The 288,358-nt window shown below is 41.0% G+C and overlaps 4 protein-coding genes and 1 long non-coding RNA gene across 10 annotated transcripts; 2 read left to right on the top strand and 3 right to left on the bottom strand.

The window, feature by feature from the left end:
• The first annotated feature begins 34,568 nt into the window (after window positions 1–34,568).
• Window positions 34,569–35,461, top strand: LOC140641205 (ferritin heavy chain-like). The gene has a single exon (XM_072840655.1). The coding sequence runs from the start codon at window positions 34,584–34,586 to the stop codon at window positions 35,319–35,321; it is 738 nt and encodes a 245-aa protein (XP_072696756.1). The 5' UTR covers window positions 34,569–34,583; the 3' UTR covers window positions 35,322–35,461.
• Window positions 35,462–63,630: 28,169 nt separating this feature from the next.
• Window positions 63,631–67,682, bottom strand: LOC140642016 (nuclear pore-associated protein 1-like). The gene is given in 3 exon segments (XM_072842622.1): window positions 63,631–65,644; window positions 65,647–66,425; window positions 66,428–67,682. Coding segments are annotated over 3 exon segments (2,502 nt in total). The 3' UTR covers window positions 63,631–65,176.
• A 61,453-nt stretch (window positions 67,683–129,135) lies between these two features.
• Window positions 129,136–189,413, bottom strand: LOC140641202 (protein FAM170A-like). 2 transcript variants are annotated; one of them, XM_072840644.1, is made up of 10 exons: window positions 184,919–189,413; window positions 168,281–168,390; window positions 165,770–165,883; window positions 146,485–146,634; window positions 133,797–136,808; window positions 131,653–131,793; window positions 130,630–130,919; window positions 130,180–130,342; window positions 129,824–129,882; window positions 129,136–129,256 (listed from the first exon to the last, which is right to left on the bottom strand). In XM_072840644.1, exons 5-10 carry the CDS (start codon window positions 133,864–133,866, stop codon window positions 129,206–129,208), a joined length of 774 nt encoding a protein of 257 aa, XP_072696745.1. In that variant the 5' UTR covers window positions 133,867–136,808; window positions 146,485–146,634; window positions 165,770–165,883; window positions 168,281–168,390; window positions 184,919–189,413; the 3' UTR covers window positions 129,136–129,205. The 2 variants fall into 2 exon arrangements, with proteins under 2 accessions (XP_072696745.1, XP_072696746.1); XM_072840645.1 differs by lacking the exons at window positions 130,180–130,342; window positions 165,770–165,883; window positions 168,281–168,390; window positions 184,919–189,413.
• LOC140641204 (uncharacterized) lies at window positions 134,112–149,343 on the top strand. The gene is made up of 3 exons (XR_012037741.1): window positions 134,112–134,255; window positions 134,533–135,069; window positions 141,648–149,343. It is a non-coding gene; the product is annotated as an uncharacterized lncRNA (long non-coding RNA).
• On the bottom strand, window positions 179,729–273,188 carry HSD17B4 (hydroxysteroid 17-beta dehydrogenase 4). 5 transcript variants are annotated; one of them, XM_072840640.1, is made up of 24 exons: window positions 273,024–273,188; window positions 268,307–268,360; window positions 260,275–260,385; window positions 258,012–258,071; window positions 256,446–256,467; window positions 256,288–256,334; window positions 254,356–254,440; window positions 252,810–252,997; window positions 237,532–237,623; window positions 234,482–234,506; window positions 232,740–232,868; window positions 230,516–230,619; window positions 228,828–229,064; window positions 225,775–225,826; window positions 223,212–223,283; window positions 221,000–221,103; window positions 219,052–219,117; window positions 211,229–211,298; window positions 210,502–210,608; window positions 204,979–205,065; window positions 201,636–201,722; window positions 199,762–199,900; window positions 189,461–189,588; window positions 179,729–181,350 (listed from the first exon to the last, which is right to left on the bottom strand). In XM_072840640.1, exons 1-24 carry the CDS (start codon window positions 273,079–273,081, stop codon window positions 181,261–181,263), a joined length of 2,214 nt encoding a protein of 737 aa, XP_072696741.1. In that variant the 5' UTR covers window positions 273,082–273,188; the 3' UTR covers window positions 179,729–181,260. The 5 variants fall into 5 exon arrangements, with proteins under 5 accessions (XP_072696741.1, XP_072696743.1, XP_072696744.1 ...); XM_072840642.1 differs by lacking the exons at window positions 256,288–256,334; window positions 273,024–273,188 and adding exons at window positions 267,507–267,553; window positions 272,439–272,708; XM_072840643.1 differs by lacking the exon at window positions 273,024–273,188 and adding an exon at window positions 272,439–272,707.
• Between the last annotated feature and the right edge of the window lie 15,170 nt (window positions 273,189–288,358).

Genomic DNA, 288,358 nt, shown 5'->3' with positions numbered 1-288,358 from the left:
GTGACTATCATAAATAAATAAAAATAAAAAAAATAAAAATAAAAAAATAAAAAAGAATATACTTGTCTTGCAGCTGCCCAAGACAAGCCTGGTACATAGTTTTCCTTGCTTATCCAACCTCCCACAGACCGCTCTGGAGATATCTGCCTCCATGTCTGATCTCTCTTCATCCTGGTATACAGGGCCCAGACTAACAAAAGGTCAGGGTTAGTTTTTCATGGTAACCACTAATGGTAGGGTGACCTAGATCCTGTCATTGGGCAGTTCTGTTCCTCTGATGAATAAGTGAAATCAGGGGGCTGGATCAGGTGATATCTGAGTTTCCATCTAGCTTTAAAATATTTTGTTTTTCTGATTTCATTTCAGATTTTTTTTTTTTATGATAGTCACAGAGAGAGAGAGAAAGAGGCAGAGACACAGGCAGAGGGAGAAGCAGGCTCCATGCACCGGAAGCCCGATGTGGGATTCGATCCCTGGTCTCCAGGATCGCGCCCTGGGCCAAAGGCAGGCGCCAAACAGCTGCGCCACCCAGGGATCCCTCATTTCAGATTTTAAGGCCAGTCTGCCCATTAAACTATTAACAACATCTTTCATAGCAATTGAATTCATAAACTATATTTTTTTTTATCTAGGTGTGTATGGAAGATTTCTAATTACAGTTCAAGATAGAAAATCACATCACTAGCTTGCTCTATCAGTCCATCTAGCTATCTAGAGAAATAGAGACTTGTATTTTCTCATATTGTGTAATTGGAAGTTGCACAATTAGTCTTTTGGAAAGTACTTTTTAAATACCAATTACATGTGAAGTATTGTACTTGACACCTTAGAGAACACAAGAGGTGTTGTATCTAGAAATTGCCCCCAAAGACCTTGGTACTAATTGGAAAAGAAAGATATTTACTTATTAAAAGCCCTACAAGTTAACATATAAAGTACAATGAGGACCAGCAACATCACATAGGTCAGAGCTTAGTGGTGAGGAGTATAGACTCTGGAGCTAGACTGCTGACATCTGATCCTCGCTACATCATGCACCTGCTGCACAGCTTGAACAGGTTGTTTTTGTTTTGTTGTTTTAACATCTCTGGGCCAATCTCTTATATACCTATGCACCAAATGGATGTTTCAAAGTACCTAGCTCATGGATTATTATAGAGAATTAATAACATACAAAGTGCCTACAACAGTTTAAATGTTAATATATGCAAAGTGCTAAGCACACAGGAAATGTTATATAAGAGGTAGGTATCTAAATGTAGATGGTAAATGGCTAGGAATCCTTAGCAACTCTACCTGAACTGCTCTGAGAAGACACAAAACACAGCCACCTCTAGAAAAGAAGTCAACCGGCTGCCTGACTTTAATTTCATACTCCATCTGTTTATCAGTTTTCGGAATTGGACAAAGTTTGTTAAAATTTTTGTTTCCTCGAATACTCAAATTCAGTGTGCTATGGTGATATTTTATGTTAGGGATGATTTCTAATGGCAAGAAATGTGAGGGGCATATTTTAATCAGAACCTTCACGTTAGAATCAATATAGCTACAGCAGGTGAATTAGCATGGAAATATACATGTGAACTCCATATCTATGCTTTGCACTAGTGCATCTCTCCTAGGACACTGGCACATCATATTCAACCAGTGAATATTCTTGAAATAAATTAATGAATATGTTGAATGTAATTTTAGATGTAAAATACTCAAGGCAATATCAAAAAAAATGCAAAGCTAAGTAGGTACTATTTTTCAGATGAGTTTCCTTTTTTTGGGACTACAGGTAAAAAAAATAATAACTCATCTCAAATTAATGTAAGAAATTACATTCATGTAATAATAGATTTAGTTGGCCTGAATTTTTCTTTTTGAAGTAATTTGGATCCTAACAGTTCCTAATGCCTCAAGAGCTACCTTAGAAATGATTTTCAGTGGGGGTGCCTGGGTGGCTCAGTTGGTTATATGCCTTTGTCTCAGGTCATGATCCCAGAGTCCCAGGATCAGCCCCTTGTCAGGCTCCCAGCAGGGAGTCTGCTTGTTCCTGTCCCTCTGCTCATCCCCCACCCAGCTGGTGCTCTCTCTCTTTAGAAAGGAAAAAAAGAAGTGATTTTCAGTGAAAGCATACAGCACTAGGTCTTAAAGTGTTGTCTCCTAAGGACAGCACCAGCATTACCGGCAAATCTGTTAAGCAAATTCTCAAGATCTATCCCTGACTTGTTGAATCAGATATTCTGGAAATGGGAGCAGCAATATGTTTTTTAATGAAGTCTGCAGGTGCTTTTGTTACAAGCTAAATTGGAAGAACCCTGGCTTATAGCAACTTTGTGTTCCTCAACTCTCTTTTCTGACAGAGTTCTAAAGGAATGATACTGTTCTGTCTTCAAAGAAACACAATTCTTGGGTTACTTGAGGAACTGGTTACAACATTACAAAAATGTAAATACAAAAAGGCAACCTCCCTCTTCTTCTCTGAAAACAATGGAACAGAACTGTTTGACCAGGGACATTTTTTCAAACACTTGGGCAGGGCTTTTTTTTCCTTTTTTAATACATTCTTATAATACATAGCTTATTTTATTTTATTTTTTTTTCATAGCTTATTTTAAATGTATTTTTGTTCTTTATTTTGGAAACTGTTGATTTAATGAAGAGAACAAGAAATATCACACAGTACAAAGTGTAAAAGTCACCAAAGAAAAAAGCCAAAAATAAAGGTTGAAGGCTAATACTGAATTTCATTTCAAATACATAAAAATTTACAAAGCCATGAAATTTATCTAAAGAGGAGGAGGCATTTTGCATAAAGTATAGAAATAATTTGTATGTAAAATGGAAGAATTGATTTCCCCAGTTTGACTTCCATTCAGAGACACACTTGTAAATTGAAAGTGGAGATTAGGAAAAAACAAACAAACAGGGATCCCTGGGTGGTGCAGCGGTTTAGCGCCTGCCTTTGGCCCAGGGCGCGATCCTGGAGACCCAGGATCGAATCCCACGTCGGGCTCCCAGTGCATGGAGCCTGCTTCTCCCTCTGCCTGTGTCTCTGCCTCTCTCTCTCTCTCTCTGTGACTATTATAAATAAATAAAAATTAAAAAAAAACAAACAAACAAAAAAAAAAAGGGCAGGGTGGGGGGCAGCGTGGGGGGCAGTGGGCAGCTCCATCTCCTGACAGGCTCAGTCAGTAGAGCACGGGACTCTGGATCTCAGGGTTGTGAGTTTAAGCCCCATTTGAGTGTAGAGATTACTTAAAAATAAAACGTTAAGGGATGGGTAGCTCTGTTGGTTAAGCATCTGACTCTTGATTTTGGTGCAAGTCATGATCTCAGAGTCCTGGGATAGAGCCCCTGCTGGGTTCTACTCTACAGGAGCCTGAAGATTCTCTCCCTTTCCCTCAGCCCCTCTCCCTACTCAGGCACACACACTTTCTTTTTCTTACTCAAAAATAAATAAATAAATCTTTAAAAAGTAAATAAAATCTCTAAGAAGAAAAAAGACAAAGGGAATTTAGAATTGCAGTCTTAAAATACTGCCAAGGCACAATCTAAACTATTCTTTTTAACAGTAATTGAGCATGTGTATAGGGAATGGCACTGTATTAACCACTTTGGGAATTGTAATTTAGTTGAATACAGCTCTGGTTTTCACAAAGGACACAAAGCTGCAGGGGAAAAAACATCAATGTTGCAATGAGAGTGCATATTAAAAGCACTAGGGAAAAAACAGAAATTTCATTTCAACATGTAGAGTTCTCACACTGTGGTCAAGGAAAGAATTCCGTAGCCAGTCTTTTCAGATGGACCACAAAAATAGAGCTCCAGTGAGATGAAATGATGTTGGTACAGGTCTAGTACAGTGTCTGAGACACAGTAAGTACCCTGCAAACATTCGTTATTCAACTTTACAGTAAATTCTATTCTCTTTATTTCCACAGTGGAAATATTGTTCTTAAGTAGCTTATTAGTGGACCAACCAGAAGGAGTGAGTGGAAGAGAAAAAGAGTCGACACAATTGTCAAGTACACTAACAACAAAGAGTGTACATTGTAAGCAGATTTAAGAGACTCCCTGAGAGGGACACCTGGGTAGCTCAGTGGTTGAGCGTCTGCCTTTTGGCTCAGGGAGTGATCCTGGGGTCCTGGGATCGAATTCCACATCAGGCTCCTCATAGGGAACCTGCTTCTCCCTCTGCCTGCGTCTCTGCCTCTCTCTCTCTCTCTCTCTCTCTCTCTCTCTCTGTGTGTGTCTCTCATGAATAAATAAATAAAATCTCAAAAAAAAAAAAAGAAAAATACAGAGAAACTCAGTGAAAAACAATGAAAGACAATGGGATGCACAATAATAAAACTATTAATATAAATCAAGGTATCATGAGAATTTATTGAAACCCAATAGTATGTAAGATATGCTAGAACATGTTATCGGGCACTGTCGGGGACACAAAAACCTGAAAAGCTGAGATTGCTTATCTGCTGAATGAGAGGATAAGACATATATATAAAGCACATGAAAACTGAATAAGAGGTGATAAGTGCCCATTTTATGAGGGACAGTGAAGACTACAGGGTCACTGTCAATGAATGACAGATTTATACTGGCAGGTGGTATTGGGGGTTTTTAGGTTGAATTGGCATTTCTTGTTCTGCTGTGTTTTTAGGGGGAAAAATTTGTTTTAGATTTTGTTTATAGAAAGAGCACAAGCAGGGTAAGGGACCGAAGGAGAGGAAGAAGCAGATTCCCTGCTGGGCAGGGAGCCCCGATGTGGGGCTCAATCCCAGAACCCCAAGATCATGACCTGAGTCATGAATGTAGATGCTTAACCAATTGAGCCACCCTGGCACTCCTAAGATAAAGTCATTACCCAATGGCTTCTTCCATTTTCATTCTCTCCCCATGCTCCTTAAACCACAGACATCAAAGAGCTCACAGTGCTAAGGTGGAAGGTATATATGATTAGAAGAATCACAACGATAGTAAATGACGAGAATGGGATATCGTCTGTCATCTGTGCCAAGAAACCAATCAAATAAGTGGATGGAGGTCAAGGAGGAAGGGGAAGGCAGAAGGTGATTATTCTCTATAGGGTTTCAATGGTTCTTCACAAAAACAAAACCCAAATCTACAGAACTAATTACGATTGTCACGAAGTTTATGGTAGCACCGTTTTTGTTTTTTTTACTACCTCACATTTACACATCCTAAACGATTTACATAGTGATTCTGCACCCATTCTATTACTAATTCACACAGCAAACACGGGTGGAGACAGATGCTCAGGAAACATGACTTGAGTCAACACTAACAGATAGAAGTTATGGATGCAGCCAGGACTTAGAGCCAGCTTTTCAAAATCGTATTCTGAAGAGCCAGAGATGAAGACATTCCCTGATCTATATCTAATATCAGAAAAAGGAAATTCCAACCCAGAAGTAACTATCATTTGTTGAGCACCAACTATGTGTTCGATGTCCTACCTTTTAAAGGGCGATCTCCCTGTCTCAACTGCTGGGTCCTAGAGCCTGTATTTTATTATATGGACTTCTGCTCATTTGATCAAAGGTCTCCACCTGTCAATGCTTCTAATATCATGAAGAAGGAGTGATGCTCTGGGTCAGCTTAGCAAAGACAAGAGCATTTCTGCTGCTCTCTCTCTTTCTGGCATCCCAACTTCCCTGCTCTGAGGAATTCTGGCCAGATGCAGAAGCCATATATAATTGTTCTAGAAGACAGTCCCAGATGGCCTCGTAGCCAATATCTAGCCTCATCACCAGACATGTTGAGGTGTCCTTCTCCAGGTACTGACCATGACAGGATAGACCCGGAGTGATAATGGGCTAGTTGAGCTCATTCAGCCCTCAGAACCAAAAGAAATGAAAAGAAGTGCTATTTTTTAAGTTATTAAGCTTTAAGGCAATTTGTTCCAGAGCAAAATAACAACCAGAATCTTATTTTTTACCCAAATTATTTCCTCAGAGAAGGCAATTAGTTCAATTTGTAGGCTCTCTGTGGAAAACCAGTCAGGTGGTAAATATGGAGCACCTGGTCGGGTCTGAGATCTTGTGCAGAGAGCTACATCATTTGTGGGGCACACTGCCAAATGAAAATGTGGGGCTCCTTGATCAGAAAGCAGGAAAAAGAGCTGTTACATATACATAAAATGCTTCCTCCTTTCTTTTATGGTGTCTCTACCTGTTTGCTTTTTGTTATTTCATGCCATTTTCAGTAAAGCAAAATTTACATTTTAAATTATGAGCCTTTTTTTAACTCTTCATTTTTATATTACACAATGCTAATTTCAAATGCAAATACCAAAACACTTAGTGTGGAATCATCAAAACCAAAATTCATGTTATATGTGATTCCTGCTCAAAGGGTACCAGAAAGCCCACCAAGGGAGAGAAATACAAGCCAGATGCAGAAAATCTAGAATGTGAGAGAGAGAACTTATACTTTGGAAGAGAGTCAGCCTACGGAGTGTTCTGGCACATAAAGACTGGGGGGTGGGGGGAGGAGCGGGGAGGGTGAGCATAGACTGGGAGGTGGCACAAGTGTGGGACCATCCAGCAATGCAGGGTGCCCATATGCTCACTGAGCCTGTAGCAGATAGAGAATTGGAGTCTCTCAGCAAGGGGTCTGGAGAAGTCAATTCCCTGTCTCACTGGTCTGTGGGTTCTTCACCAGGACAGACAGGCAACCCTAAAGGATCTTTAAACCTTGGTACTGAGAGGCACTGAAACCTGAATTAGGAGTGGGCACCAAGACAGACGCAGCATCCAGCAGACAGACCACAAGGTAGGTGCTGCTAAGTCTGGGGAAGGGACTGCTAATGTCACAACAGGTTCTAGGTTACCATCAGGGCCACATGCTCACCCTGACCTTCCCTGCACCCATGCCCAGGCCCCACTGAGGAAAGGCCAACAGGTTATGGGGTGGGGAGTCATAAAAGGAGGCTGGAGGGGCCCAGAGAGTCAGAGAGCCAGGAAGCAGGGACAACCCATCCAGGGACACTGCCCGGAAGCAGGATGGCTGTGAGGCTCCAGCATCCCACCCCCACCGTGCTTGCTCCAGGGTTCCCTAAGACTTACAAATCACAAAAACAACTGCAGTGTATACCTTTAGGAAGAGAAATAGGCAATAAGGAGTTACAAATGTAATTAATATTATAACAAAAGTCCAAGGTTCAATGGCAGCCAGTGGGGATAGGGGGGGTCATCTTTGAAGTATGTGGAAAGCCTCTCCCTCTTTTGGATGAGACCAGAAGGATGAGCAAGAGCCTCTATTTCTTTGTTTCTGGGAAAGACAGGAACAGGGTTGAGCAGGGATGTAGAGAAAGAGCAGAAGAAGGCAGGGCATTCCCAGCAGAAAGAAGAGCATGGACCAGTGTACTGTCTCTTGAACAGAAACCAGTTTTGCAGGTAACACAAATCTGCTAGCTAACCTACTTAGGGGAAAGAAAGCATGTTCTGACTGGCATAAGGAAAACGTTATGACTTGAAAATGCAAACCAGCAGTGCCATCTCAGAAGCAGGGAGGAGCACACAGCAGACAAAACAAATGTTTTTCCCAGATGCAGAGCCTGAGATAAGGATGCACATGCAACCAGTTCATTCTAGAAGTCATCACAGAAAGTGCCATGAGGGGATGGGGATGTAAGACAGAGAAAGGAAGATAACTAATGAAGTTAGTTCTGCTCTATGGGTAACTGCAACTTATTTCCCCTGTGGGCCCCTTCTGCTCTGAGAGATAGTACAGAAACCTCCCTCAGAGTTGTCTCCTGTGAGATAAGGAAGCTGGGTATTTTCACCAACTCCCATCCTTCATCAGTGAGGCATTGCCCCAGGGGAGCTAACCGAACAGTCCGGCCCTCCTGTGGCAACAGGACATTCCCAGGAGCAGAGAATGCCTGAAGCAGAGACCAGAGGTGCCTGGCAGTCTTCCTGTAGGTGAACTTCCGGGCAGGCTGAGGAGGTGTGGGTGAAGCACAGTGTTGGCCACAGCATGTCACTGAGTGGCTCTTTGAGCTGAGGTAAGAAAATGCAAATCGGAACAGCAGGAAATTCTAGAAAAGACCAGGGCCTAAGAAGAGAGACACAGCGGTAGCTGGTGCTTCCTTGTTCTCAAATTAAAGTCATCAACTCAAATAGTTTCAGAGCTCAGTATTTCAACTGCCATTTTCCATGACAAAATTGGGTTTGCCAACAGCTAAGTGGCGTGTCTAAAGTTTCACTTTAGCCACTATGGCATGAGTTTCCTAACATTTGATCCAGCCTTCTGTCTACTATTACATATTTCTTCACTAACATGGCTTTCACTTTGAGAAGAAAAAAAAAAAAAAGGAGAAACAGGGATTGGCATGATCATCTTCATGCAGATAGGACATGAGCATTTTCTGGAAAGTGGATTTACAAGTGAAGTCAAACAGCAGCCAGCATGAGAAGACCTCTACCTTCTTGAAATATCTATAAATATTTTCTCCTGAAAACTCACCCTTTCTTCATCTTCATGTCCTCTACAATTTTGGAGAAGTAGAAGTAACAGAAAATGTTTCACATTAATATTGCTAATGTGCTTTATATGTACATTAAGGTATATAACATATAAGTTAAAAAATGAGATTTTCTGCAGTTTAGTAGTAAAAAGTAAGACTGAATTATCGAGGGTAGTCATGTATCAGTAATCTTTCAAGGAATACGTTAGCATATACTGGAGGAACAAAATTCTACTCTGCCCAGATATATCACGGGCTTCTAATCTTAGAAGAAATGACTTAAGGAGCTAAAAAAAAAAATCAATATTAACACAACATTTAATCATTTATAGGAGGACAATGTTCTCAGGACTGTCCTTTAATAGTAGTCTAAAATTATTTGCCCTACTGTAAGAACATGGCTTTGGCCACTGGAGTGGTTCTGCCAGCACGGTGATTTATTCATGGAGTATAAAAAGATTTGAAATATTAAAACCTTAAATTTGAAAGGTTATCTTCTCTGCCTGGACAATAGCTACATATAAGGGTAAAAATATGACTTGCACAAATAATGGGACATCTACAAATTAAAGATACATTGCAAGATGGACAAAAATTTAAAAAATCAGGTGTGCAGAATTTTTCATCACAAATATATAATATACTGAACACATACCCAAAGGCAAATGTTAAGAATAAGGCACTGTAATCACTGACTTGAGCAATTTTAAAAAGAAAACTGCTACAGAGAAGTTATTTTAATAATAGTTGTCTTCCCCCGAATAACCAAGGGAATTTTAAAAAAGAAAACCATATCTGGGGGCATCACAATGCCAGATTTCAGGTTGTACTACAAAGCTGTGGTCATCAAGACAGTGTGGTACTGGCACAAAAACAGACACATAGATCAGTGGAACAGAATAGAGAACCCAGAAGTGGACCCTGAACTTTATGGTCAAGTAATATTCGACAAAGGAAAGATTATCCACTGGAAGAAAGACAGCCTCTTCAATAAATGGTGCTGGGAAAATTGGACATCCACATGCAGAAGAATGAAACTAGACCACTCTCTTTCACCATACACAAAGATAAACTCAAAATGGATGAAAGATCTAAATGTGACACAAGATTCCATCAAAATCCTAGAGGAGAACACAGGCAACACCCTTTTTGAACTCGGCCATAGTAACTTCTTGCAAGATACATCCACGAAGGCAAAAGAAACAAAAGCAAAAATGAACTATTGGGACTTCATCAAGATAAGAAGCTTTTGCACAGCAAAGGATACAGTCAACAAAACTCAAAGACAACCTACAGAATGGGAGAAGATATTTGCAAATGACATATCGGATAAAGGGCTTGTATCCAAGATCTATAAAGAACTAATTAAACTCAACAGCAAAGAAACAATCAAATCATGAAATAGGCAAAAGACATGAACAGCAATTTTACCAAAGAAGACATAGACATGGCCAACAAGCACATGAGAAAATGCTCCGCATCACTGGCCATCAGAGAAATATAAATCAAAACCATAATGAGATACCACCTCACACCAATGAGAATGGGGAAAATTAACAAGGCAGGAAACAACAAATGTTGGAGAGGATGTGGAGAAAGGGGAACCCTCCTGCACTGTTGGTGGGAATGTGAACTGGTGCAGCCACTCTGGAAAACTCTGTGGAGGTTCCTCAAAGAGTTAAAAATAGATCTGCCCTAAGACCCAGCAGTTGCACTGCTGGGGATTTACCCCAAAGATACAGATACAATGAAACGCCAGGACACCTGCACCCCGATGTTTCTAGCAGCAATGTCCACAATAGCCAAACTGTGGAAGGAGCCTCGGTGTCTATCGAAAGATGAGTGGATAAAGAAGATGTGGTCTTTGTATACAATGGAATATTCCTCAGCCATTAGAAACGACAAATACCCACCATTTCCTTCTACGTGGATGGAACTGGAGGGTATTATGCTGAGTGAAGTCAGTCAATCGGAGAAGGACAAACATTATATGGTCTCATTCATTTGGGGAATATAAAAAATAGTGAAAGGGAATAAATGGGAAAGGAGAAAAAATGAGTGGGAAATATCAGAAAGGGGAACAGAACATGAGAGACTCCTAACTCTGGGAAACGAACTCGGGGTGGTGGAAGGGGAGGTGGGCGGGGGGTGGGGGTGACTGGGTGGTGGGCACTGAGGTGGGCACTTGATGGGATGAGCACTGGGTGTTATTCTGTATCTTGGAAAATTGAACACCAATAAAAAATAAATTTATTAAACAAAAGAAAATAATAATAATAGTTGTCTTCTAGAGACCCAAGTGAGCTTTTGGCACATATCTCAACTGTCCCTAAAAATCTTCCCAAAATGATATACTGTGCCATATCTTTCTATTTAAAGAGCTTCAAAAGATCACAGACAATCTCACACAGCTCATATATTTTTTTTAATTCAACTTCTGTCAAATTGATTTATGATTTTGAATTGGGCTTATGTCAATTTGATTTATGTTTCTGCTCTTGGTTGATGCTATGAGTACTTATATGACTGAGTTGTCACAGAGGGAAGGGGATCCACAGGGACAGAGATGATATACCTCCCAAAGGGCCATTAACTGGAAATAACAGAGCCGGGCTCATCCTTTGCTTTCAATGGTCCCTGAGCTTCGAGAGGCATGTGTCTTGCAGTACCAGGCACAGATTAGAAGTGAGAACTCCTTTGAGATAAGCAAAGAGATATATGCTGTGTTTTCTGGGAAGGTAATGTCACCCATAAAGTTCCTTTTAACTTTTAAAGAATGGCTGAGTTAGGAAACTATTTAAAACTCATTACCTATGACCATTAAGTGATAACACATTTCTGTTCAGCTTGTCTTGCTACAGAGTGAGAGCCTTTGTGGGTGTCTTAATTTTTCCCACTTTAATATAGACATTTTGCCTGTCCCAGGGAGTAATGGTTTTTAAGTTCAGTGGAGAAAAAAAAAAATGTGTGAGACAATATTGTATTGTCAACATCCACATAAAATGAAGTTCTTTCCAACCAACTCGAGGAGGTGCCAGTAAACTCTCTGTCCTTTTGGGAGCAAAATGGTGATTTTGCTATTAACAACTCTTGGCCAAGTTATTCAATCCTATTTTCACCACTTGTGATCTGCCATTATCACACAATCTTCAAAATCCATGATGTCACTGGTAGGTGTAATTTAACTCTCTACTTTCTTTTTATTGTTAGTTCATCAATATAGTTGACTTCAATAAATCTAAACTAAAAATTGTAGATATCTGTCAAGCATGACAATATTTTCTTTGTGTGCCAACAAGCAGTACAGTAGTAAGATTCCCAGAATGACCTTGCGCCTTTTTGATTTGCGGAAAACATTTTCTCTTTAACTATTAGGACATGATTTCTGTCACTGTTACTACCTCCCAGGAAACCACCAAAAGTTAGTTTGAAAAATATGTTTTGAAAATACTTGAAGGGAAAATTGTTTCCACAGAATATCTGCAGGGAACATAATATAACATGATTTCAAGTCAACGACAATGCCAGAAAATGTACTTGTCTAAGTAGATCATCAAGTACAAAACAAGACCATTAACATTTTACATTTTCTGTAAACTGAAAGTTGGGACCATAAACAACTCTCTGGCCACTTTATTTCCTCTGGATAGCAACTCTCAAATAATAGGATATTGTTATGAATGTCTATTCTTTACAGATCTTCAATCAAGAAAACAGCCTTGAGTGCCTGGATGGCTCAGTTGGTTAGGTGTCTGCCTTTGGCTCAGGTCATGGTCTCAAGGTCCTGGGATGGAGTCTCACATCACGCTCCCTGCTCATTGGGGAGCCTGCTTCTCCCTCTCTCCCCACCCCTCCCCTGGCTTGTGCTCTCAAATAAATAAATCAAATTTAAAAAAAAAAAAAAGAAAAAGAAAATAGCCTTGTCTTTAGCCAGTTGATGGAGTAGGTCGCTAATTGTAGAGAATGTTCTACACCAGTCATAAAAGCCTAATCGACCCCTAGAATTGTATATAAATTAGATGCTGATCTCAGAGCATTTCTGGCAGCCTGAACCTTACTTCCAGTATACCTCTGATATTATAAAATTAATATGAGGAACTTTGTACTTTTTCAAATTCCTCAAATTTGCAAATTCTATAGCACTTCAAAGCAGTATTGAATTCTAGTAGGACTATTGAAACTTTCTTGAACTGCAGGTATTAAAACCAGGTGAGACCCCACAAAAAAAAGCTAGGGGATTCATTCTCTTCATCTAACACCCTGTGAATACATTCAAACTTGTGTCTTAATAGAACGACAAATTATGACAGGTTGTAGATGATGTTATTGGAGCAACACACGCCAAAGTTCTCCTGTGCTTCCTCCTCCATCCCCATGGCTTCAAGCACCTCACTGTTCACTGTCACATCAGTGAGATAATAAAGGCCACTAACAGCCCTGGAAGAAAGCAGTGATTAAATACAGAATATTCAGACTATTACATTTTGTTTCGTGCTACATCAAGAAAATTTACTCAGTTATTTAGCTCTTTCTTTCAAGACAGCTTCCTCTGACCTTTCCATAGCTCATGCAGTGCACAAGGAAGAAGGGAATTCATCCAGACTCTTCCATGCTCCTGCAGTATGAGTGTCACCACGAAAGCTGATTAGTCTTGTTTAGGAAAATGTTTGTCTAAAGGAGTAGCAGTACTCACATTCCGCGTGATGCTTTTCCTTCTCATTAAGTGTGACATTCTAGTGCTTTGTCACAAATTAAAAACCCATGATTGCACAGGGCTGTCAGTATGAAATGTTGCCTGATACACAGAACACATTACAAAAGAAAGAAAGAAGGAAGGGGAGTGGCAGAGTTCTTAGAGCATACTCTATAGCTAAGGTCACTTTATGACTGTGACTAAGCAGCAGCAATAGTTGACCCAGTTTTCAGATACCCATGGACAGCTGGTAGACAACAGACTACCAGATCAGCCTACAAAATTGACAAATCAGAGTGGACTTCAACCAGAAAGCCAAGCACATTTGCTTTGTCTACTCTTCATTCCAAATTGGCCTGTATTTTCCATAGGCAAAGACCTTGTCTAAATTCCTTGATGTACATTTTGACCCCCATTTCAAATAAGCATCTGCTTCCCTTGTATAAGTGGGGATCTAACCAGAGGGTACTGGCAGCTGCTGGAGAAACAGAGCAACAGAATGTTACGGTTTGGATGGCTACTGGATCCAGCTAAACTATCATTATGATCTAAGGCTGGGATTGGCTCTGGAATTTGAGAGGTTGCAAACATATACACCTTATCATACTGTGTTACACTTCTTTGTTTTACTGATAGAAGTTTAAAATTCATTGGCATTTTTTTTTTGCAAAGATAAGTTGTTGCACTATTTAGGAACTGCACTAGAAATGAGAATTCTACTCTGAAAAAATACTTGGAGATCACTTGTGGAAATTATAATCAATTTGTCACCATTAGGTATACTGACATACCTAATAAGTTCCCATTAGATATACTGATATACATTTAGAAACACTATAAATGTTTGATTCCAATAACTAAAACAGAATTTTGTCATGTAAAATACTCATTTATTTGTCACCTAAGCCCCTCCTGAAATATATGAGGAAATTTATGTAGTTGGATATGCTGTTTATATTCTGAACATGAGTTTTCTGACTCTCCCTCGTAACTTGCTTCTCTGGATCCATGCCTGTTGTTTCTAAGGATAAATACATAAGTGAACAAAATAGAAATATAGTGCTAAATTAATTTTAGAGCAATCTATAAAGATGGTCTGATAGATAAAATATTCTCATCATTCTGTAACTAATGGATTTAATATCATTTTATGATTTCTATTTCTACATTTTTCCCCTTTTACCTGGATGTAAGTATGCCTAAAATTTAGGAATCATACATACCCTAACAAATATAAGATGTCCCTGTCCCTTAAAAAAATTATTTTATTTATTTACTCATGAGAGACACACAGAGAGAGGCAGAGACATAGGCAGAGGGAGAAGAAGGTTCTATGCAGGGAGCCCGATGTGGGACTAGATCCCAGAATGCCAGAATCATGCCCTGAGACAAAGGCAGATGCTTAACTACTGAGCCACCCAGGCATCCCCTATCCCTTTTTAAACATAATTGCTCCTTAAAAACCCATAACATCATAACACATAAATAAGAAAATTCAAATGCTATGTAGACTATCTGCATTATCCAATTCATGCTATCATGCATTCAGAAATTATATCCATTAAAATAAAGGAGTCACAGTTGAATAATTTAATATTATTTAAGGAATTAATTAATCAACATGGTGTATTGGTTATCCATTGCTATGTAACAAAATGAGTGGCTGAAAACAATGAACACTTATTATCTCACAATTTCTGTGGACAAGGACTGCAGGTGCAGCTTAGCTTGGTGGCTCTGGATCAGGGTCTTTTATGAAATTACAGTCAAGCTATTTCCTAAGGCCATGTTCCTATCACAGGACTGGATTGGGAGGATGCCCTTCCAGTGTGGTTCGAGTGTCTGTTGGCAGGCCTCAGAACATTTTCATCCATGTGCACTTGCTTCTTCCCATAGGTCTGCCTCATGACATAGCAACTTGTTTCTGGACAGAGTAAGTAATCCAAGAAAGAACAAGAGAGAACAGCCAAAATGGAAGCCATCCTTTTTGTATACCATCTTGGAAGTGACATTCCATATTGTTTACCATATACTTATTTTTTTAAAGTTTTTTATTTATTGTGAGAGAAAGAGAGACTGTGTGTGTGAAAGAGCAGAAGGAGAGGGACAGGCAGACTCTGTGCTGAACCTGGAGCCCAACGCAGGACTTGATCCCAAGACCCTGAGATCATGACCTCAGCAGAAATCAAGAGTTGGGCACTCAATAAACTGAGCCACCCAGGTACCCCTACCACATTCTTTTTATTAGGAAGTCCACAAGTTCAGCTCACATTCAAGGGAAGGGGACTGTACAAGTGTGTGTGGATGTCACACACGGATCATCTAGGTAAAGGCAGAGGCTATCTTCCACATATTGTGTTGAAACTCTCATGAAAATATATCCTTTAGGTCTCAATTATGTTTAATCAGCAGCTATGTTTCATTTGTAATAATTTATTCAAAAATTCTATATCAATATGATATCTGGCTAATTCCTGCACTAAAGGCTCCTATAAGCACATTTAAAAATAATTTATTCTTTCAAGTAGAGTAAATTATGTCTTCTGATGGGAGCCATTTCTGATGCTGCAAGGAATCAATTTGAACTTACTATACTATTTATAATATAATTTCTAATTATCAAATACTTGTTAAATATCCTTAGATTATTTGGAAATGAGATTATGAAACCCTCCAGTAAAGTATTAGTAAACTCAAGTTGAAATCATAAATCAAATCTGATGAAGAATAACTTCTTTTTCAGTTTGGGAAGAATATTTTTCTGGCTCAATGGAAGGGGATTAAATTATGGACGGAAACAGGAAATGTAAAAGACTTGGAAAACTTGATTCATTCCAGATCTACATTGCCTCTGTTTTTTTTTTTTAATTAAAAAAAAGGGAAAAACAAAAGCATCAGTCAAAAATAGGTATAATATCTATACCAGCTATTCAGATAGCTGTCATTCAATTAATTATTTCTCAAGGTAAAAAATTTTATTCAAGTCTCACTCCAAAGTACTTACATTATTTTTATATAGGCATCATCAAGGATTAAAATCAATTCCAATAATGAGTTACCACTTCTGGCCCCTTCACATTTAATGGAGGGATCTTTTCTTCTATATTCTGTATCAGGCTACATTTTTGGCTCTCTTTCTTGAGAAGGAAGCAATGATATCAGATCATCAGAATAACAACAGATCCTTACCACCTTTTTTTTTTTTTTTTAAACTAAGAAAGAGTCAAGCCAATTCTGTGACCGATCAGTATTTCAGAGGATGTCATGGTGGAGAACTAAATCCTCTCAAGCATCTGTCTCCCTGACCTGGCTCTTGCCCATGGTTGGCCCTAAGTTGAAACGGTTGGATGTGACAGAAGACAGGTGCTAATGATCATGCATATCTGGAAAAATCACACCTCAGAGCACAATAGTCTTCTCAAGGCATTCAGAATACCCTCTGCTGAAGTGATTCATCACTTTCAAGAATGCCATTTTAAAATATTTCTAGCAATCAAAGAAGGCACGTGCTGAGAATCCCATGAATTAGATCATTTTAAATACATAAGGTAATTATATTTCCCTAACTGCTTCCATTATAGAAGCAGAAAATATAATTCCCAATTTAGAGGTTATTCATAAATGATAATGCAAGCTCACGTAAGAATTGTTCACAGAAATACACACACACACACACACACACACATTATATTCAGGCTAGCACATATTGTGAAGAGTAATGGAATATCTTGTCATCTAAAATGATGTTGAGATACACGTTTACTAAAACACCAAGGGGGACATGTATGAATATACATGCATCAAACTGCTAAGATGTATAGCTAAGCAGTTTTAAAAGGAAATGATGAGGGGTGCCTGGGTGGCTCAATCAGTAAAACATCTGCCTTCAGCTCAGGTCATGATCCCAGGGTCCTGGGATCGAGCCCCAAGCCCTAAATCTGGCTCTCTGATCAGCAGGGAGTCTGCTTCTCCCTCTGCCTCTGCCCCTCCCCCTGCTTGTGCTCTATTGCTCTGTCAAAAATAAAATCTTTTTAAAAAATAAAAAATAAATAAGAGGAAATAGTGAGTGCTAAGAAATAGTTTTCATTAAAAAATTCAAGTTTGGGGGATCCTTGGGTGGCTCAGCGGTTTAGCGTCTGCCTTCGGCCCAGGACACGATCCTGCAGTCCCGGGATCGAGTCCCACGTCAGGCTCCCTGCATGGAACCTGCTTCTCCCTCTGCCTGTGTCTCTGCCTCTCTCTCTCTCTGTGTGTGTGTCTCTCACGAATAAATAAATAAAATCTTAAAAAAAAAAATTCCAGTTTGTTTCACAGGTCAAAAGGAAAAAAAAAAATCTGAGTACCAACAAAGTAACACAAACCTTTATTTTAATTCCTACTAGAAAATAGGCCTTTTAACCATTATTTGAATTCATAAGCTTTAAACTTGATTTTAATATGGCTATCCTTTTCTCTTCATATGCTTTCTCAATGTGGTAACAAAGTCTTATTCAAGATCTTTATAAACACAGCTTAGCTTGCCCTGGCAATGAGAAGGTGTATGTTTTGAGAAAGAGTATCATACTGAAAAGATGCCCTTGTGGTTTAGCAGTTATTATCAGCTCCCCCTAAAATAACAACTTTCACATACGGGACCAGATATTACCCAAAGACAACAGTACCAAGTGAACTTCCTTTGGACTACCAGCTCCTTATTTTTTTTCCATCGTGCTCTCTTGTGTGTCTTGCCCTAACAATACAACTCAGCTCTTACTCTCCCTTAACATAAAATAGCATTTAGTTATTTCACCCAGAAATGACTGATATTTTTAGTGGTTTTCCCTCCTCTCCTAATTTGTCTCCATTTTGTATCATAACTAAACTCAGAAAAATGCATGAATCAAAAAGCTTTTAATATACTCTGATATCTTACTTCTCTGATGCTCCTATGTGGCTTTGACGTGTCCACATTTCAATTACTATTTGTTTCAGTCTCAAAAGAATTCTTGTGACAGTCATAACTTAATGGCAACAAAGGACTATTAGCTATTTTAGTCTGCTCAGGCTGCCATAACAAAATGCTAAAGACTAGGTGGTGTAAACAACTGAAATGTATTTTCTCAGACTTCTAGAGAGCAGAAATCTAAGATTGAGGTGCCAGCAGTGTGGATTTCTGGTGAGAGCTCTTTCCTTGGCTTATAGATAGCCATCTTCTCTCTGTGTCCTCACATGGCTTTTTCTCTGTGCAGTACACCAACCCTTTATGACCTAACTTACCTAATTATCTCCTAAAAGGTCCTATCTCCAAATATAGTCATATTGGGGGTTAGGACCTCAACATATAGATTTGGGGGGTGGGGTGAAACAATTCAGTACATAAAATTTGCCAATATGCTATGATCTTAAAGGACAGGTTCTTAGTGATGTCTTTAAGTTCCCACAGGAAAATCTATGGTTCATCCAGGATTCATTCAGTTCTAGAAGATCTGTCACATTCCATTTACTAGTCCATCACAGATTGTCAGCTACCTCCAGACTTGTGTCTTGGTATACAGAAGTATATATGGACTTATGTCTGCAATATTGGAGCAAACAATGGCACTTCTAAAGAAACTCTTCTAACCTTTTCTTTACATCTAAGGAAATAAAGCAAAACATTTACCACTGACTCACAGTGATCCAGGTGACACTCCTATAAAGGTGGTATTTTCATGACCCAAATCTCTATCCTTTTAAAATAGTATTTACCATGACTTTGAGTGAATCAATATTTATTTATTCATTCATTCATTCATTCATCCATCCATCCATCCATCCATCCATCCTTCCATTCATTCAGCAACTATTTATTGTTGAATGTGCTAGTCAATATCCAACACACAAGGATTCAGAGATAAGGAAAACAAGTTCCCAACTTAGAGTTGGGTGGGAAATGAAGTTGAACTTTTAAAATTTGGACCTTTGGACCTAAGGTTCAAGGACATAATCACTATCTGATTTCAATATCATAAAAAGGTGAGTCAAAATTAAAATTCTTTCAGATCAGGGTTGTTGTGAAGCCATGGAATGCCTTTGTGCAAGTTAAAAACATGGCAACCCTTGTGGCACCAGATTGGCACATGAACAGTACCAGTATACAATGAGCATCCCTTTCTTCAATGGACACTGACTAAGGAAGATGCACAGGCAAGATCACAGCCACCTTTACACTGCTCAGTTGTAACCCACTTGTCTAAAGAACACAAACTGCACAATTTTTTATGCCAATTGTCTTCTAAATGGTGGGATTTGGAATATATTGGGGAGCAACACAGGCCATCAGCAAACATTCCAACTGAACAGCACCCCATAAACCAAAGAGTTAACCTGAGAAGATTAAGGTCCAAGAGATTTAAAGGCCAATCCAGAGATTAGGAGAATAGTCAGTAGAATCTTAGATCTCAAAATGTGAATATATAAATTCCACAACAATGAAATTCCAGCAATCTTTGTGATTGATTTTTATCCCAAGGAACTCTTACTAGAGAAAGCAAGAAAGGTAGACTACCCATATATCATGCTTGTCCCAATTATCATTTTTCTCAATTGTATTACATATGAACTATGACTAAGGACCAAAGATGTGAATGCCATGTACCTTAGAAGCACTTACTAAATGCAAAGCTATAAAATCCTATTTTAAACAGAAGAAAGAAAAAGAAAGAAAGAAAGAAAGAAAGAAAGAAAGAAAGAAAGAAAGAAAGAAAGAAAGAAAGAAAGAGAGAGAGAGAGGGAGGGAGGGAGGGAGGGAGGGAGGGAGGGAGGGAGGGAGGGGAGGAAGAAAAAAGAGAAGGAAGGAGGAAGGGAGGAAGAATTTTAAAAATCATTTAGGTAGAAATGACTAATTTCTAGTTACAGAAAACAATTCTTGGGTGAAGAGGGGCAGTCTCAAGTGTCCTGCATACACTATCCTAAAATATCTTCATATTTCATTTATTTTAGTGTTTTTCCAATAGGCATGCATGAGTGCATGTCATCAATTCAGTGAGTGAGAAGTTTGATAACACCATTTTTCTATATTATGAAGATAAATACACAACTTAGCCTTGGGCTTATAATTAAATGAACCACAAAACACTGATTTATTAAAACTCTTTGCCAATTTTTGGACAGAAATTTATTCATGCTCAAAGGTAACAAATTATTGTAAAGGTTATTGAACTGAAATTTGTATTATTTTTATCGCAGAAAAAGAAAGATGTAAGTAAAACTTTTAGTCCCTTAATTATATCATGTCATATTTAGGTGGACCAAATTAATAATAAGATTAAAAGAAAATATTGCTGGTATATATGTTGATAAAATATAAATAACATTTTTCTTTTTTTCCTTTTTCTTTTTTTCTTTTTTTCTTTTTAAAAAGTTTTGTTATTGAAATCTAGTTGACGTACAATGTTATATGAGTTTTAGATGTACAATACAATATGTGGTTTAGTATCAAAACCAACACAATACCTGTGACCAAATAACAGCCCTAGATTCTGGGGCTATCATGTAGAATCTATATTCCAGATGGTCACAAATTGTCATTCTCCCTTCCACAAGCGCACTTGTTTTTAATCTTTATGAAACCTATTCTATCTTAATTTTCTACTAATATTTCCTAATCTACATCACCATCTCAATTTGCCCCAAGAGCTTTAAAAACCGTTATTTTTTATGATCACTCCCACATTTCTCTCACTGTGGCACCACATCAGCTGCTTTCAATGGACAGGTATGTGACTAGGCTATAGTCACTTGCTTCATTGAAAGTCTCCTTTACTTACATTTCCCCTTCTCTGTGATTATCTGGCTTCTTCAAAAGCCTCCTTTTCTATTTTCTAGTTTAAAAAATACTGAAACAGAAGTCAAGTAAAATCAACCATAATCACGTTACTTTAAAATGTATAAAAAGCTGATGTGTAAAAAACTAAATCCACATCTTCCTCTCTCCCAATTGATCCAATTGGTCAGAAGTTAAAATTAATTGCTCAGTGCCTATCTTTTCTGACATTTTTCTACTTTTATACAGATGTTTGATGTGTATGTGTAAACACTTTAATATACGTCCTCTTATTCCCTCCAAATATGGGAATGTGTACACACATACACACATTGCTTTCTTCATTGAAAATATCTTGGACATATCACATTAATATGAAGAGAACTACTTAATTCTATTAAAGAGCTGTATGATATTCCATTGTTTGACTCTTCTATAATTTGTCAATATTCCTAGGAAGACAGTTTTACATACTCTTTATGCACTGTATTTTCTCCATGCAATAAATTTCTTAAAGTGAGACGATGACATAAGAAGGGTTGTTTTGTTTTGTTTTGTTTTGATGAGATTCTTGAGAACAGGATTCATATGTAGAGTGCCACCAGATTAATATAACACTCCAAGACATGGTGGTCACTAACTGGTGTTAGCAGACCCAAGTTAATTGAGTGGTTGAGTATTCTAAAAATTGAACTAACTTTTATAAATACCTGAAAAATACAATTGTTTGACCCTTTTACTCTTTCTTACAGTGACAGATTCTACACAGCCATCCAAAGCTTCTGTTGAGGAGATTATGATAATCAGCAACTCTTTATTGAGAAGCAATATTTTATTGTTTGACTTGGATACAAAGGAAAGCCATCCCTCCCTTGTCACTGAGTAAGCACACACTAGGATCTCTTGGTTTTACTATATTCTAATATACTAATTTTACAGGGAAAATACATCAGGTATTAGGTGAGTGTAGTATACTTGAAACGATCATTGTCCTAAGGCAGGCAGGTTGCTATCAAAATTTGTAACTGTACCAATACCTTCCAGCATACAGCTTCTTCATTTGTGAAGTAAGAGAAATTACAAACTCTGCGGTCTTTTTTGGTTCTAAATTCTCTACTATAGTCCCCACCAACAAAGATAGCAGTGCCAGGGGTGTCTGGGTGGCTCAGTCACTTGAGCAACTGACTTTTATTTTCAGCTCAGACCATGATCTCAACTTTGTGGGATCGAGCCCTGCATGGGGCTCCATGCTCAATGAGGAGTTTGCTTGGATTCTCTCCCTTTCCCTTTCCCTCCCCCTCTGCTCCTCCCCTACTCATGTAAAATAAATAAATAAATAAATATATATGTGTGTATATATATATACATATATATATGTTTTTTTAAAGACAGCAGTGCTATATTATTTACTTCTAAGATATTCCTCCCACTTTGATTGAAAATGGAATTATTAGAAACATTTTTCCTAGATCCATTCAAATTGCATGAAACTGGAGATAAATGCTCATATATCCTCTAATTGCAAACAATCAGAATGGGTATACTGATTCCTACTGCCCCAAGTTTTTGTGAAAATTCAGTGACAGGATACTCAGAATACTTTGTATCATGCTTAGTATACACAAGTACTCAGTGACTTCTACCTTTCTTCATTGTGATTACTGGAGAAGGTTTAGAACTTGTATTTAAATGCTATTTCACTAAATTATGGAATTGTTTAAAATAGCAGAATTAAATAATCATTATCACAAAATGTTGAGATAAATTATGAAGTGTCTTAGCCTCTTTAACAAAGACAAGAACAATCTCAAACATACTTACTCCTGAACTAATATCAAAAGATCTAGAATAAAAAAAAAAGAGCTAGAATATAAAATATAACAAGCAGAAGAGATTACAAAGAACATACTTGCAATCTCCAATCACTGTCCCATGAACTGAAAGAACCCTGTGTTATGTAATTGGAGCAACAATGGCAAACCACATCCTTGGTGGAAGCAGCATTCCAAGGTTCTAGCCCTTAAAATAGCTACTGCTAGCACATATAAAGGTCAGCACATGTATATTTTATGCACTTTACTATTTCATAGGATTTCAAGCCACAACACATTACAGCAAGAAAGGACATTGGCAAACATTAATTCCTCTAGAACTAGAAAGAAAACTCAAAACCTTGACATTGTTCAAATCAATTCTCTCCTAGGAGACAATTGTCCATACTGCAATCAATGCCAAAGAAGTTTTGCCTGCAGTCTCTCTGCTCCAAATAAATGCATTTGGGAACTTCCCATGATGTTTTTTCTGCATAGAATCCTCATTGCCCAATTTCTTTCCCCTTTTTTATTTTCTCTTTTTTCCTCAGGGAGAGAGAGAATCCCAAGCAAGCTCCACATTCAGCGCAGAGCACAGAGCCCGACTTGGGGCCCATCTCAGAATCCTGAGACCATGCCATGAGCTGAAATCAAGGGTGGGATACTTATCCTACTGAGCCACCCAGGTGCCCCCTCATCCCCCAACTTCTTTTAAGAAAAATCTATCCTCTGTACAAGGCAGACACTGATCCTCCTACACTTGGTTTGTGATTGGATTCAACCTTCTATGATGGAATGCGGCTCTTCCACTTGATTTTGAATCCACACAGGCCCTAAAATCTAGGTGTCCTTTACTCTTTCACAGTACAATGTGATTACTACTCATCCAGCATCAGGTGCTCAAAATATATATTTGGAATTGAATCAAATCAAATCCAATTGAATTCAAGATGACTGTTCATTCAACCTTTAAGACTATAAGGCTCAAAATTAATATATTTGGTTTACTGGCTCCACTAGTAGCAAAGATAGAGAAAAATAAGCCATCAAGTACACAACAACCAACCCATTAAACTGACCACAACTCCCCTTAAAAATGTTGCTTAAGTGTTATTCAGAACCAGAAAGTTTGGGGACTTGAGAGAATTTTAGTCCCTCACCCACTTTATTTTTTTTAAGATTTTATTTATTTATTCATAAGAGACACAGAGAGAGAGAGAGAGGCAGAGACAGAGGCAGAGGGAGAAGCAGCCTGCGAGGAGCCTGATCCCAGGACCCCAGGATCATGCCCTGAGCCAAAGGCAGATGCTCAACTACTGAGCCACCTAGGTGTGTCCCCCTCATTCACTTTATTAACAGTGTTGTTGCATGCATTGGATCAGGTGCCATCTATGTGCTAGACACACAAGAGTAAAAAGGATGGACATTCCCCTGACAACAAGAATTTTTCAGCTTAGTGGAATAAAACAGTAAATAAATCACTCTAATTCTGTCTCATGACAGCGTAAGTAGAAGAGTATGGGACTCCCCAGAGGCCTCCAAGGACCATGTAAAGTGTGATCAAAAGAATAATGGAAGTGAATGAGCTGACAGAGATACAAAAAAGAGAGGGGGTGGTAGACAACTGCAGGGCTGGGGAAAAGCAGGCACACCAGAGGAGCTGTCAAAACACAGATTCATATTAACTTGTATATTCATTGTAGCAACCACCAAAGGGTCTTCTTGAGTTCCATTAAACATTCATATCAATAAGCCTGGCACCATGCCACTCGGAAAGACTTTGGATAGAAGCCACAGTTTTCTGGCATGGTGATATCAAGTGTCCTCTCAGGATCCCCACAGAATGAGTAGAAGAGATGCCCTAGCTAAAATGCTTCATGTTCATAAGAACCAATATCTTTCATAACAACTCCAGTTTCCAAAAACCCTAACAAAGGCAAGCTCAGAGACAAGAGTTACCATGCTCAGAGAAGATCAATGTTAATTTGCCAGTGAGGGATTATTTTTCTACCAGCAAGATTGCCTGGATGTATACTCACATGTGAACAGAGGTAGAGAGTTAACCAGTGGTCATAGTCTCATGCTAAAGGTAAAGGGCTTGATAACTCTCTGCCCACACTCTCCTGTGGGTAGTTCTGAGTGGGACACCATTATAAGTAGTGTATGTGGCACATAAAGGCCTGTGGGAAAGGAACAAATGGAACGTTCCAGGCTCTAAAGGAAAATTCATAAAGACGGAAGCATATTGGGGGTTTAGAGAGACTATAGGGTGCTAGAAGTCATGAGAGAATAGTCACAGGAAGCAAGGGAGAATATATTTCACAAGGCTGTAGTTTAAAGTGGGACTATTCCAAGGTTTAAAGCAAGGGAATGAGTTAATCACATTTACATTTGGCTAATCTAGGCACAGGACACTGGAAGAGCATGAAGCCCTCCGATGTCTTACATCTGCTGCTACAGATCTAACTTTTCTGGCTTTGTCCTCCTCCCCAGAGGTCAGTGTGAATGCACCAGAACAATGAGTTCCCTAGCTTCTGGCTTTCTGTTAGGTCCAACCTATGCAGAGCACTAGCAAGGGAGGCAAGGGAAAGAAGAGAATGAGGCCAGGTATTTAATCCCCTGGACTCCTCCCTTCCAGGTTCCCTGAGACCTGCTATGTCCTTCCAGCTGTCATTGCACCCTTCTAGGTGGTTCTAAGAATAGCTTACTCTCCCTGCGGTTCTGAGAACCACTCCTGAGACCAGCTACAGGAGTACTGAACTATCTAGAATTATTCTGATTTTTAAGTGTGCCATCTATTTTCTCCTGGGTCCTGCACTGATCACAGTTAAGACATTAGGCCAGATGACCAGGTAGGAGTTGTTGGTATCTTGCCCAAGATTCCCTGGGAAGCCTTTCACCATTTGGGCACCACCCCACCCCCACCTTCTGTGTGTTTCTTCTTATAAGAGAAGCTGTCACACTATTGGGACCATGGTGGTCAGTCCTGCAACTGCTTTGTCAGAACATGCAGACAAGCAGGGAGCCTGAGTGATTACATCTCCCCAGAGCAGCCCTGAGAGCTGTGGCTGGCTGGTGCAGAACTATAAAAGCCCAGCTCCCTGCCCCAGCTCAATTTCCAAGGTATGTCCATGCTCCAGAAGTCCCCTGTGGGATCAGTGCAAGTTATCCCATATTCAGGCCCCATGGTGAAGTGAAAAGATTAGTGCATCTAGATCAAAATGAAGGGGGAAAAATGCTATCAAAGGTACCAAGAGAAGGACGCCTGGGTGGCTCAGTGGTTGAGCATCTGCCTTTGGCTCAGACTGTGATCCTGGGGTCCTGGGATCCAGTCCCACATCGGGCTCCCCACAGGGAACTTGCTTTCCCTCTGCCTATGTGTATGCCTCTCTCTCTATGTCTTTCATGAATAATAAAATAAAATAAAATAAAATAAAAAACCTTTTAAAAAATATTTTACTTTCTTCTGTGGTCTCCTGACTTGTCATGGTGTTTTAATGTAATTTTAGAGGGGGGAAAAAAACCTTAACATTTTATTATTTATTTATTTATTTATTTATTTATTTATTTATTTATTTATTTATTAAACCTTAACATTTTAAATTATCAGCCTGGATTTCACTGTTCATGTTTAGCTCATGCCATGACTGATTTAAATATAAATATGAGCTATTAACTTATATAAAGGATCACTGAAATTATAGAATTCATTTGTTTTAGCTTGTCCATGCACATATATTTCATTGTTACCAGAACAGTGGAAATGCTACACAAAAGGGACTGAATTTTTTTTTAAGATTTTATTTCTTTATTTATGAGAGACACACAGAGAGAGGCAGAGACACAGGCAGAGGGAGAAGCAGGTTCCCCACGGGGAGCCTGATGCAAGACTAGATTCTAGGACCCAAGGATCATGACTTGAGCTGAAGGTAGATGCTCAACTGCTAAGTCACCAAGGTGTCCCGGGACTGAACTGTTTTTATTTCATTTCTTGATGGGCACACATTCGACCAACATGCCGTCTTTGGCTTACTGATTAAGAAGGATTGAAAGGAAAGTGAACTATGGGTTGTTTCATTGCCCCTTTTTCTACTATGTCATCACTTTCAGCAGAAATGACCACCTGACACAGGGAAGTATAACACTAGTAAGAGAAGATCTGCTGAGTCTCTTTGGTCCTTCATGTCCCTGGGAATGCCACGGACTTCTTTCTGCATTCCAAGCAAATTCTGTTTCAAAGGAAAAAGGCAGCTCTGAGGCCTGCAGGCACCCTAGCTTCCTCGTCACAGATACAACACACTTACTTTGTACTTGCATTCAGGGGCGCTGCCTTGACATTCATTACGGCTCCACCAAAATCCCATGCTCAGGCTCTGGGAGTGCTGTGAACACTATATGCCCACAGGGAGGCAAGGAATGACAAATACACAAAAAGCACTTGTCTGCTCATGTGCGTACTCCACTGCCTCCGACCCCAGACTGTACTTAGAAAATACAGGTTCAAAAATAAGATTATTATGACTTTCAAGACATCATCGGCAGAGCACTAAACCAAGCCCAGGGCTTGTCTCAGTGTGGGATGCTACATGATTGCCCAAGCCCATGAAGCTAGCCTACTCTGCATGGAATTTTACTGAATCACACTCTTTCATTGTCCCCCCACTACTCCCCCCCCCACCCCACAGCATTTGATAAATCACTTGCAAATGAGACCTTTTCTGAAAGTTTGCTTAGAAATCCAACCTATAAAAGTTTTTATTGAAAACGTCCCTAAGAAGCAAATCTAAGATGTGATTCAGGAAGTAGATCACTTGCTGGACAAGTAACAAAAGATGTCTGACACCCACCTTCCACAGCACTGATTCCTAGGATGCCATAGCATTGCACTTGCTAGAATTTCTACCTGTGTAATTGGGGATAGACAGAGGTGGAAGGAGATAACCTCACTGGCACAGGATCTTTCTTGATTGAGGGCTGTGGTGAAAATGTGGAATTGCTTTGGGTTGGCTGAGCACTGCTGATGAAAGAGAAAGAGAAAGAGAAAGAGAAAGAGAAAGAGAAAGAGAAAGAGAAAGAGAAAGAGAAGAAAGAAAAGAGAAAAGAAAAGAAAAGAAAAGAAAAGAAAAGAAAAGAAAAAAGAAAGAAAGAAAGAAAGAAAGAAAGAAAGAAAGAAAGAAAGAAAAAAAGAAAAGAAAAGAAAAGAAAGAAAAGAAAAGAAAAGAAAAGAAAAGAAAAGAAAAGAAAAGAAAAGAAAAGAAAAAAAAAGAGAAAAAAAGAAAAAGAAAGAAACTGACAGGATTCATTACCAGACTAATGGAATGAGTATCAGAAATACTACATGGCAGCATATAAAGAGTTCCTCATCTCCTAGAGCAGGAGTCAGCAAACTTCACAATTAGGGCCAAGACTGATCCACTACTAGCTTTATAAATAAAGTCTTATTAAAACACAACCATGCTTACTCATTACATATAGTCTATGACTGCTTGCAATACACTATAATAGCAAAGTTGAAGAGATGCTACAGGGACCTTATGGCCCACAAGCTTAAAATATTGATCTGGCTTTCTCTAAAAAAAGCTTGCAAATCCTTGTCCTAGATTCTGAGAGCAACCTGAGCTGCCTCTAACTTCACACAGACTTCCCTCATGTGGACTGCATCTATATAAATTTTCCTCTTCTTATGAGGACACCAGTAACTGAAACAACACAGACCTTCAACCAGGACAATCTCATTTTAACTTGGTTATATCTGCAAAGACCCTGTTTCCAATAAGGCCTATGCACAGATCCTTGGTGGACAAGAATTTTAATAGGATGCTATTCGTCCCATTATACCACTATATCAACAGTTAGGTTCAAAACTGAGCATGGCCCAAGACGGGAAATACTGGCCTTGCTAAGGAATAGAAGGATTATAACTAGAAATCCAGGGGCTAAAACATTAGTACGGTTTTAGGAGTCTAATGATTTGTGGCACGCCAGACATGTCCTGAAGGTAGAGTAGGAGTTACCGTACCTTGCACTTTTGACCACAGATTAAAAAAAAAAAAAAAGAGCAAAATTAATAAAACAGAGTTTACTAGACCTCTTCTAGTTTTAGAGGCAGAAGGCTTGAGAGTTCAATTCTGACTCATTTATGAAGTGACCTGGAGGTTTCCCCATTTTGAATGGATCTGAGAGTGAAGTAAAGAAAGTGCTCCAGCACTAAGTCCAAGCACTCCCTTTAGAATTTTGAGAGATTTCCTAGTGATAAAATACAGAATAGCAATACATCTCCTTTTCTCAAGACAAAATCCTTTACTCCTCTTTATAAAACCCTCAGGGGAAAAAAAAAAAACCTCAGATACTCCATTAATAGCAGTTGCACAATCCATAATCCATATTGCAGTAATCAATGGACTTCTATTCACTCTAGCTTTGTTGCATTTCAGGCTTCTAACAGCAAGAAATTTTGAAAGGGCCAGGATCAGTAATAAAGATGAAGAAATGCTAAACCATGACTAACTATGTTTGAATGTAAAAGAGAGAATAGAAAGAGATGAGAAAAGGAGAAAAAATGTCTTCATCACAAATACAAGTATAAAGGGGTAGAAGTACTTTTCAACTTTCCTTTTTCTCATTATTTATGACTGCTCCCATCTATTAACATAAAAATGGAAAATGTTGTTGATATACTTTCCAAGGTAGGTAAATTCTAAAAATATCTTGTATTTAAAATAAAATGCTCTACAGAAAATAATATAAAAACATGATCTATATATTACATATATCGAAACATTATTCATTGGATTACAACCCATTTTCATATAGTCCTTAAATTTCCAATTGGCAAAGCATTTTTACATAGAAAACAAATACTTCATCCAATAAATCTATAAAGCATAAAATGGAGGATATTGTTATTCCTTTTAAGTCTGAAAACAGGTGTGCCTGAGTGGCTCAGTGGTTGAGCTTCTGCCTTTGGCTCAGGGCATGATCCCAGGGTCCTGGGATGGAGTCCCACATAGGGCTCCCCGCAGGGAGCCTGCTTCTCCCTCTGCCTGTATCTCTGCCTCTCTCCCTCTGTGTCTCTCATGAATAAATAAATATTTTTTAGAAGTCTGAAACCAGCAAAGTACAGAGCTTTTCAAATAACTTACAGCAAAGCCGTCTCCTAGTATACCTTATAAATGTGCACTTGGCTAAGCTGATACCCTATGTGAAATAAATTTTCCTATCCCCATTTATCTGGGGGATAGAAGCATAGGACTAGGAATTTAAAAATGAGATGGGTTGCCAGTGGGGGAAGGGGATGGACAAAATGGATGAAGGGGAGTGGGAGCTCCAGGATCCCAATTATGGAATGAATAAGTCACAGGGAGGAAAGGTACATCACAGGGAATATAGTCAATGGTATTGTAAGGGTTGTATGGTGACAGACGGCAGCTACACTTATGATGAGCATAGCACAACTTAGAGACTTATGGAATCACTATGGTGTACACCTAGTGGGTCAACTATACTTCAATAAAAAAAAATAAGTAGGATGATAAGCTGTGCCTGTAAGGACACACACACACCAACACACATTTAAGTATACACAGGCATGTGCCCATATACAAGAAATTATAACATGATATGATATACTCTCAGTATAAACAAAGTCTTCAACAATAACAACAAAGTAGTGATTCATTCCAAATGAACTTATCTAAGACCTTAGAGAGAAAATAACATATTTGATGGGACCTAAAAAGATGAGATGTACTTCGTGAAGAAGTAAAAGAAGGGAGGACAGGACAAAGGAGAAGTAAAGGGAGCACCAGAGAATCTCCAAGGCTTAGAGGGCTGTTCAAGGAAGAGAAGAAGCCATTAAAACTGAGGAAGAAGACAGCCCTGGTGGCTCAGCAATTTAGCGCCGCCTTTAGTCCTGGGCGTGATCCCGGAGACCCCCCGATCGAGTTCCACATCAGGTTCCCTGCATGAAGCCTGCTTCTCCCTCTGCCTGTGTGTCTCTCTCTCTGTCTCTGTGAATAAATAAATAAATCTTTAAAAAAAAAAAAACTGAGAAAGAAATGGCTTGCGAAGAATGGTGGGCCATGGTCTAGGTTTGTACTTTTGGTATAACATTGTTTACTATGAACACTGGAAATCAAAATGTCCCTAAATTTAAAAAAAAAAAAAAATCCTTGTATTTTCAACATCTAGTGAAACACATGACAAACTTTGTAAGGAACAGGAAACATTTTTGACAGATTAGCATGGAATATTCAGTGTGTATTGTGTTTTATGATGTTGTTTTGCATTACATTTCACGTCCTTCATTTGTTTTATAGCTATGGTTTTTTTTACCTTGGGGATAAGCATTTATATGAAAAGCATCATTTCTACTAAAACACTAGTAGCAGCAGTTGGCATTTAATACTAAAGAATCATTTTCAGATCCTCTCTTTAGGGAACTATGTTTTAGGAGTTGCAAAAGTTTAGAGAAAATAAAAGCAAAGATGGATAGAGAAAAGCAAAAATGAGTAGGAAATTTCTTGGTGAATATCCATCGCATTCTGCTAGCAGAGACTAAGTGAAACTAGACCTTAGGCATCCACCTCTATCTACGGTACACTTTAAGAAGCTCATTTGAGACCAAAGAGCTTACTACCAAACTACAAGTTTGATATGCCCATATTATAAAAGAAATTTGACCTCACTATCCCTACATGATAATAGTATAATGCATATAAGCATACTGTGTAAGCTGTATAAGGTTTTCCATATATAATAATTATTATTGCTTACTGAATAATATAAAATAAATGGTCTTGAATAATTAAATAGAAACTATCCAATAAGAACTATTAAAGAATATCCTGAGTGCTTATTCTGTGCCAAGCTCTGTGACAAATCCTCTGCATAATTATTTTATTGAATCCTTTCAGTGACCCAATGGAAATAAGTAGGATCTGGAATTTACAACTGAGGAAACTGACCTAGGAATGTAGTCTGACTTGCACAAGGAAATCTAGGAAAGTGATACGGAGAAAGTAATATGCTGATAACAGAAAGAAGGCCTGAATATAAGCAGCAATAAGATCAGAGACTCAGATATCAACCAAAAGATATCAAATAACCATAAGAAGAGAAATGGCCCAGGATGTAAAATGGGCAGAAGATTTGTACGCTTCACCCAAGATACATGACTGGCAAAGAAGTATGAGAAAATGTACTCAGCATCATTAACTATGACAGGAATTCAAATTAAAAATACAAAGAAATGCCAGTATACATCTACCAGAATGGCTAAATTTTAAGTTTTAAATTAACAAGAAATAAGTGACAATACCAGTGGTTGTAAGGATGTAAAGGAATTTGAAGTCTCACATAGTGCTGATGGAAATGTAAAATGGTACAACCATTTGGAAAAACAATTTGAAGTTTCTTAAAAAGTTAAACATATGCTTAACCATATGATCCAGCCATTCCATATAAAGTGTTCACCTAAGAAAAATAAGCATATACAGCCATACAAAGGCTTGGAGAGAAATGTTCATAACAGCTTTGTTTCAACAGCCAAAAACTGTAAACAAGCAAAATGTTCATGAGATGGGAAAAGGTTAAACCAATTGTGGTATATCTACACAATGGAAGAACTATGCAACAACAAAAACTATTCATACACACTACAACATGGGTAGATCGCAAAACCACCGTGCTGAGCAAAAGAAACCATGCGAAAAGGGAATTCACACCAATCGTTTATATGAAATTCTAGAAAATGCAAACTAACCTACATAGTGAGGAAAAGCAGATCGATGGATGCCTGGGATAATGTGGGGCAGAAAGTGGCAGGAGGGAGTGATTATAAAATATAAAAGAACATGAGGGAACTTTGAGAGGTGATGAAATGTTTATTATCTGGATTTTAGCAATGATTTCACAGATATATACCTACGTCCAACTCTATCAAGTTGTACATTTTAAGTATCTGCAGTTTATTTTATGTCAATTATACCTCTCGAAAGCTATTGCAAAGGTATATATTTACTTTTGAGCTTCTGTGATTTTTTTTTAATCTGTGAGAATTATTATCAACATTTTAACCATGGTTCTGAGTAGAGAAATTTCCTGAATTTTCTTCTGTTGAGTTAATCCTCATTTTCTCAATACACTATAACAGTTACAACATTCTTTTAAAACCAAATACCATTTTAAATTTATTTTTTCAGACTATTTTATTTATTTATTTTTTATTTAAAAACTTCTTTTGGCAGATGGACTCCTGGGACTGCCCAAGACCAGCCCTGAAATGATGACCGATAAAGCAGAGGAGTTGGCTGTTGGGAGGAAAGCCAAATGAAACATTTTGGAGAATCCACAATTCATCCTCCCTCTAAGAGAAGGCCAAGCCTGGCACTGCTGTCAGTGAAATAGGAAGCACAGGGAGCATCCCACCCTGCAAGCTCAGCTATGTCCTTGAAAGATGATGACTCCAAAGTTATAGCAATGTCTGTGTTGGGAGAAGTGCCAGAAAAAAACTGCCAATACCAATGGAAATCAATGCTGAAATAAAGCATCAGTTAAAAAGGGAAATTTGACAGTGTTGATGAAAATATGAAAGAATTTTCAAATTTCTTGAAGGAGTGAGCAGATCTCCAGAAATGTGGGAAAAAATTTCATACATGCCATAAAGGAAGCAGCAAGATTTAAAAGCCAAGACTTAATAAGGCACCTGGAAAATACACTAGAAAAACTAGAATCTGACCTCTTTCTCAACAAAGATAATCACACCTCAAATAATCTCATTATTGAAGAGATCAATGAGAAAGCAGAACCAGTTTGCTGTCCTAGGATGCAACCTGGTATTGTTGACACTTCCTAGCATGTTAGCTAAGAAAATTTATCTTCTTGAGGCTAAGAAAAGGCATTGGAACTTCAACATTACAAGTCTGTTAGTAAAAGCTGGGCATTTGCCCTTAAAAAAAAAAAAGTCATTTTACTTGACACACAATGTAACATTAGTTTCAGATGTGCAACATAGTGATTCAACTTCTCCACAGCTCTGCTCAGACTCTATGTATCTGCGTTAACAAAAACCAGATAAATAACCTCATGTTTAGAACTAGTTTATATCTTCTTCCTACTTTTCTAGTGTTTTGTTTTGCAGTAAAGATGCATTTTATATTTAAAAATAAGATGACTTTTTTAAAAAAGCACTCTTACTACAGACTCTTGAAAATTTGTACTAACAGTCCTTTCCGTACCTGCACTTGTTAAAATAAATAGAAAGTCCATTTATAAGCATCCATTTTGGCTGGGACCTATTTTGTTTCATCCTATTTCAAGGCTCTGTGCCCCCCCCCCCCCCACGCGCGCGCCTTGAGCTTTGGAAAGAAAGAGTCCACAGAGGGAGGGCCAGCGTCGCCGGGTGCCTCCTCCCTTCCGCCCGTCCCAGCGCCTATTTTTGGGACAGCACTTTTGACTTGGATGAACTAGTAAGTCACAAAGGCCCACGGGCAGAGCCGGGGCACCGCCGGGTTAACGGGGCTGCGCCCGCCCTGCAGGTGCGCCCGCCCGGCAGGTGCGCCCCGGCCGCCCCGCCCCCGCCCGGCAGGTGCGCCCCGGCCGCCCCGCCCCGGCCGCCCCGCCCCCGCCCGGCAGGTGCGCCCCGCCCCCGCCCCGCCCCCGCCCGGAACGCGGCGCCTCGGGAGCGCCCCGGGTGTGTGTGACGCGGTCGCCGTCGCCTGGGGCCGCGCTCGCCGGCAGACCCGAAGCTCCGGCGCCGGCCGCACGCTGTGCCGCCCTGGCCCGCTGCCCCCGCCCGCAAGGAGCCGAGCCATGCGGCCCTGTTTCCGGCTCCTCCCCAACATCCGCGCCTCGCTGCTGTCCCTGCGCTGCGCGCGCCCGGGCTTCGCGCTCCCGCCGCTGCGGGCCTCCGGGCGCCCCTGGCGTCCCCGCGCCCCCGCGCCCCTGCGCCCTCTGGCCGCGGCCGCCGCCTCCCGGGACCCAGCCCCGCCCGCCCGCGCCCGCGCCCGCGCCGGCTCCCGGGTGCGCCAGAACTTCCACCCCGACTGCGAGGCCGCCGTCAACCGCCAGATCAACCTGGAGCTGTACGCGGCCTACGCGTACCTGTCTATGGCCTATTACTTCTCCCGAGAGGACGTGGCGCTCAACAACTTCGCCAGGTACTTCCTTCGCCAGGCCCGGGAGGAGGCCCAGCACGCCGAGAAGCTGATGCGCCTGCAGAACCAGCGGGGGGGCCGGATCTGCCTGCGGGACGTCAAGAAACCGGACCGGGACGACTGGGAGAGCGGCCTGAGGGCCATGGAGTGTGCGCTGCTCTTGGAAAAGAATGTGAACCAGTCGTTGCTCGAATTGCACACTCTGGCCTCAGACCAAGGCGACCCCCATTTGTGCGACTTCCTGGAGACGCACTATCTGAATGAGCAGGTGAAGTCTATCAAAGAACTGGGTGATCACGTGCAAAACCTGGTTAAGATGGGGGCCCCGGATTCCGGCCTGGCCGAGTACCTCTTTGACAAGCACAGCCTTGGAAACGAAAACAATCAGAACTAAGCCACAGGCTGCCCTCCTCGCTGCCCAGGGCGGGCCAAGACCCAGAGTCTGCAGACTCCTGCTTCCTTGCCCTTAAAATGAACCTCTATCTTTACACCCACTTATGCTGTACCAATAAAGTGACTTGTAGAGACAATGTACTTAGCCTCGTGTTAACAAGGTCTTTTTGTCCAACATCAAGATCATTTTTCCAGCCTGAAACGTAGCCCAGGATATTATGATATAAAAATGACTGTGGAAGAGCACTGCAAGTAGAGGCAAACTTTCTCCAGTTGCCAAATATTATTCCGATCCATGAACCTTAACTAAAATTCTGTGATTTTTCAGCTGAGAAAGTGCCCCTTATTTTCAAGGCCTCATGCTAAAGCTAAAGTGGGAAAACATGTTAAGATAAATATGCAAATAACTATAACACGTTGGAGAATATATATAGTACTGTAAAAACCACACATGTAAAAATCTAGGGCTACTTATACCCTTTCCCAGTATGTTCCAAGAAAAAAAGTAATGTCTGGCGGTGTTTTTAAAGGATTTTGTGATCAAATAAATTCAAGAAAAGCTGTGCAAAGTATCAATACTGGCCTTGGAAAGTCACAATCTGTATGAACATTTGAAGGGCTCTGGGAAGTCTTGCAATTAAAAACAACACAAAACAAAAAATCTTGGATTTCTTTTGTTTAGCTCACTGTTGCCCAAACATATCCAATCTCAGCTAATTTGTATGTGTGTGAGTGTGTGTTTTAAATGATAATCTAGGTCTGTCTGATTACAGATTGTACACTTCACCACTGGACTATACAGCCTCTCTGATAACATATCAAAAAGGGTGAATACACTGCAGAAAACACTTTTCTGTGCCCTTTAAAAATGGAGAAGAAAGAACATCAGGGTGGGAAAGTCAAGAAGAAATCCAGAAGGAGGGACACCTGGGTGGCTCAGTGGTTGGGCATCTGCCTTTGGCTCAGGGCATGATACCCAGGTCCTGGGATCAAGTCTCACATCAAGCTCCCCGCAGGGAGTCTGCTTCTCCCTCTGCCTATGTCTCTGCCTCTCTCTCTGTGTCATAAATAAATAAATAAATAAATAAATAAATAAATAAATAAATAAATATTTTTTAAAAAAATCAGGAAGGAAGGAGGTATCAGCCAGACAGATGTTTTCTTGGGAGTTGGGGGTGGAGGAGGCAGGAGAAAATAGAAGACTATTTGGTCAGCAGGCCCTGGGCTAAGAGCACTGGATGGGGCTGGGGAGATGGGTTGGAGCCAAGTGTGGAGAGAGGAGGTGCTCAGGCTTAATTTGCTGAGCAATGGCAGTGCTTTGAATGATATGCTAAGAGTTCACCAATCAAGAGTTTAGTTGTAGAGAATACAAACCTGAGAACAACTTGAATGTCTGTGCTCCTTTCAGTCCTCTGAGAAACATGCCAAGATGGGATTAAGTGTATAAGAAATGTCTCAGGGGAAAGAGAAATGCCCTTGAAAATGGGAAAGGAGCTAGGAGAAGCCTGAGAAGCCTTCAGACTCCGTGCAAGTCTGGTCCCGAGGGAAAGAAGAAAGGAAAGTTGTGTGTGGCTCTAGGTAATCTTCCACCAGTGGTCTGGGAGACCCATAAGCCAGAGTCACTCATCAGAGGAATCCCAGGTCTCCCAGAAATGGGGCTGCAAAAGAACATTTCCGGAGCTTTGTTATTGACTGGGAAATGCGGGCTTGCAACAAGCTAGGAGATGAATTGATTTGCAAGCACGGCAGCAGGGGTCCTTGGCAAATTGTGCTCCCTGCAGACCCAGATCTGAGAGGTTCACGCACATGACTGCACAAACTCAACAGAATGGTTTAGATTAAAATACCATACATGGAATGCCCTACAGCTATTAAATATGATTTTGCCAAACACATAATACTGGGAGCAGAAATTCACAATGTGTTTTCTGAAAAGCAAGCATAAGGCTGGGTTTCGTTATATAATTGTATACAGACAAGTATAGAGAAAATAATAGAGATGCATACAAAATGGAAGTACCTATACCAGCAAACGAAGCTGGATAACCTCTTAATGAGATTGTGTTAGATATTTATTTTCTTTAGCTGCTTCTCTTTTTAAAATAAATTTGTCACGGACATCCATTACATCTTATTATCCTAATAAGAATAGTAATGATATAAGGTAAAAAGAAGGCGGTAAGGGTCTGATTTTGCCATAGCAAAATCAATGGAAATAGAAACAATGAGATGCTGGTAAGTGTTTACAGGAAGAATGTTTTAAATTTGGCAAATGATTGAATAGGGAGAGTTACAGAAATGGGGTACAAGAAAACTGATAGATCTCAGATCTGTGTTACTGGAGGAGAGGAATAAAAAGAGATCTTGGATAAGAGGAACAGTCAGGTGTGGGGAGTCCATAATGATGCGCTTTTGATTAAATGGATTGGCCCCAATTTATTTCTAACCTTAGGTTGGTTTATTGTGCTGCATGTGATCCTATTACATCTCTTTAGAAAATTTCCTCTTCAGTTCTTCCGGATGAGTGTTTTCCAAACTGCAGACTACAACCCATTCGTGTGTCACCAAATTATTTAGTGAGTCACTACCCACCTTTTGTTAATAAAATAGATCTGAACAGAAGTATAAATAAGTGAAGGAAGGACATTGTCTCCTGAAATTCTTGGTGTGTGTGTGTGTGTGTGTTCGTGTATTTACCTTTTCATAGTGGTACTTATCCTATGTTGCTGTCAAAAACATACAATAGCCATTGTCCCAGACAAATCTTTTACATTCTCATCTCAGATCTCTTTCTCTTCCCACTCCACACTGTCTGTTGATAATCCTCTTATTTCACTGAGAGTTTAGAAGGAATCCCAGGAGAACCTCATATTTTCTTATCATTGATCACATGCTTGCCTTTGTATTCATGTGCAAAGCATTCTGTTCTGCTACTGTGGTTGAAGCATCTATGCTACTCCCTAAAACTCACCTCCCAACAGTGCCCTGAGTCCCAACCCTCGTATTTATTGCAGGACACAAGGCCATCACACCTATAATCTTGTTTTCACTGGTATTATCAATTTTGCCCTCCCTACTGATTGGTTCTCATGAGAAGCAAAGATGACGTTATTCTCTCTCTCTATATATATATATATATATGTTTTTTTTTTTTTAAGTCACTTTTGGACTAGCATTCCCTCCAGCAAACACTAAGCGGCCACCCCCTGCTTAGCTCTCTTTTACAACAAAACCTAAAGTCATTACTGCTTCCTGTACCTATTTATTCTGTTTTCTCTTCATCCCCTACAAGTAAGTCTGTGTTCACTGTTTGCCACCACACCAACCATTTTATTTTTCCACCAAGATCATCAGTGACCTCTCCACATTGATAAATCTAGTGCATATTTCTCAGCCTTCCTCTTACTCAACCAGCTAGCAGGACTTGTCATTTCATTCATAATACACTCACTGGCTGTTGTTTGTCTCTCTTTCTAACTGCTCCTCCACTTCCTGAACTTTACACATTAGAGAGTCCCAGAACTCTGTCCTCACTTCTGAGTCTCTTCTTCCTCTTTATCTATACCTGCTCTTTAAAGATCCCACCAGTCCCGTGACTTCTATTTAAGTACCTATCTGTTGTGTTCCAGTCCAAATAGGCAACATAGGAAGACCTTGAACTCCCCTCTTCCATCGAACACATCAAATTTCATTCGTCCTGAAGAACTAAACAGCTGCTGAACAACCAAGAGAGAGAGAAAATGGAAACGAGACAGAGGTATAGTGACAAAGGCAATCCCCCTTTCAGATACTGAGAATGGTCAGGGGAGTGACAGTACTGAGGGACTGGGAACAGAGTCCTCCATCCTTGCACAGAAAAAAAAAATGCAGTTTCAGAGTAACTAGTGTGTAAAAGAGAGAACACTAGAACTCTCCACATGGAGGACTAGCTGTGGGAACACTGTTTAGGAGGTACTGGAGAAGCACACCATTTGCATTCCCCCTTTACCTTAAAAGCTTCTACTGGAGCAGGGTCTGGATACCATAACTAGTGGGTCTGATCATCACAGGGAGCTTGTGACCTCAGCAATCTCAGGGTTTGCAGACCCACACCAGCCTGGGTCATACTGGGAAACAGGAAAAAAATCTGCATTTTAAAGAGCCAGGGAGCTGTGGAGATACTCTCTCATCCTCCACCCTAAAAACTCAGACCAGCACAGTGAGCTTGCAACCTCTGTGAGCCAAGGGTCCACAAGCCCAAATATCAGCCCCACTGGCACTAGGGCACAGAAAATAAGCTGAGTTTTGGAGTTTGGGGTGTTTTTTAAAATTTTTTTAAAAACTATTATTGTTTTTATTTTATTATTTTTCATTTTTAAAGATTTTATTTATTTATTCACAAGAGACACAGAGAAAGAAAGAGACAGAGACAGAGGTAGAGGGAGAAGCAGGCTCCATGCAGGGAGCTGGATGTGGGACTCAATCCTGGGACCACGGGATCACCCCCTGAGCTGAAGGCAGGAGCTCAACCACTGAGCCACCAAGGTATCCTTTTTAAAATTTTATTCTTAAAATTATTTATTTTTCTTTCAATTTTCCTACTTTTGCTTTTATTTTTATTCTTAGTTTTTTCTTTTCTTTCTTTATACTTTTTTCTTTTCATTCTTTTTTCTTTTTTTAGTATTTTATTTTTTATTCTATTATTATTACTATTATTATTTCTTCATTTTTAAAAAGCTACAGTTTAAAAGAATGACTAGCATACAGAGCCACAGCTCCAGCCAGCCAGCCAAAGTCACCGAGCTCACAGTCTATATAGATGACACCATATATAAAACTATTCCTTCAAATTTATTTTTTTAATATTTTATTTATTTATTCATGAGAGACACACAGAGAGAGAAAGGCGGGGGGGTGGCGCAGAGACACAGGCTGAGGGAGAAGCAGGCTCCATGCAGGGAGCCTGATGTGGGACTCGATCCCTAGACTCCAGGATCATGCCCTGGGCCGAAGGTGGCACTAAACTGCTGAGCCACCCGGGCTGCCCTATTCCTTCAAATTTAAAAGAAATAGCTGTTCCACCTAATTCATAGAAACAAACAGAAAGCCAAACAAAATGGGAAGAGAGAGGAATGTGTTCCAAAATAAAGACTCAGGAAACACCTCAGAAAAAGAATGAAATATGACAGAGATAAGCAATATGCCTGATCTTTTTTTTTAAAGATTTTATTTATTTATTTATTTATTTATTTATTTATTTATTTATTTATTCATGAAAGAAACAGAGAGAGAGAGAGAGGCAGAGACACAGGCAGAGGGAAGAGCAGGCTCCATGCAGGGAACCTGATGCAGAACTCGGTCATGGGACTCCAGGATCACACCCTGGGCCAAAGGCAGGTGCTAAACCACTGAGCCACCCAGGGATCCCCCAATATGCCTGAGCTTCACTGGAGAAAAGAGTGTGTGAACTCAGTGAGATCTTCAATAAAGAGAAAGAAAATACTAAAAAGAATTAATCAGAGTTGAAGAATATAAAAAGTGAAATAAATAATATGCTAGAGGGAATCAATAGTAGATTAGCAGATGCAGAAGAACATAGCGATCTGGAAAACAGAGAGAATAAAAGCACACAGCCTGAACAGCAAAAAAAGAAAAAAAAAATTCAAAATGAAGGGATCTCTCAGACAACACTGAGCAAACAAACATTGCATAGTAGGGGTACCAAAAGAAAAAGAAAAAGAAAAAAAAGAAAAAAAAAAGCTATAGAAAACTTATTTGAAGAAATAATAACTAAAAACCTCCCTAACCTAGGAAAGGAAATAGATACTCAGGTGCAGAAAGGTTCCAAACAAGATGAACTGAGGAGGTCCACACCACAACACATTATAATTAAAACATCAAAGATTAAAGATAAAGAGAGAATTTTAAACATAGCAAGAGAAGAAAAAGTTTATGTACAAGGGAAACCCCATAAGGCTATCAATTGATTTTTCAGTAGTAACTTTATAGGCCAGAAGGGAATGACACAATATATTTAAAGTGCTGAAAGGGAAAAATACCTACAACCAAAAAGACACTACCGGCAAGATTATCAATCAGAATTGTAACCAAAAAAGTTTCCCAGATAAACAAAAGTTAAAGGAGTTTACAAAAGTTAAAGGAGTTTATCACTCCTGAACTAGCCTCACAGAAAATGTTAAAGAGGCTTTTTTAAGTGAAAAAGAAATGGCCATAATTAGACATAAGAAAATTATGGACACAAAAATGTAATCTATGACAACATACACATAAAATGAGGAGGGGGAAGTAAACAGGGAAAAGAAGAAAAAAAGAAAAGGGAAAAAAGTTGTTTTCTTTTCCTGTTAGTATTTTTTAAGGAATGTGTTTGAATTTAATTGACCACCAAATTAATATAGATGGCTATTTACTCTGGATGTTATATATAAAACTCATGATAATCACAAACCCAAAACTTGTGATAGACACAAAAAATGGAGAAAGAAAGCCAAACATAACACTACAGCCAAACCTAAAGACACATAAAGACTGAAGGTAAAAGGATGGAAAAATACTTACCATGCATGTGAAAGTGCAAAAAAAGCCAGGGTGGACAATACTTATATGAGACAAAATGAACTTTAAAACAAAACCATAACAAGAGACAAGGAAGGGCATTAATACTGATGAAGGGATCAGTCCCACAAGAGGATATAACTATTATAAATATCTATGTACCTAACACTGGAGCATCTATATACATCAAGCAACCATTAACAGACATAAAGAGAGAAATTGATGGTAATATAATCATAGTAAGGGACTTTAACACCCCATTTACATCAATGGGTGGATCATCCAGACGGAAAAATCAATAAGGAAACAATGTCATTGATTGATACATTCGACCAAATGTACATAACAGATATATACAGAACTTTCCATCCAAAAATGAAACAATATACCTTCTTTTGAAGTGCACATTGAACATTTTCCAGAATATATCACATATTAGGCCATAAATAACCCCCGATATATTTAAGAAGATTGAAATCATACTGCACATATTTTCTGACCACAATGCTATGAAATTAGAAATAAATCACAAGGGTGCCCTGGTGGCTCAGCAGTTTAGCACCACCTTCAGCCCAGGGTATGATCCTGGAGACCCAGGATCAAGTCCCACATTGGGTTCCCTGCATGGAGCCTGCTTCTCCCTCTGCCTGTGTCTCTGCCTCTCTCTGTGTGTCTCTCATTAGTAAATAAATAAAATCTTTTAAAAAATAAAAAAAAGAAATAAATCACAAGAAAACACTAGAAAAAAACCACAAACTTGTGGAGACTGAACAACACCATATTAAACAACTAATGGGTCAGTGACACAACCAACAAAGAAATTTAAAAATATATGGAAACAAATAAAAGCAAAATACAACAGTCCAGGATCTTTGGGATATAATGAAAGAAGTTCTAAGAGGGAAATACATAGTAAAACAGGTCTACCCTCAAGAAACAAGGAAAAGTCCATATAAACAATCTAATTGTTCACCTCAAGGAACTAGGAAAAAAAACAAATCCCAAAGTGAGTCAAAGAAAAAAGAAATGAAATAATAAAGATCAGAGCAAGAAATAAATGTCATGGAGATTAAAACAATAGAAAAAAAATCAATGAAACCAAAAGCAGAGTTTTTGAAAAGATAAAATTGATAAACACTTAGCCAGGCTCATTAAGAAAAAGGAAGAACTCAAATAAATAAAATCAGAAATGAAATGGAGAATCAACTGCTGACATCACAGAAATAAAAAGGATTACAAGAACATTGTGAAAAATACTATGCCAAAAAATTGGACAATCCAAAAGAAATGGATAAGCTCTCAGAAGTATATAATCTTCCAAAACTGAACTAGGAAGAATTAGAGAATCTAAACAGACTGATTACAAGTAACAAAACTGAATCTGTAATAATAATTTTTTAAAAAACTACCAAAAAAATAAAAGTCCAGGACGAGATGGATTCAAGAGTGAATTCTACCATTTATTTATTTATTTATTTGTTTATTTATTTATTTATTTATTTACATTAGCATAATACACTCTAGGTCCATCCGAGTTGTCTGAGAGGCACAATCTCATCCTGAGTGGCACAACCTTTTATGGCTATATATTTATATATATGTGTATAAATACATAGCATATATATATATATATATTTATACACACAGCAGGGCAACAGGCCTCACATGGCAGCAGGGCAGCAGGGCTGCAGGCTTCGCAGAAGTGGTGCTGCATGTTCCCTTCAGTCGTGCCCCAACGTTGACTGCTCCAGATGCCTGTGAGCAAATGGAACCTGGTGTGGATGCATTAAGCCCATCCATGGGGATTGCAGGCCCCACAAAGGTCTGTGGGCATGTAGTGGTAGCCGTGAGGGGTGAGCCACTGGGGACTGCAGGCCCCACAGACGTCTGTGGGTCTGTAGTGGTAGCAGGGACTGCAGGCCCCACAGATGTCTGTGGGCCTGCAGTGTTAGCCAAGAGTGATGCGCCACTGGGGACCGCAGACCCCACAAAGGTCTGTGGGACAGTAGTGTTAGCCATGAGGGGTGGGCCAATGGGGACTACAGACCACACAAAGGTCTGTGGGCCTGTAGTGTTAGCCAGGAGGGGTGGGCCACTGGGGACTGCAGACCCGACAAAGGTCTGTGTGCCAGTAGTGTTAGCCATGGGATCCCTGCATGAAGCCTGCTTATCCCTCTGCCTGTGTCTCTGCCTCTCTCTGTGTGTCTCTCATGAATAAATAAATAATTTTTAAAAAAAGGTCAGTGTTTAGAAACCTAAAGCTCCAATGGATATCAACCATGGTCTATCTCCCCAGTGGACTTTATGACAATGGAATATAGGCATGAAGTGATTTCTTTCATTAGCAAATAGGAAGTTCCACATCAAATGGTGGTATTTAAGAAGATGGTGAGCAGATTGGGAAGTGGCAAAATGACTCAAAGCCCAAAGAAAGCTGAGCCTGCAGAGGAGGATACTGATGAGAAGTCTTGAGAACTCTGCAAAGCCCTCAGGACCTGGAGATGCCAGGTACCTTGGGAGGCAGAGCCAAGGACAGAACAGTATAAGGACCCTAGATGCCCCTTCCACCCTGTGCCAGGTTAATTCCCTCCCCATTCTTTAAAGAGAAGAGAAAAACATCTTCTCTAGAGAAATCGAGTCTCTGATGACTTGGGACTTAAAGACGTCAGGTTTGGCAGAGTGAGAGAAAGCTACTATGTTGAGAACAGGGATTCAATGAACGTGTATTGTTAAGGAAAAATTATTCTTTTCATTCTTGTTAAACACAGTAAAGCAGACTTTATCTAGGGAGACCAGACTATTCCAATGCAATTTTGTAAAAGGGAAAGAGACATTCAATACAATCTTATATTTGTGTGAACTTCTTAGTTTCTGTCATAGTAACCTGATAATTCTTCTTTCAGTTTTTCCATAAAACCACTTACATTGTGTTCAAGGGGGCATGAAAAGAAAATCCTGTTTTTTATTTAGTTGCCATATTAATATGTTAAATCACTTTTTGTTGAATAATAGACCCCCTACTCACACTAACTTGGCAAACAAAGGAATTTACTGGATCACTAGAATTAAAAATTTATATCTGACTTGAATCCAGGGCTCAACCTATGTCAGCAAAACAAGGCTCTACCCTTCTCTTTGCCCTGTTCCCTAATGGGATGGCTTATTGGCAAATTCCACGAAGAGGCAAGATGGCTAATCCACACCTTTCGTGTTCAAGTCTAGCAGAAAATAAAGAGCATATTTCACAGAAAGCTCAACTCACAACCCAAAGACTTCACTTTGATTGGCCCCCTTAGTCAGATGGCTTTCCGCAAAATGAACATGATATCTTGGGAAATGAGGGTTTCGTTTTTCATGTGTAGACTTCTACCTGGACACTTGACCAATGAATGGGAAATCCAATTCCCCAAAGAAAAACTGGGGTACTTTTTCCAGTAGTGTGGGGATGGATGTTGGACAAAACAAAAATAGTATGTATCCATTACAGCTTTGAATACATTCAAAAATCTATTGTTCTCCTGTCTCCAAAGAGCAAAATTCCCAGAAAAGGACTTCCCCTCCAGCCAACTTAATGTTTCTCTTGGTAAAGAGACCCTGAGAACTAACAAATCATCTCTTTTAAATTTGTGATCAAATCACACACAAATGTACATTTTCAAGTTCTATCACTTGGAGCCTTTAGAGTCCTTGCTCAATGTCTATACTGGTTTGTAGTTATGAATGAGACCAATGGTAATTGTGCTGATAACTTTTGATTTTCTTCCCCCAGAGCATATGCATTTCTACCTGAAGCTTTGCCTTGAATATCATCACATTCCACCCTTAGCTTTGAAGATAAAATTAAAGCTTTTTCTTCATATCCACGCCCCCTGGGCTGCCAGCCATAATCAGCCTCAGCAGGAAGCTGGGTATTATGGAAAGCTATGTTGTGTATCTTTGAAATCAAGCAGGAAAGCAGCCCCATGTAGGCCTCCTACATACTCCAGTAAATGGCTAAAGTGATGTGGTTTTCGGTTTCCAAATAAAGAAATTAGTTTTCAAAAATTGGCACAAGACTCTGCCATTTCTGTTATTTGTGTGAGATAAACCAGTCTTGTCATGTTCATCGACAAATTTGCCTCTGGAGCAAACCCCTGTGGTTGCCACCCATGAAGACCTGATGGGGCCTTCAGGGCTTTATTTTTACAGAAACAATCCATGCTCTGCCATTTCATTTGAAGCTCAGAGAAACCAGCATGACTTTTCTATTTTTCAAGCCTCACATTTTCTTCTCCCAATGACAATGCATCACACTTGTTTATTGAGTACCTACTAAGCTTAGCAGATCCCTGTCCTTAAGGAGATCATAGTCTGTAAAGAGTCTGATTAGGTTACATGGTGATTTAGAAATGTACTCTGGAATCTTAGGAACCACCTCTGAAGTGTATAGCTAACTTCCTAGATAAAAATTTCTCTTTGATATTAATCACCAAAAATATTCTTAAGTGTTCATGGCTATGTGGTGACAATGAGTTCTAAGGGATACATCTAACTATACCATATATAACTAAACCATATATATGGTTTCTAGTAAGGAGATATCTATCTCTCCCTTGATATGACACATAGATACAGATATAGAAATACACTTGTCTCTCCTTAGTAGAAAATTTTTTTCTCCTGTTGAACAAACCTTGCTCTTTGGTCTCTCCAAATAATAATTGTAATAATAATTTACAAATTTAAAAAATAAAAATCATTTTTAAACTTCCTTTGGGTATAAATGGTTTGATAACTCTTTCTGTATCTCTAGCTGCTATTCTCAAGCCCTCATAATTTTCTCCTGATAAGAGTAGATTGGGGTTGAACAGGAAAGAACATGAGAAGCAAGAGAAGCACCTGGATGGCTCAGTCAGTTAAGCATCTGCCCTCAGCTCATGATCTCAAGGTCCTGGGATCTGATCCCAGATAGGGCTCCTGGCTCAGTGGGGAGTCTGCTTTTCCCTTTGCTCTGCCCCTCCCTCCTGCTTGTGCTTTCTCATTTTCTCTCTCAAATAAATTAATAAAATCTTTTAAAAAAGAAGAGAGAAGAGGGATCCCTGGGTGGCGCAGCGGTTTGGCGCCTGCCTTTGGCCCAGGGCGTGATCCTGGAGACCCGGGATCGAATCCCACATCGGGCTCCCGGTGCATGGAGCCTGCTTCTCCCTCTGCCTGTGTCTCTGCCTCTCTCTCTCTCTCTGTGTGACTATCGTAGATAAATAAAAATAAAAAAGAAGAGAGAAGAAAAGCAAGATTTCTTTTTTATTTTTGTCTCTCAGCCATTTCTTGAATAGGATTCCTCATGTGCAGCATGGAGCTAGCAGCTAAAGAGAAGTAACTTGTGGAGAAACATATTTAAGGGCTAATTAACTTGTATAACACAAATAAATCCAAGACAAGAAGAGACCTTTAGGACTATAAATCATAGCGTTTTCCTCCTATTATGGATCCAAGTATAACAAATAAAAATTGAGACGTATTTTCCCAGGGTTTAAAAGTACCAGAGAAGAATTTTCCACTTGCTTTTGGAACTTGCTCTTGGGCACAGCATCAGATTTCTCCCTTGATGTTATAAGGCAAAAATACCCCAGCAGAATCAAAACCACAAGTATCTCTAATGTCCTAGCCCTAACAGCTTTTAGTCTTCCTACAAAAGCATTTTAACCCTATAAACAAAATAATTATCTGAAGCTTGCTGTCTATAATCCTTTGCAAGGTTTTTAAAATACTTCCAAATGTGATTTAACCTAACCAAAGAAACAATAGTTCAGATTAGGATGCGAGGCTGCAACAGTAACTATATACCCACCGCTGGTTATTTAACACCAAAGAATTGGTCTGGAGAAGGCTGATATTAGAGGAAATTAAATTACAAGATACATTCGTTAGACAAATCTACTTGCACTAGACTTTGGAAAAAGAGTATCTGAATGATGAAAACATCATCTGCTACCATCTGTTCTGCCAAGCCCAAAAGTCTTCTCTCAAATATTAGGGTCAGCTATATATTTATCAACTTGCTTGCACTCTGAAAGGATAAACCAAAACACAGGGAATAGATCGTTTAAACCGGGACTTTATGTTACAGAACAGGGAAACCATGTAAGTCTTTGAAGATCGACCCTGAAGATAGAATTTAAAACTCTCAGTGGCTTCTAGAAGGCCAAGGAAATCCTAGGAAATCTAGTGCTAATAAATGAGAAAATAGAAATAGCCATTGAAATGCACCTAAAACAACAAAACATCCAACTTTGTGAGACAAAAGCTGATAAAAACGTAAGGAGAAAGAGATGAATCCATGATTATAGCTGGAGACTTCTACATCCCTTCACCATAAATGGATAGATCCAGCAGACAGAAAATCAAAATATAGCTGAATTCCACAACACCATCAACCAAATGTATCTAACAAACATCTATAGACCACTTCATTTAACAGTAGAATATACGTCTCAAGCTCATGTGGAATATACACCAAGACAGACCATATTCTGGGCCGTAAAACACAACATGACAAATTTAAAACAATAGAAATCATAATGTTTGTTCACAGACCACAGTGAAACTAAATGAGGAATCAAGAACAAATAAATAGCTAGAAAATCCCCAAATACTTGGGAGATTAAACAACACTTCTAAATAATGCATAGGTAAAAAAAAATCCCAAGAGAACTTTTAAAATATCTTGAACAAAATGAAAATGAGAACAGATTAAAACTTGTGGGATGCAGCAAAAACTGAGCATAGGGGGAAATTTATAGCATTGGATGTGTAATTAGAAAAGAAGAAATATCTGAAATCAATCACCTAAGCTTCTACCTTAAGAAACTAGGAAAAGAAGATCAAATATAATCCAAAGTAAGCAGAAAAAAAAGAAATAGTAAAAATCAGAGAAATTAAAAACAGAAAATTGGGACACCTGGGTGGCTTAGCAGTTGAGCGTCTGCCTTTCACTCAGGGCATGATCCCAGGGTCCAGGATCCAGTCCCACATCAGGCTCCCTGCGGGAAGCCTGCTTCTCCCTCTGCCTATGTCTCTTTGTGTCTGCCTCTCTCTTTCTGTGTGTCTCTCATGAATAAATAGATCTTTTTTTTAATAAATAAATCTTTAAGAAAATAAAAATAAAAACAGAAAATCAACAAAGTCAACAAAACCAAAATCTGATTCTTTGAAAACATAAAATTTAAAAGGTTCTAGTCAGATCAATGAGAGAGAGAGAAAGAGAGGACAAACTATTGATATCAGAAATGGAGGACAGGATATCATCAATGCATATCCCATGGACATTAGAAGGATAGCAAAGGAATACCATGAGCAACTCTATGCCTACACAGTTGAGAAGGATCTGGATGAAACAGACCAATTCCTGGAAAGACAATCTCTGAAAACTCACACAAAGAGAAATAGATAATCTGAATAAGCCTATATTTACTTTTAAAATTGAATCAATGATTAACTCTCAAAACAAAAAACTCCAGACCCAGATGTTTTTACTGATTAACTCTACCATTTAAGGAAGAAATTATACCAATTCTCCACAATATCTTTTAGAAGATTAAAGCAGGGGGAATATTTCCTAACTCATTCTATCAGGCCAGCATTATGCTAATATCACACTTAACGGTGAGAAACTAAAATCTTTCCTGCTAAGGTTAGGAACAAGATAGGAGGTTTCCACTCAATACTCCCTTTCAACATTTACCAGAAATTCTAGCTAATGCAATGAGCCAAGAAAAGGAAATAAAATGAATACAGATGGAAAAGGAGAAACTAAAACTGTCTTCATTTTTGCAGATGACATGACTGTCTAATATGTGAAAAAAATCAGAAAAATATCCAAAAACTTCTGAAACTAATAAGTGATCAGAGGTAGGTTGTCCACACCTATTAGAAAGGCCAGCCTCCAGAACACTGACAACATCAAATGCTGACTTCTGACAACAATGTTAAGTAACACAAAGTCTTGTCCATTGTTAGTTGGAATGCAAAATGGTGCAGCTACTTTGGAAGATAGTTTGGTGATTTTATATGAAGTAAACATACTGTTAAAACAAATGAATAAATGAACAAACAAAAAGCGGAATCCTATAAATACAGAGAACAAACTGATGGTTGCCAGAGAGAAGGGGGTGTGGAGATGGACAGAATGTGTGAAGAGGTGTGGGAGAATGAAGTCACAGGAATTAAAGGTAGAACATAGAAAATACAGTCAATGATATTGTAATGATGTTGTATGGTGACAGATGGTAGACACACTTGTGGTGAGCACAGCATAACCTATAGAGATATTGTGTCACACTATGTTATACACCTGATACTAATGTAATCTTGTGTGTCAACTAGACTCAAATAAAAAAAATTAAAAAGCAAACAAGAAAAACTAAACATTTTCTTGCCATACAGCCTAGCAATTGCTCTCCTTGGTATTTACCCAAAGAAGTTGAAAAGTCCACATAAAAAGCTGCATATGGATGTACACAGTAGCTTTAATTGCCAATACTTGTTATCAACCAAGGTGTACTTCAATGCGTAAATGGATGAATATCTGTGGTACATACAGACACTGGAATACTATTCAGTTCTAAAATACAATGGGCTCTCAAGCCATGAAAAGGCATGGAAGAAACCTAAATGCATATTACTGAACCAAAGAAGCCAATCTGAAAGACTACACATTATATGATTTCTACTCTATGACATATTAGAATACATAAAAGTATGGAGACGGTAAAAAGGTCAATAGTTTTCCAGGGATTAGGGTCAAGAAAGGGATGAAAAGGCAGAGCAGAGAGGATTTGGGGGGCAGGGAAACTATACTACAGAGGTAGATATATGTCATTATACATCTGTCCAAACTCATAGACTATAGGCTCATCAATTATAACAAATATGCCACTCTGGTGTGGGAAGTTGATACTGCGCTTACATGGGGCAGAAGAGATATGTGAACTCCCTACTTTCTGCTCAGTTTTGCTATGAACCTGAAACCACTCTAAAAAATAAAGTCTAATTTTAAAGGAGAAAAGAAAAGACTTATATCAAGGCTATTTTGCACAGTGCTTGCCCTCCTCCTGCCGTGTAGCTGACAATAAAGAGCAAGAATCTCTTCCATGCCTTGGCAAAGTCTCATACTCCATTCTGAGTCTGGTATCCACTTCTGACATTTTATCCTTTGTGCTTTCAATGTTCCTTTAATGTGAAGCTTTTGGCTGACATCATTTACTCTCTGACATCTTCATCCTTTTGTCCTGACCCCTTTCCACAGGTACTGATTGTGCCTTTACTAAGTAGCTTTAGTTGCATATTTACTCTCACTTTGCCTGCAGATTCAACATTCAGAGGCAGCTATTCTGTAGTGGTTCCTTCATATTCTGTGAGAATTGCATTTCCAAAGAATCGCTTTCTGTTCCCTTGTGACACATGTGCCTTTGTTGTCTCTCACTCCCACTCAAGATTATCCAGTGATCTGTGATGTGGATGTTCAAGAGGAGGACAAAGATGCAGCAGAATGACATGTTTGCTGTCTGGGTATCTGTGTGTGAACTGAATAACGTGCACGGGGACCAAGCACTGCCTGACTGTGAAGGAAGTGACGGCTGATCATGACGCACATCTGTTATCTCTATGGTAATTTGAGTTCTGAGGAATTAGCTATGAAGTTTGTACTTCATGTATTTTCTCGCCCTTAATATATGGTGGTAACTAAAATGTGAATTGTGTTGCCCTGGGACCGAGATTATTTAACTAAATAGTGGTAACTGAAATTTGTGCAAAGGTGTGCAATGCAGAGCAAAAACTGCCTGTATAGCATGCATTTGGTAATATTGTAAGAAAAGGATAATGTAGAGGAACGTAAGGTAGGATGAGAAATACTGTTCTTATTAAAATGAAGTCTTTGTGAAAGCAAAACATGAAAGTGAGATGTCAGAAAGAACCAGGCAGTGGATTGGACATTATGTAACTTAAAAAATTCTACATGGCAAAAAGTAATCTAAACAGAGTTACATACAGATACAGTGAAACGCAGGAACACCTGCACCCCAATGTTTATAGCAGCAGTGTCCACAATAGCCAAACTGTGGAAGGAGCCTCGGTGTCCATCGAAGGATGAATGGATGAAGATGAAGATGTGGTTTATGTATACAATAGAATATTACTCAGCCATTAGAAACGACGAATACCCACCATTTGCTTCAACGTGGATGGAACTGGAGGGTATTATGCTGAGTGAAATGAGTCAATCAGAGAAGAACAAACATTATATGGTCTCATTCATTTGGGGAATATAAAAAATAGTGAAAGGGATAAAGAGAAGGGAGAGAAAGTGAGTGAAAATATCAGTGAGGGTGATAGAACATGAGAGACTCCTAACTCTGAGAAATGAACGAGGGGTAGTAGGAGGGGAGGTGAGTGGGGAAGTGGGGGGTGACTAGGTGACCGGCACTGAGGGGGGCACTTGATGGGATGAGCACTGGGTATTATGCTATATGTTGGCAAATTGAAATATATATATATATATATATTGCATTTCTCAACGGATTCAGGTGCTACCTGAAATTAACATTTCAACCAGATTATTATTTCTAGGTCTTACTACCAGCAATTTCTGAAACTTAACTCCCCTCAGTTTCTGCGCACATTCATTTCCTCGTCCTCATTCATTTCTCTTCTGCTTTGAGTTCATGCTTGTCAACTTAGTCCTTTTCCTAAACACAGTTTATAATAAGGCAACACAGCAAAGTGATTAAAGTCTAGATGGTCTGTTTTTGTTTTTTGTTTTTTTTATTTTATTTTGTCTTTTTTTTTTTTTTTTTTTTTTTTTTTTTTGATGGTCTGGTTTTAAATCCTGGGTTTTGCTACCAACTTACTGTGTGACTTGGACAAGCTATATAACCTTTCTGGTTTCCCCCAAAAAGTGGATATTATGAATAATACCTATAGGGTTGCTATTATGAGGATTAAGTGAGTTAATATTTGCTAAGTACTTGTCATAGTGTAAGCACTACACATATTTTTTTTTTTTATGATAGTCACAGAGAGAGAGAGAGAGAGAGAGGCAGAGACACAGGCAGAGGGAGAAGCATGCCCCATGCACTGGGAGCCCGACGTGGGATTCGATCCCAGGTCTCCAGGATCGCGCCCTGGGCCAAAGGCAGGCGCCAAACCGCTGAGCCACCCAGGGATCCCTACACATATGTTTGATAACAATGATAAATGCAAAATCCAAGCATATAACTTTCTCAACATTCTGTCATAACTTTTTCAAGGGGAACAGAAAGATATTTCTTTTTTTTTAATAAATTTATTTTTATTGGTGTTCAATTTACCAACATACAGAATAACACCAAGTGCTCATCCCGTCAAGTGCCCCCCTCAGTGCCCGTCACCCATTCACCCCCATCCCCTGCCCTCCTCCCCTTCCACCACCCCGAGTTTGTTTCCCAGAGTTAGGAGTCTCTATGTTCTGTCTCCCTTTCCGATATTTCCCACACATTTCTTCTCCCTTCCCTTCTATTCTCTTTCACTATTATTTATATTCCCCAAATGAATGAGAACATATAATGTTTGTCCTTCTCTGATTGACTCATTTCACTCAGCATAATAGCCTCCAGTTCCATCCACGTCGAAGCAAATGGTGAGTATTTGTCCTTTCTAAAGGCTGAGTAATATTCCATTGTATACATAAACCCCATCTTCTCTATCCATTCATCTTTCGATGGACACCGAGGCTCCTTCCACAGTTTGGCTGTTGTGGACATTCTGCTAGAAACATCGGGGTGCAGGTGTCCTGGCATTTCATTGCATCTGTATCTTTGGGGTAAATCCCCAACAGTGCAATTGCTGGGCCGTAGGGCAGGTCTATTTTTAACTCTTTGAGGAACCTCCACACAGTTTTCCAGAGTGGCTGCACCAGTTCACATTCCCACCAACAGTGTAAGAGGGTTTCCCTTTCTCCATGTCCTCTCCAACATTTGTGGTTTCCTGCCTTGTTAACTTGCCCCATTCTAATCGGTGTGAGGTGGTATCTCATTGTGGTTTTGATTTGTATTTCCCTGATGGTCAGTGATGCAGAGCATTTTCTCATATGCATGTTGGCCATGTCTATGTCTTCCTCTGTGAGATTTCTCTTCATGTCTTTTGCCCATTTCATGATTGGATTGTTTGTTTCTTTGGTGTTGAGTTTAATCAGTTCTTTATAGATCTTGGAAACTAGCCCTTTATCTGATATGTCATTTGCAAATATCTTCTCCCATTCTGTAGGTTGTCTTTGAGTTTTGTTGACTGTATCCTTTGCTGTGCAAAAGCTTATCTGGATGAAGTCCCAATAGTTCATTTTAGCTTTTGTTTCTTTTGCCTTCGTGGATGTATCTTGCAAGAAGTTGCTGTGGCCAAGTTCAAAAAGGGTGTTGCCTGTGTTCTCCTCTAGGATTTTGATGGAATCTTGTCTCACATTTAGATCTTTCATCCATTTTGAGTTTATCTTTGTGTATGGTGAAAGAGAGTGGTCTAGTTTCATTCTTCTGCATGTGGATGTCCAATTTTCCCAGCACCATTTATTGAAGAGACTGTCTTTCTTCCAATGGATAGTCTTTCCTCCTTTATCGAATATTAGTTGACCATAAAGTTCAGGGTCCACTTCTGGGTTCTGTATTCTGTTCCATTGATCTATGTGTCTGTTTTTGTGCCAGTACCACACTGTCTTCATGACCACAGCTTTGTAGTACAACCTGAAATCTGGCATTGTGATGCCCCCAGATATGGTTTTCTTTTTTAAAATTCCCCTGGCTATTCGGGGTCTTTTCTGATTCCACACAAATCTTAAAATAATTTGTTCCAACTCTCTGAAGAAAGTCCATGGTATTTTGATAGGGATTGCATTAAACGTGTACATTGCCCTGGGTAACGTTGACATTTTCACAATATTAATTCTGCCAATCCATGAGCATGGAATATTTTTCCATCTCTTTGTGTCTTCCTCAATTTCTTTCAGAAGTGTTCTATAGTTTTTAGGGTATAGATCCTTTACCTCTTTGGTGAGGTTTATTCCTAGGTATCTTATGCTTTTGGGTGCAATTGTAAATGGGATTGACTCCTTAATTTCTCTTTCTTCAGTCTCATTGTTAGTGTATAGAAATGCCACTGACTTCTGGGCATTGATTTTGTATCCTGCCACGCTACCAAATTGCTGTATGAGTTCTAGCAATCTTGGGGTGGAGACTTTTGGGTTTTCTAGGTAGAGTATCATGTCATCGGCGAAGAGGGAGAGTTTGACTTCTTCTTTGCCAATTTGAATGCCTTTAATGTCTTTTTGTTGTCTGATTGCTGAGGCTAGGACTTCCAGTACTATGTTGAATAGCAGTGGTGAGAGTGGACATCCCTGTCTTGTTCCTGATCTTAGGGGAAAGACTCCCAGTGCTTCCCCATTGAGAATGATATTTGCTGTGGGCTTTTCATAGATGGCTTTTAAGATGTCGAGGAATGTTCCCTCTATCCCTACACTCTGAAGAGTTTTGATCAGGAATGGATGCTGTATTTTGTCAAATGCTTTCTCTGCATCTAATGAGAGGATCATATGGTTCTTGGTTTTTCTCTTGCTGATATGATCAATCACAATGATTGTTTTACGAGTGTTGAGCCAGCCTTGTGTCCCGGAGATAAATCCTACTTGGTTATGGTGAATAATTTTCTTAATGTACTTTTGGATCCTAGTGGCTAGTATCTTGTTGAGAATTTTTGCATCCATGTTCATCAGGGATATTGGTCTGTAATTCTCCTCTCTGGTGGGGTCTTTGTCTGGTTTTGGAATTAAGGTGATGCTGGCCTCATAGAACGAATTTGAAAGTACTCCATCTCTTTCTATCTTTCCAAACAGTTTTAGTAGCATAGGTATGGTTTCTTCTTTAAACGTTTGATAGAATTCCCCTGGGAAGCCATCTGGCCCTGGACTTTTGTGTCTTGGGAGGTTTTTGATGACTGCTTCAATTTCCTCCCTGGTTATTGGCCTGTTCAGGTTTTCTATTTCTTCCTGTTCCAGTTTTGGTAGTTTGTGGCTTTCCAGGAATGCGTCCATTTCTTCTAGATTGCCTAATTTATTGGCGTATAGCTGTTCATAATATGTTTTTAAAATCGTTTGTATTTCCTTGGTGTTGGTTGTGATCTCTCCTTTCTCATTCATGATTTTATTAATTTGAGTCTTCTCTCTCTTCTTTTTAATAAGGTTGGCTAATGGTTTATCTATCTTATTAATTCTTTCAAAGAACCAACTCCTGGTTTTGTTGATCTGTTCCACAGTTCTTCTGGTCTCGATTTCGTTGAGTTCTGCTCGAATCTTAATTAACTCTCTTCTTCTGCTGGGCGTGGGGTCCATCTGCTGTTTTTTCTCTAGCTCCTTTATGTGTAAGGTTAGCTTTTGTATTTGAGTTCTTTCCAGTTTTTGAATGGATGCTTGTATTGCGATGTATTTCCCCCTTAGGACTGCTTTTGCTGCATCCCAAAGATTTTGAACAGTTGTATCTTCATTCTCATTAGTTTCCATGAATCTTTTCAATTCTTCCTTAATTTCCTGGTTGACCCTTTCATCTTGTAGCAGGATGGTCCTTAACCTCCACGTGTTTGAGGTCCTTCCAAACTTCTTGTTGTGATTTAGTTCTAATTTCAAGGCATTATGGTCTGAGAATATGCAGGGGATGATCCCAATCTTTTGGTATCGGTTCAGACCCGATTTGTGACCCAGTATGCGGTCTATTCTGGAGAAAGTTCCATATGCACTTGAGAAGAATGTGTATTCAGTTGAGTTTGGATGTAAAGTTCTGTAGATATCTGTGAAATCCATCTGGTCCAGTGTATCATTTAAAGCTCTCGTTTCTTTGGAGATGTTGTGCTTAGAAGACCTATCGAGTATAGAAAGAGCTAGATTGAAGTCACCAAGTATAAGTGAATTATTATCTAAGTATTTCTTCACTTTGGTTATTAATTGATTTAAATATTAGGCAGTTCCCACATTCGGGGCATATATATTGAGGATTGTTAAGTCCTCTTGTTGGATAGATCCTTTAAGTATGATATAGTGTCCCTCTTCATCTCTCACTACAGTCTTCGGGGTAAATTTTAGTTTATTTGATATGAGGATGGCTACCCCTGCTTTCTTTTGAGGACCATTTGAATGATAAATGGTTCTCCAACCTTTTGCTTTCAGGCTGTAGGTGTCCTTCTGTCTAAAATGAGTCTCTTGTAGACAGCAAATAGATGAGTCCTGCTTTTTTATCCAGTCTGAAACCCTGCGCCTTTTGATGGGGTCATTAAGCCCATTCACATTCAGAGTTACTATTGACAGATATGAGTCTAGGGTCATCATGATATCTATTCAGTCCTTGTTTTTGTGGATTGTTCCACTGCACTTCTTCTTAAAGGGGAATTTTAAGAGTCCCCCTTAAAATTTCTTGCAGAGCTGGCTTGTTGGTCACATATTCTTTCAGTTCCTGCCTGTCTTGGAAGCTCTTTATCTCTCCTTCCATTTTGAATGAGAGCCTTGCTGGATAAAGTATTCTTGGCTGCATGGTCTTCTCATTTAGGACCCTGAATATATCCTGCCATCCCTTTCTGACCTGCCAGGTTTCTGTGGAGAGGTCTGCTGTTACCCTAATACTCCTCCCCATAAAAGTCAGGGATTTCTTGTCTCTTGCTGCTTTAAGGATCTTCTCTTTATCTTTGGAATTCGCAAGCTTAACTATTAAATGTCGAGGTGTTGAACGGTTTTTATTGATTTTGGGGGGAGGGGATCTATTTCCTGGATCTGAATGCTTGTTTTCCTTCCCAGATTAGGAAAGTTTTCAGCTAGGATTTGTTCAAATACATATTCTGGCCCTCTGGCCCTTTTGGCACCCTTGGGAACCCCAATTAAACGTAGGTTTCTCTTCCTCAGGCTGTCGTTTATTTCCCTTAATTTAACCTCATGGTCTTTTCATTGCTTTCCTCAGTTTCCCTCTTTGCCATCAACTTGTCTTCTATGTCACTCACTCGTTCTTCCACCTCGTTAACCCTCGTCGTTAGGACTTCTAGTTTGGATTGCATCTCATTCCATTGATTTTTAATTTCTGCCTGATTAGATCTAAATTCTGCAGTCATGAAGTCTCTTGAGTGCTTTATGCTTTTTTCTAGAGCCACCAGTAGCTGTATAATAGTGCTTCTGAATTGGCTTTCTGACATTGAATTGTAATCCAGATTTTGTAACTCTGTGGGAGAGAGGACTGTTTCTGATTCTTTCTTTTGAGGTGAGGTTTTCCTTCTAGTCACTTTGCTCAGTGCAGAGTGGCCAAAAACAAGTTGTATTGGGAAAAGGAGTAAAAGAGAGGAGAGAAAGAAGGAAAGAAAAGAGAAAAATAAAAAAGAAAAAAGGAAAAAAGAAGAAAAAGAGAAAGAAAGGGAAAAAAGGGGGTGGGGGAAGCAAACAAATCAAAAAGCAAAAAAAAAAAAAAAAAAACACGGGGGAGTATCTTCTGTTTCTGTATACTTTTTTTTTTTTTTTTTTTTAATTTATGATAGTCACACAGAGAGAGAGAGAGAGGCAGAAACACAGGCAGAGGGAGAAGCAGGCTCTATGCACCGGGAGCCGGATGTGGGATTCCATCCCGGGTCTCCAGGATCGTGCCCTGGGCCAAAGGCAGGCGTTAAATCGCTGCGCCACCCAGGGATCCCCTGTTTCTGTGTACTTTAAGTCCCTTGACTTCCCCTGGAACTTGTCCTTCAGTTGGTCTTCTGGGGGAGGGGCCTCTTGTGCTGATTTTCAGGTGTTAGCACTTGGGGGAGCCGCTCTGCCCCCTGCCTGGTGCAGGGCTCAGTGGGAGTTGTTTACCCCGTGAGGCCCCAGGAGGAACAACCGCAGTGGCGGGGCCAGCTCTGGAGCCCTGGAGTCAGCCCCCGCAGGAACTCTGGAGCTCTCGGTCTGCAGGGCCTGGAGGCTCCGGCGAGGCCGCTGATCTGCTCATCTCGGGGCAGGAGCGTCCTTGCTGACCTGGGCCCTCCCGGCCTCTGCCTGTCCCGGGGGAGGCCGGATCCTGGGCTGTGTCCCGGCGCCCTGTGCTCTGGGGCCTGCGCTGTTGGATTCGGGCTCCTGGGCCGCAGCCCCCTCCGCGGAGCCGCCCCCGAGACCCCCGAGCTGCTCCCGCCCCTCAGCCCCCTCCGCGGAGCCGCCCCCGAGCCCCCCCGAGCTGCTCCGGGTCCCGCCGTGCGCGCTGCAGCCCTTAGGGAGCTCGGCGCACTCTCCCGGGGCGCAGGTGTCTATTAGTGTCCCCAGGAGCCCAGGGCATCCCCACCCTCCTGGGTCCTGCTCCAACTCCCCGCGAGCCCCTTTCCGCCCGGGAAGGTCGGTGCAGCTCCTGCTCCTCCGGACGGGGCTCTCCTGTCCTGGGGACACTCGCCCCGGCCTCAGCCCGGCTCCTCGCGGGGCCCCTCCCCCTCGGAGGCCTTTTGTGTCTTTATTTCTTTTTCCCCGTCTTCCTACCTTGATAGAAGCGCGAACTCTTCTCCCTGTAGCATTCCAGCTGTTCTCTCTTTAAATCTCAGGCCAAATTCGTAGATTTTCAGGATGATTTGAAGGTTAGGTAATTTGGTGGGGACACGTGATTTGGGGACCCTGCTCTTCCGCCATCTTGACCCTCCTCTCCAGAAAGATATTTCTATCCAGAAAAAAATTTTTGAGTGATTGTCCATGTGGCTAACTTAGGTATTAGCCAGTGTTTCCAAATTTCTGTATGACAGCCTTGGTTAGTCTAATGGAAAACTGGAAACTGAACTTCTGTTTTAAAGCCTTTACCTCAAGGCCCTTCACTGCCATCTCTTTATGCATAAACTTTCATTCGTCCTCCACGTTATGAAAATCTACTTCTAAGTCTCTGATGTCAAGCTCAGCATGGATTTAACAAAAAGACACTACATCAGAGAGAGAGTTTTTCAGGCCTGGTTTTGTCTTGTTTTTTTTTGGTTGCCCTCCTCACACCTGTAGCCTCAAAGTCAGGAGATCCACATCATGGCTCTAATTGTTAGCACCTGTTTGATTCTGCCAGCCTCAGTTTTCCTAATCTGGAAGTGATATCTTCCAGAGGACAACACGGTCTTGGGACTGCTAAAATGAACATTTCCAGCTCTGTCTCAGGTGAGGTGTGAACTGCTGCTGGGAAGCCTGGTTACATCACATGACCCTGGGATCTTAGCAGTGATTGGGTCAGGAAGGGCCTGCGCAGGCTCATCACACTCAGGTAGTTTCTAGATCTCTAAAATGAATATATCTAGGGCAAGAAGATATGCATACATGAGTCTGAACCACTGAAATTTTTCACAAGCTACCTTTTAGTTCTTGAGAAATATATGTAGGGAAAATGTCCTGCTTATTACTAACTGGAGTTGTAGCCCAACATGCCATATAAAATGTTTAATCTTGTAAAATGTATGGGCCCTTTGGTGAACCCTTACTTAAGGCCCAAATCAGTATTTGGTATAATATGGAAAGTGGACTATTTGGATCATAATTACCTGCAGTGCTGGTTGAAATCAAGATTGTTGTTTCTCCCACAGAACTACAAACTTAGGATAGTGGGGCCAGAATTATGCATTTTTCATAATTAGTGATTAGTGAGCATTTCTGGCCTAGCCTAAAAGCAGTTTGAATGGCCCCTTTGGCTCCCTTTCTCTTAGAATCATGCCTTACTTTGATCATGTGTCTTCCAAACTGAGAAGGGGAGGGGCAAAGGGTTCTAGGAAAGGAAGGGATCTGGCCAAGTGAACACTACTGAGTTTGAAAATAAAACAGTTTAGGGCACCCGAGTGGCTCAGTCCGTGAAGCATCTGCCTTCAGTTCAGATCATGATCTTGGGGTCCTGGGATTAAGCCCCGAACCAGGCTCCTTGCTCAGCAGGGAGCCTTCTTCTCCCTTTCCCTCTACCTACCATGTTCTCTCTCTCTCTGTCAAATAAATAAATCTTAAAAAAAAGAAAATAAAATTACTAATGAGCGAGTGAGCAGTGCAAGGATTTATAAAAGAGGGAAACAATTCAAATTTTAGGAAAAATTATTTAAAATGTATGAGAAAATAGTAGATGAAATATCAAGCAAACTAAAATAGAGCTTGATTTTAAACAAGGAATGGTAAGTAGGAGTGCTATACTGACAGAGTAGAAAATATAATCCTACCGCATTATTTTCCCCAGGACTAAACAATACTTAGTCAATACAGGCTGTTGGTTTTCAGCCCTTAGAGCCAAGCTGTGGATAAAACACAGAACACGTTGCTACAATTGTATGGAAACATGTAAATACTAACAGCACAAACAAAAGCAAACATGTTATTGATAGAAAGTGAGTTAAGTGAGTTAGTTATGCAGGGGGAAAGGCAAGGCAGAGGAGCCATGGCACACAGGCTCATGCATAGAGAAAAATCACGAGATTAGGGTGAAGGTAGGTAACACAAGAAATAAATAATTGTTAATATTTCTTGAGCTGTCCTGTGTGTTAGACACTAAAGTCTGCAAATACATTACTATTTGCATCATCATAAGCAACCCCATAAGGTAGGTTGTGATTCTAATTCAAGTGGTGCATCATCAGAACCACAGCTTTTAGCCCTTTGCTACCCCTTCCTTCACCAATAAACGCAGCACAGTTACATGAAGGTACAACAGGGAAGCAGCAAAATTAATTGAATATGATGTTTGGAAAGGAAGAGGGAGGGAAAACAGTGGGAATGGAATTTATCTTCCTCCATCATGTTAGACTGGTAAAAACATTGTCTAAAATGACTATGTCATGATACAGCAGGATAAGCATAACATTTAGAATTATGGGGGTGACATCAAAGTAGCAAGAAACTGACTCTGGAGAGGGGACCTTGAGGGAGAAGGGCTGCATTTCACTATCATTCAAGTTGCTATCAGGCTTATGTATTATTTTCATAAAAATAAAATGTCTACTTAGAAATTGCTTCTACTGTGTAAGTGCATCAAAACATGATATTCAAAATCATCTTTACCTCTACCACATATTTGTTAAATATTTTCCTTATTCAGGGTATTGCTTTTAGCTTGAAGGCTTAAAAAAAAAGTCAAGAAGTACAAATTTTTAAAAGTTGTCCCTGGTAACATTAGCAGACAGGGCTGAGAGAGGGTGCAGGACTATTAGAAGCAAACTGGATTTCAACCCTGCTTCTGAGAGGCAGTTCTGACTACAAAGGGTAAGCAGTTTTTTGCAGCCAGGGAACAGGAGCTTTGATCCTCTGGAACTGTAATAAACAACTTAAGAGTAAATGAATCAGGCAGCAGGGTGCCCAGAGGGGTCCAGCAGCCTCTGTGCACTGGTGTTCTTTGTTTTTACAGGGCTGATGTCAGCCCTGTACAATGGGGTCTCCAATTTGAATGGCCTGCTGAAGGCAAGTGCTTAGGCACTACTGGCCTAAGGAGCTCATTAGCATGCATATATATGTATATGCCCTATCTCCATCCTCTCTCTCTCTCTGTATATCTACTTACTTATCTACCTACCTACCTACCCACCTATCATCTATCCTTATTTATAGAATAACAACATGGTTTATAAGTTACTTCCTTATTTTAGCCTTCCAAAAATCCTGCAATGTTAAATAGGCCACGGAAAAAGCACTGATTCCACGGAGACTCCTGAAGGTTGGTCTACCATTTGTCATCGCACAGCCAATAAATGGTGCAGAGTATTCAGCCCACATCTTCTCTTTCCTCCCTGTGCTGACCCTATGCCAGCCACCCACATTAGTTTGTAACTGCTCCCTGAGGGTATCCGGTACCCTTCTTATGGGTCTTTGCAGCGATTATTCCAATTATTTACAACGCTTTTCCCTCAGATATTTGATTCGTTCCCTCCCTCCAGCCTGTTCAAATCCCACTTTCTAGTGAGGCTTATCCTGTCCACTGTTAAAATTGAAAGCTGTGCTTCCCTCTGCCTACAGCCTCAATGCTCCATATGCTACTTTGTTTTCCACAGGACTCTTAACTGACTAACCCACCAGATAGTTTACACGTATGTATTTTTCTCCCCTCCAACTAGAATGTAAGCCCCATAAAGTCAGCAATTTTGCCTTTATTAAGTCTAGTGGAGATCCAGAAAAGTTTAGGGTCAGCCAGAACTGGGCACAATTGTAACACAGGTGATTTGATATTTTAGTGATTTAGATCAGAGCTGGGCTGATTATTGAAAAGGATCTGTTCCACTGCGCTTAAGCAGCACAATAAATTCTAAATAAACTGACATTTCTAACACTTACAGAGCAGGCATGTATGTGCTCTTTTTCCATTTGTTTCTCCGGGCTCAAATCTGTCTTCTCTGGGCGAAGTGGGAATGTGTAAGAACGATTGGCCTAAGTCTAAACTAAGAAGGCACCGAAGAAAACATTTAAACATTTTGAGGGTGGTTTCCTTTCACTCATCACGGGTTATTCAACCTCTATTGAGGTCAGAGTCAGGGGAGAGGAGAGCGAAGCACAGAGGGTAGAGGCAAGGATGAGTCACCTCATCTCTCCCTCCTTTGGACCTTCCTTCCTCCTGGATGCCCATCCCTTACACTCAAAATGCAGATTTCAGGGGTCTGTGCGTGCAGCCAGAACCTGTGGCTACTTCCACATTCCAGAAAATTTGGCATAAAGTCTGGTTCAACCCACCACACTCACATAGGTTCATTCTTTCTCTACTGCCGAGACAAAAAGACACACGAGCAAAAGCAGATTAGTAAGAACAAAGTTTTATAGATATATAAGTATATCTACGTAATCCGGGAAAGATAAGAGCCCATTGAGGCTCTGATACAGCAAAATCCATTTACTATTACATAAAATATGTGGAGGAGTATCTGTTCCATAGATGTTGAGATTCATGACAAAAGGAAGGAACCAGTGGGTGGTGGCTCCTAGACAGGTTATGAAGGTACCTAGCCACGCCCAGAGCACAGAACAGTGGACCAAGAACTTGCACACACAATGCTGGCTCACCAAAGTCAGAGGGGTGCCCTGACTAGGGGCAGGTCCACGTGTTCCAAGAGCAGAGAGTTCTAAGATGCATGGTGGTATCCCCCATTGCACCACCAGTGCTGTGGCTTGGGGGGGTTCTGTGTGCTCTGTAGGAATGGGGGACCACTATCTGGTCCAGTCACAGTAGGTATGGTGCTGTTCCCCGTAGCACCAGTTGCCTTAGAGACAGGTAGGCCCCCAGGGTTCTGAGGGCGGTTGCTGATACAGAGGGCTGCCATCATAGAGACGATGAGGTTTTCATCTGTGTTTGCATCAGGTGGGCCCCCACTATGCCGACATAAAGCGGGAATTCCAGGTCTTCCAGTCTTGGGAGTGACGTTGTTCCTTCCTCCGCACCACTTACATGCTGGGCAGGTGGGCCCCGGGTGCCTGGATTTAAAGTCCCTGCAGTGGTAGCAGGGACTGCAGGCCCCACAGACGTCTGTGGGCCTGTAGTGTTAGCCATGACTGGTGGGCCACTGGGGACTGCAGACCCCACAAAGACCTGTGGGCCTGTGGTGTTAGCCATGAGGGGTGGGCCACTGGGGACTGCAGACCACACAAAGGTCTGTGGGACAGTAGTGTTAGCCATGAGGGGTGGGCCAATGGGGACTACAGACCACACAAAGGTCTGTGGGACAGTAGTGTTAGCCATGAGTGGAGGGCCACTGGGGACCGCAAGCCCCACAAAGGTTTGTGGGCATGTAATGGTAGACGTGAGTGGTGGGCCACTGGGGACCGCAGGCCCCACAAAGGTCTGTGTGCCAGTAGTGTTAGCCAGGAGGGGTGGGCCACTGGGGACTGCAGGCCCCACAAAGGTCTGTGTGCCAGTAGTGTTAGCCATGAGTGGTGGGCCACTGGGGACCGCAGACCCCACAAAGGTCTGTGGGACAGTAGTGTTAGCCATGAGGGGTGGGCCAATGGGGACTACAGACCACACAAAGGTCTGTGGGCCTGTAGTGTTTGCCATGAGTGGAGGGCCACTGGGGACCACAGGCCCCACCACGGTCTGTGGGTCCGTAGTAGTAGCTGGGAGTGACGAGCTAGTGTTCCCAGTGGGACCTCCAAAGCCAGTCGCGGTAGAATGAGGCGTGTGGAGAATACCTGGCTGGTTACCAAAGGCCGTCTGCTTGTTGACTGTGGGGCCAAAAGGAGAGCCCGCGAAAGCTGCCTGCACCGTGCTGCCTCCGGGTGGGTGAGCTACAGGCGTCGTCAGGCCGACAGCCTGTGGTGGGGCTACTGTTTTTCCCAACAGGTAGGAATTGTTAGGCTGTTGCCCACTGTGACCTCCAGTGTGGGCTGAGAGGCGATTCCTGCGTTAGAACGCTTGGAAACGGGGTCTGTGTGCTGGCTGGCTTTTGAGGTAAAGTGGTAGAGCCGTGGGCCGAGGCAGTGCTGCCCGTAGGTGGTGTGTTGCCAGAACCAGGAAGTGCCCTGTAAAATGACAACTGGTTCTTCCGCGACCCAGGGGGGGCCTGAAAGATGACAGCCCGGGAGGGCGATGTGGTATCCATGGCATCGGGGTCACAGTGAGCGTCGGGGTTTGCAGAGGCGCTGCCTACTGGAGTGCCGGTGGCTCCAGAACTGAGGTTGGGCAAGCCAGTGGCCATAGCAGCACCGGGAAGAGAAGCTGTTGGCTGCCTCCCAGCAAGAGTCCCGTGTGTGGGCTGAGGGGTGGTGTGGAGGCCGAAGAGTAGTTGAAGAAGTGGGGTGGGGCCGGGGCCATCGACGTCGGTGGATTGGTGGATGCTGCGACTTTCGCAGGGCATCGCTGCGTCATGCTGCAACGGCCCCGGGCAAACGGAGGACAGCTCATCCCGGAGCGTGGGGGCGTGGAGGTGACAGCCCGCGAGGGAGGCGTCGTGTCCATGTCCACGACAGCAGGATCTGAAATAGGCTTGGAGGTCAAAGTGGATGACTTTGCTGCGATGGTAGAAGAAGTCGGCTTAGAGGTGCCGGGCTGGACGACGACGGAGCTGTCCGTGGAGCCGCCTGGACGCGGGGTTGTTAGGAAAAGCGGGGGAGAATCCACACACCCAGGGGTTGGGGATTCTTTTGTGCAGGGGGTGGGGGTAAGGTGTGGGGCGGTCGGGGGTGGGTGCTGCAGCGCGGCCTGGGGGAAGAGGGCCTCCCTGAAGTGGGGTTTCCCCAAAGGGACAGGAACTAGGGGGAGGAAGAGACTCAGCAGGAGCAGCAAGAGGAGGAGATTCAGGAACGACACGTCCTGTTTCCCGACCACCATGTTGTGTTGGGGAAGACGGAGGCACAGAGAGGGTCGGGGGCCCGGCAGAGGGGTCAGCCAAGGCGGTGCGAGGAACGGGGACCTGGGCAGCGGGAGCGGCCGCGGCGGGGAGCCTGCAGCCTCCGAGGCAAGTGGGGGCGAGGAAGGGGCAGGCGGGGCGGCCCAGCAGTCGGCCGAGGTGTCTGTTCTGTCCTTCGGGATCTTGTCCCTCGGACGCTCGGCGTCCTGCGAGGTGCCCAGGTTCTTGTCAGGAGCAAGGCGAGGAAGCTTCGGGGTGGGGGCCAGTCCCCCCGATCCCACAGCAGTGGTAGAGGCGGCGGCACTGGCAGGCGGGGGGCAGGCCTAGTTTCCTTCTGTGTGGCCCGCTGCTGGCCGACGCCGGCGGGAGCGGGAGAGGGCTCCGTGGCGAGACGCCCGGGGCCCCCAGCCTGTGTGTCCCTCCTCCCCGCGGCCCGCACGCTCCCGGGCGGATGGTTTTCAGCCGCCGCCCCCTCTGCGGAGGGCCCCTGCGGCCCGGGGCAGCCTGGGCGTGGGCCCGAGAGCACCGCGCGTCCCTGTCGGGGTCCCGAGGACCTCTCCCACGGGACCGCCTGAAGAGGTGGCCACGCGGCCTGCAGAGGACGACATGGGAGACATCTGGGTGCTGGCCCACGAGCCCTCTCCGGAGGGGGCGAGACGTCGGTCCAGGGCTGCAGGGCTGGCTCGGTGGAGGCTGAGAGCGCCGCAGGTGTCCGGGGCTCGGATGTCCACTGCGTGCCCCGCGGCTGTGGGGGCGGCCACTGCCACCGCCCGGCCCTTTGGTCTCTCCGAGAGCCTGCGTCTGTCCTCCGGGGTGCTCCGGGACCTCCTCCTCCGTGCCCTGGGCTCGAAAGGGGGAGGGGACGGGTCGGTACCTGACCCGCGGCCCCGGCTCCCTGTGCAGGTAGTGAATGCAGGAGCGTGACCTCGCGCCCCGGGGGAGGGATCCTCACAGTCCTCGAGGGCCGGACCAGCGGGCAACTGCGCAGACAGCTCACGCCCCCCGGAGGGCTCCCCCAGCTCCCCGCGGGGAGGAGGCCCAGAGGGGGGCCCGCGGCCTGAGGGAGCGGGAGCCGCCTCCTGGGCTCCCCGTGGCAGCGAGCCGGTACAGGCTCCCCCTCCGCCCCCGCTGGGATGGCCTGCGCCCAGAGCAGGGGGCGGGTGCAGGAGCCGCAGGGTGGTCCGGCCAGGACGGGCGGTGTCACGGGCGGGCGTGGCCAGCGGGCAACTCCGGCGGGGCAGGGGCCGGCGGGGGGGGCGAAGAAACTTAGAAAATAAACGGCCCATTTAGGGCTAGCTGGGCGCCAGGGTGGGAGGTTGGGGCATAAGGCCTTGGAGAGGGTCTCCACGGCTCTGACTCCTCTCCAGGACCAGCACACCAAGCCTCTGAGCGTGCACCCACGTGCTAAGGCGTCACAAAGCCGCCCACGCGGGCCGTGCAGCCCCGCCCACCAGCGGGGGGGGGGAGGGGAGGGAGGGGGCGGGGCCCACCTTCCAGCTGCTGAGGCCATAGAGCACCTGCATGGTTGCCCCCGCGTGGGGGAGGGGCGGGGCCTGGGACTGCGGAGGGGGGGGGCCTCAGACCCCAGGGTGTGCCTGGCCAGCCCTTACCCGGGGAAGCCCTGAGGGGGAGCAGGAGCCTCCCGAGGCTTAGAGGGCGAGGGTGGCCTGCTTCGCCGAGGGCCGGCCCTGCTGCCCTGCGAGGCCTGCTGCCCTGCTTCCATGTGAGGCTTCTGCCCTGCTGCCCCGCAAGGCCTGCAACCCTGCTGCCCTGAGACGCCTGCTGCATTACTGCCTTGAGACGCCTGCTGCCTTGCTGCCCTTCGAAGCCTGCAGCCCTGCAAAGCCTGCACCCCTGCTGCCCTGCTGCACTGTGAGCCCTGCAGCCCTGGGAAGCCTGTTGCCCAGCTGACCTGAGATGCCTGCTGCCCTGCTGCCTTGCGAGGCCTGCAGCCCTGCTGCCCTGCTGCCATGTGAGGCCTGCTGCCCTACTACTGTGCAAGGCCTCTGCCCTGCTGCCCTGCAAGGCCTGTAACCCTGCTACCCTGAGACACCTGCTGCCCTCCTACCCTGCTGCAGTGGGACGCCTGCAGCCCTTTTGCCCTGAGAGACCTGCTGCCCTGCTGCCATGTGAGGCCTGCTGCCCTGCTGCCCTGTGAGGCCTGCAGCCCTGCTGCCATGTGAGGCCTCTGCCCTGATGCCCTGCAAGGCCTGCAGCCATGCTTCCCTGAGACGCCTGCTGCCCTGCTGCCCTACTGCACTGCGAGCCCTGCAGCCCTGGGAGGCCTGCTGCCCAGCTGCCCTGTGATGACTCTGCCCTACTGCCCTGCAGCCATGTGAGGCCTGCAGCCCTGCTGCCCTGCGAGGCCTGCTGCCCTGCTGCCTTGTAAAGTCTGCAGCCCTGAGAAGCCCCGTAGCCCTGTTGCCATGTGAGGCCTGCTGCTCTGCTGACCTGCGAAACCTGCAGCCCTGCGAAGCCTGCAGCCCTGCTGCCCTACTGCACTGGGAGCTCTGCAACCCTGGGAGGCCTGCTGCCCAGCTGCCCTGCTGCCCTGAGACGCCTGCTGCCCTGCTGCCCAGCTGACCTGAGATGCCTGCTGCCCTGCCACCTTGTGAGGCCTCAAGCCCTGCTGCCCTGCTGCCATCTGAGGCCTGCTGCCCTGCTGCTGTGCGAGGCCTCTGCCCTGCTGCCCTGCGAGCCCTGCAATCCTGCTGCCCTGAGATGCCTGATGCCCTGTTGCCCGGCGAGGCATGCAGCCCCGCTGCCCTGAGAGGCCTGCAGCCCTGCTGCCATGTGAGGCCTCTGCCCTACTGCCCTGCGAGCCTTGCAGCCCAGGGGGCATCCTGGCCTGCTGCCCTGCAAGGCCTGCTGCCCTGCTGTCCTGTGAGCCTTGTGGCCCTGCTGTCCTGCTGCCCTGTGAGGCCTGCTGCCCTGCTGCCCTGCGATGCCTGCAGCCCTGCGAAGCCTGCAGCCCTGCTGCCCTGCTGCCATGTGAGGCCTGTTGCCCTGCTGCCCTGCGATGCCTGCAGCCCAGCTGCCCTGAGACGCCTGCTGCACTGCTGCTGTGCGAGGACTGCAGCCCTGCTGCCCTGCTGCCATGTGAGGCCTATTGCCCTGCTGTCCTGCGATGCCCGCAGCTCAGCTGCCCTGAGAGACCTGCTGACCTGCTGCCAAGTGAGGCCTGCTGACCTGATGCCCTGCGAGTCCTACAGATTTGCTGCCGTGTGAGGCCTGCAGTGCTGCTGCCCTGAGTCGCCTGCTACCTTGCTGCCTGGCAAGGCCTGTAGCCATGCAGTCCTGATGCCATGTGAGACCTGCTGCCCTGCTGCACTACGAGGCTGTAGAGCCTTCTATCCTGCTGCCCTGCTGCCCTGGGAGACCTGCAGCCCTGCTGCCCAGAGACACCTGCTGCTCTGTTGCCATGTGAGGCCTCTGCCCTGCTGCCATGCAAGGCCTGCAACCCTGCTGCCCTGAGACACCTGCTGCCGTGCTACCCTGCTGCTGTGGGACGCCTGCAGCCCTTTTGCCCTGAGACGCCTGCTGCACTGGGAGACCTGCTGCCCTGATACCCTGCGAGGCCTGAAGCCCGCTGCCCAGCGAGGCCTGCAGCCCTGCTGCCCAGCAAGTCCTGCTGCCCTGCTACCCTGCAAGGCCCACTGCCCTGCTGACCTGGGACACCTGCTGCCTTGTTGCCCTGCGAGGCTTGAAGCCCTGCTTCCCTGCTGCCATGTGAGGCCTGCTGCCTTGCTGCCCTGTGAGGGCTCTAGCCCTGTTGCCATGTGAAGCCTCTACCCTGCTGCCATGCAAGGCCTGACCCCAGCTGTCCTGAGATGCCTGCTGCCCTGCTGCCCTGCGAGACCTGCAGCCCTGCTACTGTGCTGCCCTGGAGGCCTGCTGCCCTGCTGCCCTGGAGGCCTGCTGCCCTGCTGCCATGTGAGGCCTCTGCCCTGCTGCCCTGTGAGGCCTGCAGCGCTGCTGCCCTGAGACACCTGCGGCCCTGCTGCCGTGCTGCCCTGCGAGGCCTGCTGCCTGGTTGACCGGAGATGCCTGAGGCCCTGGTGCCCTGCGAGGCCTGCAGCCATGCTCCCCTGTTGCCCTGTGAGACCCCTGCCCTGTTGCCTTGCAAGGCTTGCAGGACTGCTGCACTGAGAGACCCGCAGCCCTTCTGCCCTGAGAGGCCTGCAGCCCTGCTGCCCTGAGAGCCCGGTCCTGCTGCCCTGCGAGCCCTGCAGCCCTGCTGTTCTGAGAGACCTGCTGCCCTACTTCCATGTGAGGCAGGCCACCCTGCTGCCCTGCAGGCCTGCAACCCTGCTGCCCTGATGCTTTCCGAGGCCTGCTGCATTACTGACCTGAGACTCCTGCTACCCTACTGCCCTGAGAGGCCTGCCTTCTGCTACCCTGGGACGCCATCAACCCTGCTGCCCTGAGACACCTACTCTGCTTCCCTGCGAGGCCTACAGCCCTGCTGTCCTGAGAGGCCTGCTGCCCTGCTGCCCTGAGGGGACTGCTGCTCTGCTGCCTGGGAGGCCTGCAGCCCTGCTCCCCTCTGCCATGTGAGGCCTCTGCCCTGCTGCCATGCAAGGCCTGCAACCCTGCTGCCCTGAGACGCCTGCTGCCCTGCTGCCCTGCAAGACCTGTAGCCCTGCTGCCATGTGAGGCCTCTGCCCTACTGCCCTGCGAGCCTTGCAGCCCAGGGGGCATCCTGGCCTGCTGCCCTGCAAGGCCTGCTGCCCTGCTGTCCTGTGATGCCTGCAGCCCAGCTGCCCTGAGAGGCCTGCTGCAATGCTGCCCTGTGAGGCTTGCAGCCCTCCTGCACTGCTGTCATGTGAGGCCTGCTACACTGCTGCCCTGCGAGTCCTCAACCCTGCTGACCTGCTGCTATGTGAGGCCTGCTGCCCTGCTGCCAAGTGAGGCCTGCTGCCCTGCTGCCCTGGGAGACCTGCAGCCCTGCTGCCCTTATGCCATGTGATGCCTGCTGCCCTGCTGCCCTGCAAAACCTGCAGCCCTGTAAAGCCTGTAGCCCTGCTGCCCTACTGCACTACGAGCTCTGCAACCCTGGGAGGCTGCTGCCCAGCTATCCTGCTGCCATCTGAGGCCTACTGCCCTGCTGCCGTGCAAGGCCTCTGCCCTGCTGCCCTGCGAGCCCTGCAACCATGCTGCCCTGAGATGCCTGATGCCCTGTTGCCTGGCGAGGCCTGCAGCCCGCTGCCCTGAGAGGCCTGCAGCCCTACTGCCATGTGAGGCCTCTGCCCTACTGCCCTGCGAGCCTTGCAGCCCAGAGGGCATCCTGGCCTGCTGCCCTGAGAGGCCTGCTGCCCTGCTGCCCTGCGATGCCTGCAGCCCAGCTGCCCTGAGAGGCCTGCTGCACTGCTGCCCTGCGAGGCTTGCAGCCCTGCTGCCCTGCAAGGCCTGCAGCCCTGCTGCCCTGAGTCGCCTGCTGCCCTGCTGCCCTGCGAGGCCTGTAGCCATGCTGCCCTGCTGCCATGTGAGGCCTCTGCCCTGCTGCCCTGTGAGGCCTCTGCCCTGCTGCCCTGCTGCCGTGAGACACCTGCTGCCCTGCTACCCTGCGAGGCCTGCAGCCCTGCTGCATTGATGCCATGTGAGGCCTGCTACCCTGCTGCCCTAAGACGCCTGCTACCCTGCTGCTCTGTAAGCCCTTAGCCATGCTGCCCTTCTGCCATGTGAGGCTTCCTGCCCTGCTGCCCTGCGAGCCCTGCAGCCCTGCTGCCCTGCGACGCCTGCTGCTCTGCGAGGCCTGCTGCCCTGCTGCGACGAGAGGCCTGCAGCCCTTCTGCCCTGAGAGGCTTGCTGCCCTGCTGCCCTGCAAAGCCAGCAGCCCTGCTGCCCTGCTGCCCTGCTGCCCTGCGAGGCCTGCAGCCCTGTTGCCCTGCTGCCCTAATGCCTTGCGAGGCCTGCTGCCCTGCTGCCCTGAGAGACCTGCTTGCCTGCTGCACTGCAAAGTCTGCAGCCCTGCTGTCCTGCGATGCCTACAGCCCTGCTGCCCTGTGAGGCCTGCAGCCCTGCTGCCCTGTGACTCCTGCAGCCCTGCAAAGCCTGCAGCCCTGCTGCCCTGCTGCACTGCGAGCCCTGCAGCCCTGGGAGGTCTGCTGAGCTGCCTTTCTGCCATGTGAGGCCTCTGACCCTGCTGCCATGCAAGGCCTGCAACCCTGCTGCCCTGAGACTCCTGCTGCCCTGCTGCCGTGGGAGGCCTGCAGCCCTGCTGCCCTGAGACACCTGCTGCTCTGCTGCCCTTCGATGCCTGGAGCCCTGCTGCCCTGCTGCCCTGAGATGCCTGCTGCACTGCTGCCATACGAGGACTGCAGCCCTGCTGCCCTGCTCCCCTGCTCCCCTGGGAGACCTGCTGACCTGCTGCCATGTGAGGCCTCTGCTCTGGTGCCCTTCGAAGCCTGCAGCCCTGAAGAGTCTGCAGCCTGCAGCCCTGCTGCCCTTCTGCCATGTGAGGCCTGCTTCCCTGCTTCCCTGCGAGGCCTGCAGCCCTGCTGCCCTGAGAGGCCAATAACCCTGCTGCCCTGCGGCCGTGTGAGGACTTCTGCCCTGATGCCCTGCGAGGCCTATAGCCCTGCTGCCCGGGGAGGCCTGCAGCCCTGCTGCCCTGCAAGACCTGCAGCCTTCTATCCTGTTGCCCTGGGAGGCCTGCAGCCCTGCTGCCCTGCTGCCGTCCTGTCCTGCGAAACCTGTAGCCCCGCTGACCTGCTGCCATGTGAGACCTGCTGCCCTGCTGCCCTGAGATGCCACAGCCAGGCTGCCCTGCGAGGCCTACAGCACTGCTGCCCTGGGAGGCTTGTTGCCCTGTTGCTCTGTAAGGCCTACAGTGCTACTGCCCTGAGACTCCTGCTGCCCTGTTGCCCTGCGAGGCCTGCAACCCTGCTGACCTGCTGCCATGTGAGGCCTGCTGCCCTGCTGCCCTGTGAGACCTGCTGCCCTGTTGCCCTGAGAGGCCACAGCCAGGCTGCCCTGTGAGGCCTGCAGCACTGCTGCCCTGGGAGGCTTGTTGCCCTGTTGCTCTGTGAGGCCTACAGCGCTGCTGCCCTGAGACTCCTGCTGCCCTGTTGCCCTGCGAGGCCTGCAGCCCTGCTGCCCTGCTGCCATGTGAGGCCTGTTGCCCTGCTGCCCTGCGAGGCTTGCTGCCCAGCTGACCAGAGACGCCTGAGGCCCTGGTGCCCTGTGAGGACTGCACCCTTGCTGCCCTGCTGCCCTGTTGCCCTGCGAGGCCAGCAGCCCTACTGCCCTGCTGCCCTGTCGCCCTGCGAGGCCAGCAGCCCTACTGCCCTGCTGCCATGTGATGCCTCTGCCCTTCTGCCCTTCGAGGCCTGCAGCCCTGCTGCTGTGCTGCCATGTGATGCCTGCTGCCCTGCTGCCTTGAGACACTTGCTGCCTTGCTGCCCTGCGAGGCCAGCAGCCCTACTGCCTTGCTTACATGTGAGGCCTCTGCCCTTCTGCCCTTCGAGGCCTGCAGCCCTGTTGCCCTGCTGCCATGTGAGGCCTACTGCCCTGCTGCGCTGCGAGACCTGAAGCCCTGCTGCCCTAAGAGGCCTACTGCCATGCTGCCCTGTAAGCCCTGCAGCCCTGGGAGGCCTGCTGCCCTGCAGCCCTGCTGCCTTGAGAGGCCTGCTGCCTGGCTACCCTATGAGGCCTGCTGCCCTGCTGACCTGAGATGCCGGCTACCCTGCTGCCCTCGTTGGCCTGCAGCCCTGCTGCCCTTCTGCCATCTGAGGCCTGCTGCCCTGCTGCCCTGCTAGGCCTGCTGCCCTGCTGACCTGAGAGGCCTACAGCCCTGCTGCCATGATGCCCTGCGAAGCTTGCAACCCTGCTGCACTGCTGCCCTTCGAGGCCTGCAGCCTTGCTGCCCTGCTGCCATGTGAGGCCTCTGCCCTGCTGCCCTGCCAGGCCTGCTGCCCTGCTGCCCAGAGATGCCTGCTGCCCTGCTGCTCTGCTGCCATGTGAGTACTCTGCCCTGCTGCCCTGTGAGGCCTGCAGCCCTGATGCCCTGAGAGGCTTGCAGCCCTGCTGCCCTGCTGCTGTCCTGTCCTGCGAAACCTGCAACCCTGCTGCCATGTGAGGCCTGCTGCCCTGCTGCCCTGAGACGCCTGCTGCCCTGCTGCTCTGCGTGGCCTGTAGCCCTGCTGCCCTGCTGCCATGTGAGGCCTGCTGCCCTGCTGCACTGTGAGGCCTGCAGCTCTGATGCCCTGCTAGGCCTTCTACCCTGGTGCCCTGCGAGCCCTACAGCCCTTGGATGCCTGCGGAACTGATGCCCTGCAAAGTCTACAGCCCTGCTGCCCTGCTGCCCTGCGAGGCTGCAGCCCTACTGCCCTGAGAGGTCTGTTGCCCTGCTGCCCTGCGAGGCCTGCAGTCCGGCCACCAGTGTCACTCGTCCAGCCGTTGAGGTTTCTGAGCAGACACTGGAACCTGAGCTGACTGGATGCTGCCTCCTGTGACCCCCCTCACTGTCTGGCATGTTCTTTTCTTTATGGGAATTTGCCAAAACAACATTTACAATGTACACCGCTCCTTGGGTCATGGAGATGGTAGTGGCATAGCAGGGTCGAACCCAGCCTGACTGCTCCCAGAGCTCTTACTCAGGAGTGTGTGTTACCATTTTCTTAAAATTAATTTTTATTTTTCATAGTTCTTAGGGTACTTAGCACGGTGCTGTACTTATTCAAGCACTGCCCAATATTAGGTTTTCTTTTGTTCGATTCATAAATTGATCAGAGACCACACTGGGCTCTGATCTTAGAAGACAGAGGTCATGGACCAGCAGTCGTCCCATATTCGTAATTCAGCCTTGCAGCTCCGATGTGGTCTTTGGTCTACAGGATCCAAATGTGTAAGATTCTATGTAAAGATTTTATGTAAATCTATAAAGATTATATTGTAGATAAATTGTAATCTACCTGAAAAGAGTGCACCAGTGGATTGTTGCATATGGATTAGAAGCTGGTTTCTCTGGCCTCTAGGACTATGTCTAGTAAGGCATCTCATTCATGTCTAGAAAGCAAATACAGCATTTATTGTAAGTTAATAGTGGAGCAATGTAATGAATGGATTAAAGTAAGATCCTTATCGGTCATTATGAGTATGCCAACCAGGTTCACCCTTCACCTCACATTGTTGGCACCCATATGTAATTCGAGAAATTCTTATGCCCAAGAGAGGAGACATACTCTCGGGCATCTGACAAGGGAAACATGTATTATTGCCTAGGAGCTGGAAGCTTCAGCACGATGAGGAAGATTTTAAAAATCCTGGCCAAACACATAGCTTTGCCTAGTTTGAATCTTGTTTCTTTGGCTTACATCATTGAAGTGTTTTCTCTCTCACGGGGCTGATGTTGTGTTTTAGGAATATGACATGCAGAAGTTTAAGAACCAAGAATCCTACCGACCAGAAAGAAACATATATGTACATTTTAAAATGTCATATATTTATTTTTTATATTTAAAATAGCACTGGACATAATTCATATGTACAAAGTAAGAAACATATATGTACATTTTAAAATGTCATATATTTATTTTTTATATTTAAAATAGCACTGGACATAATTCATATGTACAAAGTTAGTTTTAGCGTTCTGTTGAAGAGATTCCTTTTATGCATGTTAGAGCGAATTTGACTTCCATCCCCAACACATTTTGAGGTTGGTAGGACACAGAAGGTTTCAACCAGACTCACGTTCTGTTTGAAAAAAAGGAGAAATGGTATGAGCCCTTTCTAATCTCTCTAGAAGCAGAAATGATTTACAGCTATGACATTTAGCCATAATTCTTTGATATCATTTGGGAAGAGTTCAATAAGGAACAATTTCTTGATTTTGTTTGTTTGAACAAAAATAGCAAGCTTGTACAAATTTTGGGCCAAGATTTCTTATAGGAACTCTGAAAAAGGTGATCATGTCAGAAGTATGTGAAAACAATAAATTACAGTCATATTATTTACATCTTTTTTTTTCTCAAGGAGGGAAATTTAAACATATAAGAGTTATTAGTACTTCAGGACAATAAAAGGAAATTTGGACAAGGATATCCCAGAAAAATCTACCTCTTCATTTTTCTTGTCAAATGAGAGAGGAGGGACAAGGTGCTTTGTTGAAATAAAGACCATTCTCTTATTTGTCCTTGTAAGTCAAAATAATAGTAGGTGACAAGTGGTAATTCTGAGATAATTTGGCTTGGCAGAAGCAAACATGTTGAGACAGAATTTGTCAAGGCAAAATATTTTTTTAAATGATTAATTTAGTCATTAATAAAAATATTTTAATAATAACAGCAGTTTATAGTTGCCAGGAAGATTACCTCTCGTCTGACAGTTTATAAAGCACAATCTCTGATTACAGCAAAGGAAGCCATGGGCGGGCAGCCTTGATGGAATTTATAGTAGTGACAGTGAACCATAGCTAACAACCTGTGTTTGACCACGCATCCCCTGTTCCCTTGTCTTCCTCACCAACAATCCATTGTAATTCATACAGAATTAATACGGAGGGCAGACTGAAGGATCCATGGAGCTCATTAAATGAACTTTTACTCCTTAAAATACCTTTTGTCCCCTTGTTTACAGCCCCTCTTCTCTCTTCTCTTTATTATAACCAAGGCTCAGCAGAAGCAAACTGGCTTTGTGCAGCCCCTTCTTAGGTGGTCTTTTCTTGATCATTTTATCACTCCTACATTTCACTTTTTGCCATCTAGAAATGTATCAAAACCTTTCTGTGGTGGATGACTTCCCCAGTCTCTTGGCGTTGATTGCTTTAATTTTGGAATTTCTACACTTTGTTAAATATGCTGTCAAAAGGAACAGAAAGTAAATATGTTTTCCTGGTCTGCCATCTTGAACTGAAAATACGTGTTGATTTCAGCACTCAGCATTCCCATAGGGGGAAAAAAACCCTCAGAATTCACAGATGTAACATTCAAGACTTCAACTTTTCTGGAGAAATCATTAAGGATTTAGCATGTAGTAATTTCTTTTTTTTTTTTTTAAAGATTAGTTATTCATTCATGAGAGACCTAGAAAGAGAGGTAGAGACACAGGCAGAGAGAGGAGAAGCAGGCTCCATGCAAGGAGCCCAATGTGGGACTTGATCCTGGGAATCCGGGATCATGCCCTGAGCCAAAGCCAAATGTTCAACTGCTGAGCCACCAAGTCGTCCCAGGATGTAGTAATTTCTAATGGGAAAATAATACCTGTTTTCATGATAAAATGAGATAATGAACATGAAAATCCTTTGTAAAGTTTAAAGCTCTATAAAAATGTTTTTTTATTATTTTTTGCTATTTCACTGTGCCTGAAAGTTGTTTCTGACGTTGCTTATGTGAGAAAATGCCTTCTGGTTTTACCATTTCAAAAAATAGACCATGTTTTTCAGTAGCTCAATGAAAATGACATTGTTCTTCAAGGTTAGGGGTAAAGACACAAATGTTCCTTGACACATATCACTTTATAATATTTTCAGCAACTAAGTTACTCATGTATTCCTCCTTCCAGATTTGTTGAGGACCTACCACCGGCCAGATGCTTTATATTAGGTGTTGGAAACATTTCCCAGGTTTTAAATATTTTAGGCTCTTTGGGCCATGTAAAGTTTCTGTAGCTTCTTCTCCTTCTTCAACAACTTCTCAAAATTTAAGAACCATTATTATCTCGTAGATCCTACAAGAACAGGCTGAGAACCCAGTTGGACCAGGGGACTGTTATTTGCTAACCCCTGCCCTACACCTTCACTGAGTAGAAGGCGCATCTTTTTTAATTATTATTATTTATTTATTCATGAGAGAGGCAGAGACATAAGCAGAAGGATAAGCAGGCTCCCAGCAAGTATCCTGATGTGAGACTTGATCCCAGGACCCCGGGATCACAACCTGAGCCAAAGGCAGTTGCTCAACATCTGAGCCACCCAGGTGTCCCAGAAGGTCATCTTTAGAAATTTACTTCTTTAAACCAGTCATCGGTTTTCCTGATCTTGTCTTTACTCCCCTTCAGTCTCTAATAACATGGCATCCAGAGAGCTTCTGTTAAAACATAGTTCAAATCGTATCACTTAAATCTCTTTAGTTGCTCACTCAAGGCAAAAACCGAAGTCCTCAAAATGCCCCTACAGCCTTAGCAATCTAGACCTCCCAACTTCCTTTCTGAATCCATTTCCTTCTTCTCTACACTTTGCTCACTCTGGCCTCCACACACTGAGATTCTTTCTGTTCCTTGACTATTCCAGGTACGTTCTTGCCTCTCCTCGTGTAACATTCAGTCCACAGGTATGTACTTGCTGACCTGCCCATCCTGGCAGGACAATTATAGTGTTTATCAAGTTTTTACATTAGTAGACTCAGTTTTTGTGATTCAGTGTTACAGAAAGGATTAAATTATACTCCTTTTTTTCATTGCATATGATGTCGTTTGGAAAATCTTTGAAATCTCTAAAACCTGGAGGCAATCAACATAGTAAATTATGAGATAATCCGTAGCTCCTGGAACTTTTGGTAGTAGCTCCTGAGAGCAAAGGAAAATAGTCACAGGAATTGTCAGGTGTTATTTGGAGCTTTAATTTCAGAAATCCTAGATTTGTACATTGGGAAGAGACCTTAAAAATTTTACCCCTTCTTCCATCCCCAACACATTTTGAGGTTGGTAGGACACAGAAGGTTTCAACCAGACTCACATTCTGTTTGAAAAAAAGGAGAAATGCAGAAACCAGCTAGTGGCCCCACCTGACAGCAGATCACAGCCAGCACCGACTCGAGAGCCCACCCAGCAGCCCCACCTGAACATGTAGCGCAGCCAGCAGGTCCTCTTAACCATGGTGCCCAACTAGTGGTAACTCCCCTGACCTCAGAGTATGAGCCTTGCCCAAATTTAACCAAAGGGGTAAAAGATCTATACACTGAAATACATATATGTAGTTAGCAATACTATATTGTATACATGGAAGTTGTTAAGAGAGTAAATCTTGAAAGGCCTCATCATAAAAAAAAAAAAGTTATGTAATGTGCTGGATGTGTTAACTAACACTGCTGTGGTAATCATTTGCTATATATACTTCTGTCAATTTATCATGTTGTATGTCTTAAACATGTAATGTAACATGTCAATTACACTTAAACTAGAAAAAAATTTTAACACACAAGAATTTCTATTTCTCTCCCTCTCTCATACACACACACACATACACACCAGTCCTCAGCCCTGCTCCTAATCAACTGCTTTAATCAGATCCTAGATTATCCAGGATAATCTCCCATAGGTAAAGCCAACTGAATAAATATTTCAATCACATCTGCAAATTCCCTTCGCAGCAATGCCCAGATTAGTGTTTGAATAACTGGAGATGTAGTTTAGCCAAGCAGACACATAAAAAAAAAAAAAAAGAAAAAAAGAAAGAAACTATCATATCACCTTCTTAATATATACATATATATATGTATGTGTATATATATATATATGAGGTTCAAAAAGATTATTTAAGTTCAGAAATGATAGCCATTCAATCAATACCTCTGCTATCATAACAGAAGTATAAACGCTAAAAGCCAGGCAAACCTTGGATTTTTTTTCTTGTCAAAGAACAAAGATGTTTTAACAGGCAAAAAACATTTATGATTAGTATCATTTTTCCCTAGACAAAAGTAAGAAGTCATCAAAAAATGTCAAACATAGCTATTTACAATGTATTGCTTCTGCTTTCCAAAGGAAAGCATTAGCTTCCATATGGCTCATAAGTCAGCCTCAACATGACCAAGGACCAGAGTTTGGAAAATATGGGGCATCATAAATGACACAGTGTCTGAGACGCCAGAAGTGGTCATATTTTATTATGATTCAAAACAAAACAACTCCAGTCCCATGCCTTGAAGGGCACAGAGGTTAGAAAAACATTTAGCAGTTGTTTTATGATCTTTCCAGCTTTGGAAATGGAGGTCCCTTAGGACAAACAAAGCCCCTTTATCTGCCTGAATTGAGGACCGACAGTATTTTATCATGGTGCAAGAGGTTGATTCCAGTTGTGTGATGGCATACATCCTCTCTGCTGGAGTTGAACACTGTGGTTCACAAGGGCCACGATTCCTTCTCCTCCTTTTTCTTTTTTTTTTTTTTTTAAGATTTTATTTATTTTATTTATTCATGAGAGACACAGAGAGAGAGGCAGAGACACGGGCAGATGGAAAAACAGGCTCCCTCTGGGGAGTCCGATGCAGGCCTCATCCCAGGACCCTGGGATCGTGACCTGAGCCAAAGGCGATGCTCAACCACTGTGTCACCCAGGAGCCCCACTCCTTCTCCTTCTTCTTTTTTTTTTTTTTTTCCTTCTCCTTCTTACCCTGAGCCTGCAGTGGCTCAGTACACTTCCCTCAAGTGACTGTTCTCTGCAAGCCATAATTCATCTTTTCTTTTTCTCTGAACACTTCATCTTAAAAGCTGCCTAGTGACTTGTGTGAATCTCTAGCATCAGAATGAAAGGAGCAAGAAGAACCTCAAAGGATCCTAAAGAAGAGATATTACCAAGGAATCAAGACTCCCATAGTAGATTCCTCCACTACCACTGCTAGAAATAAGGAGCAGGACCAGACAAAGAATAAGTATTTCTTACTGGCCACAGGAGTGAGCCTATGAGATTCATAGGAAAGATGGTAAAGAACTTACAGTCCCAGACTTACAGAGAGAAGAGGCCACAAGGAGCTTGAGAGGTCAAAGGTGATTGGGATCACTCAATGGGCAGCTAGGAGAGTGCTGGTGGCACAGCAGGCCTATGTAGATAGCAGCCACAGGACATGTTTTACACAGCATCCTGGAGGAGATAGTAGGGAGCAGAACCACACAATAGAAGCACATAGAATGGCACAAATTGTATTTAAAATAACCTTCCTATGGAGTCTCCTAGAAAGACTGGAAAGGAGAAAGCTAAGGTCCAAGTGAAGGCACCTGCTGAGCCCCCTTGAGCTCGCTGCTGTCTCAGTAGTACTGGAGGTGATAGGAAGGACCTATCCTCCTTTTGGATCTGAGCTCTATAATTTTTGCACAATGAGCTTTCAGACCTTTTTCAAGTATTCCTTTTTCCAGACCAGGTCTGACTTAAAAGTTGGACTGTGTCCAGGGTCAGAATGGGTCCAATGTAGAAACCAGGCTGGGTCTGACTTAGAAACCAGATACCAGGTCCAGTGTGAGGCTTTAGGTGAGTAAAACTTTGTCATTAGGCTGAACAACGGTTAACCTTACCAAAAATAATCTTGGATTACAATTGGCCACAGTGGAGACAATTTAACCCACCTAAGTTTATCCATGTACAAGAAGCCCTAAAGACAAGGGGGTCTTAGCCAAGTGCTCATCATGAGGGGTAGAGGGAAAGTTATTTTTCCTCCAATGCAGTTTCTAGTGATAATGATGGGACCTGCTGGGACACCTCACTGTCTCTAGAGCCTACAGGCAGAATTCTGGGAAAACTGGCTGAAGTCAGCAAAGAGTGAGAATTCTTACCAAAATCAGCTCTCCCAGGTCTCTGTGAGTGGTGCCTGGTCAAGAGGGGAAGGTAAAATTTTACTTAGTCCCTTTCTTTCCAAATACGATTGGCAGGCAAAAACATTGGCAAGAATTACATCTCTGAAGTGTGCCTTGTGAATTTGCTTTTGGGTACCATTTGTCATCGATCCATTCTCTCCTGGGACAGCCATGGCCTTCTTATTTGTCACACTTTGTATCCTAAGGACTTGACTTGCCAACCGTCGGGTTGGGGGCTGCAAATATACAGCTGGGCTGAAAGGGGGATTGCATCCCAACTGGGGTCCTACTGACTGTTGCCAGCTAGCATAACAGAAAATTCACAACCGCCTAACTGCTTCGTTTTCACTAGGAATGAAGGAATTCTAAGGGTTAAAAATTCTGTCTAGTCTATGCAACTGAAACGACGAGAAATAATAAGAGGAATAATCTTTGTCGGGGAAAGAGGACACATTTGGCGAAGAAAAGGTCTGAGCAACAGAGATTCATTTTTGCTAAAGGAGACGAAAGTAATTGCGTCCTGAAGTCTGAGTGGTTGTTTCAGAATGGAAAGAGGAGGTAAAGGGCAAACAAATGAGATGCAGGAAGTTGAGCAGGGAGGATGGGGAAGAAAGGCACTGGAGAGAGACAGAATTTCACCTGTGTGGCCAAGTCAGCTAAAAACGCAATGAATTCATGATAGTGGGTTTTTTTTAAATAAGCTTTAATAAATAGTTTACTTATGTGAAACTAAGAATTTCCTTTCATCTGCTTAAAGGACAAAGTTCTCTGGATCTTTTGGTCTGCTATTAATAAGACCTATGAAAGGTTCTTCTTTACCTTTTAAGTGATCTGTCTAGAAGAGAGATTCTGTGTTTTATCAGAATAACTCCTTGGGCTTCTTGTTGTCTTTATCAGATCTTCGATTACTTCATAAAACTCAGTCTTCTCGATATTGAAAGAGCTCAAGTCTCACAACTATGTAACTATCTGTATTTGCCTTTTAAGTTTTTTAATTATTGCTTGGGTTAGGTGGATATTTTGGGGACACACTTCTCAAAAATAAAATTCTAAATCAAGTTTTCCTTTTTTGACTTTGAAGTAACTTTGGGGTTTGCAGAGGGTCCCTGAATCATCTCAAAAGATTTTTTTTTGGTCTCTTCTTATAAAAACAGAGATGTTAAACTATTTGGGTTTGTTTTATACATTAAACTACAGGGGAAACATCAGCAAACAAGAAGTAATGCTAAACCTTCTTTAGTTTATAATATATGGATATATGTTACTAAACATAAATGTTCCAGAAATTGTATAAAATTCCTGAACATCTGGGATACCTGGGTGGCTCAGTGGCTGAGCATCTGCCTTCGGCTCAGGTCGTGATCCTGAGGTCCTGGGATCAAGTCCCAAATTGGGCTCCCCTTGGGGAGCCTGCTTCTCCCTCTGCCTGTGTCTCTGCCTCTCTCTGTGTCTCTCATGAATAAATAAAATCTTTTTTTTAAAAAAATCCTGAACATCTGATATGTCCTAGTACAATAATGTTTGTAGTTGTAATTCCAGTTATTATCTTAAAACCATGCATGTCAAAGAAATAACCAAATTCCCTTGTCATTGTCATTATAACAAACTCTCCCCTCAGATTTTTAGCCATGGCCATTTTTAAGTCTTTTGTCTTCTGGACAGTTACCATTTTACTCTGATGCCTTTGCCAAAGTGCTTCATCTTCAAGAAGACTCATGGAAAGGAGTCTGATGAGTACAACTTTGTGCTAACTTTCAGATCACACTACTGAACAGGGTCAGAACTTCAGAACTTGAACAGAGAAAGTGACAGCTTCACAAAATCATAACAAAAAAATCAAGATCAGTAAGAATTAATTACATGGGACTCAATGAACTGATGAGGATGATTGCACTTTTTATAACTTGTGTGGGACCTTTAATGTTTTGCTTTTCCAGATTTAAGGAAACCTTTTATCTCTTTTCTCTTAAACTATCAGCGATTTGGAAAATACACCTTTGTGAGCAAGGATGAAACATTTATCTTTTTCTTCCTACCTGATGCCACCGGAATTCAGAAGCCCTCTTCTTAATTTGATGGCGATAATAGTTATTTGCAGAAGTTCAGTAAGAATCTGTTCTTGTAACAGGAAACAATCAGAAACGTTGGTGATACTACCAACATTGGAAAACATTCAAAAAACCCATCCTGGTACCTTACTTACTTAAAGAACAAGGAGATGAACAGCAAAAAACAATTCTTCCACAGATTTGACATCATAACTTAAGAGTTTCACATCGAGACAAAAGCAAGAAAATGATCAAAAGCCAAGAATTGTTAATTAAACAAGGAGGTCATTAGACCGATATAGCTCTAGTGCCATAGCAGCCTAATTAAGCAAATCAAAGTCTAAGCCTGCAAATGCCTCAAGAGCATGAAATCAAGACACTTATAAGAACTAGGGACATCTGGGTGGCTCAGTCAATTAAACATCTGCCTTTGGCTCAGGTCATGCTCTCAGGGTCCTGGAAGCGAGTTCTACATCTGGCTCTCAGCCGGGAGCCTGCCTCTCCCACTCTCTCTACCCCTCCCCTACTCATGCTCTCTCTCTCTCTCTCTTTCTTGCTCATGCGTGTGTATGCTTAAATAAATAAATAAAATCTTTTAAAAAAACGATACTAACAACAACTAATCACAAACAGCCAACCAGGCTTTCACTGTAGCCAATCAAGAGCTTCCTTAGTTTGCTTGGATCTTTTCCCTATGCAAATGTCTCACCAAGCTCCTGTCCACGGAGCTTTCCTGACCACTTCTGGCTTGGTGCTGCCTGATTTGAATAGTTTTTTGCTCAGATAAACTCAAGTTATCTTTTACTAGCATGAGCACTCTGTACAATGCCCTGCACAATCCCTACCACTCCTACATGTCTTTTAGCAGCTATATTTCATATTTGTGTGCCTCAGTGACATTTGAGCTTGAGGGCCTGTCCTATGTAAGTGAGTGCTGGCTGGGTCTAGGGGTAAGTGGTTCAAGCACAGGCCAACTAAGCTCCTAGGCCACTGCTGCTGCTACCCCATATTTAATAACTGGCAATATTATATTTCTGCTTTCCTAGGCTTTCCATCCAGGATGCCAAAGTTCTTTTTTTTTTTAATTTTTTTAACGATTTTATTTATTTATTCGAGAGAGAGGGAACTCATGAGAAGGAGGGAGGGGCAGAGGAAGAAGGAGAAGCAGAATCCCCAGTGAGCAGGGAGCCTGATGCAAGGCTCAATCCCAGGACTCCGGGATCATGACCTGAGCCGAAGGCAGAGGCTTAACCAACTGAGCCACTCAGGCACCCCAGGATATCAAAGTTCATTACCAGAAGAATACATAGTCATGATAGATACCCTTTTCTTATAGAATACATACATTCACAGAATCTTTGCTGGTGTGATTCAGAGAATCACAGCACACATACATCTTTTTTCCAATTTATTTGTTTAATTTGAAGTATCTTCCTTCAGTGTAGAAGAAAAGATGAAGTAGTATAAATCCTGACACAAAAGTATCTAATATTTTTCCTTCAGCTTAGCGGTGTACAATAAAGCAACAAACAGAAGGCATTAAGAGCTGAATTATTTTGAAATTCCTTACACAGAACTCCAAACTACTTGTCAAAGATTTTAAGAAATAGATGTTAGGAAGACAATGCATATATTTACATGAATCTAAGAACATTTTGTAGCCCCCTACAGTTGAAATATACTAGGCCATAATAAGCCTCTAGACAACATTCAGATCATTTCTGTAATTTAAATCTCTTTTGTACTAACTTCATAGAACAGCATAGACATCAAAGCATCCAATTTGTGTTGGCAACAAAAAGATTCCATTATTCATTCATTCATTTTGAGATTCTTAGTTGCAAACCAAAGAAACTGTTCTAGCTCATTAAAGCAGGTAAAGATATTTTATTAAAGGACATAAGCCTCAGAATTTCCAGAAAAGTCACAGAGGCAGGCTTGATGACCACTCTTCCAGGAAAATTTTTCAAAATAGGATGCAAAATGGTTCTAGCATCACAGCTAGCATGAGGCACAAGGCCATAGCTTGCACTGGTGATTCCAGGTACCGAAGACAATTTCTGGAGTCTTCTAGACTGTGCCTGTGAAAAGCTGAATGCCACTGTCTGTGCATGGCTACAAAGTATGATGGCTAGGGAAGGAAGTTTCTGGGCTCTGCCACTGTGAGTCATGGACTCAGAAAGTGAAGAATTCCCTCAAACAAAAGAAAGAGGTACAGAGATGCCAAAAAGTCAAAATAAATAACCAGTGCTTCCGACAAGCAAGTGGGCACTAGACACAAACTGATGAAACAATAAGGAAAAAGAAAACACCTTAAGCAACAAACTGTGCAGCATCTATAGTTTTTTGGGGGGAAGGTAGAACAAAAATCAGCAAGTTATCACATTAATGAAGATACAATCATAAATCCTACAAGTGATGCAAAGGAGAGATCCAGTTCTCCGAGAGCTGTTATCAATGGAACCCAACTTGAACTGGGGATCCAGGAGACTTCTTGAGGAAATTATTTCTGACATGAGTCTGAGGAAGGAATGAGGTAAGCAGATGAAAGGAGCTGAAGAACATTCCAGAACATTCCAGTCAGGGGAAGCACATATGCAGAAGGCCTGTGGTGGAAGGGATCACGGCAAGTTGAGAAGGTGGAAGAACTGTGTATTGATTCTAGATTAAGGTTGATGAGGGAGAAGAGTGTTGGAAGTAAGATAGAACTAGGGCAGCCCCGGTGGCCAAGAGGTTTAGCACCACCTTCAGCCCAGGGTGTGATCCTGGAGACCCAGGATCAAGTCCCCCTTCAGGCTCCCTGTGCAGAGTCTGCTTCTCCCTCTGCCTGTCTCTCTCTCTCTCTCTCTCTCTGTCATGAATAAATTTTTTTAAAAATCTTAAAAGAAAAAAGGAAGTAAGATAGAACTAGATGAGGCCATATATCTTTCTTTATTATGAAAGCAAATGTGGAAGTCTTGTGCTGGAGAACTCTCAAATAATCACATCACCCTGACTATTGTGTGCCAAATGAGCACTGGGAGGCAGTGGACATTGTGTGGTTCAGGAGAGAGGTGACAGTAGCCTTGTTTCATAGAAGACACATGGAGAAAGCCCACAGGCCCCGTGGCAGTAGACTACTGTCACTCTCGCTTCAACATTTATGTTCCATTTTAATCAGTTTTCCCATATCTGTTATTTTGCAAAACTGAATGACATACTTCACAAAATTTTTTCTGAATTTGAGAAGTTTAATATCATAAATGTTCCTTTTTTTTTTTTGAAACTGCATCTGGAATGACACTACAGAATATCTGCAATTCATAGCCTAATGCATTTGGACAAATTGAGATTCTTTGAAATTCAGAATTTTTTTAATAAATTAATTTTTTATTGGTGTTCAATTTACCAACATACAGAATAACACCCAGTGCTCATCCCGTCAAGTGTCCCCCTCAGTGCCCATCACCCATTCACCCCCACCCCCCGCCCTCCTCCCCTTCCTCCACCCCTAGATCGTTTCCCAGAGTTAGGAGTCTTTATGTTCTGTCAATCGGAGAAGGAGAAACAGTGTATGTTCTCCTTCATTTGGGGAATATAAATAATAGTGAAAGGGAATATAAGGGAAGGGAGAAGAAATGTGTGGGAAATATCTGAAATTCAGAATTTATTATAAAATGCATTATGGTTTCCAAACAGTACTGGGTGACCAAGGAATTACAGTACTTATCACTGCTTTTTAGACTTCACTGGAAAGTTGCCTTACCCTGGTTCTCTTCTCTACTAACTCTTCCCAATTAATTCTTAGCTAATTTCTGCATAAATAGCAATAGAACCCTCTGTAAGAATTCCATTAATTTTTTCTTCAATTTCTTAAATTTCAGTTAGGACTAAAGATTTCTTTGCATTAAAACAGCCTAAAGCATTAGATTCTAAAAAGTGGAGTTTGGAGCCAAAAGTCCTGACATTAAAATCTGTTTCCATCACTTCCCAGATATTTGACATCTTGCAAGTTGTTTGGTTTTTCTCAGCCTTTGCCTTCTTAGCTGCAAAAGTACCATGATAGGGTCTCCAAATGATCCGTAGCAAACACAAATCATTGTTTCATCAAAGTGATTTGCATATTGTAAAACCATGGAAGCATGGGTTGTTACTAAACATGAAGATAATATACTAAACAGATAGGGGAGGAGATGCAGAAACATTGGAATTCTTGCTAGCAAAGATAATATTCAAAATTTTTGCAGCATTTTAACAACATGTACAAAAGAGATCACACCATTCTGGTGGTGCATGTGCTCCTTTTTTCTGATTTCTCTTGCTGGTCTCTAACCTCAGACCATGTGAAAACCCCAGATCAGCCCACAGCAGCCTCCCGGGTGGGCTATCCCCCAGAAGGCAATCATGGTGGTAAATTTAAAGAGGCAAGGAGTAGGCAAGTCATAATTCCTCTATAACAATGAACAATGAACACTTAGGATCCTCTGGTACACTGTTTTTTTCTTATTTTTTTATTTATTCATCAAATATTTATTATACTCCTCAGTTCAAGACACACTGATCCATATGAGGCTCTCTAGTTTTAATATTTATTCCATTTTATCCCCATCTCCAAAGTAACCATTCTGTTGTATTTATTCCTTTTAATTTTTAAATGCTTAAAAATTGGATGTGTAATTTTGTTGGCATTTATGTTAAACTATGAAAACCCTTTTAGATCTCATTCAGTTTCTATTTTTCTGAATGAAGCTCTTTTTTTTAAGATCTGATCTTATTTCTATGTACGTATCAAATGTGTTCTTTCTAATGCTTCCTAAGAACCCACAGTGGTATTCTCCAAGTCTGTTCTGTGTACCCAAAGTGCCACCAACTTTCACCACTGTAAACAACACTGCAATAAATATCTTTATATTTGTCATGCCATAAATGTTTGAAATTGCGGGGGGGGGGTGGATAAATTCTCAGGAGCAGAATAGCAAGGTCATAGCATATACATATATTTAATTTGCATACATCATGACAGATTGTTCAGAGTGACTGTGCCAATCTACTTCCCCAGGAAGCTTCCTGTGCACTTGCTTCCCTGACAACACTCAGCATTATCCAGCTTTCTGATTTTTTCCAATTTAATAATGTTCATTTAACCTGCATCTGATTATTATCTCTAGCATGGCTTCTGGTGCATGTTCGTTTTGAGAGTTTTCTGTAAATTCCTTGTTTATATTCTTTGCTTCCCTCCTACAGAAACTGACATCAATTTACAGAATCTCTGCTAATTATTCATCCCTTGCCAGTTTTAGATGCTGACAACACCTCCTCCTAGTTAGTCATGGAGTAATCTGGCCCATGGTAGTCTTCATGAATGGAAAGCTTTAATTTTGATCTACCTATGGTTATCAACCTTTTGCTTTACTTTGTTTTTGAATTTTTTGAACTGTTTTGCTATTCCTAGGTTACAAGGATTAGCTCATACATTCCCTTCTATCAGCTCTATGTTTTTCCCTTTCCAATTTAGATCTTTAATCTACCTGGTGATCAATCTTTATTTGGGATTAGGTAGGGATCCAATTTAATTTTTCTGCATATAGTAAGCCAACTTTCTAAAAAACTTCAACTAAACAACTTTCATTGATTTGTGGTAATTTCTTTAAAGTTTATTAAATTTCCATGGATACATTGTGTCTCTTCTGAATACATGTGTCTCTTCTGAGTGTATTATTTTCTTCCACTTATGTGTTTATCTGATCTTACACCAATAGCATATTGCTTTTTATCACTTTGGCCCTGTAGTAGGTCTTAATACCTGACAGGGCAAGGTCTCCAACTTTATGACTTCTCTTTAAGTAACAGGCATCCATGAGCTTTTATTTGCCTCTACAGATTTTACTGTAAAATATATAACTGTACTTTGGATTGAAATTGGATTGCATTTATATACTGAATTGAAGAAAATCTACATTTTAGTAATATACATTCATCCCATCCAGGGGCATGAAATGTTTGCTCCATTTATTTAGATCATTTTTTATATCTTTCACTAGAATTTTTTTTAAGATTTTATTTATTTATTCATAAGAGACAGAGACAGAGAGAGAGAGAGGCAGAGACACAGGCAGATGGAGAAGCAGGCTCCTTGCAGGGAGCCCGGGTCCCCAGGATCACGCCCTGAACCGAAGGTGGGAGCTGAGCCACCCGAGCTGCCCTCTTTCACTAGAATCTTAGAGCATCAGGAAATTCATGTGAAACTTGGAAATAAGGCCAAAAAGATGCATGGAACTTGCTTTCAATATCATTTGGGGATAAATGCCACAAAAGGAAGGGATCGCTATGAAATGTATCTGGTTTATCTCACCATATACTATTACTGAAAGGTCTCAGACTTAGTGAGGTTACATTTTAATTTCTTGAGTTTCATCCAGTAGATGCAAATAATTTTGTGTCTGATCAGACAACTCCCAAGATTTAAGGTCGGTGGTACATTTATGTTATAATCAATTCAATAATTTTATCTTCATATTTCTCTACTAAATTGCCTATAAATCCCTGGCTTCTTAAGTGCTCTTTGACCTGACCCTGACATGGCCAGTTCCCTTATTAATTAACTAATTTAAAATCTTTGACACTAGTTCATTTTCCATTTACATGAACATCATGATTTTATCTTTTTGAAGATTTCATTTTGGCAACTTCCTCCATAAAGGTCTTCTATATTCTAAGTTACATTAACTCCTGAATACTTCATAGTTTTATTGCAATTGTAAATGGAATATTACTTTTCTGGAGTTTTCTGATTGGCTATTGCTGGCATAGAGAAATGTTTTCTTAATTTTGAATGTTAATGGTATATCTAGCAACCCTGCTAAACTCTTGTTGGTTTTAGTAGCTTCTCTCTGGATCCTATCAGTTCTTTCAGGCAGACAATCATAATACCAGCAGTTAGTGAACAGTTAGATACTATACACTACTAATTTTTTTAAAGATTTTATTTATTTATTTGAGAGTGAGAGAGGGCACACAAGTGGGAGTAGGGAGGGGCAGAGGGAGAAGCAGACTCTCCCCTGAGCAGGGAGCCCAAGTCAGGGCTCGATCCCCAAACCCCAGGATCATGACCTGAGCTAAAGGCAGATGCGTAACCAACTGAGCCACCCAGGTGCCCCTACACGACTAAATTTTTAAAGGTAGATAAAACAGATAAATTCCTAGAATATTATTAAATGCCAAAACCAGACCTAAATTTGCACATACCTCTATCGAGTTCAATCCTAATTTTAGCTTCTGACTCTTAACAAAAATGCATATTTATGGTGTGATTGCACACAAATGCCCTTATTTGATATCAACCTAAATCCTATGAGGTAAACACCATGCCCATTATACTCTGAAGAAAATAAGTATATAAAGGATAAATGCATTGTGAAAAGTCAAAGCCCTAGTTGTAGTGGATCCTTGTCAATACCTTGCTCTTGTGCTTTGAAATCAGGTGTAATTTCTGCAGCAGATACTTTTATGTGTCCCTCTACTCTCCAGATCATTTTAATACCTAGGAAGTTCACCAAAAAATAGGGTTGATCACAGCAAAGAAGTATTCAAGAGCTAAGAGGGCAACTGCTTTCACACAAGGTTTATTTTTGTCCCCCTTAGATCTAGAAAGGAAAACTGATTTATTTTTGCAGAAAAGTGGGAAAAACAAACTGATGGCTACTCTTCAAAGGTCTTACTTTCACTTTGGAGTCTGGAGGACAGAGCCAGGCTCCTGTAATTGACTTAGGCAGATTTTAAGATCTGCTGTGGTAGGTTGGCCAGATTTGGCAATTAAATATATAGGCTGCCCAATTAAATTTGAATTTCTAATAATACAATAGATATTATTTTAATATAACCATGTCCTGTACAATATTTAGGACATGCTTATAATAAAAAAGAATCCATTGTTTATCTGAAATTCAAATGTGACTGAGCATCATGTATTTAATCTGGCAGTCCTAGCTAGCTTCAGATGAATGCTCATTTGCTCTGAGTCAAGTGGTCCCATTTGCAGGAATATTTAGTGTTAACATATCCCTATTCTAAAAGGTATTAAGCCTATATCTTATCTTTTATTGAAAGATACTGCTTCAAAAGATTGATATATGTTATCCCAGGAGATGTAAAAGACTCAAGACTTTTATTTCAATTACCAGGCACACTGGCAGACCTCATCAACATCATTTAACCATCTTATAACATTCCTATGTGTGGTTTTTGTACCTATTTTACAGAACTGTGGTTCAGAGAGGCCAGGCAGTTTGTTCAAAGGCTACACATAGCTGGCAACAAGGTCAGCGTTCAAACCTATGCTATCTGGATCCAATGTTAGGCTTCTCTTTTAGCTATCTGGAAACGCTCCTATGATACTGAGAGAACAGTTTGGTATCATATTGAAAGTATGCATTAAATAGGAATTTTCCAGTTTTCATAGACAAAGAATCATTTTGTAAGGAAGTTTCACTTTTACCCAAAACCTATGTTCCTTAAACTCACTGAGTACATTATCTGGCTGATGGGTTTTCATTTTCATGTAAAGCAAGCTGTGCTCTCTGCCATGGAGAAATGATTTGTGGTCAAATAAAAACTGAAATCTAAGGAACTCTACCAAAAAAACAAACACAAAAGTCCCAAGCAACTGCTAAGTTATAAATGTGAACAAACATGGAATATGATGGTAATAGTTGCATCTCACATGGGCAGAGGATGGAGTAGGTAATGCCAGAGGATTTCCTAGCAATCACGTTTTATCCTGAATTCATAATACTACACTGCCTGGCGATCTCTCTTCAGACACAGAGTCTCTCAGCAGAGGAAAAGAAAAATAAGTTGTCATCTTAAAAAACAAACAAACAAACAAAAAACAAAAACTACAGAATGGGTAAAAAAGATTTGGCACGATAACAAGTTGTGGAAAGGCATCACAAAGTCAAAGAGAGCTAGGTAACCACTCATTTGCCCACAGTCTTAATAGAATAAATTCTTTCAGGGTTTTAAAGATAATGAGCATGCCAATTATTGTCTCAGGGCACAGGAGTAAGATGAGGAATTACTGCTGTTTTCAGAGGTAATAACGCAAGCTGAACAAGTCAGAAATGTCATCCTTGAGGAGTCATTCTTATTTGAGCAAAGAGATGTTAATCACAGGTGAGTCTTGCCAGTAGCTTTCCAATCACGCGAGTCAGGGCTCGTTTGCAGTTCAAGTAAGATGCTCTCAAATCAAATCTGGTATTAACGAGGTACCACAATAAGGAGACTTGCAGCAACCATAAATCTTTTGATTTCCAAGCCAGTTGTCTATTTGTCCTTGTTGGCAGATAGCACATATTTATACTGCTTTCAGGGCAAAGCAATTCAAATGGATGCCAGAGACAGAGGAAGATAACATTGATTCATGAATGTGAGCTGCTCTGCAGTAGGTCTTTTGGCATAATAATAATTGCTATTTATTTTATACATTAAAAATAATTTTCAAGTACAAATACTACATTCTGTTCAAGTCTATTAAGTTTTCAGAGGAAGTACCACAGGCATTTTGGTGTTCAGCACTCCTCGAAGTTCTTTTAGTGTTTTTTTGGTTTTGTTTTGGTTTTTTTTTTTTTTTTTTTTTTTTTTGCTGTTCACTTTTGGCTTTGAGCCTTAATTTTTTTTATTTAAGAAATTTAAAACCCACAAAAAACTTGAAAGAAGGGAATAAATACCATCCATCTCAATTCATCAAAATAATAACATTCTGTCACACTTGATTTAATTTGTTTCATCCCTTCCTCCCTTCATCCTTTCCTTCCCTTCTTTCTGTATCTGGGTTGATCTTGTATTCTTTTACAGAAGAATGTATACACATTTTTGCTGAAATATTTAAGAATAAGTTACAGACACCACGTTAGTTCATCCCTAAATATCACACATCTGCTAAGAGTGAGTGACCTATATAACCACACCATCACTTTCACATAACCACATTAAAACTTCCTCCAACTGACCGAAATTGTCAAGTTTGCTTTACTTTTTTAAATCTAGAATCAAATCAAGGTTCACACATTACATTTGGTTTTGTCTCTTTAACACCCTTCATCTCTTTTGGAAGAGCACTCAGCTTCTCGTTTTTGTTTTCATGACATTAAAAAATTCAGGACAGTGTTTTTTTTTATTATGCCCCACGTTCTGTAGTTAATCCTTCTTCACCATAAGGTTCAGGTTAATTATTTTTGCCTAAATACTACAGAGTACATAGGTGATACTGTATATCTCCTACTGTATCACGTATCTATTATAGGAATTAAATTTCCTTGGCAATTAAAACACATAATCCATGGGATGACACATTGAATCCATGCAAATATCCTAACGTTTTATTTAAAAAACTTTGTATTATTCTATGATCTTTGCTTGAATTACATTTGGCTGCAAAATGGTGACTTTTCAGAATCCTCTCCTTTTTTCTATATTTATAGGGAATAATTTTTTATAAATAAAGCTTCTGCCTTTTTCCCCCCTCTCTCTCTTTCTCCTATTCTCTCTCTGTATCATTACAGATTTATATTCAATATGATATAATCCATTACCATCATTATTCTTTTCAATGCTCAAATTGTCCCATTTTGGCAAGTGGAAGCCCCTTCATCCTGGCTTCTGTTATTCTTTTGACATGACCCCATTAGTCTTTGAGCACTTTCTTGCTTTAGGGCATAACAAAAATATCCCAGACTTCTCTTGTATTTATCTTTCCCAGACCTAGATTCAGCCATTTCCACAGGAAAATCTTAGTTCTTTTCAGTTCAAGCTAGTGTTTGTGTGTTGTAGCCACTCTGAAGAAATATGATAGACCTTCACTCAAAATTTGGCTGGAATGTCAAGCCTGATGACACACAGCCCAGCCAGAAGGTATGGAAAGGTTTATTACTTATATAATGAGGCTTTCTAGGGAAAGCAGGGTAGGCTTCTCAAAATAGCCTGAAAATGCCTTGCAAGAGGAAAGGAGACTGGTGTGAGTCTTTATGGTAGTCAGAGGGTGAAACTGACATGAGGACTTGTGCACAGACAAGGCGTTGTGTGGTTTGAATTTCCCAGCAGTATCAAATGAGGAAGATCCAGACTTTCTCATCAGCTTGTCCAGAAGTGGGACAGAAGGGGAAGGAGGAATGAAGCTTAAGATGTTGGCAATCAAGCATCAAAATATGGAGCCAGACTCTTTATCACACTGGATTACACTTACATGCTTTTGTATAAGTCTATGAAATAGAGATCTGTTATATTGATACTGCGTGCCTGCAAAGCTCCTGCAAGGGTACATGTGAAACCCATGGAATAAGAACACAAGGCACTTGTATGTAGCTCTTTGAAGGGGAAACCACCTCTGCAAATACACAGCATTATCATCAAAATCATTATTCCTTTCTAAGATCCTAATCATTATTCCTTTCTAAGGTCCTAAACATTGTTAAATTGCTTCTAAGTCAGATATGGACAGGGCTATCAATTTTCTGTTTAGAAAATCAACCTTAGAAAGGCGATGGGCTTTCATGATGTCAGTGAGCTCCTAAGAGGATCAAAAGAGTTTAACTTATCCCTTAGCCAGGACATCAAGATGATTCTCAGAGCCTTTATATTTTCTGTAAAACTTTATATCAGAGCAGCTTATCACTAAATTGGATTAACAAAAATAACCATTACATTTACACACTCAGAAATTAAAGCTACAGATCTGTGTCAAAACAGATAATGTTAATCACAATAATAATAGCAGGCAACACATATTGAATGCATTTATGTCCCAGGAACTCTTCCAAACACACTACAGTCATCCTCATCACAGGTCACAGGATTAAATACTAATATTACCTCAATTTTGCAATGAGGAAGTTGAGGCCCAGAAAGAATAACTGATATGACCAACTTCTCACGGTGAGTAAGGGAAGGAGTTAGGATTCAAACATGAGGCAGGAAAGATAATACTGAAAATTAAACTTTTCAAAGATGTATTTTTGTTCTGAAAAGTAGAGACAGATTGATATCCACCAAATATAGGAGGTACCAAACTGGCTCAGATTTTACACTAGTGAGAACAAACATTTATTCTGCTCTATTTCATCTTTCCCTCAGAATATTAGGGGGACAGCCTACAAGATAGCAAGTAACCAAATGACTACACATTAGGCAGACAGTGTTTGGATTTCTCCAATCCAGAGGGTTCCATCAACAAATCAATTTGGAACTTAGTTATACATGCCCTATTGGATTCCCAAGGCTATTTTCCCCAGCTAAAATCCAGACACGGTTAGAGTAAAATGACAGAGTCATTGATTTCAAAAGTGGCCACACTGATGAGTTAAAAAAAAAAAAATTTGTTGTTCAACCAGTTTGACCTTCAGCTTTGGAGATCTAGATATAACACATACAGTGTTATATTCCACACAATTTATATTTTTCAGAGCATTTTCATACACATCGCATTTCATCTCCTCAATAACCCAGTGCTAATGACAGAAAATTTATATACACAAACATGGAATCCATGTATACCCTGAAGTAGAGGGAATGTGGTAAATACCTTTTACAATCCCTTGGCACACAATCTACCTTGAATAGCCATGCCAACCAACTCATGCCACAGATATTACCTTTGACAAAATGACATATCTCAGCTGTGATGCCTCGCACTTGCTTTCGGTCCACTGGGATTGTGGTTTCTGCTGGGTCATGTGCAAAGCTGAAAGTGCAAGGGAGTCAACACCCCTGGATCAACCTTTAATCAACAGAAGATGGAAAGTGGTAAATAAGGACTCCTCTTTCCCCATCCCTGGTGAATGATTCCAGGCTACATTTTATAGAACTCTACTAGAGTTATATAGAGGCTCCAGCTGCAGCCAGCCATCTTCCTAAAAAGTATCTTTGAATTGGCTTCCTTCTTTCCCTGTCTTACGATTTCCAATCCATCATGCCTACTCTGCTTTATTGGACTTGGTTGCAGGGTTTGTTTTTTGTGTGATTTTTTTTAAGATTTTCTTTATTTATTTGAGAGAGAGAGAGCCAGAGAGAAAGCAGGAGCAGAGGGCAAGGCAGAAGCAGACTCCCCACTAAGCAGGAAGCCCAAAGTGGGGCTCGATCCCTGGACCCTAGGATCATGACTCAAGCTGAAGGAAGACGCTTAACTGACTGAACCACCCAGGTGCCTCTTGGTTGCAGTTGTTAATTAGGAGTTAATAATAGACATCAAAAAAAGTTGTATTTCTGGGGAACCATTCATCAAGCCCTTGTCACAGGTTCTGCTTTGGGGGAAAATTTAAGCAAAGCTCAAGAGTTTAAATATAGCTTACTAAAAAAAAGCCACTTAATGTTGGGGTCTAGAATATCTGTCAGATCTTGATCGAGGTCTATCTCCTTACGGGATATGGATTAAAGGCACGGATCCTCAAGTAGATTGACCTGGATTATAAACTCCTGCTTAGGAGTTTATAATGCCTAAGACATCTTGAGAATGTGCCTTGATTTTTCTGAGATTCAACTATGAAACTGGAATATAATAACAATAATAACAATGCCAATATGTATTAAGTGTCTCCATGTGTCAACTTTGTTCTAAATGTTTTACATATATTAGCCTACTAATCATCACCATAACCTTATGGGATTTACACTAGTATTGTCACCACTTTACAGACGAAGAAATGAGTATAGAAAGGTTACTATGCCCAAGATCACACAAGTAAGTACCACATGAGAGATTTCAATCCCAGACAACCAAGCCCTAGGGCTCATACATTTGAGCACTATTTATTAGCTTTACTGTTTCCTCACAGGATTTTAACATTAAAATGTAATAATAAAATAAAAATACATAGCATTTAGTACACTACTAGGTGCACAGGAAGTGCTTACAAATATTAGCTTAAAAAGAAAAAAAAATTTTTAAAGTCTGAATCTCAATGAAAAATATTGACAACAAATATTCCTGTTCTGTCAATGTATCCTTGTTTCTCTAATTTCTTTTTTTCTCAAACTCTCTTCCAGTAAAATGTTACTAATGTCTTTCCATCACTCTGACTTGGTGATGTTTTAGGTTTCCCTTGGTCCCGCTCCACAATCACCTTCCCCAAGTTCTCCCATTTCTTCCTATCCAAACCTCATTTTTCTCCATTTCAAGGCCACTGACACATCAGCATGAGAAACATCAGAGATAGTTTATTTTCTTGACATTCCCATCAGAATGTCACCAGAAAAATATGTTTTTGAGGCATTGTGACAAAGCACCCCAAAATACAAGCAGAGACACAATCAGTATTTGTCAGATCCTTCTATATGTAAATGAAACCTTCTGGGTGATCTAAAGAGACCAACAAAAAGGCTAGCTTGGCGGTGTGGGTGCTGCCCTCCCGTCTAAGGGACAAGCAAAAGAAAGCAAATAAACTAAATAAATACTTTATTTGATTCATTGGCAAGATCTTCTCTTTCCTTTTAATTAATAGTCGAAATGCTAATTCACTTGCCTTAACCTTTCCTCACAAATTATACTACTGAGAATAATATGCATATGTAAAAGAGTCACGGTGGGAGCTATAATTAAGGCCCTTGACAACTTCTCTAATTACTACGTTTCTCACAAATACCAAGAAATGTGGAACCACTGTCTAGATTTTTTTCCCCCTTGTGGAAGAATACTGCTTATAAAAATCTGGTTGATTCTGGTGATCACTCGTAAAATATTAGCAGATGACAAACAGATGAGTCCTCAGGTGATGTACTTTGACTCCTTAGGCAACATTGGATTATCCTAAATTTAGGAAAGCAGTATCTATAGTAGCTTGACTTTTCTTTGGAACAGAAGAGTATGAATTAATTTAATTTAGTTTAATTATATAAGGTATTTCCCAATGGAGAAGCATTCCCAGATACAATAAGTGAACTTGTAGGGTACTCAGGTAGCTCAGTTGGTTGAGTTTCTGACTTTTGATTTTGGCTTAGGTCATGATCTCAGTGTCATGAGATTGAGCCCCAAGAAGGGCTCCACACTCAGTGTGGAGTTGGCTTGGGATTCTTTCCTTCTCTCTCCTTCTGCCCCTCCACTTACTCTAAATGAATGAAAGAATGAATGAATAAAAATCTTTTTAATAAAAATAAGTAAACTTTTAATTTAACCTCTTCCATTAAACTATCTTTTCAAGGTAGTTGTCATGGTGGCACTTCCAAAGTTCACAGTAATTCCTCTATTCCTATGGCAAGCAGCTGTTTGCTCTGACTTTTGGACAATGGTTAATTAATTAAAAAGTTAATCTACACGTTATCTACATCTCATTCTGAAATAATCTCCCAGCTGATGGGTTTACATGTCATTTACTCTTTTGGCCAACAGCTTGTTTCAAATGAGTAACTAAAGGAAAAGCAAAACTCTCAGGGCTGGTAGCATCCAGATATTAAATGGTATATGTGTTCGTCTAAAGTTGAGAATGTGCATTTCCTTGCATCTTGGGTCATACTATTCTCTTGCTAAATACCAATATGCCTCAGTGGTAATGATATAAATGTCTATAATTTCAATCCTGCATGGTTATTTCAGTTAACTCAAATATAGATTCCCATATTAAACATCCTGAAACATTTTGTCCTCTACAGCTCTATCACTTGAAGAAGTTGTACTGCCCTTTAAAATATAATGAAATAAGATTTTTTTTAAGAGGGGAATTTTTAGCACCACTTTTATAGAGCACTTTTGGTGCAGGAATCAAAATTATTAGCAGTGCCTTTTTTGCTTGTTTTAAGAGACTCTTCATTTTCAGCTGATGGTTACATCTCTAAATAGATTTCACGCTCCCTGCTCAGAGACAGAAAAGCACACATAGCTCTCTTAACATTTGAATAACGATCTCTCCAATCATCATCACCAAATTCCAATATCTATCCTAGAACCTATTAAATTAACTACAAAATCTTTGCTGGTCTCAAGTTCTCAAAGAAAAAGCATATCTGTGTAGGCCTTTTACTCATTTTAGCCCTCTATTCCAAAGAATTTTTTTTCCACTCCAGAATGTATCTAAAAGGATTATAAAGGTCTTTGTGTGTGTGTATGTGTGTGTGCTCCAATAATTTCATCATGACTCTCCTCAATGACAAAAGACAGTCCTCCCTACATAAGAGGGATTTGAGGATTGGGAACAACACTTGGGAAAAGCCCCAGCTTAAGGTATACCATCATGTAGCCATAGAATGCTCAATTTACTACAGTTCAAAAACAAGAAAGGGATTACTTGCAAACCCAGTTGAAGACCGTAACAATTCAAGAGGAAAATTCAGTCCAAGGAAGGCACTTGGCACCAAAGCTAAGTGGGGACCTAAGAAAATAGTCAACATTTGGAGGTCAGAAATCAGGTCACAAAGCAAGGAATGGATGCAATAGGCAATCAGCTCAAAGGACACCTGCACATCAAGTGTCACACATCCCCACTGGTTCTTAAAGACCTACCATGGCAATGGTGCCTTGGCAGGAAATATTCAGGAGAGATTAAAGCTTTCCTTTCTGAAACTTTAATAGCTATCCATAGCTGTGTACTACCCCAAATCATCCTGTGCTGCTGAAAGGCATGTGGCTAACAAGCAAGAATGGCATTTTTATAAATCTGTTTCTTGATTCTAGAACGCTATCATTTTAAAGGAACATTCTGCATAGACCATACAGTTACAGCAAAGCAGGGGGACCTATTAGCTGCCAACATATTGTTCTCACATGTATTCATTTAATGCTGACTTCACCTTTCTCTATATATCACCTTTTCCCCAACACCACCATCACTACCAACCATCAGCTCTATTACCAAATTCCCAAAAATTTAATTTTAAGCTCCAAAGGGTTTCATAGGGCATCAAAGTTGCTGATGTTGAATAAGCCAATGCTTCTCAAACTTTAATGTGCATACAAGTCTCCTCTTTGAGGATTTTATTAAAATTCCGTAGTTCTTGGGTGAGATACAACATTTTGCACTTCTAAGAAACTCTTCAGAAATGTCAAAACTGCTGATCTGTAGACTATACCCCTGAATTCATTGGTAATTTAGAATGCTCATAAGGGTCCAAAATTCCTGATGCCTCTTTGGATTAAAATTCAGCCAAGAACTAAATCAAATTCTCCAAAGGCAAGCGTTCTCCAACTGGAGTCCATAGATCTCCAGCGCTGCATCAGCTGCCCAGGTTCTAGTCCCAGGTCTTAGGCATCTCTCCCTACTTCCTGTGTCACCTCGTTATTGAATCTTAAGATTCCACTGCCTCATCTTAAAGAATGAGTGTAATGCAGAACCAGTCTCACCAGATTATTCTAGGCATCAGTTAAGTTGTCCCAGGTAACAGGCTTTCCATAATGCTCATTAAGGTCCCTGAGCTCAGGGACATCTGTGAAGACACTGTATTTATTTCTAAAATGTTCTATGTACTTATGTTTACTTTTCCTAGATACAGCCCATGTATTTCTTTAGATTCTCACTGGGATTCATAACCCTAAAATGTTTAAGAACCATTGATCAAAACTGACCATGGAGCCCAGAACTGCTCTGGTGTCCAGAAGGTGGGTCTGAGAAAAAGGCAGATTTTGGTGCAGCACTGCCATGAGCCAAACCCCAGTGGGTTGGGGAAAACAGGAGATGAGAGGGCAGTAGACTAACTTCTTACTAATTTATATTATTTAGTGTCATCATCACCATTATCTCATAAACAAGTGTTTATCCATTGGGATAAAGTTCTCCCCGGGCTCATGTGCCCCAAAGGCTTAAAATGACATATAGTAAGAACATTCCTGCAGGCCACTATTGACCTCATGTGGGTGTCAATAGTACACTCAGTACTTAAATAGCATGACATGCATGGTCTGCATGCCCTATGGAACAGGCTCTGAGAAGGACAGTTTTGTCACATTGTGTCACAGAGTTGGACAAAGTGAGAAAAATGATACCATCAAACCAAATTTGTCCTGATGGCTCATTAGGAGGGTCAGCTGTGAGCAAGGTAGGTGGAAAAAACAATTTCACTGTTCCTGAAGAATTTTAAGCATGACAAAGGCTGCAGGAAGATGGCAAAGAGTAGCAAAAGAAAGCTAAAGAAAATTCCAAACACACTCATTAACAAATTCCTGAACAATAATCAGAGTTAAGAGGATAGTGTGGGACAAAGCTAAGGTAAAGGAAAATGAAACCTTAAAATCTGTTTTATCAATCTTCTTGCTTACTATTTAGTAGGAAGGGGAGCAGTTGCAGAATAGATAGAGGATAAATTTTTTAAAGTTCATAATAATGGGGACAGGACGCCTGGGTGGTTCAGTGGTTGAATGTCTGTCTTCGGCTCACGGTGTGATCCTGGAGTTCTGCAATCAAGTCCCACATCGATCTCCCTGCAGGGAGCCTGCTTCTCCCTCTGCCTGTGTCTCTGCCTCTCTCTGTGTGTCTTTCATGAATAAATACATAAACTCTTAAAAAAAAAAAAAGTTCATAATATGGGGAAGACAGGAGGGCATTGAATGAAAACTCAAAATATCCCTTCTATTCCTAAAACTAGATTAAAGCAATTCATATGACTACAAAGAATATTTAAACCTAACACAGAAGATGCAACTTGATTTTGAAGATTGTGAAGTAGGGATATGAAGGAAAATATACATGCAAAATTGTGCACTGATAGAAATATATTTATTGAATGTAGTTGTGAAATCTCATGTGAAAAAGTGTATTTTCACAGACATATACCCAAATACCCAAAACTGAACTTTATTTGAAATTACACAAGTACATGATGCCATAAAAGTTCATAAAACTGTGCAAAATATGGCACTGTGCAGGATTTCCACAACCCACAGCATCGCTCCAGGATACTTATGTACAGATACGGTAAAAATAATTCCTATTTTCAATTATAATATCGAACTCTTATTTTTATAAGAATGACTAAGAAATCTGGGGTACTTGGGTTGAGCATCTGCCTTTGGTTCAGGTCATGATCCCAGGGTCCTGGGATAGAGTCCCACATCAAGCTCCCCACAGGAAGCTTGCTTCTCCCTCTGCCTATGTCTCTGCCTCTCTCTGTGTGCCCCTCACGAATAAATAAATAAAATCTTTAAAAAAACAAAAAAGAATGACTAAGAAATCTTTCTAACAGCTAAGGCAGTTTACTAAATTAGGTAATTTGCTGAATTTGTAATAATTTCTAAGTTACTATGCATAGTTAACACTAAATCCCAGGGCCATATTCATTTTTGTATAATAAATAATCAACAAAATAAAATAATAAACTTTGGTAATGGCACTTTTTCTTCTTAATCATCATCTCTTATATCCCAGTTAATTTTACATTTCATCTTGCTATAAAAAACAGATCAAAGGGCTTTAAAGGACAAGATTTGTTGCAAAGTGAGATGATTATGTAATATCTTAATAATGCAAAATAGAGGCTAAAACAAGTTTTTAAACAACATTAAAATAAAAGAAACTAAGATATCTAAAGTAGAAGGTAAACAAGAAAATTCAGAAATAGGGGCACCTGGGTGGCTCAGTGGTTGAGCATCTGTCTTCAGCTCAGGTTGTGATCCTGGGCTCCCAGGATTGGGTCCAGCATCAGGCTCTCCACAAGGAAACTACTTCTCCCTTTGCCTATGTCTCTGCCTCTCTCTGAATCTCTCATGAATAAATAAATAAGTTTTTTTAAAAAAAAGAAAAGAAAAATCAGAAACAGATGGAAATTGAACAACCTACTCTGAAACAACCAATAAGGTCAAAGAAGAAATCCCAAGGGTACTTAGAGAATATCTGGAGACAAGTGCAAACAAAAACACAACATACTAAAACTTATGTAATACAGCAAAAGCAGGACTAAGAAGGAAGTATAGAGCAGTAAACATTTGCATTTAAAAAAAAATCTCAAGCAACCTAACTTCACACCTCAAGGAACTAGAAAAGTAGGATAAATTAAGTCAAAAGTGAGCAGAAGGAGAGAAATAAGAAAGATTAGAACAGAGATGAGCAAAAGAGAAAACTAAAAAACAAAAGAAAAACATCAACAAGTCTTTTCTTTTTTTTTAAGAGTAACAAAGTTGATATTTCTTCAATATGGCACCAAAAACACAGACAACACACAAAAACAGACAAATTAAACTACATCAAACTTAAACATTTCTGTGCAACAAAACAAAAGGCAACTTCTATAACTCAACAACAAAGAAACAAATAATTAATTAAAACATGGGCAAAGGAATTGGATAAACAAATCTCCAAAAATGATATACAAATGGCCAAGAAGTATATGAAAAGATGCTCAATATCCCTAACCATAAGAGAAATGCAGATCAAGACCACATTGAGATATCATTTCACACCCTTAGCATGGCCAATGTCAACAAAACAGAAAACAACAAATGTTGGCAAAGACACGGAGAACCTGGGCTGCTCCTGCACTGTTGGTGGGAATATAAAACGGAAAATATTGTGGAGGGTCCTCAAAAAACTAAAAATAAAATTGCCATTTGATATCTAAAAGAATTCAAAGCAGGGGCTCAAAGAGATATGTGCAGACTCATGTTCATAGTAGCATTATTCACAATAACCATGAATGGAAGCAACCCAGTGAAAATCCATTGGCAGATGAACGGATAAACAGGTGCAGTATTGACAAACAATTAAATCTTACACAGCCCTAAAAAAGAGAAAGGAATCCTATCACATGTGTATAGAGTTTCAGTTTGGGAAGATAAAAAAGTTCTAGAGATCTGTTGCATGACAAAGTGATATATTTAACACCATTGAACGTACACTTAACAATGAGTAAGATGGTGAATTTAATGTCATGTGTTTTTTGGGTTTTTTTGTTATGTGTTTATCACAGTTTTTAAATATATACTGATGTCTGGGTACTAACCTCAGAGAACATCATTTAATTTGTTTGGGATGCAGAGTAGACACTGAGATTTTTTTTAAAGATTTTATTTACTTATTAGAGGGAGAGAGAGAGGCGCGCGCACGCACGAGTGAAGGGGAGGGGCAGAAAGACAAACAGATTCCTTGCTGAGCAAGGAGCCTGACTTGAGGCTCAATCCCAGGATCCTGAGATCATGATCTGAGCCCAAGGCAGATATTTAACCAACTGAGCCTTCGAGGTGCCCGACACTGGGATTTTTTAAAAGCCCTCCTCGTTGTTCATCACACGCCATACAGAACCACAGACTCAATGTTGCCAGATCTTACATTTTTTTCAAGAGAAGCTAGAATCAGGATTTTTACACAAACATTTCTGATGTTTCAATGTTTGCAATGAATTTTTAAAATGCCATGCAACCCAAACACACCACTGTAGCCTCTGGGTTAGTGATCTCTGAGTTCCCTTCTAGTTTACAATTTCTGTGGATCAAAATTAAGTTTCCTATGTCTCAGTAGCTACTCTTCTTACCAGGTGACTCTCCTTGGGCTTTGGAATATCCTATGGGAAGCAGTCATTGATAAACTGGGTCAGTATCCATAAGAGCATGGTTATAAGTTCTCAGCTCCACGTGGGTTATCATTTGGCCAGGAAGCTAGATTGGGGATCTCTGAAGAGCCATTTCAGGCAGAGAACCCCGTTGTTTCAATTGAATGTTGCAAGAACTAAATACAGTTAATGTACAAAAGCTGAATTGCTTTGATGTAAGCAGAATTGGGGAAGTGGGGAGTAAACGATCATGTTCTATTTCCTATTCCATCAGCAGGCTCTCCTTTCCTGAGTAGACCCCACAAAATTTCCATCTAGGTTTGAGGAAAAGCCTAGAAGCTAGAGGAGGGAAAGCATCAAATCGAACCTCTCTATCCCCTGCTCCAAACAGAGCAGCTCTGCTCTTATCAACTGTGCTGACAACCCACTTCAGCTTTTGCTTGTAAAGGGGGTTCAACTGCTTTAAAGAAGGAAGTTCAAAAAAAATCCTGACCTAGATAAGGGTGTCTAGTATGCTTATTAATTTTTCAGATGACACCAACAGAGATAAAACTAAATGCACAACTAGAAAATATAAGCACCAACAAAAAGTGAAGAAGTAGGTGGAAAAAAGGATGGGATTCTGAGGCCCACAGGCAAACCAAATAAAATGTTATTGCTCAGAACAGATCTGCAATTTGGGAGAAAATATAGTAAATATCAGTATGCAGATATGAGGCTCCTTAGCCTCACAATGTGTTGGTGGACCCTCCATATAGAGAGACACTCCAAGCTGGACTTCAGGGTCTGAGGGAGTGAAAAGCATATTTAGCAGGGAGGTTAATTAAAGGTTGATACAGTGAAGCTTGAGGACAGGATAAAGCAACCAACAATATTCCATCAGGATAAAAATACTGTGAGGAGATTTAGAATGAAAAGGGAAAGAGTCAGCAAAAAAAAAAATCAAGTGGACTACAGCAAAATTAAAGACTTTTGTGCATCAAAGGATACTATCAACAGAGTGAAAAGACAACCTGTGAAAGAGAAGAAAATATATGCAATTATACATCTGAGAAGTGGTTAATATCCAGCATATATAAAGAACTCCTTAAGTCAATGACAACAAAAAGCCCAATTTAAAAAGAGGTGAAGGACTTTAACAGACATTTCTCCAAAGAAAATATCACAGTCAATAAACACAAAAAAGGCTCTATATCATTAATTATTAGAGAAATGCAAGTCAAAACCACAACATACTGTTGCATATCTATTAGAATGGTTATTATATTTTTTAAAAACCTAGAAAAATAAGTGTTGATGAAGATGTGGAGAAATTAGAACCCCTGCACCTGTTGGTGGGAATGTGAAATGGTACAGCCACAGAGGAAAACAGTATGAAAATTAAAAATAGAATTACCAGAGCGCCTGGGTGGCTCAGTCAGTTAAGCATCTGCCTTCAGGTCAGGTCATGATCCCGGGGTCCTGGAATTGAGCTTTCCATCGGCTTCCCTGCTCAACAGGGAATCTGTTTCTCTCTCTCTCCCTCTCTTCCTCTGCCCCTCCCCACTGCTCATTCTTGCTCACTCTCTCAAAGAAATAAATAAAATCTTTTTTAAGAAAATAGAATTACCATATGATCCAATACTTTAGTTTGGGGATATACACCTAAAAGAATTGAAAGCAAGGACTTGAAAAGATATCTGTCCACCTATGTTCATAGGCAGCATCGTTCACAATAGTCAAAAGGTAGAAGCAACAAAGTGTCCATCAACAAACGATGAATGGATAAACACAACATGGTGTACACATACCATGGAATATTATGCAGGTTTTATAAGGAAGGGAATTCTGACACACGCTATGGATGAATCTTAAAGACATTAAATGAAATAAAATCATCTTTTTTGAAATAAAACTATCGCAAAAGAACTAATATTGTAGGAATCTATTTATATGAGATACCTCCAGTGTTCAAATTCAAAGAGACAGAAAGCAGAATGGTAGTTGCCAACGACTGGTGGGAGTTTCCATTTTATAAGATGAAAAAGGAAGGGAAGAGAGATTGCGGTGATCGCTGCACAACAATTTGAGTACCACTGAACTATATACCTCTTCATTAAATGGTTAAAACTGTAAACTACGTCATGTCAATTTTACCATAATTTTAAAAATATTTCTTTAAAGACAAAGACTGTGAGAATCATGAATGCATATTGGCCCATATGCCAAGTTAGTCTCCTGCTATGCCAGATGAACTTAACATATTTCCTTTTCACAGTATCTTCCTACTTCCTTCAGTAGGCATATAATCTGTGATCCATCAAGGTGAACTCTGAGTGCACCTGCTCTGACAGAACTGATCATAGGGCCTCTGACTTAAGGGGAAAATCAGTGGAAATAAGAAAAAAAGCTTAAAAGGGCTGGTTGAGCACAATAAGGTGAGTAGAATCAGTGAAAATGTTTCAGGCCAAAAGGATGTCAGTGCAGCTGATGATTTGCGAACATTTGAGCCAGGCTACTTATAACGGACACCAGACCGCTTACTGTAACAGAAAAGATAAAGTCAATTGTGTAGTATGTCAATGTGACATCTTCAGACTCCTCACAGGACAAATGTATGGGCACTAGGGATTGTTTAAAAGATACTCTACATAATACCACAGAAACCAGAGGCTCTCCTTCTGAAATGTCAACAAAATGCCTCATGGATTCTTAAACAATCTTGCCATTTTAGATAGCAATGATTTCACATGTTTTAGACCCTTGGAAGTTCTGGTCCAACATTTTCTAAAACAGTAAAAATTCAGATTGAATTTTTCAAGTTCCCTGCTTTAAGCGGCTCTGAGAACCTCACACTTGCTGGGCACAGCCAGCGCCACCATTAAACATGCGTACAGGAATTTAAAAATCAATGGATAGTGAGGAATAGAACACCAACAATGAATAAAGTCCACATCAGATTTGATCCTTGAATGAATTGAGAATAGCAAATTTACAACAAATAAAAGAAAATCCCAACGAAATAAGATGGAGAAAGCTCAAAAAATGTTTTCCGTTACAAATGTGAAGAATTTTCTTCAAGAAGCCATTGTGCCAATTGAGCTTTTTAAAAAAAAAAAAATTATTTATTTATTTGAGAGAGTGAGAGAGAGAGAAAGTGCATGAGCATAGGGGAGGGGCAAAGGGAGAAGCAGACCCCCACTGAACAGGGAGCACCCTGTGGTGCTCTAACCCAGGATCATGACCAGAGAGAGCCCAAGGCAGCAGCTTAACTGACAAAGCCACCCAGGCACCTGCCAATTAAGCTTTTTTTTTTTTTTCCAATTAAGCCTTTGACGAGGCTTAAGTATACACATTTTCGACCCTTGAAATAACCAGTTTCAAAAACAGATGCAAAGCCTCCAAGTTAACACTAGTGCCAGAGAATACAAGCACCTGCTGTGCCTGAAGTTAGCAGTGAAAGAAGACAGAGACATGACCCCTCAGGGGTAAGAAGAGCAAGAAGACACATGAGGAGTGGCCAATCAGCCCATTATCAAGCAGCTCCCCTTAATGACCATCAGGCAGTACAGTGGCACCCAAACACCTGTCCATGTGCCTGAAGTACACACCAGAAGGATGGGCTGTGTCCAAGGACGTGCCAAAGCATCAGAGACAAAGACCTGTCCAGGTGGGCACTGCATCATTGGCCTATGTGTTTTTCCTCTTTAAACTGAAAATCCTCTGGGCCTTCAGTAACTCCGTATTCATAGTCTAAAAGCCATATTCCATTTCATAACAATAACCATCTCCGTGCTTGGAGTTTAGACAAACCCTGACCTGCATAATGATGACTGACTTTACAACGACCCAAGAGACCCATGGAACTATCATTTGTCAGCATTCAACCTTTCTAAGCCCTCCTACATAACTGCTAGGTTTTATTCAAAGATGTCCATCAATCCATAGAAGCAGGGCTACCTGGATGAGCAATTGCCCATGCTGCCTATGACTCGCCAAACACATCTCTTTTGAGTAAATGTCACTACAGCTTAATGCACTGTCTAGAATATGGGGAGGAATGAAACCACATTTTATAATCAGATCTATATTTGCCTTAGGACCTAAAACATGCATGACTGTCAGGTCTCCAAAGATGACTTGAAATTGTCCTGCTTCATGTCTCAGTGGTCTTTTCGTATTGAAACGTCATTAAGTCCTACTTGATAAAATGGACACAGTATGGGCGGGGGGAATGGCAACTGTTCTTGGCAACCCCAAGAATATCTGGACTTCTCACCATTTCTCGTTTCATTAATCTAAAAGCATTTTGAGATTCAGTTGTGTGCAATTCCTTTTCAACCCAAGTCAAAGACTTGGTCTCTCTCCCACCAACTTCTTTAAAGAAAACCTAAATTCAGGCATGCCGGGGTGGTTCAGTGGTTGAGCGTCTGCCTTCAGCTCAGGGTGTGATCCCGGGGCCGGGGATCAGGTTCCACATCAGGCTCCTTGAGAGAAGACTGCTTCTGCCTATATCTCTGCCTCACTCTCTCTCTGCTTCTCATGAATAAATCAATAAAATATTTTTTTTAAAAATCTGGATTCAGAGTTAATGCAGATCAGTCAAATGGTGGGTGGGATGGAGTTTGTAATGAGACACTGATCTGAATCCCATGGGTCTGTATCACTCACTACTTATAGGGTCTTCCTGAGTTTCCTTCCCTCTCTACACTGCAGTTTTCTGCCTATACCATGGTGCTGATAAAGCTTACCTCTGCTGCTTACTGGGGTATTAAAAGAGGTCATGAAGGCTGCAGGGTTGGCATAGAGCCAGGCACATGGTGAGTGTTTTAAAAACCAAAGGTAAAGGAGATTAGGCAACTTCTGCCTTCTTCAGAGAAGGAGTTGGGGAAGTAGGGGAAAAAAGCAGAGGAGAAGGAATGCCACTGCAAAGATGCACTGTCTTGTCATAGGTTCCCTAAGATACAAAGCAACTACTTTAACATCCTTTCTAATGGAAACAGAGTAGATGAGAAGGTGCAGCTTATTCAGGCATCTCACTAAGCTGGTATAGGAGTTCCACCATAACATCAGGAGTCCAATGGGTTCCATTTAACTTGGACTTAACTTCAGATAAATTCAGAGGCAAAGATGAAATCATGAAATCATTTCTTAAACAAATTTTTAAAACTTGATAGATGTCCTTCTACCTCTAGTCTCTAATAGGAAGGTGAAAGGATCTCTGTATTTTTTTTAAGATTTTATTTATTTATTCATGAGAGACGTGGTGGGGGGGGAGAGAGAGAGAGAGAGAGAGAGAGAGAGGCGCAGAGATATAGGCAGGCTTCCCGCAAGGAGCCCGATGCGGGACTCAATCCCAGATCTGGGATCATGTCCTGAGCCAAAGGCAGACTCTCAACCACTGAGCCACCCAGGTGTCCCAGGATCTCTGTATTTGTCTCGCATTCCCACTCACGTTTGACATGCCATGCCCCACCAGGAGGTATTTATCCCACCTGTGTCTCTTCTGTCTGTGTTTGGGTGGGGGGAAAAATCATCCATTTTGCGGTGATCTAACTTTTTGACCATTTCTGATCAGTTTTCTTCACTTCACATCAAAAAATGATCATTTCAGGCCTGCCTTGAAGGACAAACTCCAGCCAGCTGGCAAATTCAGAACAAGTCCAGGATCAGCAGCATACCAGCAAGACCACTGTTTATTACTTAGACATTAGAAATGTTTGGCATGAAAAGGAAAAGGAAAGTGAATGTGTTACTGAATGTGGCACAGCAGCATCTGGAGGGGCTGGGGAGGACAAGGCACTGACTGCGTTCAGAAACCAAGGAGACATGATGAACAAACAGGGTCATCGCCTACATGTTTCTGCTTCTCTCCATAAGATCTGAGCTTCCTTTGAATCCTATCATTTAAGAGTGTAACCCTTTCCAGCTCTATGCCTCTGGTGAAACACAGCATAAATGAAAATTTAATAGCTTTCCACCTGCACCACCTGTGCTGACAAATCATAAGAGGCTGCAGTCAAGTTGAAGGCCCTCGGCATGTTATAGATGGAACAGCTGGCCCAGTCCATGTTCATTTGCCGAACGGCTTCTGGAATCCCAGCTGGAGCTGGCAAAGAATCTCTAGAAAGGTAGTTAACTCAAAGCTTCCATGCAAGAAGCATCTGTCATCTAAACAAAATTGTGGGCAATGACTCCCTGCTCGACTATGGCGAATGATGAGAAAGACCACCCACCAGAAAGAGTGACTACATTCGTAAACACACCCTTCCTGAGGTGACATAGCCAGTCTCTGTTGCCACTACCTCAGGTTGTCAGACAATATCTGGCCCCAAACCAGAGTCATTGACCCAACACCCTCCTTGGAATAAAATGAACACTTGGTTATTCACAATACATTTCAGTTCTGTTCCACAGCAAGCTACTTTAACTACCTATTGATTATATCTATGGGGAATATATATTCTAGGTCATATCTACTCTACAAAGTCTGTAAGTTTTCATATAAAAAGCAAAAAGTATTTTCAGGAGCAGAGTGGTAGGAAGCTGATAACAATCCAACTAACTGCAAAGTACTTTCTCTCTCCTAGAATTATCCCAGGGGAGGTGAGTATGTATGATGGAGATAGCATATTTTGCACATAAAATGTTTGTATGCACTGGCTGAAACATGCCCTATCTTCTCATGCAATTATTGGTTAATTAATAAAGTTCTTTAACTGAGCTATTTCTTGAGATCTGCGCCTTTGTCAATTCTACCCATTAACCATTACTGAATTTAATCCTACCCTATGCCAGGGCTTCTCAGCAAAAGGAAACAAGAATGTTGCACATACACAAAGCTTAAGTGCACATTTGCCTTCCAAAACTAATAAACCACACACATTTTATTGAAAATCAATAAATATAAAAACAGACCCTCCATGCCTGAATTTATATCATCCCAATTCTACCCTTGGTTTTGTCTTCCATTTCTAGATTGTTTCACATCCTTTGGCTTTACCTTCTGAATGAGCAAATTAAATGGCTTTAGTAAATAGTCACTTCTATGTGTTCCTCCACTATATAAACCTTCTTGTACATTTCCAAGGTGAGCACCTTGTCTGGGCTCCCCCTTATTCCCCATGATGAGGAGAGGGGAAAGCTCAAAATTTTTCCATGACCATGAGATTGGATGCAAAAAACCACCTAAACCTTCAGTCTAGAGTAGAATATTCTAAATTGTAGTCTCAGAGGGAAAAGATTTCTTTAAATGACTATCATTTAAAAAAAATAAAAATAAAAATAAAATGACTATCATTTAAAGTGAGAATCTTTTGGGAATGTACTTTAGCATCACTCAGAGAAAAGCAAATGACACTTTGTTCCTACAGACACTTTACAACCTACAGACTGAGTCAATTAATACTTGATATTCAGCACATGATGGCCCCCAAACTGTTAGGAACATTACTATGAATAGTAGTCCATTACTATGGACTTCATAGCCTAAGATGGTGACCTACAATTCCTACCTATTACAGGCTCTGTCCTCAGAGCCTAATTATTATTCCCGCACATAACTTTTTCGCTTTAATTTTTTATCATCACCAAGCTATCAGAAATAGATTCAGAGCAAAGTCAAAGAGGAAATTATATCCCACTATTATTTTTAAGCAACTAATAGTTCTCACTTGAATGAAGTGAATTTTAGTTTATATCAAATTCAGTAATACAGCTCTAGTGTGTAACTTCAGAGCTACACTCTACTTACTAGACATTTAGCTCATTAGATTTCTGGATTTCAGCATATAAACCCTAAGCTCCACTTTTCAGTTCTGCCACTAAGTTACTATGTAACCATGCCTAAGTCATGGGTTTTTGTTTTTGTTTTTGCCTTTTTTTTTTTTTGCTCCCCTTGTAAAATGGCAATAATCTAAATTCCTCAAGCCAGGGATCTACCTCATTTTAGGCTTTAAAGCTATGTTTCTAGAAGCCCTAAAATTCTGCAGAGTCATTTCAGGTGTTACGTACAAATATTTCATCCAATTTTTTTATTTTTAATAGATATTTTAACACCATGGAAATATACTAGGAATCACTAATTCATCTGTGTTAAATATCAGGTTTTAACACATTTTGGCAAATCCCCTTCCAAGATAATGCCTCGTTAACTCGTTCTTGTGTGCAAAGCTCGGTATAAAGCTACTTCTACCAAATCTGTATGCAGAAATGACCTTTCTTTAAATATGTTATCTATTAGTAAGGGTACTGATTATCCCTGGTCTTTTATTTTTTTAAGCTAGAACCTGGCTTACACTCATTTCTATAGATGTATAATAAGGTCCTCATAAACATGAAAGGTTTTGTCAAGACCTATATGCTAAGTCAGGCACGTACGACACCTCGTCTTATTTTGTGAGCAGTGAGCAGTGTAACAAGATGATGCTAATGGTGTAGCAAGAAATTATTAAAGCCAAGTTATAAAGCTGGTTGGTTAATGGGACATTGTGCCACCATGTTGAGAAATCACGCTGAATTTTCAGGGTGATAAATTTGGATTGTAATAGTGTTAGCAGAGACCCCACTTTGGGTTATATACAACCAGATAGGATCTCACACGGGTAACAAAAGGAGAATAAAGAATACTCGTTCCTTGAACATTACCCAACCTGACATCTCCTGGTTTAATTTGCCAAATACATGTCCTCTGAGCTGATCACATGAACCATGCCTTCCATAAGGTTTTTATGGTAATAAAACTCAGTTTTCTCATACCAATAACCCAGTTATATGATAACATGCTCCTCGCATTTACATGCCATGTAAGATTCAATTTATCTGCCTGGAACACAATCTTATCATACAATAGTCAATTGTTTAATAAGAAATGAATTTCCAACAGATAACATCTTGATATTATTGACAAATCCTTTAGTACTTCTTAAAGGTTTTGAGTGCTTCTTATCTGACTTTGATGTTTATGATAAATACAAGCAGGAGTTAGATATTGTTGGTGGTTCAGTTTTGAAATGAAATTTCTCATGATACTTCCCTTAGGTTTCTGGATAAATAATAATTACAGAGTGTCCTGAGAACATATTGTATTCTCTTAGCATTTTCAACTACCTGTCTACTGAACCACATAATTCACATAATATATATCACAGTACGGAGTTTCGCAGAATATTCTATCAGAAAATAGGATTCAAATGCTGCAAAAAAAAAGTTTAAAAATTGCTATTTTGAAGATATAACCCCTTAGATTATTTTCAAACACTCCTGGTCAGTAGAGCCAAACACTGACTATGTAGCCCAAGCTGTATTTTGCCCCAGCTATAAGCATCACTAGTAAAAGAGGGAGGTTTTGTACCTCACACCAACCTGACACACAATTGGAACATTACTCCAAGATCAAATATGTAATCAATGTATAAAACGAGAAAAGTACATTTCAAGGAGAGATATGAAATTTGGACTTTGCATCAGAAAGAACACAAGCAGGTCTGGTAATGACTATACCATGTTATCAACATTTATCATAAGTACTGGGTGCCTCTTGCCTGGATTTTTTATTTCTAATAAAGAATTACAGTAGTTATTAATTGTTGAGCTGTGATCATATGTGATTTCCAGCTGTGTTCTTAGCCTTCTTGACCTGTTCAATCCCTTTCTTTTGCCTCTATTCATTTACCTCCTAGAGGTGGGCTCCAAATTCAAAATGAAGCTACTCCTTTAAGTTATGCAGTTATGACTTCCCAATTAAAGTTGTCTTTAAGAATATCAATAAAGTGACTTTCATTAAAAGCTTACTTTGTTTTCCATTTTTCTTTCATTCTTCAAAAAAGAGAACAATGCAGAAAGAGTAGATGTTAGCACTTTTTATTATACATTTTTAGTAACTAAGAACTAAAAAAAATAAGAAGGACTACCCATTCCCCAACTATATCCATTCTTTTAAACTTGGTCAATGGCTCTCAACTTAATTTAGTATCCGCATGACACCAATCACTATTGTGTGCCCTCAACAGAATTCAGTAGAACTTGATTACTGCAAATGATATAATTATTCTTAAATCATAAACTGTTTTTATCTTATTTTTCCCTTAGCATTTTGTATAACTGAAGCCTACTTTTAGATACTTAAAGTGAATGCATTTAATTATGAAATCAATTGGGTCCCTATGGTTTTTGTATTACTCCTATCCTATATAATTATTTTAATAATACTGTAACCAAACAACGTGTATAGGGAATTATGAGTTAACCACAGTGAAAACTTTAGTTTCTCTGATAGAAGGCACCTTGACAACTCTTCATCCCAAGAAAATGACTTGCATTTTCCCAGAATCAAACCCCGTAATTAACATTCTGGTTCCAATAGTTAATTTGAGAAATGGAAGAAATCCCAATAAGAAAGTAAGACAAAGAGATAGGGAAGAGAAGACCAGCATTGAAGAGTGTGTTAATAGCCTTGTAATAGTGTAGGTAAGTGGAGCTTATCCATGGAGAACTTCTGAGAAACACAATGATTCTACCTAAAGCGCAAGGGAGCTGGAACATTTCTGTACCCATCCCATCGGTCACTGATTGAGGGCTACCCCTGGGGAGCCACTAATTCCCCCTCCCTTCCTTCTGCCATCTGCACAGGCAGAGTAGACTTCTACAGCTTCAGAAGAAGTTCTCACACTAGAAGATGGCAGGTAGTGGCAAGCTGGAAGTCTTCCAAGTGCTCAGTGGGAATGTACAAGAGGTGTGAGAGGGGCACTGATGAACTGCCAATAGGAGACAAGTAGCAAACACAAATTCTGAAGGTTTCACAAGTGATCTTTTTTTTACTTACAAGGTAAGTAAAACTAATAAGAAATCTCTCTTGACAAAAGCCTGAGATGCACTATTCTTTATAATTTGAATAATGATCACTGATGACCATTATGAAAGAGCTCCTGTTTGCCACCGTACCACCTAGAGTGCCCAACATCCATGACCTCATTCACTATTCATAGCAATCCGATTATTATCATCACTAATTCACAGATGAGGACATTAAGAAATGATTTACTACTGACGGGATGAGCACTGGGTGTTATTCTGTATATTGGCAAATTGAACACCAATAAAAAATAAATTTATTATAAAAAATATTAAAAAATACAGATTAAGTAATTTACTGAAGTAATAGATACGAACCCAGGTCTGACAGATGCCAGAGTATATGCTCTTTTATTGTTTTCAAAGGTCCCTCAATTGACAGATATGGCTTTGTTAGCTTGAATATGTAATCAGCTCTGGAAATTCTATTTGAAGAACATCATATCCTTCTCCCTCAGAGAAAAACCTTTGTCTTAATATCTTTATAATTCCAGCCTGGGTACCAAACACGAAGAGACTTCCCATGCTGGTGGCCCTGCCACTCCTACAGTGTGGGCTTTCATGAGCAGCTCTGACTTAGTACTTAGCACCTGCCTCTTTGTGGTCTCTCAAAAAGCTCCATGCTCCATGCATTACAAAACTACCTCTGCTTCTCTCTCCTTCCTGTCTGATTTCCATTTGCATGGCCTGATCATGAATGGGGTAGTTTCTCTTCTGCAGGATCCTCCCAGTCCGACTTTTCTTTCACCTCTTCACATTCTACATTCCACCAAATGGAAATTTATTCTAAGATCTTCAGCTAAAACTTTAAAATAGATTTTCAAAGAACATCTGAGTGTAAGAACTTGAAAGTGGTAATGTATAACTATGCTCTACAAGAAACCTAAATTCTAATCCATGTTAAGTGGTATTTTGGGTAAAAGAACATTTTATATTCATTTATATTAATCCCTTCTTATTCCCAATTCTCCAAATCATTCTTAAAGCCTTCAAACTTTAAGTCTTTTAATGCTATCATAGCTCACTTTCTATTTTTATTGAAGAAAAGGACTGGGGCAGCCCCGATGGCCCAGCGGTTTGGTGCAACGCCTTCAGCCCCGGGTATGATCCTGGAGACCCGGGATCAAGTCCCACGTCACACTCCCTGCATGGAGCCTGCTTCTCCCTCTGCCTGTGTCTCTGCCTCTGTGTGTGTGTGTGTGTGTCTGTCATGAATAAATAAATAAAATCTTTAAAAAAGAGAGAGAGAGAAGGACTATTGTGGAGGGAAAGCCTTGTTACTCTACCAGCTTAACTTCCAGACAAAAGCTTTGAAGTGGTCAACAGACACAAGGAATTTGAGTTCCATTAAGCTACAAGCTAGGAAGACAGTCCAAGAAATGGCAATGAAGATCAAATCCTTGTATAACAAACTCCATGGAGAATACTGGTATGTTTTGTTACAGTAATACTTTATGGTAACTAGTGGTTTGGTAAAGATTCTATTTTCCAGATCAAAGGAGATAGTGATGACACACCCTCAGAAATGGAAAGCAAGAAAGCTCTAAAAACAGTAACTGTTTGAAACTTTTAAATGATATCCAGTGACTAATAAGGAAGATAAACAGCATATCCTCTCTCAGGGAATTGCATTATTTTCAAACCACAGGGTGATGGGAGTGTTGCCATGCTTCGAGTCCTTCTTGCACTCCAGTTCTGACACATAATTTTTAAAAAACTTTTTATTTAAATTCCAGTTAGTAAACATACAGGGTAATATTAGTTTCAGGAGTACAATATGTGATTCAACACTGTCATACATCACCTGGTACTCATCACAAGTGTGCTCCTTAATCCCCATCACCTATGTCACCCATCCTCCTACCTACCTGCTCTCTGGTGACCATTAGCTTGTTCTCCACAGTTAAGAGTCTATTTTGATTTGTCTCTTTTTCTCTTTTCTCCTTTGCTCATTTGTTTTGTTTCTTAAATTCCACACGAGCAAGCATACAGTATTTTTCTTTCTCTGACTTATTTCGCTTAGCATAATACTCTCTAGTTCCAACCATGTCTTTAAAAATGGAAAGATTTCATTGTTTTTGGTGGCTGAGTAATATCCATCATGTATACACACACACACACATATATATATACAAATATACATATATACACATATATATGAAATCACATCTTTATCCATTCATCTGTTGATGGACACTTGGGCTCTTTCCATAATTTAGCTATTGTAGATAATACTCTTAGAAACATTGGGTGCATCTATCCCTTCAAATTAATATTTTTGTATTCTTTGGGTAAATGTTGGATCATAGAGTCGTTCTATTTTTAACTTTTTGAGAAAATTCCATATTGTTTTCCACAGTAGCTATGCCAGTTTGCATTCCCAACAACAGTGCAAGAGGGTTCCCTTTTCTCCACATCCTCACTAAACCTGCTGTTTCTTCTGTTGTTCATTTTAGCCATTCTGACAGGTGTGAGGTGGTATCTCATCATAATTTTGATTTGCATTTCCCTGATGATGAATGATGTTCAGACATCTTTTCATGTGTCTGTTTACCATCTGGATGTCTTCTTTGGAAAAATGTCTTTTCAGGTCTCCTGCCCATTTCTTAACTGGATTGATTTGGGGGTTTGAGTTTGATAAGTTCTTTACAGATTTTGAATACTAACCCTTTATCACATAGGTGACTGTGACACATAATTGTTAATCTGAATGTTGACATAGGAACACACATGTACAATGAGAAAAAGAAACCTTTCATTGCATCTGTGCTTGAAAGAATCATAGATTTTTCATTAGCATGACTAGAGGCTTCCTTCATATCCTAAAACTACTTCTACAGAAGTATCTTCTTACTTCCCTTAAAAGTAAAACAAAGGAGGCTTTCAGGAGTGGCTCCCTTCCCTGAGCCAGGCATCAGTTTTCTTCTTTTAAAATAAAGTGGGGTAAAAAAAAAAAAAACAATAAATAATAATAATAATAATAATAATAAAATAAAATAAAGTGAGGTAAATATTTTATACCAAGAGACAGACCAGGCTAGACCTAAAAATGTACTGAACTTAATTCACAGAGACATACTGAATTTATCTTTGTGATTTTAAGATTGCTTCTTCAATGTCTGAGCAGACCTGGATCTTGTTCTCTCACTCTCTCTCTCTCTCTCTCTCTCTCTCTATCTCTCACACACACACACACACTTCTCACATAAACACACACACACACACTGGTAGAAGAGAGGGTCTTAGATAAATAAAGAATTCAGTAATCAGTTTTAAGGAGAAATATTCTGACTTTTTTATAACTTCTTTGGAAGCAGAAAAGGTTTCCTATGACAAAGTCCAATCATAACTCCATTGCCTAATTTGAAGCAAGCCTAAGAGGCAGGTCCCTCGCTGTTCCAGGAACCTGCACTGAATATGGGACCAGCACAGGTCTGGTCCAGAGATGCTTCTTTGAAGAATGTATAAGTTAGCACATGTCCCCATTTCTCACAACCTGTGGTATATGCACATCTCCTCAGGTGGCACTCCTCTTTAATCATCACAGTTGTTAACTTAATCTTTTTCTCGAGAGAACAAAAGAAGATAAACATTGTATGGGAAGGGTCCATACAAGGGAATTTGACCAAAGGTCTCTAGAATACATTTTCTTTCTCACGAGGTTGGATGTCAGGAAGAGGACAAGGTAGAAAGGCCCAGGAGTTGGAAAGGCCCTTAGCTGTTACATGCTTCCAGCATCCTGCCCCAGAATCCCTTATCTTCTCTTTTTTTTCTAGCTGCTATTTCCATTCAGCTATTGCAGGCACCAGACTCCTTTTCAGGTCCTGAGATGATTTCTTTTAAATACAAAGAAAGCTCTGCCTTGTATCATCTTATGAGATTTCACTGATTTCATGTTGCTCTTAATGGAACTAGAGCATGATGGCCTCTGGTGGAGTCTCATATAAAAAAAAAAAAAAGAAGAAGAAGAAAAAGCTGCCCCCTCACTGCCCCACTTGACTCCAGTGACCTATGTAGTCCCATGTGTGACCCTGGTAACAGAAGAATCTGAGCTTTCTATCCACACTGATGTCCAGTTAAATCCACCCGAGAAACAGTCAGCTAAGTGACTTTTCTGAAACACTCATGCAAGAGTCACTTCTCTGCCTAAGACTCCAGCAAATCCCTTTTGTCCAAAGAACAAAGTTTAAACCTATTAATATGGCCCACAAAACCCTGCCTCCCTTTCCGGTCACATGTCCTATCAGTTTCCTCCCTCAGATTTCATGCCCCAGATGTACTAAAGAACATATAATACTCTCCTCATCTGAAGGGTTCAGAATGGACTGGTCCCTCTTCCTGAAATTTTCTTCCTCCATTTTTACCTGAAAAGGGCTGGGAAAATTTCTTCTCACCCTGCAGATCTCCCTTATCACTTCCCTTGAGAACTCCCTCTGGACCCCTATCCCTTGCTCCTACCACTAGGCTCAATTCATTGACCCTCCTGTTTGTACCCACAAAGACTCTACTTACTCTTTCAGGCAACTTATCTCCTGTGCCAATTAATTAACTAATCAATTCCTATGCTTATTTATGTATTAGTCTCTCTGAACTATAAGCTCCAGAAATGCTGAAATCTTACTTTTTTCACTACTGTGTCTCAAAACCTAACATGACACCTGAGACATGATACCAATCCAAATGATCAGTGAGAGAATGAATGAATGACAAATGAGTGAAGCATGACAACCTGGGCATGCGTATAAGGTCAATTCCATTCCTCAATCCCTTACCTGCAACCTAAATCATAGTCCACTACTTCTGGTGGTCCTCTCTGGTCCTGTAGCATTTGTGAGATTCCAGCAATATCCTTCCCACTCCCCCAAAACCTCCACTTCTGATCATTTGTTCTCCTAGCCTCTGGTAATAACCTGACCAGTCTTCTCCCACCAAATCTGAAATTCTCTGAGCAGCTTCCTTCATAATACTATGACAGGTCATGAAAGAGACAAAAATTCTTCTGTACATTTCAAGGAGCAGCACCAAGTCTTTGGGGTTTGGGCGATGTCACTGTCAGCCCAGCAAATTCACAGTATTTCTATGGTATGGGCCCTGTTTTCTTTCGATAGTGAGGGCCCAAGGAGCATCTGAAAATTTCCTGGACCTCCATAGTTGTAAACAAGCTCTACCTTGGAATATAATGTGGATGGAACCAAATACAGAAGGCTGCACAGTGGATGTAGCTAAGGTTTCTCTTCTGGGAACAGCACATAGTTCATTGTTGTCTCCACATGACATAAGAGGTAAACTTGAAACTCAGGTCTTTGCCTGGTTCTCAGAAACATCCAAGCCTGGGTCAGTGTTTCTAAGACCAATACTCACTCTCTGAAACACTAGAGACTGGCCACACATCCAGAAGTATAACAAGACTATTTTTATCTGTCTGGGAACCTGGGATCTTTCACATTGCTCATGCTAAGTCTCCCAGGACAGCAAAACTGCACCCATAATGGGGAAAAGGTATACTAAATCAAGTTCCACAAGTATCCTCATCTCTTATTATCTGTATACAACTAATTCTAGGAAGACTCCATTTTGAAATGGAAACATAGTTTTAAGGATGAGACTCATTTTGGGACCCCCCCTTGGATATGGACTTCCAGGTTGACCAAAAAGCCATTAAGAGGAAAGTACAGCTCACCTACTTAAGAGAAGCCCAAGTGAGTAGAGTCAAATACTGGCCATGGCTTCTCAGTTATGTCCATAAAGGATTAGACAACATACCTAGATGTCCTCAAGCAACTTGTTACTATCCAAGAGCCAGTGTATACCAATCCTTACCTATCTGTACCATGGCTCATGAGTAGAGTTGTCAGATTTAGTCAATAAAAATTGAGGACATACAGTTAAATTTGAACTTTAGATAAATAATACTTATGTTTTAGTATAAGTATATCCTACATAAGATGAGGGACATGCTTATATTAAAAACATATTCATTGTTTTTCTGACATTCAAATTTGACTAAACATCCTATATTTTATCAGTCAAACGTTACTTGTCAGAAGTGGTGTAGACTCATAAGGATCTCAGAGATGCCTCAGAGAATCCTTGACTTTTATCTGATTACCCTAAGCAGTGAACATGAACTTTCCATTCCAATTAATAGGCTATAATGAAGTATATCCTTACATGTAGAGCTTTTTCTACTTGTCATTGTTAATATTTTTTTCTAACCTCAATAGCTCATCAGGAAGTATTTGAAAGTTCATTAGACAAAAGAAAAACAACATGAATCTGAAAAATTAAGGGAACTGCCTGGTGTTTAGTGAAAAGTATTAGGAAGATTGAAAAAGCCAAATTTAATAAGCAAGCCTCTCCAAGGATATTTTCATAGCTTGAGATCCTCCCACACTCTGAAAATATGATTGCATCAAGAATGCAGAACTGCTAACCACATTTAAGGCTTCCTTATGAGTCTATCAAATTGAAGATGCTGTGTACTAAGAAGTAAACTGATTGCCTGCCCCAGGACATTGGCAGTTGGTGGAGCCCTTCCAAGGGTCTGGATGGAAACAGCAGGTTTTTCTATAGGTCTCCACACTGACCCCAGTATTACCACACTCCTCCTACTTGTCAACTCAAAGTACTGTTTTACCTATCTTCACTATTCTGTTACTATTTAGACAACGTACTAGAGTTGACATTACACAAATTACATTTAAGAAGCTATTTTTAAAATTTGGTAGGAAATCTTGAATCTATAGATTCTAGTCCCTGGCTTACCTTCATCCAGCTGCATAAGGGTTTTTAAAAAGAACCAGTTTACTTATCCCATGTAACAAGCCCATGCTTGTTTGAGAGATGTAAAATGTAACACGATATTTTGTTTTAGTTTTAGTGGCAAAATTATCCAGTCTTCCAAATAGAGACAATAAAGCCGAAAGATTAAAGGCATTGATTTTGACTTGCTCCAATGTCTCAGGCAAGTCAGATGAAGAATTTATTCATGTCTCATCTGCCATTATGTGTCGCAGAGGGTTTATAGGGCTTATAATGTACCTGTTGGATGGGTATGTCGTGAAACTTACATATGATAATTACATATAAGCAGAAGAGTACCTAACACAGAGTAAGCACTCAGCAATTGTTTACTAAATTCCTCATGAAAATAGCTACTTTATCAGCAGATGAGTCAAGGAGTAAATCCCAGAATCACAGCAAGTTGGAGGGGACCTAGTTCATACCACTATGAAAAAAGAAAAGTGTGTGTGTGTGTGTGTGTGTGTGTGTGTTTAGAAAAATGTATGAAAGTTTGCATATCAAATGATTCATGTTAACTTTGAGGATTGAAATATACCAGGGAAGGATTAAAGAAGAAAATTAGGTTTTACTCCATTTGCTATCATCTGAGTTTTTATACTTTTAATATATTGTTTGTGAAATTAAAAAAAAAAGTCAGGATAAATGTTTTGAAGTTTTCCTGCTATGTCTGTATTATTATTTTGGATTTGTTGGTATTTCTTACTATCTTTGGTCTACACCCATTGAGTCATCAGGCCATTCCGGAGGGAAGAGATGACAAGACAGAAATGAAGTGAGAGAAAAGGAGTCTGGGAAGAGGGAACACCTTATGTAATAACCATACTTTGGGGGAAAGGATATAATGGCAAATGAGACAAATGTCTTATCCTTGTGATGAAAAGGACTCCTTAGGCTGAAGGTGGACAGAGTCTTGGGGCACCTAGACAAGAAACCAGAAGGGAACACACACACACATACACAACATACTCACAAGTGCAGAGAAAGCACTTTGAGAACACTTTGCTTATCACCAGGTAAGTATGTGTCTCCAATAACCAGCACCTCACCCATGACTGCCCAGCAAGAGAGGTACCCAGGTGGAACCATCCAAATTTTCTGTGTCCACTCTGCTAGGACATTTGTAAACCTCTGAGTTATGGCATGGCCCACAGACCTAAGGAGGCAGTGGTGATGGAGATTTGGAGGGGGATACCCTGCCCATACTTGGTGATATCAAACAGAACCAGCTTAGAACTCCCCAAGGCCAGAAGTTTTCTGCATAGATAACTCTAGATATCTGCACCAGGTATACCTCATCAATCTTGACATTTATTAGTACCTGAGATGACCACAATGTACAGTAACCTGAGACATAAGTAAATCCTTCATCCACCCCCTCGGATGCTCCAGGCTAGTGTGATCTTGTCCCAGCTGAACTTAGGGCTGCAGAATGAGAACAAAGTTCCCAGATGATTCCAGGAGTTGTACCCACAATCTCTTAGACTGGACAAGGCTCATCCTATGATATGATAATGGTACTTGCTTCAAAGAGTCATTCTGCAGACTAATCAATCCATGTAAACATTTAGAAGGGTGCTTTATCATTTTTATTATTCTATTTCTCTTCCATATTAGAGGGTTTAAAGATCAAATTCTCAAGTCCCCTCAGAAAAGGTGAACTAGTTTTTCTGTTGACTGTTCTGCTTCTCACCACATTCTCAGCATAAGCTGACTCTAGGCTTAATAAGCTATAAACACATGCTGTTAAAGTTTTTTTTTTTTTTTTTTTTTTTAATTTTTATTTATTTATGATAGTCACACACACAGAGAGAGAGAGAGAGAGAGAGGCAGGGACATAGGCAGAGGGAGAAGCAGGCTCCATGCACCGGGAGCCCGACGTGGGATTCGATCCCGGGTCTCCAGGATCGCGCCCTGGGCCAAAGGCAGGCGCCAAACCGCTGCGCCACCCAGGGATCCCCATGCTGTTAAAGTTTTAAGGAAAATATGTAGAATGCCTCAGAGAGGGAAGAGCTTAGCCAAGAGACTAATAAGAGAAAAATATTCTCCAGAAATGAGAAGAGAGGGGCATGGGGACCCAGAGCAGCAAGGTGCTCAGATCAGATTCTTGGATGAGGCAAGGACATCTCAGGGTGGAATTTCACCTGAGACACCTCTGAAGGGAACCTCAGGCCTCTGTACTTACAGGTTGCTCCAAAAATCATGACAGAAATAGCAGGGACCTGTCAGGTTGGATGTACTCACTGCAGACAGGGCAATGGGTGTCTCCACTGAATCTATCTGGGTAAGTAATTAGAGCTCAGAGGACCCTTCCCACTTTATCCCCACCTCCAACATACTAAACACACACACACTTACACACACACACTAACATGCTCACACACTCAACACAACTTGTTCAGTTAAAACCACTCCCTGATTTTATATGTGATTTCCTTGCAATTTTTGTTTTATGGTTTCCTTGGTTTTCTATTTACATGGATTTTGGGACACATTTACCCCATTCTTTTACCTAAATCATCTTAATTGAATAGCAATTCAAAGCTGAGCTTGGGCAGTTGTCTAGGGACCCTAACTTCCTAGGAGGTATTCTTGGTATGAGCTTTGTGTTTAGAAGGGTCTGGAACCCAACTGTACATCTCCATGGGCCTCCTTTTGTGGGTCACTAAACAGACAAGCTTCTATAACTGCAAGAACACCACTAACTTACCACCTGTCAACAACCAAACATCTGGGATGCCTGGGTGGCTCAGCAGTTGAGTGTCTGTCTTTGGCTCAGGTCATGATCCCATGGTCCCGGGATCAAGTCCCACATTGGGCTCCCCACAGGGAGTCTGCTTCTCTCTCTGCCTGTGTCTCTGCCTCTCTCTCTGTGTGTGTCTCTCATGAATAAATAAATAAAATCTTTAAAAACAAAACAAAACAACCAAACATCCTCTCATTTGTGAGGGATAAACTCCAAATGTTCACAAGGGAGGAACACAGGGAAGGAGATTGAAAGTTTACCAAAATAGGAGAGAAAAAGAGTCAGGATAGTAGAGAGACAAGAAAAGGATCTTAAAAGATAGAAAGGAATTGGCAAAAAAGAAAGAGAAATAGCAAAGATTCCTAATGCATTCATCTGCTTCACCAAAGTTATGGAGGATTATTGATCTGTGAAGACCGTGGCCTAAAGTGAATATAATTTATCAGAAGGTGCTGAGAATAGAATGAGAAGCATGATTATCAAACTATAAATTCACTGCAATGGCATATTAAGGGGCCCTGCCAGAGGGCAGTAAAATCTCGTGAGAGTTAATAGGTAAAAGGCTGCCTCGGGGGAAGAGCAGTCTCACAGAGCATGGATCAGAGGCAGCCAGCTGTGCGCAAGTATCCAACAGAGAGGGACACATGGTCCCTTCACTGAGTGAACCCAGACCCATGGCTGGCCTTGAAAACAAGGAGGACTTTGGGAAGTCCTTTTGGTAGGGATGCGAGATTTCATTTGTCAAGACTTGAGAAATACCCTCCACTCAGATTGTCTCTTTAAAGCCCATCTTTCCTTCACAGCCTTACTTAGGCCTCCTCCCTCACCCCCAAGCTGTGCAGTGACACTGCTTCACCCCCAAGCTGTGAAGATGGATCATGGATCATTTGGTTCTTCTAGCTGCTGTGGTCCCCAACAGTGGAGTACCAAAGACAATGACCAAATACTGAGAAACAAAAGTGAACAGGAATGGGTACCGACAAAGCAGAGCCTTCTGTGACAGGGTGGCCCAAGTCAGTTGCATGTGCCTGGCATCACCCTAAGTATGAGCATCTTTAGGAGTTCTGAAGAAGGCAGAGCCTGGCTGTCGGGATGCACCCTCAGAGTCCACTCAGGGACCTCAGCTTCAGACCCCAACATCTCTCCTGTGTCTGCTCTAAGTTTTCACAGATTCTCCTTCCCTCCACATTTCTTCTGAGATATCAGGACTGTGGGAGATGGGGGAAGGCTCAGGGCAGCCCAGACTTCCCTGGGATCCCAACAGGATAGGATGCCTGGCATTAACCTCCTACCTTCTGCCTCCTTAGTTCTTCCCATTTGGAGGTGATTTTACTTCGTGCTTCAAGTTACTGGCTGGAGGTAGCCTGCTGGCAGGTGGCAATCCTTCCAACAACCCGGCCCTTCGTGACTGTCAGAAGCCTGGAAGGCTCTACAAAATACTGTTGGCTCTAGAGAAAGGATGGAAACCATCCACTTATCCAAGAATGCCTGAATCAACAACAACAAAAAAAGGGTGCTGTTTGCATATGGCTGAATAACATGGAGCAGTTAAAATAACAGACCTACACTGATACAAATCAACAGACAAAACATGAAAATGCAGGACTGATTGAAAGCAAATGTGATGCACAATGTTAGATCATCATTATATATATATTTTTTTCACATATAATATATGAAAGTATGAACTGGATGCATACAAAACTGATACTGGTTACCTCTGGGGAGTGGGGGAATGTAAAAATAGGTCTAGGAAAGGTTGTATGTTTAAAAAGTATCTATAAAATGAATTACTCAAGTTATCCACAGAACATATGATTTACATTTAGTATCATCATTTATCCAGGAAGCCCAAAAGAAAACACAGATAAACTAGTAAGAAGAAGATAGTTCAGGGCACGTGAGTGGCTTGGTTGGTTGGTTAAGTGTCTGCCTTCAGCTCATGACCTCAGGGTCCTGGGATGGAGTCCTGTGGCATCGGGCTCCCTGCTCTGTGGGGAGTCTGCTTCTCCCTCTGTCTCTAACCCTCCCCCCTGCTCGTGCTCACTTTCTCTCTCTTAAATAAAAATCTTAAAAGAGAGAGAGAGAGAGATAGAAGATCAACAAATTTAAACATCCATCAAGTTTCTCTACATTGAGCAAGAAGAGCTGCAGCACCCTGACTCCTACCCACAAGCCTTCACATGACTCTGCTCCGTGCTTTACAGGGAAGTCTCTATCTGAGCAGAAACAGCCACAGCTCTCACTGCATGACCTGCATCCCACCAAGTCATGAGCAGTACACTCTAGGTATGTGAAGCAGTCAGTGGAAGAGAGAAGTCAAAACAATGTCTAGGGAAAGAGGACCTAGGAAGACAGGGGCGAAGGGAGAATTGCTGATGGACTCAAGGAAGAAAGGAAGAGAGGGGCAGATTACAGAGTGCCCAGAGGGTGCCAGAGAGTAAGTGGAATCTCCTAGATGGTGGTGTGAGTACAGAAGCGTTATAGGACAAGCCTCAAATTCTGAATTCTTGGAGGGACAGGTAAAGCATCTTGAAGCAAGGGATGTGGATGCTGGTGGGACCCCCATTGAAGAGACTGAGAAGCATGAAGCCAGTGGGAAGCTGGTTTTATTATTATTATGATTATTATAATGATTATTATTATTGAAATAATAATGACAACACCAGATCACAGGATTCCACAAAAGGCCCATGAGAGGCTGCTTTCACATTCTGAAAAAAAATCCATGGGATTTTGAAATTAGACCTGATTTTGCTTCATTTGACATAATCTCTCAACTTGGAATGATTTCCTTCTAATCCCATCAGTGCTCTAAAGCCTGGCTTTAGCCCCCTACTCAGATGACAAAGACATACCACCCCCTGCTCACCTTTCACTCCATGGACAGCCTTGTGCATTGAAATGAGTCTTCAGTGCCTCCTAGATATCTGTAGTTCCAGGGACTGGTAGCAGTGGGGTGGCGATGAAGTTCAGGGATGACGGCGTCCTATATTTGAGGGGCTAGAGTAAGAATTTACTTGGAAATGGGAATATTAACATCACAACTGGAAATATCAGAGCTTATTGGCTTAAAAGTCTGATTTCAGCCATCTCTTGCCCAAATTCCTGACTGTAGTCAGATGGCTTCCTTCTGAGCACTGTGACAAAGGTCCCACCAACCCAAGGGGACACCATTCCACGGACAGCTTCAAAACTAAGACATTTCTCCTCTGCCCTGGTGCTTCCTCGTGAAGCCACAACTAATAGGCCCTCCTCCAGGCCAGACCTGGGGAGATATGGACAACACCCACCAGGCCTCTGAAGGCTGCCTTTACAGGGCTGTCACCTACGACCCTATAGCACCTGGCACTTACCAATGACCTCGTCTGAACTCGACGTATCTGTCCTGGTCTCATGTGTGATGTGGAAACCAGCCTTGTGGAAATCGTCACGTAGAAGCCTTCTCAATCCCAGGCGCATGAGGACTACCACTTCTGGAAAAGGATTGTAGGTGCTTCTATGAAACCTAGTGCGTAAGCCACTAGAGAGACAGATGTAAATGGGGCAGGAGGTGGGGGGGTAGATGGATAGATCATTTTCATTCAAGAATATATGCTGGAGAGGTTTGGAAACAGCCTTTATTGCATATGATATTGATGCTAAACCAAGCGCCGCTTCCTTCATCTTGCTTCACATCATAGGCATCCTGTCTGCTACTCTCCCCGTGGTCTCTTTTTCTCCCTGGAAAGGATTAAAACAAATAAGGCAGAACAGGAAGAGACAAGAAGCAACGTGAGCTCCGCTAGTAAGGGTGAACCTTCAGAGCCACACAGAGAGAGTTTATTTCCAGATCAACTACAGCCACGTCAAAGTGCTTGAACATTTCCAGATCTCCTGGGGCCTCACTTCCATGTTTCGCCCTCTCCACACTCCACTTTCTCCCAGGGGGCTACGTTCGTGGGTCAGGGTAAGAGGCCAGCTGAGGCTGAAGGCTCTTGCATCTCAAACCTTTGCTCCCACTAGGCTACTTGTCCTCTCTCCAGACTCCTGCTGGCCCTTGAGCTTGAGCTGATCTCTCTTGGCCCAGAAAAGCCATTGACGGTATTTGCTTTTAGAGTTCAGGTCAGTCATAGAGACAGTGAGATAACTGCCAACAAAATCTTCACTTTCTCCTTTAAGTAAATGGAGCTCAATCCCTCATGTAGCGGCAGAGCCGCCAGGTAACCCAGCACACCCTGGGGCCCCTTCCTCTAAATTCCCCTGGGACCTCATGACATGGCCTCAGATGACGCCAACCCCAGGCCTTACCTCTCCCAAGAGAAGGCCACACCATCTTCTGGGATCTTCTGGCTCATGAATCTCAATCGCTGTGTGGAAACCAGAACGGAAAGAGACACTTCTTAATGAAAGAAGAGAGGTGCCATCTGAGTCCTTGGAAATTTCCAGAACTTCCTGTGGGAGCTGACTCCCTATTTACTGTCAGACTTTATGAAATGTGTGGACAGGAAGCCAGGGGCCCAGTGACCCGTGCCCCCAAAACTTCAGTTGTGCCCTGAGCGGGGAACGGCCCCAGCTCTCCCTTCTGGAGGCGTGAGGCCGACAGGAGAGACAGGGCAGCGGCTCGGGCAGGCCCAGCTCCCTCGGCACCCCCGGCCCCTGCTCACTTCTTGTCCTTCGGAGAATGAAACCCGCAGCCCGGGCACCGGCTCCAGGGTCGCTGGGAGCCGAGGTCTTCCGGGGCCTTCCCCTCGGGCCTGGCCGCGCCGCCTCACTCGGCTCCCCCTCCTCCTGGGCGCTCCCGGCCCACGGCCGCCGCCCAGCCGGGCCCTGCGAGGCGGAACACGTGGCAGCTGAAGCCCTCCCTGGCCCGGGCTGCACGTGCTCCTGGAGGCTCTCCAACGTGGAGAAGACCCAGCAGCAGGCCATGCACCTGGAGCCGGTCTCCACGGTCACCAGCCAGTCGGGGGTCTCGCCCTGGGTCTGTCCTCAACCGCGGGCGCCCCGGGCGGGCTGACTCTGCCCGCTCCCCGCTCCTCGTGCTCCTTCTCCTCCCCGCTGGGCTCGCTGTCAGGCAGCAGGTTTGTGGTGGACGCATCCGAGGGGGCAGTACCTACCCGCACGGCCTCAGGAAGGGTCACTTCTTCCAGCCTGGGCTGCTTTTCTACGGACTCTGAGGTCTCCTCTGTCTCCCAGGAGACAGCCACACCCTTTCTCATCTGGACCTGCATGTAGTGTATTTTCATGCCCCTTTCTTTTTTGTTTATGTACAGAGAGGACACACAGGTCTTATAAGACGAAGGGGACGAGGAGACGTGGTGTGAGGGGGGAGCAGTCTCCCCTCGTTCCTGAACCTGGGCTAGGGGTGATCTAGGCTGGGGACTGTCTCGATGTACTCTCCAGAGTCCTGGGAAAGGAAATTAGAGACATAAGAACGTGCATGGGGCAGGCCAGAAGCTGAGAGCACTGCAGATGTGAAGATGTGTGACAAAGGACAGAGGGGCCTTGGGGTGATGAGCCCGCTGTTGGTGTTCATGCTCTGGGTGGTGGATCTGGTGTCATCTAGGTGCTCTTCATGTGTGTGTGTAGGGATGATGCTGGAGGGGACGTCTGTATCCGGGGATATGGACTAGGGTGATACCGTCGGTGTGTCTGTGGAATGTGGACGATGGTGGAGGAGTTGGCACAGCGGATCACATGTCTGAGGGTTGTGGGCTGAGGACGGATGTGTGGGGAATGCAGTTGTGTGCATAAGGTGTGGGGGTCTGAGCTGGATGGTCCTGCTCCGGTGCTGGAGACCTGTGATGAGGAGCTCCATCCTTCTCTGGAAGCAAGAGCAAAGGCAAAGCCTACACAGCTCCTCTGAGGGTGCTTAATCCCGTCCCTGAGCCCCACACCTCAGCCCAGACCTTTCTGGCCCATGCTTCTGAACTTCCCCACTATGGTTGCACCAGGGCTCCACTCCCTCACACTGAGTTCATACCCACACTCTCTCAACAATTACGCTATCTCCCCAGGCTCCTCCACTGAGCCCTGATCGCCACTGATTGTCTTGAGTTTCTTCTTGGCCTCTCCCATATCTACATGCCCCCTACCTCGTACGCAAGGGGCCCCACACCCAAGGAGCCCTGAACCCTTACCACTATGGATGAGCTCGAGTGGAGAAGAAACACAGGAGAAGTATTCGGAGGCAGAGGATACCTCCTCTACCCCTGCGCCCCAGCCTTTAGCCTCCCCAGTTGATTCAACCTGAGGGGCATCCTCCTGTGACTTCGAGACTCCTGGGAAAGATATGAAAGCCTCAGAAATACAGTGGATGGAACATGTTATTGCATCATTCATCCATTCAACAAATATTAACTAAGTGCCCAACATATGTCCAGTGCAGTGAATACACATGGTTCAGAGTCTGGTCCCGAGTGGATACTCCTGTACTTAATTACTATCAATACTTATTTTGTTAGTGCCTTGTTAGCAATGAAGGCCTGAGTGGGGACTGCGACTGGTATGTGTGAAATGTGAGAATGTGTCTCAGCCAAACCTTTCACAAGTGTGGGAGTGACAAGGGGTGAGAATGGTAGAAATGTGTTGGTGGAGAGTCTGGTGATGGTTTGTGTCCACAACTCAGGAAATGTGTGGCGTGTGAATTTCATAGTTTATAGAATATATGGCTTATATTTATGGTGTGTATTCAGTCATTTATACATTCATTCAATGATATTCAGAGAGCATCTACTATGTATCTGGCATTGTTCTGGGCTCTGGTAATGCTGAACATTCTAGTACAAGATAGACACTAGACAAAAGTACAATAAGTATGTGATATGTCAGCTGGTGTTAAGTATACAAGGATTGCCAGAGATAGCGAACAAAAACAGAGGATGCCCAGTTAAACACGCATTTCAGAAAAACTAGACAATTTTTTTTAGTGCAAGCTTCCCCTTGCAATACTTGGGTCATGCTTATTTTTAGTATAAGTATGTCCCACATGGTATTTGGGATATACTCATACTCCAGAGTTTGGTGTAAAAGGAGAGGACTTGGATATACATGGATGGTTTGTGAACACAGTGGAGGAGTGGTGTGCATATCTGCCTCTATGCTCTGTGTGTCGTCTGCTAAAGCAGCTTGTGTGGAGATGTGTGATTTTTTTTCTGCACCCACATAAATGTGGGTGTATAAGTACCAATCTCATGAAACCCCCCTAACAAGAGTTCTGTATTCACTCTTACACGTCTCGAGTGTCTCTCAGATCCAGGCAAGGTGACAGGAGCTTCACAAGGCGGACTCACATCCGAGGACACTCTGCCGGCCTTCTCCCTGCTGCTCCCCCGTCATACACACAGAGGCAAAAATAATCCTGCCATTCCCTGCCTTCTCTGTCCTATCCCAGCTGCTGCCTGAAGATCTGCCTCCTGTCCAGGCTCACCCTATACTCTCCAGGGCCGTGAGCCTTGTGTTAGATGCTAGGCTCCAATGTGGGGCAGAGGCTCTGGCTGGCTCTCCGGGGTGGGCTCCATTCTGGCCCACCACCTACACATGACCGCCCCCTTCCTCCAGGGCAGGCTGCCCCTGCAACGCCTGCAGTCGCCGCGTGCCTGGGAAGTCAATCCACAGCTCCCAGAGCTCCCTGCGAGGCCCTGACAACATTTCTCAGCCTCATCCATCTGGGCTTGGTCTCTGAATGGCCGGTCCCTTCCCTCCGATCACGTCTGCCAAGCCCACACCTGTGGATTCCCCAGCTCCCACGGATCAGTGGTGAATTCTTCGTGCTAAAGGAATACAGTCTCCCCACTTTCAGTGTGATACCATCTCTAGACAATCTCCCTTCTCCCTTCTCAAAATATTTTCAACAAGGCTTCTCTTTGCTCTTCAGCAAAAGAGACAGGGAACCTGTAGATCTCCATCAGAATCCTTCACGACCGCCACCCCAAACCCGTGACCCCAGAGGAAGATCAAACAAAGAGAATAAGAACCCAGGACTGAGAAAAGCCACCCCTGTGAGTATGGGCAAGCAGGACCCCGGCCCGCTACGAGTCCAACAGAGCTCCAGGCCCGAGCAGCCACTGAGAGAGAAGTCCTCAGCCTGGCAGGGCCAGCTCCCCATCTGCCAGGAGCCTCTGGCCCTCCTGTGCCATCTCACAACACAGGGACCCTCAGGATGGACACGGCAGCTGACACCAGGTCTCCCCCCCCCCGCCCCCTTCACCTCCATCCCACCTTCCTCAGAAGGCTCAGGCTACCCGCAGCCTTTGAGCCCCAGACAAGGTGCCCCAGTGCATACCTCCTCCCTGCTTGGCAGTTCCTGAGGACTCTTCATTTTCCAGATGTTTCCTCTTTTGTCGCTGTTTCATGGTACCAGCTACAGGAGTTGCTTAGAAGATGCGTAACACCCAGTTCCTCCTTTTCCCTACTGGCTGGCCCTTCTTGACTCTCAGGAAATTTGTTGAGGTGACCCAATATATATAAAAATCATCGAGTCTTCTAAATGGCTGAGGAACTCAGACCACTTAGAGAACCAGCAGCACTGCCCAGTGCTCCCCCCAGCACAGGGCTGTTAAGGTTCAAAGGTCACCAGGCCCACAGCGGGAGGGGTTCTATGACCTGACCGATGACATCAGAGCATTCTGGAGACCTGGATCCCACACAGTCTTTGCAGATGCACAGAGCCCATTTTCAAAAAATAGGGTCTCTTCCCCATGGAACCTCTCCCGTGAATTCAACTCACATCTTCTTAAGAGTGGTAGGATATTTTGAGATGCTAATCTGCTCCTGTTTGATTGTTTTTCCTTTCTCCTGTTATTTTCTACCCTTTCTCTTCTGCATTCAAGTGGGTAGCAGACTCTGCCTATACTGGCCAGAGGAGGGCCATGGCAGGCTAAAAGCAGCAATATCATGCTTATGCTTTTGGCTTTTATTTCTAAAATCCCCAACTGCCGTACAGAGAGGATACTTGGGCAGAAACCTAACAGAAGCAGGATTCTTGAAATGAAGTACTTCCTGTCTTCTTTACCTACTAGATTGTGGAGAGGTACCGATTGTCAGAGAGAGCTCTGTGGACCAGTGGCCAGGAGTCTCCAAAGTGTAGTTAGAGGTGACAAAAAGATGTGGCAATAGCTCCAAGAGGAAATGGCTGTACCGTGCATACAAGCAAAATCATGGTGACCTGTCCCACACAGGACACAAGAGCCACCAAATCTCAAGGAGACATGACAACCAAGCTGATGGACATCTAAGCTATACCTGGGTACTCCAATAAATAGTAACCACACTCTCGCCTCAACCTTCATTAGCTGTGGCTCAGTATCATTTCCAAACAGGGATGGGTGGAAATCCAAACAGGACACCAGCGGGATCAAGGCTTAAAATACAAATTAAGTGGAGTTACAAAAACAATTTTGTGCTATTTCTTGCGTACCTCTGCTTGTGGGCTGAAATGTATACCAGTTATAAGCGGCAACCCATCTGGATCCTCCTGATTTCAATCTAAAATGAGAGACACCTCTTTTCGAGGCAGTGGCCATGATCCTGCAGGAGTACTGGTGTGCGGGAATGAGGTAAACTCCAGAAGTCACTGATACCAGGAATCCCCCCCGAACTAAGGGGAGTTCAAATCTGAAAGGCACTGCAGAATGTCCCGGTCCCCAACAGTCCAGAGTGAAGACAGGACAAGTTCAGTATTGCAAGGATCTGCTGATGAGATTCAACTTTCCTGTTTCTTGGAATCCCTAGTTAAGAAGGGACAAGGAGGACTTTTAAAAAGCTTCTTGTGGTAGAAATTTTCATACACAAAAGTGAACGACATTGTATAATGGGGATGTGGCTCCATGGACCTATCACCCAGCTTGAACAATTACCAATATTCTCTCATTCTCGTCCCATCACCCCCACCTGCACCCCGTACCATATACACACATACATAGCTTCTCGTCATTTCTTTTAGTTTAGATGTTTCTGGGAGTGTGTGGGGGTGAGGGAAACTGTATTTTGAAAAAAATCTCAGACATATGTCATCTCTCCCTGAAGGCAGCAGTATTTATATCCAATAGATAAGGAGGTTTGTTGTATCATTTTTTTTAACACAACAGTTCTATCATTCTTACCCAACAAATTTAACCACAATTTCATGGTATCACTTAATAACCAAGCCATACTTGAATTCCTCCAATCATATTAAAATATCTTTTGTACCTCCTTCACTGAAATCAAGATCCAAACAAGGTCCAGACATTGCAACTGGTGAGCCTTTTAGCCTGTGACAGCTCTTCCTACCTGTTGGGGGGCGCTCATTTGTTGAAGAAACTAAATTATTTATCCTGTAACATTTTCTGCAGCTTCAAGTGGTTCATTGTATCCTTGTGATGCCATTCAAGGTCTCCTGTTACCCATATCTCCTTCTAAACAGGTAGTTAAATCTAGAGAGTTAATCAGATTATGTTCAGTTTCTTGCTAGGGCAAGATGATTTTATCAGTGGTATAAGTGGTGTTGTGTGCCTTCCTATTACATCACAACATTAAGCACATAAAGTTGTTCCAATTTTTAACGATGTTGAGATTGATCAGTGGGTTCCTGTGCTGTCAGGTGATCCTGAAACTATAATGATCCCATCAGCCTTTCAACAAATAGCATTAGTAACCACTGATGACCGTTACTTCATTAGGAGTTGAAATTTCATTAGGAGTTCTAATCCCTTCATTCCAAGGAAGATAATTTTCTTTTTCTTCCCCCTGCACCCATTTTGCCCTTTGCCTCTGGTAGTCATCTATTTGTTCTCTGTGTTTATGGATCTATTTCTGCTTTTGTTTGTTCAGAAGCAGGAAGTTTCTTAAGGCATCCTTCTTAGACCCAGAATTTCTGAAAGAATTGAACTTCTCCTTTTGGCTCAGATCATGATCTCATGGTAGTTGGATGGAGCCCCACATCAGGCTCCACGCTCAGTGCTGAGACTGTTTCAGATTCTTTCTCCCTCTTCTTCAGCCCCTCTCCTCTCTCTCTCTCTCTCTTTCTCTCTCTCTCTCAAATAAATAAATAAATCTTTAAAAAATTTGAACCTCTCTTCACAAAAAGAAAGATGATTCCAATGTACCAGCTCAGGTTTTCCAATTGAGGACCAGTGGGATTTATCACAGTAGTAAGGCAAAGCCAGGTTGGGACATACTTCACTCATTCCTTCTTCATTCATTCTTCATTCCATAAATCTTTATTGAGTCTCTACTATGTGCCAAGCTCTCTAGATGCTGTTTGAACACTTATGAACAAAACAGATAAAAGGTTTTTCTCTCAAGGAGCTTAATTCTAGAAGAAAAGACAGATAATCTTGTAAAATACATAGTAGGTTAGATATTGACAAGTACCATGAAACAAAATAAAACAGTGAATTTGGGTGTAGAGGAAATGGGGCATTTCTATGTTAAATGGGAGATCATGGAAGTCTTTACTAAAAAAAATCAATTTTCAGTAAGACTTGAGGGCAATAAGAAAATTTACAGCCAAGGTTATATTTTCCAGATGAAAAGAAGAGGTTGGAGTCCTGGATCAGGGGTGGTTTGGCCTGTTAGACCATCACAAAAGAAGCCTGTGTAGACAGGGCCAAGACAGAAAGAGAGTGGTCACAGATATAATGAGGGACCAGACACTAAGCTATTGTCAAGATTCTGCCTTTTTCTCTGAGTGACTTGGAAAGTGTCAAGAGTCTTGAGTGAACAATTACACTTAAAAAGATTACTCTGAGGCACCTGGGTGGCTCATTCGGGTAAACCTCTGATTCTTGATCTCATCTCAGGTCTCCATCTCACAGTCCTGAGTTCAAGCACCATGCCATGTTGGACTCCATGCTGTGTGTGGAGTCTACTTAACAAAAATAAAAAAAGAAAGAAAAAAGAAAAGAAAGATGGCTCTGTTAAGAATAGCCAACTGGGAGGCAAGGGCAGAATGAAGGAAACAGGGGGCCTATTGGGGCACCCCCCCTGGCTTATTTGGTAGAATATGCAACTCTTGATATCAGGGTTATGAGTTCAAGCCCCACATCAGGTGTGGAGCCAACCTTTAAAAAAAGGAAAAGAAAAAAAAAATAAATAAAATAAATAAAATTAAAAAAAAGGAAAAGAAACAGTGGGATTATTGCAATTATCCAGGGGAGAGAGGATACCTAAGAGGAAAAACAAACTAGACTTTGTAACAACTAAAACCATTTGCTGTGTGAAAGATCCTTAGAAGAGTAGAATAAGACAAGTTAACAACTGGGAGAAAAGATTTGCAAACCACATACCCAACAAAGATGTAATATCTGTGACATGTAAAGAACTCTCAAACTCATAATAAAAAAGTAAACAATCCAAATGGAGAATGGAGAAAAGACAGGAAGAGATGTTTCAGGGAAGAGGTTGTGCATATGGCAAATAAGCATATGAAATGCTGCTTTATGTCATTAGGCATTAGGGTCATGCACTCAATGAGACACCACTACACACCTACCACACAAGCTCAAATAAAAAATTGTGACAATAGAAAATGCTGAGGAGAATGGGAAGAAACTCCATCATTCATACACTGCTGGCAAAAACATAAAATGACAGCCACTCTGGAAAAGAGTATGGCACTTTGTTAAAAAAAAAAAAAAAAAAAAAAAAAAAAAAAACCTGAATGTGCAACTACCATCTGACCCAGCAATTGCATTCTTGGGCATTTATCCCAGGGAAATGAAAAGCCTGTTCATAAAACATATCCATGAATGTTGGTAACAGCTTATTCATGATCACCAAAACCTAGAAACAACTCAGATATCCTTCAATGGGTAAATTTTTAAATAAACTGTGATGTATCCATTCCATGGAATTCTACTCATACACAAAAGAGGAATGAACTTGGATGAATCTCTAGAGAATTATGCTGAGGGAAGAAAGCTAGTCCCAAAAGGTTATATACTGGATGATTCCATTTATGTGACAGTCCTGAGATGGCAAAATTATAGAAAATAGGTGAATAGTTGAGTGGTTAAGGTGTATGGAAGTATGACAATGAAGTAGGCGTGGCCATAAAATGGCAACACGAAGTGTGTTTGCCTTCATGGAACTATTTTGTGTCTTGATGCCATCAAGGTCAATATCTTGGTTGTGACAATGTAGTATAGTTTTGTAACATGTTTCAATTGGCCAAAGTGGGTAACCTTTACACTGAATCTCTCTGTATTATTTCTCACAACTGCATAAGAATGCACAATGATCTAAAAATTAGAAGTTTAATTTAAAAGAACTGAGAGAAACATTTTACTTACTAGATTATTGGCTTATGATGAGAGGATATAACTCAGGCACAGTCAGATGGAAGAGATGCAGAGGACAAGGTACGGGTACGGGGAAGGGGCACAGAGCTTCCATGCCGCTCTCCTCAAATCTCCATGTGTTTTACCAACCAGGAAGCTCTCTGAACCTGCCTTTTTTGGTTTTCACAGAGGCTTCATTACATAGTCATGATTGATGGAATCATTGGCCAGGAAGGACTGATTCAGCTTCCAGCCTCTCTCTCCCCTCCCCAGAGGAAGGAGGCGGGATTGAAAACTCCAACCCTCTAATCACATGCTTGGTCCCCCCTGGCAACCAGCCTCCACCCAGAGGTGCTTCCAACGTCACCTCATTAACAAAAGACACCTGCATGGCTCTTATGAAGTAGGAAATTCCAAGAGTTCTAGAAACTCTGTGCCAGGAACAAATATGTTTTTCTTACTATATCACACAGCTACTTTCAATTTCTACAGCTGTGCCTTCCAGAGGCTGCCTAGTCCATATCTCACTATTTCCAATGATAGAAAACACACTTTCCCTTGAAGCAGTTGGGACATTTATCTATAGAAAACTAGTAAAACCTGAATTTAAGGAAAGGAAGCCTCAGTTCAACTCTTTGGATACTGTTTAAATCAAAAAGGAGCATAATTATTTTATTGTAACAACCCCCCCCCCCCCCAAGTAATAGGGACTTAAAACAAGAACGGATCATTTCCTACTCCTTGTATATGCCCACTGTGGGCTGACTGAAAGTGCCCTCCTCGATTTCCTCATTCCTGGATTCTGGCTGATAAAGCCACCAGTGTCAGCCATTACTGCCAAGAGAATTCTGGAGTCTTACACTGGCATTAACTGTTCCAAAAGTAACACATCACTTCTACCCAAAATTGTTGACCACAATCTTATTATGTGTCTTTCCATTTTCTAGGTTCCTTAGGCAAAAATAATTGTGAAAAGTACTAATGAAAAGCACAGGGACCATGTAGAAAGATCTTCATCCCTCCCCACGAGGTATGAGACCTGACAAAACCATCCTGTCACATATTTACAAAACTATGGCTACAACTCCGATGTCTTAGATCACAATTCAGAACCTTTTCCTGCTATGCTATGTTAGGATTTTAATGTCAGGGCATTGTATCGAGATTATATGGGACTTGCTTAGTTTTTTGTTTTGTTTCTTTTTTCTAAATAGATTCAGGAGGCAGGGTGCAGGCATGGGAGCTCCTAGAAACTTGCCTTAAACTGAAAAGTCCCCGGAAAATAATTTCACTGCCTTTTGAAGTGTTTGACCTAGTAAAGATTAGGTGTCTGAGAGACTTTTGTACTCTGAATTTAGGGAATATAAAGGAAACAATCTTTGGAAGACTACAAGCAACAGGCAGAAAAACTCTTGACTCTCACTTTGCTATTTCGATTATCCCGTTGACACTCCGGGTCTTTGAGTAATAATGGTGCCAAGAGCCAACGTTTAGCCAGGATAAAAGTATATATAATAGCGTGGCAGCCCCTGCAGAACCAAATACTACAGCAAATGGTTTAGCTTGATTCTATTTGCCCACAGGTCAGTTAAAAGAAACAAATGGTCCTAAAACATTTATTCCAAATAGTACTTTTGCTCTTATTATTTTAAAGGTAACTTGGCTGCCAAATAGTACTCTGTGATGAAAAAGAACGCATATACGGGAGGAGCATTTATGCATTGAGAGATGTTGTTTATTTTGCTCCTGCAGATACAGTGCACGTCTAATCAATCAGAGGCAGTCTTCCACTCTTGTCCAAATTGTGGACAAACAAGTATGTCATTCCCAGCCTTTACTCATCCTGGTCATAATTTTTTTCTTAAGGAATACTATTCTCTTGCTCAAATTGTCAATGGCTTCTGTATTAAAAACCTAAAGTATTCCACCTAGTATTCAGAGCTCTGCAGGGTTTAAAACCCCTCCTAAGTCTTCTAGGCTCAATAACACCCAGCTTCTCGCCTCCACTCGCCTGGGCCAGCCTTCCCATCCTCAGAACATGGTCCTTGCTCAAGTCATTTCTTTCAAAAGTACAGATTTTTCAGGGATCCCTGGGTGGCTCAGTGGTTTATCACCTGCCTTTGGCCCAGGGCGCGATCCTGGAGTCCCGGGATTGAGTCCCGCGTCGGGCTCCCTGCGTGGAGCCTGCTTCTCCCTCTGCCTGTGTCTCTGCCTCTCTCTCTCTCTATGTCTATCATGAATAAATAAAAAAAAGTAAATAAAATCTTCAAAAGTACAGATTTTAAAGTACACCCTTGTATTTGATTCTTGCTTTTATATACAACAGTATTATATAGCATCGACTATATTCCCTGTGCTGTACCTCTCACCCACATGACGTTGATTTCATAACTGGAAGCCTGAACCTCCCTCTCACCTTCATCCATTTTGTCCATCCTCCCCCAACCTGTCCCCCTTCTGGCAGCCATCAGTGTGTTCCCTGTATTTATGGATCTGTCAATGTACAATTTGGTTTCAAGTGGAACTAAAATCCTACTTTGTAAAGAAGCCTTTCCAGGTATTCCAGTGAGAATGGAACACTCTTAGCCATACCTCTACGATAGCTCTTTTTCATATTCTGCCTTCAGGCCACTATTAATGAATGTATCTAATTTCCCGACAGCAGGGAATGGATCCTTGGAAAGGAGAGGCCATGATTCCTTATCTCTGGAGTCTTCACAGCTCCTTGCACTAAGTGTGAGCTCCCCTACCTGTCCACTCAGCCCCTCAAAAACAAAAGCTTAAATAAATAAAAAGCCCAAGTATATGCTCTTTTTTGCTTCCCTAGACCAAACAACATCCTGACCGACAACCTCTTTTATTTTTCCCCACAGAAGTGCCATGCCCACATTTATCCCGGCCTTGTCATCGTACCCATGTATCTGAAGTGAGAGTCCTGTTCATCCTGCGTCATCAACCCAACTCCCTTCATCTGCAAAACTATTTTTTTTCCCATTGCCTAAAATTTGGCCATAGGGACTTAGGACTTCGAATACTCCAACCTCCTGAGAAGTGCTACCTTAACAAACTATTATCAGCCACTGTCCTAGGAAGGAATAGGGGAAAAGAGGCTGAGAAGCAGACTTTTTTTTTTTTTTTTTTTGTGGGATAGGAGATGTGGAAATTGGGTAAAGAAGAATGGTATCTGGGAGGGAGACAGATGTTGGGCGTGGTGGTGAGAAAGTACCAAAAATAAACATTCCACTTTCTCATAAATTTGCAACAGACTAACTCTTCCTGAGATGGTGCCCTCGTGTGATGCAATGAATTAAGAACACAAAACATATATATCCATTGCAAATTAGTAATGTTCACAAACTGACATGAGACTTGTGGAGTTTAAAGAACTGCAGAGTAATCAAAGCTTAATTATAAAAGAGCCCAGAGATGGGGGTAAAACCCAGAACTAGAAAGAAAATCTTCCCATCAGGGACTCAGCTGCTATGTATAAACTGTATGCAAGTGAAGCAAGCTTTATTAAGCAGAGTTAGATGATTACTGATGACTGGGAAAAACCTTGACCCAAAAGATTAATCTGAATCGAGCCACAATGCCCTCTAAACCCATTTAGTAGGGCTTTGAAAATCTCCCTGAACCTAATACCTTTGACATCACTTTATGGAATTAAATGTGATTCATGGTCTCAGTTTCCCTTCCAAAAGATGGGTGGTAAATCCTCAGGGAGGAAGGGAATGTGAAGCACCCACAAATTGCACTCTTAAAATGCCTCTTGCTCTATAAAGCAGGCTTCTCTGCTGTTTATAGGTCTGTAATAGATAAGAGAGAAACCTGCTTTCAGGTGTGATGAGGAAGGTCACTGAGGATGACACGTGGCCATTAGTCCACGGTGGTTGCCTCGAGCAAAGCAATAAAATGGGCAACTCTCCGCCCTTTTTTTTTTTTTTTCTGCAATATTTACTGTTTCATTCTCTAACAGTTTGGCTGTAGTCTGTGAGCAAAAACCTTCCATCAATCTCATTTAGTCCTTAAATGGGTAAAAAGCAGGTAGAAGCTCAAAACAGCAGATCATTTCTACCTAATACACAGCCGGCCGCTGTGTACTAGCATATGGGTAATTTTTAAAGCTACTTTTACATGTATATGAAACCCCTTGACTGGTTCTCTGTCTTTTAGGTGACCCAAAATTTCCATCTCATTGAAATCTAGACAAGAGATCAAGTTTTGTCTTCCCCAGAGAGAGCAGACATCCAAAAAGTTCACAACCCCAGCATTTGTACAAGCAGTCAAATCGGACTATCTGGCTGGTGGAGCATGACAGTACTTGAGCTCAGATTTGATACTTGATAAAATCATTTCAAATAACATTTAAAGAACCCAGGAGCAGGAGCTGGTGGTCTAAGTTGAGGATCATGATTTATAGTTACAACTGGAGGCCTCCATGTGCCTACAGTCTAAGGCAAGCCTGTGAGTGTAAAGGAAAGGGAAAACAGAAATGGTAGACCAAATGAGAATGGCCCAAGTAACTGCTCCGTCATTATAGATTCTTTACATCCCCTTGCCATCCACCCATCCACCTAAAAAGTATATCCCAACCATGACCAATGTAGAGGTAAAGCCTAGAAGGACAGTCCAGCAGCTCCTGAGATTGGGAACAACTTTGATGCTTTTGAAATCCAATCCCCATGGTAATCTTGAATTTTCTCTGCATTGTCTCTACCAAATAGTTGCTTGGCTCATATTCCAACACCTTCAAGGCCTGGGAATCCAGTCCTTCCCAAAAAAACAAAACAAACAACCCCCACCATTCTCTGTTTGTGAGTGGATGTAACAAAAATCATTCCTTATAAGGACACATTTATTTCCCCAGAGGTGTTTCTAGTTGTATCCCTTGGGGCCACAAAGAACAAATCTATATTCCTCTCCCCTAAGACAGTCCTTCTCTTTTTCTTTCTTTCTTTCTTTCTTTCTTTCTTTCTTTCTTTCTTTCTTTCTTTCTTTCTTTCTTCTTTCTTTTTTTTTAAACATGGAGCCCAATGCTGGGCTTGAACTCACGACTCTGAGATCAAGACCTGAGCTGAGATCAAGATTAGGACATTCAACCAACTAATGCACCAGGGACTCTAGTCCTTCCAAATTTAAAGACTGTTATCTCAGCCCCTCAAAACTTCAACTAGACCTCTATTTCTCCAAACATTCACAATTCATTTCCTCTTTGCCATTCATCTTTCTCCTGAACGTGGCCTATTTGCTTTTCACTGTGATGTGCATTCCCAAAATTGAACGCAGTATTCCAGAAAACTAAGGTCTGACCACGGCAAAGTAGATGGGGTTCTTACTTCCCTCACCACAGACACTTCTCCTAAGGCTGGCTTTTTGGTAAGCACATCAAACTGTTAAGTTTGGGCTGACTTAGCCACTCTGAAATAACCACATCACAACTCAAAACCATTATGTATTACCAAGTGGTAACTAGTGGTACCAGTGGTAACCAAATGGTATCCAAAGCCTTTCTATCCTCACCCAAAGACCATTTACAAGCCTTATTCCACAAACACAAAAGCACAACAAACAGATGCAGTTTTCTGTTTTGCACATTTCTTCTAGAAACCTGATAGTTATTTGACTTGCTCAGGATTCTTCAAAATACTCCCAAGTCAAAAAAAAATGGTCATCTCTAGATGTTACACAACTTGATGTACTAAATACATATACCTCAAAATCCTATGAAGGGATATCTAATAAGGTAAACCATTAAATGTCAAATGGCATCCTGTCTAATGAATGTCAGAATGTAGGGGAAAGAGCTCAGGTCTGTCATTAGAACTACCTGAGTCTGAATCAAAACCACATTAATAATTTGTCTCAGGCAACTTCACCAAACCTTAGCTTCTTCCCCCAGAAATGGGAATAATCCTCCTATCTTGCCATGTCCTTAAAGCACTCGATGCAATGCTTCGTCTAAGTAGATATGCAGTAAACGGTATGTTTCCCCTTACAGCACAGATGACTACCAGGTATATCTTATTTCTCTTAATAGATTACTAGCCCTAACAGGAAGGGACAAGGACTTGCTTGTCCTCATATCCCTCTTATCCTTGACACCTTAGCATGAGGAGACATAAGTTTTCTTCTTGCATATAAATTTGAGCATCTGGCTTCAAATTCAGTTGTATATCCACAGAAATAATCATGCTTCCGTTCTGGCCTCTCAGTTCCACTAGGGATATTTGACAATTTCCAGGGAGTGTCTAAGGTTACCCCGTTATAAGAACAAAACAAAACAAAACAAAATAAAACAAAACACCAAACTCCCCTCAGGTCTGAGGCAGTCATGTTCAAATGATGCTCTAGGTTTTAACTTTTCAGCAAACAGGTTGGCAGTGACATTTCTAATATATTTAATGTTGACCCAGTTTTAAGCTCTATTTGTCTCCTAAAGTAATGGTGTTCCAAGACACGGCTAAAACAGGAGGGGGATGGGGAGGCAGCTGGGGAAAGCCAACATCCGACATACCCAATTTCTGACCTATGGCTCAGGAAGCTAGAGGAAAGCTTTGTTGGTCTCCGGTGTCTACCCTGAGCAATAAAATTCAGAGTTCACTCCCACACAGCCACAACCAGGTTGAGGTAATTGTTACTGTTATGGCTTTAGCAATTTGAGTGGGAGAAGATGAGAATTCTGAAAGATTTATTTACTGCAAAGAATCCCAAATATCTCATTAATCTGCTTTTCATTTGGCAAACTTTTCCTTCATTAAAAGTGCCACGGTCTGCAGTTTATGACAAGGCAGAATTGCCTCTGTGAATGCACAGCAGCAAAATGAAAAGGATCTGGAAAGAGGTAGACATGGGTTTGATTTGCAGCTGCACTATGTACTTGCTCTGTGACCTTGAGCAGTTTTCCGTAGGCTGCTAGAACCCCAACTTCCTCATCTATAAAGAGAGGATCACTGTCCCACCCAGATTTATGAATAGCTGGGATCAGCTGTAGGACCTTGGACATGTTTGTGTTTGTTACTTCTCAAAGGCTCAGCTGGTCATCTGCAAAGTGAAGATCATAACAGTACCAACCTCACAGAGATTATGATGAGGGTTTAAATGAGTGAATATACATAAGCAGATGAGAATAAGGTCTAGCAGAGAGGGGTGCTATGTGTCTGTTATCGTCATCATGACTAAGGATTAATAACACATGTAAAGGGTGTCTTGCACAATTACTTACCCTGGCACGTAGGAGCTCAATAAATGTAAGAGAAAACATCTCCCACCCCGGCAATGAGAGTATCTGAAGAAACTCCTTGGGTAGGACCTTTTCCACATTTATATACTCAGAGCTTTAGAGAAGGAGAGATCATGTAGGCTATTTACAAAGCAGCTGCAGAGAGAGCTGGAAGGAAAGAGCTATGAGGGGAGGTAGAGAAGATAGTTACCCTAATAACATGATGGGGTTAAAAGAAAACAAAAATTCAAAGTCTTCTGACCACTAGACTATTGCACTTTTTCTCCACATCATCATCATGCTGCCTTTTAAATATGACCTGATTCAGGGGCACCTGGCTGGCTTAGTTAGCTAAGCATGCAACTCTTGATCCCAGGGTTGAGTTTGAGCCCCATATTCAGTGTAGAGATTACTTAAAAATAGAATCTTATAAAAACGAATTAAATAAATAAATAAATAAATAAATAAATAAATAAATAAATAAATATTACCTGGTTGAGAAACACCTTAGAGTACAAACTGTCAGGTTGCTTCTAGTCCTCTTTGTGGTTTTCATGAAGAGTGGAGAAAAAGGAAACCTCCAGCACTTTGGTGGGAATGCAAGCTTGGTGCAAACACTGTGGAAACCAGTATGGAGCTTCCTTCAAAAAATTAAAAATAGAATTACCATATGATCCAGTTATTCCACTACCGGATATTTACCTAAAGAATACAAACACACTAATTTGAAAAGATGTGACACACGTACGTTTATTGCAGCATTATTTACAATAGCTAAGGTATGGAAGCAACTTATGTGTCCATCAATTGATGAATGGATAAAAAAGATGTAGTGTGTGTATGCAATGGAACACTATCAGCCATCAAAAAAAGAATGAGATCTTGCTATTTTCAACAACAAGGATGAAGCTAGAGGGAATGAGGCAAAGTGAAGCAAGTCAGTCAGAGAATGACAAAAACCACATGATTTCACTCATATGCAGAATTTAAGAAGCAAAACAAATGAACAAAGGAAAAAAGAGACAAAGACAGACTCTTCACTATGGAAAACAGAAGGTTAACCGAGGGGTGGGGGATGGGTGAAATAGATGAAGGGGATTGAGAGTACACTTACCATGATGAGCACTGAGAAATGTATAGAATTGTTGGATCATTATATTGTACATCTGACACTAATATAACACTGTATGTTCATTATACTTGAATAAGTTCTTTTTTAAGGGAGAGTAAAGACAAGGACTCAGGGTGCTTTGGGGACATGCTGAGAATATAAGGGAGAGAATGGATTCCTGACAATACTCCTAGGAGTCCCAGTTCAGAGCAGGGAATTACCCACCTCACTCTGGACAGTGAAAAGGAGGCAGGTACCCTGAAGAACTTGTCACCCACAAATCCATCCAGCAAGCTCTGCCTCCCTGGGTTCATGTTAAACACTGCTTTTAGAGCACATTGAGATTTGTTTTGTTTTGTTTTGTACGTACAATATCACCGAGTTCCAGTTTCCTTACTTCTCAGTGCCAGGAATGAGAGGCCCTTCCCACTGCTTTGGTGTCACTCTACAAGGAAGTCGGGTGTTTCTCTTCTCAATGGAAACACACCACTTTGCTTCTGTGGCTTTCCCTCAGTCAGAGAGAGAGAGAGATCTGAGCTAAGCCCTCATTTCATGAGTTTAGATTAAAAAAACAAAAACAAAACAATTAATCAAAGAAACAGAAGTCAAGAATGAAAGAAAGAACAGAAAGTAAAAGGGGGGAAAAATCAAACTGGATTGAGCACAAGATATTGATGTTTTGTGTGCCGAGACCAGAACCTTGTCTGTTGCCTACCTATTATGCTCACAGACTCACATCTCGGTGAGTTTTATTCTAAAAATGAAAGAGACAATGTGCTAACAACCATGCCCTGCCTTGAGATCCACACTTACTCCCAAAGGGGGAAGACCGCATTATCTGCTTCTGCCAAGCTTATATTAAGAACACCAAGAATGAAATCAGAGGCAGAGACAAGCACAGTACCAGGGGAGGCTCCATTGCTCCATTGGAGCAAAATCTGTGCCCCCTCTGAGGACACCCAGCCTGACCAACATGGGGCTGAAGCAGGGGAGGGAGGAAACACATCGAAACACATTGTGAACCCCAGGGGTGGTGGACAGAAATGGAGAGCATGAGACGACAAGCCCTGGGGACTCTGCCTGGGGTGAGAGGAGTCACAGGGGTTTATAACCATCAAAGGGATCAAAAACTAAAAATATGGGTTATAACCACTCGTGTGACCCCTTTTAAAACTCCAGGCTAGTGTGGCTGAGAAAATGGGCTGACATTGGTAATATCACCTCCTTCTGTTCTTTTCCTACAATTTAAACTGTACACAGTGTTATAATGAGGATCCCTAGTGGGCTGTGTTCATTCAAACTAATTCTTTTCTGTTGCAGGTGTTCCCAGGAAGAGAAATATGATTCTTGATTCTTAGAATTTAATTATGTGCTGTTCTTCAAATATTGAAGTAATTCAAACTATTGTATCAGTAGGATATATGATTTGTGCTACTTCTACGTGGGATGGGCTGGTACTGAATCGTCCACTTTCTCATTCAGATTCTGATTAGTGTGCAACTAATCATACACATTTGAAAAATGGCAGGTCAGGGTTAGGGGTACAGTCTGTGTCTATGAGAGAATTTCTCTTCAAAGAAGCGGTATAATGTAAAGAATCATGAAGTCAATTAAACAAGGAAGCCATTTGAATGAGATGGTTCTAATGCCTTCGCAGCCCATATAAACAAACCAGAACCTAAGCCTGTAAATGCCTCAAGGTTAAGAAATCAAAATCTTGGGGTACCTGGGTGGCTCAGTGGTTGAGCATCTGCCTTTGGCTCAGGTAGTGATCCCGAGGTCCTGGGATCAAGTCCCACATTGGGCTCCCTGCAGGAAGACTGCTTCTCCCTCTGCCTCTGTCTCTACCTCTCTCTGTGCCTCTCATGAATAAATACATATAATCTTAAAAAAAAATCAAAATCTTAGGATAACCAATCACAGACAACCAACAAACCCACTCCAAATAAGGCAAATGCTTACTTACAGCCAATCAAATCATTCCCTTGTTTTGCTTCCGACTCCTCTCCACCACCAGAGCCTCTATGGAGCACTCCTAACCATTTCTGTATTGGTACTGTTTGATTTAAATCAATTTTTACTCAAACTTAAAATCTGTAATATGCCTCTGTCTATCTTTTTTAACAGAACTAAGCAACACTGGTCCAGAAGGTAACAAAACTATTATTAGATAGAGCTTTAGGCTTATTCTGTCTGGGCCTCAGTTTCTTCATGAATTAAAAAAAAAAAAAAAAATCCCGCAGAGAATATCTCCTATATATCTCCTCAGGGTTCTTATAAGGGCCAGAAAAGATCATTCAAAACATGTTTTTAACCTATAAAGGATCATAAATAATAAGGAGCTACCTCATCCCCTGGAGTAATAGGACTTTGCTTTCAGGTAATTAAAATAGTATGATATTACAATTTAATAATTTATAAAATGTATCACTCTGGCTCATCATTCCCATGGGATTACCTGAAGTACAGAGCAAAGATGATGAAGATCAAATGCCTTCTCATCAGTTTCTGGGCAGTTTTAGCTCATATTAGAAATCTACGAGTGACACTTCATTCTAATTTTCCAATATTAAAATTTCTCTCAAAGAACAAAGAAAATATGTTCCAATACCAAGTTGCTTTTGTCACTGGCATCTTCGATGCATATGGGTGTTTTCTTAAGGGACTCTGCAAATCAGTATGCCTCCAACCTGAAGAAATATGGCCACACACACCAAAAGTATGACTAAAGAGAATCATCCTTCCCATGAAAACTAGGGAATTTCAGTGAAGAGAATAAGAAAAAGATTACATTGGAATCTGTGGGTGGTGACGGCAGAAGAAGTGGGTCATCGTTTTAAATGTCATTTCCTCCCAATTTTCATGTTAAGAAAAGCCCAACCTCCAAAAAACAAGTTGTCCACTGTCCAGGGGAAATGACGTCAAAGTACTTTGAATATTTTTCAAATAGCTTTCCTTAATACTCTGTGCAACTGAGAAATCCCACAAGCAAACATTAGCAAAATCATTGTTTCCAGCTCTCAATTCTGTCTTTGGGTTTGGCTTTCTCTCTTCTTTTTATAGATGAATAACATTTTCAATCAAGTTGTTTTTCTTGTTACTCTGGGAACCAGGCTCCTTTTGAATGAGAATCTTCCTTTGTTGCAGGTTCTCTGGACTTACCTTCCTTTTCTTATCTCTGCTAGAACATGAGATTCACATTCCAGGAACTGTGTGGGGTGCAGGGGAGATATTGTGGGGCAGAATAGAACGTTTTCAAAATCTTAAGAGCAGAATCACCTTGGAGAAGATGCTTCACCCATTTGGTCAAGTTCTCAACTGGAAAACACGGACAACTGTGACCCTAGTGAGAATCCAGTACGATTTTGTTCACAGACTGCTCTACAAATGCTCTCCTGTCCACTATCCCCTCCCTTAGTGAGAACCACCCACTCCCCACCTTGGGTCCCTACTGTGATGTTTACAAACTTCAGTCACAACATTCGAGTACACTCAACTTGTTTCTATTTCTGACTCCTCTCTCCAGATGAAAACCTTGCCTTATTTATTCCTAAAAAGGAATCCCCAGATCATGCCAGCCAATGTTTGTTATGTAATCGGTTCTAATAAAATGTCTGCTATAGGACTGACTTGTTAATTGACTAGTTGATTGATTGAATGGATGGTTACAGATGAAAGCACCTTATAAAGCTCCAATCACTAGACAAATGTAAGTCATTATTATGCAGAATTCCACGAATCTGCTTCGAACTTAAGGTAATTAGGCAATAGCTCAAAGTCAAGGCGTAATGGACTTTATAAGTGTTATTTCAGAGCATCTTTAGCTTTGTTTGTTTAATCCAGACAGCTGCCAAGAATTCACACACTCTAAAATAATAACACACTAAAAAAAACAGTCCAAGGAAACCTGGGTGGCTCAGTGGTTGAGCGTCTGCCTTAGGTTCAAGTTGTGATCCTGGGGTCCTGGGATCGAGTGCCGCATCAGGCTCCCCACAGGGCACCTGCTTCTCTCTCTGCCTATGTCTCTGCCTCTCTGTCTGTATCTCTCATGAATAAATACATAAAATCTTTTTAAAAGGGGGGGTTCACACACAGAAATATTAACAAATATTCTGCTGGTTACGTTAGCATTGCCTAAGAGACACAACAATGAAGTAACACACTTGAAGTGTTTCCTTGAGTACAAACTGGTGTCCTGTTGAGACCATTAGCACAGAAAGACAACACAAAACACTGAGGTGACTGTCCTCAGATGCCCATTTTGTTTTCACCAATTTTCCTTTTTTCCAAGAATCAATGATTCTTGGAAATCATCACCAATGATTCTTGAGATGGGAATACTTACAAGAAGTACTTGGGTTTGGAAGAGTTTGTTTTTTTTGTTGTTGTTGGTTTTTGTTTTCACTATTCAGTTCATAAATATTGGACACCAGCTGCATGTTGGTCAAATAGAAGAAATGCAAACACAGGTTTCAGGACCCGGTGTGGGTTGCATGAGAGGGTCTTGACAAGAACATAAGGATCATAACCAAGGCAGAATGTAAACCGTAAAACACATATGTAACTCTCCAATATAATGAGTCTAAAGACAGAGAGAAATTAACAGGCACTTGGAGACCAGAAAAGACTTCATGGAGACAGTGCTGTCTCTGATAAAAGTTAAGCTTTGAATAGTATGTCAATGCTCATAGATAGGGAGGATAGCATAGTAGGATGAGGGGACAGTGGGGATTCTGGGGAGGTATCATGCTACACAAAAAGCACAGAAGGAAGATCAGCTCCCATGGTTCTTTTTAGTCTTCATTTCCAGAAATTTCCATTCCATCTGCTCCTGGTTTACTAATCTGACTCTGCTAATAATCAATTCAAATGTAGCTGCATTTAATGTAAAATAACACTGATATTGTTACTGCGAGGATCTCTCCTTTTTCACAATAGTGATTAATATTTTTTTGAAGTAATGCATTGAATACTACATTTATATAATATCCCTAGAGTAATTATTCATAATTGCAATACATTCGGGGTATACTGTAATTATATTCTTTAATTTTTATTAGAATTCAAAACAAATACTTCTAAGGCTTTTTCTGAAAATGATCTGTGGTTAACATGGAAAAATATTTTAATTATTACAGTATAACATCTTGCCAACTTCTACAACATTTTGTCCTTGCCAAATTCTGATGTCTAGCTAATGCTAGACATCATTCCATTCTAATGAATGAGCTACTTTGGAATATTTTTAAAAGCTGAGAAATGCAGCTGTATAACTGGATGACATTTCTTAACTCCAAATTTCAGAGCAGCCTCTTCAATTTGTGATAGAAATAAAGAATTGATTTAATGGAATGTCTCCCAAACTGGTGTTCTGCTGGATATGAATAGGCATTTCATAAAAAATGGGACATGTTCGTGGAACAGAGTTAATTAAAAGTTTTTGTTTTCTCTACAAGACTTCTCAGTCATTATGTTCTTATAAATGGTGAATCTCTAAAGAAGGGACACATGCCTCCATACTTACTTTACAACAAAACATTTTTTTAGCCACATTCCCAGAATGTTATTTCAAGAAATATCAATCTGAGAAATATTTATTTAACAAATTATTCTAGATTAAAGATAATTCACAAATCAGCTTTGGGAGGTCAGAGGCCCTCCATAGAGACTTTCCCCATCATCGAATAAAAAACATGCTTAACAAAACAAACAAACAAACCCCCACAAAAAAGTATGAATCCAAAAACAAAACAAAGCAAAAGTTATATGAATTATATGGTAAATGTCACTTAAGTAATTCTTTTAAGATACCAAAATCAATCATGAACTTCACAGAGATATTGAGATTTTCCTGTAGTAAAAAACATATTTGATGTGCTAATAAATTGGTCGTCATTTACATTATATGAGATAAGTAGATACACAGTCTACTTTATGAGTTTCCTCACTGGCCGAACATTTAGCATCAGAATATATACTTCAACATCTTTACAAAATTCACCAACCAAATAAAAAAAATTACTTCAATGAATCTGCATATGCATTCCAGAAAAAACATTTTCAGTGGCACAAAAGCCCCAGTGAAAAGTCACCTCTGGGCTGTTCTCCAGGCAGGCCCATAACACTCTTTGATCTAAAGTATTGTGTATTATCCTGTCATCAACCTCATGTTACTGAGGGAAAGTTCTACCAGAAGAGTAGAAAGCTAGAAAGAGAAGAAAGCAGGTATATCTAAGAGGGATGGAAAAGCCCAAAAATTTAGAAGTGAGAAGATATAAGCTTGGCCATGCATGTGTCCCCATCTGCCAAGGCTATGATTTTTTTTCTATGTGTGAAAACTTTGAAAGATATTTGAAGCTGTGGTTGGTTCCAGAAAACTTCACTGTGTTGTATAAGCACGTGAGAGTGATTTAGTGATTTGGGAGGAAACTGTTTTGTGTTTTGTGTTTTGGGCCCGAAATGCTTTATAATTCTTCCCACCATTTAAATAGGATATAGGCTACCACTATTTGAAGTTTTAACATCCAAAATCTTTAGACTTGGAGAAGGAAAGATGCCTGAAAATGTATTTGAACTACTCACGGTGGTTCGATACCTGCCAAAATAGAGTTAGCCTTTTTCCAAATAGGCAACTTGGCATCTCTGACTTCAATCTGACAATATTGCCATTACTTAAAACATTTTATTTTATTTATTTATTTATTTATTTATTTTACTTAAAACATTTTAGAACACCTTTTTAAAAATTGTCTTTAGTTGGTGACAGAGACTTTAAAATCTCCTCAGTGGTGAGAAGTTCTCCACAATCATGGGTGGATTTGATTTGGAGAATAGACAAAGACATTCAGAGCCAGATGTGGAAAATAAGATAAAAAATTATTCTTACAAGAAATGGTATTTTTCTCAATTCGAGTTTCCATGCGCAGTAATGACATCACATTTCTGGTGAGACTTATGAGGTGGTTTTGAAATCAGAAGGATAAGAGGAATTCCAAAGTGTTGTTATTAATGACAGCATCATTAGAAAAAAATACTTTTTTTCCAAAATGAATGTGAAGAAGAAAACTTTTTGTTATAAACATTTAGACATGATTGTTCAAAATAGTTCCCATTGCTTTTCTTTTCACATTTTGTTCAAAACAACTCACCCATTTAAGACAAATCCCTAAAGAACTGGATACATACCTATTTTCATCCAAATAGGTTACTTCCCTTTCAAGTACCTGGAAGGAGACTTAGTCTGTCTTCTCTGGATCTAATTTACAAAACAGAAAAAAACCTGATAGGAGATTAAAAAAAAAAAAAAAAGGCCACAGTTGGGTGGATGGGAAATGGAAAGTAGACAGCAGGTATTATCAAACTGTCCTTTGACCTGGAGGTCAATCAGATCTGCAAGGCATATGTTGAACTCAAACAAACAGATATCATGCCCCCACCTCCCCTGTGGTTGCTGTAGTTATAGGACACAGCTCTGTTTCCTAAAAGAATCACTGGACAGTGCCACATTCAGCTGGGAATATAGGCACAGTGCAGAGATGCTGGAGGTGTTGAATTTATCACACAGGTCAAGCCAACGTTGTCAATATTCACCATTCACCATGAGGCATAGACTCTTGATTAGGAAATTCTTTATGCCTAGTTCTTACAGTCAAACAAATGATTCATAAGCAAGCCCAGAACTGCTAAGCAGTTTCTGGAGCCTTTATTTATAGCATTTATCCAACCCTAGCCCTTTCAGGGACCAGACTTCTAAAGCAAAGCCTTTGGGTGTCAACTAGAGCAAGGTCAAAAACTAACACTCCTCACCCACCCCATCACCATTACTGTGTTTTGTTCCCCCAGAAGCTTCCAGGCACAGTGTGTCACCCAGTGGTACTGAGAACACACAGTTGAAGCCTCACACATCTTATGTCTGAGCGTCATTTTTATGTTCCTCCCCCCTACATCATATAGAATGGAAATCATCCATATTAACACAAACTGGCATTTTTACTCTCTTAGCAAGACAGGGTTTCATTCCATGAGTAAGAAGCACCTGTTTCCATCCTTCTGCTTTTCCTCCTCGTCATCCAGAGTTCCAGCCACACCTGACACAGCCCTGCAGCTCCAGGTGGCCAGTGTGGTGGCTGAGGGGAGAGGGTCCCTTTCGCCAGTTGCCCATTAAAGCCAGCCCAGCAAAAATAGGAGATCTCAGCAGTGAGGTAACAGAATTTGCTTCATGCCTTAGACATTAGACTCCCCTGCACCCACCAGACTCAACACAAGAATTTAGGGTGGAATAAATATGGCTGGTTGTCAGGCTTAGGAGAGAAATCCATGAAATGAGCTGGGAAGATGTACCTGAGAATGAGGTGCTTTGGTTTTAAAAGAAGGCATTTATTTAAGGCAATGGAAGGGTCTCTCTTGTTTACATTTAACATTTTCACGGTTGGAAGGTTAAGGTTTGGGGAGCAAGAATTGTTGCTGCTCACCTACAAGCAACTGATTATACTTGAGTGGACTTTACTCTCTCATGGGTATTTAAGGAGGCTGGTTAGAAGGTCAAGCCATGATCTTTTTTTCCCTGAAAGGAGAGGAGAGAAGAATTAATTCTCTAAAAAAGCACCGTGTCACAGCAAAGTCAGTCTAAACTTCGGTCTTGGGGGAGCTGAAGAAGAGAGAATAGACAGCAAGTCTGAAAAGCACAGAGAGGAAGGAGCACCTGAGAAGTGAAATTCATGCTAAGTTCCCTGCAGAACACCAGGAGGTAGCCTCTCAAGGGGGGACTTAAGGAAGTCACCCCCATTACACACTGGGGTTCTGTGGCTCATTCTCTCTCTTTCTGCCCCTGCCACCCCCCCTTTCGCCTCCCAACCTGTCCTCTTCCCTGCAGGATGCAGATCATTCACAAGTGCCCCAAGATTCTGGTCTTTGTCTCTTAATGTCTCTTCCAGTCGTCTGAGATAACATGGTGATTCTGGGTTATTTGGGTTTTCTAAACCAGCTCCACACACACAGACCCCCCAAAAAGAAAATTTATGCTTCTGACTATGATCGATGGCCTTTCCCCCAGTGAAACCTGTTTTCTTCTATCTCATGGTGCTCTTTCAATAGCCAATTCCACAGAAAATTGTCCCTCTAGAGAGTGCTGTGATTTCCAGAGTGCAGGAGGAAGGGAGGGCTTTCAGGCAGTCTCCAAGGGCCCAGATGCCTGCAGCCAGAGTCAGGGAGGCCTCCAGAGCTACAGCCTCCCTCCTTCCACAGGCAGCTCTGGCTGGACTCCAGACGCAGCCCAGAAGAAAGCAAACAGGTGAGGAAAAGCAGGTTGGCATCAACAAGCACCTGAGCACCATCTTTCACCCAAAGAGGAAGTTAAGATAGTATCATGTCAGAGGTGAAAGGAAGTACCAAATTCCCTAACGTGAGTTTTCATTTTTTTCTTTTCCTACCAAAGATGCTCCCAGCTATGGGGGTACACTGAGATCACCCAGGGAGCTTTAAGGAAAAAGCCTGATGTCTGCTCCCATACCAAAAAAATTAAATAAGAATATCTGAGGGAAAGGAGCAAGTCCTGGGGGCCGGGGGGGGGGTTGCAAACAGCTCCCCCAGAAGAGGCCAATGGGACAGGAGGTTCCACTGTCCCTCCACTCCACCACCCCCACCACCCCCACCTTGATCAAGCAGCCACATCTAACACACCTCCAAAGATGAAGAGTTCACTCGCCTTCCATGGAATTCCATTCCACGTTGAGACCATTCTGATTTTCAAAGGTTTTCCTCGCGGGGAGGCTCCAGCTGCCTTTCTGTAACATCCAATTTTGTCCTCGCTCTGCCCACATGGACCACAGAAGTCCACACAACACATATATTGGATTTGGGAAGGGTACAAACCTGCAGGAACTTCTTTGATAGCACCATTGACAAGCTGAGGGCACACTTGAGGCCCAGTTTAACAAAATGAAATCCAACAGGTATCTGCATCCTGTCTTTTATTTGACTTAAAGCTAAGACACACGGGCTGGAGAAGAGGATGTGGGGGAGAGGGCTTTAGCAGTATGAGTGCAGGAAGGGACTTCCAGCACAGGGGTGGAGGCTTGGGGGCGGTACCTCGAGGTGATTCCCCAGGGTGACCTGGCTGCCCCAGCTACTCATGCTCTCTCCCAGGCTGCATCACAAACACGGGATCCCCAGAAGGGGGAGCACCTGAGAGACTCGCCTGTATCAGAGTATTAAAGGGACCACCTTCAAAAGAGATCAAGAAAACCAGAGGAGGATGAACCTCATGCTGGTAGATCTTTCAATGTCTTAAATAAAGAACTGTTGGTGGAAATGCTGCTGAAACAGACATTAAAATGGCAAGAGAAAAGTCACACTTGAGTTGATATATCCATCCCTTCCAGTAAGGATCAAGACAGCCTCAGAGGTTACCTGCTTCTATGAAAGGAAGGTGCTGACATGGTTTCGAGGAATAAAACCAGGCAGGGCGAGTGGGCTTGAAGCCCAAAGGAGACAGGTATCTTCAACATCTTTTTCTTTCCTTTTGGGTCTCCTTGGGGGAAGACACAGGCAATCATACTCCTCACTTGGTAGGACTCAGCTCACTGGCCCAGTAAGACTCCTCGCTTACTTATTTACTCTTTAACTCCTTTATTTGTTCATTCACATGTGTATTTTTTTTAAAATCCCACTAGTACTCTCTTCCTCTTCAAAGGCGACAATTCATACTCTTTTCTTTTCCTATATCCTTGTAGAATTTTGTAGGTATTCTGTAAATCTTCTTTTCCTCCACTAGAATTTGTACCTTTTTGTTGTTAATTTGCAGGAGTTCTCTGTGTGTTCTAGATGTCAGTCCCTTATTGGCCTTCGCCACTTTACTTACAGTCTGTTAACATTCTAATCTTTTTAATAATAAATTTATTTTTATTGGTGTTCAATTTGCCAACATACAGAATAACACCCAGTGCTCATCCCATCAAGTGCCCCCCTCAGGGCCCATCACCCAGTCACCCCCACCACCCACCCTCCTCCCCTTCCACCACCCCTAGTTAGTTTCCCAGAGTTAGGAGTCTTCATGTTCTGTCTCCCTTTCTGATATTTCCTACCCATTTCTTCTCCCTTCCCTTCTATTCCCTTTCACTATTATTTATATTCCCCAAATGAATAGACCATATATGTTTGTCCTTCTCCGATTGATTTATTTCACTCAGCATAATACCCTCCAGTTCCATCCACGTTGAAGCAAATGGTGGGTATTTGTCATTTCTAATGGCTGAGGAATATTCCATTGTTAACATTCTAATCTTTGTAATATTATCTCCCAGAGGTCATGAAAACCAACTTTCTGGCATGGATTTTACACCTGAAGTTGTATTCTTTTTTTTTAAGATTTTATTTATTTATTCATGAGAGACAGAGAGAGAGACACACACACAGGCAGAGGGAGAAGCAGGCTCCATGCAGGGAGCCCGACGTGGGACTCAATCCTGGGTCTCCAGGATCACGCCCTGGGCTGAAGGCGGCGCTAAACTGCTGAGCCACCCAGGCTGCCCCCACACTTTCTTCTAACAACTATCATTTCAGCTCTCATATTTAAATTTTAATTCATCTGGAACCTATCATTGTGTGTGGTGTTATGATAAATTCAGTCTTATTTTTCTCCCTATAACAAGCCTGTTCTTCCAGTAGCATCTACTAGCTGGTCCTTCCTTTCCCCCCACTGACCGGGGCCACCTCCATATTATATCAATTTTAGTCAGTGTATGAGTCTGTTTTAAACTCTTTATCCAGTTGCATTGATCTATTGGTCTGTCCTTGCACCAGTACCAGGCTGGTTTTATTACTATAGTTTTGTAGCATGTCTTAATATCCTACCCAGGAATGTTACCCCACTTATTCATCTCTTTCAAGATTGGCTTACTATGAAAAACTTCTGGAGGTGTGTATGTACAATGTGCATAGAGCTAATAATATTCTACTGTGCAATTAAAAATTGTTACGAGGGCAGGGCACCCCCAGTGGCTCAGCGGTTTAGCGCTGCCTTCAGCCTAGGGCACGCTCCTGGAGTCCCGGAATCGAGTCCCACATCGGGCTCCCTGCATGGAGCCTGCTTCTCCCTCTGCCTGTGTCTCTGCCCCCCTCCCTCACTTTCTCTCTCTCTCCCATGAATAAATAAAATCTTTAAAAAAATTATTACGAGGGTAGATGTCATGTGATGTGTTTTCCACATTTTTTTTTTTAAAGCCTGGCTTACTATTTGTGGGCTTTCATTATTCTGTATAAATTTTAGAGTGCAAGCTATCAAGTTCAGCCAAAAAAAAAAAAAATCCAAGTGGAATTTTTATTGAGATTGAATTGAAAGAGATAGTTTAGGAAGAATGACCATTTTCATGTTACTAAGTCATCTTATCCAAGAGCATGAAATGTCTCTCCATTTAATCAGATCATCTCCTATGTCCTTTATTTACATTTTAAACTTTTCTCAGTAGAGTAGTGCATGCTCTTGAATAAACGAATTCCTAGATACAGTCTTTCTTGCAAGATTCCTCTGTATAGACCATTAGAGAAATGATATCAGTACCCAACCTTGATCTGTATTGGTGGGGAGTATGTTCCAAGACTCCCAGTAGACGCCAGAAACCGCAGACAGGACTGAATCCTCTATGTACTACTTTTTGTCCTCTATATGCTTACCTATGATACAGTTGAATTTCTAGATATGGCACAGTAAGAGATTAACAATAACTAACAATAAAATAGAACAATTATAACAATGTACTACGAGAGAAGTGATGTGAATGTGGTCTCTCCCTCTCAGAATATTTTATTTCCCTATACTCAACCTTCTTGTTGGGACCGTGTGAGATGATAGGATGCCTGTGTGGTGAAATGCATGAGGTGCATGATGTAGCCTTTGTGATGTAGGGTTAGGCAACATACAGTACTATCCAAAGGAGCATCATCTGCTTCCAGACCAGGCTGACTTCGAGTAACTGAAACTGCAGAAAGGAAAGCCATGGATAAGAGAGACTACAAAGTGATAGAGAAGCCTCTGGTTAATCTGGGATTTTCCCAACACGTTCATATCCTGTGCTACCCAGCAAGAGTAGCTGTATGCAAAATAGCTAAGCCAGCTGCTTCGGCCCATCTGGTCAGGACCCCTCACATCCTTGGTCTCTCCTCGATCCTTGACGTGTGAGAACCAGCGCAGACTTAGAACTCCGGCTGTTACCTCTGCACTCCAGACCTGAGGTCTCTGTTTCTCCCCAGCTGGTTCCTGTTCACCTTCCCAGGTTAGCATCTCAAGCAAATCATGTTCTCAGGGAAGTCCATGGAGAAGAGATTTCAGCTGAGTCTCAGGAGGGACTGTCCTAGCTGTCGTAGCGGGGAGTGATTAACAGGTAGTCACAACTTCTCCCCAGGGAAGAGAGCATTCATTCAGCCTAGTCAGAGAGAAGCAATGGTGCAGCGTTCTGCAAACCGCGGGCTCTGTGGTCACTTCCAGTTCTGATACATGGGGGTTCCCAGGCTCCAGGTGCCTTGTTTCATCACCCAGCCTCACCTTCACAGGTGCACCCCCCTTGTTAATCAGGGCCCCCACCTAACACTCGAGGGCTCCAGTCCAGAGTACATAGAGCCTGGGTCTGCTGGGGAGGTAGGGAGAAAGAAGGGACAAAGGAAGGACCTGGTGCCCCCGTGGCAAATCTTTGCTGCCCTCCACCACCCAGGTATGACCAGGCCCCAAAAGTCCAGCTGGTATTGAGGAAACCACACGTCCCCGCAGAGGGGTGCACCCACAGACACACTGTGGACCTTAGTCATTGCTCTAGATCCATAAAATGAGCTGGGTGGTTTTTACTCTCTTCCATTGTCTGGATTATCGAGTAAGAGTTAGGAATCAACTGTTTTCTTGAAAATTTCATAGATTTTGTAGAATTTACATGTAAAACAATCGGAGCCTGGGGTTCCAGGGAGCAGAACCTGTTAAATGCCATTTCAATTTATTTAACATTTATGGTTCTGCCCAAGTTTTCTAAATCTGTGCTAGTTTTGCCATTTTATAGCAGATCCATTTCATCTGTTTTAACTTCGTTTGCACAGAGGAGCATAATTGGATAAATAGAGTAAAACAAACAAAAGATATCAGTTGTGTAAATGAAGAGCTGTTTAATTGTGAGGTACAAGAAACGTCCAGTGCAAGCTTGCACACCCACGGAGGGGCCAGGAATTCCAAATTACAGAGTTCACATTTATCCGGCTCGCTGCAGCATGATGCCATCTAGTGGGACTTGTCTGCTCTGGCCTAAATACATGCTGGAATAAATCTGGGACCCAAGGCTGGCCAAAACTGCCAAGTCACTGGCAGCAATTCCAGAAGTTTCTCTGGTTGCCCAATGCTGCAGATTTGGGCCACAGAGATGTCTGCTCCTTTGAAGCCTCTTCGGTGGTCACCTGAAGATGCCTCCACCCTGCTCTCACTCACAGTAGCCCTCCCAGAAAAGATAAAAATTTGAGCCCCTAGCTATTTGAGAACAAATGCAAGATACATTATTAAGCCCAATATATCAATTTCATGCTATTGTGAAATGTGAAGGGAATCTTCCAGTATTTTTTTTAATATTCCTGTTGTACCTCATTTGTCTATTCTCATTCTGTATCATATCTAATTTTATCTTCTTTTTCCTCATCACTTTGGATAAAAGTTTGTCAATCTTATTTATCTATTCAAAGAGAAAGTCTTGGATTTTGTTAATCTTTCTATTTTTTTATTGAGATATAAATGGTTTTTTAATTGATAGATAATTCATATACTGCCAAGCTTACCCTTTAAAGTGTGCAATGCAGTAGATTTTAATATAGTCACAAGAATGTGCAACTGTTACAACTACCTATTTCCAAACATTTTAATGACCCCAAAAAAGAGCACCTACACCCATTGGTAACCATTTCCCATCCCTTCTTTTCCTGCCCTCTGGAAACCACTAATCTACTTTCTGTCTCTGTGGATCTGCTACCCCAAATAGTTCATATAAATCATGCACAATGTGGCCTTTGAGGTCTGGACTCTTTCATCTGGCACTATGCTTTCAATAATATTCCACGGCATGGACATACCATATTTTATTCATCCATTCTTTTGTTGATGGATATTTGGGTTTCTACGTTGGGCTATTATGAATAATGCTGCTATGAACATTTACACACAAGTTTTTGTGGGGACATATGTTTTTGGTTCTTCTGAGTATATGCCTAGGAATCAAAGATAAATCTATGTTTAACTTATTGAGGAACTGACACATTTTGTCACAGTGGCTACACCACTTGAATTCCCGTCAGTGAAATGAATAAGGGTTTCAATTTCTTCACATCCTAGTAAGTATGAAGAGGTATCTCATTGTGGTTTTGATTTTTATTTCCCTGATGACTAATGATGCTGAGAGTATCTTTTCATGTGTTTATTGGGAGTTGAGTATCTTCTCTAGAGAATGTTTTCAAGTCTCAGCCATGTTGTAACATGGATCAGTACCTCTTCCTTCTTAGACTATTGTTTACAAAAACGACACATGGAAATCTAAGTCACAATTTATATCTAAAAAATATAATGGGAAGAATAAGTCACATACTAGACATACGAGGAGTTGAGAAACTCTTTTTAGTCAGTGTCTGATGTTATAGCCAGGTTTCTAAAAAATTTCACCATTTTGGGATAGTCTGAGAAGGAAGCCAATCAGCCAAAAAGAATTCTCTCATTTTCTTCAGCATATAATATCCCTACAAGGGGAGGGGTAATTTTAGAAAGAGCCTTATATCTCAAAGGGGTATATCCCCCAAAGGGATCCCCCCTCCTGGTGATATTTTTTTAGTTTTGTATATGGTTTCTCCTTTATGCATATAAAGGTTCTCACTTTCAAAATGCCTCAAGTTTGTCTTGAGGTATAGTTTGTTTTTAATTCTGTCAAAAAGCTAGCCTTGCTCTTCATGTGAATGTGGTTGATTCTTCCTCAAGTGATTTTGCTAAAGAGAACACAATTAGTCTTAGGTCTACTCAGTAGCCACCTAATCCATTCTGGTTACATTTACAAAGAATAGTCCTAAAATTCTGTATCCCATTGGATTCCTTGCATTACCAAATGAATTATCTTTAATCTGAAGAAATAAAATGAATTTGCAAATGATCTTATTTGCAAGAAGGGCTTCACATTTCCTCTTTAAACCATTCAATTGTCACCTCAGACCTGTTACATAACTGATCCCAAGCTATGTGAGTCAGACTCCCATCACTCTTATCTTCTGATGTTGCCTCTGAGCTGCTACAGAGTTAAAAATGTAATTTCTGCAAATGAAAATTGCCGTTCCTGAAATTCAACAGTTTCATGGTAACTACCATATTTCATCCATATTTCATTTTTATGTGCTATCATTTGGATAAAATTTCATCTAGTATCATAAATCGGTTCCCTTTGGGGTACAGTAATTGTCACATTGTCACCTTGATAACTATTAGTCAGGAATGTATCTTGGTTTCTCAGAATCACCATTTTTCCTTTTTATTAAGTCAATACTTCTTAGCTTCAAGAGTATTTTATACTAAAGAGGCAAGGTATCTTCCAGATTTTTAGAAAAAAAAAATTTGTGTTTGGATTCGTGGCCAACTTTCGCCAAGCGCAACCTGCCACTCACTCATTTGCTACTTGAGAGCTTGCAAACCCAGCTTTGTTCTCCACCACCTCACTAAGAGTTCTGGAAATCCCACCCTTCCTAGCACTGGGATCCACTGAAGGCATGTAGACAGGTGGTGCTCTCTGACCTGACAGTGCATCGGACTCACCTAGAAACTTGGTAAAAACAGACTGCTGATTCAGGAGGTCTGACGTGGGCCCAAGAATTTGCATTTCCAGCAAGTACCTGGATGACGTGGCTGCTGTTGGTGCAGTGACCATAATTTGGAAACCATGGCATAAATCCCAGGGCATTAATCTCCCATCTGGAAAAATACTAACCTTTCTCAACACATATAAACTTCAAAGATCAAAAAGATTGGGAAAACAGCTAAAAGCATCAAGAACTCATTTGCAGCCTATGCCAACTCTAGAGATGGCAGATTTTTCAAGTCCCTTGCTAAATCTGGTGGATTCCCTGGCCTTCTGGATTCTGGACCTTTCTCTCTCTCTCTCTTTTTTAAGATTTTATTTATTTATTCATGAGAGACACAGAGAGAGAGGCAGAGACATAGGCAGAGGGAGAAGCAGGCTCCCTGCAGGAGCCTGATGTGGGATTGGATCCCAGAACTCCAGGGTCACCCCCTGGGCTGAAGGAAGATGCTCAACCACTGAGTCACCCAGGTGTCCCAGGACCTTGCTCTCTTAGCTAGATTTTCAGAACTTTCCAGACTCCCTCTGCTTCACTCCTGGACTGCTATTACCCTGGTCTCGGTATCCTAGAATCATGGTTATGTATCTTCTGACTCTGATAAAAGCCTGATGAAGAAAAACTTTAGTCCACTTTCTGAAAACTGCTCACTAGGTCAGGATTTCTCTAAAGGTACAAGCCCCTTTAAGAGTTGTACACTTATGAGCAATTCAGGAACTCCCTGTACATTTTCAACCATCCACAAACTCATGGATGGGGAGGGGAAGTATCTGATACTTGCTTCCACTATGGTAAATACTTTAATAGCTTATGAACAATTCAGAAAGGCAAAATCATGCCCTCAGTGAACTCAGAGCTGCAAAAAAAAAAAAAAAAAAGGCTGCATAAAGCCAGGACGGGGTATAATGCAGCTGGGATTCACATCCCCCTTGACAGCCCCCTTAATTCATTCCTCCTCAGGCGGAGCCATTCACAGACACACTCACAATATAGCCTAGGCTCTCTTAGAGTCTCTGGCACAAAGAAGTTTGCACAGAGCACTGCAATTTTCATCACGGAGGAAAATCAGGTACTGATCACCTTGTGACTTACACTGTACTTGAGATAGTTTGGGGACCAGTCAGAGACAATCTTTCTGAAAAATGAACAACCCTCTCCCAAAGAAAACCACCCCTTCTGAATTATCTTCTCACAACCAACACAATGCCAAAGCATATTAACAACTACAACTGATTTATGGCAAGGAGCAAGGATGAAAAAGCACAAGTCAAAAGACCTTGTGTTGAGATACAGGGCTGGCCCGGGTCATCTGTGCAGAACTCCATCTCTACGTTATAGAGTCAGAGAGGAGGAAAACACAACTCTTACAATATCCAAAATGAGACCACTACCCTGGCTCTGAAGCTCATGGAGAACATGTCAGCCATGCTCCCCATCCTCTGGTTGTGGCTGCCTATCTGACACTTGTCTTCTCTGAAATTCTGTGGGCTCTTCCCCTGTCACATTTGGAGAAAGAAAACCTCATGTTGCAGATCAATGAAATTCATCTGCATCAGCCAAACATAACAAGGAGCCTTCTGGCTTCAGAAGCAAGTGTCGGGGTTCCCCCCACCCCCCGGAGTCTTCCATGCCAGAGGCAGGAGAGGCCAGCGAGGAGTGAGTTAGGAGCAGCCCCTTCTGCCCCTTCTGCTTGCCAGGGCCATCCCCACCTTCTTCCTCCCCTTCATTAGAAAACCTCTCCTATCACCACTTAACTTTAGTTGACTGACTATACTTCAGGGTAAATGAATGCCAGGGCTTCATCTCAGCCAGATATTTACCTTTATATTTTACCACTGAGTATAGATTGAAATGCCTTCTTTCTGCCCCTGCTGTGGTAGCCTGCAGCAAGTAGCTGAAGGGCAAATTTGTAGGGAATCCTTAAGAACTGTTTCCTGAAAATAGAAGGGATAGGGTAAGTGGGAGGCATGAACCAGAGGGAAGTGACACCCCGGAAACACAGCCCGAGGGACTAGAGCCACTTGTTCCCCAGCATAAACATCCCAACTGTTGTGCGGTGTCAGCCTGAATGCAAAATGCATGTCCTGTCCTTTCCCACCTACCCCAGTACCACCCAACCAGACACCAGGATCCCAGGCCCACTTGGACACACAGTGGTGTCCCTAGTTATTACAAAAACTTGAGAGGAGACCTAGCATTTCCAGTATTCCTTATTCATCTTTTCAACCCAGATGGAGAGGGGTAGGTCATTCTATCAACAGCTTTTGCTGGGCCACACAAATGTCCCTGGATGCCCCTAAATGAGCTGCTTCTGTTAAAAACATTTGGAAAACACATTTTAGGCCTGAGGCCACAATCCAACTTTTTACCTCAACCTACTGTGTCCAGGAAGTCAGCATAATGCAAAAGCATAGAAGCTAAATTAAGGCTATCAAGAATTATGAACAGGGCAGTTTCCTAAGAAGGGAGTGTAAGTGAAACAGTGGTGACTGCCACCTTGGGTATGAGGGCCATGACTGGAACCTGATATTCGGGTGGATGGGATGCAGTAGTTTTGCATTATATTTACATGTATGGGGGGGCTACCTTTTATTATGAAAATGTTCAAATATGCACAGCAAAGAGAACAGTGTAATCAACTCTTATCACTTCAACCCTACATGATTCAGTGTGTCGTTTCTATAACATAAGGACTATTTCTTACATAACCGGGACACCATTGCCGCCGTTAATAAAATCCCTTGATATTATCTGGCATCCAGTCCATATTCAATCATGAATGGAGAGACATGTTTTATTTTGTATGGATAGTGGGAAAACTGCTAATATTGGAAAATTGATTATAGTAATGCCGACTATAAATACTGACCAACCCTCAAAGAGAAACACAACTTACGAATATTTGGTAATTAACACGAATCCCAACAATTTCTTCAATTGCTTGACATTGATCTCCAGTAACCAGAGATCATCATAACAATTATGCATGTCATTAATGTTCACCAGATCAGAGTCGGAATCAAATAAAATGGGCATGAATAGTGAAGGCATATGCTTGCAACTTTAAAAGAAAACTGTCTGCTTCCAATAAAATTGAATTGACCTAGATCATCTGTGTTCAGACCCAGGGAAGTGTGGCTGATATCAAGAGCACCAGAAAACTTCGGACTTCATCAAACGCCTGCCTTCCCTCCCTACCTTTGCAATGATACATTATGCTCTTAGCTAGGTGTGGAAAATGCTGATCCCAAACCAACACAATTACAGAAAACACACTTGTTCTGGCATTTCTAAGAAGGAACTCTTTTTGTATGACTGTGTTGGAGCTGGAAGGGCAGGTTTGGCACCCTGTGGCTGTTTAAGAGCTCCTTGTCCTCCTCCTTCCCATCCTTAAACACACCTGGGTTTGCAGGACTGCACATAGGTGAGGGGGGCAGAAAACCAACCTTGAGCACACTCCTTCTGTGACTCAGTTTATCATCTGGGAAACACTAATGGTTATGTCAGAAGGCTTTCTGCTATGCTACTGCACTACCTGTGCAACATATTTGCAACGTTCTTTCTAAGTCTATACGTAAAAGGAAGCACTTAGTTCAAAGGGATAAGGATCCAACAGAAGGTGAAGGAGTGCTCTGTGCACTAAGTCTTCCACTGGCAGCAAGCGTCTGCCATGAAGGCTGCCGCAGATCTCTGTTCTCATCCTCTCCAGACCTTAGGGCCGCTTGGTTCTTTGGACACAGAGCCTAGCGAACTCAAGGTTCCCAACCTGCCCCAGGGATCAACAGACTGGCTGAGAACACTAACAAAATAAGCTCTGTAAGGTTGACCTTAACTTCTTAGCAAGGTTGTAAGCATAAGTGGGTGGATTTCATGAAGACACATTAACCTAAGCTTTCTGCAAAAGGGGAGAAAGGAAGAGAAGAAGGGAGGGAGGGAGGGAGGGAGGGAGGGAGGGAGGAAGGGAGGGAGGGAGGGAGGGAGGAAGGGAGGGAGGGAGGGAGGGAGGGAGGGAGGGAGGGAGGGAGGCAGGCAGGCAGGCAGGCAGGGAGGCAGGCCAGCTGTACTTGGAAAGGGCCTCTCTGAAACCCAAACACCGGTGAGCCCGTTAAAGACTTTAAGTCTGACAGCCCAGCTTTCTCAAACCATGGCCGCTCTAAAGGGAATATAATTATACTTAACAGAAACCACCTGCATTTTGAAGTTGCTCTAAATTTAAAGCTTCTGGGAGACTTAATTAAATTTAATGAAAACCATAGCTGCTAAACAAAGATGTATTGTAGCTCCCACTTAGTTATTCCTGAGGAAATTAAGTAGCAGTCACGAAGACCTACCTCAGCTTTCACATTTAAACCTCTGGATATTAAGGCCCAAAGTCTATAAATAAGGTAATGCTCTCTTCTTTTTCGTTAGCTAATAACATTGCCAAACCACTCACGCATTCCTGTAGAAAGAAAGGAAAACGGAACTGGAGGAGAAAAGCAGGAGTGTACAGGAAAGTTACCCTGAGTGTGAAACTGGGCAAATCCTAAATGACATCCCCCCTTAAGGCCCCTCTGCCCGCCTCACCCCAGCCACAAGTGGCTTCTCTTTTGTTTGTATGAGAACTGTGTGTTATTTGCCACTGCAGAGCCAGTGTACACTTCTTACAGATCAGGATTGATACCCGTAAATCACAGCACCAGGATGTGTGGCTTGCTCTGCTCTTGTGGGAATCTTATTTAACCTAGACTATTCAGATGTAGAAAGAATGGTGATCTGTTGATGGATTTTAACAGTAGGCTTGTAGAGATAGAGTAAAAGCTAGAGAAACTTTTCTCTAGGACACGCACAGGGAGAGGAGGAGGTGAAGTGGCCCAATCTGCCTTCACAGAGGGCAACCAGACAGTCCAAGACAAGGCACTCAAACATTAATGTGCATCAGAATCCCCTGGAGAGCTTTGTTAACACACAGAACGCTGGACCCTACTCCCAGAGTTTCTGACCCAGGAGATTGGGAGCGGGCCCCAAAACTTGCCTCTCTCACAAATACCCAGATGCTGATACTATGGTCCACAGACCAGATTTTTGAGAACCACTGATCTAAGAGAGTGTCTCCAAACTCTAGAAAACTGAGGCATTGTTTAGGAAATGGTTTGGTATTAGTTCAATCCAATCCAAAATGCAGAACACAGTTAAAAAAACAAAAACAAACAAACAAACAAAAAAAAACAAAATGCAGAACACAGTGTTGAGAAAACGAAGCCACCAGTGACAGGAAGTAGGCAGCCAATGGCTGAGTCCCACACATCTACCCCACACAGCAGGCCCATCCCCATCAAGTAAGGAATGAAGCCTCACCTTGAAAGGTGACTAGGGATAGGTGAGCTCCATGGGCCATGATCCAACCACTGGAATCAGATTGGGACCTCAGCCCTTAAGAGATCCAGGAACATGCTATGGAAAGTCCCCAGGGACTAAGGAATGACTTTTGGACATACTGTTCCAGGGCAAGGAAGCTAGAAGCATCTCCCACCTATGAGAAAGACCTGACCTGTCTGCAGGTGGGTCGCAACATGTGTTCCCCCTCCTGGCATCAGAACCTACCCTCCAGACCCTACTCAGGCAAACTCAGGCCCACAAGTGCTCCAGATCTTTACAATTTCTGTATAATTAAGCAAAATACCTGAATCACTGAAGTCTACACTCGCCTGTCTACACAGAGAGCACTGTCTACACCAATTCGATGAATGACAAGACATGGAACCCTAAGGCAAAGTCCCTGAAACACTTTCATATTCACTGTCCTATAACTCTTAAAACAATCCCATGAGATGGGCCATAAGAACAAGCAAGAGAAGCGATCCTCATGCAATACATGATTGGCCCTCAGACCCATAATCATGTGAAGTTGAGGCCAGCTTCCTGTTTCTAAGACTGGCCTCAACATTGTACATTGTATATTTTTTCTCATTAGACCACGTTCCTTCCCATTTAAAAGGGATTTGAACCAGCTCTACAGAACAGGAGAAACTTAATCTCCCCTGTTTCATTAAGCAAGAACCCAAATCAATAGATTATCCAGGAGGCCTATTTCATCATGGCATGGAACTTAACAACACTTAGCCCAATTCATCACTCCAATCCCTCCCCTGCCTTAGGAAAAACAGAGCTCTCCATCACTAGAGGTAACCAAGTAAAAATTCCACAACTACTCACATTAGGTACATGAAAAAGAGGATTCAAACATCCAGTGGGATGAATATGGACAGATGCTATTGATTCTATTGACCATAAATTCTCTTAATTTCTCCAATAGTCTACTCATGAAAAACATACTCAACACCCCCATCACCCTACCCTCTCTGTCACCTTTATATGTAAGATGTTCCCGTGTGCAGACTCATTTCAAAGGACAATGAAAGCTTGGTATTTTCATTGCAACAATAAACAGAAATGACAATGTATTTTTTCAACGTGCCAGTTAGTTCATTTTTGACAGGTAGAAGTACACAGGAAAATGGTTCTTAACAGAATCCATGGGTTTGGAATTCCAAAATTAGAACAATACTAGTCCCTCACAATCCCCAGGGTATTTCCTGTCTGATGGTGTCTTAGCTATTCGAAAGTGTTTCCTTAATCTTCTTTAATGTACTCTTTCTCCTTTTCTTTCTATCGTTCACACTGTAAAGTTTTAAAATGAATGTCCACACACATCAATTCTGTGATGTTTGTTATAAGAACCTGCAAATTTTTAATGGAATCATTATACAGACTTCTGCTTGTTAAACCCAAGTCCAAGGGTAAATACATTAATATTTTAAATGGAAAGCCCATCAAGGCAATGTGCCACATGGACTTAGGGATTGAGTGACTTGAGTGTGACTCCTGGCACCACCACACCCTAACTCTATGACTTTGGCAGAGTTTCTCTCGGGGAAAAAAAATGATGAAAATTGTGCCTAACTCATAGGAAGAAAATGCAGTAATGTGTGTGGGCACCAGCATCATAGGTTAAGGCAGCATTTTGCAGTGATTAGGTTCAGATACTACCTGTGTCTAAATCCCAGATCTGCCACTTGATGGCAATATGATGGTGAGCAAATGATTTAACTTCTCTAAACTTGTCTCCTTGTCTTGGTAATGAGGGTAATGATATTATCTACCTCACAGGCTTGTGATGACTGGAAGGATGTTTGTAAAACCCTTGGCAGGAAGTGCTACAGATGGGAGGGAGTTTGGACTCTGGGTCCCTTTCCCGGCATCCTCTTCCCAAGGGGCTTCAGGTCTTCCAACACATGTCTCTCCCTACATTGGCATTCTATGTGGCCCAGAAGAAGAAAAGACAGGTAAGCTAAGATGCTGAATCCTCTCAGGGAGAGAACTGTCTTTGTTGAGGCATAAATAGACACTGAAACCCTTGTCAGCTGTGCAAAGAAACACTCCAATGGCCTGGTTGAGAAAGGAGTCAAATGGTTGTGTACAATAGTGGGAGAGCATGGAGCTTCTGGGTGCATGGGAGGTGAGCAGGGCAGATGTAAGAGGAGCTGGCCCTTTTGGAACTTTCCAACAGTGGGAGAGGTCAAGGCACTTCTGAGAACCACACTGTCTAGCATATACTATGAGGAGCCCACTCCTCTGCTGGGCTAAGCTGTAAGGTAAGCCCTCTATGTTAATCCAGGTGCCTCAGCATTGGCCTACTACATATAATGACCTTGAGTGTGTGTGATTTGGAGAAAACATCAACAGGAGTGAATGCTGCCCTGCATTTACTTTCAGCGTGGTGACACAGAAGGTAGTGAGGGGAGATGAGAGATGAGAAATCAATAGAATCCAGAAAATCATATCAAAAGGTGATCAGAAAAGCCATTACCCCCCCCCCCCCAAGGATACTTGGGTACATTGGTGGGGATCCTGGATTTCTCACTGTAAGCAGGATAGGGACTCTGGATTTAATTACTAAATGGGAGGTGACCCAGAGGGCTGGAAAACTTGGGCCTGATCGCCTTCACCCACCAAGGAGACTAAGTGTCCCATTTCTCCCCTTTGCATCACTGGCTTTTAACTGGATGCATGTATGATTCTTCTTCAAGAAAGTAAAATACTTGATTTCAAAGCAACATTGGAAAGTTGCTTTGGAACTTTGGAAACAACATTGGAAAGCATCCTAAAATCTTGAAACTCAAAGACTTTCCAGCAATGACTTAGTCTAAGCTCTTAACAGCTCAGAAAACCAGCCTAGAGAAGAGCGTGCCCAGTCCCCAGAGCAAGTTCTAGCAGCCAATGGGCTGGAGTTCTCAATGGAGGACAGCCATTCACAGCAGGAAGGATTGAATTATCATTGGGCTGGCCATTTCACATCAGGAAGAGTATAAAAATAAGCCTCAGGGTTGTGTGTGTAACGTGGCTCACAAAACCAGGGATCTATGACTAGTTGCCCACAGATATTCCAGATCCGAGAGGTTATTAATCCATTTCAGCAACAGAGTATCTCTCTCTTTCAACTAAACCAACCAATTCTGTCAATACATTATTATATCAGGTAACTCTAAGGACAAATTAGTGTTCTTTTGAGGATAAAATACCATGATGAAACTCCTTCTCAGACAGATAAAAGTGGAATTAAGTATGAAAACAGGCCTATTGAATTACTAGAACTAAAGTTTTCATTTGCTTTTCTGTGTCTTAAACTGATTTTCTGGTGGATTGAAACAAAGTGAACACAAATTTAGAAAATCCAATGCCTTTACAAAAAATATGAGACTGAAATTTTTGTTGCTGTGGTCTAATTATGGAATACATGTTTAACTGTCACACTGGGACGCCTGGGTGGCTCAGCAGTTGAGTGTCTGCCTTTGGCTCAGGGCATAATCCTGGAGTCCCAAGATCGAGTCCCACATCAGGCTTCCCAGAGGGAGCCTGCTTCTCCCTCTGCCTATGTCTCTGCCTCCTCTGTGTCTCTCATAAATAAATAAAATCTTTAAAAAAAAATCAACTGTCACTGAATTTATGAAATGAAAATCAACTAAACATTTTAATCAACTTAATTTGGAGATTTTAAACCTGTGACTTTTACAAAATGGCTGCATGATAAAGTCATACCCGCTCAGCAATGCAATGTTTATAACAACAATAATTTCACTTTCAAGATATACAACAAAGACCAAGATGAGCTTTTGTATAGAACTTGAAATTAATATACACCATGTCTTATGCCTCTGTTTGTCTTTCTAATAGTTAGAGCTACAACCCTCATTAAATTAAAGAGAAAATGTGGGAGCCTGGGTGGCTCAGGGGTTTAGCGCCGCCTTCAGCCCAGGGCGTGATCCTGGAGACCCAGGATTGAGTCCCACGTCGGGCTCCCTGCATGGAGCCTGCTTCTCCCTCTGCCTGGGTCTCTGCCTCTCTCTTTCTCTCTCTCTCTCTCTCTCTCTCTCTCTCTCTCTCTCTCTCTCCCTCCCTCTGTGTCTCTCATGAATAAATAAAATCTTAAAAAAATTTCAAGAGAAAATGTGACTGTCAACTATACGATTTCATCAGAAAAAGACAGTTGATAGTTGTTTGGGTATTAGAGGAGGGGTGTTGGTTCAGAAGAGAGGAGTCCCTGAGGTATTGTAAAAAGGCATTTAGGGAATAGTACTTTAATAAATAAAGGAGCTAGAGGATATAAGCTAGGGGCACACCTTCAACTCTGCAAGGAAAGTCAGAAATAAAAAAATGTCAGAGATAAAGGGGCTTCTCTGGTCCAAGTAATTCTACAATGCTCAGCCTTCTCCTGTTTACTCTTTAGAAAATTTTCTATAATGCCAAAAGTTATAAAGTAAAAGTACTGCCAGCATTATGCTATTTTCACAGCATTCCTTGGGGCCCCATTCACCTTAATTAAGGAGTCTAAGACAAATCAGTTTATCTACAAAAGTTAGGAATGGAGAGATGTATTTAGAGGTATGGCTTCAAGTGTATCATAGACTAAACACAAAGTCGGAGTGGGTGACCTTGTTGCTTGGTCTGGTACTCATACCTCTCCCGCTAGGACTGGACAAAACTCATGATCTTGTCAGAGGTTCATAGCCATCTGCCAAATGGGCTGGGGTTTGTTTTGTGTTGTTTTTAAGTAGGCTCCATGCCCAACATGGGGCTTGCACTTTCTTTCAACTCCAAACTCCAAACTCCACTGTCAACTCCAAATTGAAAACTGACAATTCACATGTGGGGAAATACATATTTTTTAATTTTATTATTATTTTTTAAATAACCTCTATACACAATGTGGGGGTCAAACTTAAAACTCCAAGATGGAGTCACATGCTCCACCAACTGAGCCAGCCAGGTGCCTCGAAATACACATTTCATAAACAACTCACAGGCAAATGTGTATTCTCTGATTTAAAAATGCAATTGAAATTAAACCTGAGAAGCCATAGAACGTCTGCTAAAGAACAGGAATTTCTTTAAATGATAATGCCTTAAGAAACAATAACAATAAAATTGCCTGCATTCATTCAACGTAATCGGCTCCTTAATGTCAGATAGTCTTTCTTCCTTGTTCACGTCTGAATCTCCAATGCCCAGTACACATTAGGAGTCCAATGGATACTCCTTGACTGAAGATCCATCCATTAATGGTCTTGAAAATTGTTCTTTGGGAATCAACATGGTCATATGTAACACAGACCATCTTGCTGGCAGTGCTCCGACATTGAGCTGATGGGTGAAGAGTGAGGGGAAATGATTTATTCCAGTGTGTCCTCACTTACCTCCACAGGCCAATAAAATTGAGAACTCTGAACTAGGCAGGATAAAAAGAAGAGAGACCTATATTTATAGGGTGACAGCGGGTGAGAAGGTTGTGGTGCCAACAGCCCAACCTCTAATCTCCCAGCCAAAACTCTACTCTCACTGGCCATGTGTCCTCCCTTGAACATGCATGAAGATGGTGGCTCACTTTGGATGACTGAGGCTTGGTTGCCACTGGGCCCAGCTTATGGTGATTATTTTAAAAAGCCGAAGATTAGCATCACTTAAACACACAGCACTGCTTATTTTCTTATGGTCACAGTCTGACCGGGACTGTATGTTCTGATAATGTACCCATTCCCAGATGGAAACAGGGGCCCGCTCCCCCTGGTCCAGCATCATCTGTCCCCAGCCACAAAGGGCATACCTCTTGTCTCATTTCCTCCCACAACCACCTCATTTGAAGCAGATAGCTAAATCTTATTGCTTCGATTGCTTTTTTTCTTGCTTCGCGATATAAGATGTAGTAATGCTAGGAGGGAAAGAACTGTTGCAGTCAGAAGGCACTTATGTGTGTAAGGCCATCACTTTGGGGTTTTTATGATAAAACTCACCATTGTAGACACACTGACACTCGCCTTCCTTGCCTTGCCTTCCAAAGTGGGACAGGCACACAGGGTGTGTGCCTGCTGTACCGGACCCGCCTAACGCTGCTCTTACCATCTGACCTGGTAATTCCATTCCTAAAAGTTTTCATCTCAGAAAACAAATGAGAAGCAGTGCAATGTCTTCAGCAGCACTGTGTAAGCAGTGCATGAGTCGCTGGGGACAAAAAGAGAAGATCAAGGTGACAGCAGGGTTGCTGATTTGGAAAGCCGAGTACATGCTGGTGCCCCTCCGTGATACCAGGAGTGCACAGCTCAGGCAAGAAGAGCTGGTAATGGCATGTGCCAGGAAGATTTAACTGTCCTGAAAGTGGGAGTGGCAGGGTGTCTTGAATACTATCCTAAGTGTTTACAGCAAATAAGGATGACAGTTGTAAATATTGGTTTGTTTTTGTTTTAGAAAAAGAGAGCATGAGGGGGTGGGGGAAGAAGGGGCAGGAGAGGGAGAGAGAAGCTTAAGCAGATTCCATACCCAGCTCATAGCCCAATGCAGGGCTCAATCTCATGACCCTGAGATCATGACCTGAGCTGAAATCAGGAGTCAGCTGCTTAACCTTAACCAACTGAGCCACAGGGCACTCCTTAGCTAATCTTCTCTTTTCTTTTCTTTTTTCTTCTCTTCTCTTTTCTCTTCTTCTCTTCCTTTTCAGATTTTATTTATTCATGAGAGACACACAGAGAGAGAGGCAGAGACCCAGGCAGAGGAAGAAGCAGGCTCCCTGTGGGGAGCCCGATGTGGGACTCGATCCCAAGACCCTGAGATCATGACTGAACCAAAGGCAGACGCTTGACCACTAAACTACCCAGGTGTCCCTAGCTAATGTTTTTTTTTTTTTCTTTTTTTTTCTTTTATTTATTTATGATAAGCACACAGTGAGAGAGAGAGAGAGGCAGAGACACAGGCAGAGGGAGAAGCAGGCTCCATGCACTGGGAGCCCGATGTGGGACTCGATCCCGGGTCTCCAGGATCGCGCCCTGGGCCAAAGGCAGGCGCCAAACCGCTGCGCCACCCAGGGATCCCTAGCTAATGTTTTCTTAACTGGCACTCAACAACTATCCCCAGGACCCATTCTATAGGCCAAATCCTAAAATATTATCTGGTCCTTTAAAGAACATGTTTGTGGAACCCCAATTTATTTAAGATTTTATTTATTCATGAGAGACACAGAAGGAGAGGCAGAGACACAGGCAGAGGGAGAAGCAGGCTCTTCGCAGGGAGCCTAATGTGGGACTCAATCCCTGGACCAGGACCACAACCTGAGCCAAAGGCAGACACTCAACCCAGGTGCCCACCCAGGTGCCCCTGGAACCCCAATTTAACCCATCATTGTTTTTAACTGACACACCTGTAATGTCAAAAGATATGAAGGAATACAGAGGTGCTTAACCTCCCTTCAAACACTCAGGTGACGTGGTACTTTCTAGTGTTTTTCTGCTTCAATTTTACAGTCTTCTTCTGTGCTTCCTCCAGAAGCTTCCCCCCAGCCAATGCTGCCCCCAGAACACACAGATCTATTTGTCTATTTTGTTATTCTTGCCAGCTGTTCAACAAGTTATGTAGCTAAGCTCCCTAAAAGATGGGTTTTGGGCTGCCTGGGGTGGGGGGGGCTCAGTCGGTTAAGCATCTGCCTTCAGCTCAGGTCATGGTCCAGAGGTCCTGGGATCGAGGCTCCTGCTCAGCATGGAGCCTGCTTTTCTCCCTCTCCCCTGCTTGTGCTCTACTCTCTCTCTCAAATAAATAAAATATTAAAAAAGAAAAAAGATGGGTTCTGGACAAGGCTCTACAGTTTTTCTGTGTGTAAATTTTCAACTTTAATACCTTGATATTTTTATCTTCTCAGGTATCTTTTTTTCATTTCTTAAGCTATGGTAACCCTGATATCTAGATGTCATTACTAGGCAACTTCAAGCCAATATACTGCATAAATGTGTAATATGAATCTACATTTTTAGCCAAGGCTTGAAATTTTTTTTGCCTATTCATGGGCTTTTTAAAAGTTTTCTTCTTTCCTCTCCCCTTTTAAATAGCTTAGTCCACACTGACCTAAAATGCTCTGCTCTTCAGAAAATCACTCTCTGTAACTTTCTAGTTTTGAGGTTTTTCAACATCAGAATTTCTCCATGGAACTGGCTTACCATTTAATTTTGCTGCTCTATTTGTTGGCCTAAGGGGTAAACTTTTTGTTGGGGTGGTATCATTAAATACATTATTCCTCAATCTATTTCTGTCCAATATAAAAATATGCTTTCTCAGGCTGTTTGCTGTAAAATAGACAAACCAAGTTCCGTGAGAAGTCAGAGATTGTTCTGGCCTTGTTAGGAACAGCTCCATGCAGAGGCACACTTGGGAGGCCTAAGAATGGAGTTTACCAGATGAGGAGGTTCAAAAAAGCAAGCTGGGAGAGATGAGAGCTAAGGAGCCTTTGGGGTGGACCACTGTGATTTGGGTCCCCCACATTCTCGATTTCCTTGGAAATCATATTAGCTCTCAGGCCATGTGGCTTGGATGGGACTGACCCTACGCAGAAGACCTAACAGGGCAGCCCTGAGACTGTAGTTCTTAGAAAGGTATGCTTGCTAGGTTGGCCCTCAGCTGGCATTTAGGAACTTAAATTTCAGGATTCCTCCCATTCTCTCACTGAGGGTGGCTCCCTGTACCCAAACTGTACCAATGGGGTTTATGCTAAATACCTGCTTTCCTTCTAGGAGTCTGGAATTTTGGTATGTGCTCTGGCAAGAGAAGCCTGTGTGAACAGCCTCTCAATTAAAACCCTAGACACTGAGTCTTCGTAGACATTTTATACGTGTTGTCAGGATTTGATGCTGGGGGAGTTAAGCATGTCCTGTGTGACTCTATGGGACAAGATGTCTTGAAAGTTTGCACCTGATTTCCTATGGGCCTCACTCCATGCGATCTTTTCATTTTCTGATTTTGCTTGGTATCATTTCGATATAATAAATCATAGTCACGAGTATGACTATATGCTGAGTCTTATGAGTCCTCCCAGCAAATCATCAAAATCGGGGAGTCTGAGGGACCCTCCCCCCCCACATACTAGACTTGGCTATACATTTGGGCCCTGATAGACACAGGCCAATCAGCATATCCAGTATCTCTATAGTGATGACTCAAGGATCGCCTTCTAACTCAAGCTCAGCTAGTGAGACTAGATGAGGCCTTCACTGAGGCTTTTGAGAACCCCATGCTCTTCATTCTGCTGGTTCCCTTGGAATGGGACTCTGGAGCTGGACCTGTTGGTTGCCTTCTTGTAACCAAACAGGAATGACCTGTAGTTGCCAGGGAGGGTACCATAAGGAGCTTGCAGATCAAGTAGCCAGGGAGATGACAAGGAACAGTGAAATGCTTGATTAAGCCTCTTCAAACACAGTCCTACCCTTCTAGATGTTTCTTCAGTTATGCAGGAAAGTTGTGTTAAGCCAGTTTGAACTGGTTTTCTTATTTGCCACCGCAAGAATCCCAACTGATGGAACATGGAACCATGCCAGGGCCTGATGGGAAGGTGACCAAGTAGGAACTCTCAGTTTTCTAAGCTGGGAAGTCACAAATTCATTCAGGTGTATATACTAGACTAGTAAGGTCCCTCTGGTAGGTGGGAGGTGAGTTGTGAAAAACTGGGACCAGCTAGAAAGCTGCTACAATGAGCTATCCACTATGAGAGCACACCTGGGTAGTAGCAGCTGGAAAACCCTGGAATATTCAGGAGGTGGAAGTGAAAAATTAGATGGTGGGGAGGTGAGTGAGAACAAGAAAAGTCAAATGTGAACTGGTTTCTTGGTTGGCCTCCACAAAAGGTGATGTCCTTAACTAAGGCAATAAGGATACATACACATTCAGGAGTGGAGGGGAAGATCATGCGTTTACCTTGGACATGTGCGCACGGGAACCAGAGGACAACAATCCTGTAATGATTTGGAGCTGTCAAGGGGCAGAGGGGCATTATGGAGGTCTCAGGGCTAAGGTCCAGATTCAGAGCAACCAGCACTCAGGTGATGGCTGAAGATAAGAAACTGAACGAAACCAATCCAGGAAGAAAACGTCTAGCAAAAAGTGAGGAGGACTGAAACTTTAATCGATAATCCTGAAAAGTGAGAGAGACAGAAAAAGTTATAAAAGAGACAAGTAGAAGACAGGGTGATTAACCCACAGGTTCAGTAAGAAGTATGTTTCTCATTGGAGGATGAAAAGGGAGAAAAGAATTAAGCAGCATGGTGCGATCAACAATATTGAAATTATAGAAAATATGAAGGAGAATGAAGAGTAGTAAGAAGCAGCCGCTAAATCTGGACACCAGTAGCTCTCTGGCCTTTCAGACTGACAGAGAAAGGTTAGTGAGATAATGAAAATACCTCTTTCTTAATATGTTTTAAGCATCCAGGGTATATATTCAACACTTTTATTCGTGTGTGGCATTTGATTCATTTTAATATGCAATTTCTATTTGTAAGGACACAAAGCTCTTCCAAGCTCAACAGGAACAACAGCTATTATAGAAGACCAATGTTAAAAGGCTGCTACTTTAAAAACAAATTCAGTTGCTATAACAATAAATCACTCTACATTACAAGTAATTTTAGAATACCATACAGAGACCTTGAGGATAAGGCATAATTGACAAATACACAACTTTTCTTCTCTACCTTCCACTATATCCTGCTCATTCGTTAAGTCTGTAATAGTGTATTAAGGCCTTCCTCTATGTTCCACCACTGTGTAAATATTCCAATTCAATTTCACATTTCTGAGACCATTTCCTTTGATCCCTGAGTTCTGGTTCCCCAGTCTTGTTCCCTGATGTGAGGCACCAGGCCACCCTCCCAGAAGCCCTATTCAGGACCAAAGACAGTCTCTCAGCTGCTGAACAAGCCATCAAAGTGAGTGAGCACACTCCAGGACCTACCCTGCTGTGCTGCCCCACGTCATGGTACCTTGGCAGGACAGGCCGCAATCAGTGACTAGTTAACTCAGGGCAGATGCTGGTTCATCCCCAGAGGATCGGCTGAGGCCTTGTGGTGAGTGCACCACAGCCAAACTTCTCCCCCTGCCTCTGTTTACCACCACTCTCCCTAGGCATTAATCCCAAGAACAACTCCAGATACAGTTCCTGACCAAAGATCTCTAAAGTCTGTCTCCCAGGGAACTGAACCTATAACAGCCCCCCACACACATACCCCTTGGCTATGCTCTATGAGTGGCATGCACTCCAGCCCTGACCTCAGCATCTCACTTGCTGGTCACCCCTGCAGCCAACGGGTCAAAGGGCATCTCCTCAGCACACATCACCTGAGCTACATGGAGAAGAAATATGAGTATGATGGTACTTGCTACTAATATCTTTATGATTCGCGATTACTGATTAAGCAAGAAAACCCCATGATGGTATTTACAAGCATTATTTGAAAATAAAGGATTTCCAGCAAAACAGAGGAGAGAAGAAAACTATTTGGGATAAAGATCTTTCTCCTGCTTTAAAGCAGAACATAGCAAAGTATTAACAGCAAGTGAATACAAGTGACAATTCATGTTAAAATTATCTTCTCTATCGATAAGATAGAGAACAGAAAATAACAGAACAGTGTATAGGACATCAAAGGGGTCTTTCCTGATCTAATATTCCTTTCCACTTATAAATGCTGTCACAATTCTAAAGGCTTGAGTGAAAACTTTTTATTATGAAGATAGAGCTCTAGGAACAGAAAGGTTATCACCTGCTGGCTTGCAGTTCCTTGTAAAAAGAAGGATAACGTGAAAAATTAGTAAAAAATTAAAATCTGAAAAGTCATCTAAAATCTGAAAAGGGTAAGCAACTTTCCCTGTATCTTAGTTTTGATCACTTTTGCTTCATCAGTTTTGCATATCTGGGTGAAGAGAGTTATGTCACTTTTCTATTCTTATTCATAATGTAGTACGTCCGTTAGAGCTTGGCATAGTCTTTAAGAATCATCTGAAGCTTCTGGCTCAGCATGATATTCCCTCTGGCCTTCAGTCTGCCACTAAAGAATGCCTGGAAAGGAGAAAAGAAAAAAAAGAGTGCCAGACTTTATCAAGTTACATTTCACTTCCTTTTTAAAAAGATCATTGGTAACAATGAACACAATTGAGATAATAACTCTGGACAACCAACGGGACTTTTTTTTTTTTAAATAAGTTTTTTTTTTTTAATGTATTTATTCAGAGAGAGAGAGAGACTGAGAGACAGAGACACAGGCAGAGGGAGAAGCGGGCTCCATGCAGAGAGCCCGATGCGGGACTCGATCCTGGGTCTCCAGGATCAGACCCCGGGCTGCAGGCGGCGCTAAACCGCTGCGCCACCGGGGGTGCCCCAACAGGACTTTTATATAGCAACAACACTTTAATGATTATAGATAGCACCAGTGTTTCTAGATTTCTAAGAAAAAAAAAAGACACCTTGCGTATTTTGGAAAACCACAGAATAATTTGTCTGAACAGACAAGACTTGTGAGTTCTACTTCAACCCACATTTGGATGTCAGTCTGTGTTCTTAAATGTGAATTTCAGATCCTATGAATAAAAGGCTTTGCTGTGTTCCTAACAATAAAAATATTCATGACACCTTCATGAGATAGAAAGCCACGTAATGGCAAAACAAGGTCGTATAACAAAGGAATGAGTAGACCCTATGCTGTAGCCTCAGAAGGGCTGTGTTAAAATCCAGGCTCCGGCAGCCCGGGTGGCTCAGCGGTTTGGCACCTGCCTGCAGCCCAGGGTGTGATCCTGGAGACCCGGGGTGGAGTCCCACGTCAGGCTCCCTGCATGGAGCCTGCTTCTCCTTCTGCCTGTGTCTCTGCCTCTCTCTCTCTGTCTCATTAATAAATTAATAAAATCTTTTAAAAAATATAAAATAAAATAAAATAAAATAAAATAAAATAAAATAAAATAAAATAAAATAAAATAAAATAAAATAAATAAAATAAAATAAATAAAATAAAATAAAATAAAATAAAATAAAATCCAGGCTCTGCCACTTACAAGCAAAGTGACCTGGGACAAATTCCTTAGCTACCCGGGGCTCCAGCTTCCCCATCTCCAAGAGGCATGACTAGTGTACCTAAATAATGCAGCTCTGATCCTAAAGCTAAACGAATTAGTGTGTCAAGGGCCTGGCTTAGCATTTGACATATGGCACGTTAGACTCATCATTATTACCAAGCCAAGGCTGGCACATTCAAACACTACAAACCCCAGAATCACCTCTGTGCCCCACCTGACACAGAAACTCGTACAAGATGCTTAAGTTCACCCACAGTATCAACTTCCCTCTCAAAAAAACAAAAAACAAACAAACAAAAAAACCAAAAACAACAAAACAAAACCATCACAGTTTACATAGTTAACAGAGAACATAGTATATGGAATTTGAAGTGAAAAAAAGTCCCTAGATTTTTAGAGAGACTGAAAAAAACAGTAACAGTCATTACTAATACTACTTACCACTACAAAGAAGCCTTACAGATACGTCACTGGAGAAGCGCAGCCGTCAGCCTGAAGTGGCCCTATGTATTTACTGCCAGTGGACGGAGGAGAAAACTTCAGGTCCTAGAGCTTTCCGAACCTGCTCCAGGCGACAGAGCCAGCAAGCAGGAGAGGCCAGGCCTCATCCTCTCAACGCTGCCTCTCAATTATCAACGAGCAGCAGCTTAATCTTAGAAGCAAATCCTCATGAACCAGAGGAGGTAAAAGCCATTTAAACTTCTGACCACAGCAAAAATAAACGAGAGCTCATTCCATTAGGATCAAGTGCTCGGTGTTTCCAATGGGAGACCATGACTACTTTCGTTGTGCAGTTACAGACACTGTGCTCCACAACGCTGCCGGGGACTCAGTACGGACACCTGCCTGCTCTGGACCAACTTGGACATGGATGTGCAACCTGAAATACAAACACCTAACTCCTTGAAGTAAATACCCCAAACCAACCTGTGACAGTTGCCATGGAGCACAAGAATGTTATACGTAGACCTGCATTCCTACCTATTTCCTTCAGACAGAGTTCTCAAGGAGAAACTACTGAATCGTGCCATTTCTTAACTCAGGTTCCTGACCATGTTTCTGTACCACTAGCTTCCAAACTACATACAGCGGCTGTGCAGCAAATTCAAGCACAGGAAGGAATGTTTAAAACTTTCGAGGACAGCAGTCAAGGACAACCCTGGTTGGGACCTAATTACTTCATAAAATGGACTGCTGGGTATTTCTTCAGGCCTGGGAGTGCCAAAGCAAAAAGTACTGGGACTTTAAGTTGCCATAAAGGAAGTCTGAACCTCTGCCACAGCGCTTTCCAGAAAGACTCTTTCAAATTGACATCCCTGCAGCTACATGTGAATTCTCTTATCCCAACTTTAACATAATCTTTGAAAATTTGAGGCAAGATGACATCCTTTAATTTGCATTTTGTGGATACTGGGGAAAATCAGTTGTTCTTATGCGTGTGAGTCATTTCTATTTCTTTACTGATTACTGGTTCCTATCTTTTGCCTCCTTTTGTGTATTTAGTGCTTTCCAGAATTTTGCAAAGGTTATCGATACCACTACACTGTGCATCATTGTTTTATTATTTCCTCCAGGCTCATGGGAATATCTTATGGGTTTTGACATGCTAAAGTTTTCGATTTCTACACCAGCCTAAACTACTGCTGTTGAGCTTATGTTCTTTATTTTTATCCTTGCTTTAATCTACTCAAGTATTAGTGAGGGTCCAAGTATACTAGATAATATCCCAGGCAGGAAAAAGATATCGCTTTCTGTTCTCATGGAGCTAGCATTATAGTAGAAGAGTCAAAAAATAAAATGTAAACAAGTAATTATACATTCTATGAAGGAGAAAATGGGCTGCTCTCAGAAACTGTAACAGAAAGGAACTACTTTGAATGAATTGAAGCCAGATACACAAAAAGCTGGGAGGACAAATTCTAAAAAAGGCAAAGGCATAGATGCCGAAGAATTAAAAGCTGATGGGAAGAAATTGTGAGAAAGGACAATGGGAATGGAATCAGCACTTTTTTTCTTTTTCTTTAAGATTTACTTGAGAGAGAGAAAGAGAAAGAGAGAGAGAGATCATAAGCAGGGGGAGAAGCAGTCTCCCTGGTGAAGAGGTAGCCCATGACCTGAGCCAAAGGCAGACACTTAGCTGACTGAGCCACCCAGGCACCCTGGAATCAGCATTTTAAGTGGGGAGGCGAGCAGTGTGGGCCGAATCTAGAAACACGGGCAAGAGAATCATAACATAGGACATGATGGTAGGTAGTTTGGATTTTATCCAAGTCCAAAAGGAAATCTTACAGATGTTTTCAGGTGGGCTGCTTATAATTAATTTACATTTTTTAAAGGATTACTCTGGATCCTGGTAGAGAGACAAGGATGGAAGCAATAAAACCAGCTGGGAAGCTGCTGCAGTAAGCCAGTGGAGATGTTTGAGGCTTGGATGGTAGTGGTATCTCTAGTGATGAGGAGGAGAGCATGAATGTAAGATATATTCTGGAAAAAGATCAAGTAAAATTAAGAACAAAAACAATATAGAGGTACAGAGAGAAGACAAGGCAAGTCTTACTTACATTGCCAAGCATTTCGACTTTGGTAGACAGACAATGGTGCCATTTACTGAGTCAGGAAAGACTAGAGGAGAAAATGAAATCATGAGTTTCATCTTTGACACAGTGAGAAATGCCAGGAGGACTTCCCATTAGAGAGGTCAGGCGGAAGGCTGCTTATGTCACAATGCAACTCAGAGGAGACAACAAGATCAGGCATTTAAATCTGTGAGTTGTGAACACATACAAGACTTTAAATACCGTAGGGTGGATGGACATATTTGGGGGAAAGACTTTATTTGGAGAATAGCCCTGAAATAAGCCTTGAGATGAAGCACCCAATCTAATGGTTAGTGTGGAAGGAGGCACCAAGGAGATGAGGGAAAGCTAAAGGTAGACACAAAACAGGAGAATACGGTATCAGAAAAGCCAAGGATTGAAATTATTTCAAAAAGTTGGTGGTTAACTGAGTTGAATGCAACTCAAACGCTGAGTAAGACACAGAGAAATAATTACTGGATTTGGTAAAACAGAAATCACCGGTGACCTCCAATAGGAACAGTAATTGTTGTGTGATGGATGTGGAAGTCACATAAGAGGCAGCAGAAATGCTAAGCCAAGACTGAACGTTTAAGCCTGTGCTGCCCACCAAAGGGGACACTGGCACATATGGCCACCAAGCTTGTGAAATGAGATTAGTCCTGGCTGAAAAGCATTGGAAAGTGCAAAATATACACTGGACTGAGTTGGAATATCTCACTGATACTTTTATACTGATTACAGGTTGAAATGATAATTGGCTGTACTGGGTTCAATAAAACATATTCTAAAACCAATTTCACTTAGTTTCTTTTTAACACTTTTTAAATATGATATGATATGGTGGATGGGGATTTAACACCCAAAGAGAGTGTTGGTTTTAACATCAAAATGTTAGGGGTAGGACGCTTGGGTGGCTCAGCTGTTGAGCACCTGCCTTTGGCTTGGGGCATGATCCCAGAGTCCCGGGATCGAGTCCCACATCAGGCTTCCTGCATGGAGCCTGCTTCTCCCTCTGACTATGTCTCTGCCTCTCTCTTTCTGTGTCTCTCATGAATAAATAAATAAAATGTTTAAAAAGGAAAAAAAAGAATGTTAGGGGTGCCCGGGTGGCTCAACTGGTTAAGTGTCTGCCTTCAGTTCAGGTCATGATCTCAGGGTCCCGGGATGGAGCCCCACATCGGGCTCCCTGCTCAGCAGGGAGTGTGCTTCTCCCTCCTCCTCTGCTGCTCCCCCTGCTTCTGCTCTCTCTCTCTCTCTTTCAAATAAATCAATAAAATCTTAAAAAAAAAAAAATCCAGATGTTGGCTTGCCTGTGGCTGTGGGAGACTGGTGCAGTGGAACAGGAAAGACTGGGAAAGAAAGGAGAGGAGTAGAAAAGCACTAGTGACCAGAACAGAAAAGACCAGTCTCTGACGAGAAGAGGCAGACATTCTTCACGTAATGGGAGGGAAAAGGAAGAGAGGGGACATATCTGCTCTCTGAAGAGTTTTCATCTGAAAACCTTTTCTTCCCAATGAAGCAAGAAAGGCCATCGGTGGAAAAGTAAAGAGAGGCAGGCATGTAGGTGCTTTGAGAAGACAAGTACAAAAGAGTCGTCACAGACAACACAGGACCGGAACCTGGCCAGGGAATCAGAGTCAGGCTGCTGGACAGTGCAGAGACTGTGTGAGGCTTGGGATCAGGAACTTCTCAGAAAGCCACTGTGTTGGGCTGGGCGGCTCTTCACTCTGTTCACCTACTCAGGGATGGGTATAAAGATGGCAGAGAGCGGGGTTAAAATGGTGGAGTCTTCTAGTCAAGTGGGATGAGAGACAGAAGGGAGGTGAGAGTACTGTCAGGGGTGGTGATGAGAGCAGACCATGGAATGTGACCGGGGGAGAAGCCAAGACAGAAGGGACTAATGCTACACAATGTGGCTGTGTCGACAAATGGGAGGCCTCTGGGAAGCTTCAGGGCAGGAGCAGGGACAACAGGACAAGTTAACAGAACGATGGCTGAGGCTGCTGGGAGACAGTGATATTTTCTAAGGTGTACACTTTATGCTGCTAATTACTGCTAAAGCAGATCTGGGAAAGGCGTAACCGATCATCAGAAGTGAGACAAATGAATTATGAGTCACTTGTGGGAGAAACTATTACCCGGAAGATGAAGAAGCCACTAAGGCGGACAAGCGTTGGTGGCAGAGAGGGAAAGACCACATACTCTAGGACATAAGGTCTCTGATGACTGATGATATGAGACTTCTCCTGAGGTTGGGGAGAAGGAAACAGAGCCAAATGGCTTTGGAAAAACTCTGATATTAATTTGAAGTTCTCAATTAAGAATAATAAATACCCAGGTTTTCATCAAGTTTTTACATTTAATTCCAGTCTGTCTGGTAGTGACTTAGGGATGTGAAATGAGGAAAGCACTACCATTTCCTACGCAACTGCCCAGTGCCTTTCACTAAATAATCCATTCACCACCCTTCCCCCACCACCCCAAAAGGTCTCATATTCCTGGCAAATATAAAACTGTTTCCCTTATTCTACATTTAATCTTTATATTTAGGCATCTCAAATACAGCATATCTAAAGAACTCTCAATTACCCACACTCTGCCTTGAAGTCAATTTTCCACTTGGCAGCCAGAATGACCTTTAACTCACACCACAGCTCGTGGCCTTCTGTCTCAAGTGAGGTCTGAACTCCTGTTGACACCCGAAGGTCCCAAGCAGACTAGTCCTTCCTACATCTCCCATCACCTCCTGCACTGTCCTCTCCATTCATTTACCCACCTCCTCACCAACACAGTGTTCCAGTATGCCCACCTCCTCGGGCCTCCACACTTGGTTTCTTGGCCTCAGGGCTCGTCCCCTCACTGTAGCCAGTGCTCTGTTGTGCCTTTATGGACAATCCCATCTGAAACAGGTCCTCTAGCCTGTCACATGCTCATCCAGGGGCTGGCAAACTGCGGCCCACAGGCCAAACTGATCCGCTACCTGTTTCTGCAATTGCAGTTTGACTAGGACATAGCCCCATTCACTTGTTTCCCTATGACCTGCTGCTGCTTTGACTCTACGATGGCAAAAGTGTGCAGGTGCAGCACAGACCATCAGCCTACAAAGCCGAGAATGTTCACCAGGCGACCCTTCACAGAAAAAGTGTGCCAACCAGTGCTCTAACCCATCACTCTGCTTTATTCTTCTTCATACCTAAATTCAGATTTCCTTTCCACTCCCCTCTACAAATAAGCTCAGACAGTTGGGGCACTGTCTTGGTCAGCCATACCAAGCACCCGAATCAAGAGTAAGTGCTGAACAGAGTTCTGCAAAGGAATCAACTGAGGTCACCTGGTGCCAAGCCGTGTACTAAGCTCTTCATATATATTATCAGATTGATTTATATAACCAGCCTTTGATTATTACAATTATATATTAACTTTAATCAATGAGATTGATAAGGCTAATATAATAAATATTATAATAATAGTAATATATTAAATATAATGTTTATAGGAAATTTAAAGATTGAGATTTAGAGAGTAAGTGGCAGAGCCAAGATTCAAACTCAGATCTATCTGATGTCAAAGGTCCTACTTTTAACACTATACCACTTTACAATTCTTTTTAAATTAGCCCTTGTATCCTAAAAAATACACTTTCTCATATATTCAAATAGTTCTGTTCCCTGTAAAGTCGCATGGTTGTCTTCAAACAAGCTCTCCTTGTTACAGAAGTCACTGGTATATTCTGTAGCTTGGGCTATGATTACAAACACCTTTTTTTTTTTTTTTTTGTCCTCCAGATATCTTCTAGTTGCATTTGCTTCTAGTTGGGTTTGTTTGCTGTGTGAAAGCTCATTTTTTAATAATTACAAACCATTCAACCACTTGCTTAAAGTCCTTCATTCTAAGAATTACTACTTGATTCTTTTGGAATTTCTAGCTACATAATCAGGGTTTAAAAGTAACAAGTGTGTCTCCTCCATTCTAAATGTTACATCAGTTTCTTTAATTTTGTGTATTCATAGATTGGCCAAAAGCTTCAGAACAATATTCCCTAATAATGGTCAGAGAGGGCATCTCTTATCATCATTATTTTCCACGGAAAGGCCTCTAAATGTCTCATCTCAAGTAAGACATCAGATCTTACTGTCCCATCCTTCTATTTCAAATTTTCAATGATGCTTGTAAGACAAGTTCTTAATCTTCTACACCAGGAATGAATTTCAAATTTCAGAAAGGATCTACTAATATATGATTTTTCACCCTTGAACTAATGACAGGATATTGAAAGGACTAGGTGTGGGTTTTAGATTATTTTACTCGTTGCTGAAGAATTTCACCCCTAAATTCAGTTTTAAAAGAAGTTATTTGGAATCCACTAAAAATATATATGATCTGTCAACCCAGATACCAATATCCCCTGTGCCTTCTTCAAAGTGGTGAGGAACCTGTCTTGTAAGTCAGCATTTTTAGAGCTAGCTAAAAGCCACACAGTCAAAAAGGAAGCAATGATGATGAATGGGCACGTAAGGACATTACCTTCTGAGGGTCAAGCTTGCCCAAGACCACATCCATGAAATCTTCATCTGAAAGTGTGAAGGTTGCATCAGCAGGGCCTTTGGCAGGACCTTGATACACTTTTCCAAAACCACTTTTTAGGTCAATAGCTGTCAAAAGTAGGAAGAGAGAAATGTGTATTATTTTTTTCTGCACAATAGGAGAGTAAAATAAGCCAGCCAAAGTGCTAAAATGTTTATAGTTTCCAAGTTCAGTGGTGTTTTCTACATAAGTTATCTGTCATTTAGAAAAATTTAGAAAATCCTTTATTTTTCAGAATGTCTTTTTTATAAAGAAGTTTTTCAAAACAGTCAGACCAAGGGCACCTGGCTGCCTCAGTCGGGGGAACATGCGACTCTTACTCTCAAGGTCATGAGTTCAAGCCCCACATTGGGTGTAGAGATAATTAAAAAAAAAAAAAAAAAAGAGTTTAATAGTTTCACCTTAGTAAAGACGTTTCTTCAACAGAGATATTTTAAAAGTTAATTAACGTAGAATAATATAAGGAAGTTAAGTTGTTGGAGGTTATATGGTTAAGGCTTTTAGGTTCAAATACAGCCTCTATAGTCAACAAAGGATGAAAGCTCAATTTTGTTTTATTTATATTTTATTTTTTATTTTATTTTGTTTATTTTATTTTATTTTTATTTATTTTATTATTTTATTTTATTTTATTTTATTTTATTTTATTTTATTTTATTATTTTATTTTATTTTATTTGTAGAGAGCGAGAGCATGAGAGCAAGGGGTGGGGGTGATCATGACCCTGAGATCATGACCTGAACTGAAATCAAGAGTTGGGTGTTCAACCAACTGAGCCACCCAGGCGCCCCAGAAGCTGAATTTTAAAACAGATGCATGTTGGCTGGGTTGAGGGAAAGAAATACACAATCTAGTCACCTTTCAAATACCTGCCTTCATCAAAAGTTCTGTCATGGGTAGCAAGACAGTCAAAACAGATTGGTAAAAATGTTCTAATTAGTTTGTTACACTTATGGTTGATAAAATATTTATTGCTTTAATTATTACAAGTAAACATTAAAATTAGTTTCTTTTCCCTTAACTGTTTTTGACAGAAGTATTAAGTATCCCAGAAGCAGGTTGAGTAAGCTATGAAAAATCACCTTCAAAAAAAAAAAAAAAAGGAAAAATCACCGTTATGACTCTCTCTGTATCACTTATAGAGCTAGATGCCCAAGTTACATGTTACAAAGTTTTAACTGTCACACCTACTCCCCCAGGGTCAGCCTCTGGAAGACTCTCTCTCTCTGGCTACAGCAAAGGAGCTACAATCTCATCGCTGTCCCTGAGCATGTGTAGAGAACTCCCAGTTGAGGGCCAAGGAGAAACTACACACGTGTGAGGAAAACCCGCATAGATGAACTACACGCTGCTTAGCCAAGACTTGCTCCAGAAAGAAAATTAAATCTCTCCCACTCTTTGAAGGAACATAATTTTGCCAAGTCATGTAAAACAGTAGCCTGACGATAATAGTTACCTTAGGAAGGAGAAGAAGTTTTGGCTTTGTACATTTCATTTACTCACTTGACTGCAGAGTTTCTACTATGGTGTCGGACAATACTCAAGGTACTAAAAGCCAGGCGTGAACAGCAAAGGCTCTGTTCTTACTGGCACTTACCTACTACACTTGTTTTCATGTATTGCTTACATAGTTGAAAGAAAGAAAAAAAAAAGGGAGGAAGTCGAAAAGAGTGGGGACACAAAGGAAGGCAGGAAGGAAATACTCTAAAAACTCTAAAAAGCAAACATCTGGAGTCCCACAGACAACCTTAATGATATGACTTCTTCACAAGTAAATCTAGAATCCACAGCACCTGCCAAGGAATGAAAGTGGACTGCACACCTCTTAATGTTCACATGTGGGAGTGAGTCTGAGCTAATGAGCGTTCTTCGCTGTGTACCTGCCCTCTCACTCCTCCTGCTTCTACATGTGGATTCACAGCCATGACTCCAAAACTGTCTTCCATGGAAAGCTAGTTGATTAGAGTTAATGACAGAAAAGAGGGCTAAGAAAAGGAAGGTTCCTAGCAAAAACACAGGAAGTGGGCAAAAAGGAGTGGAACTTCCATGTCCATGGTAGCTCAGGTCATGGTCTACAACAAGGCTGGTACAGAGACTCATCATCTGCTGCCATCATCACTGTGAGTTTATAGACACTGGTAAAGTCATGGCTAATCTTACTGAAATGAAGAAACAGATTGTATGTATTTTCTTTTACTGGTCAAAATTATTTAAAAAAATTATTTTAAAAGTTTATGAATGACGTTAGCTCTGTATTCATACAATCATTTAGGCTCTGAAAGAGTCCATAAAAAATTTCAGTTGTACTTTAAAGCATTTAGTGGGGAACAGGCGTTAGATGAGAACAGGGCATCTGGACATTTGGGGATCTCTGTGACAGTCATGGGCTATAGGTACCTTAAAAAGCAGAAAGGGCTATAGGAGGAAAGAATGGTTACTTTTATTGATGCCTCCTTCCCTTGAGATGATAAAGCCTTTACTGGAACAAGAATGCCTTGTGTTTATATCCTCTATGGTTCCTTAAAGAGAAAGTACATAGAAACTACTGTTTTGGTTTTTTTTAATCTTATTTATTTATTTATTCATTCATTCATTCATTCATTCATTTATTTATTTGACAGAGAGAGAGAGAGAGCACGGCTCACAAGCAGGATTAGCTACAGGGAGAGGCAGAAGCAGGCTCCCATCTGAGCAGAGAGCCTGACACAGGGCTTGATCCCAGGACCCTGGGATCATGCCCTGAGCTGAAGGCAGAGGCTTAACCGACTGAGCCACCTAGGCACCCTAGAAATTACTTGTTAATGGATGATTAGGAAAGCACAAAGAAGAAGTACTTCTATTAAAAAAAAAATAGTAACAACAAAAGGAAAACTTAAGTTAAAAATAGGGATTTCTTTTAAATCACACCACGAAGGACAATCTGATACTTTTGTGCCGTTCTGCCAAAAACTCAAACTCAATCTAATAATCATGAGGAAACATTAAATAAATACAAAGTGTGGAACAGTCTATAAATTATCTGGGCTCTACTCTTCAAATATGTCAAAGTCCCAAAAAGCGAGAACAGAATGAGGAATTTATACAGATTAACCAGCTAATGAGACCTAAGGACAAAATGCATTATCTGATCCCAAACTGGGCCCCAGGCAGTTTTTTCTTTCCTCATTTCTATTATTATTATTACTATTATTATTATTATTATTATTATTACCATTAGCATACTTTGGCTCTAAAGGACATTAATGGGACACCTGGTGAAATAATAAGGTCTGTTGATTAAATAATACTGCATCAATATTTCTTTCCTGATATTGATAATGGTTCTACAAATAGATAACAGAATGGAGACACTAGTGGAGTATCTGGGGATAAAGAGACATCGTAGCTACAAGTTACTCTCAAATGCTTCAGAAAAATGATCATAAAGTATATAATGAAAAGAAATCAGTAAAGAATATAGAGTAAAATAATAACTTCGAGAAAATGGATGAAGGACAGATTCTTGGTGCTCTTGCAACTTTTCCCCTAAGTCTGAAATCATTTCAAAATGAAAAACTACAAAAGAAGTTATTAAGATGAGTAATACAAGTAATACAATCTTTCCATGGCAAGATGGAAAGCCCTGAGAGTGTGAAGTGATCTCTTGTGTGAACACACAGGTGCGCAAGTCAGGGGCTATGCTGTAACAGGGGAAGCGGCCACCACCACTGCCACCAAGGGAACTGACCTCAAGTAGACACCACCCCAACACACAGGCCCCCACCCCTGACTAGACCTCACATTTCTTTCCAAAGATCATCTTTCATGTCTCTTCTGTGAACCCCTGAGATGCTTTTGGATCCCAATCCAAAACATGGAAGCAGCGTCCTTCAGATTTGGTTTATATCACAGCTGAGAAACCCTGAAAGGTGAAGTGCTTTGAGCACTGGAAGATGAGCAGAGACCTAGGAGCTAATAACAGGTTCTAATGACCAAATGGTGCGTCCCCCAGGATGAATGTATTCTGCTCTTAAAAGAATGCCCATTGCCAGATCTGTACATATCCTTTCACATTCTGGCAAATCCCAAGATCCAAAACAAATGACCTCTGTATTTAAAGACATCTTCATCCAGGGTCTGGTCCAAATATGTAGACTTGGCTGTACAATTAATTTCAGTATTTATTTTTTAAGCCCAAATAACTTCATTACTTAACTAGCAATATTCAAGCAATAATGCATAGTATGTCTATAACCTTGCTCTGTAAGTGCCAATTCCAGTTATGTTCCTATAATGGAAAAGACTACAAATTCACAAAAAGAAACAAAATTCCTGTTAGGGGAAAAAACAACCAAATTGTTCAATGCCAACCAGCTTAAACCTATCATCCAAAAGAAAATGAAACATGTTTTTACTCAGCAGCACTGTGTCATTACTACATGAAAATAAGTCTGTCTTTATCAAAAGTTTCAGCTGTATGGCTCTTTTACAGCCATTTGATACAATCAAACAACAAATAGGTTCTTACTTGGAAACACAGGGTAATATTCATGCCTAGAGTTACAATAAATTGCATATTTAAGATTCATGGGCCATATTCTAAGATGCTCACTTTATTTAGAGACAAATAGAAATGCTGGAGCCATTAGCTGAGAGCAGATAGTCTTGCAGGATCAACAAGGATTTCCCCTCTATTTTCTTCCTGCAGAAGATGAAGCACAGCAGCAAAGCTAATACCCTAAGTTCAAACTACCATTTCTCTGAGCACAATTTCCAAGTCTCTGCCCAGCTGAGAGTCTACCCCACATTCCAGGCCCACCATTCCCACACTCGAGTCCACATCTTGGTCAGCTATAGGTAAGCCCTGGCTTATCACCTTCTCCCTAAGCCCCCTCCTTGCCAATGTTCCACGTTTCTGCCCATGGTGTCAGCGTCCCTAGCCACACAGGCTCCAAGCTTCAGCATTCATTTTGATCCATTCTCATTCCTCTTGTTTTTCAGACATCATCAGTAGCCAAGGTAGTCAATTCTTAGCCATAATCCACATAGACCCTCCTCTCTCCATTCTTGCCATGATCTTTTTTTCTTTTTTAAGATTTTATTTATTTATTCATGAGAGACACAGAGAGAAAGAGAGGCAGAGACAGGGGCAGAGAGAGAAGTAGGCTCCATGCAGGGAGCCTGATGTGAGACTCGATCTCGGGACTCCAGGATCACACCCTGAGCCTGAGGCAGGCGCCCAACCGCTGAGCCACCCAGGCGTCCCCCATTCTTGCCATGATCTTAATTTAGGTCTCCTTCTCTTTCATCTGCAATACAACAAACCTTGCAAACCTTGTTTCTTTAACCTCTGTATTCAAACTTTCCTGCATACTCCTGCACAATGAATGCCTCAATAGTTATTCCCACAGACCCTCCCCCCCCAAAAAAGCTTATCTTTTCATGTTTGTAATGTGCAACCTAGCAAACAATTTAGCACATAGTAAACATTCAATTATTACTTGAATGAAACAATCCTCCTGTTCTGTGAAAGCCGACAGCACTTTTTCCATGTCTCTTACCAATTCTGTTCAGAATTATTTATAGACATGAATAGGTCCTGATTCCTTATTTGAACTCCTTCAGGCCAGATCTGTTTTAGAAATCAGGATTTTTTCAGATTACACGAAGGAAATATGGTGCATAAAATATGTATTACATATTATGGAAGAGCTCCAATGATACAACATTCTGTAAACATATACAGGATTTCTGTACTCAACTTATTCACACTGGGTGAGACAGAGAGAAGGATAATAATTTGCATCATTTAAGTTCCAGCCAGGCTTTGCCATCAGTGAGTTAGGAGGGGAAAAAAAAAAACAACCAAAAACCCTTCCATTTTTAAACTCTTTGGTTTCTGGAATCAATGAAAGAAGAAGCTGTGTTTTAATTTTCAGGAGCAGGCAATTCTTTGGGCCACATAAAGCCTCTGATTGTCTACCTTCTTTATGCCTCCCTGTCATCTTCCATTTCCTCGGAACTTTAACTCTTGCTGAGAACAACAGAATGGGATCCAAAGGGTTTACCACAATAACTTCTGGCTGGCCTTAGAAATTAACAGTAATAAATATTATAAGCTATACTGCCTATTTATAAAAGGTTTCAGGACTATCACACTGTTCCTGAATGTTTCACTTATATTAAATAGAAAATATCCACACAACACATTACTGTTTTTTTAAAAAAGGCACCAACCTCAGCACTTTAAAAAAAAAAAAAAAGCAGACATATGACTCCATCTAAGATGACACATTCTACATGGCTGTTAGCACTTATTCAACATACATGGCTACTGTATTATAGACTGTACTAGAAGCTAGCAATAAAAAATTAATCTGCAGCTCTTTCTCATTCTTAAACCCAAGGTCAAATGGGAGGAGGCATATAATTATAAACGATCATAACACAGTAAGATAACTGTGACAAGCAACAGACTGTTACAGGAAATTCAGAGGTTTATTTCTCTAGCTGAGGTCCATCTGCACCTTTGCAACCTAATCAAAGACTCCCTAGGAAAGTAAAAAGTCAAAGGATAACCTTTATTCTAGAGGGGCAAATACCTGAAAGCACAGCATATTTGGAAGAGGTGCTCAAACCTAGCCAGGCTTTCAATTACATTTCAGAGTAACAAAAAGACAGAGATAACAAGATCATTATGTCCTAGATATTATTATATTGTTATATGTTACATAATGTTATTTTATGCATTATCATACAGTAATTATATAATATTATATATTATTCCATATTATATAATAATGTAACATTAATAGTGAAATGAAAAAAATAGGCTTCTAGGACGCCTGGGTGGTTCAGTGGTTGAGCACCTGCCTTTTAGCTCAGAGTGCGATCCTGGAGTCCAGGGATCGAGTCCCACATCAGGCTCCCCATGGGATCCACTATATGTGGATCATAATGTTTTTAATAACTCTAAAACAATACTTTGAAAACAAAACAGTCTCCAGAGGTAGAAATAAGAAGATACAAAGTGAGCATTACAAGGTATGCCCTCCTTCCCCAAAGTTCCTCACCAGGGCCCTGCTTCTTGCTTCTTCATCTCTCTATAATGCTCTGCCCACAAGAAAGGAAAGGGCAGGCTCTCCAGGCTTTCTCGATCCGTCTCAACCCAATGAGGCAGAGGCCACACTGGCCCTCGCCCTTCTGCTTCTAGATGACCACACACAACAGGCCTTAGAGGGGCCTCCCTTCAAAGACATACCATGACTCCTCCTCCATAGCCTAAACCAACCCTGACCTAACACCAACACCACAACTCCAACTCACCTAATTCTCCCTACACTGATACTAATTTGGTTTTAAAAGACTCTCCCTAGGGTGCCCAGGGCAGCCCAGTTAGCATGGGGCTCTTGGTTTCGGCTCAAGTCATGAACTCAGGGTTGTGAGAAAAGAGCCCCATGTTGGACTCCATGCTCAGCAAGGAGTCTGCTTGGACCTCTCTATCTCCCTCTGCCTCTCCTGCTCACTCTAAAATAAATAAATAAATCTTTAAAAATTAAAAAAAAAAAAAAACCTCTCCTTACTCTCTCTACCTCCAAACATACATGCTGCCCCAGAGATGTGGTGGTGGTGGTGGTGGCATTTGGACAGTAGGGTGGGAGAAGGAGGGAGAGACAGGCAAATTCCAAGATCTATAGATTAAAATGCACCTCCTAGGCCACTCAGCCCAAACCCCTGGGTTCTGACACTTGCAGTCACTTGTGCAACTCAGGACACACGAGCCCAGCCAAGGTGAACTGAGGAGCTTCAGGCTAGTTCCTAAAATTAGTTCTGGCCAGCCAAGACATGAACAAGGCTGTGACAACTGAGAGCAATTTAGAATACAAAATATTTGGGGGCATTCAGATGGCTGAGCGTCTGACTCCTGATTTTGGCTCAGGTCATGATCTCAGGGCCCTGGGATCAAGCCCTGCTCCTGGCTCCACACTCAGTGGGGAGTCTGCTTGAGGATTTCTCTCTCTTCCCCTCCCCTGGCTTATATGTGCTCTCTCTCTCTCTAAAATAAATAAATCTAGGGACACCTGGGTGGCTCAGTGGTTGAGCATCTGCCTTCAGCTCAGGGAGTGATCCCGGGGTCCAGGATCGAGTTCCACATCAGGCTCCCTACAGAGCCTCGTCTCCCTCTGCATAGGTCTCTGCCTCTCTCTCTGTGCGTCTCTCATGAATAAATAAATAAAATCTTAAAAAAAAAAAATAAATCTATAAAATACAAAATATTTGGAATTAAAGTGTTAAACAAAACATTTTTAAAACTGATCGTGAGGGGTACCTGGGTGGCTCAGCGATTGAGCATCTACCTTCTGAAGCTCAGGGTGTGATCTCGGATCTAGGGATCAAGTCCCACATCAGGCTCCCAGCAAGGAGCCTGCTTTTCCCTCTATGTCTCTGCCTCTCTTTGTGTGTCTCTCATGAATAAATCAATAAAATCTTAAAAAAAAAAAAGATAATTTAAAAAAATGCTACATATTCCCTAAATCGAAGCATTCATTCATTATTTTCATGCTATTAAGTGCCATGACAAAAAAGAGAAATGCCAACATGGAATGGTTCTCTAAAATACCATAAGCCAAAAGGCCTGGACAGCTTCTACTGCTGCCAGCCATGGCAACTTAGCTCAGTGACACAAAGCCTGGAGAAAACAACTGCCCAAAGTGAAAACAGTTACAACAGCTGAGAATCAAGTCAAATACCAGAGAGGCAGACAACCAAAGGGAATGGTGAACCCTTTTAGAGAAAGCTTTCAGATATGACGTGACGATGAGCTTTAATAACTAAGGCCCCAAAGAAGAGATGATAAAACAAGCAAAAGCCACAAGGGGTATCGACAATGAGTAGTTATTAACAGGATATTGATATTCTCATTTCTCCAGTGGAAATGTCAGGAAAAACTCTTCTCCTAAGTTAATCAAAGGTCACCTGCAAAGGGAAGCACATTTTCTAATACAAGGAAAGTGTCACCAAGACAAGGGGAAAATCTGAGTTAGCTACCAACTCTATACTGAAGGAGATTACCCTGCTTGCCACAAGTGAATCACATGTATACTGTGCAAATCACTACACAGGGTTCTGATCTGCTACTTGTGAGACATGGTTTTAGCACCTCCTCTCACTCTTGCAGACCTCATTCCTCTCCTCTACTAGTACCTTCAAAAACCCTGTGCTTTGTATGCATAACTCAACTTCTAATATACGTTCATCCCTAGGGAAAAAATTGCCCTGCATCATGGAAAGACAGAAAGAACAAAGAAAGGCACATGGTAACACTTGCACACGCAGTGTTCACCTATGAAATTCTTTAGAAAAAAATTAGACATTTTGAAATTTGGGGGACTAAATACCTACTAACATTTCTGCCTTTCTCTGACCACCCCCACACCCTTCTGATTGACATCCTAGAAGAACAGTGTCTTTCAGAACAAACATCAAAATGTCAACTGTGGGTAGTGAAATTATATACATCATTATTCTCTTCTTTATAACCTTTATATATCAGATTACAGGTCATAAACATACACTGCTTAGAAGAAACCACAATTGTTATATTAAAAAGAAGGTTGTAAATATTGATCCAAAATCAGTTTAATAAAACTTCAATATGTTTTTCTAGGAATATATAACAAACGGAAGACCATTTCAAAAAGTTTCCACTAATTCAGAGATATATTTTTATTTTCTGCTCTAAGTGAGCATTTATAGTGATCTTTAGCTGTAGTGAAGAATATAACAAATGGATTTCCAAGGCACTCGAGTAGGCAGTCTTAAATAGAAATCTGATAATTAAGGTGATAATCCAAATTATTAATATTTGAGGATGAAGAAAACAGCTTTAAAAGTGTCAAAATGTAATAACTTAAGAATATTTCACCTGATGAATTTCCTTTTCATGTAGGGGGCACTTCAAGACAAAAGAAGCAGATAACTAACATGACTGTTTAAAATTACTACTTTCGGGTACTACAATGAAGTCTTTAAACTCTAAAAGTCTTTTAAAACTCTAAAAGTTTTAAACTAGGTATTTTCTTTTAATGGATTCTTTACATCTCTGAAAAGCACACGCATCTCTGAATGCCCTGAAACCTGGTATTCCCCATGAAAAGACAGGGTTTACCAACCTTCGATGAGACAGGCTTTAAAGGATAAAGGATACTTTCTATTTACAAAGAGTTACCTTGGAATCGTATAAAATCAGAGATGTGACTTACTCCACTTGGCTGCGATGTTTCCACCTTTAGTGATATGCCACTCAAATACGGCATTTACTTTCTTTGCCACTTCATGCCCAATATCCTTAAGGCGGCGACCTATCTCCTCAAATACCAGGGTACTCTGGAGCTCCCCACCCTAGTCAAAAGAAAAATTTAACTTGAAAAACTTTGTAAAAATAACTCAAGGGGAAAAATGATTACAAAATTTATGCACAATGAAGTGATTTTCTTTTAAATCTGCATAAAAATAAGGCAAAGTCATTTTTTTCCACGCCAGGCTTCTTTTACACTTTCTGTATGTTAATTCATGTCATCCAGGACTTCAATCTTTTTTTTTAATGTTTTTTTTTTAATTTTTATTTATTTATGATAGTCACAGAGAGAGGGAGGCAGAGACACAGGCAGAGTGAGAAGCAGGCTCCATGCACCGGGAGCCCAACGTGGGATTCGATCCCGGCTCTCCAGGATCGCGCCCTGAACCAAAGGCAGGCACTAAACCGCTGCACCACCCAGGGATCCCCAGGACCTCAATCTTAATAGAAGATTCTACTTTATCAGCATTCAGAAATGATTTTTTAAATTTTATTTAAATTCAATTAATTAACACATGTATTATTGATTTCAGAGGTAGAGGTCAGTGACTCATCAGTCTTACATAACATCAAGTGCTCATCCCATCAAGTGCCCTTTTTTTTTAATATTTTTATTTATTTTTTCATGATAGACATAGAGAGAGAGACAGGCAGAGACACAGGCAGAGGGAGAAGCAGGCTCCATGCAGGGAGCCCGATGTGGGACTTGATCCCTGGACTCCAGGATCACACCCTGGGCCAAAGGAAGACGCTGAACCACTAAGCCACCCAGGGATCCCCTCAAGTCCCTCCTTAATCCCCATCACCCAGTTACCCCATCCCCCTACCCTCCTCCCTCCCAGCGACCTTCAGTTTGTTCCCTATGATTCAAAGTCTTTTATGGTTTGTCTCCCTCTCTGATTTCATCTTTTTTTTTTTTTCTCCTCTCTGTTTTGACATCAAAAAAAATAAAATCTTGCCATTTGCAATGACACAGATGGAACTAGAGGATATTATGCTAAGCGAAATAAGTCTATCACAGAAATATTTTTAAAGTACACTAGGAACTAAACAACCTACGTCCTAACAAAACTTGAGCAGGAAGATACTGGACAAATCAGCCAACTTCTGTGGTCTCATTTCTCTCTTTGTAAAAAGGGATTACGTTATGTAAAGACCATACCTCCTTGTAGCTCTAACACTTCTGAAGTTTCTGATCTAGGATTCTTCATAAGCAATCTTAATCTTCAGTCATTTATGTGATGATATAGCTTATGACAGACAATTAAAAATCACGGGTCTGAGAACCTCAATACTACAAAGTTACTATTTTGAAGACTGAGAATATAAACATTTTTTATTAAAAGCCTCCTTATGTAAATAGAGACTAACAGAAATGTTATAATAAATAATACATGCTATTGTTTTGATATGTGTATACAAAGCTTTACACCAATCTTTAAATCAAGCAAAGGTACAGGATATTTAGCTTTTTCATCTATTTTTTTCCAAAATATTGTTAGCTTAAGATTTTTCATTAGACAATTGATTCAGTTACTCCAAAATGAGAAAATTATATTCTCTTGAAAAGGACCCCAGTATCTCCCTTAAAAAAAGTTTAAAAAATCCTTAAGTTGTCAAAATATTACTTTTACTTGAAGTAGTTTCGGATTAACATCCCTCAAGAATTAAGAATCTTATGCAGTTCTTAATTTTCTAAAGCAGCCCAAACATTCTAGAAATAATTTTAACTAAAATTCATACATCAGGAAATGACCTACATCAGTTTCCATAACCCACCTCAGAGGGTGTCTGAGCTGAAGTATCAGATGTTGGCATGAGATCCACATATGCATTTGAAATGACAATATCTCCAGTTTCTTGGATCTTAAAAGAGACATGAGAGGGGGAAAAAAAAGTTTACTCAGATGATTCCAATGAAAACGCAGTATCATTGCAAAATAGTATACAGTCATTTAAAAGAAAATTGCAATTTTTCCTCATAAGAAAAAGAAAATAATCCAAATTACATGAAGTTTATAAATTAAATGTCAAGATGAATAAACATGAAGCTTGCTGTTTTAATACAACTGTTATTAACCCTAACTGTAGAATCAACTGGCACCCTTTTAAAAAATACCTATGACCAGGTCCCATCTCCAAAAATTCTAATTTAAATGGCGTGGGGCGGACACCTGGCATTGGTATTTGAGGAAATTATTTTTTAAACCTACATGTGTCTAATGGGGAACCAGAATGAGAATTGCTGAATTCTTATAAACAGTACAAGGCATGACACAATATCCATATGAGGTAGTGGTGCATCTGTTCTATTCAGAGAGAATAAAATCCCACAGTAGTAATTTAAAGTAATAATTCTAGTTATTTCAAATAGGAAGGGTACACAGCATAAACTAAATGCTTAGACTTTCATCAAAATACTCATGAAAGGAAATTAAATTCTAATCTCTAATACTTCATCTAAAATTATTCCAATGGCTACTCTTTCATAAAATTATAGTATTGCTACAAATGTGCAGAATGGGGCCTAAAAATTGAGGCAGCATTTATTAAAATTGATTTTTTTTTTTAAGAACTGAGGTCATTCTCCCTTGACTACGCACCATCATACTTTAAATCTTTTTATTTTTTATTTATTTATTTTTTCATTTATTTATGATAGTCACACAGAAAGAGAGAGAGAGAGGCAGAGACATAGGCAGAGGGAGAAGCAGGCTCCATGCACCGGGAGCCTGATGTGGGATTCGATCCCGGGTCTCCAGGATCGCGCCCTGGGCCAAAGGCAGGCGCTAAACCGCTGCGCCACCCAGGGATCCCCCATCATACTTTAGAAAAAAAGATCTTTCAAACAATTTGCTCATTTTGTTTCTAATTATGTATAGAGCCAAAGCATGGAAAGGGACAATTTATGAACAAAATACACTTTAGTATATTACTTTCTTGTAACCAAGCCAAGCAGGTCGTTTTGGAACATTAGTTTAAAATGTTTCTTAAGATACAACATGAGGGAAATAAGGAAGAAAGGGAGGAAAGCAGGATTCCTATATATAACTGAAGGGAAAGAGGACCTCTAATCACTGGGAGGGGAGGGAAATACAGTGAAAAAGATGGGACGATATGCTTAGAATTTATGGCAAGAAGGTACTGTATTTAGATATTAAATTATTTCTCAGCCCTGTAAGTCTGTATCCGTGGAAATTATTTCTATGTTGTTCATTACTACAACAGAGGAAAACAAATCTATAATGTGGTCATAGACCTTAATACTTGTAGATTTCATCATCCTACTAAAGAAATAAGACTTACTCAAAATAATGAGACAATAGGATGGCTTCAGAATAGGTGACACAAACATTTAACTGCAAGACAATTTCACAGAAAGGCAATATGCCAGTTTGTAGGGGCAGGAAAAGGGGAGGGAGTCATAAAGGATTGCCTCTAAGGGCAAGGGAGCAGTTAAAGGAAGCTGAAAAGAGAAGAGGCCATGGGAGCCTGCCTGGCTGGCTCAGTCGGTTGAGCATCTGACTTTAGCTCAGGTTATGATCCCAGGGTCCTGACATTGAGCCCCACATTGGGCTCCCTCCTCAGCGGGGAGTCTGCTTCTCCTTCTCCCTTCCCCTCTGTGCTCTCTCTCCCTCTGTCTCGCTTTCAAATAAGTAAACGACAATTTTTTTTAAATAAAGGGCAGGAGGCAATGGGAAATAAAGAGTATATACAAATGAAGCAGGAAAGTGACCCTGCAAGCTGCAGGAATTAGTGAGGAGTACCACATAAAGAAGAGTTTTGCAAAGTTATTTATTTATAAAAGAAACTATGATACAGTAAGAAGAGCGAGGGCTCTGGGATTGAGGCTTTAAGCCAGGAAGACCTGGGTTCACACCCCAGATTGATTCCTTACCGTGTGACCATGAGCAAGTATTTGCTGATTTTTTTTCTACTGAATTTAGAGATGATGATAGAGAACTGAATCTAGATTTTCTTCTATTGAATATAGAGATGATGGTATAGCCTGTTCAGAGGTATCGAATAGCTACTATTATTATTCATGGTGATGTCTACACTGCTCAGCACAAACCATCTGAGTAGTACAAAATGATTGGGCCAAAGAAGTACCAGCCTGGTCAACCAGGTTAACAAAAACTATCTTTAAAAGTCTTATAAGTAAAGGGATAATGGCACATCCTTTGAGTATTTTACTAGAACGCTGCTAACAGCCCACCCAATGATGATGTAACTCTTTAAGGAGACATACTTATTTTTTTATCCTGTCACTTACTTTTTAATTAGGCCCAAACTTTGTGACATAAGGTGTTAATTTCTGGATTTTAGTGTGATCAAGATGCACGTGATTTCTATCCAGTAGAAAAAGGAACCATAAAGGGTATGGCTATAGAACATTAACTAGTTCTGCCTCTAATTCAGCAAAATTCATGGAGAGCAGCACCTGCTGGACCATATAAACACTGTCGCTCTAATTTTCTTTTGAACCAGATTTATCATCTTGCCAGCTCCCTCATTAAGCAATTAAACAGAGTTGTCATATTTTCATTTTATATCTGTGTGAGAGCTATGCCTTTAATAGTCTGAAGATTATATTTTGACAATAATTAGATTGATTGTTGAGCCAAAAAGTTATGGTTGGCTGGGTTTTCAAAACAGCTGTGCCACTCCTACAGAGCCAGGCACCAATTTAGTAAAAACTAAAACAAAATAAAAGGTACATAGCCATCTTATTTTCAATTAAAAGGTACCAATGATTTAAAAAAAAAAAAAAAAAACTTGCTAAGGGCACCTGGGCAGCTTAGTTGGTTAAGCAGCTAACTCTTGATTCAGCTCAGGCCATGATCTTAGGGTCTTGGCATTAAGCCCCATCCCACGTAGAGCTCTGTGCTCAGCACAGAGTCTGCTTCAGGATTCTCTTTCTCTCGCTGCCCCTCCCCTTGCTCCTGTGCTCTCTCGCTTGCTCTCTCTTAATAAATTAAGTCTTAAAAAAACCAAAAACCTTCTAGGTTTTCCATCATACCCATAGCACTAACCAAAAGAACACTCTAAGATGGACCATGGTTATAGGCTGTGGTGAGGTGGTAACAAAACAAGGAACTTCTAACCATATTACTCATACCTTGGTTTGGAAATGGATTCTATTTCCTTCCTTCCACATCTCAGTTTGAAGAGTCTGTCCCGGATATACTGGTTTTGCAAAACGAACCTTTAAAAAGAAATGAGTATGAGTGTTAAAAATGTTTTAAAATGCAACCTTGCTACTTGTGGGGAAAGAAATTCAGGTGGACATCAGAGAATATAAAAGGAAGAGAAGAGGTATAAATACATTTACATTCATAAAGGAACAAAAATAGTAAGATACAATCAGACAATGGATATAGTCAGTATAAGCTAATTTATATTTCAAAACAGAGTCAATAAAGAGTCTTTAATCTTGACAAGTCAAGAAACAGAAGCATGCATCCTCATATGAAGGACAGTGAGACAGCGAGCCCCTAGAACAACTCAAAGGATGCAGTTGAAAGTGATAAATAAGTATGTGTGGGAAATAAAATCTGGATGGCATGCAGGATAAAATAATTCCACTTTTTATTTCATCATTTTCTATACCAACTGTATTTGCTCTATGTACATACTATTACATAGTAATAAAAGTAGTTCTAACAAAACGAAAAGCATGAAAATAATCAGTGCTATTTAAGGCAAAACATCAGAAAATGCATTTTCACCGCTGCATGGAGCCCAAATTGATAAAAGCACTTGGAGCTATTTGACACAGTCTCAAACTTTATTTTCAGTGTCTATCTTCTGATGTACACCTCTGCAAAGATACTATGTGCAGAGATAAGGGGGTTTTTTAATTTGCAATGGATGAAAGCACAAAACCAATTTAAAAGTACAAAAACTAAAATCAACATGCAGCTGTCATGCTAATTTAGGTGTAGTTTCTAAGAGTTGAAATGCAGTCACTTAGCTATTTAATTAAGGTAGGGCAAATTACAAAACAATGAAAAAAATTTTTTTCTAAAGATTTTTTTTTATTTATTCATGAGTGACACCAAGAGATAGAGAGGCAGAGACATAGGCAGAGAGAGCAGCAGGCTTCATGCAGGGAGCCCGATGTTGGGATTCAATCCCAGGACTCCGGGATCAGGCCCTGAGCACAAGGCAGACACTTAACCGCTGAGCCACCAAGATGTCCCGAAAAAAAAAATTTTAAGGTAAATCTGAACTTTCTATTAATGTGTATATACTAACACACGTCTGCTCCTAATATTATAAAACAATCTAATTAATCTGTTGAAATTATAGTGCGGGGGTTGGGGCAAGATGGCGGAAGAGTAGGGTCCCCAAGTCACCTGTCCCCGCCAACTTACCTAGATAACTTACAAATCATCCTGAAAACCTACAAATTCGGTCTGAGATTTAAAGACAGAACAGATGGAACGCTACAGAGAGAAGAGTTCATGCTTCTAACAAGGTAGGAAGAGGGAAAATAAATAAATAAAGAAAAATCCAGAGGTGGAGGGGCCCCCACGAGGAGCCAGGCTAAGGCCGGGTGGCAAGAGCCTCCAGGACAGGAAAGCCCAGCCCCAGAGAAGCAGGAACTTTAACAATCTTCCCAGATGGAAAGGCGCTCACAGGGAACTCGGGCAGGATCCCAGGAGGGGCAATGGAGCCCCAGGTCGATAGGGTCACTAACAGAGGAGGTGCACCAGGGGGAGAGTGTGCCACATACCCTGGGCGGAGCACAGTAAAGGGCTGGAGCATCCACCCGGCGGGGCCTTGGGAGCAGCTCAGGTGGCAGCTCTGCGCAGAGGGGGCTGCGCAGCCCCAGGAGTGGATTCCAGCGGCGCATTGCCAGGATCCCAGGGTGCCGGGGGACACAGCCCAGGATCCTGCACTCCCCCAGGGACAGGCAGAGGCTGGGAGAGCATAGGACAGCAAGGACGCTCCTGCCAACGGGCGCCTGCAAGCTGTGCAGGTCAGTGCCCCCTGCCCCCCCGGAGCATCCAGGCCAATGCAGACTGGGAGACTGCGGTAGTTACTGGGGGAGCTGACTCCAGGGCTGGAGAGCTGGCCACCGCCACTGTGGTTGCTCTTCTGGTGTCACCCTGTGCCTGGGAGGGTCGGGCCACCAGGGAACAGAGGCCTCACAGAATAAACAGCTCCCACTGAGCCATGCACCTGGCAGGGGGCTGGGCGGCTCCCCCAGGTACACACACATGAGAATCAGCACCGCAGGCCCCTCCCCCAGAAGGCCAGCTGGAAGGACTAGGGAAGAGCAAGTTCTTGACCAAGCAGCACTGGAGAGCTACAGGGGAAGTCAAGGGATTTACAGTATATAGAACCAAAGGATACCCCTCCTTATTTTGTTTTTGTTTTTTGTTCTTGGTTTTTTGTTTTTGTTTTTTCCTTTTTTTTTTCCTTCCTTTTTGCAGTACAACTTGTTTCTAGTCATTCTGCACTGAGCAAAATGACTAGAAAGAAGAACTTACCACAAAAGAAAGAATCAAAAATAGTACTCTCTCCCAGAGTTACAGAATTCAGATTACAATTCGATGTCAGAAAGCCAATTCAGAAGCACTATTATACAGCTACTGGTGGCTCTAGAAAAAAGCATAAAGGATTCAAGAGACTTCATGACTGCAGAATTTAGATCTAATCAGGCTCAAATTAAAAATGAATTAAATGAGATGCAATCCAAACTGGAGGTCCTCACAACGAGGGTTAATGAGGTAGAAGAACGAGTGAGTGACACAGAAGACAAGTTGATGGCAAGGAAGGAAGCTGAGGAAAAAAGAGAAAAACAATTAAAAGATCATAAGGAAAGGTTAAGGGAAATAAATGACAGCCTCAGAAGGAAAAAATCTACATTTAATTAGGGTTTCAGAGGGCGCCGAAAGGGCCAGAGGGCCAGAAAGTATATTTGAACAAATCATAGCTGAGAACTTCCCTAATTTGGGGAGGGAAACAGGCATTCAGATCCAGGAAATAGAAAGATCCCTTCCTAAAATCAATAAAAACCATTCAACACCCCGACATTTAATAGTGAAATTTGCAAATTCTAAAGATAAAGAGAAGATCCTTAAAGCAGCAAGAGACAAGATATCCTTAACTTATATGGGGAGAAGTATTAGGTTAACAGCAGACCTCTCCACAGAGACCTGGCAGGCCAGAAAGGGCTGGCAGGATATAGTCAGGGTCCTAAATGAGAAGAACCTGCAGTCAAGAATACTCTATCCAGCAAGGTTCTCACTCAGAATAGAAGGAGAGATAAAGAGCTTCCAAGATAGGCAGAAACTGAAAGAATATATGACCACCAAACCAGCTCTGCAAGAAATATTAAGGGGGACTCTGTAAAAGAAAGAGGAAGTCCAAAGAAACAATCCACAAAAACAGGAACTGAATAGGTACTACGATGACACCTAATTCACATCTTTCAATAGTAACTCTGAAGTGAATAGGCTTAATGATCCCATCAAAAGGTGCAGGGTTTCAGACTTGATAAAAAAAAGCAAGACCCATCTATTTGCTATCTACAAGAGACTCATTTTAGACCTCAGGACACCTCCAGCCTGAAAATGAAAGGGTGGAGAACCATTTACCATTCAAATAGTCTTCAAAAGAAAGCAGGGGTAGCAATCCTCATATCAGATAAATGAAAGTTCATCCCAAAGACTCTAGTAATAGATGAAGAGGGACACTATATCATACTTAAAGGATCTATCCACAAGAGGACCTAATAATCATGAATATTTATGCTCCTAATGTGGGAGCTGCCAAGTATATCAATCAATTAATAACCAAAGTTAAGACATACTTAGATAATAATACACTAATACTGGGAGACTTCAACACAGCACTTTCTGTAATTGCCAGATCTTCTAAGCACAACATCTCCAAAGAAACAAGAGATTTTTTTTAAAGATTTTACTCATTCACTCATGACAAACACACACAGAGAGAGAGAGAGAGAGAGAGAGGCAGAGACACAGGCAGGGGGAGAAGCAGGCTCCATGCAGGGAGCCCGATGTGGGACTCGATCCCGGGACTCCAGGATCACACCATGGGCTGAAGACGGCACTAACCGCGGGGCCACTGGGGCTGCCCGAAACAAGAGCTTTAAATGATACACTGGACCAGATGGATTTCACAGATATTTAGAGAATTTCATATCCAAACGCAACTGAATACACATTCTTCTCAATTGCACATGGAACTTTCTCCAGAATAGACCACATACTGGGTCACAAATCAGGTCTCAACCGATGCCAAAAGATTGGGATTGTCCCCTGCATATTTTCAGACTGTAACGGTTTGAAACTAGAACTAAATCACAAAAAGAAATTTGGAAGAAATTCAAACATGGAGGTTAAAGACCATCCTGCTAAAAGATGAAAGAGACAACCAGGAAATTAGAGAAGAATTTAAAAGATTCATGGAAACTAATAAGAATGAAGATACAACTGTTCAAAATCTTTGGGATACAGCAAAAGCAGTCCTGAGAGGGAAATACATCACAATACAAGCATCCCTCAAAAACCTGGAAAAAATTCAAATACAAAAGCTAACCTTGCACCTGAAGTAACTGGAAAAAGAACAGCAAATAAAACCTATACCCAGCAGCAGAAGAAGAGAGTTAATAAAGATTTGAGCAGAACTCAATGAAATAGATCAGAACTGTGGAACAGATCAACAAAACCAGGAGCTGGTTCTTTGAAAGAATTAATAAGATAGATAAACCATTAGCCAGCCTTATTAAAAACAAAAAAGACTCAATAAAATCACGAATGAAAAAGGAGAGATCACCACCAATACCGAGGAAATACAAACGATTTTAAAAACATATTATGAGCAGCTATATGCCAATAAATTAGGCAATCTAGAAGAAATGGATGCATTTCTGGAAAACCACAAACTACCAAAACTGAAACAGCAAGAAACAGAAAACCTGAATAGGTCGATAACCAGGGAGGAAACTGAAGCAGTCATCAAAAACCTCCCAAGACACAAAAGTCCAGGGCCAGGTGGCTTCCCAGTGGAATTCTATCAAACGTTTAAAGAAGAAACAATATCTATTCTACTAAAGCTGTTCCAAAAGATAGAAAGGGATGGAATATTGAAGTAAGTAAATCGGAGAAGGACAAACATTATATGGTCTCATTCATTTGGGGAATATAAAAAATAGTGAAAGGGAATAAAGGGGAAAGGAGAGAAAATGAGTGAAAATATCAGAGGTTGACAGAACATGAGACACCCCTAACTCTGGGAAACAAACAAGGAGTAATGGGAGGGGAGGTGGGTGGGGGGGAAGGGGTGACTGGGTGATGGGCACTGAGGGGGGCACTTGAGGGGATGAGCACTGGGTGATATGCTATATGTTAGCAAATCGAACTCCAACAAATAAATAAATAAATAAATAAATAAATAAATAAATAAATAAATAAAATAATTGCATATGATACCCTTCATGGTACACTGTCAGAGGTATTTATAGCTAAAAGGAACACATGCTGATTGCCATGTCCATGAAATATGTGCTTCAGTACAGTGCCTAGATTAAATGAAGTCACTAAAACTCCTTTCCTTCTCTAAAAATAAAAAGAGGAACTAATGTTCAAATTATGTAATAATATACCTTAATTGCTTTGAATCTCGATACATCGTTATCTGCAAATTTCTGTAAAACATGCCTGGCAGAAAATCCAAATGTACACAATCCATGTAATATGGGCTTGTCAAAACCTAAAAAAAAAAAAAAAAAGAGAGAGAATTTGGTTAGATATAGGCACATTTCCTGTTTAAAAGCCAAGAATAATTCGGGATTTCAAAGAGCACATGGATGAATTATAGCATCTACTTTAAGAAACATGAAAAATAGTTTGTAAAATAATACATGTGGGGAAAAAAACTATGAAATAAACAGAAGAAATAAGAAAGGAATGCTAAAGATGTGAGAACAGAAAGAATTTTTCTGTTTAGCTGTGGCTGAAACCATGAAATCACCCATACTGATTTCAACATCCGTGTATGCAGACAATCCTTCCCTCACTTTTCAGTTCCTTCTCTCTCCTCCAACGCCCCTGGCCGTCAGGATCACTCACACATCCACTCACTGGATCTGATCGGTCCTAAGCCCTGCACCTTACGTGGAGCTTACGTCCTCCACAATCTCAATTATCAACTCCAAGCACACCATCTTCTGAACACGATTTCCTGCCCTTCCTTATCCTTGGCATAAATGTATTAGGAGAGGACTGTTTTTTAAATCTTACTCAAACTAACTCTAAGTAGCAAGATCTCTAAGCGTTATTTAGATCACCGAGCTAGTAGATTTCATCCGTACGTATCATAAGCAATTTTACCTGCGAAACCAGCAAAGTTGGGATCAATGTGTAAGGGATTCCAGTCACCACTGAGGCGGTACAAAGCAGCCTGCAGAAAAAGATTTATAAAAGTAACTAGCTATTCTCAGTAACTAATTTCTGAGTATACATTAAGAAAAAAACAGGAAATACTATTGGTTACTATGTAAGAAACATATTATAAGTGAAGCTCTGGTTGAAAAATAACCATTTCTACCACAGAAAGATGAATTGTAAATCAAATGCTTTTTGTATTACCTGCCACTGAATTCGGCTGGGGAGGAGGGAGGAGGGAACCCGTGAGATAATGGGAGGGGGAGCCTCAAACCACATCTGGGTATTAAGTATCATTACACTAACTAAGGAGGAAGTCACTGAAATGAATCCATCAATCTACTCTCATTAAAACACAATGAAGGGGAGCCTGGGTGGCTCAGTCCATTAAGTGTGCCTTCAGCTCAGGTCATGATCCCAAGGTCCTGGGATGGAGCCCTGCATAGGCCTCCCTGCCCAGCGGAAACTCTCCCTCTCCCCCTCACTCCTGCTCGTCGTGATCTCTCTCGCTCTCTCTCACTCTCTCTCACTCTCTCTCAAATAAATAATAAAATCTTTAAAAAAAAAAAAAAAAAAAAAGCACAATGAAGATAACGTAGATTTTTTTTTTTTTTTTTTTTTTAACGTAGATGTTTATAGCCTCTTGTAACCAAGCAAAATTTAGGCCAACTTTCTTAACAGGGCACTTTCAAATGAAGCCTGTAAACCAATACCAGACATATAAACATCAAAGACTACCACCAACTTTCCCTCTCCTTGTACCCTAAAATCCTGAGCAGGAGCTTATCCTATAAGTAAACAGACCAACAGGTTGCCATCAAGATGAAATTTCTGCTTAGTCCAGATTTTCCTATCACTTCTTTACTTCTACAAGGCAGGACGAGCAGAAAGATACAGAAAATAGGTAAAAAGTAATCACAGCTTCCAGCATTTAGCTTGTTTACCATTCAAACTAGAGAGTACTTTTTAGTAAATGGGAGAGATTCACAGCCAACAGTAAGTATTTCATATATCTCTTTTAACTCTGACCCCCCTGGATCTGCCTCAGTACTTTTGCCCTTTCTCATGAATTGCTACATTAGGCTTTCCAAGACTATTGAAATGCTGAGTAAAGACTCCTCATGTCAGCATATTTAACTTTCTTAATTACCAGGTTCTTATTATTTTCAATTATTGATTATTCTTTTTTTAACAAATTTTACAAAACAATGTTTTCTATAACACCTAAGGAAAATGTCATTTTTTAATACACTTTGTACAGTTTTAATAAGCTTTCTCTTCTCCATCACCCCATATACTAGTTCTATAAATTATTTGCTTTCTCAATTACTCAACACATTGTTCCCTTTATATTACCTTCTAAAAATAACTAAATACAAATCAACAATTATCACAGATGGGTGACTTGCCAGATTCTATATAATATGTTGGAAGATTAAATGATAATATTTAGAAAGCATTTAGAAAAATACTAAAACACTAGGCAAATATACATGACTGTGCTGCATACAAATGAAAACAAAGATACATTTCGGAGCCTAAGGGGGAGGCTGTCCAACGCATGATGGATCAGGGGTTTTGACACCAGACAGACCCAGGTTCAGATCCAGCTCTGCCAATAACAGGCAAGTTTCCTTATCACCCTGAGCCTCAATTTCCTCATTTAATAAACTGAAAGGTGAGTACATCTCTTACAAAGCATTATCCTTGATAAATATTAATACCTCAATAAATGTGAGCTATCATTATCATTTTAAAAGGTACTAGCAACGATATGTCAACTGAAAAAAAGCCAGGCTCAAAGTGGGTTAGTAAATGCTTTATTCATTATCTTACTTATCATAGGCTCAGATTGCATTGAAGAAGTGCCCTGATGCTTGTCAGCCATACGGGATCACATAAATGAAAGAGGGAGGGGGAACAATGTTTGCCAGCAGTTCTCCAAATACTTGCCTGTCAAAAGGTACAATTTGTTACAAATGTAAAATTTAGGTTTTCTAATTTCCACATATACACGAGAAAGGCCCTTGGGTCATCTTAATACATTATGTTTCTATATATTTGATTATTTAAAAATACTGCCTGCCTATCTCAGTTTAACTGGTTTTCTGGTTCCTCCTTTTTGATTTCTCCTCAAGGTCACCGGAGATGGCCACAGGAAGCACACTTGAGCTTTAGCACACAAGCAGAAGACAACCAAGTTTTAAGATTAGTACTAGTATTCTCACCCCACAGATATCATTCCTATAAATGGAAAAAAAAATTTACCTAAAGAAATCCTATTAAAGAAATATGAAAATTTTCATATTATTTCAATGTTAGCATTGCCCTGTTGTAGATGGCAGAGGAAGCAAAGGCATAAAAGAGCCATTGTGAGACAAGACCAAAGTCAAGGAAATGAATGCTTAACTAAATTCAATCAGAATGCAAAATAACCATTCTCCAAATAATAAGGAATACTGTTCAAGGACTGCTTTCTAAATATTTTGACAGATATTCATATTTCAACTTTCAGAAGTAAAGCTAAAATCTTTTTTGTCTCATCTCTGTCTAGATACAAGGATCACTAAAACTCACAAACATACACATACATACACAAGTAAGAAAAACAGCTATAAATTGCCTTACTTGTGTATTATATGTGAGAGGATCTTCTACATTTCAGTAAATTAATTATTCTTAATTTTATTTTTAAAAATTGTATCAAGTCCGGGATGCCTAGATGGCTCAGTGGTTGAGCATCTGCCATTGGCTCAGGGCATGATCCCGGGATCTGGGATCGACTCCCATATTGGGCTCCTTGCAGGGAGCCTGCTTCTCTGTTTGCCTATGTCCCTGCCTCTCTCTTTCTGTGTTTCTCATGAATTAAAAAAAAAAAAATTGTATCAAATCCAACTAAATGCTAAATAAAAAGACTCAGTTATTTGTACTTCCCAAATCCTCACATGCTCCAAAAAAGCATAAAGAGCAACACGAAGTACAAATAAAACTACACAAGTCCCAAGCCTACGGTATAACCAAAGATGGGGAACACCATCAAGTTCAAATTGCTCTAAGCAGAAGAATAAACACTGATTTCCAGCAGAGCTACTTCTTGAGAACCCTCTCAAAGCTACTGTAGAGAGTGGCAGGGGTAAGAAGGCAAACACAGAAGCAGTGTGGAAGAGAGAAGAGAAAAAGAAAAATCACTTCCAGAAAGTCCCCCTTAAGGAAAGAGGAGAATATGGAAAGATTAGAGCACTGATTACAAAGAAAAGAATTAAAAGAATACAGGCCTCCAAGTGGCAATCCAGTAAGACAACATTTCTAGGGGAGAAAATTATAAAACAAAGATGTCCCCTTTCAAGACTGAAAAATGTAGAAAAAAAGAAGAGAGGAAACTTAAGATAAAGAGAATGAAAAAAATGTTTTTAATAAAATGGCTCCCAACAATGTCCCACTCCAAAAGACATCTCAAAGAAAATGCACTTTGCCTCAATGACAGAAGAGGGCAATCTTGAATTTCATAATGAGATTATCTTCTAAACTATCACAAACTCCCAACCTTACCTACAAACTGCACACAGAAAGTCACCTCCATCTGCACAAAGCTACTATAAGACTAAAAGAGAAAATAAGTACCAAAACATTACAATAAATGAAATTTCCCCAAAGAAAACAACTACCAAACTGAAGAAAACTGTAACATAATACTCAAGTATTTGGGGAATGAGACAAACACCATGTATCTAAAACTCAAAAACTCACATCAAATGGACAACAAATATGAAGGAATGAAGTAAGATATAATTAAAAGTCAAGAAAGAGGGGATCCCTGGGTGGCGCAGCGGTTTGGCGCCTGCCTTTGGCCCAGGGCACGATCCTGGAGACCCGGGATCGAATCCCACGTCGGGCTCCCGGTGCATGGAGCCTGCTTCTCCCTCTGCCTATGTCTCTGCCTCTCTCTCTCTCTCTCTCTGTGTGTGTGACTATCATAAATAAATAAAAAATTTAAAAAAAAAAAAATATATATATATATAAAAAAATAAAAGTCAAGAAAGAAAAGGAAGGAGGAAAGTTCTATCAGTAATAAAGACTAAATTACAAGATGCCTGGGGGGCTTGAGTGGCTCAGTTGGTAGAGCATCCAACTCTCTTCTCAGCTCAAGTCATGATCTCAGGGTGGGGAGATCGAGCCCCACATTGGGCTCTACGCTCAGTGCCAATGCAGAGTCTGCTTGAGATGATCTCTCTCCCTCTCCCTCTGCCCTTCCCCACCACTCACACATTCATTTGCCCTCCCACTCTCTCTCTCAAGAAAAAAAAAAAAAAAAAGATGAAGAAAAATATCCTAGGGCCTCAAGGATAATACCCAGCCAAGTTGTTCTTCAAGGATACAAGGTATAAAAAAGAAAAAACGCTTTAAACACATAGGAACCAAAGAAACACTATACACATGAGCCCTTCTTGGGAAAGGTATCACAGGAGGAGCTCTATCCAGCAAGGAGGTGACAGGGCAACGTCTGGCAAAAGGACTGATATAACCAACTACAAATCTAAAACTAAAAACAAAGATGGGGAAGATAGAAGAATATATACATGCTAAACGCTCTGAAAGCATAAAATTAATACATCTCAAAAAATGGGAACAATAAGGGAGAAGAAATGGGCTCTCTAACTGTTGTACAGGAAAACAAGTAGAAAACAAAAGATAATGATAAAAACTGAAAAACCACAGAGTAATAATAAGCAAGAAATGAGGTACCAAGGGCACATAAAAAGTCACAGCTCTCTGTTGGGACAACGCTGTTCAGACTGCAGTACAAGAAAGGAGACCCAAACACAGCAAAACAATCTCAACAAGTTAAAGAGATAAAAATGAAAGCTCTGGGAGACTGTGCAACTGGAACATGTATATCCTGGAGAAGGGGAAGCTAGCTACAGAGGAACGAGCTCCAGAAATCTAAACAGAGATCGGTTCCCTTGAGGGCCTGGACAATGAACCAGCCCCTGAAGAGGCCTTATGAAGAAATTTAGAGGCACTCCAGCCAAAAGTAAGCAAGAAGATTCTAAACTTATGAAAGACACCATCTTGGACGTCCTGGACCTGCCCAGCCATCAGTGGAGAATAGCTTCACTGAGTGAAGGCAGAGGCAACACCCAATCAACACACAGAATCATCAAAAAACAAATGAAAAAGGTAGTACTTGTAATACACCTGGTAATTTAATAAAAAATATTTTAATGGATGGTATAAACAATATACCCAAGACTAACATTACTTAATAATGACAGTACCTAAAATCCTGTTAGACTAAGTGGTATAAAATATGTATCTGGGGAAACTACAAATTCTCCCTAACTGTAAAGCCTGATATCTAGTATCTACTGATTCTTCATTCTTTCTAGATTACTAAGGATGAATGTTCTATTTGTTAATTATGAAAAACTAGGACACCTGTAATGTCATACCAGTTTGAACATGAAGAAATTCTCCTGAAGACGTGATAAAGATTGTCCCAGAAGCAAATACTGGTAGAGCTAAAAATATGGTTGCCAGGTTCTTTAGTAACTGAAGTTACCAATTTAAAGAGCTAGCATGTAGTTTATGCTATAATGGCATAGTTTTTTTTCCTTACTTCCACTGTTCCTTCAGCATCTGCCATCCACAGCCATCTCCCATTACTCTCTCATGTGGCTGCTCCAATTCTCATTCCCTGTATACCATCATGCTCTCCTCCTCTCTTACAGTTAGCTACCATTACCTCTTCTTCCCTTCCCAGCCAATCTGTAAGCCCTACATCTCTGGTAAAGAGAGAATATCTACACACCATTTTAGCTTAGAGGAGGGCCACCTTTCCTACCAAAGCCTTCTGAACATCATTCTCTAATGAGTATCCCTTCTCTGTCTACAGCACTTACATAACAATTCAAAGCCTGTATTTAATCATTCATTGCTTGAACAGGTGCCCTAGTTATGCCCACATTTACATCTTGAGTATCCAAGTGTCCTTCTAGCTCCTTGACCACAGATTACATTTATTCCACTTGATCTTTATCTCCTGTAGCACAGATTGAGTTTAAAACAGACCATAAATCCCCCTGAAGTTTATGCAAAGTTTTATGAAAAATGTTTTTTGAAGAAAGAGATGACTTTCATCATATTCTCAAATGACCATGAGACAAAATGTTCTGTCAAATGATGGGTGCCCATTATTTATACAAAAAATGGCTGTTAACTTAAAAACTACTCTTTGTCACACAGAAGAAGAGTCAACTCTGCTGAAAACTAATGAAAAGTTCTACTTCTCTGAAAAAGAACCAAAGGGGGAAAAAAAATCTCTTGACTTACTGTGTGTAGAAATTCAAGCCCTGGAAACTATTCAGTTTTTCTTATCTACAGCAGATACCTTTTATTATTTCAGTAACCCAAAAATAATAAAGGAGCACTGCTGGGTTTTCTGAACTATGAAACCATGAAGCCTTGTCTGTTCTTTTAGTGCCTTAATAAAATTAACTTCAATACAAAGTTTTTATTAAACATAAATATGGGTGCATTCTTAAGACACTGATAAGAAACAGGGATGGAAAAAAACATTACAAGGCAAAAACTAACCTCAGGGAAAGTGTTCTTTCTGTTACCTGATTCCATAGTACATTCTAAGATGTAACAATCTTAATTCTTTCTGCCTCATGAAATTACGTTTCTATTTGCCAGAAAACATAAATCCTGCAGAAGTTCTCATACCAAGTATATCAAAATTAACATCAAAAACTACATAAACTGGGGCACCTGGGTGGCTCAGTGGTTGAGCATCTGCCTTTGGCTCGGGTCGTGATCCTGGGGTCCTGGGATCGAGTCCCACATCGGGCTCCCCACAGGGAGCTTGCTTCTCCCTCTGCCTATGTCTCTGCCTTTCTGTCTCTCATGAATAAATAAATAAAACCTTTAAAAAATAAACTGAGTAAACTTACAAATAATTTGCTGTCATTAAAGATGCTCTCTCACAGAGCCCCTTCAGAGCTTTATGGATTCTGTTCTGTGTTTGTGTCATTAGACCTCTGGCCACTGCAGGGAAGAATCTTTGGGGGGACTCACACCAACAAAAGTGGCCTTTCTCATCTTTATGGCTATCTTTTGTTTTTGTTTTGTTTTTGTTTTTGTTTTTCTATTTTTTGTTTCTTAAATAAACTTTCCCATGCTCACAGAATCTTGTTAACTGATAAGGCATTTTACCTTCTCCATCAGAAAACAAATTATTTATGCCAAACAAAAGAGATTAAACCACCCAACCTTCCTAAGAGGCTTTATTTCGCCTGTCCACTAAAACTGGCCTAAAATAATCTGCTTTCAAGGAATGTAGCTCAATTTTCTTTCTTGAAAGAAAAAGAGTGACGAAAATTTTCCTTTCAATTCTTTTTATCCTGCTCACTTTTTATCACTGCTTTAATGAAATTCTTCACTACTAAGCTAGGCAGTCTCTCTAAGCACTTGCCAATTTGCCAACAAAGCATGATGCTTCCTAAACTAACAAATGACAAACTAACTAACTAATAGGCGCCAAACCACTAACTATTCTATATTTACTTTTGATATATGGTAGAGAAAAAAAAATCTGATGAGCAAAAATTTAGAAAGACTGGATTCCAACTATGGAAATATGCCATTATTTTCATGATGCTGAAGGACACAGCCACTACTTTCAGACTCACAAAATTATATATCAGAGTTATACATTCAAGAGTCACCACCAGTCAGGTGGCTTATTCCTTTTTGAAACACAATCTTACCTGATTGAGTGAGGTGGTATCTGTAAGAACAGCATCAGGAGGCCTATTAGGCACAGCTACAGTTGCCTAAAATCAAAAAACATCCTATGTTAAGTACTAACAAAGTAATAGTTACTTCTTTTTATTCAAACTGGTATTTGATGAACAACCCATGTTTCAATATAATAAAATCTGCAAGTTAAAGAGCTTTCAAAAATATTTCCTGTCCAAGAGATAACATTTAAAATTTCCTAACTGCTAGCATCATCTGTGTTGTGATTTCCCAGAAATGACTCTGTAATGAAAGGAATATACAATCAGATCCGTTCTCTCAGCCACAAAGGAGAAAGAAGAAAAGACTCTTTCCAGGGCAAAAGGTGATAATAACCATAAGAATTAGACAAACAATTCACACCTAAATTGATTTCATCTTTAAAGGTACTTTACTCAGGGTGTGGGTCTCTCTGCATCAATATCCTATTTGGAGTTGGCTTAGATACCAAGATGTGTGGATTAATGTTGTTCATCAAAACTATCATCCCATCATTTTGCCTGTTTCCTTCTCTCTCTGCTCTCTTACTCATACTCCCATTAGTTACACGCATGCTGCTATACATGCGGTATCCCACATTTTTCTGAGGCTCTTCATCCTTTTTCTTCTCTTCATCTTTTTTCTGTCCTTGAGACTGATATAGGTATGCAGGTAGGGATAGATAGACAGATGATCAGACAGACAGATCATCAAACTTTTCAATTCTTTCTTCTGACAGCTCAAATCTACTCCTGTGCACTCTAGAAAATGCTTCCTTTCCCTCATTGTACTTTCAGCTTCAAAACTTGTTTGATTCTTTTTTTTTTTAATTTTTATTTATTTATGATAGTCACAGAGAGAGAGAGAGAGAGAGAGAGAGAGAGAGAGAGAGGCAGAGACATAGGCAGAGGGAGAAGCAGGCTCCATGCACCGGGAGCCCGACGTGGGATTCGATCCAGGGTCTCCAGGATCGCGCCCTGGGCCAAAGGCAGGCGCCAAACCACTGCGCCACCCAGGGATCCCTGTTTGATTCTGCTAGATAATTTCTCTTCGCTGATTTTCCCTGAGGAGTCACTGCCATCACGCTTGACCTTCTTGAGCATGTTCTCCTTTAGTTCTCTGAAGATTTTGAATCTTCATCTGTAAAGTCCTCTCAAAGAAAGTTTCTATTGCCCATTTTGTTCTGGTCTTATTTTTCTGTCTCTGGGTCATGTGCTCCTGTTTCTTGCATGTCTTGTAATTTTTTTCTTGATGACTGGGCATCTTAGATAACCTATTACAACAACTCTGGACACCGACCTCCTTTCCCCTTGGCAGGCCTGTAGTTACTATTACCTTGTTTATTTATGGTGCCTTGCCTAGACTATTTTAGCTAACTCTACTTCCACCACCATGAGCAGACTCTGTGCTGCTCCTCAGAGGTGCGGCCTTGGGCAAGGGCATAATCACCCTGCAAGGGACATTAATTTCAAGAGGGCTCTCCGTGACTCTCTCTCCCTGATCTCTCTGTCCAACTGTCTGTCTCCTCTGGTATCAGACCCAACTCTTAGGCTCCACTCATTGCCAGAAGATTGCTCTAGATATTCAATAAGGCCATGGGGTAACATTTTATACAAGGATCAACTGCATGTGTTGGGATTTTCTAAAGACTTCTGGGTGCTACAAGATTTGGATAAGAAAGTTAAAATGTTCCCACAATTATTTCAGATACATTATATTTATAGAAGCCAGACTTATCTACATAACATGTGTCATCTATCAAAATACACACGTGTAAACAGCACTTCCAATTCAAGAAACATACTCTGATTCAAAGAAGTATAAATTACTGAGGATCTACTCTAGGAAATTACACATAGGGTAATATGTAGTTTGTACATATAGTAATATGTGTATTCAGAATGTATATTCAAAATATAGATAAGGAAACTTATCTACCTTGACTTTGTCTGATGTCCGTTTTCCACCAGTACCTCCAGAGCCAACAAGGAAAAGAGAGAACTGATTATAACATATAAGTTCCTCCTCAAAATAAGAATAGACTGAAAAGCAAATGAAAGAAAAAAGAAAGGAAGTTATTATCAAAAGACATGACTAGTTAACCATTACATGATCGGCAATTCCTTTGAAAGTTTCGAAAATAAAATCTAGTTACTAAAAGGTACAGTAATTTCAAGATGCCCAAGTTTGGTTTACAAAACATTCTCTTAATTCATTCACTACTAGTCTCTGGAAAGCAGAGTGAAGAGAATCTTCACAAATCTCTTCTTCATTATGAAACAGCAGTTTCTCTCATCTCTTTTTAAACCTCCTAAACTGCCTACCGTATCTCAATTCTTTCCACCTCAAACATTTCAAAAACTCGCAGTAGGAAATGCAAATATCCACTCTCTCAAACTTTCAAACATTGTGCCAAAGGACTCAAAAACAGCCTAGAATACAGAGAAGAAATAAGTGAGAACGAAGGTATAAGCCTCAGGAGGGTAGAATCATGGGCATTTTGCTCACCATCATATTCCCAATGATCAGAATAGTACCGAGGACTGAAAAGGCACCTAACAAATATTAAATTAATGAGTAAATTAATGAATAAATGACATGAGTGAGCAAGTAAGTAAACAAGTAATTAATGAATGTAGGACAACTGTCCCTCTTTCCACTAATTGCCCAGTGAGAGTTTGATTATTATCTTGTATCTCCAGTTCTGGAAAACTAGAAATAGGGCTCTGAACTGCAGACTAAGGAAAAATCTAATTATAGCAAAAAATAAGGAAGGTTATGGCAGTATGTATTTAAAGTAAGATTTTTATCTTTATTACACAGGAAATTGGGTATCTGATTTCATTTACCCTTTGTCCACAAATTCTAATACACTATTAGCCATAACCAAGCTGTAGTTAAATCAGTGCAGTAGGTCACGAGAAAAGAGTAAACATGAAAACTAAGGTCACAGCAGGACATTTGTTTTGTGGCATGTTACATATGTGGTAGCAAAGGGAGAAGAGCAAAAGAAAAATTAGAAGAGTTGTAGCCAAATGGTGGCCAACTTCTGGCATGATAAGAAAACACAAAAATCTACAACAGAAAAGGGAGAAGGAAGAAGAACACAAGAGAGTAAGAGAGAGAACAGACCTACTATGAAACTCTCTGAGCTAATGCAAACAATGTAACAAGATTATTTAAGAGCATCAGGGGATCCCTGGGTGGCGCAGCGGTTTGGCACCTGCCTTTGGCCCAGGGCGCGATCCTGGAGACCCGGGATCGAGTCCCACATCAGGCTCCCGGTGCATGGAGCCTGCCTCTCCCTCTGCCTGTGTCTCTGCCTCTCTCCCTTTCTCTCTCTGTGACTATCATAAATAAATAAAAAATTTTTTAAAAAAAAGAGCATCAAAAATGTTTTCAGCATATGATTTAGTAAAAACAAGACAAGCTCCTCAACAACATTTACAGTAAAACCTTCAATCTACCTAGTTAGAACAAAACTGATGAAACCTATATTCCAACTGCCAGACAACATTAAACTTTCCACCGTAATTTATTTCCAAATTTTTTAACAATAAAGGTCTATTTATTTTCTTAAGTTTTAGAATAAATGAATTTTAAGCAATGTATCTTTAGCTGATGTTTAATTACTAGCATTTCAATGTTTATTAAATTACTATCACCTTTTTTCTCCCCACTGAACCTATAATATGGCTACGGTGTTAAACCACATGAGTTCAACAGGCCTGAATGTGCAACATTTAGGAATTTAACTAGCATTTATGAAAATGACTCGGGTCAAATATGTTCCAAGTTCCAAATAACAAAGACAAGAATATTTCCAATAGAGACTAATTATCAACTTATGGCTGTCAATGGGTTCCTTCTCGCCAAGTCCATATGCCAACGAGCTGAGTTAGCCACCAATGCTCTATATACCAGCCTGCTGTCTGAAACGCCCCACTCTTCCCACCCCTACCCCAACCCACTTTCTCCCCATCCTCGCTTCTTTTCTAAGAACTTATAAATTTTTAGAAGGTTTATCTTGCTTTCTCAGAAACTGGAAGGTGAACACAAACTTACTGATCAGTTTCTAGGGTGAAGCATTAGGTTACATACATGGTCTATCAATCTAACAATATTATGGGAAGAACTGGAAGTGAGTTACCATCCACAAGAATTACTGAACCGGATCCTTTATCTAGGACATCAGCAACAACTGCTTCACATCTTAAGTTTCCTAAAGGGAAAAACAAAATAAATAAGTAAAGAGACTCTTTAAAGACCATAAAGGTATTACATTCAGATATGAGAGAATGTAACAGTTTCCATGTAAATTCAGCAAAATTAAAAAGTTATGCTTTGAAATAATTTTCAATATAATGCTGAATAATTCAACATTAAAAGGAAACCGAGTACCTGAGTCACTACATTTGAAACAACAAGTAGCAACATAATAAAATCAAACCTTTACTGTCCAGGAAATCTAGAGACCAGCATATCCCACACTAAAACATGTGCTAGGTCATGATGAAAATAAAGTTTTGCAATTAGGTTTTTTATATTCAATCTAATGCTTATTTTTCTACCCCAATGAGGGGCCACTCAGTCTCTGACAGTACCACTGCAGTAACAAAAGAGCCACTGAGAGATATGAATGAGGACATCAGTCTCCTGATGCATGTGGCCCTATATCTCATCACCTGTGAGGTTTTAAGGGAAGATCATAAATAATAGTCATATCTTGATTTTCTGCAGTTTAAAGAGGTTTCAAAACATAAGTATCTCAGATTTTGAATATTCATATTTACTAGAGAGTCAGCTTTAACACTACTTAAAGAAAATGCACAAAAGCTACTGAAAAAAATAATTCACAGAAAACATCACTTGAAGCTAAGGAGGTACAAGAAATTGAGAAAAATATCTTCCACACCTTCCTATTCATATCACTTTTCAGGTGTAATCATTTTTTAAAAGATTTCATTTATTTTTGAGAGAAAGAATGAGCAAGGGGAGAGGTAGAGGAAGAAGGAAAGAGAGAATCTCAAACAGACTCCCCACTGAGCACAGAGCCTAATGTGGGACTCAATCTCAGGACCCTGAGATCAGGACCTGAGCTGAAATCAAGATTTGGACGCTCAACTGACTGAGCCACCCAGGTGTCCCTGTTGTAATCATTTTTGAGTATAGGCCTATATGTCTCTCTTTATATTTAAAATTTCTAAAGGCAGAAATCTATTTCACACATTTCTGCTTTCCTCATAATACGAGTTCCCAAGTGAACCAATGTTAGGCTGGTTGCACATGTAACACAGAGGGATCCCCCAGGTATCTGCCACTGCCACCATCGCCACCACCACAGCTCACACACATGACTCATGCATGCACCCAACACCTCAGTGTTTGGGATCCATAATCCATATTTTATTTAAATAACAGGTAGGGGAGCCTGGGTGTCTCAGTCGGTTGAGCGTCCAACTCGATTTCAGCTCAGGTCATGATCTCAGGGTCATGAGATTGAGCCCCATGTTGGGCTCCACAAAGGGAGTAGAGCCTGCTTGGGATTTTCTCTCTCCCTCTGCCCTTACCACCCACCCCTCCAGAAATAAATAAAAATAAATAAAGTAACAGGTAATATAAGGTAGTAAGAGGCTATTTCAGTACATAGCCAGGTTAGAGAATTCATCTAAAACTGAAAACTATGCCTTGCACATGGCAGGTAGCCAGCAGATATCTGACAAAGGCAGCCATCAAAGCCATGCACTGCCTCACAGAAAACATATGCTGTACCATTGAAATAAAGCCATTTGGCTTCAAACGAGAAGAATCACCTAAAATTTTTAGAGAAATAAAAAGACCTGAGAAAACATTACAGAAGTGCAGCTACTTGCTGACCTCTACGTCATATAATGTGAAATGATAAACAAGCACTTTTTTGTATTTTACAATCTTATATGGTCAGTATTTAATCAGACTGCTGACATTAGAACAGTGTAACAAAGCAAATTTGTCAAATTACAGTGGAAGAACGAGAAAAGCAGCTTTACAGAACAAGATATTACTGAGAAAAACAAAATTCATTATTACAGCAGACATGATTTTATTTACTCTAAAAGAAAACAGGAAAAAGTTAATAAGAAATTCTGGGGGACTGCTGGGTGGCTTAGTGGTTCAGCATTTGCCTTTGGCTCAGGTCATGATCCCAGGGTCTTGGGATCAAGTCCCTCATCGGGGCTCCTTATGGGGAGCCTGCTTTTCCCTCTGCCTATGTCTCTGCCTCTCTCTGTGTGTCTCTCATGAATAAATAAATAAAATCTTAAGAACAAACAAGAAATTCTCTATGTTTAATGCAATTTGCTTTATGAAAATCACTACCAACATAAATACCTGAGAAAGAAACCAAAAACCATATTCATAGGAATTACATAGGATTACACACAATTACTAAGTTTAGAACTCACATACATAAAAAAGACTCTTTTCAGGTGTTAATAGCATATATAACAGTGGAAATAAACTGTCAGTATCCTGAAGTAATTTATTAAATAAGACTACCAAAGGACAAAGTTTAAGGTCACCAAAACAGCTATTACTTCACATCTACTCTAACAGCTCACAATATGATTTATTTAAGTCACTCTGCACCAACTTAACAAAATGACAAACTTTGGAAGGTTAGTTGGGAAATAAAATGAGGGTATGATTAAGAAATCAGTGCATCAAGAACTCACCTGCTCTGGGAAGTGGTTTATATAACTCCAAGTATTGCTCCCCATGGAGAACCTATGTTAGAGTCAACAAAATTCTATTAGCAGACTTTCCTGTTTCACAGGTTCTGCTATGGTTATCACTAATCACAAGTGATATTTCACTGCCCACATGTTCCCATCACTACTTCACCCAAGTTATCGGTCTCAGTTTGGCTTCTGCTTCTTAACCATAGGATTCAAAAATAATCAGTTCCCTAAAGACTATCAGATTTTTTGGAGCAGAAAAGATAGCTTTGTGTTCTTTCTTGACACGCATAAATCTTTGTTGACCGATAATTGTGGATTGTTTGCCAATGCAAACACTAAACTAAGCTATTTTTTCAGTGCTTATCACTGTGTTTGGAACATACTGGGTATTTAATGAATGTCTATTGAATAAAAATGAATAACTTGGCCAGTCCTAGTAACGTAATTTCAAATCACACATACCACATACAAACAACTCAACTAAAACAAAAAAGTAGGGATGCCCGGGAGGCTCAGATCATTAAGTATCTGCCTTTGGCTAAGGTCATGATCTCAGGGTCCTGGGATCAAGCCCCACATCAGGCTCTATGCTCAGCAGGAAGGCTCCCTCTACTCTTCCCCGCTGCTCATGCTCTCTGTCTCAAATGAATAAATAAAATCTTAAAGAAAAAAATAAAAAATAAAACACAAAAGTAAAACAACTATATTCAAAGTAAAAGAATTAACACTGTCAATATTTCCCTGGTGTAAGATCTTATATATTATCTGAATCTATAGATATAGACATAGATCCATGTGCATCTATAAGATATATCTTATAAATTATCTATTAATAGATACCAAGAATATTGTATTAACTTGATGGCCACTTAACCTCAATGTATGGAAGCAAGAAGATACCAATATAAGTAGGAAAACAACAGGACAGGAAAAATAAAACCTGACCCATGTATTCAAACAACCACTCCTGCACTGACATGGGACAGCTTTAATTTCCAATCTTCCTAAGAACCCAGAAGGGAAACCATGAGACAAATGCAGGATAGCCCACTGTATCAGATGGCCTGGAAACCTGAAGCTGGCAAGACAGGGATTTCAGCTCAAAATGGCATCATTCCCCACCACGATTTTGAACACTGTTTATGATTTTTCTAACTCCTTCCAACTCTGAAGGAGTACTCTGCAGAATTTTGAAACATTTGCTTTGTTTATACTTCAATTATCCAAATGGAACTGGAGGCAGCAAATACCATGCATGGGACAGGGACTAAACCAACCAGTGACCTGATCCGTATCTCATCTCCCTCTCAACTTCATCAGACACTCAAATAAAATCAGATCTTGGGATGCCTAGGTGGCTCAGTGGTTGAGCATCTACCTTCAGCTCAGGGCGTGATCCCAGAACTCCGGGATCTAGTCCAACAGGCTCTCCGCCGGGGACCTGCTTCTCCCTCTGCCTATGTCTCCTGCTTCTCTCTGTGTCTCTCATGAATAAATAAATAAAATCTTTAAAAAATAAATAAATAAATAAATACTAAAATAAAATAAAATAAAATCAGTTCTCACAGATTCAGAGCAGCAATGAGCTAATCCATCCTTTAGTACATGGGTCTCCTAATCATCAATGTCAGAGAACTGGCTCACAGCTCTATGATTCAAGAGTTATCCCTGGACTCATTACCTGAACCTTGCTCAGAGAAATGAAATCCACCCTACCTTAAAAGCTTTCTCACAGTTGTTCAGCTTCTTCCCTCCTGAAAGTTTGTTCACTTTGCTTCCCAAATACCACATCATCCTGATATTCCTCAGAGCTCATTCCTCAGCAGCCATTCCTTCTCAGTCTCTCTTGCTAATTCTTTCTCGGGTCTTCACCCTCTTAACACTTGCAGGGTCCTTAAGCTCAGACTCTTCTCTATGTACACTCATACATTATGTGATTTCATCTAGTCTTGTGTTTTTACACATCACGGAGAGTCTCAGGACCCCAGGAAGACTTCTCTCCTGAACTCAAGACTCACATACTCAACTGCCCATTTTATACCTCCACTTGAATGAGTAATAGAATCTCAAGTGTGTCCAAATCAACTCCTGATCATCCCCACCTTAGAGTAATCATATATATCTATCTTATCATACACAGTATGTTATATTAACTATTATACATATTAAATATATTATATATATGGTAAATAATGTATAGAGACAGATATGCACATCTATCATCCCAGTTACAAAAACTTTCATCCTCGACTTCTCTTTCCTTTCCTCACAGCCAGCCTTTTGCTTAACTTACAGAAGAGACTCCTAACAAATTTCTCTGCTTCTGCTTGGCTCCCAGATAATCTCTTCTCTATGCAATAGCAAAAATGAACCTGTGGGCAAACACAGGCAGATCCTATCACTCCTTAGTACAGAGCACTACAAATTGCTCCCCCAGGCTAATCAGAGATAAGCTGCAATCCTTATAATGAGTACAAGGCCCTCTTTCCTCACCACTCCCCTCTGGTTCATCCTACAGCTACACTGGTCCCCATACTGTTCCCCAAACAAGCCAACCATGCACCTGGCCCCGGGGCCTTTTGCAATTGTTCTCTCTGCCTCAAATACTCTTCCCAGATAATTACCTGGCTCAGTATCATCAGGTAAGAATTATCATGCCCATTTTATAGTTAAGGAAACTGAAGCTTAGTGCAGTTCTTTACTGTTGGTCAAACTGTTGGTCAGTTCTTTACTGTTGGTGCAAGTAAATGGCAGGGAGAGAATTAAGAACACTATGCCAGGATTATGGGACTGGATCTAATTGCTGTCTTCTTTTTTTTTTTTTTTTTTTTTGCTTGCCCCCTTCAACTCTCTTCTATTTTTAAAAAGAAAAATCAAAAGATATGCTAAATCTTTACTCCTGAATCAACTGCTACTCCTGAATTCATGTTATTAATACATGAATATGTGCACACACATGCGCCCGCACACACCCACACCATGTGGTAAATGTCAATACCATTTAAAGAAACCAAAAGAAGCAAATAAAGCTTCCTTATTATACATACCTTTGCCAAGTTGACTGAAAACCCAGGAATCTCTGATAATCCTCCACCTATTACAAATTTCTGAGCTATTATAACTCCAAAGGTAGGCAAACAGGAGAAATCGGTGCTTCCTTCATATATAAATTTCATATCTTTGGGTTCCTTGACCGATGCCCCCACGCCTAGGGCATACATAATAGTTTCCAGTTCCGTGTAAGCAGAAGAAAATGGAGGAAATTTATGGCCAATGGCTCCAGCCTATGAGAGAGGTGTAGAAAATTATTTTTTCACTGATATTTTTGTCCAATACTTAACATTTTAACTTTTCCAAAATTATTAACTGCTTACAGACCTATTTTGCTTTTGAAGAGATGTGAAGAGAATGTTATGTTGGTGAAATTCATGGAGTTTCATTATATTTTATTTTAATAGAAAACCATCAGAAAATGTGTGGAAAAGGACTTCATTTACAGGTAAGTACATTTTTATTGTTTGCTTCTTACTAACAGTAGGTCTCATTTTCAAATTTCCCATATCCAATGGTGAGAAGCCCTATTAGCTCAGCACCTATTAGCAACTCAAAAATACAAAAAAAAAATAATAATAATAATGAATATATCATAAATAGGGATAGTGAATTGCCCTGTAAGAGCTAATGTATAAAATTCACTGTAAAGAGATGAGCAGAACACTGCATAATACTTGTAAATGAGATTGCCTCATAATGGTTTTAGTTAAATTGAGATTTTACTTTAAGTGCCTCACTAGGAATGCCCCTTATCTAATTGATACCATTACTTTTCTACTTAAGCGATATGTCTAGGTAATGTGTGAAGTATACATTAAGTTAAAAAAGAATAATGTCCAGTTATCAATCATATTCATTCTGAAATGGGCTGAGAGCTAAGAATGGTTTTTATATTATTAAAGAGTTAAAAAAAAAGAAAAACAGGAAGAATATATGACAGAAATGGTATGTGGTCCATAAAGCCTAAAACATTTATTATCTGGCCCTTTCCTGAAAAAGTTTGCCAGCCCGTAAAGTAGTATCATATCTATAATCCTATCATATTCTCAGGGTTAAAATTAGATTGCTAACTTTATCACCATGTCTGCCCTGAGTCACAAAACTCCAAAATCAAATACATCAGATGATTTATTTCTTACTATTTATGCACTACCATTTTTTGCTTAAAGGCTAAAGATGGGAGACAGTAAATCAGCAAATTTCACATGAGCTATAACCACAGTTCTATTAGAATTTCTGACACAATGGGAGGCTCTTTATTTGTAGCCATGTTGAAATAGTTCCAAAATAAAATCTATCGATGCTTTCTCTGAAAAGAAAAAAAATGACTCCAAAGAGGCACTTCAATAGATATCCTTTCCGAAAAAGTTAGAAAAATAGTAACTAAAGTCGGTTTATCAACAATACAACCAAAAAAGTGGGCGTGGGGAGAGATATTTGTCTAATTATACTAAAGACGTAAAAGTCACACAAGGCTGCATTTCAGCCTTATGTTCATTCAAATTCTATAAATACTTAGTACAGATTTTAATGAAAGTTTTGTAGTCACTTATCTTTCCTATTTAACAATAAATTAGTAGCTTGGAAAATAATGTTTTCTGTATGAAAGAAAAAAAAAGAGAAAGAGAGAAAGAAAAGAGAGACTCTTTGGAGAAAGTATAGGCTTTTCTCCCCTACTTACAAACTCTGATGTAGCTGTTGATGCTGCATGACTCGTATGATTTGTTGAAACTCCTCCATCCGAATCTATTGTATTTACAACTCCAATTAAACTGGCAACTGATTCTAAAAAATAATAACAACAATAATGCTTTTGTTAAAGATGTGACTAAGAAAGGCAACAGTGTACGAGATAATCGCTGCTATGGCATTCAGCAAGCCAGCCACAGAACTGGTCCTCATGAACTGGATATATGAGGCTAGGCTATTACAGGAAAAAACTGTCAAAGACGTTGAAATAGACCAAGGATAACTGGGTGTTTTCAATGGAGAACAAGACACTATCCAGCATTCTCTTCTTGGGTTATGATTCTAAGGAGACTCTGAGCTTTGCCATGACTGATCGATTTTACAACTCCACTCAGTGGGACCTTTGTCCGGAGACATGCCATTTTTGGTGAAGGAAAACCTAATTTCCCTTCTCTCCCCACCACCCTCCCCTTCCAGGATAGAACAATGCCACAATTACCTCTGAACTCCCTCCTATCTCAAGTGATAGCTCTGAAGATAGTACACAAAGTTCTTCCAGAGAAAACCATCATTATGACCAGAGATTACAGAGAGGGTTCAGAAGCTGCTGTTCTGGGGTCAAAAAGGTTAATAAAGGAGATTCATGGGGCATCCACATATGCCATAAGATTCTAGAGACTCGGGGACCTTGGCACTATGGGCCTCCTTCCAAACTTGGACCAAAACTATAAGCAAACCAAAGAATGAGATGTGATCAGGAGAGCTGCCACTCCTGGTGACACTAGTGGAGAATCTCCTTGCCACTGAGTCCTTTCCTCACTGCCCCACTCAGACTTCTGTCAAAAGGAGGCTTTAAATTGAAAGTCGCCTTGCTACAGGCAGAAAAGGACCACACCCTGACACAGACAGCCTGAGTTAACTCGGCTCAGACACTGTACAAGGTGGGCCGCTCACTACGTTTGTCTGGGACTTAGTCTGTCATCCGTAAGATGAGAATAGTTGTACAGAAAATGTGAGATTTTTCTCCTAACTGTACTTCAGATACTTAGAAGTATTTTTTTTTCATTTATAATTATGTGATTCATTTAGTTAGCTTTTTCTTGATAATACTTGTAAGGCAATGAAGTGAAACTTTGACATCAGAGCAAAGTTTTTAATATATTTCTTCCTTTTTCCTTTCATCCATTTTCATCGATGGGTAACTGTTAATTCACAGGCTAAATTTATCACAAACATCAAAATATGGATATAGCCAATGCTACCTACCATCAATGACCTAACAATCATGATACCATCTAATTGAGAAAAAAGACAATGAAAATTTCAGTGAGTGTACCAGCAGGTAGGAAAATGTCATTAAGGAGGGAAAAAACCCAGATTAGTCAGTTTTTAAGATATATATTCTCCTACCAAAACACTGAATACAAAATTACTAAAAGGAAAAAAAGATTTGTCTGTAAAATAACCCTGAATCACACTTTCCCAGATAAGTCCTTTAAATTTCACATATGATATGCATATGTGAGTTACACTAGAAAAACTAATGTGAGGGATCCCTGGGTGGCGCAGCGGTTTGGCACCTGCCTTTGGCCCAGGGCGCGATCCTGGAGACCCGGGATCGAATCCCACGTCGGGCTCCCGGTGCATGGAGCCTGCTTCTCCCTCTGCCTGTGTCTCTGCGCCTCTCTCTCTCTCTGTGACTATCATAAATAAATAAAAAATTAAAAGAAAAACTAATGTGATTTTTACTGGTTGTCTATTTCTGTGGCAGATCATAAACGACTCAATACCTCAAGGTAACAAGCATTTACCGACTCCTTTCTGAGTTCAGTACCAAGCTAGCACCAAATACAAAAGCAGCACAACCAAGACACAGTCTCTGCCTCCAAAGGAAGCAGTGAAGAATCACATACTTCTGAAACAAAAGCAGCTTTGATGAGATTGCCAAGTAGTCAGAGTTGAGCTGAGAGAGATCAGTATAACCTGAAATATCTGAGCGTGGATCCCCCACCTGGACGTCCACCAAAAACGTAGAATTACCAAAAAAAATGGAAAAACTGAAGGCGGCTCGACATACATATCTTAAATTTGAAGAGTTCTAACAGCTACCAGAGCAGAAAATGGGCTCTAGTTAAAACAAGATAATTCTGTAAGAGAGGAGTATGTTCTGCTATCTCTGGTTCCCCAGCCAGGAGTGAATGGACTCAGGACTCTACCTTGAATACTCTGCGGCTTGGTGGCATTGTCAAAGTCACAGATCTTCTTCCAGTTGGCCTTCACTGCCTCCGGAGTCACTGGCTGATTCTTCTGCCTCACAATGGCCCCAAGGGTCCGCTCCCAGCGTACTGGTCACAGAAACAAAACAAAGAAAAGGAGTACAGATTTTTAAGAGAAACACAGAAAGTCAAATTCATCTGCGCCCCTTGAATTTTTTTAACCTTAAGAGAAAGGGAACTTGGGGCAAAAAACAGATCCTCACAGCAAAAGGGTTTTGCTACAAGCCTTTAAATGGGTTTTTCTTCAAATAACAAACCCATTGGAATAATGTGAATTAAAATATATATATATTTAAAGCTGAAGGGAAAAACTTCTCCTCTGACTACCCCAGACAGTACCAAAGGTAGAATGTAACACTGAATCATAAAAATTTAAACTCTATATAATCACACAAAAAGACAGACTTGACGACCACAGATCACGTGAGTAATATACTTCAAGGTAACAGAATAGAACTTTGTTAAACAGCAAAGTGAGGACAGGTGATGATAACAGGTCAAAGGCTCCAGATACTCAAATTAATATATCACATGGCCCCAAATAATTCCCCTTCCCCTCCCTTTGCTCTTGGCTCCTTTTCCACAGGAAGCCAACTAGACTAGGGCATATGCACCAAAATCGTTACTGTTGTGTAAGTTCTCTGAGGAGAAACTTTTAATACTGTTTTCTTTTCAAAAAGCCCAAGGAATACAATAACCACTAGTAACCTTGTTTAATTAAACATAATGGGCAGACTTTGACAATATTAAATTGAAGATCCACTTCAAGGAATGACAGGAAAGCCTGCTCCTAGAGCTTTCCTATCGACAGAGTCCCAGAAAAAGTTTTCATTCCAACAACTGATTTTCTTTCTTAAATGGATATCCTAAGACACTTCTATTGAGTAATGCTTGAGTAGTGTACATTACTTTAATGACCAAAGAGAACAGTCATTTATGATCAAAATATTGATACCTTATGTTACAACAATATTCTCCAATAATGACAACCTTTTAAACAACTCAAGTAGTTTCGATACCAACACCCAACTGAAAACTTAATTTAGGATACTGGAATTTTCACAATTTTTTTTTTAATGTCATGAAGCAATTATTCAATTTGAAGCACAAAAGATTTGACAGATGGAGAGAGGATTGAAGCCACATGAGTTTCCTACTGGACAAAAGGGGAATAATTTCCAGACATCAGTTGCAATTTCTGTCTCAGCAAGTTGTCCACTGTGATTCCTCACTGCCACCTCCTGATGTCTCATGGCCCCAAGGAAGAAAAGAATCAAATGAGAGAAATGGAAAACCCTGCCTCTGTGTCATCTGACACAGAGTTCTTCCCATCTTCTCCAAAGAGCCCTCTCTCCCACTCAATTTCTCTGCAGAATGTGCAAAGCCAGAGATAGGGAGGCCAAACATCAACACTAAAACATAAGTGGAGAATAAGGGCTGCCAACAGGAAAAAGAAAAAAAAACAAAAACAAAACTCAGTGGTTTCTTGAAAATACCAAAAGCCTGCAGGACAGCTTCCCTGTTTTAGAATACCTGTCAGTATAACCATGTTTGAGTGTGACCATGCATGCAGAGGCTCCAATGGTAAAGCTTTGGGCAAGATCTTTACACAGCTGATTGGATGTGTGAGGTTAAAAAAACAGAAACAAGGTATGGCAAACCGAAAACTGAGAGAGACTTACGTTTTCCAATCCATCCTCCTCCAACCTACCAAAAAAGAGGGATAACAGTTACATCAACTAAAGTGAATCAGGAAAAGAATATTTTAAATTAGAAGAGCAGGCGTCTACCTTACTAAAAGTATCCAAAGGCTAGATCATAATGGATGAAAATAATACAGCTCTACAAGAGTCCACGGGCCTCCAGAACTTTGTGCTATTCGTTTTATCAGAGTGGAAATACAAAGCAGCACAAGGTAGTAGAAATGCATATGGTAAAGAAGCATGACTGACATCAAAAACTAAGGCTTCAAACTAATTCTTCTACTTATTAGTTGTGTGACCCTCATCAAATTATCTGAATTCCCTAAATCCAAGGCTCCTCTCATGTAAAATAATGATACTATTTTTCATGAGATAACCATAAAGGTTAAACAATATAAAAGTAAAATTGCCCAGCACAACACAGGCGTGAAATCACATCCCTCTAGAAAGACCTAGTGAATGGGCATCTGGGTGGCTTAGTCGGTTAAGTGTCAGCCTTCAGCTCATGTCATGATCCCAAGGTCCTGGGATCAAGCCCCATGTTGGACAACCTGCTCGGTGGGGAGCCAGCTTTTCCCTCTCTCTGCTCACTCACTCTCTCACTCTCTCTCTCAAATAAATAAAATCTTAAAAAAAAAGAAAGACCTAGCGAATGAAAAAATAAAAAGGAAAGAAAACTAAAAGTAGGATTTGACTTAATGAATTACATATGGTCATTTTAATATAACATTTTTATGGAGAGAAGGCAAATGGCCAAATATATTAACTGCTACAAAGAAAGATCCAGTTTTTCCTAGAGGTCATGCATGGGAATCCCAGAAGAAAATGTCTAATATATATATATTATATATATAGTTGCCAATCTTCCAGCACAACTACAGCATGCTGGAATTTACCATCAGAATTTCACATGAATAGGACAAAACTGTGTTCTCAGCACACAGAACACATCTTAGTGGCTCTAGGTCAAGGGTCTGGATATTTATCACCCTTTGGCTTGATATTAATATGCCTACAACATTTACAATAGACCTATCAGTCCTGATGCTGTCAGAGTAGATACAACAGCAGTGTTTTTGGTAATAAAGAGAGAGATCACATTTTACTCTATTTTGGGAGTAAAGCAACAAGCTGTAAGCTCCTCACAGGCATTAAACACAGGAGCTCCAGCTGAGCCAAAGCATCTCTACACCTAGATTACACTCTAGACAGCACTCTAGATAGCACTCAGAACTCTGCAAACAAAGAGGCAAAATTCATTTTCAAGATTTCAGTCAAGATATTATAGGTGTTTAATATATTTTCTGAATCATGCACACAAAATGCCCCTCACTAAAAATGTTCATGACGTAAGAAAAGGAAAACATATACATCTACAAGGTCATCTACAAAATGACCTTGTTGTCTCCAGAAGTCTGGCTGTGTGCATAAAACGCACATCTAAAAAAAAAAAAAAAAAAAAAAAACACTATTTAAGATGCGCATCTAATAAAAGCCTGGAAGGATACAGAAAAATACAAATAGTAGTTATCTCTAGATACGGGTAATGTTGATGATTTTTATTTTCTTCTCTACACTTTGCTATGTATTTAGTTTACTACAAAGGCATGTATGATTTTTGTCCACAGAATTAATAACAAACATAATTGTAAAACCTAAAAAGTTTTAAAAATTCCTTAATGATGTAAAAGATAGGGAGACCAAATTCTGAGATCTAGACAGCTTGATATTATTAAATTTGCAAAGTTCTTATAAGGTACTTTCCACCTCTAATATTCCACAATTCACATTTAGTGCTGTGATTAAGAAAGTGGAGGCACACATCTCTACTTAGACATGTGCAGACTGTTTTTTATTTTAACAGCTTTTTATTCAAATGCATCAGGTTAATACAGCAGTCACTTCAAACTAAGCCAGGTTATTTTGATACCAAAAAATATTTTTGGCTTTCACAGTATTCTTCGTCAACAGGTTAATTATTACCACAGAGAATCAAAGGTTGGGGGGCGGAGATCTAAAATATAACAGTTCTAGAAAAAAAAAGAGAGAGATCACACCCAAATGAGGAATCAAAGATGTATACATTGGCATAAAGAGATTTAAAAGGACTTTGTGCTGTGAAAAGTGGATCTCTTTGGATGTGTGCTTTTTATTTTTACAACAAACATTTAAAGCTCTGCAACAAGGAAAAATAGAAACATTTGTTTCTAAAGTTAAAGTAAATAATAGTTATGTCTGGATCTATCACACCGAGACTAAATTTCTGCAACAGTGACATAACAGTTCCAATTGAAAAGTGACTGTTACATACTAGATCCCATGCCAAGATTTTAAAAAGCTGACTGAGGGCACCTGGGTGGCTCAGTCAGCTAAGTGTCTGACTCTTGGTTTCAGCTCAGGTCATGATCTCTGGGTGATGGGATCGAACCCTGTGCCAGGTCCCACGCTCAGCATGGAGTCTGCTTTAGATTCTCTCCTCTCTCTCCCTGTCCCTCCTCTCGTTTGAGTTCTCTCTCTCTCTCTCAGATGAATAAATAAATCTTTTTTAAAAATGAAAATATGATTTCTAGTTGTCACCACAAAAGCTGAAGAAAACTGATGTTCAGAAACATTAATTTGTATGATATTCCAGCAAGCCAGCAATTATCAAAACAAAAATCCAAAACCCAATCTTGCTGACTCTAAACCCTAAGTTCCATCCTTTTACTTTCACATTCAGGTTCCCAAACCAAATAAAACTTTCTCCATTTGACTAAACACATCAAACCAGTCACATTTTCATTTGGTAAGAATATTAAAAATGAAGAAGTAAGGAAAAACAGAATTTATGAAGTTGCTGTTACTTCTAAAAAGGGCATTTGTCAACATTTGCTCCTTAGTTAACCATGATATTAAAAATTACACAATTGATAGCAACTCATGCAGTTCTTTGCAAGTGTGAGCAACTGGAAAATATTAATGTTTAGACCATTGTTTATATATAATTACACAAATATTGCTTTGAGAGAAAGCAGGAAGGGGGAGATTACCTCAAACAAGCTACCATTTTCCTCACAGCTCTCGTGGCAAAGCCAAAGGACCAGGGGGGCCACGTAATCTGGCTTCAGAGCTTTCAAGAGATCTGAAATAAAGACCAAAGAAAGGTATAAATAAGAATGTACACATATTTCATCATTGATTTTGCTTTCTGAAAATTCCTTACTTACAAATTATAGGTAACTCAGGGACTTTTTAAATAAGTAAAAACAAAATTAGATCTATATAATTAATCTAACACTCAAAGCTTTTGGAATAACTATCACATCCCAATGGAGACATTCCAGAAGTTCCCTCAAGTTTCTAAATTTGAAGGCAACAGATATGCCTTTCCAAGAATGGTAACACACTATTCAGGGGAAGACAAGTTAGAGTTGCCCTGGCAATAACTGGCGAGCAAAACTCTTTCTAATATGAAGAACTGAAGTGCCATTCATTCCCAAAACTATTTTGCTGTTTACCAAAGGTAGCAAAGACAAATCCTCTCTAAAGAAAACACTACCATTTCATAATGCAGAATCAACATAGATTAAGATGAGACAAAAGGCTCATGATTAAAAATCACCAAGAATAAATGAAGGAAAACCACGAGTGAAAATCAAAAGAAACAAACAGATTTAAACTACAGTGAGACAGAGATATTGGCATTTAAAATATAACATATAAGAAAGCTAATGACACATTCAAAAAATAAAGAATATAATCACAATGCTAAGCAAACCACAAAGAAACTATCAAGAGTAAATAGGGAGAGCAGATCTGAAAGTGGGGGAAAGGAAGACCTACTGAAAGGAAAAAAAAATTTAAATATGTTACATAGTAATAAATCAGACACACATAAAGAGTGAATTAATGAAATATTCAAAACAATTTAAGAAACAAGAACAGAGAAATATTAAAGAGAAGGTAAGAGAAATTTAAGAGAAGTTAAGAAAAAAGAAAAGGGACAGAATTAGGTCTACCATACATCTAACTGACATATAGAAAGAAGAGAGCAGAAGAATAATGCCTCGAAAGATGAAGCCAAAATTTTTCTGGAACTTATAAAATTAAAAAATATAAACCATGAATCAACAGATCAAGAAATCAATGTAATAAGCTGAATATGCTAGACACATAAAAAGAAATGCATGCCCAGATATATCAATGAAAGAATAGAACACAGAAGAGGAAAACATGATCTTAAAAGCACCAGAGAGAAGAGTAAACCTCTATTAAAAAAACAATGATTCAACAACAAAGAATCAGAAGCAAGTGGAACAGATTCATCAAAAATGTTGGGAGAAAATAACAATCAGTCTAGAATTGTAGTCCCAGAAAAATGGTCTTTCAAGAAGGAAAATGAAATAAATACGTATATGATTAAAAAAAAAAGTGAGAGAATATATAAAAAACAGAGACTAAAGGAACTTCTAAAGGGCATATTCTAAGGAGGTGAAAAATAACCCAAAGGAGATGGTAAAAGATATAAAAAATGATAAACATATGTAAGTCTAAAAAATATTTTCCATATAAAATAATAACAAGGTAGGGGTGCCTGGGTGGCTCAATGGGTTAAGTGTCTGCCTTCAGCTCAGGCCATAATCTCAGGGTCCTGGGATGCAGCCCCACATCAGGATCCCTGCTCAGCGGGGAGTCTGCTTCTCCCTTTTCCTCTTGCCCCTTTCCTCACATGTGCCTGCTCTTTCTGTCTTTCTCAAATATATAAAGCCTTTAAGAATAATGACTATGATAATATCTAATTTAAGAGTTTAAAAAAGAAAACTACAATAACAGAAAGTAATAACACACGAGTCAGAAAGTGGATGACTAGGTTTAAAGTGTTCTTGAATCCTTACACCGTTCAAAATAGGAGTCAACACATCATTTAAGGTACCATCAAAAGAAAAGAAATAAGCATTCAGTAACCTGTTGGACATCAGCCTTAGCAATAACTTTATGGATATATCTCTTTAGGCAAGGGAAATAAATGCAAAAATAAACTACTAGAACTACACCAAAATAAAATGCTTTTGTACAACAAAGGAAACCATGAACAAAACAAAAAGGCAGTCTACTAAATCAGAGAAGATATTTGCAAATGACATATCCAATAAGGGGTTAATATCCAAAAATATATAAAGAACTTACACAACCCAACACACACACACACACACACACACACACACACACACACATAAACCCAAATAATCAGATTAAAAATGGGCAGAGGACCTGAAGACATTTTTCCAAGGAAGACATACAGACAGACGCCCAATAGACACATAAAAAGATGCTCGACATCACTAATTATCAGGGAAATGCAAATCAAAACACAATGAGCTTTTACCTCAGGTCAGTCAGAAATGACTAGTATCAAAATGTCAAAAAATAACAAATAATGGGGAGGATGTGGAGAAAAAGAAATCCTCATGCACTGCTGATAGGAATGTAAACTGGTGCGGTCCCTGTGGAAAACAGTAAGGAGGTTTCTCAAAAAAAATTAAAAATAGAAATGCTATATGATCCAGTAATTCCACTACTGGGTATCTATCCAAAGGAAAAAAAAAAACAAACAAACCAGTAATTTAAAAAGATATATGTACCTCTATGTTTATTGCAGCTTTATTTACAATAGTCCAGATATGGAAACTACCCAAATGTCCATCAATAAATGAATGGTTAAAAAATAAAAAATAAAAAAAAATAAATGAATGGTTAAAGAATATGCAGTATATATCTACAATGGAATATTACTTAACCACAAAAAAGAATGAAGTCCTGCCATTTGTAACAACATCAAGAGACCCAGAATATAGTAAGCTAAGTGAAGTTAAGTCAGAGACAAATTACCGTATGATTTCATTCAGTGGAATCTAAAAACCCAACCAAATCACCAAAAACAAACAGAAACAAACTCATAAATATCAGAGGACAAACCAGTCATTGCCATAGGGGAGGACTACAGGGAGATAGGCAAAATAGTGAAGAGGATAAAGATACAAACCTCTAGTTATAAAATAAATAAGCCACGGAGAAGAAATGTAGACCACAGGGGGTATCGTCAATAATATATTATATCATGAGGATCAAAAACAAACCGAACTATAAAGTATTTACCCATGTATTTATTACTTTAAAAAAAAAAAGGATAAGGGAAAGAAAACCAAACATTTTCTTTAAGTGTTACCCCTTGGGGGAGTCAAAGGACGTCGGATGAACAGATAACAAAAGACAGATGCAAGTTATTTGTAATGCTCTAGTTTAAGGGTGACAGCTAGTCTTCAAGATGGACCCAGTGATCTCCACCTACTCTCATTCACCCCTTTTTTGTGGTCCCCTCCCACAGTGTACCACAGACCAGTGTACCACAATTGGTCTGTGTGACCAGTAGGATACAAGTGATAGTATCTCACTTATAAAAGTTAAGTTATGGAAGATATTGTATCTTCTGTTTTGGCAGCTGTTTCTCTTGTTTTCCAATTATTAGCTCTGGGGGAAGCCAGCTGCCATATTAAGAGCAGTCCTATGGAGGGGCCAGCAAGTTGAGAACTGAAGCCTCCAGAAAACAGCTAGGAAAGAAAGAAGGCATCTTATTAACAGTCATCCACATGCTTGGAAATGGATGCTCCAATCCAGCCAAGCTTTCATATTACTGAAGTCTCAGCAAACATCTTCATTAAAACCTCACTAGACACTAGAGACCCACAACTTCCCAGCTAAGTCATTCTAGATTCCTGACCCCAGAAACTATGTGAGATAATAATTGTTTATTGTCTTAATCCACGAAGTTTTTGAATAATTTATTATATAACAATAAATAACTAACACAACTTAGAAAGGTATTCATGGGTATTAACTTATGATTGTTTTATTTCATGTAAAAAACGTAAGCTATATACATTACTTTTGATTTATCAAACATATTTCAAAGGGGGGAAGTGAAATTGCAAATGTCTCCACACATTAACTAAAATTCAAACTCTATCAAATAATTATTATGATAACCTGTGAGTAGGTATTTAAGAGGAATCAAAGAAAAACTCTGGGGCAAAATAAATTTTCAGCTTTCCTAAACTATAAAAGAGTAATAAAAACAAAAATAATAGCAAAAATTTACTATCTGAAGGATCTTTTTAAAATGATCTACAACAACTTGGGGACGCGTGGATGGCAGCAGCTGGGCATCTGCCTTTGGCTCAGGGCGTGATCCTGGGATCCGGAATCAAGTCCAACATCAGGCTCCCGGCGAGGAGCCTGATTCTTCCTCTGCTTGTGTCTCTGCCTCTCCCTATGTCTCTCATGAGTAAATAAATAAACCTTTTAGGGATACCTGGGTGGCGCAGCGGTTTAGCGCCTGCCTTTGGCCCAGGGCGTGATCCTGGAGACCCGGGATCGAATCCCACGTCAGGCTCCCGGTGCATGGAGCCTGCTTCTCCCTCTGCCTCTGTCTCTGCCTCTCTCTCTCTCTCTCTGTGTATGACTATCATAAATAAATTAAAAAATAATAATAAAATAAATAAATAAATAAATCTTTTAAAAAAAGAAAAATTATCTACAACTCTCTTACTTTACAGAAGACAAAACAGGTCCAGAAAGATTAAGTTAGATGTCTAAAGTAGATCTTATTTTCTAAACTTCTTTTACTAGAATATGGTGGCCATATAGAATATTACACTAATCATTTACCTGAGACTTCTACATTCTCCAAAAACAAAAAACAAATTTTGTTTTTCTTGAAAACTTAGTGCTTCCCAAAGTGTATAGCCAATGGCAAAAAAAAAAAAAAAAAAAAAAAGACTAAGACTTGCAGCAGATATCTAGCAAACGAATGATGAACACAAAATTCTAAATAGTGTTTATCTCTTGGGATGAAGCAGAGGGGTAGAAAAGAAGATACAAAGTTAGATTGTCAAGTTATCGGTAATGCTGCAATTCCAGGGTTGAGTAGCAAGTTCATGACTATTATATTTTTAAACTTTTCTTCTTCCAGTAATACTAGGAAGTGTTAAACAGTAACACTGTTTTGCATATATGCAGTATTCTACTTAAAAGGAAAAAAGATGAATTGTAACTGTCCTTTGTATAGTTTGATTTCTTGAAAAAGAGCTACCATGATATGAATAGGAAAATATAAAGAGTTTTTAAAATAAAGGACTTTTAAAAAATGGCCTTGTTGACAAGGAAAAGGGAAGAAAAAAAAACAAACTGACATCTCTGGTCCAGTTATTCTACATTAAAGCAAATTGATCAGGCACAGCTTCTTCTTTTTTTTTTTTTTTTTAAGATTTTTTTTTAAATTTATTTGTTCATAGACACACAGAGAGAGAGGCAGAGACACAGATGGAGGGAGAAGCAGGCTCCATGCAGGGAGCCCGATATGGGACTCGATCCCAGGTCTCCAGGATCACACCCTAGGCTGTAGGCGGCGCCAAACCGCTGCGCCACCGGAGCCGCCCTCAGGCACAGCTTCTAACAAAGGATAGCAAATATATACTTGGTATCACAAATCCCAAGTTCTAAGATGAATGTTAACGCAGATGTGAAAAGTAAAGGTTACTACAAACAAGTATTTGTTCCATGAAAAACCTAATTTTAAAATAATTTCACTCATCAACTGTATTGAACCATTTCAGAGAAACAACTTTTAAAATATTATTAAGATTTTCCTTTTAGGAATGTAAAAAAACAGAAGTATTAAAAACCACATGGTTTTCCACTAGTCAAATATTCTGTGTATTATATAACCAAGTATAAGATTAGGATCTCAATCATACACTTAAATTTTATATTCTGAAAGAACAAAGTTGGAAGGCTCACAGTACCTGGCTTCAAGACTCACTATATAACTATAGTAATCAAAGCCACTGGTAAAAGGACAGGCACAGAGATCAATGGAACAGAACACATTATTCAGAAACAGACCCACACCTAGCAGTCAATTGATTTTTTCACAAATGGGCAAAGGCAACCCAAAGTAAGAATGAGTACTAGTCTATAGGGCAAATGAACTAGTTTCTTCAACAAATAAACTGCTTTTTTTAAAAGAACAAACTATTGTATTAAATAAAACAAGAGCTATGTGGACTTTATTTGGATCTATGTGGAATTAGCCAACTCAAAAAAGGTATCTTTTATCTAATTAGTTATAATATTAATTTGGTATTAGGTGATATTAAAGAATTACTTTGCTTGATGTGATGATAGCATGGTGGTTATAATGTCCACACCCGCCTGAGATACGTTTCCAATAATGTATTAGGTAGAATATGAAGTCTACGATATACTTTGAAACATTACAGAATGTCAGGATCCCTGGGTGGCACAGCGGTTTGGCGCCTGCCTTTGGCCCGGGGCGCGATCCTGGAGACCCAGGATCGAATCCCACGTCTGGCTCCCGGTGCATGGAGCCTGCTTCTCCCTCTGCCTGTGTCTCTGCGCCTCTCTCTCTCTCTCTCTGTGACTATCATAAATAAATAAATAAAAATTAAAAAAAAAAAAGAAAGAAACATTACAGAATGAAAAGGAAGACAGCAACCAAAAAAAAAAAAAATCATTCTGAAATATACCCAGAGCATTCTACTTTCCTTAACAAAGAGCTGCCCTCACAGTAGACCACCAGAGCCTTATGTGACCTGGGGAAAGGGCAATTATACAACTGGAACCTCTGTAGCCTTCCTGCCTCAACTGAGGGGAAAGGGAAGAAACAGCTAAGAAAATCTTCTGAAAGCCACAACCCAGGACTCTAACTCACTAAACAAAATGGAGATTTCATCATAAGATTACACACCATTTTCCCTCCCTGTAACTTACAGCCACGTCAACAAGGCTACAGTACAGTAACAATGGATTATAACTGAGGGCTCCCAGGATATACCCTCCAGTTAACAAGGACTTTTTAGGGAGACCCAAAAGCAACAGAGGACACAGAAACAAGGCTACAGAGGGAAAAAAGCCTCTAACACAGTTAGCTACAGCAGACAATAACCACAGCCTAACTCCTCACAAGATAAACTTAAAACTTCATACTAAAGGCCTGTTTACTGTGCCCTCTATTACCCCAATACATCATGTTCAGCTTTCAACAAAAATTTCAAGGCATGCTAATAGGCAAGAAAAGCACAGGTGGAAGAGACAAGCCAAGCATCAGAACCAGACTCAAATGTAATAGAGATTTTGGAATTAGAAGAATGGGAATTTGAAATATAAATCATATGCTAAGGGCTGTAATGGAAAAAGTCAGTAACATGCAGTAACAGATAGCCACTGTATGTAAAAGATGGGAACTCTAAGAAAAACTCAAAAGTAAATGCTACAAAATAAAACAGTGTAATAGAAATGAAAAGTCTATGAGCTTAAATGTATGTCAATAGAAACTTCCCAAACTAAAATGCAAAAATAAGTTACTTATGCATGCATTTATGCATTTACGCATTTATGTATTTATATATTTAAGAGACAAAGTATGCACTCAAGCCATGGAGGAGGAGTGGAGGGAGAGAGTGAGAAAGAATTTTAAGCAGAATCCATGCCCAGCACAGAACCCAATGTGAGGCTCGATCTAAGAATCCTGAGATCATTACCTGAGCTGGAATCAAGAGATAGATACTTACCTAAATGAGCCAAAAATAATTTTGAAAGGGGAACAGATATCCAAGAACTGTGGGATAATTACAAAAGATATAACATGCACATAAAGGGAATACAAGGAGAATAAAGAGAGAAACAGAAAAAATATTTGAAGTAGTAATGGCTGAATGTTTTCCAAAATTAGTGAAATACACCAAACTACAAATCCAAAAGTTCACAGACAATCTAGCAGTTTACTGCCAAAAATCACCACCTAAGTATACTATATTCCAACTTCAGAAAAACAAGTGTACGAAAATCTTGGGAGAGGAAAAAAATGCCTTGCCTATAAGTAAAGGGAGAGAATTATGTCAGACTTCTCTTCAGAAACCATGTAAGAAGCAAGACTCCGGAGGGCAGACTGAAATATTTACATATTGAAAGAAACAAACTACCAATCCAGGATCCTGTGTCAGTGAAATCATTCTCCAAAAAGGGAAAGAGATTAAGGGAAGAAAAAGATAAAATATAGGCTGGGAAAAAAAAATTTACAAAACACATATCTGATAAGGAACTTATTTCCAAGATACGCAAAGAATGCTAAAAACTCAACAGTAAGGGATCCCTGGGTGGCACAGTGGTTTGGCGCCTGCCTTTGGCCCAGGGCGCGATCCTGGAGACCCGGGATCGAATCCCACGTCGGGCTCCCGGTGCATGGAGCCTGCTTCTCCCTCTGCCTGTGTCTCTGCCTCTCTCTCCCTCTCTCTGTGTGACTATCATAAATAAATAAAAATTAAAAAAAAAAAAAAACTCAACAGTAAGACAAAACACTCAATTTAAAAATGAGTGAAAGATGTGAACAGACACATCACCAGAGAAGATAGATAAATTGCAAAGAAGCATAGGAAAAATGCACAACATTATGTCATTAGGGAACTGCAAATTAAAACATGAGACACTACTACAGACCTTCAGAAAGACTACTACTACACACCTTTAAAAGACTTATAGCAAGAAATGCCTGCAAAGATGTGGAGCAATAAGAACACTCCCTCATTACTAGTGGGAATGCAACATGATATAGCCCTTTTTGGAAGACAGTCTGGAAATTTCTTACAAAGCTAAGTAGTCCTAGCCTTAATATACAAATCCAGCAACCATGCCCCTTGGTATTTAATCCAATACCAGTTGAAAATTTAGGTTCACACAAAAACCTGCACTTGAATGTTTATAGCCACTTTATTCATAATTGCCAAAAGCTGGAAACAACTACAATGTTTCTCATTCAGTGAATAAATAAATTGTGGTCCCTCCATACCAGGGAATATTATACAATGATAAAAAGAAATGAACCTCAGCCCTGGCTGACATTCAGGAAGAAGAGGAGAGGATGAAGAGGTGAAACATGGTCAGCTGCAAGTCCAAGATGGCAGCAGTGGAGGAGTAGGAGACCTTAGTTTCATCTGGTCTCAGGAATTCAGCTAGATAGCTATTAAAGCATTCTTAACACCTGTGAACTCAACCATAGAACTAAGAAAATAATAGCTGCAAGTCTACAATAGAAAAGCGACCATCTTCTGCAAGATAGGTACAGAGAAGTGAATCCGAGGAAAACTACAGTAAGATAGACTTGGCGGGGGAGGGAGCCCCTGGAAGCCGGCTACTGTAAAGTGACATAGCAGTGGAGCACAAAATGAGAACTTTTCGAAGTGTGCTCCAGTGAGGGATGTTCCTGCCTGAAAGGTGCTCAGGCAGCAAAAGTGGGGTGGAATCCTCAGTGGGACAGCATGGTCTCAGGATCCCCGGGGTCACAGGAAGACTAGGGGTGCCTGAGGATGGCAGAGTTCCCAGGCATCGGATCACGGAAGCCAGCTGTAGTCAACAAACCCAGGAGGGGGCTCTCAGCTCAGGGTTGCCATAATCCAGGAACCAGGGCACAGTTGGCATGACCACTCTCCAAGCAGAGGCCCAGCAAGCAGCAGAACTGGTGAGAACCCCCTTCCTCTCCCAGGAGAAGTGGCATTCGTGCAAACCAAAGAGGTCTGCAGGATCTGGGGACTCGATAGGAGGTTATGTCCTGAGATAGAAGTGTTCTCTGGCTGGGGGAGCACAGAGTGTGGATGGAGATAAGGGAGACAGTAGTGACGGACTGCTTTTCCCTGAGGGCGCAGAGAAGTGGGGATCCGAGTTTTGAGCTCCAGGGCTGGAGATTGGGAGCCCACCACTTTCACTCTCATCCTCTAAACAGGCATGGGAAGCCTTCAGGGAACAAAAGAAACCTAAAGCAATCCAGAGCAGATTACTTAGGATGGCCACCTTGGCAAGGTACAATTCCCCCGGGGGGCAAAGACACTTGAGAATCCAGGCAACAGGTCCCTCTGCCAGAAAATCAGCAAGGACATCCAGCCAAGACCAAGTTTACCAATAGTAGAGAACTACAGAACTCCAGCACTAGGGGAAATAGTATATAGAATTCAATGGTTTGGGGGTTTTTTTGTTGTTGTTTTTTTTTTTTTTTGATTCTTCAGTCTTTCCATTTTAATTTTTTTCTTTCCTTTTTTACAAATTTATTTTATTGGCTCTTTTTGTTAATATTTAATTTTCATTTTTAGTTCTTCTATCCTTTCATTGTATTTACCTTTTTTTTTTTTTTTTTACATATAGAAGTTTTCTTTTTGTTACAATTTTGGGATCTAGTTTTCTAATAAATGAACCAAAATACACACAGAACCCAATGTATTGCTCTATTCTGTTCACCTGTCTAATCGATTTTCTTCTTTTTTTTTTTTTTTTTTTTTTATCTTCTCTTTTTTTAATATTTTTTTCTTTCCTTTTTTTCGGTTTTGGGTCTCTTCTGATTTGTTTATAGTATATATTTCTCTGGGGTTGTTGTTCCCATTTTAGTATTTTGTTCTCTCATTCATCTATTCTTCTCTGGATGGAATGACAAGATGAAAAAATACACTTTAAAAAAGAGAACAAGAGGCAGCAGTGACTGTCAAGGACCTAATCAGTATGGACATAAATAAGATGTTGTAATTAAAATTCAGAATGACAATTATAAAGATACTAGCAGGGCTTGAAAAAAGCACAGAAGAGACTAGAGAATCCCTTTCTGGAAAAATAAAAAAAACTAATGTCTAATCAAGTCGAAATCAAAAAGGCTATTAATAAGATGTAATAAAAAACGGAGGCTCTAACTTCTAGGAGAAATGACACAGAAGAGAGAATTCGTGACCTAGAAGACAAAATGATGGAGAATAAAGAACCTGAGAAAAAGACAGATAAACAACGATTGGATCATGAGGGGAAAATTTGAGAGATAAGTGATACCATAACACAAAACAATATTAGAATAACTGGGATCCCAGAGAAAGAGAAAAGGGGGGGCAGAATATATATTGAGGGAATTATATCAGAGACCTTCCCTAATCTGAGGAAGCAAACAGGCATCCAAGTCCAGGAGGCACAGAGGACCCCCCTGGAAATCTGTAAAAATAGATCAACACGCCAACATGCAACAGTGAAACTTGCAAACCTCAGAGACAAAGAGAAAAATCCTGAGAGCAGCTCATGACAAGAGATCCACAACCCAAGAAGGTTGAAACATCAGAGAGGCAGCAGACCTATCCAAAGAGACCTGGCAGGGCAGGAAGGACTGGCATGATATATTCAGGGTGCTAAATGAGAAAAACATGCAGCCAAGAATACTTTATACAGCTAGGACCTCATTCAAAATAGAAGGAGAGATAAAAAGCTTCCAGGACAAACAGAAACTAAAAGTATTTGTGATCACCAAACTAGCTCTACAAGAAATATTATACAGGATCCTTCAAGCAAAGAGAGAGTCCAAAAGTAACACAGATCAGAAAGGAACAGAGACAATATACAGAAATAGGGCTGTACAAGTAATAAATGGCACTAAATTCCTAACTTTCAATAGTTACTCTGAATGTAAATGGGCTAAATATCCCAATCAAAAGACACAGAGTATCAGAATGGATAAAAAAGCAAGAATCATCTATATGCAGTGGGCAAGAAATTCATTTTAGACACAAAGACACATCCAGTTTTAAAGGGGTTGAGCAGCCCGAGTGGCTCAGCAGTTTAGCACCGCCTTCAGTCCAGGGTGTTACCCTGGAGTCCCGAGATCGGGTCCCATGTTGGGCTCCGTGTGTGATGCCTGCTTCTTCTCCCTCTGCCTGTGTCTGTGCCTGCCTCTCTCTCTCTCTCTCTCTATCTCATGAATAAATAAATAAAATCTTAAAAAAAAAATCAACTGAGGGGTAGAAAACCATTTATCATGCTAATGGACATCAAAAGACAGCTCAGGTGGCAACCCATATATTAGACAAATTAAATTTTAAACCAAAGATTGTAGTAAGAGATGAGGAAGGATACTATATCATAATTAAAGGGTCCATCCACAAGAAGATCTAACAATTATACAAATATCTATACCCCTAACTTGGAAGCAGCCAATTATATAAACAAAGTAATAACAAAATTAAAGAAACACATACATCCATAATACAATAATAGTAGAGGGCTTTAATACCCCACTCACTGCAATGGACAGATCATATAAGCAGATCAACAAGGAAACAAGGGCTTTGAATGACACACTGGACCAGATGGACTTCACAGATAACATTCAGAGCATTCCATACTAAACCAACAGAATACACATTCTTCTCAAGTGCACATGAAACATTCTCCGGAATAGATCACATACTGGGTCACAAACCAGGTCTCAACAGTACCAAAAAACTGGTATCATTCCCTGCATATTTTCAGACCACAATGCTTTGAAACTGAAACTCAATCACAAGAGGTAATTTGAAAAGAACTCAAATACATGCAGGCTAAAGAGCATCCTACTATCCTACTTAAGAGTCAAGGAAATTAAAGAATTTCAAATTCATGGAAATAAATGAAAATGAAAGCACAACTATTCAAAACCTCTGGGATGCAGCAAAGGCAGTCCTAAGAGGGAAGTATATAAACCTTTCTCAAGAAATGAGAAAGGTAAAAAAAAAAAAAAAAAAAAAAAAAAAAAAAAAAAGAAATGAGAAAGGTCTCAAACAAGGTCTCCTTATACCTGAAGGAGCTGGAGAAAAAACAGCAAATAAAGCCTAAATCCAGCAGAAGAAAAGAAATAATAAAGAATAGAGCAGAAATCAAAGAAATAGACCCAAAAAAAACCAGTAGAACAGATTAACAAAACTAAGGACTGGTTCTTTGAAAGAATTAATAAGGGGATCCTGGGTGGCTTAGGGTTTAGCGCCTGCCTTTGGCCCAGGGCATGATCCTGGAGCCCTGGGATCGAGTCCTGCAACAGGCTCCCTGCATGGAGCCTGCTTCTCCCTCTGCCTGTGTCTCTGCCTCTCTCCTCTCTCTTTCTCTGTGTCTCATAAAATCTTTAAAAAAAAAAAAAGAATTAATAAGATTGATAAACCCCTGGCCAGACTTATCAAAAAGAAAAAGAAAGGACCCAAGTAAATATAATCATGTATGAAAGAGGAAAGATCACAATCAATACAGAAGAAATACACACAATTTTAAGAGCATATTATGGGCAACTATATGCCAACAAATTAGGCAATCTGGAAAAAATGGATGCATTCCTAGAGACGTATAAACTACCAAAACTGAAACAGGAAGAAATAGAAAACTTGAACAGACCTATATAATCAGCACAGAAACTGAAGCAGTCATCAAAAATTTCCCAACAAAAAACAGTACAGGGCCAGATGGCTTCCCAGGGGAATTCTACCAAACATTTAAAGAAGAATTACTACCTATTCTGAAGTTACTTCAAAGAAATCGGAAATAGAAGGAAAATTTCCGAACCTGTTCTATGAGGCCAGCATTACCCTGATCCCAAAACCAGACAAAGACTCCACCAAAAAGGAGAATTACAGACCAATATGCCTGAATGAACATAGATGCCAAAATTCTCACCAAGATACTAGCCAGTAGGATCCAGCAATACATTAAAAGGATTATCACCATGACCGAGTGGCATTTATTACTAAGCTGCAAGAGTGGTTCAACATCTACAAATCATTCAATGTAAACACACTATTAATAAAAGAAAGGACAAGAACCATATTCAAACCTCTCAATAGATGCAAAAAAAAAAAAAGCATTTGACAAAATATAGCATCCTTTCTTAATTAAAACTCTTCACAGTGTAGGGATAGAGGGAACATACTTCAATATCATAAAAGCCATCTATGAAAAGCCCACAGCAAATATCATTCTCAATGGGGGAAAACCTGAGAACCTTTCCTCAGGGTAACACAGCAGGGATGTCCACTCTCACCACTGCTATTCAACATAGTGCTAGAAGTCCTAGCCTCAGCAATCAGACAACAAAAAGAAATAAAAGGCATCCGAACTGACAAAGAAGTCAAACTCGCACTATTTGTAGATGACATGATAATGTACATGGAAAACCCAAGACTCCACCTCAAAATTGCTAGAAGTCATACAGGAATTCAGCAGAATGGTAGGATACAAAATCAATACATGGAAGTCAGTTGCATTTCTATACACTAACAATGAGACTGAAGAAAGAGAAATTAAGGAGTCTATCCCATTTACAAATGCACCCAAAACCAGAAGATACCAAAGAGGTAAAGGATCAGAAAACTACAGAAAACTACAGAACTACAGAAAACTACAGAAACTCAGAAAACTACAGGACACTCATGAAAGAAATTGAAGAAGACACAAAGAAAGGGAAAAATGTTCCATGCTTCTTCCATGAATGGAAGAAGAAATATTGTTAAAATGTCTATGCTACCTAAAGGAGTCTATATATTCAATGCAATTCCTATCAAAATACCATCAACTTATTTCACAGAGGTGGAATAAATAATCCTAAAATTTGTATGGAACCGGAAAAGGCCCCGAATAGCCAGGGGAATGTTGAAAAAGAAAACCAATGCTGGCAGCATAATAATTCTGGATTTCAAGTACTATTACAATGCTGTAATCATCAAGACAGTACGATACTGGCACAAAAACAGACACATAGATCAATGGAACAGAATAGAGAACACAGAAATGGACCCTCAACTCCATGGCCAAATCCTCTTCAACAAAGCAGGAAAAACTAGCCAATGGAAAAATGTCTTTTCAACAAATAGTGTTGGAAAATTGTACAACCACATGCAGAAGAATGAAACTGGACCATTTCCTCATACCATACACAAAAATAGACTCAAAATGGACGAAGAACCTAAATGTGAGACAGGAATCCATCAAAATCCTAGAGGAGAACACAGGCAGCAACCTTTATGAACACAGCAACTTCTTACTAGACACATCTCCAAAGGTAAGGGAAACAAAGGGAAAAATGAACTACTGTGACTTCATCAGGATAGAAAGCTTTTACACAACAAAGGAAATAGTCAACAAAACCAAAGACAACCAACAGAATGGAAGAAGATATTTGCAAATGACATATCAGACAATGGGCTTGTATCCAAAAATCTATAAAGAACTTACCAAATTCAACACCCAAAAAAAAACAATCTAATCCAGAAATGGGCAGAAGAAATAAACACACATTTTTCCAAAGACAACATACAGATGGCCAACAGACACATGAAAAAATGCTCAATATCACTCGCCATCAGAAAATGAAATACTTTTACAGAGCTCATTCTGCAGATTTGTGGCTCAGAGCATTTAAAAAATCTAAGCTACTTACCTTCAGCCATAACGGTTTGGGTCATCCGTGATCCAGCAGTAGGAGCAATGGTGTTACAATGAATGTTGCTTGTCTTGCCTTCAATTGCAAGGGTATTTGAAAAGCCCAGAAGACCCAGCTTTGCAGCACTGTAACTGGCCTGGCCAAAGTTTCCATATATTCCTGAAGCTGATGAAGTCATAACAATCCTAAAAGGAAAATCAATCTCTCAAAATCTCTCTTCCATGTTTTGATAACACTGCAACTCTAAGCCTTTTATTCTTTTCCCATAATATTACATCCGTCAAAAGCAATGACTGTTATACTGTCATTAGGTTCCTACAGTCATCACTTACACATGCAAAATAATAATAAAAATAATTCTCAAAATTCAGCTACAAGAGACACCTGGGTGGCTTGGTGGTTGGGCGTCTGCCTTCAGCCCAGGGCATGATCCTGGAGACCTGGAATTGAGTCCCGCATTGGGCTCCCTGCATGGAGCCTGCTTCTCTCTGCTTATGTCTCTGTCTCTCTCTCTGTGTCTCTCATGAAAAAATAGAATCTTTAAAAAAAAAAAAAATTCAGCTACAAGATTTAACTATTTTAAAAAGAATCCCTGATTGGGATCAAATAAATTCAAATACAGGAATGTATGTTCATTATCTACAGAAAACAATAAATATTTATAAACATGAAATAAAGTGGCAACAAGTTAAAATTATCGTAAGAAACAGAAAAATTAGTTCTAATTCTTTAGTTCTCATTACTTTGCCCCTCTCTTTCTGGATAATATTAAATCCCTCATATTCAAACAATGCCATCTCCAAAATGTGACCCATCTCACCCTACTGAGTAGACCAAGTAAAACAATTCATATCATTTATTTTCAGTAACTTTGAGAGGAGAAACTAGAACTCTCCAATAGGAACAGGTATCACAAACAACTCAGTGGTAGTAGATGTGTGTGAACCCAAGGTTAACAGGAAGGACCCTGACAGAGTCCATGGAGCCCCCTCCTGGCTCTGCCCCATTCCAAGTCACTCACACAGACACAGCCACAGTCCTACAGCTCCCAAACAGTTTATAAAGACCAACTCATGTTGGACAGTACTAGCAAGCTGGACAGTGTTCATCTCTCCTCAGCTGGTCAGTGGATACAGAATGATACTTCAATTACAGAATAAAAGTACAGCTGAATCCTCAAAGTTTCTACTGCTAAAATATCAGAGAACTCCAGGAAATCCATTCATAATGAAAAGTAGGAGGTAAAAAGAAATATAAATATATTTATATTATATTATATCATATTATATAAATTATTATATTATATTTATTTATATTTATATTTATAAAATATAAATATAAAGTTGGCCAGCTCAGCTAATCTGTGACTAAATGACACCAATGTAATAAGAGGGTTCATGCCAAGAGTTCAATAAAAGCCTGCGCATGTGTGTGAAGAGATCTTCCTCAAATCAGAGCACTTATCTTTCCCTGCACACAAGGGCCCACACACAGTCTGTCCAATGCCCCGCCCCCTGCCCCCGACAGCCACACACAACTCTACCTTCCAAACTTTTGTTTCTTCATATGATTCCAAGCTGCCCGGGTCACTTGGAATGAGCCTCGCAAATGGACTCTGTGGATTATATCTAAAACAATAAATTATTTTGATTATATATTTTGTCAAAAATTAGAGAGGCAAAATCAATATAAGAAATGATTTATACATACAATATTTTGTATAAATGATTTATTTATACAATATAATTTATTTATACAAAGATGTTCACTTTATATTGAGCATTCAAAATCAACTACTGTCATATTGCTGCTCTGAATAACCATTTTTGCTTTTGTCCCAATTATGTAACCAATCAATAGTCCATACGTCCATACCCATTCTCCTTATAATTTGTGATAAAATTATTGTAATCCCTCTACACATCTAAATACAACGCTATCTTTATGTCTAATTTATAAAAAAGAATCCACTAATACAAACATCCGAAAATTTTATACATACAATTGGGACTGAACACAAACATTAGTTAAAATGTAAAAAAAAAAAAAAAAGTGTAATGTATACAATTGTTGAATCACTATGTTGTGCACTTGAAAATAATATAATATTGCATGTCAACCATTCTTCAATAATGAAAGTTTTTTTAATGAAATAAATAAAAATTCTAAAAAACATAATCATGACCTACACGGTTCACTGTCAAGAAATGTTTGCCAGTTACTCACTATGTCCCTATATCCCTATTTTTACCAGGGTAAATTGCAGATGCGATGGGGCAGAGGAGGATCAGAAAATAGAGGGAGAGAGGGAGGAATCAAGGCAGGGGGAGAGGAAGGGAGGGAAGGATGGTGGGGGGGGGGAAGATTGGGCGGTGGGGCCCATCTGTTTTTAAAGAGATGAACAGACAACCTGGGAAATGATTCAGATAGATAAACAACTCTAGATTTAATTTTATTTTTAATTATCACTGTTATTAATTTTTGTTTCAGGCTAGAACCTCAACAAATGTTTTCATAGGTATATTAGAAGAATACAAAAGTGAAAAAATGAACTTAAAAAGAAAAACTAAAAAAAGGTAAAGGTAGCCGGGTGGTTAGGAGTGGTGAGCCAGGAGTGGAAACGACCCAGCCTCACCAGAGCTGAAAGGGGGTCAAGAACATAATCCTACTTTGCCAGCAAATCCTTTCTTTCTCCACTTCTTTCTTACCCCAGTTGTTAAAGCAAAAAGAGGAAATTAAGAGCCCTTTAATAACAAATCACAAAGATGCTTTGCTTCTTCCCAAAGAACTTCTGGCAGTACATCCTAGAAGCACACTCCATCACTCCATCCACAGTGACGTAACTCACCTCAGCTCCCACGTCTCCTACACTTCCAGCCACCATTGTTTGTTATAGTTCTGATGGCCATGAAAGTAAAGGCATAAAGAGCAAACAAACCAAAAAAAAGTGATTTGCTCATTATCAAAACTCAATCTTCCCAATGTGGCATTCCTAATGGGATGTTCCCCTACACAGGAGAAACATCTAAGGTATTCCCACCCAGTTCTCAGATCTCCAACATTTTCAGTGCCCCAGACTCCCTTCCATATCCTGATCTTGCTCTTGAAATAAGAATGCACAGGGAACTAAGCAGGTTGAAGACTGTTAGAAAGAGTTAATATGGCTAGAAAATGCTAACAACTTCTCAAGAAGAAAAAAGGGAGAAAAGAATTGAAAGACGCAAAATCCTTTCAGGAAATTTCTGCCAAATGGCTTAAAATTTTTTCATTTATAAAATGTTAAAAGAAAATAGGCTACTTCCAACTGTTGTCATTTTCAGTTGTAAAGCTTAGTATTCATCATGCTCATCATCTACATTAACAGAAGCAAAAGTAAGTAGAAGTAAGCTTTTCCTTAAATGTACAAATTTCTCAAATATTAAAAGGCTAAAGGAATAGCTAGGCTCCACAGAGACATATGTTACAAACAACTTACCCCAATCTTCATCGCTTATTCTACCAAAAGAACTGTCCCTCAGAATTCTAAAAACAGTATCATACAGGTTAGACAGGGAAGGAGTATCCACTTTAAAAACTCACCAAAAACTTTGCATGCACATTATTTTACCCAAAATGAAAAAAAGAGATACTCACCCAGCATTGTTGACCACAACATCTACAATATAAAAAAATTCAAGTCACAAACATAAAAGCAAGTATATTAATTTGCATTGGCTTACAACTCATATTTCTTTCAAAATTTGGCTTTTTCTCCCTCATGGAAAAGTAAATAATAATAGCAAAACAGTGCTATCAGAACAAAATTCTATAAAATTTTTGCTATCAGAGAAAAAAAAAACAAAAGCAAACAACAACAACAAAAAAACCCTCTGATTCACAAGTTTCTCATCATGTCAGGGCTTTCCTCTCAAACTTACATATGTAAATATTTCCACCTCCACCTTCTGCCAAAATTCTATTTATATAATCAGCTGTTGCTCAACTCTTAGGTTCTTAGCATTCACTGGTAACCATAAGCCACATTTAACCTCAGAATTCACTCAGAAAGTTAAAAGTATAAAAGATTTTTCTTTGCCACTCAAGCATCAAAATTCCAGGAAGGAAACTATTTTTAGAAACTGATGGCCTGGGATCCCTGGGTGGCGCAGCAGTTTGGCGCCTGCCTTTGGCCCAGGGCACGATCTTGGAGACCCGGGATCGAATCCCACATCAGGCTCCCGGTGCATGGAGCCTGCTTCTCCCTCTGCCCCCCGCCCCCCCTCTCTCTCTATCTGTGTGACTATCATAAATAAATTTTTAAAAAAAATTTTTTTTAAAAAAAGAAACTGATGGCCTTTCTTAATACATAACTGTATTCTTACTATTAAAAAAAAAAAACAATGTTTTTTAAGGTTCAACCATTATCTTGTGGCTGTTCTTACCCTATAACTTCGTATCTTTGTGACCTTTATCCCTCTGTCAAATGAACAAGTCCCTTATAAGCTCAACACAGCATAACCAGAAAAACAAATCTACTAGACAAAATAAAGGGGGGGAGAGCACATTCAAATTATAAAAATTAATGTTTTCCAGAATGTAAACATGTTGGGCTTCTCTGCAGGAATGTTTCCCTGTAGTAGCTCAATAATCTTTTACTAAGAACATGTGGAACTAAACCAGAAAGATTATCTAGAGAGGAATAAACTAAACAACACATTTGAAATCCTTCTCAAAACTAAAGATTTTTATTTTAATTTATAAAATAACTAATTAATTAATTATTAACTAATTCACAAGATACTGAATCCTTATGATTTAAATCATAATTATCTAAAAGATTCCATGGGGTCCTCTATTGCCAAAATATTTATTTTATAAACATATTTGGGGCATAATTCAATTATCACGTATAAGAAACTTAGAAAATGCTTATAACTTTCTTAAAGTTTTTAAGACCAAAAAAACGTAAAACAAACTCAACATAGTTTTGCATAAAAAATGCCACCTCAAGCCTTTTATGGAATGAGGTAAGGAATGTAAAAAAATTAGTTTGCAAAATCAAAAAAACTAAATCAAAAAACTTGGCTATGTAAAATGAATAAAGAAAAACTTGCTTATAAAGAAAAAAGGAATTTTTTATAAACAAAAATAAAATCAAAAACACTTTATTAGGAAGGTAGGAGCTCCTCTGTTAATGCCATAAACACAAAGAAACATCACCTATTCTTCCAAAAGCTTCTAGTGCTGTCCGTACAATCTTCTCTCCTGCTTCCACTGAATCTGGAGGAATGGAAAATTAGTATGAAACATCAGTAATATCCCTCACAAAAAACTTCTAAACTCTGTGGAGCACAGTACATGACAGATACTATTCACTCAACAGATTTCCACAAAAATAAATTTATATTGCAGGCACATAACAAATCAAAATATAGATGATTTAATGTTACAAAGGAAATGCAGCCCCTAAAACAATTCTTGAACTTAAAAAAAGGGGGGGGGGGAATAAAAAATATTTTGACAAATACTATCTCTAAAATACAACTTTCTGTGAGGATGGAAATGTCTTATTTCCATCATAATATAGTAGTCACTATACACGAGTGTCCACTGAGCCCTTGAGATGTGACTAGTATGACAGACAAACTGAGTATTTAATTTTGTTTAATTTGTATTTAATTTTATAGTCACATTAGCATTTCCCTTTAAAGATGCTAATCAGAATTTACAAGGAAGGAAAGGGGGTACATGTTTAATTTGAAAAAGCAAGTTCAATGCTATATAACTACATACGGAAATAAACCTACTGTTTGTACAATACTAAGTACAAAAAGTAAAGCTCCACAAAACAGAGTGGCTTTCTTATCTTCTACTCATCAGCCCAGGGGAAGGGCTCATATCCCCAGAGTTGTGTGTCAAATGGCCAGGTATCAACATCCCACTGCCTCTCTCTGTTCTGTACAATCAGTGGGGGAGGAGCCAGGAAACATACTCCCTCTTCCTTGAGATCCATAAAGTCCTGAGATAGATCTGCCAAAAATAGACACCCATCTAAAGAACAGAGGAGGAGGAGAAGCCTGCAGATGCAGGCAAATCTTAGGAGCAGAGTGCAGATGAAAGAGAGCTGGCATATCCAGGTAAGCCGTGGGAACTGCCTGCTGCAGGCTGACCCAGTCATTCAGATTCCTTGACATGAACCTGCTCAGCCCCTCTAATGGTTATGCAAGCCTTTAATTATTTGTATTAAAACCTTCACACTTGGAAACCTACAGGGAGGGGTACCTGAGTGGTTCAGTTGATATCTGCCTTTGGTTAAGCATCTGCCTTAGGCTCAGGTCATGATCCCAGGGCCTGGGAGAGAGTCCCCACATCAGGCTCCCTGCTCAGCAGGGAATCTGCCTCTCCCTTTGCCCCTCACCTCACCCCTCATGAGCACACCCACACATACTCAAGTGCTCTCTCCCTCTCTCAAAACTACATAAATAAGATCTTAAAAAAAAAAAAAAGGAAACCTACAGGAGGTTTTCCTAACTGCATCTGGATTGATTGATACGGATTGCATATCAGAACTGGGGGGATAGGAAGGGGGAGAGTCTGGAATTGTTATCATTATAAAATAAATTTAACTCCAGAATTTTTTTTAAAAAGTTGAAAATATTTTTTGTAGCTCTTCAGTAAGAAGATACTAAAATATCTGTCTCATTATTCCCTAGAACCTCAAAACAAATCATATCCTATTTCCTTTCCTTTAAAATGTCAAGATCAAGTGACTGGCAATCTAATTTTACCACTGGCTAATAAAAACAATCTAATTTGCAGAAAAGTCAGTAAGCACTTACTTTTTAAAGTGGATCTATTTGAGAAGGTTCCTTACAGATACTATTAGAATCAATATATCAAATGCTGTTTTCCTTGTGGTTTACTTTTTAATGCCTAACTTTGATTCTTAGGTTTTTACAAAGGTAAGAAAGTTACATACAACAATGATTACTTGTGCAAAAGGGAACTCGGTGGTTGGATACAAAAGGGCATTTTACTTCCTACACTCTAATACTTCAAGGATTTCTCTACAACTATTTTTTAAAAGAAGAATCTAATGTTATTCTGTAGAAATACCTAAAACCTTTTAGCTAAAATGGGTTTTTCAAGAACAAGAGCATATTCATAGTCACATCATTAATAATCATTAAGAATTTACTGATTTTATCATAAAATAATTTACTGATTTTATTAATAAAATGTTAAGTAAACAACAGGCTGAAAGTTAAGACTTGTGAAATTATCTATATCAAAAGTTCTTAAAAACCTCATATATTATATAAAATAGCCAAACAGATTGGGCTGACCCAGTGAAAATCTAATCTCATACTCACACTGGAATGCTGAGACATTTGCTCAATGATCACTAACGTGAGCAATAGCGAGCGACAGCAGTAGCTGAAGGAAAATGGAAGAAACAGTATAGCTCTTTCAAATATCATACCATAGTTGGCCACAGCTTTTCCGCCTTTACTTCGTATTTCTTCAACAACCTTATCGGCAGCTGCAAAGGAGCCTTTACCCAATCCCTTAAAGTCTCCTCCTAAATCATTCACTGCAATGCAAAAACAAACAAGAACTCATTTCCAAGCCTCAAAATACAAATTGGAAATAAAAGCCCATTGTAACTGTATTCTGTTATCTCAATTCCTTCCTACGCTGTACCCGTCTTATGAAACATGCCAGAAGACAGATACCTTCAAACCTGCCTCTTTGTTTAGAGTGAGAGATGAAGCAACAAATATACTGAAACACAGATTCAGGTCATGAGATTAACTTTGCAATGCTTTTCTTTTTTGAAAAGAAAAAACATGATTCGACCCACTTTCAGTAAAAGGAAGAAAAATATTCATAAAGCCTAGTGTATCAGGGTCTACAATAAAAGTAATAAAACTTATCTGTTAAAAGAGATCAGAAACTACATACAGAACTCATATGTGTTCAGCCGCTAATTGATACCATGACTCCACTGTTAGATGTTTTAACAACGAACCATACTTACCACACATCTCACAGTATTCCATTACACAGATACAAACCTGAATCGAGCATTTACTATTTGCAGGAAAATCTACATAGGAAGATGGCACCTGTCCTCAAAGACCTTTTCTCATCTACTCAAAGTTAAGTATGGGATGGCTATAATAATCCATGGATGTAACAACAAGTATATAAAGGCCAACAGAACTAAATAATGGGGACAAATAATAAAGTTAGTGTATGTCACAACTGAAGGTAAAATTTACAAAATAACATGCAAAAACTAATGAGAAGATACATAGATCAATAACAAATAACCTGAAAAAAACAAATTAATAAAAACACTTGAGACAAAGAAACAATTTACATTGCAAAATGAACATCTGGGGAGTAATTACATAAATTTTGAGGAACGACAATAAAAAAATTACTAATTAATAAATGACAAGGTGAAAAAATAAAAAATAAAAATAAAAAAATAAATGACAAGGTGTTACATACTAAAATTGAGAGCCTTTTAATATTACCAAAGGGATGGATGCCACATCTGGAAAAAAACAAACACGATTTTTTTTCTTTTAAAGAACGTCTCTCTCCCTCTTTCTCTCTCTTCCCGCACACCCACCCCCCCCCCTTTTTTTGATTCAGGTTAAGGCTGGATAGGGTTGGGTGGTTAAAGATAAGAGAATGAGACAGGGAAAAAGCCAATGCCTAACCACAATGAAAATCAGCTAAGTGAAATGTGTTTTCATATAGCTTTTTTAAGTAAAAAGGGTTTCTCGAAATGTGGACTGGAATATATTTTTCAAACAATGTAGTCTTATTGTCTTATTGCAAATAAAAACTAGTATGAAGATACAAAGTAATGGAAAGAGGCTGACATTATCCCTCAAGAAATGAAAAAAGATTCTCAAGACTGAATTCCTATTAATCGTTAATTTCCATGCAATTACTCAAATGACAAGAAACAACCAGTAAAAAACATCAGGAGTTTAAGACATGCAGATCACATTCTTTTAAGAGCCTTTTTAACTAAGTAAGGGAAAGTTAAAAAGCAAATTGGCCAATGGCATTTTTAATAAAGAATTGCTCTATTGTGCAACAGAACACTACCCTCAAGTGGAAATTGTTCAAAGTGCAACCAAACAAGTAAGCAATGAAGCCAGAATAATTTACTGAGATCAGTGCCATGCAGCTAAACAGCAAAACAGATTTATTGAAGTCTATACATTAGTATGTACTAAATTAACACTGACCCCATTCATCATGCCACTGTCATCAGACCTAAATCACAGGCTTATCACCTGAACTAGAACACTTTTCTGGCTACATGGTCAAAGCCTGGGATAGCAACAATGTGAAAAGACTTCTGCAATTAAACACAAAGAAAAATATATTCATACTATGTGACACTGTTACCATTAAATGTATGGCTAAAATTGTAAGGAGTAATAATAATAAATAAATTTTAAACATATCATTAGTAGCTTATATTAGTATGTGCCATACTTCTCATTTTCAAAGAACTATTGGGTACACTGCAGCCTTTGATCCCCACAGAGATTTAAAAATTGGCAGGAACACCTGTTCTAGTTTCGTAGATGAAGAAAGTCAGGAAGAGTTAGGTAACTTGCCCCAGGCTCCCAAGGCTGTCTAAAACAGCAAAATCTGGACTAGAACCCGGACCCAACCGCAATGCTACTCTGTTCCTCTAATGCTGTTAACAAGTTTCTTGTATCCTAAAAAGAACGTAATTTTTTCCACTAAACAAAAAGGGAACAACACAGAGTTGCCATTACTATCTTCAACTTTGGGTTGAAAGATACAATCACCCTAGTCATCAGCAATCTTCTCCAGAGTGGCCATAAATGTATCTAAATATTTGAAGGACCACAAAATGCAGTGGCAGTTTAGACAGCAGTGTCTTAAATTAGGTTCCTGTCCCTGATTTTCCTTGTCTAAACAACAAGATGGCATCAAAGGTATCTTCACTGAGAGAAAAAAATGAAAATAAGAAACTGGTCATCTAGAGTTCAGTCCTTGGACCTCTTCTCCTGTTCATCTATACTCATCACTCAGGTAATCTGATCCAGTCTCCTGGCTTCAAATACCACCTATAAAACTGAGAAGATTCAGATTTATATAGTTCCAACCTGTCCCCCAAATACAGAGTCTTTCTTGTACCCCACTTCCTACTTAGTATCTCCATCTGAAAGTCTAGCAGGAACATCTCGCCAACGATTTGGCCCTCCTGTGGTCTTTCCTGTCTCAGTAAATAGACTATCTTCCTCCTTCCCTTGCAAACTATATCAGCAAATCCTGCCATATCTACCTTCAAAATATACCTAGTTTAACCTCTGCACCACCTTCACCCCATGACCTACTTAAATCACCACCATCTCTTATGTGGATTATTGCTAACATCTTGATAAGACTCTCTGCTTCCACTTCTCTTTCTAAATGGAAAAATCCCAAGGGTGTACAAGAAGAGTTAATAGTATAAAAGGCCCAATGACCTCTTCATCCATCTCCACTTCCACTCTTGCTTCCTCACAATCATTCTCTACATAGCAATCAGAACCATCCATTTAAAACTTAAATCAGGTTATGCTGCTCCTCTGTTTACTCAAAAATGGCTTCCCATCTCCATCAGAGTAGAAGCCAGGCCTGACTCAGAATGAACAATCTTACGCAACCTGGCCTTCTGTGACCTCTGCTCTCATCTCAGTTTTGTTCCAGTTGATGACCTTGCTCCAGCTGCAGGGACCCTCTGGCTGACCCTGAACACCTGAGCCTCCTCCTGCCTCAAGACTGAGGCATAGCTAGCTGTGGCCCCTGTCACCATTCCTGGGCCCCAAACCTTTTCAGGGCACAATCCTGCCCTGCCTACATGTCCTTCCTTGGAGTTCTCTTCCAGCCCATTCATTCTGATTGTTTTATTGGATATATTTTTACATATCTATTTATTGTTTCCCCACCGCCCTCCACTAGAAGGTAAGCTCTGTGAAAACAGGGACCCCACTTGTTTTGTTTCCCACTCCACTCCCTCAGCTGCTAGAAAAATGTTTGCTACATGACAAGCACCCAATAAATAACTGTTGGATGAATAACTGAGTCCATACAATGCTGTCTATTACCTGTATGAATTATTTTTAGGTTTTATATCATTTTAAAATGCTAAATGGCTAGAGCTATTCTCTAGCTATCTTTAAAGGCTGTCGCCTAAAATCTGGGTTAGCAATAGTAATTGGAAGCATCTGGGGAAGATGTGGGCATTGTACATAGAGCTCATTTATTATTATAAGCTGGAATCCACATGTGCTTTCATTCATATAACTTATTTGCTTAAGCAGCACATATGTCTTTTTTTTCCCTTTATTTACTTACTTATTTTATCTAAATTCTAGGTAGTTGACGTACAGTTCAATGTTGGCTTCAGGAGTAGAGTTCAGTGGTTCATCATTTACATACAACACCCAGTACTCATCACAAGTGTGCTGCTTAATGCCCATCACCCATCTAACCCATCCTCAACCCATCTCCTTCCATCTACCTTCACTTTGTTCTCTATCATTAACAGTCTCTCATGATTTCCTTTTTTTCCTCTCCCATATGTCATCAATTTTGTTTCTTAAATTCTACATGAATGAAACCATATGGTATTTGTCTTCCTCTGATTGACTTACTTCACTTAGCATAATATACTCTAGCTCCATCCATATCACTGCTAATGGCGAGATTTCATTCTTTTTGAATGAATGAATTAATGGCTGAGTAGTATTCCATTCTATGTGCATGTGTGTGTGAGAGAAACTTTTTTTTTTAAGATTTTTTATTTATTCATTCATAGAGGCTCACAGAGAGAGAGAGAGGCAGAGACACAACACAGGCAGAGGGAGAAGTGGGCTCCACACAGGGAGCCCGACGCGGGACTCGATCCCCGGTCCCCAGGATCATGCCCCAGGCTGCAGGCGGCGTTAAACCACTGCTCCAAACCACTGCACCACTGGGGCTGCCCGAGAGAAACTTTTTTATCCATTTATCACTCATCACTCAATGGGCTGTTTCCACTTTGGCTATTGTTGATAATGCTGCTATAAACACTGGGGTCCATGTACTCCTTCAAATGTGTATTTTTATATTCTTTGGGTAAATACCTACTAATGCAATTGCTGGATCATAGGGTAGTTCTATTTTTAGCTTTGTGAGGAAACACCTTACTGTTCTCCAGAGAGATTACACCAGTTTCAATATGTATGTCTTGCTTGACTGATCACTAAGCACTCGGCTTACACTTGAGAAAATACATCAGTGCCTAAGGCAGGCCCTTTCCTTTGAAAATCTAGAAAAGAAACACGTTTTATATAAGGAGGCTGGGATGCCCTTGAGTGAGAAAAACCTTAGGCTTTGACACCTCCAGGTCCTCAGCACAATACCTAGCACAAGGCAGGCAGTCTCTACTATTGGCTCCATTCTTTTCCCTTTACAAAGGTCTTTAATTTGGGGGATGCCTGAGTGGCTCAGTCGGTTGAGCATCTGCCCTAGGCTCAGGTCATGATCCCAGGGTCCTGGGATTGAGCCCTACATGGGGCTCCCTGCTCAGTGGGGAGTCTGCTTCTCCCTCTCTGCCTGCCCCTCCCCACTCCCATACTCTCTCAAATAAATAAAATCTTTAAAAATGTTTTTTTAAAAAAGGCCTTTAATTTTTGAGGTCACTTAATCCCCACCATGATGCTCGAAGTTTGATAAAGGTGGCTTCTAATAGTGCCAGAGGTCACGTGATGAGGCAGCACAGCCAGGATTCCAAGCACAACCTAACTTCGAAGCCAGTGCATTTTTCCCACCAGGGTTCCCCTTCCGGCTATGAGGATCACACAGGGGTTGGAAATACGGGCTCTGGCATCAGACCACAGGAGCCTAAGAGTCATCTTTACCAGCCACTGTAAAACTGCAGCACGGAAAAGAAATTATGCCCCCCTTAAAGGGTCACGGCTTCAATGACCCAAAGGTACTACTTCTCCAGTTCGAGAATTGAAAATCTTCTGCCTTTCTGACCATCAAAAAAGAGGTTCTTCTTGCCGGACCACTTGAGTCTTCTTACCATGCCTCAAGAGAAAACTTAAAAATCAGAGACTGGCCTATGGCTCACCCATTGAGAAAAGGCTGAGCAGTTCTTATACCCTTATACCCATAATGCTTTATGTTATGGAACAGAAGACACAGCAATCATATTAACATGAAGCTAGAGAACATCTTTTGTGATGCCTGGCCAAGTGATTTCTTCTGGCCAATGAAATGTGAATGGAAGTGGCATGCTAGCACAGGACAGATTTAGGAGCCATCAAGTGGATCCACTGGTATTCCCCCACAGCAATGACCCAGACAGATGTTGCTCCTTTAGCTGGGATCCTGAAATTAGGAAGACACTTAGAGCAGAGACACAGCTGGCCACAAGCTCAAAGGTCACAAAAGCTACCCTACACCTTTGGCCCTACTTCTTCCTGAACTCTGAGCTACTCATAAAATTATCTGAGGAGTCACTTTTTCATAGACCAGATACTGTGATGTCATACCATCCCAGGTTTATTTGTTCCTCTCCTTTTTCTTACTCATGTAAAAAATATGGTGGGCAGAACAAAAATGAACAAAGGAGAAATAGTAGTGTGGTGTGATGTAAGCTGGAAGCAGGGTATCTAGTTTTAAAAAGCTAGAATAAAGGGTAGCAGTGGTTAGGGAAGGAACACAACTCACTGTTGGTCTACAAAGTTAACAGGTCACACAATAAACAGCAGTAGAAAAACATCAGTCAAAAGCTAAGCAATTTCACAGAGGTTGACTTTTCCCCTAAACCAAACTAAATCTGGCTCTTCAGCCAAGTATGACAAAATAATTTTCCAAGATACAAATCCTTCTGCCTTGCTGGACTTTACCGGCACTTGCTGCAATCCCACTTCTACGGCAATGACACAATAAACAGACACGCCGTACCTCTGTATCTTTTTGTTAGAACTCAAAAACTTCTATTCTGAATTTAATAAATTCAGTGGTAAGAGATGAAGATAGGGTAACTGATCCACACAAACACACATGGCTTTACAAAGTAAGTTTATAAACTAAGATCACATCTTAATCACAACCAGAAATAGGAATTTATTCAACCCATCTCAAAGACACACCTGTCCCTCCCCCACCAACTCCAAGAAGAGTCTATGTCAAACAACAAAAAAGATCCAATGAACAAAGTACCTCTTTGCACAAGGAAATATTCTAGATCCTTCAGGAGATACAGAAGATAAAATAGGGTCCTTGCACTTACAGAATTGAGTAGGAAAAAATGTAAATAAATAAAAATGTATAAGGTAAAAATATCACAAAACAGCAACAGAAAAAAAAGAGGAAAAAAAAAAAAAAACAGTAACAACACGGGTCTTTGATCTGACATGAACTATCTTGCGAAAATCTGGCAGCCAGGGCCTGAACTATACACCCTCTGGCTAAATAGCACAATGTCAAAATCTGTGCTTGCCACCAAGAAGCAGACTGGATTAGTAGACAGTGGATATGTCTTTAGGCAAGGAACATCCAAAGATTCTGTGTCCCTTCCATAGAGATAAGCTATATATTCCCATGGAGGGAGAAGAGTATAATTAAATGGCTGCTTTGGGTCTTCTCTAGAAAACCAGGTTGCCTGCTTACCTGGTTGTTATGCATGTCTCCATAAACAAATTTGTCTCTCTGCATTCCTTAGTAAGAGGCAAAAAAAACTGTCATTAGGAAGTCATTATAAGCCAACAATTTTACTCCAAAAAAGAGACTAATAAATATTGGCCATATCATCTGCCCTACCTACCTACCCTGCACTCAGCACTAATTCATTTATTGCCCACAAAGGCTTGGCTGCAGAAAGATCCATTCTTGTGGACACACCACATCATGCCAGGTCAAAACATTTAAATTACTAAAATATCCCACCTTGTGACCCCTCAATATAGCATCTTCCAACTGATGATCCATAATAAAATCCATGCAACTGCCCCTTCAATTAACACTTTAAATATCTGTTGTAAGAAGCTTCCAAATGAAAAAATTTGATGAAAGAGATTAAAAACAAACATGCTTTGGATTTTCTGACTCCAAACTTCTAGTCCTCAAAATGCACTTCCTATTCTTATCAATATATTTTACTTGCAGGGATTCATCTTGCACCAGCCTTCTATCTCAAAAAATTACAGCTCACAGTTTACCAAATTCAAGAATTTCCTGTTATATAATGAATGCCTGACCATCTTTATCAATTCTGTTCAGCTGCAAATTCTGTGAAACTAGTCTACTTCAAAAAGGAAGTTAGAGAGACAGCCTCAAGAAAAATTTTTGCTGGCAGAAGAAATAATTAGTGATGAAACTTGACCTTGACAAATTATGTGATGGTGGCTGACTTGTGACAATTGTACTTTATATTCCATTTACTCGTCAAAAAGAAATATTTACCAACTTACCAACAACAGATGCACCTCTTTCTGCAAATGCCAGGGCATAGGCTCGGCCCAGTCCTATAAAAAAAAAAAATCAGAAAGCTGAGCAAATGTTAGCAATTTAGTGGGGTCCATTTAAATCAACCCCTATTTTAAAATAAAAGTAACTGGCAAGAAATTACCTATATCACAATGATAAGGTCTTCACTGATACTCTCCACATCTAGCTCACCTTTTTCTACCTTACAGAGGTCAGAAAGCTTAAAACTGTATTTTCCACCTATCCTGCCTATCATTTCCTACCCCTGGCAGCTAAATAGAAGGGTAGGAAATGGGCTCCACCTTTAAATGCATTTGCATATCTGGAAGGTGGAAATGAAGCAGAAGTTAGCGTTACTGTGACTTCTGGCTGCTGCTGTTTGTAAGAAGCTGATTTTTTTTTTTAAGTTTTTTTTTTTTTTTTTTAGTCATTAGATACACAGAGAGAGGATCATCCCCTGAGCCAAAGGCAGATGCTCAACCGCTGAGCCACCCAGGTGTCCCTAGAAGCTGATCCTTGAAGCTTCCTAGGTATTAAGAAAACAGTGCTTGTAGTGACGACTTCTTGATCTAGCTACCTCTCGATAGAGCTCCAACTGGCAGCTTCCATTCTCTACGCCCTTGGTTATCCAGTGGCTGTAGCAGTTCCAACAGCATCCTCAGACGTAGCAGCTCCCCTAATGAACCAGTTCTGATTGTTTGAAAAGTCATTGCAAGAGAAAGTACCAAGGACTCAACTGCCTGTGGTGGCTGGCTGGCTGGCTGGTTGTTTATTTTTTATTTATTTTAAGCAAGCTCCATGCCCAACATGAGGCTTGGACTTATGACTCTGAGGTTAAGAGTCACATGTCACATGCTCTACCAACTGAGCCAGCCAGGCACCACCCCCCCAACTACCTATATTAAATCCCTTCTGGCTTCAAATATCTAGGGATTTCTGTATCCTGTACTGAACCTTGAATCACCAAACACAAAAAATATTTAATTCTCACTCAAAGGCACATGGTGTAAATTTGTTATCCAAAAATGTATATATATGCCTGTGTAAGTTTTAGAGGTATAGAATACCTCAGGAACAATATATAATTAAACTGGCAATTAGAGGTTGCCTCTGGGGAATAGAACCATGTGATGAGCAACCATGAGTGCAAGGCCTACTTTTATATTACTTAAATTGTTTTAACATGTATACATTTTTTTGTTTAAATTACTTGATTTAATTAGTAGTTTAAACTTAAGCTGATAAAGAAGCAAAAAAACAACAAATTGAGATGGCTAAAGTATCAGGCTCTTCCTTTCTGTTGTTGTTTTTTTTTTTTTTTTTAAGATTTTATTTATTTATTCATGAGAGACACACAGAGAGAGAGGCAGAAACACAGGCAGAGGGAGAAGCAGGCTCCCTGCAGGGAGCCCAACAGTGGGACCAGATCCCCTGGGACTCCAGGATCACACCCTGAGCCACCCAGGCGTCCCAATATCAGGCTCTTCTAAAAAGAATCCAAAATAGAAAGTTTTTCCAAAACTAAAAAAGATCACCAAATAATTTATTTTATAAGTTAATTCACTATGAATGGATAAGAGACTTCAGCCAATACAAATAACTCAGGTCTTCTCATATTTTATCAGATCAAGGCTGAAGCACTTGTTCTGACACTGTGTTTTTAAAGAAATCAAATGCATATGACCAGAAGACTGGAACACAAAATTAATGGTAAAGTAAAAAATCATCAGATGAAAGGAATGGGGTGGGTCTCTGGTAGAGAGAGAGACACCTAACTTAAATCTGAGAATTGTCTCAACTTAAAATCAAGTTATACTATTCTCTTAAAAGATAATATAAGTGATGTTCCTCTATCATAAAGACCCATATAAACTATCCACAAGTCAACAAACAAAAAGTGACAGTCTCCTTTCTTTTCCCTCCAACACCACTAGCTTATTAGCAGATTGGAAAAGGTCCTTACATGTTTTAATATGTGTTTATATAAACATTATTCAAATAGTTTACATCCATTAGTCTGCCTCCCCAACTAAACAAGAAGGTCCTCCATGGCTGAGATTGAAAACGTCACTCTTCTGCATTTCCCACAATGCCCAGCACAGCTTTACAGTCAAGATGCACAAAAAGTCAAATTCAAGAGCCTCCGTTTTGTCCTAATCTCTTAACTCATGTCTCAATTCTCACCCACATCTAAATTCACTGCCCATCACCCTTTCTCTTCCATTTCTCTCTTTTTATTTGACCGTAATTTCTTTAGCACTGTCAAATCTCAGTTGATTCATAACTCAGACTGCTTGTTCAAGGTTCTCATTGGTGGTTTACACTCCTCACTGGGTCAACAACAATGCCCCTGAGAATAGCCTCTGAGGCTATTTCACTTGCTAGCTTTACCAACCGAAGGAATTCAAATGGCTTCAACATCTCTCCCACGACTTCACAATCCACGTCTCATAACCATCTGAAATTAAAAATGGCTGGACTTCCTTCCTTCTTCCACAGCCCAGATCTTCCACTCTAACGTCTTGTCCCCAACAACCCCTTCAGTCAGCTAATCAATAAACAGCTATTACACCATTACACCACCAGTCATGGCAAAATTGTTTACATAAGGCCTGGACAATTCTGTAACTGTCCTTCCAGGTCTTCCATTAAACTAATCTATATTTCAAGCTGAACAACAGGACCTGAATAGTGCAGATATATTTCTCTTTATCTGTAGAATAGGAGTGGTTTGGAGTCAGACTCATTCGCAGACACAGGCCCAACAGGCATTCATGGACACTCTTCTGGGATGTTCAGCACTGCCTCAGTTCTGTGGGTATGGATCTCTAAATAAGAAACCCAAGACCGGAGGATCCCTGGGTGGCTCAGTGGTTTAGTGCCTGCCTTTGGCCCAGGGCGTGATCCTGGAGTCCCGGGATCAAGTCCCACGTCAGGCTCCCAGCATGGAGCCTGCTTCTCCCTCCTGCTGTGTCTCTGCCTCTCTCTCTATGTCTTGAATGAATGAATGAATGAATAAAAATAAATAAATAAATAAATAATAAAAAAGAAAAGAAACCCAAGACCTGAAGGGCAATAGTATCCATGATAGGAATCCAATTTGATTTCTAACTCCCCTTCTCAATGATGACCTAGGACTGGTTCAACTTCACTACAAAATTATATTTCTCCCTCAGATCGACAACAGCTAGGGACTGTATCATAATCCAGGCGAGGGAAAGTTTTGCAGGGCTCTATAAATGGGAGGTACTAAGTCCCTAACTGTCTACTCATAACTCATTATGATTCACAGAATCAACTGAGGAGGCTGCAAAGTGCATTTACTTAATGAAACAAAATTTTAGAGCACACTTCATTTACTAGATACTGTGTCATGAACTTTAGTTGCTGTATGTGTGTCCTGGGTCATGGTGCAAAATATATTCCACACTGAATCACTCACTGGCAGAACAGGCTTAAAGCACTGAGGGCATCACTTAATTATTTCTATCAAAAGCCAAGTGTCAACAAAATGTTTTCCAGGGGTGTCTGGGTGGCTCAGTGGATTAAGCAACCAACTCTGGATCTCAGCTCAGGTCTCAATATCAAGGTCATCACTTTAAGCCCTGCATTGGGCTCCAACCTGGGCATGGAGCCTACTTTAAAAAAAAAAAAAAAAATTCCCAAAAATATATGAGCATTTCAGGATGACTACAGCTGTAAGTATAAAATACCTGGCCACCAATTAATACTAAAGTACCTGCTGAAAGGTAGCATGAGAATCCATTCTATCGATGGAGATGTAAAGATATAAATGTATTAGGTGACAGAATCAAAAGCAAGGAAAGTCAAGACCCCTACACTTGGTGGTTGCGGAGGTCACCCACTGGTGGGAAGTAGTGCAAAACCGCACTGCAGAGCATCAATATGGGTATGAGCGGCTTTAATTTTTTTCTTTTTCAAGAACAGGGTTTTTTCACGTAACAAATCTCCAGTTTGCTTCTCCTGAAACCCAGGAAGACCAGGCCCACTGCAGCAATATCTCCGCTGGCCGGTTCCCACTGCCCCCCCCCCCCCCCTCCCGCCTCGTTCCCACCCTAACCCCTGCCCGAGCCTCATTCCCACCCTGGCACCTGCCTGACTCCGGGGGGCCTTTCCGTTTACAGCTGGAGCCGAGACTCCAGGCGAGCAGAGTGCTCGGCGGGATAAAGCAGACACACTCCAGCGGGAAGACTCATCAGACAGTCTCAAGAACTTCCCAAGGGCTTAAGGCCACCCGACCGAGGGAGAGGACCCTCATGGCCGACGGCCCAAAGCAAGAGGCGGCCGTCTCCACTCCTCTGGGGCAGGCGGGCGAGTGGACTCCTCCGCCCACTGCTCTCCCACAGCCCTCAGGGCCGGACAGAAGCCTGAGCCCGGCAAGGGCGGAGGCGACGGAGCCGAGCGCGAACTCCCCGGGCCCGCACCCGCGGCCGCACCCGCAGCCGCAGCCTGCGCCCCGGCCTCGCTCGCACGGCGCGGGCCCTGGGGAAGCCGCCACCGGGAAGCGGGCTGCAGGCGCTTCAGGGCTCCACGCCGGCCAGGCCCACCTCTCCCCGCGCCGCACGGTCGGCGCCCCGAGAGCAGCCGTTGCCCGCGCGCCTTCCCCGGGACAGACCGCGGCTCCGGGCGCGCGAGCTGGGCGGGCGCCCGCCAACCGCGCCCCGGCCTTCGCCTGCTCACCTCCCCCCGCGCCGGTCACCAGTACCACCCGCCCGTCGAATCGCAGCGGCGAGGCCATGAGTCCGGCCTGCTGCGACAGACACACACAAGCCGAGGCGCTGCACCCCGCACTGCGAGACGCGGAGGAAAAGCGGACGCGAGGGGGCGGGACGGGAGTGACCCGCCGATTTCCGGGAAGGGAAAGGACAGCGTAGTTTTCCAACTGCGCCTGCGCGGGGGTCCCTGGGAACTCTGGGAAATGTAGTCCAGGGTGCTTCCAGTAGCTATGAGACCTTCCTTAAGAGGTTTGACTTCATAGGGCTACTTTTGCTGTTAGAAGGGAGCCCATAGCCTTAAATAGCTTTCAGGTGTAGCACCGAAGAAAAAAAAAAAAAAAGCCGCCCTTTACCAATGGGTAAAGGTTTCTTAGAATGCAATCCCTGGGATCCCTGGGTGGCGCAGCAGTTTGGCGCCTGCCTTTGGCCCAGGGCGTGATCCGGGAGACCCGGGATCGAATCCCACATCGGGCTCCTGGTGCATGGAGCCTGCTTCTCCCTCTGCCTCCCTCTCTCTCTCTCTGTAACTATCATAAAAAAAAAAAAAAAAAGAATGTGATCCCTGAATCTAATGCATGAAAATCATCCAAGAACTGTCAAAAACAGACGGTCGTGAACCCTCACAGTGACCTCCCAAAGTAGAATCTCTGGGGACCAAAAAAAAAAAAAAAGCTTTTAACAAATGCTTCTAAATGATCTTTGCTTTTGAATATTGAGGAAGGTCATATGTTGTAATTCATTCATTTAACATTTATTAAGCATCTATGGGTGGTAAGCACAAGTTTACAGATGAGTAAGTTCCTCCACAGCTATTCAAAGTTATTAAAGGAAAACCTTTCATAACAATGCAGCATGATTAAACATATGACAAATCTCTACAGGTCTGCTAATAGTGGTGTGGAGAACAAGAGTAAAAGAAATGTAGAAAAAAATAAACCTTACAACCTGTAACACACTGACAAATACTGGAGGCAGGCAGAGTGACCCCGCTCAAGGAACTTAACTGCCTTAGTGTTAGTACTTGGCTAGAGGCAATTGCACTGCTGAGTATTTACCCAAAGGTTATAAAAATACACACTTGAAGAAGTGCATGCACCCTGATGTTTATAATTGTATTATCCATAATAGCCACACTATGGAAAGAGCCCAGATGCCCATGTATAGTTGAATGGGTAAAGAAGATGTGCTTTATATATATATTCTATCAATGGAGATGTAAAGAAACAAAATGAACATTCAGGAGGAGGAGAGAGAGAGGGAAACAAATCACGAGAGACTCTTAAGGATAGAAAATAAACAGGGTAGATGGTGGGAGGTGTGTGGGGGCTGGGCTAGATGGCTGATGGGTACTAAGGAGGGCACTTGTTAGGAAGTACATTGGGTATTATATGTAAATGAGGAACCACTGAGCTCTGCTCCCGAAACCAAAATTAAACTGTGTGTCAACTAACTACAATTTAAATTTAAAAAATTAAAATACTTGGCTAGAGGCAAAATGCAGTCTTAGCTTGATGTTACCCCAACCACCAGGATCCTCTAAGTCTTCTTTAACATATGAAAATCCCTTTAGAAACTTATTTTACCTATATCCCTACCCCCCAAAATATGTTAGCAATCATCTTTCCAACATATTGCCCACTGACACATCTAAAGGGTCTCCTGAAACTAATCTTAACAACAGCTAACATCTCAAAGTCCTGGAAGCCTTGCTTCCAAATTCCTTAGAGACTTATGATATTCCTAATCCCCACTCACTGAAAAGTATATAATCAGTCACTCCTCAAAATCCCAGTAGAGCTCTTTCAGCCCATGGGTCTTGTCTCCGTTGTAGAAGCTACTTTTAGGCCAAAAGGCTTGAGCAATGGAATGTAGAAAGGGCCACAGTGAGCAACCACCTAGCTGAATACAGGCAGGCCTTTCAGGTGACCCACCTCAGAATACCCATAGCCCAACTAACCAATGGGCTACTTACAACTAGGCACAGTTCCCAAAAAAGGGAAGATTCCATATGTTGCCATACCTTCTTATCTTCCCCCTTTAAAAATGCCTCCCACCCACTACCTCCTTGAAGACAGCTTCTCCTCTGCTGATCTGCCCACCATGCCTGTGCAGCATACTCAATAAACTTCTATCTCCCTTGTTCTGCCTCGAGTGAATCCTTTTACCACAGAGCCACTGGCCTCCACCTGATGGCCGCCCCACGATGGGGGGGACCCCCATCCAATGGACACACATCCCACTTTGGCACCACACCTGTGCTTTAATAAAACCACATTTTTGCCCTGAAAACATCTCAAGAATTCTCTCTTGCTGGTCTGCTCCTGGACCCCACACCCAAAACATCACATCAGTCATGCCCCCCAAAACACCCTAAACCTGCTGGGGACAAAGAAAAATTTCCAAAAGAGATGAGACACAAATAACCTTAAGTGAGCTCTGCAAATAAAGAACAGTACAGGCAATGCAAATATTAGCTAGATGGAGCTGAAGCCTGCAGGCAGTGGTAAAGCCTCAGAAATAACCAGTCCATCAGATCACGTTTAGATGTTTTCATTTAATGTAGTGCTTCAAATGGTTTTAAGCAAGATTACTGCAGACTATACATATTAATATCGTGGAAAGCTCACTCTGTCCCATTACTGGGGATTGATCAGATGTGAACAAGGTGAGCAGAAACCTACTAGAGAAAAATTATAAAGAATCAAATAAGGCAGAGAAAAGCCTGTAGAGGGAAAATCAGGAGATATTTTTGAAAATAGAGTCAGGTTTTTGTGATTAATTGAACGTGAATGTGAGGGATAAACAACGGAAATAATACCCCATATTCGTGGCTTGAGAACCTAGGTTATGGGGAGGGTGGCATTCATCAACAAGGAACAGCTTTGGAAGGGAGCACGATTTGGGGGCAAACTGCGTTTGGGAAGCCAAGTGACGCTGTGGCTGGAGTTGTGCACAGAGAGCTGTGGTTCTTAGTTGTGCACGGAGATTGGTTTCACGGCCCAGACCGCACGAGAAGTTCCTATCTAACTCAAGCCCAAGTCCCGAAGAGCAGTCCTTTCTTTCACAGAAAGAACTAGCACCTTGCTCTCTTAGTGTCCATATCCGTCTTAATCCGCCTGGATTCTGGTGCTCACTGCAACCCAGGAAGCCAGCCCAGAGAGCGCAGGACCCCAGAGACTGGAAGGCCTCGAGTGCGGAGAAAGAGGTCAGCCGCTTCCAGCGCCTTTTGCAGGCCCCTGGCCCCGCCCCATCGCCGCCTCCAGCCAATGGGGACGCGCCTCCGGGGGGCGCTCTCTCCTCCCGGCCCCGCCCTCTGCCTTCCGCGAGGCTCCCGGCTCCGGACGCTCCTCCGTGCAGGCCAGCGACAAAAGTCTTTGCTTTTTGGTCACGAGGAAGGCCTGACCTTTGTCCGCAGGCATTTCGAGTACAGGCTCCGATCAAGATGTAAAAGCGAGCCTGACGCTTGACCACATGGGAATCCTAGGTTCAAGAGCAAGCCTGTGTGACAACGCAGCCAACGTTGGTCCCTGCTCCGTACCCGCGAAGGACGGAATTGCGGCGACCCTGAGCACAGACAAAATTCCTCAAGCTCCATCCCGCCAGGAAGCCTAAAGAGAGGTGCATTGGCGACTTCACCCAGCTTCTGCTGTCCTCGGGGCCCAGATGCCAATGGCTGGATATCTGTTTCCATCCTGTGTTGTCATCTTTCCTTTTTTTTTTTTTTTTTTTTTTTTTTATAAAATATCAGGTAATCATTAGCAGGTTTTTCACCTATTTTTTTTATTTTTTAATTTATTTATGATAGTCACACAGAGAGAGGGAGAGGCAGAGACACAGGCAGAGGGAGAAGCAGGCTCCATACACCGGGAGCCCGACGTGGGATTCGATCCCGGGTCTCCAGGATCACGCCCTGGGTCAAAGGCAGGCGCCAAACCACTGCGCCACCCAGGGATCCCTCATCTTTCTCTTTGAATCCAATAACCCAGTTCTTCTGTTAAAAAAAAAAAAAAAAAAAAGTACAAGGCAAAAAACAAAGGCTAGGTTTATTATTCCTACTTGCAGAAATGGAAGTGCAAAATCAACCCAATTGTAATTTAAGATCAAGTGCTTTCAACCTAAGGCTTGTCAATAGGAGTGAGAAGGAAGGGTTTCTCAGCCGTTGCTGGGGTGCCAGTCCGACATGTTCAAGACTCGCGACTGGTGCTCGCTTGTCCCAGACGAGGGCAAACGGGCATGGGGCATGAGTAAATGCTAGTGCCTGGTATAGTGAGTGCCCAAATAAATATGTCTTGAATATGGGAGATGGTGCTGATTTAGGACATATAATCTTGGAAATAGAACGATATATATATTAGTGTATGACTCAATACACTGCAAGGGTGCTGCTATAGAAGTGTAGACTATTCTCTAGTGGTCTTACCTCGCTCTCAAGTGCTTCTGCTTGTGGGAGGGGAGGCAAAAAAAGGACACTTAGACTTGCCAGTTAAAGGTAACTTGGTTTGTTGGGGGAAATGCTAATCTTTCAGGATTTCTTTCTCCACCTTCTTGCCTAAATGTCACCTTAACATAGAGAAAAAGTTTGACGGAGGCAGGCGTGGACCATAAAGCCACGCTGGCCTCTGCTTTCCCTCCAGCTACTGATAAAGTGCATGGGCTTAGATAGTCCTAGAATCTGCTGTGTGTGCTTTCTCACTCTGAACTATTTTAGCAACTTCTATGTAAGGCTAAATTTATAAAAGTATATAGCAAATTTATTCAAGCAGAATTTTAAAACAAACTAAAAATATTTATGTGTATATCTCTTCTATGCCAGCCAGGAGCTAAAAGAGACAGGAATAGGAACTTTGGCTCCCTCATCCCATAAATGAAGGCCATTGCCATTGCCATTCTGCTGTATTTACCCCCTGCTGAATCAAGGTCACTTGCATGGCAGTGACTTCTCAGAGTCAGAATTGTCCTTTTCACTGCCTCATTTCTTCAAACTCAGGCCCAGGAGGGGAACAAGGGATCCTGGGTCCCTGAAGACCCCATGCTAACCACATTCCCTATCAGCTACCTTCCTCCTCTTTTTCCAACCTCTTCCCCAGTGAGAATTCTACTTAATCTTTCCTGCTGGTCAGAACTCCTTACTCCCACCTTACAGATACCTCTTTTCTAAGGGGTTACACTTCAAAGAGAGACACGATGATTTATGGCTTAGTCCTAATGGTGTATGGAGTGGGGACAACACAAAGAGATAGGACAGTGCAATGAACGGGTATTCTTTTTGCTACCAGACTGAAGCCACTTCCTATTGTTGGAGAATACCTTTAACAACAATGAAAGAGAGGACATATCTAGTCCCTCTTTCATATGGCCCCAATTAATATGTATCCCCCAAACAAGGAGGAATAGCTACCCTGATGGAATGGCCAAGGAGACACACGTTGCTCCACATTTACTACTGGGTGAGGAAGGATACCGTGCTCTAAAGGCAGTAACCAAGCCCCATGTCTCTTTCACTTCCTGCAGCTACACAGTGGGCTTTCTTCTGCTTCCTGTCTGCTATCACATGGCTCAGCAAACCAGGCAAGCCCGCTTCTCAACTGGTAAGAGACTCAGCCATCTCCTTCCTGTCCTTTCTTTCCTAAGATGGCAGCTTGGTCTACATGATCACTTGAGCAGCCAGCCTAGGCCTGCCTGGCATTGGGCATTAGGACAAACGTATACTTTTTTGTAATATGTTTTCTTTTTTCCTGCAGGCGTAATTTTTCTAAACCTGCACTTGCAGAGGTTGGGATGTGAAATAGGGAAAGGTCCACAGGAACCCCAAATATACTGGTGTTTAGTATAAGAAGCACCATCCAGAACTAAAAGATGACAAGGAATAATGAAAAGTTCAGTATTCAGGGATCCCTGGGTGGCGCAGAGGTTTGGTGCCTGCCTTTGGCCCAGGGCGCGATCCTGGAGACCCGGGATCGAGTCCCACGTCGGGCTCCCGGTGCATGGAGCCTGCTTCTCCCTCTGCCTATGTCTCTGCCTCTCTCTCTCTCTCTCTGTGTGTGTGTGTGTGTGTGTGTGTGTGTGTGTGTGTGTGACTATCATAAATAAATAAAAACGAAAAGAAAAGTTCAGTATTCACCATGGCTGGTTTAAGGTGTCACTAAGAGGCAGCTGGTTTGAGATTGTAGCTGTGCAGGCTGATTTAGCACTTGGAAACCACAGTAGCTGAATTTAATAAGAGAATAGATTCTTTTGGGAATTCATTCAGTCATCACAGGCTTTCCAGAAACTAAGAGGGCCTAAGTCAGAATCAAGCTTTGGATGGTGATAGAAATTTCTTTTCTGAGTCACAGGGAACTCTCTGGGGACCAGAGCATCTGTACTTTGCATAAAATTCAGACCCATTGCCAGTAGCAGGAATGGAGCCCCATCAGACCTGGCATTTTCTTAAGCTCAGCTTAGAAAGTAGAAATCAAATGAATTTTTTGTTAATTTTTTCTCCTATATCTTGTTTCTGAGCTCTGGGTAGATGGCCCAAATTAGACTTCATGTAGTAAGAAGATATTTTCAGGAAAGAAATATTTACGCCTCTTGTGGAAAAGGAAAGCTTATGTGAGTGTGCCTTTCCTGAGCCTCTAAAGCACCATCTTCGTGGTAATAGTGACTGCAACACAACTTTGGGTTCTGCAAGATGTCTGCAAGAGCATGTGGAAGCACAACCTCTTTGCAGAAAATTTTCCCAACTGGAATTTTCTCAACTCCGAGACCCTGGCTAACTTGCACAGTATGATGGGTAAGCTGATGAGCTCAGACAAGAAGCTTTATCTTTTCTCCATTCCCCAGATGAATCCTAAATCAATTGGCTGGCAACTGCAATATAGGTCTGGATTGTGCTGGGATCTGGAAATGTTATTTTTGCCCGTGTAACTGCTGGTGGTATTTTTATAAATATCATGGGAGGGTGGCTGCTGCTACACTGACCTCTGCATCCTGTGCTCTTTGGAAAAGTAAGACACATGAGTGAACAGCAGTTGGCTCAGTCCTGTTCTGCAGTCTTGAAGGAGTTACATCCATTCTAGTATAAGATGCACAAGCTATGGAGAAAAGCCCCAGTGGTGGCCAGCATATAAAAGTTAAAAGCATGGACTAAAAAGGAGTTTTAAATGTATCTCTTGTGCACACAGAACCCTCTGCAGGAATTAAGATTTGAATATTCATATGTTCCACATTTATTTATTAATACTCATGAACTGTGAGTCAGGCATTTTGTTCTTTGCACTAAGTACAAAATAGACAAGGTCCTTGGATTTATATATCTTCCATCCCAGAGAAGGGAGGTGATAAGCATTCAAATAAATAAATAAATGATGCCACATAATTGCAAGTGCTAAGGGACAAATTTAGCGATTTATCAGAGTTCATTACGTTCCAAGCACTTTGTTAAATGTTTTATAAATATTAGCTCCTTTGGTCTCATAACAATTGATAAAGTAGAAGCTGTCATTACCCTCGTTTTCAGATGAGGAAACCAAAAGTACAAAGAAATGGTAAGTTAGCCAACATGTGGTGAAAGAAGGAGTCAGACAACCCCCCCCCCCCACTCCCCACTGTATAGCTTTCTTGTTGGAACAGGATAATGAGGTTTGAAAAGAGATTTGAAGCGGACACAGTAAGGAGGTCCTCATTTAGAGAGGGGATACATAGGAGAAAGGCTTGTGAAGAGGTAACTTCTGAGCTGCATCTTGAACACTGAGAAGAACCTGTCAGACAAGGATTGGACACAGCTTCCTGAACAGAAGGAACCTCCAGAGCCCTGTGGGGGAGAACACCTTCGCACCTCCTGGTACGTGAGGAGATCAGAGAGAGACAAGGACCAGATTGTGTCTAGACTTGTAAGCCACGCTTGGGAGTATAGATTTTATTCTAAGTATAATGGGAAACACTTGAAAAGCAAGGAAATGAAACGATCTGATGTGCAAACTACATTGTAGGTATGTAAATGAACAGAGACAGGCCCAGGAGTAAACACACCAGCAGGTACCTGGTTAGTTCTCACCTGGGTTGAGGACCTTGGCAGTGATGGAGGAGACTTTTGCTTTACCTGTTTTGAATATGAAATTTTGCCTGCATTATTATACAAATGAATAACTTTCTTTTTTTTAAGATTTTATTTATTTATTCATGAGAGACACAGAGAGACGGAGAGAGAGAGAGAGGCAGAGACATTGGCAGAGGGAGAAGCAGGCTCCTCAAAGGAAGCCCGATGTGGGACTTGATCCTGGGACTCTGGGATCACGCCCTGAGCCGAAGGCAGACACTTAACTGCTGAGCCACCCAGGCGTCCCAAATGAATAACTTTCATAAACAATTGAAGCTTCATAAAATCCCATCTGTGGCAGCCTAAAACCCACTCAATTGCAAGCAGATGGGTCATGCTGAAGAAATCACAGTGTTCGTGTGGCTTGTGACGCCTGTTTTAGACACACCTGAATTTCAGAATATGTATCCTTCTTAGGGAAACCACAAGCAGGTGTGTGTGTTGCTCAGCAAACAGATCATTTGCAGGGAGAAATTGAGAATCCCAAGAATAGACCTACTAAGTAAAGCTGGATTGTGACCACTAAGACCTTGGCTGGTTTTTCCCAGTGGGGAGCGGCTGCTAATCCAGTGCACTGTATAAAGGATGAAAACCCTTTTCAGTATATGGCAACCCGCTGCCATTTTTGTTTTTCTTTATACAACAAAGCTGATTAATTAATGCTCTCACTTCTGGGGGCTTTTTCCATCCAATCAACTGCTGGCATTTTCTCCCAAGGTCACATCCTGGACATGTTCATCACCTCTTACCACTTTGGAAAATACACGCAGACATTCTGCCTTTCCAACCCAAGGGCTCCCATTGTGGAGTTCTTCTCTATCATCATGACCTCCAATGAGTGACTCTCAGGGCTCTCACAGTGCCTACGGCCGGCCTCTTCCTGTCTTCCTTTCTGTCTTGCTTAGACTCTATGGTCAATCCACAACCTTGTTTCTTTTTTCTCCTATTACACACTCCTCAAAAACTTTCAGACTTTCCAGTTTAAACTGTTTTCTAATTTTGTTTTCTTTCTTTCTTTATATAAATGTTATTTACAGGTATATTTCTTAATACTCAACCTAAGGGGATTTCCTAGGAATCTTTTCATTGTTGATTTTGACTCTAATGAGTTCTTATCAGAGAACATACTCTGATTGCAATCCTTTTAGATATCCTGGGGCTGACTTTAGGACCCACCATATGGTCAATTTTAGTGAAGATTCCATGTGTACTTAAGAACATGTATTTTGCAGTTTGGGGCTCAGTGTTTTATAAATGGCCATGAATCAAGTTTGTAGATCATGTGATTGAAGTCTTGTATATTCTAATTGACATTTTGCCTGCTTGTTCTATCACTTACTGAGAGAAAGATGTAGAAAATATCCCAGTATGATTGTGGACTTTGGGAAAATCCTATTTGTCATGGATTAGTGGAGGAAATAGAAAGAGAAGATTCAAGGGAAGGTTCTGAAAAGCCTGATACTCGTGACTTTCACTTGAAAGCAATACTTTATTTTTTTTCCCATCTCTTCTCCTTCTATTTAACTACCCCAATCTCCTGAAGATGAGGAGGGATTGATATTTTACTCTAGAACGACACAGTGATTCTAACATTACACTGTGGATAGACAGTTGGATATGTTTGTGCTTAACTGGGCATCGTATTCCTGGTATGAACTATGCATCCCCTCATCTACTTCTCAGTATTAAAAATCTCCTTGAGGGATCCCTGGGTGGCGCAGCGGTTTAGCGCCTGCCTTTGGCCCAGGGCGCGATCCTGGAGACCCGGGATCGAATCCCACGTCAGGCTCCCGGTGCATGGAGCCTGCTTCTCCCTCTGCCTGTGTCTCTGCCTCTCTCTCTCTCTGTGACTATCATAAATAAATAAAAATTTATTAAAAAAAAATCTCCTTGACATTTGCCTATGCAAGGTAGCTTAAAAGGTATATTATTAGTTCTCTATATAACAAATTACTGTAAAACCTAGACACTTTAAAACACAAACATTTATCTCAGTGTTTGTGGTTTAGACTACTGAGCATGGTATAGCTGGGTACCTCAAGCTCAGAGTGTCTCAAAATGTCTCTCATTGAGGTGTCCACTATGGCTGCAGTCATCTCAAGGCTCATTTGGGGAGGCATCCACTATGAGAACAACCCAGTGGCCACTGGTGGTCCTCCAGTCTTTGTTGGTTTTTGGGTGGAGACATCAGTCTCTGCACCATGAACTGCTCCATAAGGCTATTCCCAACATGGCAGCTGGCTTCTCTCAGTGAGCAAGTGAGAGAGTAAGAGAAGACACCCAAGATAGAAGCTATAGTCTTTTTTTTAAATAGACTTTTAGAGCAGTTTTAGGTTTATAGCAACAATGAGCAGAAAATAGAGTTTTCATATACCCTCTCCCTCCATCCACACACCGTTGACATCCCTCCACCAGTGTGGTACATTGTTACAACTGATGAACCTACATTGACACATCAATATCACCCACAGTCCATCGTTTACATTAGGGTTTCGCTCTTGGCCTTATACATTTAATTGGTTTTCACAAATTAATAATGGCGTGTATTCACCTCTGTAGTATCATACAAAATAGCTTCACTACCTTAAAGATCACCTGTGCTCTGTGTATTCATCCTTCCCTCTCCCTAACTCCTGGCAGCAACTGATCTTTTTACTGGCTCTGTTGTCTTCTCTTTTCCAGGAAGTCATAGCAAAAATCATGCAGTATGTAGACTTTGCACATTGGCTTCTTTCCCTTAGTGATAAGCATTTAAGTTTCCTCCGTGTTTTCACTTCCTTTTAGCATTGCATAATATTCCATTGCTTGGATGTACCCCAGTCTATTTATCCATTCACCTACTGAAGGACATCTTGGTTGCTTACAGGTTTGGGCAAGCTGTAGTCTTTTTGTAACCTAATATTGGAAGTAACATCCCATTACTTCTGTGACATTCAGTGCATTGGAAGCAGATCAATAAGTCTAGCCCATACTCAAAGGGGAGAGATTTTTACAAAGGCATGAAAACCCAGAGGGGAGGATCATAGAAACCACAAAGGTTCTCTTCCACACCAGGGGGAGACAAATGTTTACAGCTACCTTGACAGTGCCCAAGCAGCCAGGCCAGTTAAAGAACGCCCTTTATAGGATCTGTGCCTGAAAAGACTCTACTCTTATTTTGACATAATATAATATACCAACTAATGAGCAACCCAATGAAAGCACCTGGCCCGATTAAGGATGATCCTAAAGCAAGGCACAGAACCTGAAAATTTGCTGCCAGCTCATTTCCTAGAAATACAAAATATACTTCTGGCACATGTTCTTGGACAGCCCAAGCCCATCCTGTTCGGGTTTTCAAAAAAGAGATTTCTCAACTAAAATGTGCCATTTATTCCATCCCAGTCTGTCCTGCAGAGTATAGGGAACAGAGTATTAAAAATCCAATAAACAAAATAATTCCTGTATCACTGCATATATTTTATCACTTATATCAGGTCACATATATAAAATACCATTAGGGGGCACCTGGGTGGCTCAGTCGTTAAGCATCTGCCTTCAGCTCAGATCATGATCTCAGGGTCCTGGGATTAAACCCCACATTGGCATTCCTGTTCAGCGGGGAGTCTACTTCTCCCTCTGCCGCTCCCCCTGCTTGTGCTCTCTCTTTCTTTCTCTGTCAAATAAACAAATAAAATCTTTAAAAAAACATGTCATTGAAATTTTTTTTAAGGTTTTATTTATTTATTCATGAGAGAGAGAGAAGCAGGCTCCCTTTAGGGAGACTGATATGGGACTGGATCCCAGCACCCTTGGGACCACACCCTGAACCAAAGGCAGACGCTCAACCACTGAGCCACCCAGGTGCCCCTATCGTTGAAACATTTATATGAATTAAGAATGTACATTTTGATTCTTTGTTGTGAAAATTTCTAATATTTACCCTCCAGTGAAAATCTGGTACTTTCTTTCCTCCTCAGATCCTAAACTCCTCTATGCTAGTCCAACAATTGGTAGAAAAAGTGTTTGCGGAACCATCTCTTGGAGGAAACAGCAGATCGACATATTTATGTACAACTTTTCACAGTAGAATTCCTTGACTCTCTGAGGAACATTTCCAAATACAGCACAGACCCTCTGCCCTTGGCCTTATTGGATGGTTACATCCAAACTAAAAGTGTCCTCCTGTTAAACAACCTGGTGATTTCTGCCCTAGAGGTTCTACCCTAGTTAGAAAGCAGTGGTACAGCATCACCACAAGAGGGAGTACAGAGCCACAGAAGCATCTCATTCATTGTTTTTAAGGCTAAGTTCTGCCTTTCTGGGGAAAAAAGACTTTTTCTGTTTCTATTTCCCCTGACTCTTTCCCCTTCTAAAAGCCCCGAGGACTTCTGGTAAAGGCAGGGCAAATATCTGCAGTTCTCTGTAAAGATGAGGAAACTATCGCTGGGAGCAGCTGATTTGTCTCACTGCTGACTTTCCCAAGAATGCTCTCCAGTACTGATGCACGCTGAGGTGGGTTCCTGTGTCAATGCTGAAGACACTCTCCAGGGCCTGTCTCTGCTCTCTGATTTGCCCCCAGAGCCCAAATGCCTGGTTTATAAGACTACTTGCTACGGTCAGTGATTCAAAGAGTCCTTGAATTAATTTATTGTGGCACTAAGGCAACTAGGTAGTACAGAAGCCAATCCTTCACTAAGCACTCAGTGAGCAAGAGAAAGGTCAGATTTAGAGCCTGGGAAACACACGTCTCTTGGAATGACATACATAGAAATCCCCCAGTATGATCTGCACTCATTGGTGAGTCCTTTGTGCCTGGGGAAGTTCTGAAATTCTGAGCCTCATAAATGGTGGTGGCACCCTGTACCTAATTACCATATAGAACATTTGGGGATTTTTTTTTTTCATGATTAGCCCAACCTGGAAAAAGAATAATAAATAGAGCTGAGTAAGATAGTTTTCCCTCACATGAGTTAGTCAGACGCTGCAGGCAGTGTCAGGCCAAAATACAAGGAGGAGTGAACACCTGATGGCTCTGACAATAGAAAAATGATTTCTTGAGTCCTGGCTGATGCTTATGAATATACCCAGAGTCAGCAGAACAGGTTTCCAAGCTACGATCCAAAATATAAAATAAATAAAAAATGAATTACCAAATGTCTGCCCCAAGAGTTCATTCTTTTACTGGGTATTTCTACACTAACTCTCCTCCAAGGAGTTCAAGGTGTTGTACTAAGTAAAAACGTAAGCTTAGACACTGTCAGAGTCCAATCCTCTGGTAGTGGTGGGAGAAAAGTTGACAGATGAAAAAGACAGTAACCAAGGAGCCTTAGAAACTGGAGAGATGACTCCAGATGCCTGGAGAAAGAGCAACGGCTCAATCTTTTGGCATGAAAACTTTTTTCCTCTTTTTTTTTCGTTTTTTGTTTTTTGACATGAAAACATTTAACTGAATGACTATGATGAATACAGCCAAAGCTTTGTACTATAGCAATCTTGAAAGCTGGGGGAAGCTTACTGCAACGTGGAGGACACATAGCATCTTAAATCTTGGAATCTTCCAGCAGGTTTCAAATCCAGAACATGTCATGATGCAATTCCCCAAACTCCTCTCCCTAACACCTTTCTGCCTTTAACAAGGGTCCCTCAAATGCAATGCTCATTTATTATGGAGAAATAGATGCCTCCACCTCACCACAAACTTGTACTCCAGCCATTGTGTCAGGGCTCCTGCTCAGTTTTAGATCTGCTCAAATCAATATGATTCCACAATCAGGCCCCCAAAGCCCAGGAACTTCTTTGAGGGAGACCAACCTTGTACCTAGACTGAGAAGTCACTACATCAATGCCTAGCTCAGAAGTCTCAGAAAAACAAACAGAAAGACATGGAATCCCAGTGGCTTGTCATTATGCATCTGCACAATTAGGGGAATATGAAGCTTTGATTGATCAGAACTGAGTCACTCGCCACTTTCTGGGCTGGAGGCAAAATGAGCTCCTACTGCACGGAACGGGAAGGGTAGATTCCCAGTTAATGCTGGAAGCTATTAGAAAAAGAATAAATGTATCCAGGCAGCAAAGAAACAATACATGTCCACCTCAACCATTTTTCAATGCTTCCCTCTCCATAGCCTCTAGCACGGGCCCATTTGGCTTCCAGAGAACACTAGATGTCTGAGGACCATGCACACAGAACCGTTAGCGTTGTGCAATATGGTAGCCCTGACTATCAGCATACTGATCATTGCTATGTGATGAGGACCGTAAGAGCTATTTTAATATCTGCTCATATCTTCTGTTAATTTCTTTTTTTTTTAAGATTTTATTTATTTATTCCTGACAGACACAGAAGAGGCAGAGGGAGAAGTAGGCTTCCCATGGAGCAGTGAGCCCTATGCAGGACTTGATCCCAGGACCCCAGGATCACGACCTGGAGCCTGAGGAAGATGCTTAACTGACTGAGCCACCCAGGTGCCCTTCTCTGTTAATTTCTATTGTCACCAAGTTCACACACACACACACACACACACACACACACACCTCAGCCCCTCAGGGAATAAGCCAAGCTGAAAACATCTGACAGCAACAACAAACACCTCAGATAATAACCATCACGGTAATGGGAAGCTTCAAGGATTGCCAGGGTAGTAAAAAGCATTTGTTACCACTGTTTTAAATTCATCTTAGAACAAGGCGTGTTATCTATTAAAAAAATGCACATTAAATAAATCACTTGTTTCAAGTAAATATTTCTCCCCTTATGCACTAAAAAGAATTTTTTTAAAAACCAGATACTTTTCACCTGATTTCCTTATTAACCACCTGTAATTAAATCAATGATCGAGCAGTTATTAGGAAGGAGTGATTGTCCTTTCACAACGAGACATCTTTTCCAAGTTCTCAGAACATCAAAGAGATATAACAATTTTTTCCAGAAAAGAATTCATTTTTCCTCAGAGTGATTCAATTCTTCCCCCACCATCTATAACTTGCCACTGGAAAATCTCACTTTCAGCCTTTTGGGTGATCCTGAGGACACCAACTCCTGGGATCTAGGTCTCCTGATGCTCTCAGACTGCAGTGAAAAAATGTGGGCTTGGGAGTTAGAGGGTCAAAACTCCCATTCTATGGGACTCAGTGGTGCCCAGACAAGGGGCCATGTGTGCAGGGATTAGAACACAGGCTCTGGAGTTAGGCAGCCTGGGCTTTCTTCTCAGCTCCTTAACTTACCAGCTGTGGGA

The sequence above is a fragment of the Canis lupus genome, chromosome 10 (genome assembly GCF_048164855.1).
Source record: "Canis lupus baileyi chromosome 10, mCanLup2.hap1, whole genome shotgun sequence".
NCBI classification, from domain to species: domain Eukaryota; kingdom Metazoa; phylum Chordata; class Mammalia; order Carnivora; family Canidae; genus Canis; species Canis lupus.
The sequence above is the reverse complement of the archived record's forward strand: the minus strand, read 5'-3'. Positions and strand labels throughout refer to the sequence as shown.

Excerpts from the sequence above, each read along its gene's own strand:
- LOC140641202 (XM_072840644.1), bottom strand. The coding sequence starts at position 133,866 with ATGAAACAGCGACAAAAGAGGAAACATCTGGAAAATGAAGAGTCCTCA. Across the intron at positions 131,794-133,796 it reads AACTGCCAAGCAGGGAGGAG|GAGTCTCGAAGTCACAGGAG; the intron begins GTATGCACTGGG and ends TATCTTTCCCAG. Across the intron at positions 129,257-129,823 it reads GTGGCCTTCTCTTGGGAGAG|GGAGAAAAAGAGACCACGGG; the intron begins GTAAGGCCTGGG and ends AATCCTTTCCAG.
- LOC140641205 (XM_072840655.1), top strand. The coding sequence starts at position 34,584 with ATGCGGCCCTGTTTCCGGCTCCTCCCCAACATCCGCGCCTCGCTGCTG.
- HSD17B4 (XM_072840639.1), bottom strand. The coding sequence starts at position 269,032 with ATGACTTTTCAAACAATCAGAACTGGTTCATTAGGGGAGCTGCTACGT. Across the intron at positions 232,869-234,481 it reads AGGAGGATGGATTGGAAAAC|TACGCTGGGAGCGGACCCTT; the intron begins GTAAGTCTCTCT and ends TTCTGTGACCAG. Across the intron at positions 201,723-204,978 it reads GAATCCATTTCCAAACCAAG|ATCCAAGAAACTGGAGATAT; the intron begins GTATGAGTAATA and ends GTCTCTTTTAAG.